General features: G+C 37.4%; 5 protein-coding genes across 13 annotated transcripts in view; 3 read left to right on the forward strand and 2 right to left on the reverse strand.

Moving 5' to 3' along the window:
• Nucleotides 1-3,173, reverse strand: part of LOC136835529 (protein FAM133B-like) — a 17,687-nt gene extending 14,514 nt beyond the window's left edge. Inside the window, exon 1 of the mRNA XM_067099157.1 lies at nucleotides 2,947-3,173. Coding sequence (XP_066955258.1) covers nucleotides 2,947-3,109 — 163 coding nt within the window. The 5' untranslated portion in view covers nucleotides 3,110-3,173. The remainder of the gene's footprint in view (nucleotides 1-2,946) is intronic.
• A 4,470-nt stretch (nucleotides 3,174-7,643) lies between these two features.
• Nucleotides 7,644-36,634, forward strand: LOC136835531 (cation-dependent mannose-6-phosphate receptor-like). Its single transcript, XM_067099159.1, has 6 exons — nucleotides 7,644-8,370; nucleotides 23,057-23,214; nucleotides 24,395-24,504; nucleotides 28,130-28,257; nucleotides 32,622-32,748; nucleotides 33,934-36,634. The coding sequence occupies exons 1-6, from the start codon at nucleotides 8,219-8,221 to the stop codon at nucleotides 34,090-34,092; spliced, it is 834 nt and encodes a 277-aa protein (XP_066955260.1). The 5' UTR covers nucleotides 7,644-8,218; the 3' UTR covers nucleotides 34,093-36,634.
• On the reverse strand, nucleotides 12,433-21,885 carry LOC136835530 (protein phosphatase 1 regulatory subunit 12B-like). Its single transcript, XM_067099158.1, has 2 exons — nucleotides 21,261-21,885; nucleotides 12,433-15,316 (listed from the first exon to the last, which is right to left on the reverse strand). The coding sequence occupies exons 1-2, from the start codon at nucleotides 21,517-21,519 to the stop codon at nucleotides 13,470-13,472; spliced, it is 2,106 nt and encodes a 701-aa protein (XP_066955259.1). The 5' UTR covers nucleotides 21,520-21,885; the 3' UTR covers nucleotides 12,433-13,469.
• A 24,472-nt stretch (nucleotides 36,635-61,106) lies between the features above and the next one.
• Nucleotides 61,107-230,113, forward strand: LOC136835532 (MAP/microtubule affinity-regulating kinase 3-like). 9 transcript variants are annotated; one of them, XM_067099161.1, is made up of 19 exons: nucleotides 61,107-61,416; nucleotides 69,247-69,491; nucleotides 98,786-98,821; nucleotides 145,633-145,689; nucleotides 171,187-171,372; nucleotides 181,440-181,493; nucleotides 181,621-181,683; nucleotides 181,926-182,048; nucleotides 182,277-182,469; nucleotides 182,717-182,937; nucleotides 183,627-183,839; nucleotides 185,103-185,289; nucleotides 191,229-191,441; nucleotides 195,861-196,032; nucleotides 210,758-210,802; nucleotides 211,045-211,260; nucleotides 224,234-224,266; nucleotides 224,967-225,041; nucleotides 230,007-230,113. In XM_067099161.1, the coding sequence occupies exons 2-19, from the start codon at nucleotides 69,417-69,419 to the stop codon at nucleotides 230,065-230,067; spliced, it is 2,223 nt and encodes a 740-aa protein (XP_066955262.1). In that variant the 5' UTR covers nucleotides 61,107-61,416; nucleotides 69,247-69,416; the 3' UTR covers nucleotides 230,068-230,113. The 9 variants fall into 9 exon arrangements, with proteins under 9 accessions (XP_066955262.1, XP_066955264.1, XP_066955267.1 ...); XM_067099160.1 differs by lacking the exons at nucleotides 61,107-61,416; nucleotides 69,247-69,491; nucleotides 98,786-98,821 and adding exons at nucleotides 106,247-106,263; nucleotides 128,776-129,484; nucleotides 210,252-210,467 and having other exon boundaries at nucleotides 224,234-224,275; nucleotides 230,007-230,076; XM_067099162.1 differs by lacking the exon at nucleotides 98,786-98,821 and having other exon boundaries at nucleotides 61,134-61,416.
• A 15-nt stretch (nucleotides 230,114-230,128) lies between these two features.
• On the forward strand, nucleotides 230,129-236,007 carry LOC136835857 (MAP/microtubule affinity-regulating kinase 3-like). Its single transcript, XM_067099703.1, has 4 exons — nucleotides 230,129-230,144; nucleotides 230,964-231,001; nucleotides 231,189-231,296; nucleotides 233,852-236,007. Exons 1-4 carry the CDS (start codon nucleotides 230,129-230,131, stop codon nucleotides 233,963-233,965), a joined length of 276 nt encoding a protein of 91 aa, XP_066955804.1. The 3' UTR covers nucleotides 233,966-236,007.
• The last annotated feature ends 23,022 nt before the right edge of the window (nucleotides 236,008-259,029 follow it).

Here is a 259,029-nt window from a genome sequence, read left to right on the forward strand (position 1 = left end):
AACAGCCATGGCTAAATTACAAACAATATGTTTAACATTTCCTGTAAGAGTTATCACTTCTATTACACTTCTACTGCATATATGAGAGTCTAGTCCGACAAAGAAATCATTAATATACAAACCCTGATTTACAGCCTTAATATGTTTGCAATACATAACCCTTAATATGTTCATAAGGTAGCAGACCACCTAAAAAGGTTTCTGCTTAAAAGAAACCAGTGATGATGACAGATAACATACAAAAGCTGCCCAATGGAGTGAGTACCCTCAATGTTTAGCAGTAATACATCATTTTGCTGCTACAGAATGGATCAGGATACCTTGGCTTTTGATCTACAATGAGCCACCAAGGTCATCCTAAGCCCTACAAGTGACCAACACTTGGTTAATCAGGCCAAATTGAGAAAAGGTGATCACGTGGTCCCAAGGGTGCTGGACGGCATCTTCAAAAGCAACCCAAGTGTCTGTTTAGCTGCATGGCAAAGAGATCAACCACTAATGTTCCCAAAATCTCAGCCTTTCTCCCGCACAAGGTTGTAGAGATCACTCCATCCCTTTGACGTGACCATCGCAACTGGGCTGGTCTGCCATGACATTCCTCCCACCTGGAACAGAATTTGGATATAATGGTCCCAAGTGCACTGCATAAGTCCATGATAACTGTACTCTCTAAAGAAGTCTGGACTGTTGGGAAGTCATTAGTATGTTCGTGAACATCTGGAATTAGGCTCGTCCGCAGGAGAACAGATATGACAGAGCTCTCCAATGACATGGATGAGGAAGAGGAAGTATGTTTACACTTTTTTCTCCTGCTAAGCCTCTTGGTTTCTTATCACAAAAAAAGGAAAAAGTCAAGGTGGGTTTCTGCAAAAATCCTAAAGTAGAAGTGACTGGATGAGTTTCTCCAACAGGAAACAGAACAGCTATTGGAGGGTCAGCATGAATACGAACAGGAGACCCTTAGCCAAAGCTAAATGGTCCACAGGGGCAGCAAGGACAGATCTCTCAGAAATACCCAGAGATAGCTACATAGCCTTCAGGTACTCCACACTCTGAAGTAAACTTTGAGGTACAGCAGAAGCAGGAGGAAGGTGAAGATGCAAGCTCAGGAAATACCCTTAGGGGTAGTAGCTGCATCCACATTGTCCAATCATGCTTGGATAACGTATGTCAGAAATCTGCTACCACACACAAAGCACGCACATCTTTCCCACTATGAGCAAAGAGTACATGCTGGGATTCCTCCAGGTGCATGATGCCAATGAACAAAGAAGACTGGAAAGTAGATGGAAGGGAATATGCATAGGGGTGGAATAAAAGGGGTTGCAGCCATGGGCAAGAGGGGCAGTGCAAATAACCTGAAGAAATGCTTAAGGTGCACAGCGTGAGGTGCACTGATGACAATAACCCCCCACGGGGTGGTGAGGTCAGGACATGGCATTCTATTAGAGGATAGGTTTTTTTTTTTGTCAGTGGAACCTGTGTCCGTCACTCCCAACTGGCTCCAAACCTTTTTACTATCAATTTCCTTTTCAGCACTGAATGACCTCATATGTCCCAGCACTTGGCCTTTAGCCTAAATTTTATATTCCTCCTGACCTAACCACAAAATGCGAAAAGGGTTGAACCTTGTTAAACCTACGCTGGTATCTACCGATGTACGTAATTTAATGCAGACAACTTACATTACATGGCTAGATCAGACAGCATGAGGTTAACCTAGATGGAGGCCTACCGTAGCTGTTACCAAAGGTGAATGTTGTATTATGCTATATAACCATTTGTTATTATGAGAATATCCTAGCAACCCTTTGTTCCTAAAGAATATGAGCCATTATGTTTTAGCTTACTTTATGTTATTACTAATGCCAACTGTCATTGAATTTTGGTAACCTAACAAAGTAGTTTATTGGCAGTTGAAAAGAGAAGAATGTGACTCACCAGTTGGGCATTACTTTTCTTTGAATAGTGTCCTGTGCAGATTTTGACACTTGGAAGGTATTTAAAGGTAAGAATGTGAAATAGCTTTACAGTTAGAATGAGTATAATGTATAGGGTGAGACCAAGGCCAAACACTGGGAGAAAGAGTTATTCAGCGCTGCAATGAAACTGACAGTAAAAAGGTTTGAAAGGTGTAACAGAAGGAAAACCTTGCAGTTGCACAATGAAACAACTGTTAGGAGAGGGTGGAAAGTAAGATGGGAGAAAGAGAACTTGAACAGCGGTATAATAAAGGAATGAAAGGGGTTGCAGTTAGGAGCGGAAGGAACACTGGAAGTGTTACAGTATACAGTGGGAACGTTTTACATCATCCTTCAATGTGGACCCTCATCAATATTCTTTTTGCAAAGGACAGGTGTGCAGAGTTGAATTGCTCAATGAAGAGTATGCTGGCTGGTCACCTTCATAGTGGAAGAGGTATAGCAGGAAGTGGAGAAAGGCTAAAAGTTACTATTGCAGTGTGGGGTCTGTGGAGAGTTGGGGGAAACCTGGCTGACGTTCACCCGAGCACCTTAAAGGTGGTGGAGAGCTGAAACCAAGCAACTTTAACAGGAACACAACACCTCTTACATTTGAGTTCCTTATTGCCTCAATTCTTGTTGAGATCCCCTACCCCTTCACTTCTCTGGTTTAGGCTACTTTCCAGTCTTCCTAGACTGCCAGGTCCGGATCTAACCAGACCAGACCTTCCTAATCTCACTTGGGACGCCGTGCCCTGACCTGGCCTGGGGGGGGGGGGTTTCGCCCTCCTGGGCCCCTAAAAGTAACACTAAACAACGGACACAATTGGCTTAGCTTCCGTTCGGAGGTAGTTCCGTCGTTCTGTAAACTACCCCTCATTTACAATATAAATATAATTTACAATAAAACTGACGTTGTTTAATTATGCTAACTTAGAAACGTCATAAACTAGCCTAGGCTAGATTTGGCATAGGTTTGCACCTACCGAGGGTTTTTCGGCGTTATCACCATGATGCTGTTGTTTGGGATCGGTTTCCAAAGGTGTCGTCCACCCAATTTGCTGTGTGAAATTACTGATAATATCATTAGCATTGTTGATGTAGTTTTGTAGGTTAGCAAGGTATTGCTCCTTTGAAAAGTTCGACATTGCTAAGAAATTATCGTATTGAGTGATAATGGTAGTAGCAGTAGTAATGTGTCACTAAGGGACGATTGACTTGCATCGGCACCTCCTTACCATCTTAGTCTTAGTTTCCTAGTTCTGAGTTTTTTTTTTTTTCTTCCATATTCCGTGTCGTATGTGTTTCTTCTCTTTTCTTTTTCTGGTAAAGAGTAATTGCTGTTAGCATAAACTCTATCTTCTCTCATTTCTGTTTCCCTTTCCCGGTAGACTTATGCAAGACTAATACTGTTGTCCCCTTCCATCCAGTTTTTTTTTTTTTTTTACTGTGCATTTCTCTTCCTTTCTTATTTATTTCCTCTTCCTTCATCCTCCCGAGTGTACTTTCGTCTCTTTTCATCTCTTCCATATGATTTCTATATACCTTTATCCATTTATCGCTCCCATCCTCTTTCATTTCCTCTACTCTTCCTGAGCAGTTCTCTACCAATATGATTCTCGATTTCCTGTCTAATACCTTTTTCTACCATTGACGCTACTGGGGCATTTCTAGGCGCTCGTATCATTTTCCTTGTTACACCGGTTTCTATCTTATGTAGCTTTTTTATCTTTGTAGCACTGATGTTCGTATAGAATATGGTAGAGATACTTATCCAGTAAGTATTTTTATATCGGCAATTTATTGCAGCTTTTTCTGTTATTTCCCCTTTTTTGTGTTTTTAACATATTCCTCTCATTATTTATCATTATTCCTGGGTGTTTAATACTTTCTGTTATCTTCGTGTTATCCACCTCTCCAAATCATGCTTAGTACTCTGCACTATAATACCGCTTATACCTTTATTTGCAGTCAAGTCATAACTCCTACACACCTCTGTTGCTTTCTTGTGTTTATTTATTTTTACGAAAGATAGGAAACTTTTATCACAACTTCTTCACCGAATCTCTCTTTCCTCCATGTCTTTTATAATTTCATATGTATTCATCTTTATATATACTGTATATATATGTATATATATATAAAGGTGTGTAGGAGTTAAGATATATATATATATATATATATATATATATATATATATATATATATATATATATATATATATATATATATATATATATGAGACCTGCCTCAGTTTTGTTGTATTTCACCATTATAGCTGTCAGTTGTGCAGTGCTTACCATGTCATATATAATCAACTATGTAGCCTAGAACGAAAACATATATATATATATATATATATATATATATATATATATATATATATATATATATATATATATATATATGTGTGTGTGTATGTGTGTGTGTGTGTGTGTGTGTGTGTGTGTGTGTGTGTGTGTGTTTTCTTCTGCAGCATTCTCTGTTCAGTAGGTATGTTCATACTGTTTTATGAGAAATTATCTATTCCCCTTCTCTCTTAAGACCTGTTACCAACGCATGTGTCTTGCCAATGTATTTAATGTGCATCTCTACTTTAAATTTTATTGTTCCCAGTTCCTGGTTACTAATCATCACTCCACGAAACAAGTTGGTCAGCACGCTGTCTCTTTTCAGGTAGGTGAAAATCTTCTCTGCTTTTGCGTTTTGAATCTGTGTTAACTGTAATCTACTGACTTTCTTTAACACTGTACTGCATCATTAACGACAGGAAAGTGCCCCCAGTGCTTGGCTTGATAGCCTAAATTGTTTGCTTAAATAAAATCAGATCAGTGATCAACAGTAGCAGGTTGTTGTGGTCTTGTAAATGTTCTCTTCACTTTCATGACTTATCAAATGCATTCCCCCAGCCCTACGGTATACTCGAATTTCTTGGCATATCCGTTATTATATCTAGATTTTTTTTATTTTCTTTAATCTTGTGCATAATGATAATATTAAATGCCCATGTCCTTCTTCTTCTTCTTGGCAGAGGACGGAAACTTCACCCATATAATTTACACTAAGGTTTAATTTTATATAAAGTTATTCAATCCATTTTTCAGGTCAGGGCGGCTTCATTCGTGTTCGCTTCTTTGATAAAGGGCTGCGGGCCATTTCCTTCTATTAATATAACTTTCTTCATTACTCCATTCTTTTTTATTTTCTCTAGATTTCCCATAATTCCACTTATTTCCTTGTATAGTGCTTTCTTCGCAATTTCTTATATATTTCATCAATTTCTTACCCATTTCTGTTATCATTATTAAAAACTTCATCCATGTTTTTAATCCAACACTTTCCGTAAGAGTTACGAACTTGGTTCTCAGTTATCTTCCCGATTAACCTCTTTAGGGTTTATAATGTTATGAAATATGTATTCTACAGCACATTGGCTTTATTACTGTTTCTGGCATTAAGCGTCAGTATCTGGCTGTTGATAGATACTTCCAATAATTTTGCATTAAATGTCATCTATCCCGCTTGTGTCTTTTTGCTCCACTTTTCAGAGTTAATTCCTACTCCTTATGTTTTAGCAATTCCGTATATCTTGTATCATATATTCTTCCTTTTGGTTTCTCTTAATTCTTTGCTTCTAGGTACTGTACCGTTCTCCCAGATACTTGTACTCATTTCCTTTACTTACGTTGCCATTCTTTACACATGATTTAATCCGTTCATCTTTCTCTTCTTCCCCTGTTTATTGCTAGTATTCCTAATGTTTCTGGTTTGGTGCTGACAGTGAATTTTTTCAGGACTTTCAATTTCTGGCAGTTACACTTACATTACCTACTGATAGACTGAACTTTATTCCATAGGAGCGTGGATGTCGGATTCCTTTGTGATCATAGGCATCAACCCTGTTACCTGTCCAAGAAGTCTCTCTGGGGTCACTGGCTGGACTTCTCAAACAATACCTCGACACCACCATCACCTAGAGTTGCCTACAACTCACCATCATAACCTTTTTATTTTCATCTGTTCGTAATTATATTTAGGTGAAACTTTGTAAAAAAATTTTTACTAAGAACTTCATTACTGAACGGAGGCTCTTGCCTGGTTTTTAGCTATGAGTTGGGCCTGCTTCATAAAATCAGGATTGCTTAGTATATGTAATTAGTCTGCAGGCTCTTCACTTACACATCGTTTTACAGCTGTAAAAAACTTAGTCGTATTACACCTGAATATGAAATTATTCAAAATTAAGTTAAATGCTACAGTAAAATTATGAAAGTTAATTATACGTTAAAATGAAATGCTTAATTTATAAGTATAAATTCTGAGGCATAATTTTTACCGAATTCTAGAGATTACTGACCTGGGTACCTAAGTATGGATACGTGTTGTTGCAAGAATTTGTCGTGCCTCGCAGAGATGGCTGTGTACGTCTGTTGAGGTAATGGTCACAGGACAGTTCCTAGACCGTGGTTGAGAGTTTGCTTATTGTTTAGCGGGAAATTACTTAAACTGGATAAAACTCCCTTTGAGTCTCAACTGACCTGGAGTTCATGGGGGTTCGTTATGTAGACCCTCAGTAGTGAACCATTTTCCATCCCAAAAAGCGGGCCCCCCAACTTTTTAAAGGTAATTTGCATGTGAATTGTGTGACCATACCAAAATTTATTTCTAAAAGGTATAGGAAAGTTAAAGAATATTTTTTCGTAAATTACGATAGACGATTAGACTAAATTCGTCACTGCTTTGCGTCTGTTATCTATATGAAATTAACATCTTATGCTAAAAGAAAGATGACTGTAATTTATTTTGAACTGAGAGGCTTAAATTTCTTCTTCGTCCCCCCTCCCCTTCCCCACACACACACACATACCTTTGTGAATAATAATTTCTTATTTTTTCATCCTTATACTATATGCATTTGGCGGAGGTAACAGGGCAAATTAAAATAATGCCAAATGAAACACTTTTCATTAGCATGAGATATTTTTCTTCCACGTTTGGTTTCAACGGCTAGCAAGCATTGATCTTTGCAACGTACATTTTATGCTTGAATATTTTCATGCGCAGTTTCAACTGAAATTATAAATACCAGTATTTTCCGCATTTTAAGATATTTTACACCACTATTCTTAAAAGATTTTCAGTCTTCCCATTATTCAGAAGACTAACGAATTTCTCTTCAGTTCGTCTAGAAACTAGATTGAGCTACCATATGCTAGCACAGGATATGAATTTCCCTCGACTTATGTTCTTACCAAATATCATTTGGCATGATAGTTTTAAAGATTAACATTAATACAATTGATGTTATTTATTGGTTTTTATATTACCATGAAAGTCCCCAATGTATTTCTTCTTTTTACCAAATCTTGAAAGTAAACTTGGAAGCTCGTTTACCTATGTAGGGAAAGGTCCTTTGGCTTCCCAGTCATGAAGATTGTTTTATCTTTTGTTTACAAATGAAGATAATTTATTCTACCTTGGAGTATAAGATATTTGTACTTTTCTGGATTCTCAACAAGTGACGCAAGTTTGTACCCGTATTCTATCTCTGGCAGCAGCACCTGTATAGATGAGGTAATAAGTCTTTTAGTAAGTCTTATATATATATATATATATATATATATATATATATATATATATATATATATATATATATATATATATATATATATATATATATAATGTGTGTGTGTGTGTGTGTGTAAATTTAACGACCACACAGCCTTCTTAAAAAGAGCAATCAGTGAAAGTAGGAACCACGGCTAAATGCTAAGCTCAACGTTTGCTAGGGCCATTCGTAGGCTGTCCTCCACCCACCAGTAAATGGGTATCTGTATCTGTTAATGTCGAGAAGTGGCGTGGGTCTCGCTTTCTCATCCCTAAAAACATGAGAAGTCGTAAGGCTGTACCCAAGGTCTGCACCCACCTGGCGCCTCTCGCTCCTAACAAGATAAGGCATGTGAATAAATAGACGTACATATTCTGTTAGACCGTTTCTCCTCGCAAGTAAAAAATATTAGTTAGGTGTTCGATATGTTATCATATTCGCATTTATAGTCTTAGATACTGTTTTTGACGCGCACATAAAATTGTGAACATTGTCATCTACGTAAAGAGTCCCCTAATTCTGCGTAGTGGATTTGAAATCGCGACAATATTCTTCGAAGTTGGCAAGAGTCAGAAATGTCACTTCTTCATTAGTGGCGCAGAAGCTGCTGAAATTTGCGTTCAGTCTTGTCTTGTTATCGAGGGTGAAAATGGGTTTCATCGAACAGCTTATCATTCTGGTGATATGTGCGGGAACGTTGACAGCAGCCACTTGTACTATCAACCAGTCTGTGAAAAATGAAACCGAACGAGCGAGACAGCAGCAGCTCCTCCAGACTCTTGACCCCATAGTCTGGAAAAAGTAAGTGCTTGGGTGTATTCGGAGAAGCTCTGGGTTCTCTTGCTATTTTTCCTTTGTCATTGTTTCTTTAACCCAGAGTCTTAGGCTGTATAAGCTGCTTCTGTTCAGGCTCTGTTCCTGTGCAGGTAGCCTATAGCCTACCCGTTAAGCTCAGTAATAGGCAAGGTTAGACATTTTCGAATCTAGGATTTTTCTCTGAGGCTCAGGCCTACATGTAACCTAGGTAAAACAGAAAGGTAATTCTAAGTATTAGCGCTGCGCCTGTTTTTACCTTGGAAACTGGTTTTTTTCTACACTTTTATGGCTTTTGATACTGGAGGTGCATTTGTTTGTTGTCGGCCAAATGGAATGTCCCTTAACGTGTTTAGTACTGGCCTGGGGGAGGGGGGCAGTACCCATACATTAACAAGTTATTGCACTTGCCGGACAGGATATGAACCGTTCCAAACAGACGTACTTGTGCTCTGTCTTGTGAAGATTGCGTATGGAAACCCCTTGTTGGATGGACTTCAGGGTCTAATTACAGGTTAATTACATTCGTGCGACAAAAATTGTAGGTAAATCCTTAATTAGCAACCAAAAAACTGTAGAAAAAGTTAAGTTAGAAGGTAATCGCTGCCGTTATTTTTTGGCGATCGACTGTAATTGACATGTAATTAACCTCAGGACTGATATGTTATTGTTTGCTGGCCATCCTGGAATGCTATCATGCATGCACAGTGTCATAGGGGAAATTTTGGTAAAAAGTGGAGTTTCCTTCAATGGGGAGGGAGGGTCTGTGGGTGGAGCCCCCTGGCCAAGTAACACAGCCTACTAGGTTAGGTTAGGATATGTTAGATTAGTGTAGTTCCTTTTATAATAGGTTTCCTTAGCTAATTCCTTCTTGAACATATGGCTCCTAATGACTTGCGTGTGTGCGGAACCATCCTATAAACAACAACATGAAAGGCCGGTCTTTCTCCCAACGATTTCTTCCACCCAAAACCCTGCACTCCCAAACAGACCCTAACCAAGGTAATAGTCTGTGCAGAGCTGTCCTATAGTTTTGCCAAGATGTTAACTAAAGGAGGTAAATATTCAGGTCAGTGACTGGCGGGAACCAGGGATGCATGTAAAAACATAAACAAATGATGGCAAATATCACAAGCATGAATAAAAATATAAAGAAAAAATGGTAAATATCTCAGTCAGGGACTGGCAGGAATCAGACTGCAGTAATAGTCTTCAGTTTTACTGGTTTCTCGCATCTTTGTCTGGCTGATAATGGCGATTAACGCAAGAATTTGGTGGTAACAAAATTCATGGTTAATTGTTAATCATGTGGAGTAGATAGAAGCATTTTCACTCAGTTTTACAATTTGCAGACACCTTTATGCTACATGAAGGAAGTGTTTTAATGATGTATTATCTAAATAAGATTTTGAAGATTCATATGGAGGAACAAAGAGTTCAGGCAGTGAAAACAGATCCAACCATGACTGTACAAAATTATGGAAGAAATAGACCATAAGTTAATTTGATTCACTTTGAAAATAAACTTTTTTATTTTTCATTATGTATATTTCCCTTTCTTATAGCCCAACATATCCTTCAGCTGTATTTTATGATCAAATTGATAAATAAATAGCTTAATTGTGCTAAGACTTTGAATTTTTTACTTCCTGATAGCAGGGGGAGGCGTCATCAGTCTGCTTGTGAGAAGACGTGTTATTTGTGAATTTTTAAGGTACTTTTTCTCATTAAAAGCTATCATTATTTTATTGTAACAATCGTAATTGTAATGATCACTACCCTGTATATGTATTTTATTAAGTTTGTTAGGGGGGGGGTTGGTAACTACAAAATGACAGGTGTCGAGCAACTGAAAAACAAGAATCGCAACATACTGTAGACACTTGAATATTAGTAAATGATTACCAGACTAGTGATGAGAAAAAATACACTGTTTGTCCAGTGAATTTCAAGGTAAGTACCTGCAGATTTTTATTTTTACCACAAAATTTTAGGGTTGACCACAGATCAAAATATAAATAAATTGTAAGAAAATTCAACACAAGGCATTTGGTCCAACTTTGCATGCAACCACAGGGGAGCATTTTCAGTGGTGAGGTACTCAGCTGCAAGTCTCCACTTTGTGTATTATAAGCTTTTGAGCCCTGATGATTTTCAGTGGATGCTGACTATTCTCAGTCTAGGCCTATTGTTTACCCTAAAACTTTTTGAGGACTTTGCTAGGGAAAATTCAAATTATTGTGCATGGGGGAGGAAGGTGAGTCCCTTGATCTAGTAGACTATGACGCAGTAAATTTAGGTAAAGTAAGATTTGGCATAAGCATGTTAGTCTTGTATAGCCTATGATATTAATTTCTTGCTAAATACACAAACTGTATAGCCTTTCAACTGTGTACCTTGTGGTTTGTTCTTTTTAACCATTAGGAGATGGTTGAGGCAAAAAGGTTTTTGATTTTCATAGTTTTCTCTGACTCTTCCTCTAATGGTTTGTTGCTTGTTTATTTACCAGGAGTCTAGCTATCTCTCCAGCTGCAGCTTCTCTTTTTTTCTTTGGTCTCTCATCTCCTACTTTACAATTCAGTATGTTCTTAAGGTATAAGAAGTGTACTTCTGAGACTTACCCATCTATCATAACACTGTTCTCCACTTCCCCCCTCAATTGTTCTTGTAATACACTTTGGTCATAGAAAAATCTCGTACTCCATGTTTATTTTGAAATCCTGAGCATTTTTTTTGAATGGGTGAATATCTGAAAATTGGGTCATAAGGCATCCCTTTTCACACTGTTATGTTCATACACATTCACGATTCATTCCCATACCTTTACCCTCCTTAAGAACTATATGGACACTTTTCTGACTACTTTTTCCTTTAGTGTACTTATTTTCAGATCACCATAAGACTCTTTTTGTTTACTTTGATTGTCAATCCATTCAACTCATTCTTCATTTCCATGACCTCTCTCAGATTCTGCTGTTAACACTAGGTCATATACTCAGAGCATTTCCCAGGGATCACATTTTTTGTATGCCTTTGTAACTTCCTCCATCACTGAAAAAACAGCCAAGGCTCAGTGTTGATCCTTGATGGACACCAACATCTGTGTGTTCTTCCAATAAATCTGCCGCTGTCTTCACTCAAGATTTAGTGTTGTGGTAGAGGAACATTGCTAACTTAATGGGTCTTTCTGGGTACTCTGCTGCTTTTGTAATGCCCTTGTGATTATTTGTTCCCATACTTTGTCAAATGCCTATTTAAGATCCACAAATATATGGTAAAATTTCTTCCACATTGCAAAGTCATATCTTTTATTTGCATGATAGCAGAACATCTGTTGTTGACCTCTGAAATTAAGTCAAATTGACAGTACTGTAATTGACTTCATGGTTGTTCTCAGCCTTTCCACTCGCACTTTTTTCCATATTTTCATAGGCAGTCCTAGTCTTCTGTGATTTCCAAACTGCAGTGCATCCCCTTTTCCTTTGTGTGTATTACTGTAAGGCTCTTTTCCTACTCTTCTGCACCCATCTCTTCCGAAGACAAGCTTATGGATGACTTGCTCTTTCCTGCTGCTTTTATTGAATTGCTTATTACATTTTTATGATGTTATTTATTTATTTTCAAATACCTGTATACTTTTCTCCTAGTTAGCAATAAGTATACCAAATAGAGATTTGGATACCAATTAGTGTGCCTTGTGCAATGCACTGTAGACAGTACTAATGTGCTTTGTAGTATCCATTCAGCCCCCAGCTGCATTGCTCTTTGCATTTCATTTTCTATCCATTTCCTTGGTTTCTTCCTACCTGGTTCAGCTTATTTTTTCTCAAGTTTTTTCCATCTCATTTAAGAACAGATCCCTTGTGCAAGGCCTGTGAGAATCAACAGATGTGGCTCTGTCTTTAAGAAGTAATAATAGTACTGTAATACAGTAATAATAATAAAACTGTGTTAGTCCAGAATTAGATAACAGACTGAAATAATGCTAAGTGAATACAGTGCAGTATTAAATATATAACATGGGTTTAAGGAGGAAAAGTTAATAGCTTATTTGGTCCATTTGAATATAGCCTGTAATCTGTTTTTGTAGACATTACATTACTATATATACTGCAGTGTTAAGTGTAAGACAATAAAGACTATGTAACTGTTGTTAAATGAATATAAAAAGATAGACAAAAAGAATTTATTGCACTTACTGTACATAAAACACTGCAGTTAAAAAATGTACTATATTTACAGTATATGTGACTGAAATTCCAGTATGTCTTCATCTCCCACATACCTTTGAGTTTTATATTATACAAAGAATACACTATTGATGTATGTGGTTTTCCTAGCTGAATCATCCTGAAGTTTGTCTACCCCATTATTCATTTACATAGGTATCCATCAAGTATATATATAGGCTGGGATGAGGAGCTAAGGGAAAAGAATAATACATTGTTGACTGGAATAGAATAATCAGTGATTAAGGAAAGTAAATCAAGATGCTGGTTAGGATAAGGAAGCTAAGAGAGAAGCTTTTTACATTCTGGGAAAATTCATTAATTGCTGCAATATTGTGTTGATATCACTTAGAGAGTGTAAACAGATTTATGTACACTGTTGCCCTCAGCAGTAATGCTTGTACACTACTCTCAGCAACTACTGATTTTATCACTGATTTGAAAGTTAACTGAGTAAAAACTGTATCACTACAGTTCTTTAGGAACATTAATATGAATATTTATCATCAAATGGGATTGAGTTTGTATTCCAGAGATGAGATTAAATTGAAAATAAGATCAGTGTTCAAGGTGCTATTCTGACCCTTCTGGACGTTACTGTACACTTGTACTTTGTGCCAGGGAACGTAATGATTAATATTATAAGATGATATATGTGTCGATCTGTGGGGATTCAGTATTGCTGTGATTTAAAGAATAGTTATGAAATTTAAAAAAATTTTACATAATACTTTTTGTTGGGACTGAAAATTTTGGTGTTACTTCCAGTTAAAAACTGAAAAAAGAGAAATTGATTACAGAAGCTACTGTACTACTTTTATCCAACATGGTTGTGTTATAAGGTAAAATTAGAATCCTTTACATTATGATACATTTCCTTACTCTGATAATATGTTGGCCATTAAACTCTTCTTCACTCATTTTAAAGTGATAGCGAATCATTGTTGGACTTGGTGGTGGATCATAAGTTTCACGTTCATTATAAAACGTAGATTTTGTCAAGGCAGTGTTGCTGTCAGCCTCCAGGTTTACTCTGTGCATTTGCCTTGCCTCCTGACGCCTTTTTTTCAGTTCCAAAAGTGTTGTTGTCTTTGGTAAAGAACTTTTCCCCGGCATATTATTGTTCATTTCTGTAAACTCTTCAGTCTTTAATGATGAAGTAGCATTTTGTCTTAGAAGGTATTTTGCATCATTATGTACTTCAGGTCCATTTCTAGATGTAAAAGTCTCAGGAGAGTGATGTCTCTGGTCTTGTGGTGGTGTTGGTGCTCTTGGTTTGGAGTGTTTCATTAATTGTAATGTAGTTTGTCCTGTCCCACTGGGTCTCTGAACTTTGGATGGTATAGCAGGAAGCACATGGTTAGTTTTTATGTCATTTTGGGTACCATCTGTTACATGTATTTCTCTGTCATCTTTCATGTTTGTCATATAATTATTTTCTTGTACATAAAGAGGATTTGCAATTCCTTCTGGATATCCAATAATTTCTTCATCATCTTCCATTGTGATAATGGGTGGCTGTGGAGAAGCATGTAATGTGGTTATCAAATCAAGTATGTTATCTGTAGTTTTTTCATGCATGTTGTCCTCATTGCCATCTTCGATTTTGTTTGTGACATGTGGGGGATATTGGTTTCTTTCCAAACTATTAGCTCGTTTTATTGGTGCTAAGTGCTTTGCTTCTTTAACGGAATTCCTTCTTTCAGAAAATTCAGAAGCTTCCAGGTTGAGTATGGTATATGATGTATGATCTTTGGAACTGTTATCTTGCAGACTCTCTTGTTGTTGTACTTCTTCAACATCACTACCAGTTTGGTCATGAATATTCTCATTATCTGTTGCCATAGATTTTGTTTGATCGGTATAAATGTTAAAGTTCAAGGCATCAGTTACCGTCTCTTCGTAGTCATCGAAGTGGCTGATCATTTCATCATCACTTTCATTAAAACTCTCTCCCTTTTGAATGGTTGATTGTGGATGTAGATTAATGTACGTTTTAACTGAGCCATATTTCCTAGATATATCACTCATTTTTTGTAGAATGTTTATTTTCATCTCATGATCTTCACAGAGGTCGTATGGTGTTTCTCCATGGTCTGTCATAGATCTTATATCAGTATCTTCATGTTTGCTAAGTAAATCAAGTGCTTCTTCATTTCCCCAGTAAGCTGCAACATGAATAGGTTCCCATCCATCATCATCACGTACTGAGGCAGATGCCCCCTCTCTCAATAATAAATTAACTATGTCATTAAAACTATTTGCAATAGCCACATGAAGAAATGTACCTCCTTGGTCTAAGGGTTGATTCAGATCTCCTCCACTGGACAAAACATAGTTGATATCTGCTAAAATAGATGAATAGGAAGCATTGCGAATGTGGTTAATTTCATTCTCTGTTAGCCCAATCTTAGCCAGTTCATTCTCCAAGTACTGTTGCATGACTCCATCTTCGGCTATGTCGTGAGGCATATCTCCATCCCCGTTTATTGCTGTCAGGTCAGCACCAGCCTTTATAAGGAGGCTTACAATTTTGAAATGGCCACATGTAGCTGCAGCATGAAGAGGTGTCCAAAGGTCTCTGTCTTTGATGTTGACATTTGCTCCATTTTTAAGTAAAAGTGTTACCATGTCTAAGGATCCATCTATGCAGCACTGATGAAGAGCTGTGAGTCCATCATGGTTCATCTGGTCAGGGTCAGCTCCTGAAAATAAACCCAATTTTGAGAGTTACCTGTGTAGAATGATATACATTTTTAATGCATAGATATAATGAATTTTTAATGTGAGTAGTCCTTTTTATCAAAAGTGAACTTGAAATTTATGTATGGGTAATTTTTTCTTTTCATTCTTGAAATATGACAAAACATAATGCTTGTGAGTATTGTGGTCATACAGAGTACAAACCATCGGTTTACAATATCATTTTCAGTACAGAAGTGGCACCTCAACTTAATGAATAGTTGTGTTAGGGGGGGTTCCACCCTCCCAGTAAGTTGCAAAGATTTATATATAGCTTGCACAGTTTTAATGACGTTTATTTAATGCATTATAGTATTGTACCTAATACTTTAATATAATGTTACAAATTTTATGTATGTGTGTGTGTATACTGTATGTGCTCACATTTATCATGTATGTGCACACATTACATTGATAAACTATTCACTTACCATGTGTTTGCTTGCCTATCCCTCTCTCTGGAGTGTTCTTCATTAAAAAGTTTGGGCACAGAAAAAAGAGAGAGAGAGAGAGAGAGAGAGAGAGAGAGAGAGAGAGAGAGAGAGAGCACAAATACACAGTAGTGCATAGTTTACTGTAACATGTTGCATATGTGTAAGTACAGTACAGTAGAGCCCGGGTCCTCGACACTAATCCGTTCCAGAAGCAGCGTCGAGATTTGATTTAGTTGAATTCCAATCAATTTCTCCCATAAGAAATAAATGAAAATGGATTAATCTGTTCCTGACCACCAGTCATTACCCCAACCTTGCCTTTTTATACAAAACATTACTCAAATTACAATTAAGTTCAGAGTTAAATAACTTACCATATTAGAAGCACTTTTTACATTTTTAAATGCATACTGTATAAAAAAATTGGCCTACAACCAATGCAGTCGTGTTACCGATGGTGAGACCGAGTGCCATAGGGTAGCTAGATAGCTAATGGGCACTACCAGAATGTACTGTAACGGCACATTTTTAAAAACTGTTTATTAATAATAATAACATTGCAAAACAAGCCCGATTATGACAGTAAATTAATAACACAGTATTAAAAATAAACTGAATTTCTGTATGTCTGTTATCATAAAATTAAGAAAAATTTCCTAAGTTACGTTGGCACTTGGCAGCTTGTGGCATGAGCGGATGTAAACAAACCAAAGCACCATCCTGGTGGCATATCATGGTACTAATTACATAAACGTTGTTTACGCTCACTATTAATTTTTGGTAAATTTCATGCAGAGTCTACTGGAATAGTGTACAAAATCACTGTAAAACATCTTTCAAAAAAGTTATGATACCCTAACATATTTTTTCCATAAAATATCCTTGTAAGCAGCATCTCTGAGTTAACATCAGGCTAACCTCTTCTTTACCAGAAGCTTAAGAAGGCATTCACTACCGAACAGCACACCTAAACATTGCATTCACTACAGAAGTGCACACGTGCGTCTCTGTCTAAAAAAAAATTCGAGCATGAGACCCTGGTTGCCATGTACAGTAAACACTTTCTCGTCTATAGTATACGTACAGTACTCTATTTCAGAGATTACACTTGTTTCCAAATTAACAGTCATGAACATACTATTGTATAGTGTATGTACTGTACTAAATTTTTGTCATCTACACTGTATACGTAATATCCAAATGTCTGAATGTAGATAGCCAACAACGCCAACTAGCAGTGGCTGACCGAAACACTTTTGTTTACAAACATCATATGATTCATCGGGTCGGATTCCGGTTTGTTGTTTCGAGCTCCGACGCAAAATTTACTCGACATTCACGTCGAAATCCGATTATGCCAGTTCTGGTATGGTTGAGGACTGGGGTTCTACTGTATACACAAATTTACATGTTATATGTAACACTATACAGTACCATACTGCATTATGTAAATGTCATAAAAATAATGTCAGAGAGAGAGAGAGGTGGGGGTGGAGAGAGAGAGAGGTGGGGGTGTAGGTGGCCACAGTATGTACATGCTTAATGTTTCATAACTGATGCTTGTGGATGTACAGACACTCACACATACACAGACTGAAAAGATAATTACATACAGGAAAAAACCTTGAAGATGACAAAATTGTGGAGGTGCTAGGTAGAGGCAATTGCAATTTTAACCACAAATCTTAAGAATATCAGAGCACATTTCACACATTGAAACAAGGAAGCATGAGGCAGTCACTTTGAAAAAATAATTCATATCAGGAATTATTTTTATACATTTGGTTAAAGGCTGTCCTATTTTGTAGTACACATATGAAAAGAATAATTAAGAATTAAGTCAAACGGCAGGCAGCAGAAGAGAACGTCTGTCTCAGATTGTGGCTAAAAGGCAAAGTGAATGCGTACCAGATGGATAGTGGGCTTCCTCCCCTACCGTTGGTGGCCAACTACCAATAACCATTTTTTTTTTAGTTAAATGGCCGGCTCCAGCTTAGGAACAGTACTTATACGCATGCTGTTACACTTCATTTAACCAAACATCTTAGAATCTCTGAGCACATGATTGTCAGATGAATAAAGAATAACACTTTCACTTTTAAAAAATTACTCTAAGCATAAATTTAATAGTGTACAGCAAAGATGGGATTGACATCTGGTACTCCAAGGTTCAAGAAAACCAGTAAGATGTGACCTCTGAAGCTTGAGAAGAAAGGGCTGAGGCCTAAGCTTGCTAGAGAAAGACTGTTATCATCTCAAACCATATTGTCAAATGTAAGGTCACCAACCAAAGTCCTTAACAAAGAATGGTTGAATGGTCAACAAAACATTGGTAGACATAGTGAGAATCCTTCTTCCTTTCTTTCTATATTTAAATCTTCAGCTGAAAATCGGTATGTACAGACTCAATAGATTATAAACCCAAGAGGGCTCTAAAGGGAAATCAGCCAGCAAAGAGAGCCAAGTTAAAGGAAAATGTGATAAATAGTTAGGTATGAGGGAATAGAAAATAAAACCAATACACCTGATTTCAGATGTCAGCAGAAAGCAGGAATGAATTTGCCCTTTGTTTCAACTTCAGAGATCAGAAGACACCACAACTGCACCAGGCAAACTATTCCATATTTTAGTTGTAGCCGAAATAAAATTCCTTGCAAACTGAATAAAATTAAACCTGAGCTAGAAAACAACACACTGCATGCTGCAGCAGTGTGCTTAGTGTTGCCAGCAAAAACTGCTAAGTCATGTAAGGAAGAATGCACAGGATTTTTGTCGCTGTAGTACATTTTATGCAACAAACAATGAGAGAACTGGAGAGAAGAACGTAAAGGATGACTTACAGTTATAATAGCTGGAATGAGTGGAAAAAGTTACTTACCTAGCCAGTACCTGTACTGCACATTCATTTTTTAGAAGCAAATTTGTCATTTTTCCAAGACAAATGTTAAGCAACCTCACCAACAAAAATACTGTTACATTCCCCTCACAAATAATTTAAGCTTCGGAAAGTAAAGGAGACAACAAATAATTATTTTGACTTGGGAGTTCTGAATTTCTAGTGAATTTGACAGTTATGGAATACCCATTCAGACACAGTCATGGAGCTGATAGATGAAGAATGGGCAGTTCAAAATAGTGTGTGATCTACAGAGGAGAAATGAGAAATAGGACAATTCAAGCTTGAGTTTAATTAAGAGAAGAGGAAAGGTAAGTGACTTTAGGAGAAAAATCAGAGGTAAATTATAAAATAAATAATAGTTTGACTAAAGGACGTAATAAGCAAGAGGAAGAGAGTAGGTTAGAGAAAGAGCCTGAGAAAAGCATAGCTAGAGAAAAGTCGGGGAAGAGTTCTGTTACATACAAGATATAAAGTGGTTTGATAGAAATCTAGGAATACAGTTAGGGAGCAAATATAATGCCATAAGGAAGGAGTTATCTACAGCTACAGCAAATGATTCTCCTAGGCTCACAGAGGAGACTACCAAGCATTTAGGAAATAGGAATGAAGCTACTAGTAGGTCTTGTATTTTGTAATAGTGGTCAGAAAAATGTGGAAGTTGCACCAAGGTGTTTAAGAAAGTGAAAGAAAAGTTTTTATTTTTTATTTTGGGCAGTAGTTGTGCTGTTATAAGAGTGCTGTAATCACCTATTTTGGGATCAGGTGAACCAGTGCATGCTTTAAGTAGGAAGGATAAGTGCAGGACTCATTGTTTATGCCAAAATGCTAGCAAGTACATGAACCAGTTCATCTGCAGATGGAGGCTTTTCAGCCAGGAGAGCAAGCTATAGATCCATCAGGATAGAAGAGAGGAAGGTGTGACTCTCAGAAGCTGAGTACTCTACAGTCCTTTATTAGCAGTGGGACAGAGTACAGTACTTTATTAGCAGTGAGCCAGAGTAAAGTACTTTATTAGCAGTGGGCCAGAAAAAATGTTTTGTATGACAAAATCGGCATATTAGATTTCCTGTTAAGGAACTTCCCCATGCTTACTGTCTCCTTACTGGATGACTGAGAAGCAAGAGTGGTTAGTAGAGGAAGGTAGAGAAATTTTTATACCTCAATAATTAATAAAAGTTAAAACCTAACTGACGTGAGAGCCCATGCAGCTGTGGTTTAAGCTACTAAAGCAACATCACTTTTTCCTAGTACCATAGTTGTCATTTTGTGGAAGGGATCTAAGAAGGTTGAAGTATTAAAGTTAGAATGATCCAGAGTTGGAATAAATTTTATGCAGTTAGTAGAAGAGTTGGAGGTACAATAATAAGAAAGTTCAGAATGCTGAATATGTGATCATGATAGTTAGTAGGAAGCAGTGATAATTTAATATATGTTTATAATAAAAGAAAAGCCAAGTGACTGTCACATTGTGTGCATTTAATAGATCAGTTCAGTGATGTATATAAGGTAGATTAATGAAGAATAAAAGAAAGTAAGCAATGGAATTGAGCAAACAATAACAGAAGTATAGAGTAAAATAGCAAAAATTGAAATATTTTTATCCCACTGAGGAAAATCAAGATCCTCAAGTCTTAATGATTGCTGTGTTGATGTTCTGTAAGTACAGACCACACCTTGTAAATTGAAAACATGATTAAAATATGAGGTAAGAGATTTAGGGAGGATCACTGCAGGTAGACATTTATTATAAAGTCTGGGAAAGTCAAAGCAAAGAAATGTTCAATAAACAGGACAGAGGCAAGACTCCCAGGTTTTCAAAATGTGAGTAGAGAGTAAGGAATGTTAACCACAATCTAGAGGTCATAGACAGAACTGCAAAATATCTGGGTATTTGGTAATAAATTTACATGGAAGTTTTTTTTACAGACTTTGCAGAAAATCGGCATGAAATTTTTGTCACATTTGATGAGTTTGCCCTCTCGTGATTCTGATTCTGGGTGCTAGGGCCACATTTGTAAGACTCCTCGTCATTAAAGAATTTCAAAGAGAGTTGTGATAAATAAAAGAATGTGTGCCATACAGTATTCATTGTTGACAGAGTAGTAAATATATGATAATTAAATTTAAATCAACATATTGTATGTAGTTGAATCTCATGTTTGTTTATTGTTGCCCTTGTTTTGTAAAGATTTAACTACCGTAGTTAGTACTGTAATACGTTTTCCCTTATTACGTAATGAAAAGCAGTTATCTGATTAATAAATGTAGATTTTTTGTGTGCTACTTGTAAATTATGAATTTTTTGTTCTTATTCTGAGGAAACTAGTCAAGAAAGTGACCTTTTTGCTTATTATGTTAGAATACACTAGTATTAGGAATCACAACCTACAAAGTATTGTAGCAAAGGAGATTGTAGAACTGTAATGAATATGAGTTTGTAATGATAATACTATGGTAATGAAATATCTGTTGTATAATTGTATGATATTGTGTGAAAAATGCTTGTAAATAACAGTACATTATAGATTTTTATCTGCCATTACTTTACAAATTGCATAGCTGTGTGAAACTTACCATTTTTCAGAAGTTCTCTCATTTCATCAAGATCGTTCCTTGCTGCAATATCCATTAGTTCCAAGTCCGCTGTGAATTTAATTCTCTTTCTGTTTCTCGATTGAGGATCAGTTGTGTTCATAAATTCATCCGTTTTCATCCATTTTGCATGAGCTATTAACTGATCTTTGCGTCGCTTACAGGCTAATTTCACCCTCTCAGTCCTGGGCATTTTTTCAATGTAGTCCATTTCTCGAATAAGCTCATTGTGGTCAATCATTTTGAATTTTATTTAAAGAGAAAGCAGATTTTGATTTGTGAGATTATATGCATAAATATCACTGTTTACACTGTTAGAAGAAATAAATTCTTCCTGAACCTATGTTCACTTCCAGTTGAATTTGAACTACTGTACTTACATAACACTTTTCCTGCGTTTGTAAGTAGCTTCATGATTTTTGTAGATATATATCATATTTGCCACTTTCTAAGACGTATGATTGCAAATCTACTCACTTTCGCTTTGTGAATACACTGTACCTTGTATGCTGTAGTTGCTTCAAATGGTCACTTTTTTGTCAGATGTAAAATGAATCAGATTACCAAGACTCGATAGGTAATGACAGTGGAGTGTGGTATGTGACCCTGTATCTTATCTCATCTCATATCACCAGATTATCATGTTATCAGTATGTCAGTTATGTACAGAAATGTTCCATAACTTAAGATGAAGCAATGTACTATGAATAATATTTTTATCAACAGTATATATGTATAGTCCTTTTCTGGAAGTAAGAATTTCTTTCCACTGCTGATAACTTGTCTTGCAATCATTTCCATAATGTGCTTCCTAAAACCTCATACCCCTACTCCTCCTCTTCTCCTTTGTTAACACTGCTTTAATATTTTTTGTGAACTACAGTAGCTCTTGATTCAGTGACTCAGAGCACACATTCTACCAAACAATGAGTAAGGTTTATTTCTCTTGGTTCATTCTTTTGTATATACTGATATATGTTTCTTTGATTAGATTTCATCAGTTAGATGAGATAACCCTGTCCTGTTTTTCAAGAAGATTAAAACTAGTCGAATTCTTTGTCCATGTATGCAATACATAGCATTTAGACATATGCTCTCATATTTTAACAGATAATTTTGAAGTGATAAGAGAAATGATTAGTAGGTGGAAAAGCAACCTGGTTAGGTAACCATGTTTGATGTAAAATTACTGAAATAAATAAAGCTTTGCCAAAGGAGCAGTGATTCTCCATTATGCCCAACTTCATGATTTTCATACCGTAGTACTGTACCTACCAACTTTTGATCTTCCTTGAGACATTTTCTTAAGGTTCTTGAAATTTAGGATTTATTATGAAAGTAACCTATTATGAAAATTTGTGGAGCTTCAAGGATTAAAAACCTGTTTCCATACAGGGTTTCTTATTTTTGTACAAGGAAAAGCGGCTGTTTTCTCTCGGATACACTTGGTAACGCACCATTAAGAAAAGATTATTGTAATTTTTAAAAGGTCCACTCTAGTAATGATACCATTGAATCAAATTAATGTCCTATCAACTGTCTTTGCACCTGATTATCCTCAGCTATCTTGAAGATCTGTGCTATAAGAAACCAGCAAACTATTACTGTACCAAGTAATGAAGCTTGGTTAGAAATGTAAGAAGGCCAATGGTCAGCTTTGGTTAATTGCATGTTAGTTTACCTCTTGAGTACAGCAACTATTATAATAGGGTGTAGTAGTTTTTAATCTTACAATTACAAAAGTTTCTTTAGGATTGTAGCTTTGATTCATATTTCAGGTCTCAGCAGTTGAGAACTTTGAATGGCTATCTGTATGACTTTGTGGTTTGTGGAGATGTAGACGAAAAGCACACTGGAGTTAGCATCATCCAAACTTCACCCAGCAAGCAAACCAAAGTACTAGGCTACAATAACCAAGCATTAGTATCTAGTGAAGGTAAGTTTAATTATATTGTTGCAGCACTGTTTTGATCCGCTAAAAATCTCTCTACCTTAGCACAAATATATTTTGTCAATGGTAAGAATGCATCATGCAAAATGTGATAAGTAGTGAATCTCTCTCTCTCTCTCTCTCTGTTTAGCACAAACATGTTTTGATGTTAACAGTAAGAATGCATTATGCAGATTGATATAAGCCGTAAATGATTTTATGGCAAGTGCAGCATCAAGCATTGTTAAAGTACTGTACCAACAATAGTGTGTTGAACAGGATACAAGAGCTGTCTTGAAGGTGCATCTTCCTCTGCTCTTCCCTTTAACAAGGGGGAAGGTGGTTATGTAGAGCTATACTCTAAACCCATCACTTTATTTTGAGCCAGCAAGTAGCTGCCTTCTGACTGACATATTCTTACTGGGATATTACATGGTTCTTCAAGTCTTCCTTTCTCAAGTGAGGCTCTTCCCTTGCTTGGGCCCAGGCCCCTACTGTGGTATCCTTATGTCAGGCCAAGCAGAAGGTTACAGGAGTCATTGATCCAATTGCTAACAACCATGACCAGGATACGTCATTTCCAAGTAAGTTTTTTCAACTTCGAGTCTGGCGAAGGAGACCGCCGCCTACCTAATGTGTGAGTTTCCTGTATAAAGGCAATGGTTTTCATTTTCTTAGAAACAAATGAGAAATTTTTAAAGTAATTGGTAATTTTCCCAGGTATCTACTACCCCAAGACTTTTATCATGTTGTCCACCTCAACCATTCTTTCCCCCCTGAAACAGAGGAGAAAGTGTTTGGTGATGACAGATGAGTATTTTGTGTTCCCTCACTCACCTTCCTCTAATCATCAGATAACTACTATAACAAGTTCAACAACCATCTCTAGTTTGCACTGAAGGATATTTATTTAAAAATCCCTGACTTGTATACCTAGGAAAAATACAAATTATTTTGTGAGGGACAGGCCCCTATCATATTAAAAAAATTTTTTTTTTTGTTTTTGTAATAATTGAATACTAGTACTAGTTACAAAGGTTCAAAATATTGTAGCCTATAGGATAATGGGGAGGGTTGTGAAGATCAGGAAAGAGAGGGAGTTTTGTATTCTTTTGAGAATGCTGTTTAGTTCCAAAAATCTACCATACTTATTTGAAATATATATTTATTATATATATTTTTCCAGGAAGCTGGTTGATGTTAACTCTGCAGGGTGGTGACAGTTACAACAATACCTGTAACAATTCTCTTCGTGAAGCCCATATCATATTTGTGTGTGACCCCTTTCAGAAGGAGGTAAGTTGTTCATGAATAGTATTTTGAGCAAATGATTAAATGTAAATCCTTCCTCTGTACAGTCATCCTTCCATATCCAATGATGATGATAGTAAAAAATCCAGCCCGATGTTGGAATCTGGAATTCATAAAATCAAAAGAACAGATTCTTTTTTTGAAATTTATTAAGTCAAAAGGACAGACACAAGTAATTTTGACTTGTCTTAGAAGAATTGGTCACTCTTATTGGACCCATGGATATTTGATGCACAGATTGGAGATTAAAGCTAATGGCTAAACATTTTTTAAATGAATGTTCAAAATATGATGACAGCAAATGTCAGATTTTTAAAACTAATTAAGTGAAGAAATTTCATCAGGTTCTCCATCATTTTCAGTTATCCTAATTATAAAACTTTTAAGGAGACAAATCCTTTAGGCCAGCCCACAGTGGGCCAGGTAGTATATATTTGGGACAAAAGTAAATATCCCAGTTCAAACTGGATACAATCAAGTGAATTTAATTTTTGTCATAGGAAAGACTAAATGAAACAGTTTTTAAGAGAATACTTTCAATTTTGTCAGTATTTGACATATATTTCGTAAGGTTATGATACACCTCCTAATTAGTATTTTTATCTATTCTTTACAGATAGAATAATGAGAAAAAGTTATGTACAGTATAATTATTAACTAATCAAATAAAATTTTCTTAATTTATTAACAGCAAATTTTGATCTTCAACTGTCAAATCTTTCTTCGATTTGTGCTTATTTTTTCTTAGTGAACTGATCATGGGATCAGATGAACAAAAGGACGTCTTATTGGGTCTTGATTTGTTTTTTCCTTGATAATATTCTTGAGAACGATTCTCTAAATTTTTTTAACGCCTTGTTCCTTGCTTCTTGGGCTTCTTTTGATAGCACGTCAATAGGTAGATTGAAGTGACGTATGCCAGATGCTGCTTGAACAAGAAGACGATGTAGACCGAGGCATATAACATCAACCAAATCTATCTACATAAACCCTTGGCTGTTTCTGTGCATAACGTCTCAAATAGGTCAGGATCAATATCAAGGCCAGAAGAAATTATGTACAAAGTTCCATAAATCCTTCTGGTAAAGTCTGAGTCTATTCCAAGAATTTCAGAAATAATTTCATAATTCTGAAAATCTGCATGCATTAATGATGTCATTAGTGGGCACATCAATAATCAATCCAGTTTTGTCTTTGAATTGTTGCTGGATGATTGTCTTATGATCGTGTACTGCTTCCTTTCTTTCTGTGGTCCTTGCTTGCCACTTTTCTGTTGGAATTTTTTGAATGTGTAACCAGCATTCCATGCATTTAACCCAGGCATGAAAAATTGAAAGCCCATATTGTAGACCTTCTGGTGGCAATGGACAACTGAAAGTTCATCTGTGTCATTGATCTGCTTAGTTTTACACTGCAAGGACTGAAGTATTGACTTGAGGAAGTACCTGCTAATAAAGTTGTAGCAACTTTACCATCAATCATTGTCACCTTGTTGTCATGAGATACATACATTCTTTCTGATGACTGTAGGGTGCAAAGCTTTACTACTTGAATCAATATAGCTTTCTTCTTCCTTGATAACTTCTTTGCTGTCTTTAACACATTTGAACCTTATAGATTGACAATATAATGTTGAAGGTGATTTAGGGTTCCTCCAAATGACTACTACAGCTGTACTTTATTTTGGTGTTATAACCAGTAAGTCATAAAAAGCAATAAAATCACATTCTTTTCATGCGGAATGAGGTTATTTATAAAGACTTCGGTCGGTGTTTCATCAAACCCTACTTCACAGCTATATTCAAGATTATTCAAGTGAAAGTATGATTCTTAATGAAATCGCTTGCTTTTAAAATCCTTTGGATAGTATGATGTAACAAGTCTTTGAAGTTGATCTCAGCTGGAAAGTCAGAAATTTTTTCCATTTGCTAACTGAAGAAGGGAAACGTTCATCTTTGGTGTGCTGAATTTGATTATAAGATGGGTACACATTAATTTTTTTTTCCTCTGCTTTAGTTCTTAAATGTTAATTAGATGACTTAGAAGGGGAGCAATCGAGGAATAAAGCCAAAACTTCTTTAGGGAAATAAGTTGCAGCTGAATCTGAGTTGTCTGTACTTGAACTCAAAATGTTCCCAAATGCTTTGGCGCACTTGGAATGGCTTTCTGAGATGTAAAGCAGTAGATGCTGCAAAATAAAGTCTACAAGGTGGCAAAGTGTAAGCTCAACTGTTCTCTTCGTTTTGTCAATGAGGGATCTTCAAAACTTTTAATGGGAATGTGCCAGTCCAACATGAAGAGCAACTTCTTTAGGCCTATGAACAGTTACTGGAGCCAGCCAAAATATTTTATGAGGGATCTACTGCTTTTTTCGATTTCAACTGTTTAAGGAAATTAGCAGCAATTTCATTTGAAGTTTCAACAGGCAATTCTTTTCCATTCATTTTCTCAACAGGATATTTTTAGTTCTGTGGTCTGGTCACTAATCAAATAAATTTTGATTAGGTATAGCCATTGTTTTCTTATTAGTTTCTTAGCAGACATGAAATCAAAAAAGAATATCACAGTTACTTACATAACGTTGTTTGCTTATGTAGTACAAAATGGGCAATAGTTTTTCATAAATACAATATTGACGTCCTGAATCTACAGGTGCAAAGCATTGCAGATGAAGTTTATGTAATCCTGATCATAACTGCTTCATCATGTACTATGGTGTGCAGAAATTTCTGCTCATGAAAAAAAAAAATTATATATACTTAAACATTAGGTAACTATTAAAGAAAGATAGAACCCATATTTATCCAGTGGATATCATATTCAGATTTTTAGTAAAATTCCCAAACCATCTAGTTATCACTGTGTCCTGCTTTCTATGGAAACACAAATGCTACTGAAATCACCCGGTGGATGCTGCGTGGGAAATAAAGATGTTGGACACTTGGTTTCAGCGTGATCTGCTGACCAACCAGGTGTCCTGTGGAGCAATAGGAGATAAATACTTCAGGCTTTTCTGTTTTGTTCATAAATATATAAAATATATACACACTACACCGCAAACATTCACACCCATGCACTTATATTAACTTCTGCTAAACTTAAGTAAACATCAAATTAATGCAAATAATGAAACAAATGCTGTTGCATGCAAAATGAACAAATACCACTTTAAATTCAAATTCACTCTTTTTATACAAAACAGCACATTAAGGAACAGATATGTGCACAGAAATCTTTATGTCAGGGCACTTCTCTAACATCAAAATGTTTCATGTTCTTATATCTTCATAGGATATAGTACTAAGGAGTATTCACTAACCAGAACATCATCAACACATCTATGCCAAGAAGTGTCTGATTAGAGAGAACACAATATTTTGTAATGTTAACATTAGTGGGAAAATGATAATGGGAGGCGAAAAATACAAACTATTTAAAAACTCACACCCCTAGCAGTAGAAGGTCTTCTGCAAGTGTGGACTGCGGGGATATGTGTAGAAATTGGAATTATTCCTTGTCCATGTTATGTATGGGATCATTGGGTAGCTTACAGGGATAACTTTTGTTTGCTTATATGAAACATTATTTTAAGGTACTTATTATTTTACAGGTCCAAATCAGGGCACTTCAGGAGCTGACTGATGCAAGCTGTTATTTACAATTTGTTGTACCACACAAAATTGTTTGCCCAAAAGCTCCTGATGAGGGTTTAAGTGGCGGTGCAATATTTTTCATCTTGTGAGTATTTAAGTGTATTTTACAAATGATGACATCCTTTTTTAATATAGATTGATGGTTTGTTATTTATTACTTAGTTAATTAAGAATAACAGCTTTCTTAATACAGTATACAGTAGAGAGGTAGTAAAATGAATTGCATGATAATAAGTAAAGTATTTGTTTCTTTACAACCCCATTAATCAAATACATGCTAGTGTGTGTATCATGAATATTTACTAGTTCATCAGTTGTCAGGCAGGAAAAGGTAGTCTCAGTATGCATGTGCCATCTGGATCCTCAGGTATGTCAGTTACCTTTGTCACTTTTTGTGAACCTACAGTCCTGTTAGGTTTGGTCCACTTTTCCCAAGGTGTTTTATGTTGCTGCGAATTGCTATTCTGGCACTAATTACTAATTCACTTTTTTCTTTTGTAATTTATTTCAATCCTCTTATGCTAGACTCTGTCAGAGAGTCTATTGTCACATCTTTGGGTCACTGGCTTTTGTTAGTAATGAATTTTTGTTAACATCCTGAGAATCTATCTCTGGCAGTGTTTGCTTCAGGACAGTAGTTTTGTGTACATCACTCATTTTATTGCCTAGTTAGTGATCTGAAATTAATTCTGGTTTAGCCACTTTTGATTAACCATGGTTTAGCTGCTTTTTACTAACCACAAAATTAATAATGATGGTAACGAATACTAATTACATGGAACCATTTCACCTATTCCCCGGCAGCGAATGGGTAAAGGAACAATGTTTAATATCCTGCGGGGACCCACCTAAACCCAAACCGTGGCCCGATGGGAGGCGAGAAGCGAGACAGGGATCTGAACACGCTCGAGCAAACGAACCCACCCCACCACAGCGAAGCTGGGGACGACATGGGATAATCTCAACCAATAGGAGAAGTCCTGACTCGGAGGCTCGCAAGGCTGAGGGGAGGGGGTAGTGGAGAGAGTAGGCTACCAGAAGGGGAGAGGAGACAAGGAGAACATGATGCTCCACTGCAACCTTCCTTCCCAAGGAACTTGGAAGGAAGCCCTACTCAGGGAGCTACACAGCCCAAAGCCCAACATCTCCTAGGCGTAGCCTAATAAATCAAACCTAGCATAGGTTAGGAGGGAGAGAGTGCAAAGCAGAGGAGTAACCAACAGGGAGAAAAATTTTTGTGCCGAGAGCCAGCAGGGACAGAGCAGGGGATAAGAAGGCGACTAGCCTAGAGGAACACGTCCAAAGAACTCGATTCCTCCGAATTGGGGAAGAGGACTAAGGGACTCACTCTGACCCACAAATGGACCCTGAGGAACAGCAACAAAACTCCCTCAACCTGATCTCCACACCCAGGGCAAGGGATGGAGCCTACACTACGACCATCACAGAAAATTACGTTTTTACCGAGAGTAATTCAAAACATTTATAGGAGCTCATCAGAGGCAAACTACACAAACAAAAACAAATAAAACTAAAAACATTAACTCAATTTAAGAGCACCATCTTCAAGAATAACATAATAGCCTCTGAGACTAAATGAAAGGAACCCGACCTGGTGGGGTACAGGATGGGGGCAACTCTATGCAAAACAAAAAATAAAGTGGAGGAGATCTTTGGAACCACCAGGAAGGAATTCAAGGCAAAAATCTTATATATAGCGACTGGGAGAAAACTCCGACCGAAGAACAGCCTTCATCATAAAATGGCTGATTGCGTGGCATCATAATCTCAATATTTTGAAATCGAGACCAAAACAGCCAACAATTCCAAGAAGATGGTTTAACTAGAGATGGAAAAAACCGAAGCCAGATGAAGAAAATAAATCCAAAATAGGACGAGCACCACGGATCACGTGCTAGAAAATGGAATGAAGAAGTCTGGCGGGTGTTGAGTGTGGGAGCTGTAACGGCTCACCGGCTCTTTACGGGGTTTGATAAGGAGAGATCAGCATATTTCCCGTGGTAGTGGTATTTCACTCACCCCTTCATTATACTGGTGTAACAGCTTTCCTGAAAACTCTTTTTCTCTGGTATATCTAGCATTGTTATACCTAGAAGTTCGTGCTGTAATGGAAATTTCACCAGGTGGGACCTTCCTCAAAGCCAGATTTTCCTCTGTCAAAATCCCTTTTGTACAACAGTGTGTACTGTATAATGCATATATGGCTGTGTATTTGCCTTTTATTGTTTTTTTGGGCATAATTTCCTGATATTAAAAATCTGCTTTGTTGTTGCTGGATAGCTATTTTTTTTTTTTTTTTTTTTTTTTACATATGCACTGCGTTGTAACCAGTTATTCCTATTGCTGCCCATAATCTTACCTAATATTTTATATATTCAGTTTTTCTCTAATGTTTTTAGATCTTCATTCCATTTGATAAACCCTCAAGTCTCCATGTCAGTTGGGAGAAGTCTAACCTTGTGCTGCAGCAACATATATACTTGGTTATGTTCATTGTTTTGGAAGCAGGGCTAGTTCATCCAACAGTGGACAGGATCTGGAGGTGGTCATCCTTAATCCAGTAGTCCCTGTGAGTTTCAAACCCTCAAAGTTGTGGCTGCTTGAGGTTGCTGTTGCTGTTGCTGTTCTTAGGCTGTAGCTCTGCCAGAAGAGTACCCAATCACCTTTCAGTTGGAGTCCCTCTGGTCTCCCTCCCTTTGGATGTACTGTATTTACTCAAGCTTGGTATGCACAGATACCAAATCACCAGTACAAGGAAATCTTGTGGTTCAGCCTTTTCACAAACAACTGTCAGCGTCATTCAACTTCCTCTAGTGAAAAGCTGTCTTCTTGTGCTTCAAGCATTTGCTCTGCGGCATCAATGGGAAATCAGGCTGATAGATATGTATGTGACAAGTTTGAGCCACAAGATTCCTTTGTACTGTTCAATTCAGCCAGACCCAGATGCAATGTTACACCCTTTGGATAACCTTGGTGTTCACACATTTCCCTTGCATAGCCTCTTCAGGCAGGTACTAGAGAAGTTCTGCATCTCAAAAAACATGAAGCTTATTTTGATAGCTCCCTTTTGACCATAGCAGTAGTGGATTTTATATTTGCTATATATGGTGGTAGACATTTGAAGCTTTCCAAGCAAGCCCATTTTTACAAATTCCACAACAACCTCGACACCCTATGCGTTAATGCCAGAAGTTTATCTAGCAGGGCCTCAGAGGTAGATGTTTTCTGGAGGAGGCAGCTGCTGCCATTACAAGGTCTTACAATCAGCAACATTAAGGCCAAGTGGAATTGATTCTGTAGTTAATGTAGTGCAAACTTCTTCCTCTTTTTGCATTGATGCAGAAAGTTCGTATTTTCATCATCAAGGGATATACTGTACCTATTCTTTGGCAAGTATTTTAAGTTCATTATTCTGAGAAGTTGAAGAAGCTTATATAGCACTCCAAAAGGAGGTTTTGTGGGTCACTCAAACCTCCTGATTGGGATTTTTCTATGGTTACAAGCCATTTCAGTAAGCTTCTGGCTTGTGCATCTTCTAGAAAGATCAGGAAGCTGTACACACTGTTTGTAAAGTCATTAGCATTATGGGTTGGTTGTCATTGGGACATTTCCTCATGATTTTGTATCAGACTCAAATGTCTAGTATCCAGAACTCTTCCTCCTCACTGTTCTTTCCTTGAGTTCCATCACTAATAATTAAGAGGAACCCTTTCTTTGTTCAGTGAGGGCTACCAGGCTTTACTCAAAGAGGACTAGAGATTTCAGGGTGATGCTTTTGGAATTATGTCTCCTTTCAACCACTTGAGTTTTTTCAAATCAAACAGATCTGTTAATCATACAGCAAGTGCCCTCCTTCCAGCTTCCCCACATCTCGCATACAGTTTAGAGGCATATCTGACAATCCAAATTGGACATTCCCACCTCCCAATCCCCTCTTTCTTGCTGTATTACATTTTTATGCAAAAGAATGAGGGAGGCAGTTATTACCTAGCAATGGATTGAAGGTGCGCTCAGGTTGTAACATTTGGTTGTCACCTTTATCTTCAAGACTTTAAGAAGTTACATATTTTAGGGAATTTGTCACTGCAAGTGAAAGCTTAATTATGATTAAGTTTGTATGAAAAATGTGTTTTAATACCATAAAAATGCTTTCTGTACCTTTCAGCTGTACAGTTTTTCTCTATATACTGTATTACCTTGATTCAGAGATCGTTAAGAGCTTTTCCAAATACTACCATTGGTCTTATAAGTTTCTTTTTAATTCATAAGCAACAGATATTTTCAGAATGTGGTTTCAACATTTTAATGAACATCCTGATGTGGGTTGCATTTTGATGTGATTTGATAATCTTTCTAAATTAATATATTTAGTAGTATAGTTTTTATATAGATTTGAGATGAAATTAAGTTAACCATTTTTATTTTAAGGTTATTTGTCACCTTTGGAGCATACTTTGTTTTTGGCTTCTTTTACCTGCGGTTGGTTAAGGGAGCCAAGGGTATTGAGCAGATCCCCAATATAGAATTCTGGTTCAGAGTCGGCAACATACTAGCTGTGAGTATCAAAATCTTTGACATTTAATTTTTTTTTTACTCTAATTTTTATTGCCATGCATTTTCAGGTAACCTACTAATAAGTAAGATACCATATATACTATCAGCAAAAATAGTGAGGATAGTTTTCTTAAAGCTTTGGACACTATTGCTCAATAATGCCACTCCTGGCAACTCTAGAAAGACAGAGCTCCAAAGTCATCGTGTTTGTTGCTTTCGAGTTTTCCAGTAACTTAAAGTCATAAAGATTCTGTAGAAGTCCTATAATCATTTATACTTAAACGCAGTAATAACCTCTATATTATTTGTTAATGTTGGTTTGGTAACGTCAGTTCAGAGTAGAATATCAATTGTCCTTCTTTAAAACCTGCCGTGAAACCTTACTCGTAAGTGATGTTATTACACTAAAATGAGGTAAATTTCATGAATAATTGGAAACACGATCGTAAATAATGAGAGAAAATTTTTTGTAATGTGGGCAATATCCAATGGAAATCGTGAGGGACAATACAGGAATGAATGCATAATTATGATGAGAGAGAGAGAGAGAACATAGGCCTATCTATAGAGATACTTAATTCATTATATTTTCTGTGAGAGATTGACTGATAATATATTTTTAAAGTATGTTTTAGAAGTGCAGAGAGAGAGAGAGAGAGAGAGAGAGAGAGAGAGAGAGAGAGAGAGAGAGAGAGAGAGAGAGAGAGAGAGAGAGAGATTGCCTGAAAGCATAGGCCTATTTATAGCTACTTAATTCATTATATTTTCTTTGAGAGATTGAGTGATAAAGTATGTTTTAGAAGTGCAGAGAGAGAGAGAGAGAGAGAGAGAGAGAGAGAGAGAGAGAGAGAGAGAGAGAGAGAGAGAGAGAGAGAGAGAGAGAGAGAGAGAGAGATTATGGTACTGGTGGTGGGCTTGCGACAGGAGAAGGTGGAGGAGAGAGCGGTGAGTCTCCTCCTCCTCCTCCTACTCCTTTTAAGCTTCACCTTTTCTACTAATTGTATAAACCTCCATATCCATGTACCTTTTAGTAATGAATTTTTCATTTGCTCTGGTACTGCTCTTTTTTCTGTCCTTGTTTTACTTTCCTTGTCTTTTCAAAGAGTGTATAAGCATAGTTATATATATTACTCAAATGTATTACATAAGTTTTTGCTAGTGATATACCTTTTCTTTATAAATATAGGATGGATGTGGTGCAATATGCAGATGTGACCAGTATTGCAGAAGTGCTGGTGCAAGTGCAAGTTCCCCTAGTACATACAATGGTTATTCACCCATCGAAGAAAGACTGGCAAGAGATCTACAAGACACAGATAGAGATTCTGCCCTTTTGTCTCCCTAATGTCCTTGGACAGTTGTATTGATAAGTTTTGAGCATATATGCAGAATTTAGAGAGAAAAGATTAACAGAATATATTAAGAGCCTTGATTAACTTTTAAAAAGAGCAAACGATGGAAAATAAGACATTTTTGTTGTGAATGACTCTTTTGGATTCAAATGCGAGTGGTTTGAATAGTTTATGCAGTTTTTTAGTACTGCCAGTACATAAAGTTGATGCATTCATATTTGTACAACAGAACTGAGGTGCTGTGATTTGTGAGTCTGAGTGAGTCTGTAAGATTGAGCATTTTGACAATGAATTTTCTAGTTTCCTAAATATGTGAATTTGCTGCTTTAATGTGTGCCTTTTTGACGATCTTGTAATGATTTAGTTTGTCTACTAGATTCACAGTATGTAGTTTGTATATTTTGGATATGACTAATATATATTTCATGGTGGCCATAAAACACCAACTAAAGGTTTGAAAGGTATTGAAATTCTAGTTTTATAAATTATGGTCTGCATTGTAAAGTAGGTTTTCCTATTCCTTTTGTTTCCTGTTGAATATGAAAGAAATGACTATTACTGGATACCATATGGTTTTTAATATATGCGTACGAACCTTGACATACTTCACGTGCATTAAACACTGAAGATATACTACCATGCTTTCATTTTTTCATGCTTTCATTTTATCATGCTTTCCTCTTTTTTGTTTGAAGGGCATTGTGTAACAGGGAATTGAAGTCTACACACTTAACCAAAAATATTTCAATACTGTACCAGGCTGAGATATTTATAAATGCTGTATTAGATTATACATACCAGCCTAAAATGTACAGCATTTTGAAATGTCATTTTTTGTTTCTCAAGATTTATTATTAATACATTTTTGCACCATCACATTACAGTTTTACAATAATTTTCTTGAATAGCAAAATTGTAATTGCATACTGACACCCACATTTACCAGATTTTTAATGCACACTTACACTCCAAATACAAGGAAATTACCTTTCTTTTTTGTTAACTTTGTAAGCAGTGCTGCAAAAAAATTTTTTACTTTTTGTTACTTTTGTAAACAGTGCTTCAAGAATTATTACTGGCGCACCCAAATGACAAACTTCATGGATTAAACTCATGCAGATAAAATGGTAAAACTAAGGGAAACTTAATTATGTCAAGACCAAATATAATTTGAAGTGTTAAATTCATTTTTCTAAGTTTCAGTAACAAATTTAATTATATGTAAATATAATTTTTATATGATGAAACTAGGCAACATAGCTAAGAATAAATGTGTTAATATAGGTGTGCTAATTTTGATATCTAATTTTCTTATACAGCTGCTGTATATACATTGATAGGAAATTTCCATTGTGTTGTGCTTTTTTAGCCTTGGTAACTGCATTCTGAAGCTGGTTTGACACCATTACATTAGCTTTCTCAGATGAATAATTCAAGAATGAGTAAACTCAGAACAATAACCCTGGTTTCTTCTTTGCATACTATACAATTCCCTCTTGTTGTTGTCTCTTGCTTCGGCCTTTGACTATATAACATGCACCAAGTGTTGCACTCAGATTTCACTCTATAGATAGCAATTATTGTGTAATGAGGTGACAGTGAGTTTTGTGAAACTAATGAATTTAAATCTTGAGGGTGAATATAGCATGCCGTTGTGAGACAAAATATTTATTGCGTAATTTCATTGAAAGATCTGTGTTATGTATCTGATTAAGTGTACTTCAGTATGCTAGAAGGGATTTTCTCCCCATGTCCAGAAGGTCGGCTAGCAACTGATTTTTAAGTGTACTTTTTTATGCTAAAGTGGTTTCATTCTCATGTCTAGAAGGTAGGCAAACATGAATTTTTACAATGTTATTTTTTCTACATATATGTATATCCAAATGAATAGTAAAATTGATAGCCACACTGGATGAAATACACAATCAGTATTTTTATACTGAACTAATTATTCATATGCAATTACTGAACATGACTATTTCATTGTAAAAGTTACATTTTTGCTTGACTGGTTTTTGTTAAGTGTTAAAATTATCTGCACAAGAATCAAGTATTTTTAAGGTTTACTTAGCTTATAACAACCCATATTATTCTCTTCAATTATTTAAATTTTATCCCTTTTGAGTAAAAATACTGATGAGACATTTTCAAGTCATTCGAAAATATACTGTGTTGTATGGATGGTAATATTTCTGAAATTTAATTTTGATCATAAAATACTAAATGACATGTTAAAAGCCTGGATACCTTTAATATTCCAATTTCTTGGTATGCGTCATCATTCATATAGGTGTATATTTTTGAGCTTAGGCCAGTCAAGTTTGTTACAGGATGATTTTGTATGTATTTGCACTTAACAGTTCCAGAGTATAGATGTTATATTTTATGACTGATATCTTAAAATGACTTCCTAATTGCACTGTGATAATGTGTCATGACTGGACCGCAGTCTCAGCTCTTGTACCAGGTTGTTTACTTCCTATGCTTATTGTCATTTTTCCCATCTAGTTGGAATAATTAAACTATTTTTGTTCATATGTATTTCAGTTCTGAACTTTATTTCAAGGAATCCACATTTCATCACTGAAAATTATGCTTGTGTAACCAATTTCAGAGGTCAGCTTTAGTAGTCCAATATTTGTCATTGAATAATCTAGCTTCTCTTACTAAAATTAATAAGCAGGCCTTACAAGAAAAGTATTAAAATTGACATTCTCTTTCAAAATCATTTAGTGGCATTGTCAACTAAAATATAGAAGAACAGTGGAAAAACTGAAAAGAAATAACTGTAAATTGTCAGGCCATGAAAACATATATGCTGATTATTCCTGTCAGAGAAGCAGAATGTGGTACAAAATACATATACTGTGTCAACTTCCTAAAAAGATGAAATGGGAGCATAATAAGCAGGGATTGGATGTAAAGAACATGAACATACGCCACCCCTTCTATAAGAGCTTCAAGTTCAATGGTGTAATTTAATTAATGAATAATAATAACATCTTACTTTAGCCTCTTTCTAAAGTATAAAGCCAAAAAGGTCACTTCACACATGGATATCTGGTGTTACTGGATGCTATACACTGTACAAGCATCAGATGAATGTACACCAGAAGTTGATGAAGCCCAAGAAGTTTCCGTGTCTGATGGGGGCACTGAACAAAATTCCTTAATGGGAATATTCCTTTTCCATAAAGAGGTTGGCAACAGAGCTTTAAATTACAATAAGAACACAAAGTAAGCAACTGACCTAAACCAATCTGTTCTTGCATAAGAAAGGTAAACCAGACCAGAATTCTGTCAAGGGTTAAGGGGACCATCCTCCTGCAAATTTGAAAATCCATGAACAAGTCGACCTCTAAAACCCCAAGTTGCCTTCCACTATAATGTTGGCCACAAACCTTACCACTACTTAACCTGCATAAACAATACAATACTTTAAAGTATACCTTTTACACTGGACAGTGCAGTACAAAATTGACATTGTGGGTAGAACACAATACTTTTTAATAAGATAATCTTACTCTATTTTACAGTAATCTTACTCTATTTTACAGTATAATCAAGAGTACACTTGTTAAAATTAAAAAACACAATATAGTACCATGAAAAAAATTATTGATAAAAATACCACTAGCCTTGTGCAAGTATAAAGATATGCTGGTATCTGCTTTCACTTCAATCAAGTATTGTACAATTATTATGTACAATGATGATGATTATGGAAAAACATAAAACATACTCTTGCAGTTCTTCCCATACAGGTATTACTTTACACTCAGGTATGCCAACACAACAGATATATGTTTACTAACTCTACAGCATTATTGTCATTACTCAAGATGTGGAGATGGGTCATCAGGTCCATCCTCATTGCCAATATGTTTTGTGTGCAAAAAAGTAAATATAGATGCTAGTCTCGGTTTCTTTTTTCAATTTCAATTCTTTAAATACTGATTTTCAAGGTACAGATGCTTTGGTTGATATTTTCTTTACTACAATGTATGTATCATTGATAGGTTGATATAAAAAAATTGTCTATTCAAGCAGTGAACTACAATCGTATCCAAAGTTAACATGTTTTCTGCTTGCTTTTCATCAGTAATATCATGTTTCAGTTAGTTCCATCATAGTATATTCTGTTAATGAAGTAGGGTAGTGTTAAATGAACCTTTTCTTACCCCGAAGTTCCACATCATCAAACCATTCCCCAACCATCTCTTTACTGTATCCACAGTTTCTTTATTTGTGTCTTTAATGGGCTCTGTGGTGACTCCAGTGAAGTCACTGAAGTGTTCTAGTCATTTTTTCTAGCATGAGTTAATTGTCTCAGGCTTGATAGCTTTTATAGTTCTTCCGATATTATTTACAGAATCTTTAATGGTAAAAACTTTTTGCATCTTCATTATATTTGCTTCAATGTGGTTGACCTCCAAAGCCTGAACAATTCTCTCCATTGTATAACAAGTATAATGGGTAACAAATGTCCTTATTACTCAACAGATCTAGGAGCTAAATGAGAGACATGTTGGGAGGCAAGTAGACAAATCACGGGATTCTGAATCACCAAGGGCACTTTCCAGTATCGAAATGACTTTAGAAAGTAACCACTTACTGGCAAGATCATTTCTGACTCCCTGGCCAAAGCAGTGACAAAACTACTCAACAGTGAAAGTGTTCTTGTAATCCATGCATTTTTGTTATGCATTCAAGTGACTTACAACTTGGATGAAGACATAAGAAGTGACTCCATAGAATCTAAGTTGCGCGTCTCAGATCTGATGGCTACTGACCTCTTCCCAGAGGACTTGGCCCATCTTCAAGCCAGCTACAATGTACCAAGACACTGCACTGACTGCAGGCTCCCTTTAGTTGTTAAGATCTCATCCTTTCTCTGCTTATTTATGTCACTCTGCTTCACAGCCTCCTAGTTCTCCATCACCCTTTTAATCAGGAGACCAGGCCAGTCATCTTATAAGCCTCCTGCCAAGAGTGCCTGCATGTGAAATCCTGTTGTGTCCATGCCACCTCTCCAGTCTGGGTATTGTTTACAGGAGACTTGAAAAAGCCTGGGAGTCCATCACCACAGAGCCTTGGGCTTTGGAAATTCTTTGTTTTGGCTGGTGCCTGCTGTTTCTTAATGCAAGTCCTGTTAACATGTCCAATTGCCTTCAACTCCTAACCTTCCAGTCTTGTGGAGAGACAAGCCCTTGATGAAAAGTAACCTCCAGATTATAAAAGTACTATTGAGGAGGTTTTGCTAGTTACGGGGGTTTTTCAGACAGTGATGATTTGTTCCAAAAGGAATGGTCGAGTCTGTACGGAGGCTGATTTGCAGACGGGACTTCCTTGCTTCAAAAGGCCTGACAGAGGCATGCTTTCACATCATAATTCATCTCCTCTCCAGGTAGCACCTTTACTTTTGGGTATGGGAGCAGGTGTCATGTTCCAGTTCTGGGTCTTTTGCTTCGGTCCACATATTACCCCTTAGGTCCTTACTCCAGTAGCTGCCTAGGTAAATTTTCTAGGCTTGCATCTTAACCACTATCTGGACAAATGGCTAATTCTGGCCTCTTTAAGGAGCTGTGGAGCCACCCATAGCTTCTGGATTTGTGAGAGTCCCTGGGTCTGCAGGTTAACCTACAGAGTTCAGACAGGTTTCCACCCACCCTGGTGGTTTACCTGGGAATATTCTTAAACATTGTTGGCTCACTCCTTGGAACACAGCGTATATCATCCCCTCAGCCTTACCAAACCACTTTTTGAGTTTTTCGTAGGATGCACCAGCAGACTGATATACTTTCTTGATGTTAGCACAGTCCTTATCGATTGTCTGATCCTCCTCAGATATGGTTACTAGAAGAGAAAATCTATTTTGACACTGTAAATGTCTCTTGCTATTCATCTTTGCAAAGCTTTCCTGTTTCAAACTTAGATACTCTGTCAACTTTTTACTGTGTGCTTCTAATTTCAGCTTTAGTATGGAAATCACAAGTAGTGATCATTATTGACATCTGCTCCTCTAAGGCTCATGACATTCATTAGTGTTCTTGTTCTCCCTCAATTCGCAATTTCATGGTCTCAGTTTTCTGATTAAGTAGTTCACTTTTCCAAGTACTTTAATTGTACTGATACAGATGAATGAAAAGTGTGTTCCATAGGCTATATGAGTGGAAACTGTAATACAGTGCCTCTTCCTAGTGCTGATTGCAATAAAAGCCAATCCCTATCCTTCCAGTTTCTCAGAGGTTCTTATTATACTGTTATTATATTGTAGTTGAATGAGATCATTGGGCCACAATGCCACTATTATAAGGTTTGTCACACGAACTGGATCTTAAATGAGAACTGGGCAGTTAAGTGAGAGAATGGCAAATGGAACAAATGAAAAGTTCAAAAAGGCAGAAAGCAAGTATTTGGAGCTGAGGGAACTCTGCAAAGAACCTTCTGTACTGCCAAAATTGTGGAAGCACACTGCAGGCAGCACATCTCCACTGTACAGTTGATCTTTAAGCGCTTATCAAAGTACAGAACTGTGCCCTGTATCTTTTGTGCTTTCTGTTAGCCATTTAGCATGCAAGAAACAACTAGGTTCAACTTGTTCTAACTGTTTGAGAGGGAATTAATTATGGTATACAGTATGTAGTTTCAAAGGGAATAAAACATGCAACACAAATGCACATAAACAGGCTACTATTAATTTCTTGGCAATATAAATATGCTATGGAAATTGCAGTTGTACTGGCTCTTACACTGAAAAACAAATACTGTACCGGTAAGGTTTTATACATTGCTTCCTGGTAAGAGAAGAAAAATGTTCACACAGCCAAAAGGGTGGCTTACATATGACACAACTAAAAATGATGGTTTGGGCGCCACTTGCAACCCTCCCAACAAATTGCTCAAAATCAGAGCTTAATGTATTGAATGCAACCAAAGGACCACATCATAAACTTGGTAAGAAACTGATGTCATACATTAACTACACAATGCATGTACCTTATCTTAGCAGCAAGAGTGCAAGACCTGGTTATCTTACAGACTGCAATCTAGGTAGCACGAGTTTGGACTAGCTGATTAAGAATAGCCTGTTCATTGTCAACCCAGGTCAAATCCCTAGCACCTCTGTCATTGCTTTCTGACACGCAGGATCTGACCGAATATGGTGGAAATATTTAACAAGCAGACTAATGGGACTGTAGCTGTAATATATATCAGAATCGGCAAAAGGATGTGCCCTACATTAGGATAGGATATATTAGTAACATAGTGAACCATACAGTATAAAATAACCGACACACTAAAGAAAACGTTTAATATACTGTAATGGCTTATAATTCCAAGTTCACTGGACCAATTAACCTTTCTAAAAGAGTTTAGTACGAAGGTCGAAACATCATGGGCTTACCAGTGAGTTAGGTCTAAATGACAAGCAATTGCAACCATTAGCTGCTTAATAACATTACAATACGAAAGTTTATTTACAAATAGTTAAGAACCATCCATAATTCTGCGATGTCGTACACTATAAATGAATTACACCGATGAGGAAGCAAAGAACACAATTTCACAAAATTATTTTAGGGAAACCTTTGGAAGTCATGACATTTTGCTGTAACATTGTAGGTATCTGTAGATCTTCGAAAAGGTATTTATTGCATAAATGACTTAATTACTCACTATATATGTGTAGTACTAACCTTTACTATTTCTCATATAATTATAAACTTTACCTCAGAGTGAACGAATAAAACGCAAGGTTTAAATCTGATAAATACGTGCAATATGTGAGAACCGGCGTGTGAATGTCGTCAGTGTAACATTTGTTTGGTATCGTGTTAGACCACAGCATTACCTTTCCTGTAGAATTAACATCAGTATGCAGTTGAATGCCGTGTGAAGCTTAATTTGGCCACTGATTATCAAGTCTGACTGTTAATTAACGGTGAGTAACCAGAAGCTTTAACATTAGAAAGAATTCGTTGCTTTTATCACATTTATCTGATACTAAAGGCTCCATCAGCCGTCGTGTCGAGATATTGCCGTTCGTTGTTACCAGAACTGTCGGGTTTGTGAGAAGGCGAGACGCACTCATATCTAAGTCTTGGGAATTTAAGCCTGAATAATGGAAAAATTTGGTAACTTATATTAAAACAGTCGGTCGGATTTGCCAGTGATTGACTATTCGAGTCCATCGCCGTAGGTTCTGGTTCTAATAATTTCGTGGTGTAAAAAGATCAGACTGAGCGAGTTCGGTTACACATTGTGGTAATTTCAATGCAGGCTATCTAATAAAAGTCCCATAAAAGGTATATATTTACCTTAAGTTTTAAAGCTAGACTGTTGTAAATTGCAACGATGACGTTTCCTTATTTCTTCCTAATGATGACGTTTTCTTATTTCTTCCTAATGAACACCACATTCTTTGGCAGTCTGAATTTCAAGTCAATGGCCCACTGTGGGCTTGTTCTATATGAATAGGTTTCATCTACTGAATAATAATAATAATAATAATAATAATGAAAGTAATCAATTCAGACTGTGCTACTATCCTATGGAAATTATCCACATCATCATTTTTCTTTCAAAATGGTCCCAAGAATCTGGAATCATAGAGCGATTAGTTGTCCAGTCAGTCTATTTCTGTCGTAATTTACAAGATAAAACGTTATTTATGTGAGTGCTGGTAGAGTTTTTGCCGTAACATGTCAGACTTTCATCCTTAGTCCTAAAGCAGCTAACAAGTCTTGGTCTTACAGGGCATATATAGGTTAATTTTCCACCGCACCTGTTCCGTTTACCTACTGTTGGCAAGAAACTGATCTTTAGACCCAAGGTCAAATAAGGATAAAAGGTAACATTTTATTATTATCATTTGCACGTGTAAAATGATCTTACATAATTAAAAAATCTCATTCGTAAATATTTATGGTTGCGGGGTGTGGGTGCTGTTTATTGTATTACTTCCCTGGTAGAATTTACGAATATCTGCAATAGTAGACCCGTTATCGTCTTTTATGGTAATTTTTATGCACCATAATTATTTACCTTGACTTAAACAGTTGATTTAACAGGGATTTGTGAAGAGAACTTATTTTTCTTTAAACAGTTGCTTAAAGAAATATAAGTTCTCTTCACAAATCCCAGTTAAGTGTAAAATAAATCATCCACATATCTTTGCTTAAAGTGAAATAAGACCTCCCCAGAAATCCTTGTTTAAAAAAAAAAGTAATCGCCACACATCCTTGTTTAAAGTAAAATAAGTCCTCTTTACAGACCATTGTTTAAACAAAGATAAGTGGTCTCCATAAATCATTGTTAAACAGACAAGTGATTGTTGGGCGTACACTGAAACATATTGTCTTACGTTTTTAGGTTGATCTAATACCATATACTAGTACCATACTTGCTCTATATGATCATTCCTTACGTGTTGCCAAAGTTGAAAAAAAAACACGCTGAATCTGTTCAGTGTCAGCACTTAAAAATTTTTTAATTTTTAAAACAAATTTTTACTGTAGAAGTTTATACACGTCACATAGGCTACATTCTTAAAAGATCAAAAGTAACAAGTCAGCTGGTTCCTTCGTCTGAAAAAGTTGTCAGAATTGGCTAGAGAGGATTTTAAAGTTTTATTATAATAGCAGGTAGTCAAGGGAACCCCTCCCCCCTTTTTTTGGTTCAGAAAGCTTTAGATTTTCTTTGAGAAACTGAATGGATGATTCTTTCCTCATATCATCACATAGGTGGGCTTCCAAACATGAAGAAGAATGTTGATGAGGCGTGGAGAGTGATACTTTTCTAAGTGCAAGGAGTACACGTTTTATTTTTCGAGCCGCTAAAGATATTTAATCACCATATTCCAAGTATCTTAGGATACTGGTATCGACCGTGGCATGAATTTGATCCTATAAAAAAATCTTTCAACATCAGGATATTTCGAAATATCCTCAAGGGATTTGTGATGCCGAGTTGTCATGCTGATGTAATGGTCTTTGGAAAGTATAAGACAACGTAAAAATTATAATGCAATCTGGGTTCAGCGGACGTCTTCGTCGTACAGTCTAGTATAGATTCCTTAAAAATGTAGAAGATTCCGATTAGTGTTTGTAGTTTTTTTTTTTACCCAGCGTTCCATTGTTACTGTTCAGTAATAATGATATGCCTATGAATCCCTAACAATGTAAAATTTTTGCTTAATTATTTCATAGACTATTATAATAATTATTATTATCGTCTTATTCTATTTTACCATCTTGATACCGTATCTACTCCGTCCTGTCAACCTCAGAGAGGCTCTAACTCACGCACCGTGAGAATCAAGAACCAAAGTGACAAATTAATCCTCCTTACGAGGCAATCGAGACCAAAGTTATTGCTATGCGAATCTTGGTACTTGCACGTAATCCCCGCATTAAAATCACTGGAAGTCACCAGTTTAAATAAAAATTCAATTTTTTAGCCTCCCTCTCTTTCTCTCTCTCAGAATAAGAGCTAAGTCGACCTAAAACTCTTTAATATTTTTCCTCGCAGGGTATGTCACGAAGACACCTACCTAGTCGTGAAAACATCCCTGTGATCCTGTTTATTTTGTGGGATGCGGTCATTCCGCGTCACTCCGAATAAAAACCTCCAATAAATATGATGACATGAGTTGCCTGTTCATTTATTTGTAGCTGCGTTGTACCGTGAGGTTTGATTTGCGTGATTTCTTTTGGGAGACGACGTGATCGAGTGACTGTTGTCCAAAAAGCATTTTATTTCAAATAATAATTTTTATCTTAGAGGTTCTCTCTTCCATGGTACTGTTAACGACAACAACAGAGCGCAACAGTTCAGTTTAAATAAGAACGGCAATAAAATAAACACCCTTATTTTTGTACTCATGGCAAGTGAGTCATGTGCTATTGAACTTTAATGTAGCATTTCGTTTAGCCACGTGGTCTGAAAATTAAACGTGTAACCCCACAAATTTCTAATTTGATGCCGATATTCCATACAGTTGGTGACTGGGCGCACACTGTTATGGAGGATTCAACGATTCACCAGAAACCAAAGGTTTAATCTAACCGATTGAAATTCGGGGCCGAAAAGTGTATTACGACATGGCAGCATTGTTTCCCGTATTCATGAGGAAACTATTTTCAAGTGAGTGTCTCTATCTTCTGATTCTAGAACGCTTTAGACTGAGATGCTTGAGGATAAATACGACAGTTTTACCTGTGTTAAATCTTTATATATAGTTAGAAATACAGTACATTTAAAATCCTTAAACTTCACGAAGACTACTGTCCTCCTCGACCACTGGCGATGAGGACAGTAGTCCCAGCAAATTTTAAGGTTTTCCAGTGTACAAAGATTTAACACGCTAGAGAAAGTCTCATTTATCCTCCTTTTTCTTTTTAAAAGAACGTAATTGTCTTTACAGTCTTCGCTGAGATCCTTGAAAGATATCTCCAGTTTAATGGGTCGCTTTCTTGTTCTTAAGAATCAGAATTGACAAATGTGGTTTCCAAGGTAACCACCGTTAACTCTTGATTTCAGTGATTTCTCTTTGCAATGTAACGTAATGCGGTTAAGGGAATTAGTGTTCAGGAACATTAGTATTCCACCACGTTACACCGCTTCTTCGAGCATACGTGTCTTCAATAATAATAGTAATAATAAAAAAAAGTAAACTCGCAGGAGCAATTATACGGATTATCACTCATGATAGTGGTAATTCTCAGACCAGTGTCTTGTTATAATAGCGAGGAATATCGGCACAATTGCCGTGAATGCGTTAATAATGTTCTTCGAGCTAGATTTATGACAAAAGTTTTCATTCGATAGTCTAAGTCATTTCTTGGTAAAAGAAGCTTTACGTTAATCGAGACTGAATTTATACAATACATTAGCTAGATTTACGAAAGCAATATTAAGTAGGTAAGAAGCAAGAAGTTATATAACAGAGCTAAAAACATATAGAACGATACTGCCCAGCAGTCGCCAGGACGAAGTACAGTAAAAAGAGAAAAATATGTAGGTCAGCTTATAGCAATGCTAATGCCCCCTTTGAAATCGTAGCATTAAAATCAGGATTTGAATTTTTAACTCTTACTCTCCCTAGATATTCATCGCCATTAACATTTATATTGATTAAGGTGCAAAAGAAAAAAGGTTAGCCAGTGTATCTTTATGAGACACGCGTAAGGTCTCAAAAACGCTGCTAGTTGCATATGAGCCTAAGTCTGTCTACCCGTGGCCCTTGTTGAATAGTGATACATCTGATAGATTTGTTCACGAGCTGCCATTTCTTGCATGCGTACATGCTTCTCTCTAGTTTAACTTTATTTTTCCATTTATATAACATTTATTAATAACCTAGGATTTAAAATGGCATCAGTTAGCAGAAACTGGGTTATTCAAAGAACGATCATAAAGCGCCTTAACTCAACGTGCAAGTCACCCCGTGAAAGTGGAACGAATCACCTTGTGAGAAATTCCAGGAGTTTCAAAAAACGGGCGGATAAGCGAAACCATGATGCTGCGGAGATGACGTAATTCACGTTATTGCCGAGGTGGGTTCATCCACGGTCTAGCAATATACTTAGAGATCGTGGGTCCACCTACTCACGCGGGATGACCGTCTTCAGTTTTTACCGTTGTACTTTCATCTATTTATATATTTATTTATTGCTTGTTAGCGCGATAGTTATTTCAGTTTCATGATCAATAACAGTCAGATGTTGTCATCAGGAAGTCAGCGAGTGAACGTAGGTGATAAGCGAACGCACACACTAAACTGATAGACAGTAATGGATGGGTACCTGAATTATAACTTTTACGCGAACGTTTTCGTGTAATTATATATATTATAATATATATATATATATATATATATATATATATATATATATATATATAAAGGGGATAGACTAACAAATTGTGTCAAGACCTGCATAAAGTCAAATATGTCAAGTCATTGTTAACACCACAAAAATTTAAAACTGAATGTGTATGTATATATATATATATATATTATACTGTATATATATATATATATTACATATATATATATATATATATATATATATATATATATATAGTAGATAGATAGATAGATAGATATTTATAGGACTAGTTTCCGTCTTCACTCGTCAGGAAAAACAATTTTCATGACACTCATGAATTAATCATGTTTGATCTAATATGCAAACCACCAGAGCAAAATTTGTAACCTGGCTTGATTGGATTCCTAAATCTGGCATAGTCGTGACACTGTTGTGACCTACTGTAGGTTGGCAAATTACCTTAAGTATATAGAGGATATATCCAAGCAAGGTATTTAGAAGTTTTGTGTCAGTATATGCAAGCAGACTTTCAAAGTCTCACCCGAGCTGAGATTTAACTATAAACAAATCCCTCTCACTTCTCAGTCAGCTTTTGACTTATTGCCGCTTGCGAGGTCAAATTATTGACTCGACAGATTGGGAAAAAAAATGGCGTCTTTCTGAGGACAAGGAAAAATCTGTACTTATACGAAGGAAATGGTAAACGCTTCCAATTTTATTTGTGTGTGTGTGTCTTGCCATAAATTAAATATTGCTGCTCCAGTCAGCAAATTAACAATTCACTGCCTTTTAAGACAGGGACAAGGAAACAAGGAGACCAAAATGAATCACAAGATTAGATAGCCTTCAGGTATGTGAAAACATCACACACAAATATTCGGACATTTACTAGACTGAAATCAATGGCGTTTCTTGCCGAATATTCAAAGAATCTGCAATACACACCTACACTTCCATTTGCCGCAGCACGCAGGAATACGCTACTCTTTTAATTGCTTCCAGCTTGACAAAAATAAAGGTATCTATACCTCAGCCACATAAAGAGCGAGATAATAGCGCCGAGTGTGTTAGGCCTGACGCAGATTGGAGCTGACACGGTGAGCGGTGTGTTATCTGCTGGCTTACGCCGGCGATCCCTCACCAAGAATTATGTTTATGACCTAAACAGCCACGCTGTCAGATACGAGGTATGGTATGGAACCTCAGGCGTCACGCGTATCGTGAAAGTAAATTATTACTAGATTATTTTAAAACATATTAGATGATAGCTCAAGTAATCTCTAGTCACAAATGATGAATAAGGGAATGTACATGAAAAATTGCACTTACCCACACACACACACACACACATATATATATATATGTGTATATATATACATGTATATATATGTATAATATGTGTGTGCGCGCACGCGTGTATAATCTTGGGTATGTTATATAAATACCCTCTGGGAGTTGAATCCCTTGCCCTCAGTGAGTACCAGGTCCAGCTGGCAGTACCTGGATTTGGACCCCGAGCTCCTGGTACGAGAACCTGCTACCTCGAAGGCTGACACCCTTTTAGGTAAATGCTAAATTACAGCCTTACAAGGGATGAGCGCCAGAAATCATTAGCATCATGGATACGATTTAAGTGTTGAATGCCTTCTCGGCTTCAACGCTGGGCACCTGGAGGAAGAAGACCTTGGTCAAAAACCAATAGGCAACGGCGGGTGTCATTGGCCTTTGCCATATAGAAAAGTGTCTGCTACAAGGGTCCTTTAGGGTATTTAGCCAGTGAATCCGAAATTTAGTTACGGCTTCCAGATTCTCCAGATTTATAAATACCAAGGATAAATTGAAAATAGGAAACTGGAACATGAACACTGAATCAGACTGGAAAATGCAACAAATAAAACATCAGAGAAATGGACTGGAAATCTTGGCTGCTTGTGAATCACGATACGAAAGACTGGGAAAAGGGAGATTGGATGGAGGTAATCAGTGTATTCATTCAGAGAGAGCAAGTGAAATTGATGAAGAGAGAAAAGTCATGATAAGGAACTGGCAAGAACAGTCACGGTAAGGAACTGACTGACTGGAGAGCAGTGAACCGAAAATTACTGCTTGCAATAATTAAAATTAAAACAGTACAATATGAGAATTACAGTGTGCTCTGCCCCGGTAAAGAAAGTCTGAAATAAAACATGAATTTTATAGATGACAGCAGAATGTTTTGGATGAAATATGAATGCAAATGGTGGTAGGAAAACTAAAGGTATGGAGTATGGAGGATTAATGGGTAAGGAGGTCCAGGGAGAATCTACAAGCGAAAATTAAAGGACAGTTTATTAGTTTTGGTGCTACGAATGACCTTGCAATTGGAGTTACTATTTTTCAAAACAACAGATCCAAAAATACACATGGAAACCTCTTGATGGCGGTCATAGAATCCAAATAGATCACGTAGCTATCAATTGAGAGAGGAAAAGGAACACCGAGAAATGTCAAGAGATACAGAGGCGCAAATGTTGGCAGTAATCACCTAACTTGGATGAGCGGTATGTAATACGAGGCTGAACATGAGTGGAGAGATTTAGGGGGGGAAATAGGGAAGGAAGTACTAAAGATTGGTATTTATACTAGGTCAAAGAAATTATTATTATTATTATTATTATTATTATTATTATTATTATTATTATTATTCAGAAGATGAACCATATTTATATGGAGCAAGCCCGCAGGGGCCACTGTCTTGAAATTCTAGCTTCCAAAGAATATGGTGTTCATTTGAAAAAGTAACCGAAGGCAGTGGGAAATAAAGAAAGAGGAGATCAGTTATTAGAAAAACAGATAAATTAACAAATAAGTAAAAATGTAAGTAAAATATTGACATACAAGTTGAACTACATTAGGGTTGCAATGCGTTGCATCTTCGCTTGAGCTGCTGTAGTTCCAGTTGCACGACGTCCTCAGGGAGGCAATAATGCAAAAAAGCCTTAATGTCTGAGAGGTGAAAGAGTGCTTGCAAGGCAGATGTGAATGGCTCACTGTGTGTACGGGGGTTCGACACACTGGTGATGAGCCATCTGTGTAGGTATATGAGCTGCAAATAAGTTTCCAACCCATGGCGTTCATCGGGGATTCAGCAAGTATTAATGAGGCAGTGACTGTGGTATTGTTTCTTTTCTCGCTCTCTGGAACCACTTCTTGTTAAGGGAACACGGCTTATATATATATGTATATATATATATATATATATATATATATATATATATATATATATATATATATATATATATATATATATATATAGGCTATGGTTTAACATTAACCCTTCTTTCTTGATGTGGGTGGCTCCAGAGAAATATATATATATATATATATATATATATATATATATATATATATATATATATATATATATATATATATATATATATATATATATATATATATATCAACGTTAAACCATTCGACATCAAAGTATGCTATAAGTTAGCTTGGTAAGTGAAAATGGCTATGGCAGTTCAATAAAGGAATAAAAAAGTTGACAATGCTTTTATCACGGAATCGGTAGATAATCAAAAGTTATATAAAAATAGCATAAACAATTTGATTCGAAGAAAGCCTGAGTAATATTTCCAAAGGGACAATTAGCTCCGGTCTTGCGTTGTTTACAGCCGTTGTTTCAGTGCGCACGCGTGCGAGAGGTTCTTAATTTAGGGAGAGAAAACTTATAGTCTTTATTACTCTGTATAAGAAACAGTAACATATCTCTATTAAACTGAAAACCCCGGTGTCGTTTTCTATGATTTTATCTTGAGTATTACGCAACACTTACTGAAGATAAATTGCATAATAAGCTTTAGCGATTCGTTAACAACGACAGCAGAAAAAGTTCTTAACATCGTTCAGAATATCTTGGTCGTGACTCCTCGCCGAGAGTTTGATAGGCCTAACAACAACGGCGATTTGCTGAGCCTTAAATTGGCATCTGAAATAAAGATAAAACAAGAGAGATAAAGACAGCAGGAAAGGAAAAGAGACTGGCCATAAAAGAGCCATACTACAACCACTAAATTCCCGATCAGTTTCTTATCTCACTGCGTAGTATCAGTCGTTTACTTCCAGGCCTCTCCCTCTAACCTTAGATGTAATCCGCAGATTGTTCTCTCTCTCTTGTGGTTTTATTAAGTTACTTCCAGGAGCTTCTTAATTGCCATCGAAGACAAAATATTTTATACACAGAAGTTTAGTACTTGACACAATTCACCGTTATGTAAGGGATTAGTACTGACAAAATTAGAACATTAGCTCTCACCCCTCCCCTAAAAAAACTGGTCTTCACCATCCATTAATTGATCTGAGACAAATAGGCCCACAAACAAACACGCGTGGATACACAATATCCGTGATTTTTGCTACGATTGTAAAGAAGAAAATAAAAAACGAAAAATTAACGTAATCTCGATTTTCAACATAAAGTACAACGTCACAAGAGAAAGCCTATTACTACTATCTTTGTTACTGTAGAACAAGGCAAGGAGTCTATGAACTTAACTGATCTAATTCCGCACAAGGACGGATTTTACATTTGTGATTTGCAAGGTGGAAAAACATTACCGTAACTTATGCATGCCATTTAAAGACACGAGAAAGATATATTTATTCCATCTACCTAATTAAATATACGTTGATTCCATCCCAAACGGTTGCGCAGGGAACAATTTTTTTAACAGCTGCAACCATTGGTAACTTGAAAGACTCGCCGAGTTAGCGTTGTCACGTGGACGAGACGAACACTCCAATCTTGAGTCACATTTTTGCCAGTGCCGCTGTTGTACGCATCCCCCGTAGAGCAGCCAAGAACTCACCGCAGACTTCTGGAAGAAGAGACTCAAGTTACCCCATGCTTAGACTTCATTGAAGTCTTAAGCAATTAATGTATTATTTATACGAACACAGTACGTGTACTTTGATATGGAGTTTTGCTATGTTATGTTCTTATGAAACAAAATCTAATATTGCAAGGGAGTATTTCTTGATGATGTTTTATTCTGTCTAATGGATGTTAGCGAGTTGCAAGTGCACAGAAAAGTAATATACTCCCCTATTCCGCAAGTATTTGCTTACTTGATTAGACTTGGTTTGCCCCTCTCCTCCTCCGCTTCCCCGACCCCCAGGGTTAGTTCTGCGTGCGGCGCACACAATTAAAGAAATTAAAGAAGCTCTTTAGGCTGAGTTTACTCATTCCTCTATCATGAGTTATGAAAACCTATGGGCGTCTTCTTAATCGTTATTGAGTATAAAACTTGGTTAGGTAGATCCTGAAACGCAAAATTAAAAGAAAAAATCTGAGCTATTTGCCATTTTAATCAGCATCCCTAAATTTCAGACGAAAGGTACACCTTCTATGAGATGAACTGACTACAAAAGGTCAGTGTTGATCATAAGCGGCGAGAGGAAGTCCTCACCAACAGTCAAGTGCGATTCAAACGAAGTCAAGCGTGATGCCACTAAAGTTTACATCATTTTGCCCCATGCGCATGCCCAGTATTTGTGTGCCTGAACCCGATATCTCGGATATCCATGAAACGCAACTGCACCCTCAGGACTTTTGCATGTACTGGAGGAAAGAAAATATAAAGGGAGCTAAGAAAAAAAGGAGAGAGGGTATTATACATATTGGGTACGTCTTGATAACCTGACTAGTATCTGAACCCTTCCAAGAGGGCTGACCCCATTTCCTTAGAAATAAAAGAAGTAAAAATTATATCTGTTTGTCAAGGGCGTATCTAATTAAATGACAAGCAAGTATCTTTTTTTAAGTGTAAATTCAACATATACGTGAATTACTTTGAGAGAATAAAAGCCAGTAGAAAATGCGATTTCGATAGGTCTAATTTAAACTGAAATTGAGAATGAAGAAAAGGGGTCCGTTGAACTTGTACGGTTTGATACATCCGGGAACTGATGATGTCACTTTTAGCACCAGGGGCAGTCGAATGATGTCAACGTAACTGTATTCTTTGCAAATGTACGAAATTCGACGCTAAATAATTTTCACAGTGGCTGAGAATTTAACATAAGAAGGAAAAAAATTATGTTGAATTTAAATAACTGATGGAAGGATTGGTTTAGCACAGACTTTCAAACATCCCTCGCGTGATTATTGACTAATGAATCTCTCTCTCTCTCTCTCTCTCTCTCTCTCTCTCTCTCAAGAAGAAATAAATAAAACAAGAGAATCAAGTCACATTAGAATTACAATAAACATTAAAGTCGGAATCGATGTTTGATTTAGGTTCTTTTTTGTGTGTGTACATATGCCAGTGTGTTCATACTGCATTCTTTGATTACTAACTATAGTTGATTTGTAAAATGTTAAAAAAGTGTTAATTAAAGTCTCTTTCAACAAAATAGTCTACTATAGAAAGGCATCCAGGTGGCTATGCAAGACTTCCTTGAACGGACAGCAAGACATTCGTAAAAGATCGATAAACATTGTTACGTTTCCCTACGATAGATTGGGAAAGAGATTTTACTGTTAAAGATAAGATAAAGTAGTTATTAACCTTTTTTTACAATGATACAGATTGCATAAATAATGTTTTAAAAAGTCCACTTTACAAAATATAGCAGAAATTTAGCATAGTACTCTAAAGTAAAGTCAAACACAGTCTAGGCCTACCCCAAACTTCGAATGGCATCTTCGCTTAGGTAAGTGACCTGGTCTTTGGAAGCTTATCACGTCGGTAAGTGCAGAGTGGATTCCAACGTATCATTACACGAAGTGTTCGTTAAAAGAACTGTTACTTTTTCTCTGAAGAATCGTGCGGTGACGTCACGCTACAAGGTGGCGCTAGTAGAGATTTTTTTCCAGCAAACGACAGAGGATTGCGTGCAAAAACTCCGATAAAATCAGAACTAACTTAAGAAAACGGTTTAGACCAAGGATTTACATTTCTTCAGTTTTTTTTTTTTCTTTTGCAGTAAATGAAGCCAAGCTGACAGAAAATAATGGAACAGTTTAGTTCTGAAAGTGTTTTAAAAATCAGTATGATGAATGTGCAGAAAATGCACTAGTTTTTATTCTTTTCATTCAACAATTAAAAAAGAACAGACACGGGCTAGAAATGCCACATACCGGGCTCAGACCAGCAAGTTCCTGGTTCCTTGTTCCTCCACAAACCCATTAGTAGGTATACGATCCTTTTGAGGCAAGCGGTTAGCAAGTAGTTACTATTATTGTCACGCGTTTGTTTTGTTATTTACAATCATCTTTTTCTTTCATATACTAAAATATTTCCCTATATACAGTATATAATTCTAGATAATGTGCTGTTTCTAATTTTAGCGATCATCAGCCCTCATGCAGCCATCACATTTTCGTTGCTTTTCTCATAATACTGACTAGTTTTTATTTTGGCTCTTTGTTACAGTTTCCTCACATATGCCCTTTTGTTTCCTGCGTTCAAAACGATATCCACAGAAATTTGCTTTCAGATTTACAATACGTAGTCCTCACTTCCTGCTGTAAATCTTAGTATTTTTTTCCACTTTATTTCATTTTATAAGTTTCACAATATCCTTTATTCCTGTCTAGCTTTTTCTTTTCACAGTTCCTTACCCTTCTATTTCTATTTTTTCATATTTGCATGCTATTTGTTCAGCAGTTTTCATGAAGAGTTGGTCTTCCACTTCATTCTTTTAGTCTTTTCATCAAATTGGGCTACCTTCTGGGACAATGTGATTTCCTTACAATCTGTCCTGCTTAAAACTGGCCATATCCCTGATTCTAACATAAGTTCTCAGAAGGGAGTACTTTGTTGCTGCTTAGCATACCCCTAATAAAGCTTTATTGCATATTGTTCAGCTCCCTAGATTCTTCGTCTATGGTGTAGCTCTACGCCTCGATACTTGCAATTTGCAGGAAATGCTGGATCCATTACTGTGTTATGTGTGTTTTGCACTATTTTAAAGGCCATATGCTCAACCTTCATTGCACAGACCTGCCATTTTAAGAGTTTTCCGAAGAATTTTATTCATTCCGTAGTTTTCTTTTCTGTAAAGCTATTCTCCTGGGTTTTGCTTTACTTGTACAATTTCTATTTTGGCTTTTCTTTAACCTATGATTTTATTATCTTTTCTTTAATTTTGCTCTGTTAATTATAAGTACTAGCGATTATCTGCTTGATTGCTGAATGTAATTTCTTTAATTGTTTCATGCTTAGACAGTTGCCTTATTGCCATTGCTACTTGTTTTTAGTACTAGATAGAAAAATAGTACTAACAACAATACAAATGATAGTATGTCAATATATTATATTATCGTTATGTTTTTCATGCTTACATTATTACCTTTATCTTTTACGATACTGCCTACTGCCCATTAGATCGTTTCCTTCCGTACATCTCTATGGACAATTGATAACCGCTTCCCCAGTGTCATTCATTTTATATATGATTATTGCTTCCATCCAGCCACAAATGTTTCCAATTTCTTTCATGCAATATTTCAAGATTGTTTTATTAAGACTAATAAACACATCTTCAAACCAGGGGTATGTGGGTCCGCCGAGATGGGAATTACAATCTACAACTTCTAATTGCATTTATTATTAGTAGGTTGTAGATTTGGTCTAACTGTAACTCCACCCCTTAAGTTACTCGATTTCTCACTAGCCTTTCCTTTGGTCTTTCTCTTCTTATTTCTTTTCACTTATTTTCCTTACGCTATTTGTTATAAGGATTCCTCCTCTGTTGTCTAGTTCAAATCGGCTTCCTTGTTTATCCAGGGATACGATATCCGCATCATTCCGTTCGCCGGGGAATATAATACTCTTTCGTAAGAACTTCACGGTGGCGGCTGGGCTCTCCGTCGGTTCGTTACCTAGATCTGTTATCATCACGTTGCTTCTGTCTTGCCTATCAAGTGTGCAATCATTTTCTTTAATAATGTTATTATGTTTTCTGTATCCTGACATGTTAATCCTACAATCTAGTTATTGTTAACGCTTGCCACTTTTATTTATTCATGATGGATATTGATTATATCCTCTGCTTTTCCTTTGTTTTTCACTTTAACGAGGTTTTCATAAATTCTCTGGTACTTTCGTTTGATCTTTTCCATACCTTCCACTGTTTCTCCATTTTCTCTTTTCTTTTTATTCTAGCGTCATTGTTTGCTTCTCCCCCTTCCACTTTCTTCTTAAATAACCAGAATGCTGAGTGATTCACTCCCCTTGTTGTAACTTTATAGCATCTGTTTTTCCCTGTAGTTTAAGTCAGTTTCACTCCCTTTCTCATCTATTATGTACCTATTTAAAAGCAATCCTTGTGTAAATGTAATGGTCACCTCTGTGTATCTCATTAGCTTTTTATTCTTTTAATTTTTATATTTGTTAGGATCTTCCTAGAGTCGTTTTTATTATTATTATTTTTCCTTTTACCATGTTTCCGAGTCAGGATTAAACTGAGAAAAGTTTTTCCTTCTTGTAGATCTTGGTCTAGTGCTCTCTATACCTCTTGATATGTTTACAAACGCCTGTTTACCTTTAGGATTTCTGATGTTCCTCTTATTAAATCAAATCCTTTCCTTTCCTTGTCTTCTCTCACTTAGCATTTTCCAGTTCATTTGGATGAGGATAGTACAGTGGTCAAAATGAATGAAGTCTTTTCCTTCTCTGCAGTGGTTCATTAATCTGTGCTCATCAGGTTCCATTAACTGAATATCCTCTTTTTTTTTCCTCCTCCTTAATAAGGAAATTAACTATGACTGACTTCTGACTTTCTGAAACCTCAGTCCACATCCCGCTACATTTCCTATTGTTGCTATTATTTCATCTTCATTACTTTCAGTATTTTTTTTATTTTTGTTGTTAAGGTCCCACACCATTATTATTTTTCTCTCTGTTTTTGTGGATTACTATTTATTAGCACTGAACATTTTCGTAATGATTCTCTCGTCTACTACTGTTCTCCTGGGATGCATATATTATTATATATAACTTGTTCTGTTTTTTTCAGGGTAATTCTATATATTAGCTCCGCGCCTGTTTTTACCTTTTCAACTGGTTTTTTCTACACTTTTGGGGGTTCTGATACTGGCGGTGCATCTGTTTGTTGTCTGCCAAATGGAATGTCCCTTCGCCGTGTTTAGTACTGGCAGTGGAATTGGGTACCCATACGTTAATAAGTTATTGCACTTGCCGGACGGGATATGAACCGTTCCAAACAGACGTACCCTTGCTCTGTCTTGTGAAGATCGCGTATGGAAACCCCTTGTTGGATGAACTTCAGGGGTTAATTACAAGTTAACTACACTCGAGCACCAAAAATTAAAGGTAAATTCATAATTAGCAACCAAAAAAACTGTAGAAAAAGTTAAGTTAGAAGGCAGTCGCCGCCGCGGAGCTACTATATAGTTCTACCTTCTTCAGTGATTGAGTCTGATGCACAGTACTTGATGGCTTTCCTGCTCTCTTTTTGCTGAGACTGACACTTGCCAGCATTTCTTTGCGCGAGTGAAGGTTCTTCCTCCACCTGCAGTGGTCCTACTGTTCACCAACTCCTTTATCCTGCAGTACTAATAATTCAGTTTTCTTGAGGCATAATATGACTGGATAGTCTTTTATACTGTTTACTAATGGGATGCGAACTTTGACTTACCTCCCTCTACATTCGCGTAGTGGATAATGTTATGTTCATGCAGTTTTTTTTCCCCTTTTTTTATTATCCATTCTTATCTTTTTTCTGACTCTGTTGTTTCTGAACTGTAGACGATATGGAATTTATGATTACTTTTATGACCTTCGATTCTCTTACAGCCTCTTTTGATAGTGGCTTCTTACAACACCTGTCGAGTATATCTTATTTCTAACCGTTTCATTACTCGATTCCACTTGATTTGCTCAAAAGTCTTCCATTTTCAATATAAAAAAAATCCAGCCTAGACTTTAGCTTAGTGTTTTGTAATTATTCGTCCTTTAGCGCCCATACCAAAATCCCTCCTTTTAGAATGGGCATTTTTTTTTTAATATCTTTAATTTGGTTATTTTATCGTGCTCCTTGGCGACTCTCCCCTCTCGTCAAATCTTAGCACGCTATCGTACCGTATCTGTTTCTTGAGAGCTTCGGTATCTTATGCCCCGTAGGTGGGTAGTGCCGTCAGTGCACCTCATGTGGTGCACTGTAGGCATTACTTAAGGTTCTTTGCAGCGTGCCTTCGGCCCCTAGGGCAAACCCTTTCGTTCCTTTTACTGTACCTCCTTTCATATTCTCTTTCTTCCACCTTGCTCTCCACCCTCTCCTAACAATTGATTCATAGTGCAACTGCGAGGTTTTCCTCCTGTTACACCTTTCAAACCTTTTACTGTCAATTTCCATTTCAGCGCTGAATGACCACACGGTTCCCAGTGCTTGGCCTTTAGCCTAAATTCTACATCCAATTCGATTCAATTCGGTATGTTATGGCATGAGAGAATCCGATACTTCTTCCTTGGAAAAAGATCATGATTTTGGCGCAGGGTTCAGCCATCTTTAAGGGTAATGAATAGACTGGAGTAATTGGCGAAGTAGAATGACTCTATGATACACAATTGCAAATAGAGGATGTTATGTAACTAAGAATAAATAGGTAGGCTTAGCCCAGTGGCTCTTAAAATGTAACCTTAGGCAGTTAGGTTTGCGGGAGGTAATATTTTCTTGTAGCGTAAGCAAAGACGATAAATAAAAGCTTTATCTTTTTCATTTTTGAAGAAGAAGAAGAAGAAGAAGAAGAAGAGACTCCAGGATATGCAAACAGCATAACAAATGAGACCGGATATGCCTCTTATGGACCCAGAGCATTTTCTTAGAAAATACTTGCGACATCTTATCAGTAGGCTAACAAAAATATAGGATTTAAATTCAATTATCTTTACCTCAATAAGCACAAAATCGGTATAATACCACTTCATAGGAAATATACGATTAATGTGCTTTCTTTGTGGATGTACGCAATACCTTGAAAGCAAGCAATTTTACATCAAACTAAGTAGTTCAGCTCGTTAAGTAAAATTACTTTTTGATTGGGTCTAGGCCTACAGTGCAACATGTGGTACACGAGAATATTAGAGAAAGAGGAAGATTACGTAACTCTTCTACAAAGGTTACATATATACACAAAAGATGGAACGCAGTCAAGAAAATAATAAGTCAACACTCCCCACCACCCTTAGTCAGGTTTTGCAAACACAAACAGTAAAATTCAGGGTCAGTGACAGACAATGCATGGAGAGATAAGAAGTGGTGCGTTTAACTATACACAGTCTTTCCTTATCATCACATTGCTGCTTTTGATAACCTAAAGGATAAGCGGGTATCATAAGGGAATATAAGTAATAATTACTGCCACTCAGGAATTTGTGAAACATATAACGTAATGTTAGTGAATGAACATAATATTTACATGTAAATAAACATATAAATATAGAAGCTAAACAATCTGTTTTTGAATGACAATAACCTCTCTCTCTCTCTCTCTCTCTCTCTCTCTCTCTCTCTCTCTCTCTCTATATCTATATATATATATATATATATATATATATATATATATATATATATACATATACATATATATAGTTTGTGGTAAGTCATCGTGGAAATTGTTGCATTTGTTTCTATAATAATGCCGATTACGATATTTTCTTCTGGTCTGAATATCTTACCTGTCCATTAACGTGTTACACATACAGATATCAATATTCTGCGCCGTATCTTTCGACTCTTTTTAGCGAGTCTGTCACCCACGGTCACCTACCTGTAACAACGACAGGCTCTTCGCCACTGGACTGGGTTTCCTCGCCGTAATTAGTTGACATGTGTACGGAAACAAAGCTTCTAATTCCGACGGTTATGAGCACGCCACGTAACGGTAAACTTCGTAAATATATCCGTCGATTTATACCGAACGCAGACATTAAAGCCGTTTTCGTCTCAGGCCTCGATAAATTTGGAATTAAAAATAAGGTACCTGAAATAAAATGACCACTCCAACGTTCCCGCCAGAGGTGAATGAAACAGGTAGGTTACGTAGATGCCAGTTTTCTATATATGTGTCTATTAGTTGGGCATGTGTGCTTCATGTGGATAAATCTGCCTCTATTCCATTTATAAACATTACTGAGTTGATCGGCTGAACGGACCCAAGACCTCAAAATCTATACCTATACAAGCATAATTTATGGTAAACTTGGTATCTCACCTCAATCACTTTAGTGAGTGGGTCCATTCAACCTTAAGAAGAGCTGAAGAGTTGATTCACTTCATCTCAACTAATCCTGGACCTATGCTAGGCTCCGTGGATGTAAATTTTCGTTAAACAGTTGGCGGTAAAAGAAAAAAAAATGCTTTCCTCGTCCCTTCCCCTTGCATAGTTAAAAATGGATGGTCTAAATGACGTGCAACGGGGAAGTAATAAACACTTGCACCTTTATTTGAGAGATGTATTTTCTTCTTAGAGCTCACCTGAGGCGTAAAAATGTTCAAAATATACCTAAAGCTAGAAAAGCTAAGTGCCTCCTTTAAAGGACTACACGTAAAAAAAAACCGGGTCTATGTCGTCTATCCATGTTTGGGCATCGTATTAGTCGTAATACGGAATCATCTGTTGGATGCGATGTCTGGAAGTGTTTAGTTTTCCGTTATTGATTGATGCTATGGATTTATATGGCTATATCAGGTCAAAGGTTGCATAAGGCAATAATTGCATGGGAATAACGGTGCATCAGGTGAGGCACCGCCTGGCAGTGACGTCATATGACAGGTGTACCATCTCCGATTTCTGGTATGTGGAACAGACAATGCCAGTTTATTTTGGTACATCCTAAGCAAAATATAGCATTCTATATCAATCAGTAGTAGGAAATTCGACGTATAGGCATTACCCAAGTTTGCAGTTCTCATTATAACCAGCGGCAGTCTTTCGGCACCGTCTGAATGTCTACCTGAGACCCAGACTGGCCAGGTTCCAGTAATATTTGCCTAGGACTGACAGTCTTAGTAGTTAATTTTTCTATGCTTATGATTGCATAAAATAGAATTTGAATTTTTTCACGTATAAAAATATTTTCAAACATGGACTGAAGTTTTTAAAGGGGAAATAGAGAAGCAAAAGCTTTTATAAGAGTGTGAAATGTAAGGTGTGGACCAATCAGCGCGCGCGCACTGAGGTCACCGTTCACGAATCGAAATGAGTCGGCCATCTTGAGCTGTGATATGTGTTACTCTTCTACTCTGGAAATTCTCGCCAGTTTCCGCAAGATAACCAGATAATTTTGGCCCACATGATAGCAGAACGAAGAGTAAAGGGCTGTAATCTTCTGTATTTAGTGTGAAGTGGCAGGAAATCGGAGAAAAATCGATATTTAAGCGCAAGCAAAATCAGGTGTCTCATGAGAAGGCGGGGATAAGGCTGTGGATTTGAGTGTTTTCTTCAGAAAGAAGACGGCGCCGGCCAAGGTGAATACACCGCTTGCATGTAGTTGTAACATTCTTTCTATTTAGTTAAAAGTGTTTAAGAGGGAAGTTTGTGGTGTAATTGACTGCAATATTGTGTGTCGGAGGAAGATTCAGCCCCCAACCCATTTGCCGTGTACTCCGATATGTGTATACCGTCCGTCGGCTCCTCTCGCCATCCGTACTCTCCGTCATTCCCCTGTACTTCTGGCCTGTTTTTCATCCCAGATCACCGAATTTATACTGGTTGAGGTATTATCGCGTTCTAGTGCGGAATGTCATCATTTGGTCCATTTATTAATGTCATGGTACATGGTATCCGGTGGTATAGGAGTTTTTTCCTTCGGCAAAAGACTCCATATTAGCTTGAAGGCTGCTGCTGCTGCTGCTGTCACTGTACGTGGTCCATTTCGAAAAGATTCACGAGCGATAACGAACGCCGAGCGCTTTTTTCTCCTTCGGCAGAGCATTTTAGCCTGACATTCCTGGTCTGCAGCCAAGTTCCAGTTCTGAACGCAGTTACCACAGCCCGATTTAGGATACACTTGACACTTGCTATCGGTCTGTTCCAAAGTTCCCAAATATAGGTTATGGGGATTTTTTTCAGGTTATGAGTTTTTTTAAAGGTTGTGAGACTTTTTAGGTTGTGAGGCATGTTTTAGGTTGTGAATATTATTTTAGGCCGTGAGACTTTTTTTAGGTTGTGAATTTTTTGGGGGATATGAGGCTTATTTTTTGCCATTACCCTATCTGTTATTCTTTCTGTTTTGGTTGCACTGGTTAAAAATGTTTGGGTGGTCTGGTCTTTGGCCCCATTTTAAGTCAGTTTTATAGGCTGTGGAGACTACTATGTCATCTGCTGTGACATTTTACAGTAAGAGGATAGGCCTAGACTAGACCAAGGTACAGTACTTTTGCAATCAAATAAGATGCAAAAGAAATAAAGGCCTCAGACTTAACATATTTTAGCATTTTTTTGTGTGCGTATTTTAGCATGATTTTTATTTTTGGAACCTATAGGGTAGGCTAGGCAAACCTCTATGGCTCAGTTGTGTTGGACATATCCTTAAATTTTCAGGGAGTCATTGGGCCTGTCCCACAGGTTTTCTTCTGAAGTACCAGAATTTCTAATTATATAACATGGACCGTTTCTTGTGTTCTTGTAGTCTCGCTTGGTCCATCAAGTGTGCCTCTTTTTGTATGTCAGAGTTTAGGCTAGTTTTCATCTAAGTCTAGATTTTGCGTCAGTCTTTTGACCACTGTCTCTTGCACATCTTTTATAGTATAAGAGTATCAAGAAAATATTTTAATGTTAGATGAGCACTCACAGGCTTTGATATTTTTTGACAGTTTGACCAATATATGAAAGACATTTAGGAAAGGGATCGTAGAGGGGGGACTATAGCCTAGATATAGAAAATGCCTAATTTTCCATGTCAGTTTTTTATGTTAAATATTTGTTTAAAGGGAGTTAGCGTAGTAGTAATTTTTTTTTACTGCTGTCATCACAAGGAAATAACTATAGACCAAAATTTTGGACCTGTAAGTTGGCTAGTTTAAGTCATGGTGAAATTAGCTTCTCTCTCATCCCTACGTAGCCAAGACACGTTTTGAGTCTATTACATCTGTGATCAGATGTAATAGACCTAGTCTAATGTGTTGGCTGACTGTGGCTTGAGTGAAATCCCACAAAAATTAGGTTTGATTTGATTTCTATGCATAAGATGTAGAGTATCGCATGTCATGTTTAAAATCTTCAGATCACATTGTTATACTTGAATATGTTTTATTAACTCTGTCCCAGAGTTTAATTAGGGGGTGGAGCATTTACAGTAGATGAATTTTGGAACTGCACACTATAAACATTGTGATAGTGTTAACCATATTGTGGTAGAGGCAGGTTGTGGTAATTTTACTCATTTGATTTTCAATACAATAAAGAAAAGCATAGAATTGCTACTGAATAAATTTTATGGCGTGTACCATGAGTTTTTAAATCTTAAACAAGGAGTTTTGTTACTTGGTAATATTTTTCATATTTGAAATACTGATTAAAATTTTTGCATGTCTGCTACAGACCATTTCTGTCAGTGGAATGTATATTGATAAATTTTGCTCCTCGCTTGACTTACATAGTAAACACTTCCCTGACCTTAAGTCCAACCTAAAGATAGATGTTGGTGGTATTGTATTGACTACATGGATTTATCTAAAGCTTTAATTCATCATTTTGATAGAATATACCAGTAATCACTAGTTAACTTGTTAGTTAAATTTCATAGCTTTTTGGTAAAACTGCAGACAACCACCTTGCCCCCTTGGTTCGGTAACTTATCAGTTCATGTGCATGTTTACTGTATAACCCCGTGGGGATGAATGTAACAACATTAACAAAAGACTGTAAATATCATGAAAACAGACGGAAGAGGTAAATATTCCCGTCAGTAACAGGCAGGAATCAGGCTGCGGTAGTAGTCTGCTTTTTCATACGAGACCTTCAGGAATTTGAAGATTTAGCAAGTTTGGAAGCCTCATTTCTGGTACAGTATTTTGGTGTAGCTGTTTCTAAATTGCAATATTGCTGAAGCATATAAATTCAACTTCTTGAAGCCTTATCAAGCCAAATTTGATCACAATCATGTCATAATGAAGGAAACCAAAGAATATTTATTGCTATCCATGTACCTTGTTACATAGGCCAAGCACATGGTTAATTATGGTTGGTGTCATCATGCCCCTAGCCTTTAGCTGTGACAAATGAGCCTCGGCAGGGAGTCTATATGCTGCTGAGTACTATAGGTGTGATATTGGAAACATGTGGAGTCATGATTGACAGAAGGCTGCAATAATAGGTTAAGGATTGTTACAGAACATGATGTCCTGCCAAGTGTTTGGCCCCACCCCCTCATGAATGTAAAATTTTCAATGTTTGCAAGGAATTTGTCTTACAAGAAAATAATTCACTCTGGAAGAGCATTTAAGATGAAAATTTAAGATTCACAAAACTAGTCGTCGCATTTTTATCCATGTATTTTCAAACAGTCTGCAGGAAGATGTGCAGTACCAGTATACTATGTCCATTATGAGATCTAAAAGATTCCCAATTGCTTTTACCTCATGCACATTGCACTATGCTGGGCCATGCTTTTTTAATGGAGATTGGTCTGTCATTTTAACAATTTTTTAGATGACGGTAAGATAAGGCTTTAGTTTGTTGTTCACTTCCTGTGGCACCAGGTTATGGCATTTATGTTCCTGTATGGTGGTACATCAGTTGTGTAATAGAGAATTATTATTTAATCTAATCACATACAATGTATATGGTATAGTTGCAGTGTTCATTGGTACGTATAAATGTAAATTTATAGTGTATTGTATTTGCATAAAAATTGTAATTTCTACTGCATGCACTATCATGATTTTGTGGTTATATTGTCCAATCCTGGCCAGTGGTACATTGTGTGAAACAGTGGTCTGTTTGGATTCCTTTTTGTGCTGCAGTGTGGAGATGATCACTGTTGGAAGTGGTAAATTATGCAATGTGTTACCTTACCTAACTATTTACAGGGCATGGTTACCTGTCATTGCACTGTACATGGCAGCACTTGCTATGTTGTTGGCAGCCACAGCACATTCCAGCTTGTTCCAACCAATCACCGTACATGGCCTACCCAAATCCCTTGCATTGTAGACCATGCACTTTCCTAATTTACAGTACCGGGAAACAGCAGTTGGCTTGCCCTACTTGAACCAGTCTCAGCATATGACAGCCTGTCTTAACCCATCACAGTACATGGTGCCCTGTCCTTATGTCTGCTGTAATACCAGGAAATGGCAGCAAGCTTCATATATCACAGATTGCTTGCTAGACCTTTTGGCAGAACTTTGATCTAGCTGGTATTAGTGCTATATCAATAATACCTTTTCTCTGAACTCAACATGGAGACCTTACCATAGTGCATCCTTTGCTACATGGGTGAACCAATTATTCACTATAAGTTCCTTTACCTACGAGAGCATTATCCAAGTTTTGGTTTGACCAAGTTTGCTCTATTAATTGTACAGTACAAGGACAAGTACAGTGTACTAAGCTCTGCAACATTGGTACAGACCCAGACTTTATAGGACCAAAATCTTTTCTTGAAAAGAAAATGAAATGCTAGTAGTCTGTTAATTCCATCTCCATTTATGTATTCTGTTAAGTCTTACCAACCCCTAAAATTACCCCCATTTCCTTTGACAGTGATGTATATTAGCTGAATTTTTTCTTGGGGGCTGCTTCTGCAAGTGATGTTACTCTTACTAGCTCTGATCCCATTTTTTTTTTTTTTTTTTTTTTTCTTAGTCTAGTATACTGAACTCCAAAGACAGAAAAGGTATGTGGGTATTTAGAATTCTCAAGTAATTTGCAGAATATGACATGTTTTGCAACTCTTTGCATAGCAAGGTAATATAATGTAAGTCTTTTGTGGGCTGTAATGCTGTACAGACGAACCTATTTCTAAAAAGATTTTGTCACATCTAGAAGAAAGCCCTAAGAAGAGTTGCACCACATGGAGGAGTCAAGTATTTGAGAGTTGTTAACTTGGGTCTTTAGGACACTGGAAGGGCTGGAAGACCCAGACTTAGAGATAGTATACAGTAGATTGGTTGTGGTGATAGTACTGGAAAGAAATGAGTTGTGGAGTTTCACTGAGGCCCTTTATGTTGGACAGTGTTGCAGGCGATGATTAAGAAACTTTAGTGACAGCATTCAAAACTATTGAAGTGTATATGGCTTGAGATAGTTCCACTGTTTTATTATGTATAATATTACTGCAATATTATGTTTGTAGAAAGGCTGGTCTATTGCTTCTGGGTTTGCCTTTTTTTTTTTTAATGACTAAGATAGACAAAAGATGTGTAGCTGCAAGATGAGCTATTAGACCTTTCTTACTAAAGACAGAGTAGCAAGTAACGCTATGTCTTACAAGCACATATGTACTGTACTAGGTTTTATTGGTTAGACCAATACCAGTGTTGAGAGCTTTTGTTATTGCCAGCAGATGAAGGAGATGCAATGCTCCATCTGGTGGTTTCACCTCAACATAATCTTTTGGAAATAAAGCTATGAGGATATCAGAAATTAATGCACTCCTCCATCCAGTGAAAATTCAGATTGATAGGACTTTCAGAAATGGCCTATATTTTCATCCATCCCAACCAAAACATCAAAATTCTGACCAATATTGTTTGATTATTCAAATAACTTGAAGTCAGTTTCAAGTTGAACTACTAGAATGTCGCTAAAGTTAACAGAAAAGTACTATTTAAAACATAACTACAGCACAAGACGTAACTGTTACAGTAAAATATCCTGCATCTTGGATCTATTTATTTGTCTCTTGCCTAATACAGTAATTGGAAAATATTAACTAACCTTAAGGACAAAATTAAGTTACTTCATAGATCTTATTTGCCTAACATTCATCATTCCAGTACTTGGGGTGTAGAGCTAATTCTTGTTATATTTGCTTTTTTGCTCAAGTGGTCTTAAAAGCTTCCAGATAATCTTAATGTGATGGAGAAAATTAAGATTGTTAGGTTTCTAATCTTATTTGTGCTGACCACTATCCATGGACTTGACTCATTCTGCAGTCCATGAGAACGTTTGTAATGGCTGATGTCAAACTGTAGCTGATATCGTCATTGATACAGGATAAACAGGAATCAGAAAAATGTACAGTGCATAAATATCCTTTAGTATAAGGAGCAAAGAGTTTAGGATAAGATTGCTGCTGCTTGAACCTGAGTGTCAACTTCTCTAAGATTGTATTTATAGAGTACAGTAGTGACAGAACTGGGATACAGTCCAGTATTGGATCATGGCACTTTAGAAAAATAAGGATTGTATAGACTCACGAACTGGCAAGTGGTCAGCCAGAAGGTAGATGTTTGCTATTGAAATAAGAGCCTATGGAAACACGATATACTAACTATTGCAACAAAACAGTTGAGTAGTTCCCAGTATACTGTGCAGTATGTTGGATGCATGGCATCTGTAGTCTAGCCTGTACCCAACTTTGAATATCACTAAAGATTATAACCTTGCTGTTTGGAAATTTTGATGGCTAGTCCATCCCTAAATATAATTATCAAGAGGTGCCAAAATCTATGTACATATTGTTCTGTTGTAATGATAAAACTTTAGAAACAGGTCTTAATGTTATCGTAGTTTCCCATCATGAACTTTTTTAATAAATATTTCCTCCATGAAATTAGAAATCTTGGGCATCTGTACAATGCAGTGTATGGTGAAAAATGTGTCTGGCGCAGGTTTTCTTTTATGCGCCTTTTCTATGACGTTCTCAGCATTGGAGTGAGGGAAATGATGATTTTCAAATACTTAGTATACCCAGTACAGTTAACCTCGTTCTTATACTTTACATGCTAATTTTTATTAACCTGTCTCCTCTCCCTAGCTTTCCTTGTAACTTTCCCGATAATTCCTGATAAAAAAATTTTTCAGTTTTCTCTTACATTCCCTCCCTTTTGTTGAGTAGTCTTTGCACCATCTCTCTATGATCACTCTTCTTTGCAGCGTTCCTTCGGCCCCTAGCTGCAATGCCTTTAATTCTTTTTACTGTACCTCTATTTGTATTCTCTTTCTTCCACCTTTCTTTCCACCCTCTTTAACAATTATTTTATGGTGCAACTGTTAGGTTTTTGTTATTGTTACACCCTTTAAACCTGAATGACCTCATAGGTCCCAGTGCTTGGCCTTCGGCCTAAAGTGTCTGCTGTATTCTATCAATGTTCATGATAAGTTGGCATTATAGTGATGAACAGTCACTCCATTTTCCCTTAATCTGTCATTTCTATTGTAAGTATTAGCAGGTAATACTGTAAGTATTAGTAGGTAAAACACTTCTCACTTGTTAAAGCAAACACTTGATTCATGCACCCCTACCAGTGTCCCAACCTACATTTGCCTAATCCTGTGTGGCTTCTTGTACACATTCCCAGGTTAATCTAGTAAGGTTAAATACCCCTAAAATTAGGTTATACCCTTAAGTTCATGACATCTTAAACATTTTCTTCCATCAGATCTTGTAAAAGATTCCCTTCATTGCCATACACCTTACAAACTGAAAAACATATTTTGTACACTACAGCATATATATTATGTAGACTAGACGTGAGTATGGAGTGGTTTCAACTCTTTTGAGGTATTTTGGCTTTGGTATCTCGACTAGTAAATATGTAGAATGGATGAAGATTGTAGCCTATACTCCTGCTCCTCCTACTGATGACCATGGTAAGTTACACCAGTGGCCTTGGGCATTTGGTGGTTATCTTTTCTAGTCTGAACTAGCCAGCCCCTATGCTGCTTAACCCTGATGATTGGAAGACCAGTAATAAGCAATAGTTATTTGTGTGTATAAATTATTTTTTGATATATTGTTGGTGATCTCTTCAGGAAGGAACTAAAATATTTAGTCTGGAAAGCATGTATATAAAATAATTAGATGTCAGTATGCACGCCCCTTGTAGCGATCTGTAATGGAGGTAGACGTGCAGCTAACATACGTATCTACCTTCATACCACTTGTTTAGAAACTGATAGGTGTAAATGATGAGGTGCCAAGATATCAAAATGTTAATCTCTGAAGGAACACTTCTGCTGTTTGCGTATGCTGTACCGGACAGTATTGTGAAAGTCATGCAAGCAGTTGTTAAGTGTTCAGTTTTTAATTTGATGTCATGATATGCTCTTGCTCATGCTCATCTGCAATTTCATCTAATTGGTGCTTTTCTAACATTGTTTGATATTCTGTATTTTTTCTTTCACAGATTATGGATGGTAGTTCACGTGTGTGAGCCTATCCCAGAATATTAGTGGTGTGCACAAGTGTCATGGCCACTGAATGGTAGCCCAAGCCATTCCACCCCAAAGTTCCTCTGGCACAGACTAAGCCAAGCCCCACTCAAGTGCCATCCTTAGTACGCACTAAATTAACGCTATGTCTGCAAGTGTGCGTACCACTCTTCAAACAGTGCCAGAGGCCTTGCCTACTGACCATGTCACCAAGTCGAAGGTAAGTGTCATTTTAGAATAAAGTAAGCTGGCTCAATTTGTTAGCTTGCAAAAACTTGTATGAAATCCCTGTTGTGAACTTGTTTGTGCTTCAGGAACTTGTGATGTATTCAATTTTATTGACTTAGCTGGTCCACTGTATAGTATGCACCAATTTTTTCTAGTTCTGAATGCGAGAAATGGCATTGTTGATGTAGTCACTCAAAATTCATAAAATCTTTTATGTTTTCTAACGTAAAATACACCAGCCAGTTCAACCATAAGGATGCTCATTTGACAGGTCAGGTTTTTTAATTTAAACTATAGGTTGCTTAAGTGGAGTGAGAAGGGAGAGTACTAATTGAGTTTCCTGGTAATGAGAATTAATGATGACTTACCAATGCACATTAATGCTTGAATGGAGTGAGAAGGGAGACTTGTTCAAATTGAATTTCTTGTCAGTGGGAATTTATGATAAACTGCCAATCACCATTCATGCGTGACTATGAAAAAATTTTTAAGTGCTAGAATTTCAGCTTCATCGTAGGGTAAGTTTAATCATCATGTAATATTGTTGGAAACATGTTAAGGATCTAGTTGTAGAGGTCTCATGTACTGAACAAATGGCCCTTTTTATTCATGAGGGTTAGTTGAAAGTGTGTACAGTAATTCTCTGTTTTGCTTTCATTAAGATTTTTTATGTAAAGTTTCATCCCTGAATTGTAAATTTTGAATTATTAGCAATACTTTATCCTTTTAAATGAAATTAATTGAGCTAAGTATAGTAGTCCTGCAGCTGTACTATTTTCTCCAGATGGTATGCAGAAAAGGGCCAAATGTGGTTAATTGCATTCTTAGCCTATGATAGGTTATCCCGGAACTAGCTCCACCGTGCAATTTACTTAGGCCTATGCTTTGCAAAGCACACTTTAGTTAATATACCCTTAGAATTCACAGAAGTAAGAAAAACTTAGCACTGTTGTATCAGATAAGTTCAATAAACAATTTTGTTTCCTCTGAGAGTACAAACTTTAGCCCTTTGTATAGGATTATTCACAGTGGAAGCTGGAAACGGCCACTGGAACTTGGTAACAAGGTGGTTGATTGGTGGCAGGTAGGTGAGAGGCTGGGTTCTGTCCATTCATTTTTTTGTTTGTTGTCATCAGATCAACACATCTCGGTTTTCTAGGCAGTCATGATTCTTCACGGGGTTGTGAAGCTTGGCATTAATTTTTTGTATTATAATTGTGTTTAGTCTTTCTGTTAGCTCTTTTTCAGTATGTAGACAGCTATGAGGGAGATGTTCAAGATTCTTGATTAGGGAGATCATCCAGGATTCTAATATATTTATTCTGTTGATTCTCTGTTGTTTTCCCTTAGTTCATTATCATGAATGGCCCTCTCCATAGTAGGAACTTTTATTTTGCTCATATTGGGACAGAGCTACAGAAGTAGTTGATCTTTTCGTGGTTATGCTTGAATGCCCTTCAGAATTCTCTTCAGGAATGTTATACATAAAATGGGTTTTACCTTGATTACTATTACCCCACCTTCATAGTCTTTGGAATCTTTTTAGGTAGTTTTGTGTGTTTTTCAGGATAGTTACAGTCCATATGATAGCTTCAGGTTCTTGCTTGTGTTCCTGCACTGTTTTCTGACTTGTACCGTGTGCCTGTATGCTGTGCATGCTCAGGTACTGTGGGTGATATAGCCTTATGCATACTTGTGCATTGTCTACATCTATGGCTGGTGCATGCATTATCTGTGCCCATACACGGTGGGCATTTGAGCACACCGTCACACAGCACCTAGCACAGTTTTCTGGCTCACTTACTGCAGTGCACTCACAAGATTGCTTTCAGGACAGTGGTTCAGATTGTTTTTGTGTGCTCCAGTGTCTTTGGTTTTGGGTTGTATGTATGACACTGTAGCGAAGGCATGAGTAAGAGGCTGCGTCTACAAACTTACTAGTGCATTCAAGACAACAAACATATAGGTCAAGAACTCTTGTGAGCGGAAACGTAGCACCTGACATGAGGCGGACAAAATAGAGATTAAAATACATTCAACTGTAATTTTGCGACAATTTGTCGCTGAAGAGGCTGGCATCGTTGGGGCTGGTTGGGCTGGTCATCTCTGTGGTCACCAATATAGCGAAAGGCATGAGTAAGAGGCTGCATCTACAAACTTACTAATTTATTCAAGACAACAAACAGACAGTTCAAGAGGTCTTGTGAGTGGAAACGTAATGCCTGACACAAGGCGAACAAAATGGAGATTAACATACATTCAGCTGTGTTTGTTGGAGAAAGGAAAATGGTATACAGAAGTTACGGACAGAATTCTGATAAATATAGTTAGAAAGCTGACATTGTATTGCTTCCAGTAGAGTGCTACATTTGACATGACATAATCATGGGCGATAGTAAACATTAAAAGAGTGTATGCTGTTGGCTGTTTCTTATATATGCATGCCCGGCATGCAAATGCATGTTTGGAGATGTTCTCTCTGAGGAGTGGATGCCTGCAGGGTATGATTTCAGGCAGCCAGGTAAGATGGACGATTGTGTAGGTCCATGTGGGACCCTACAACACCATTAGGTGCAAACATTAATGCCCATAATTATGAGTGCAGTCAAGGGAGGGTTTGGTGTGACAGATTTACGTCATGGAGGACCCTTCCCAGTATGCAGGCAGTCAGTTGAGATCTGATCTGAAGAGCCTGCCTTTGTGGAACCATGCAGGCAGAGTTAAAGGCTAACCGCCAGGTCTCATTACTGTGCGCATTCTCGCTGTGTTCCATTACAGAACTGGCCTGTATACTAGACACATCAGTTATGGATCATTTGCTAACATATGGGCAACAGCTCTGGTTAGCATATGAGATTCTTGCACATGAGTGATCCTGTCTTGGATGAAAGGAGGCCATCATTGGCATGTACCTACTGGAGTGTGCTTGCCTTTGGATGCAAATTACCCAAAAATAGTCTCAGACCACAGGGATCATGGACAATTTTATTGTCAATACAGAAGAAGTATCTTTAAATATATATCTCATACCTCTTGTATGCGGGGCACTAAGTTTGTCACTGCCTTGGTCCTGTACCATTCCTGATGATGTATTTCCATCGATAGGGATATCCTGATAAGAAACCAATCTGTCTATGGCTCAGTGGAAGGATTTCTGTTACAATTAGCTATATAAGGTTGACATTCTTCTGTGGCCAGTTCCCTCATGATATTTCTCTTATTCCATGTTATTGGTAGGGACCACTTGTGGTATTCAATACATGTGACCTTTACCCTCATACCATATGCTTGCTACGAAGTAACCTTTCGCTGGTGTCTTGACGAGGCCGATAACTGCTATCTGATCTGGGAGTGCTGCTTTTGAGGCTGATGGCACTTACTGACAGTCTGCTCCTTGAGATGGGTCATGATACTATATCGGACTATTGTCTATCTTCCCCAGTTTCAGAGGAACATTCACTATAAACTCCTCTATATATTACTTTAGGCAGTGTTTCTATAGCCACCATTTTGGATTTAATTCCTTTAAGTCTTTAACTGAAAATCCTTATTGACAGTCAGCAGACTATAAACTTCAAAGAGGTCCCAAAGGGAAATCAGCTTGCAGAGAGACACAAGTTAGAGGAAAAGGTGACATATAAATTAATACAAGGGAATAGGGAATAAAACCGTTACACCTGGAGTTCAGGAAGTAGTTGCAGAGAGCCTGAAGAAGTTTGCTTCTCCCTGAAATGTTTGAGGTCAGAAGAATTCACAACTGTGCTAGGAAAACTTTCCACATTTTAGATGTAGCCAAGATAAACCTCTTAGCAAACTGAATAGTATTAAACCAGAAGCTAGAAAACAGCACGCTGTTAGCAGTAGCTCCATGCCTAGTGTTGTGAGCTAAAACAACTGTGTCAGGTAAAGAAGAATGCTGAGGATGTGTGTTGTTGTAGTACAGTTTATGCAACACACTGATTTCAATTTTTGTTGATGCCACAAGTCAACACAGAGTTGGTAGTGTTAGGAATAAAAACATGTCGGGCACGACAGTAGAATAAACTGGAATGATGACATAATTCTAAGAGTTTGAGATGAGAGTTAGCACTGGAAGACCAAACTGGAGAACAGTACTGTATTCCAAACAAGGAAGAGGAAGAGTTAAAATATAGCTTCATCTCGAAACATTCTAAATCATTTCCACCAGATACTAACTTTTTGAGAAACAGAGGAATCAGTTTGATGTATGTGGTTCTCAAAAGGCAGTTTCTTACAAAGTTGTACGTAAAATATTAAAATCAGGATGCAAAGGCAAAAGTGTTCTGGATGTACTCTCTTAGTTTGGGGCATGAAGCTTAACCCTTTTGAAACTCAAAGCCTATTCTACTCTTGAATGTGCCAGATTTCTATTCCAGGATTCTGCAACTACAGACCTAAGGCACAGAGAAGGAACAACAGCTAGGAGAGTAGCATCATCGGCTTAGGCAATCAGTTTGTTCTCCAGACCTTGCCACAAGTCACGAGTGTAGATAATAAATACCAAAGGTCCACGAACACTACCATGAAGAACACCTGAAATGACATTAGGAAAACTACTGTACTGGCCATCAACACAGATCCTTTGGGTTCTGCCTATTGAAAATTCATTTAAAATATTAATGAAAGATCCACCAGTTTCCAAATTCTTATTTTGTAGATAAATGCTTCATGATTCACGTGGTCAAAGCCAGCACCAAAATCTAGACTGACTATGCATGCCTCTGCACCTTAATAAAAGCTGGTTGTAAGACAATAGATAAATCTGGGTCCCTGTAGTTGGCAAAAACATAAAGCTTTACTGTATTAGTCTTCCAAAGATTTTAACACCTGCAACTCGATGCATAGAAACCCTCTCTTAATATACAGAGCCATTCCATGGGGTCTTGGAGCGGCATTATGCTGAAGTAAAATGGGGTTCTTATACCCTGGAATCTACATTTCTTGTATGTCACAGGACAGACATGAGTTTCAGAACAAAAATGATATCTAAATTAACAGCTACAACACTAAGTCCTTTTTATTCCTATATAATCCATGGACATTGCTATATAAAGTACGTTTCTATGATTAATTCTGTGGACCAGGATTAAGTTCAGCCTTGTCGGAAAGAAGCAACAAAGTTAAAAAAGGCATAAAGGAATATTTGCTAACTTAACAAACACAATAACAGGTTTGTTTTTAAGAAGCTGCCAGTATCGCTTTCTCATGAAGGCATTAGGCAGCCAGAAGGAAAGCTTGTCACTTTCCTTTCTGACCCATGAACAGAATCCTGTCTTGTGAGGGAAATACTTGGGTTATATTAGTTGCGCATGCAGTTGTTACATCTAACCCTTTTAGGGAGAGACTTCGGTCTTAGTTGTGAAGGACCGGATTGACTGACATGAATATTTATTTTTTTTTTTCTCTCTCTCTCTCTCTCTCTCTACAACCACATTAGCTGTAGTCAGCACAATCTGTGTGTGTGTGTTGTGTGTTGGTCTGGAACATAGCAGAAGTACTCAGCTGAACACTTATTCAAAGATTGTCTCCTCTAAAACAAAGGCCAGGGCCAGTATGGGTATAGAATACTATCGATCATCCCTGGATGATGGTATTGCCATCTGCCCACCTTCAATTCATGTTCTTTATGTGGCAAGTATACAATTTCCTTGGACTTTTAGTAGTGTATGGTTTTAACATGTGAGATAAACTGGTTGAGGGCCTTGTCAGCCTTTGCATTCATATGCCAGGCTATATAGAATGTCACAGGAGTCAACCTACCCCTGTTCATAAGTGATCAGAAACTGAGTAGGTATTTTGACAGCCCTCCAGTTTTGCTGCAAGTGCAGACTTCTGGATGTTGCAGAGGTTTACAACCTTGCATGTTCCTAGAAGTTTTGGGACAGTATTGGTCAGTTTCATAAAACGTTCCACCCCCCCCTTATGAGTAAATCTGTAAGAAAGGCAACATTTTGTATTTTTGGAACAAAAACTAAGTTTTAATTTCTTGCATTTTTCCAAGAGATACAAAGGGGTTTATCATTGTCATATTTCAACCAACCCTGTTGTCTCCGGGTGGGCAGTACCTCTACATTTCAAAGACCTTTTCGAGCTCCTGTTGGGAATACTTCTGTAAAAGATTATTCTGAATTTTTGATCTAGAAAAATACAAATCACCTAGAAAATTTGGTATAAATTGAATCAGTGTATGTGAAATAAAGAAGAAGTAAATTTATTACATTTATTAAAAATTGTATAATGAACATTAAACAAGTGCAACATGAAAACAATATATAAAGCATTTAAGTAAAACATGAACACTTGTAGACCTGGACTTAGGGTCAGGTAGAACTTGAAAACTTTCAAAGTGCTGTATATTTGCCTCTGTGTATTTCTGTATCTTGTCTAATGGTATATAAAAAGAGATTTGAATTGGGGAGTGACTAATGTAGCACTGATATTGATGGAATAAAAATCTTGAAGGAAGATGATGTTTGTTGATATTCACAGGTCCTTCCTCATCCGTCCCCCTCGGTTTATTATCCAAAAGGGTACGACAGATGGCAGCAGGAACATATGTAAAATGCACCTTAAAATAATGCACATTATGGGTAGAATGTCTCATTTGAGATCTTTGTCACTAGATCTAACTATCTACAGTATTTATAATCAAGTACTGTATGTACATAGAGTGCTGTTTAAAAGTAATAAATATTTAGTATGTGTAACTATAAGAACCTGAATAAACAGAATAATGAAATATACTGTTACATCGAGCTGCTGCAGTGCATTAATCTACCCATGCTGAATTGCCTCCCAGGCCCCATTGCTGTGCTGTAAGGCCCAAATTCTTAGTTAATTTATTCATTCACAAGTACATCCTTTCCAATATCAATCAATCTGTGTATTTTGCACCCGTTTCTTACGTGTATTTCTTCATCCACTGTATTTTGCACCCATTTCATATATTTATTCTTTCATTCATCCTTTCCATTTTATGTTGTCATGCATATTTTGCACCCAAATGTCTGCTGTATGAACATAAGTATGGACTAGTCACTTGAACTGTATATACAGTATATCCAGTATGTATGCTTATCAAAACATGAAGTAGCAAGTGCACTCTCTCTCTCTCTTCTTTTTATCTCTCTCTCTCTTTTGCAATACTGTAGTTAATATTGTTAATTTTTTAAGTATTTCTTTTTTTAGTTGTGAAAAATTTTTGTTTGCCCGTGGTATATTTATTTGCTACGGTTTTTTACATCGTTGGCTCTTCCTGTACAGGTAAGTTATCTTTTTTATAGAAAATTTGTTGCTCATTTCTTTTTATTCAACAGGGAAAGATAAAGTTACTGTATTGATAACTGGAAATTTTTTGTGATGCTAGACCACTATAAATTTCTGTTTTGTACGTAGCTAGATGTTAAAAAATTTAACAAGCACCATAGAGTATCCCAGTCTTTGTTTGTATTTGAGGGATATCTGATGAATGGTTGAACTAGAAATCTTGTGAACAGACACAAACAGAAACATGCAAGTTTGGTAAAGAGAAAAATAACCTACCACCTCCATTGGTAGGTAACTACTTTAGTCTAAGTTGAGTATATAAGCACACTTAATGATGTCACCCTGATATGGGTGGGAATAGTATGTGTACATCTTGGTACCTGGTGTATGCAATTGCATGTTGATAGTTTTTTCAGGGATTGGGAGTTGACATAAACTTGTGTACATTGTTCCATTGTCTTGTCATGGATGACAGTGGAAAACATTTTTGCAGTACTTTTATCATTTATTGATCCAGTACAGCCACTAATGAATGACTCATAAAGTCTGTTTAATTTTCTACTGTTTATATTCTGCTTCATTTGAAATAAAGGAGCTCTGAGGTTTTAGCTTTCTCATAAGGTACAAAATCTGAATAACAAAGACCATACAGTATAGCTTGTACTTTAACATTCAAAAGTATCTCACAGCTAACAGTGATATCATATACTGTACAGTAATTTATAACGAAACCAATGTGATCTGAACTTTCAGTTCAAATTGAGATAAAATTTTGTTACTCCTTAAAAGGTAGCCTAGAAAAACCCATTACTGTATTATGTATAGAAGTGTGATAGTGGAGGGGTTTCTGTGTGTCAATGAAGGTTTTAAATTGTCTGTTTTAACATTAGTTCAAATTATGCATTGCCATGACCATAGATACTAATGAAGTTTGGAAATTCTAAAAATGGAACGTAATCATAATTCTGCATTTATAATATTCAAGGGCGAGGGGTATTTTTATTGAATTTCTAAAATATTCAACTCTCCTAATGTTAACAGTGCTCTTCCAACTAACAGTACAACTGAATGGTTTTAGGAATATCAAGTAATTGCACATTTTTGGATTTAAAAATTAGATTATGTTCTAATTCTGCTCAATTCCTATGGCATGGTTCAAGTATTTGAAGTCTCCATGGCAGTTTATGAAAACTGAAGTAGACTGGCCCCAATATTAGCATCTTTATGTATTTAATATGGTTTAGAATTGATTAATTGACCATTTGAATTATTGTAAATATAACCAGTACGCTATCAAGAAGACTTTTGAAATTCCTATTACAAATTACCAAACATTAATCTGTCCTGTTGAAAATGAAGTGCCAGTTCAAGAGCATTACGTAAACAGTAAACTGAATTACAGTAACGTCAATAAAAAAGTACAGTATCAGTTCAAAGCATAAATTGTAACTAAAGTTGTTATAAAAGTTGGCAAAAAACTAAATATCTCATTCTCAGTAAAACTTACTTCTTACAACCTTTGATTGGGTTGCCTATTTATTTCTTACAACCCATGATTGGGCTGCCTACAGTACATGTTCCTGACATCCTCCTCTTCTGTTAATGGCTCTTAAATTTTGTTGTGAATCACCACTATTCCAGTGGGAAAAATCCTCCATAATAGAGGAAGTCAAGCATATCAGTCGTATCTTATTTCTGGCCATGTTCTAGTCAGTTTTAGGTAATTTCTGCAAGTGAAGAAAGGCCACCCTCCATGTCTCTCAGCTCTCAGTGATACCAAAACGCTCTGATGCTGTATTCACCTATATTCTTTTCTTATAAGGTCAGAGCTTTTTAAAATTTTTAAAATTAAGAGGAGGAATGGTTCATTGTGATGCGTAATTGATTCCTAATTGTTGGAGACCTTTACTGGGTCAGTCTGTATCAAAGAAAGAAAAGTCCCAATATCTGCCACAGTGCTGTACTATCTTCCTTTCTCCAAGAACTTTGAAGCTCGTATTTTGGATTCCCAGTACTATATCTGCTTGAGAAGAGGCAGAGAGTGATTTTCAGGATGTTATTGAAATGCTCTGGGTGGCTGCTGCATAGCAGTAAGGCCAGACTGTTCAGTGTTTATTTATAAAGTATAATGAGACTTAATGCCTGTGCCTAAAGAATTCATTCTTAAATGAGGAGAAGAATTGAAACATGCATTTATCATGGTCTGTATTTTGTTTACTGTATTTGTATGATGGAAGGTGGCAAATTCTGAATCATTGATGTTATCTGCACATCTTTTTATTTTTTCTTCAAGTAGTCATTTTTTAATGTTGAACAAATAGGATATTCATTGTCATATATACTTCCTGGCATTTCTTCAGTCAGGTTTGACACTTTCAGCTGTACAACTTTCAGCATACCTTGAGGTTATGTAAGAAAATTTGATTACGGTACATCCTAAATGTTTCAGTCATAATGTCAGGGTTAAAGATGTCCACAAAATAGCTTAAAATTCTTATCAGCATACTAGTAGATCAAATTAAAAATAAACAGTTTTATTTATAGTGCAGTCATTTAAAAATCCTGTGCACCTGGTGGTAAAAATGAATAAGTGTATAAGAAAGTGTCCAAATTTATATACAGTGCGGTTATCATTAGGCAGTTATTTTTATAGTGGAAGAATTTCACAGTGACATGACTGATCTTACGCCTACTGGATAAGCATAGACTTTTGGTCTGAATGCTGTATATACCAGAAAGGTTGGGCAGGTACTCGTGATTTTTGATGTGCTTGATTTAACCGTCTGAATGGCAAGCTATGTTATTGAAAAAAAAAAATTATGAGAGTAGTTTAAAGCAGTATGCTAAATATCCAAAACATGTGCATGGTTGAGTGAAACATGGTCTCCCTAACTCTTATCACAAGTGTATTGCTCATTGTATGGCTGAGGGATTTCCTTGGTCTTCAAGTAAGGTATAAGTACAGTGTATACTTTATATTTTGCTAACCAGTTTTTAGGATGGGTATCCCATGGCACTGCTTGCCTGTATTAAAGGAAAAAAATGTTTTACTGGACAATGTTTGCATCTTTATATTTTGTTGGTTTTAATGACTTAGTGTCTGTGCATGGTTAGGATAGACTAAATACTTGGCAGTGTATGGCAGGGTTGCCATACTGAATATTTTCATTGACTAAGGTATACACTTTTTTTTTTTTTTTTCCTTATACATAATACCAATTTTCCTCTTTATACATAACATCCCCAGGACGAAAATTGATAAATGAAGGGTCTTTTGATTGGATTATGATTAATATTTGAAGTTAGTAATGGAAGCTGTTGTTATGCACCTGGAAGCCTTTGATAAATGCATGAGAACACCTCCAAGTGCACTATTTTAACCGTTTTATGAAACAGAAGACTGCAGATGCTCACCTGTAATGGTTTTACGCTAGGGCTTCCATGTGAAATATATATAAATGTACTCAAAATTGAATGCTGAACACATTCATATGATCAGCCAGATGTGTCTGCTGTTTTGATTTGAACAGTCTATGTTGCATTGTTTTTACCAACAGGGGAATTGTTTCATTTAACACAATTTCCGAGTATACATTCATTTCTGTATCCCTAAAATGAATAATTTTATAAAAATATATCTTGCTTTTTTACCATACCCAATAATTATTTATTTGATATTCTTGGTACATAGCCTGACACCTTTCAGTAATGCAGTGCACCTATTTTCAAGATGACATATATAAACTTTTCATTAACTTGTTAATCTTATTTTAGTAATAATCTGAAAGGTGTACACTGTGACATTTAATTGCTACATACAGTTGACCTGAGATTTGCAGTGGGGGTTGTGTACCACTACCCCGGCAAACAGCTCAAATCGATGGGAATACTTAAACCCCTCTAAAATGCTTTATAACTGATATTTGATAGTTCAAACACCAAACCAGCTAAAAATGCCTGTACCTGAATATTTTGGTTTTATCACAAAAGTGCATTTAATCATGAAAATGATAGGAAAATACAGTAATTTGTGAATACTTCTCTTAAAAATACTGCGATAGGCGAATTTCTTACGAATAATGTGTACATATGTTCTATAGAAGAAGCGCTGAAATCATTTATGCTTTTTAAAGCATAAATGACATCAACATGATTTGGTGCTCTTAGTTTCTGGGGTGTTTTTCCTGGAAAAGTAAGAGGCAAGACAGAGTCGTGTAGCCACTCTAGAAAAAATGTACATTCATCAGAACTCATTAATCATTATATGCATAATATTTTTGTCCTGAATATTCTCAGAGTTCAGTTTTTGTCTGTTAGACAAAAAGGTAGTATTGTTATTGTGCATAATGCCATCTGGACCCTCAGATGTGTTTGAATAATATGTCCCACTTGATGGATGTACAGTACTGGTCACAGATAAGTTCACATTTATGGAGCATACTTCCTTTTGTAAACAATATGCTATCTTTGATTGGTCTCCCCATTTGGGTGACTAAGACCTTGAATGGTTTCCTAGAGTATGTCCCTGCCGGACTACGTGGATGGTTTTTCCCATTCAGTTTTGTTTGTCAAGTGGTCAACCATGAACATTCCCTTGTGAGGATGACTGGATGTACCAATCTGGCCACAAGTTGAATGGCATTCAGAGGTGCTGGACTTTCTCATTAATGTGCAGGTGCCAATACTATGCGGCCCACACTGCTTCAGCAACTCCTAATGAGCTGCCACCGGTCTATGGTTACAATTTGGCTGGACTATTCATAGCAGATGTCTGCCATGCAAAGTGGGCCATATTCTTTGGTTGGTATTGTGAGAGGGATCTCATTAGTCACTGTACAGCAGATGGTAGACTTTCTCATCTACTTACAGAGACAAGGTGCTTTATGTTTCTGTAAAGCTACTGCTCATCCCTTCCAAGGTTTTCTGGTTTAAGGTCTTGAACCTTTGCCTTGGATGAGGTCTTCATATCCATGAGGATGAGCAGTCTGGTTCACTTTGTAAACTCAGACATCTGTGGTGGGGATTTGACAGTCACTGTCTGCATCACCCACCTGCTGTATAAGTCCTCACATAGATTTGGTTAGGATGCCACTTTTAAAAGGTTATTTCCTGCCACCCTTACCATCAGCAGATTAAGCAATATGGGTGACCCTGGAGGGGGTTGTCTCTCAGTTCTTATTTGTTTGTGTGGCGACCCCAAACATGACGTAGAGATTTTGATACTTTTTGTCCCCTCCTCTGAGGCTTTGTGAGTGGTGATTGCAACAAGAATCTGTTGTCTAGTGAAGGCTCTGCTTGCACAGGACTCTGCATCTTTGTCCTGAAGGGTAGATAGTCGTTTGATTGTACACTGGCAAGCACTGGGAAGAGATCCAGTAGCAGTGTTACATTCTGTGTTTGGTGATGATTCCAACAAGATGCTGTTTTTGTCTGGTGTTTTCCTCTGTGTTATCCACAGAGGACTTTTAACATCAAAGGCCAGAGTTATTGTAGTTGTTTTTAGCAGGCATGCACAAGAAAATGATATCCAGTAGCATTTTGCTCGGCTTTAAAAGGTCATTAGCGGGTGCTTGAGTTGTATGGTGAGAGTAATTGTTCCATACCCTGGGCAAGTGCTTAATAAGTTGAGCAATGCGTTGTTCCTGGCAATCAGGAGGCACTTCTTTAAAACACCTTCCCCTTGCCACTCAAGTCACCTAAAAGTCCCTGGATACTTTCTCCCCAGAACATGTGGTAGCAAGCTCAACTTGTGGAGTTGCTCAAGCTCCATTTTGAACAGAACAGCATCTCCCTTAAGGTTTACATTGGTACTTTTTCATTTTAATTTCTTCCATCTGTAGCCTGCAGACATAGTGCGCTGGTCAAACCAGGTACAGGTGGGAGTTACACAACAGAGCTTGCTTTCTAACCTCCTAATAGTTGGTATAATCTTCTAAAATGTTTTAGATCTTCTGGCCGGGTTGTTTGGGTCTTCGCAGGTAAAGCATATCTGCCAAATGTATAACAGCAGCAGCTTAAGATAAAATCATTTTCACATTACAGATATCAAATAAAACCTTTTCGTTACGCAGAATTCCAAGTCTTATTACATAGGTTAACGATTGATAATGTTTTTTACAATTACAAAGAAACGGAATCAGATTTTCTATTTATGGCATCTCATTTTGGTGGCGTTATGATACTTCACACGGATCCACGTGCGTTTTAAATCCACGGATAGCAGCTTAGATTTTCTCTAGGGAACACTTTCGTGGTCACGGTCATCACGGTATATTATGTCTGGAGGTATTTCTAGTTTCTACATATACCTTTGATTTCTTAACATCATAGGTAAAGAATAAATTGGTAAGCAAGGAAATATGAAATAAAGCATAACAGTAAGTTTGACAAGAGAAAATAAACATTCGTGATACAGACAGATCTCTCTCTCTCTCTGAAAAATAATAGATTGGAAACAATGACTGGAAGAATGCATGGAGCACGAGAGAAAATTCAAAAAGAGGATGACAAGATGTGGCTGTAGACAAGTTGGTTGACAGTTTTGTCATCAACATAGCTGATAGTTCTGATCAGAGTTTTCTGAATAAATCATATAAAGAGAGGATTAGGCCTACAGGGAAACCTCTCTCTAAAAAAACGCACCTTGACTTTGATTGAAAAAAAATAGTCTTAAAACTTAAGATGATCACTCCCTCGTTATAGATATAATATAGGCGACAAAGTTTATTTTAATTCGTAATTCGAAAATGAACAAGAAATATATCACCTATTTCTATAGCATTAATTAAATACTTTTAAGTATCTAAATGTGTAATAATGATAAATGTACATCTCTGCAAGTACTGACAAAATAGATAAGGTGATATGTAAAAAAAAAAAAAAAAAAAGCTGTAAGATTTAGAAGAGAGAGAGAGAGAGAGAGAGAGAGCAGGGCAGAGGGGGAAGGAGATTAAAGTACCTGGAAATCAAAAGCCCCGAAAATTTTATAAGTATAGCCTCAGGGTTTGTCTCGAAGACATTTAAAGGTCTGTCACACGTGTCAGTTGCCTGTTTTCGTAAAACTGGCAATGGCAGATCTTTAAAAGCCTCGCCAGATAGATCTATTCGTCGTGGCAAGAGTATAGTTGCTAATCCCTCTATTACCATTATCACAAGGGTTGGAGGCCAAGGCATTTATTACTGGTCCTCTAATTACACTGGGGGAAAATATAGTTAATCTTATTTTCTTAGAGCATGGCTACAGTGCAGTCAATCTATGGGACAATTCCCTATCAGCCAGGATATCACATATACCCTGCTGTACAGGTTGTTACGGGAGTCATCCACCCCTTGTTCATGTACATGACTTGGAAGCAGTACCATTTGTGTTCTGTGTACATTTCCTCCCATCTAAGAAGGAAAGAACACCATCAGTCATGCACTTTAGACATTACTTCCTGCCCAAGGAGCTAAGTCCAAGACAGTGCTTGAAATCAGAAAATATTGTAATTAATGTTATTCAGCATGCCAACAATCTTAGGGTACGCAGTATGTGTCATATGAGAATGGCAGTAAAAATATGTTCTCACCCCAGTTACACTCTACTGTTTCATTTCAAATTTACACATCCTGTAAGTTTACACCGTGATTTAGAAGCCAGTTTACAAAAATACTGTTTTTATTGAAAAGGTCATTGATGTACTTGAGGAATGCCCTGGTAGAACAAAAGACGTATACAGTACAGTACTTGGAACATAAAAACATGTCCTGTTACAGCAAAAATTAACAGCTCATATGGTTATCTGAGGTTTCATTATAAGGACAAACAAACTTTTTCAAGTGGCACTTCTCCATTACTTTAACAGCAGACTTTTACTTGCTGGAAGAAGTTATGAAATATATGATTCGGAGGATTGTAAAAACAGGTACCAACTCACGTCAAGTCTATTTACCATCAATGAGAGATTTTTATTCTTGCCAAAGTCATGAAATGTATGATTCAGAGGATTGTAAAAAACAGTTACAACTCATGTCAAGTCTATTTATCATCAAAGAGAGATTTTTATTCTTGCCTTTCATAAGATGTTTGTCAAATTACCAAGCATTTTGTAAGTTTTGGTACAGGGCTCAATAAAAACCATTTTGTATGCATCATTTCAAAAGTTGCCTGGGTTGGTTTCATTCTCAGTGCAGTGAGTGGAAGATCATGCTTCTTCATTCTGTTCAGGACAGCAGTAATTATACCAATATCATGGGTATATCAATGTTGTGTTAATTCAAGGTAAAGTAGGGCATGCCTCCTGTTCTTGCTGTAGGATGTAGTTCAAAAGCTTTAAAACTGAATTCAGAAAAACCAAAGATTTACCAATCATAGACCACGATCATGTTTTCCTTTGCGGCACAGCCATTGTATAATTTTGAACACAATTACAATACTTTGAAGATTTGTAAGCCTGGAGAGAGAGAAACATTGATAAATAAATAGATAGGTGGGAATAGAAAATTCAGGGGACTTCAGCAGAAATCAGGAATGAATTTTGCTGTTTGCTTCAACATGTGGAGACCAGAAGGTTCCACAACTGCACTAGGTAAACTTCCCCACATTATAGTTGTAGCCAAGATAAAACTCTTAGTCAACTGATTAGTATTAAACATGATACTAGAGAACAACACAATGTTTGCCACAGCAGCCTGCCTAATTTTGTGAGCAAACACAGCTAGGTCAAGTAAAGAAGAATACAGAGGATGTTTGTTGTTATAGTAAATTTTATGCAACAAATATAATGAATTCACTTTACGTCTATGCCAGAGGTCAACATGTGGTGTTGGCAAAATAAACTTGACTGATGACATAGTGCTATCCAAGAGTTTGAGACAAGAGTCGGCACTGGGAAGACTGTGCTGAAAAACTACTCCAAAAAAAGAAGAGGAAGACTGAAAACAATTAGTTTTAATATCTTCATCACAAAACATTAAAAAATGTATTTAAAGCATACCAACTTTTGAAAAACTATGGAAACCGTGTTATGTAATTTCATGTCAAGAGTCAAACTCATATGAAAAGTCACAACCAAATATCATTATCTTTAAAAGTCGCTGAGAATTGAAACTGTACCACTTCGATGTATATCAAGATGTAAAGGGAAAAGTGCTCTGGATTGACTAACTATCATAGTGTGAGTTTAGAAAGGTTAAGCTTCATGTCTCAAAGCCTATTCAAGGGTTCTACAACCGCAGACCTAAGATGCAGAGAAGAAACAACCTGGAAGAGTAGTATGATTGGCATATGCAAGCAGGTTTTTCTCCAGACCTTGCCACATGTCACTACAATAGGTGAATAGCAAAGGTCCAAGAGCAGTACCTTGAACCCCCGAAATGTCATTACTAAAGCTACTACATAAATTGGCCATTAATGCAGACCATTTGGGTTTGCGTTATTAAAAATTCATTAAAAATATTAAATAACATCCACCAGTTCCCAATAATCTTATCTTTTTGATAAGTGCTTCATGATTCACACAGTCAAAAGCTGCACTAAAAATAAATAACCATGTGTTCCTCTGCACTCTCATTAGGAGCATTGCAAGACGGTAGGTATTGATAGAGTGCGCTTAAGTGCCAAGGCCTTTTTGAAACCCAAACTGTAATGCTGGTAGCAGGCTATGGTCTTCAACAAACCCACAGAGATGCAATAGAGAGCAGCTTTTCAAAAACCTTTGATGAAACTGGGAGGAATTGAAATTGGCCATTGTTCACAGGGGCATGAGGATGGACTTGGTCCCTTAGTTAATGTTGCTGTATTTCCTTTACTCTAAACAGAAGGAAAACTTGCAAATCTAACTATATTCTGAAAATAGTAGTAATCTTAGGAACACTGAAATCAGTAGTCATCTTTAAAAAGATGGGTGAGATCCCGTTAGGGGCTATGCCACCATAACTGTCAGTGCACAGCAGCAAAGTTTTGACTTCTCTTGATCAGGAGGCCATTTTAAGTGGTTTAGTTATGTGGAGAGAATGAAGGGAGATAAGTAATTGAAAAATGTATGATTTAGAAGTGTTAGGTGGAAGGAGAATAGGAAGACTTACGAAGAATTGGATAGGCGACATGAAGAGGTATTGTAAATGAAGAGTCTTAATCGAGGAAGCACAAGAGTGTCTGCGAGATAGGCATAACTGATGCTGCTTGTTTAGTAGTGTTTCTGCTTGCCACCAATTAGCCTTCTGTAGAGGTGTTTGAAATGACCAATTATGAAGATGCCAATGACTGTTGTGTTTTTGATGCAACCCCCCAGTAATGAAAATTGGGTAGGTGATGCATACATATACATATATGAACAGCATATGGCCAGGAGGAAATTGAAAGAAAAGGAGCGAAAGATCTTTTTCCCATACCCTAAGGCATTTTCAAGCAAACTATATGCATTGGAACAAAATATTACAACTAAGGTTTAAGGGGTATATAACCATTTTAATGTATACAGATGTCATTACTTTTGAGTAGGTAGGTCTTCAGGTTAGGAATAGCATCTGGGACTCTAATAACTTGGGTAACTGGATAGACCAAGGAGAAGCAAAGGACGTTCTCGGGGATTGCTAAGATTGATTAGTATCTCATTTAAATCTCCTTCAAAGGTCTGTGCTGAGTGGAGTCAAGAACATGTAAACCTGTCTTTAATATAATTTTTCTTTGTTAGCCATGTTAATGTAGGCTCCAGATTTCTGGAAACATTTTTACATCCTGTTATACTACTGACGGACCAATACATTCAGGTTGCAAATATAGCACTATTGTTATGGCCAGTTCTAACTGAATGTTTATGTTGATTTAGTATGACATTCAGTTCCTTACTTGCCCGGCCCAAATAGAATTAGTTACGGTCCTTACATGGGATTTTATAAATGATGCTGTTATTATGATGAAAGATTCTGATAAGCATGTATTTTTTTAGTGTTTTTTAATCTGTAATTACTACTAACACAGGCGAATGAAATTAAGCACAGGTTTCTACACACTTCACCCCCATCCTGCGCAAGACTGTGGAAGGAGATTTAAAAGAGAAAGTGAAGAATCTCGGTAATCTATGTTAATGTTTCTTGCCTTACCTTTGTACATCTTTTTACTCGTGTTAATCCTGGACAGCTGTTCCTCACCTGAAGACCTACTCAAAGTGATAACCACTATATGTAATTAGAATGGTTGCAACATAGCTCTTTAATCATACTGTTGTATTTTGCAAAACAATCAGCTCTGTAATGTTTCGTTCCATTGTATGTAGTATGCAGTTTATTTGAAAATGCTTTAAAGGAAGGAGGTCTTGCACCTTGCTTTCTCAGTTTCCTTTTGACTCTCTCTCTCTCTCTCTCTCTCTCTCTCTCCTCTCTAAAGCATTTTTTCAAGTCTCTGCTCTAATCTACTAAGATGGAACAATCTACTTACTTTAAAGCATTTTCAAGTAAACTAAATATTACATACAATGGAACAAAACATTTATAAAGCTGATTGTTTTTGCAAAATATAAAATTATATATATATATATATATATATATATATATATATATATATATATATATATATATATATAACACAACTATATAAAAATACATATACATACATTTTATATAATTTATAATAATTATATACATATATATAGTATTTTATATATATATATATATATATATATATATATATATATATATATATATATATATATATATATTAGAGAGACAGACAAGAAAAGGAATGCTTCACTAAATCAGTTATCATACCAGGGGAATGGCTATATGTGGCTTGTGGTTGCTGAAGCAACGAGCATCACATTGCAACAGCCTACTCTGAATGACCCGGTGTCTGCAGATTCTTCTCTCCAGCAGCAGAAAATGGCGTTTCGGGCTGTTGGCACATGCTATGAGACTGTAGGATGTCCAGTCTTGTGATGCCTTGTGGAGAATCGTACTGATTTATGATAAATTAATATATATGTTTGGGTTCTTGTTGGTTTAATTTTTAATTTAGACTGAGCATTAGATATTTCGAGATACAGGAAATGTGTTGTCCTAAAAGCGGTGGATGCTGTGCATCGGCTTTCAAGCGCAGATAAAGATTGTATAAGAGAAAGATTGTGCCCATGTGTGTGTGTGTATATATATATATATATATTATATATATATATATATATATATATATATATATATATATATATATATATATATATATATATATATTATATATGGTGATGAATGTTTATTTAGAAGAGATGCTTGACCGGAAAAGGACCGCGAGCCAAGTTGCACGTGACTGGAAATAGTCCTCCTTGATTTAAAACCGTGCCCGGGTCCTTTCCGATGACAACGAATGCCGCTGCTATCGTGTCCTAGCATACCTGTATATTTGCTCTAGCCTTGAAACGAATGTGCGCCATTAGGTTAGGTTGTTAATATTCTCCTTATTAATATTCACCCCCCGGCGTTGGTGTCCGTGTTTAGGGGGGAGAGGAATGAATTTCTGTTCGGACGAATCCCATCATTCCCATCTCGCAGGTCTGTCTGTCTCCTGGCTTGCCACACGCGTTGAATAATGGAAGGCTGTTCGCGGACACTGCTCCGTCCGTCCGTCCATGCAGCAGGCTCTGAATGCGCCCCGCCGCTTCAAGATTGATTGCTAATGAAAGAGATGTCGATAAGGGAGTTGCAGGACTCGACGGAAGGTCATTTAAAACCTTGACATTCCATTAGATGAACCGTCCGGCGCCCTCCCCTCCCCTCCCCGCCCCGCCCCTCCGGGGTGACATAGGCGTTTGCTTTTGGGGTGGGCCAAATACTTTTCTCTCATTTTTTGGAAATACTTCGTGAGAAAGGCTGTAACTCATCGCCACAGTTAAAGATTGCAGATTTTATTACATAGGAATTATTCTGTGAAATTTTTGTAAACGACAAACATCGCAATGACTTACAGGAATGTCACACTTATTTGTGAGTCTCTGGGTAAAATGAATTAGATCTGAATGGGTCATTCCAGTCTAATATTTGAATTAAAAAATTGGGACGTTTATACGAATCCGGGCTTTGGTAGTAATTTATTCCAATGGCAAAGGAATTTAAAGGGTGTTTGTGGTTTAATATTTAAGTATCAGAAGGCACGTCTTTAAGATACAGCATTGATATATATATATATATATATATATATATATATATATATATATATATATATATGTGTGTGTGTGTGTGTGTGTGTGTGTGTGTGTGTGTGTGTGTGTGTGTGTAACTGAATAACGAAAATATGGAACGTGATGAATATATAAATAAAGACAAAATTCATGAGGAAAAGTGAAACAATGGAGTACTGCAAGGCCTTTGGCACTCATTGTTTCCTTTCCTTCGTGGGACTTTTCTTTGTGTGTGTGTGTATGTATATATATATATATATATATATATATATATATATATATATATATATATATATATATATATATACATATATATATATATATATATATATATATATATATATTATATATATATATATACATATATATATATATATATTATATATATACATATATATATATATATACATACATACATATATATATATATATACATACATACATACATACATACACAATCACCCAGTGTGCGCGCGCGCGCGATTGAAATCACAAGAACACTTGAATATATGTAGATATACCACGGGAAAACTGATCCAGCGATTGATCCGTTTCATCCGGCTTGAAATAGGAAAATGGTAATTGCAAAGGAACTTGGGATGTTCGGAGAATCTTGGATATGAGGTCAAGGGTTTGCCCATTTATTCCAAGTTCAAGTGGTTTTTTGAGTTTTGACCATTTACCTTTTCATTTTTTAAGAGAATTAATCTTGGAAAGTTCCCTTTTACTAATTGATTTGTGCAAGTTTTCCACCTTAATGTTATTCATTTTTACTAATTGATTTATGCAAGTTTTCCCCATTAAGGTTATTCATTTTTCGGTGCATTGTTCCCCAATTGACAATAAATCTTAAGTTGTAATCAAAAGTTCATTAAAGTACATTATTTGTGTGTGTGTGTGTGTGTGTGTGTGTGTGTCGGGGGACGATGAGTAGGAAAACCTTGAAGCAGAGAAACCAAAGACCACTTTTGCCGGAATGTTCCTTTATTTCCCGATTGTCAATTAAAACGTGAATGCAAGTCTCGAGAGACGAAGAAGACGGAGGAGGAGGAGGCGGCGGCAGTGGAGTGGTGGGGATTGGGTCGTGTCATGCTGTGAGAGGGAGATGGTTGTGGATGGAGGGGCGGGGGATGCTGTGTGGTGGTGCGTGGGTTGTTTTTCATTTATACTCGCAGCGGATAGTATTGATTGCAGGCTGCCCATGTCACACCTGCCAGCCTGCCATGATGTGTATTTATAACGGCCTCATGATGCCTCGTTATGGGCAGATATATGGCAAAAAGGAAAAAGGACACGCAGCAGCCTCTCGCGTGAACGAGCGTTTCCGTGTAATTTATATCACCCGGTGATGCGTCCTTTTGGGAAAGTGTGGGACTAAAACTTGTGTCTCTGACGTTTCTTGGACGCGTTCACCTCGCTGTCGTCATCAGTAGGTTTCCATTTGTAAACTGAAAGGTAACCAGGTCAAAGTATTGGCGAGTGAGTTACGTAAAATTTTGAAAACTTGTCCGAGTGCTCTTTTCATGTTTTGATTTCACGTATTAGTTATTTAGAAAAAATAAAACATTCTTTGTGCTATAAACTGTGTCAAGAGTTGTTAACAGGTTGTTGAACAAATAGCCATAATACGAGGGCTGTTTGTCATCATTTCGTACCGCTCTTATTACGGAACATTTAGACGTCAGTGACATATCGACTTGATTTCCAAAGTTCCTGGAAAATCGTCAACGCCTGCCCTCTCTCTCTCTCTCTCTCTCTCTCTCTCTCTCTCTCTCTCTCTCTCTCTCTCTCTCTCTCTCTCTCTCTCTCTCTCTCTCTCTCGAGTACCTTGGTCTTTAATGGGGATGTCACGTTTATTTAGTAAAATCGTGCCAGCGTTTGGGTATAATTGGATTTCTGTTGGTTTTTTATGTGAGAAATTGAAGTCACAAAGTTTAGCGTGTTTATAAATGACGTCAGCGTATATATCGAGTTGCCTCTTTATTTGTGGAATAACACTTATGACTGGCATATCTCCTTGAAGGCCTTAGGGACGTTGTTTTTCACGTTGCATTTGTCAGTGAACGGGGAAATGCGAGCTGTTATCGATCTAGGTATTTCAGAAAATGCTGATATGGAATGTAAAGTTTCGTTACATGTAAAATGTCCGCGTACGTTCTGTACATAGTATTACTAACTATAATATTACCAGAACTGTGATAGACATTAATTGCTATTGGTTGGTGTTCTAAATGATGTTTTAATAAACGTTATTGCATATGGTTCGACATGACGCTTATTTTGGGCCGATGTAAATGTCATGTTGCAAATCAAAAGCACCTTCCGTTGATTAGTGGCTGCAAATATAACTTAATGAGAATTCTCTCTCTCTCTCTCTCTCTCTCTCTCTCTCTCTCTCTCTCTCTCTCTCTCTCTCTCTCTCTCTCTCTCTCTCTCATATGTTGTACAGTATGTATTTTAAACTTGTGAGCTGGTTACAGGTATTGTAATGGGATTGTTAATATACACTTATTATTTGAAGGCGATGCATGCAACTCGGAACTATTTTTACCCATATTAAAGTGGCAGTAATTTGCTAGAAGGCGAACCAAATTTAGCTGAGAGAGGGAAGAGTTCACTTGATCTACGTGACAGTTATAATTTTACATGGATTAACCTTGCCTTTCGATAGCCATTATTAAACTTCCGTACGCTGGTAAAATCTACATTATGGTCTTAAAAGATTCGAGTTAACTAGCCCTCTTGTTGTTGAATGCATCAGAACGAAAATTTTGTTTAAGAAATGGGTCATCAGGGTCCTACCTGGTTGCGGTTTACTGTTACAGTGTTTTCATAATGCCATTTGTAGTGAACCAGTTTTCAAAATGTGGGAGTTATATGTTTCAGGGTGAAATGATGATTAGTAGACGATGGTCACCTGAACTCGGATAACTCCTACTGTTGTCACCCATTTACTGGTGCTTTCCAGCAAGTTTTCACTTTAAATCCTATGTTTGCATGCATCAAAGGCGATAGTCTGAACAGTCGTAAATGAAAAATCATGCTTGTAGTTGCTTGCAGACTGATTCGTAGAAAACTCAACTTTGTAGGTTGCTCCCGGAAGCAACCGCTCGCGCTGGGTTAGGGAATAAAGCTAATCGCTATCGATTGCTACGAATCATAACTTGTGTTTTTACATTTTTTTTAATATAGCATCAGATTTATGTAACGGTATTCCATTTATCGAAACCTATCCAGTTCCTGCTCACACTTGGAATGAGTTTTAATCTTTAAGCATCATAGTGTTAAAGTCTTTATACTTGGTTGTGTCCATGCTTATTGCATTGTTATAAGTTTCCTTTTCAAACTGGCATGAACCGGAGATCGCTGAAAACCTATATTACTCTATATTCACACCTATTAAAGAAGCACTAGTTGAGAAGCTGCCTTTCGAAAAATGGATCCGGCAATCTAATGATTATTTGGAGCGGTACACCTCATTAAAAATTCGCGTCGCCTCCCGTGTTCTCAACCGCGCTCCCTATTTTGACCCGAAATAGGTGTAATTAAGTTAAAGGCGGGCTGGAATCGGTGTCAAATCAGCATGCTAATGAAAGTGCATTGTGAAGAAGAGAGTGACTCCTTTTCAAAATGGCCCGGCCCGTTCCCCCGGGCCCAGAAGCCGCCGTCGGCAGTGCCCCTTTAGTTCCCGGTTTCTGTGATAGAGAGAGCGGGACCTGGGTCAGAAGACTCGGGTTCTGCCGTATGGAGGAGGTTAGGTTTTGTCGATACACTTGAGCTAATTGATATAGGCTACTCATTTATTTAGCGAATGGGTCTGCTTAATCATTTCTTCGCGTGATGGCCTCAGGAGACACAGACAGGGTGATTTCATTTTAGATTTAGTGTAAAGATACTAAGAAAATCATTACTTATTAAAGCTTATATGTGTTTGTCATTTTTTATATGAATAGGCGATTTGCAGAAGGCCAGGCTTAGCTTTTGAGAAAACGCTTAATACTTGTAACAGACATATAAATACAGCTGTTGTCACGAATATCTTAAGTGACTGTGATATTTTCAGTTTTGCGCTGTGCCTTGCAACATTTCTATATTTGTATGTATACCAATTTTCTTGTTAAGGCTCCATTTGGTTTCGTTAAGACTTTCTCTAACCTTGTCTTTGGAATGTGTTTACCCAAGTGTTGGTTCCATTTTATACTGGTCCTGATACCGTGGACTAGTTTACGAAAAGAATGACTTTGTTCAAATACAGAAATGGACTTGAGTGCGTTGTACTTTCTGAGTGTGTATCAGTTAAAGCCAATTGTGTAATCGAAGAGACAATAACGATAAGGTCAAAGACAATTACCAGCGAGCTGTTAATGTGATAGCTTCAATTTGGAATTGGGAAGGTGCGTGACCTGCCTCCTTTCCGTAAATTATAGTCTGTCATACTATTTGTGCTTAGAAAATTTGACGCAACGTTACTCTTATTCTGATTGTTCTTTTTTTATTTTTTTGTAATTGAATTCTGCTTTAGTACAGCCCGTTTTCGATCCGGTGATAAGTTTGTCGCGGTTATTTTTCTCATAAGTTTATTACTCGTCCTTTCTTCATTATTTCATTATGCAGTGAAAAAAAATCCGTCATGTAAGTTGAAATTTGTGTTATATTGAAAGGTTCTTTGGCAGTGTCGTCCTATGCGTAATGGATTAATGTTGTTACCTTTGACGTTGGAGAGTCGATAGCCCCAAGTAACTGTAAGAAAGAGAGAGAGAGAGAGAGAGAGAGCAAGCGAGCGAGCGAGCAATCTTTTCATCATAACTTCAAAAGTTAATGTTTGCGATTCTTTTCCCCTCATCGTCGTCAGAATTATTTGAATTGAAGTGAATATAGAATTTTGGCCAAAGGCCAAGCTCTGGGACCTATGAGGCCATTCAGCGCTGAAACGGAAATTGACAGTAAAAGGTTTGAATGGTGTAACAGGAGTAAAATCTCGCAGTTGCACTATGAATCAATTGTTAGGGGAGGGTGTCAAGTGAGACGGAAGAAAGAGAATATGAAAGGAGTTAGAGTAAAAGGAGCGAAAGGGATTGCAGCTAGGGGCCGAGGGCAAGCTGCAAAGAACCTTATGTAATGCCTACAGTCCCCTGCGTGAGGTGCACTGACGGCACTGCCCTCCTACGGGGTCGGAATTGTTTGGAAGGAGTGACTAACGCTGTCTGAGAACGTGGACGGTAAGGTTAGTTGGGTAAGCGGATCGGTTGCCACACTGCGGGCCGAATAATTGATTTAGGTATCATTATGTGGCAAGCCACGCTCGTGTCTGTGTTTCCAGGGGATTTCAGGTCTGGGTAGGATCGGCCAGTCGTTGCCAGTGTTGTTTATTTGCCAATGGAAGGCTGTAGCAATGCTAGAGAGGCACTAGGTTTTGACATTTCGTCCCTTTAAGTACTCCGTTGTTTATGTAATTTACGTACAGATATATTAATGTAAACGCTATGCATCACTACCCTAATACAGTTATCTTTGCATTTTGATAATTTACTCAGGTTTTTTGTGTATTTGTTATTTTTTTCTTTTTAATAAGTGATCAACTCTCTTTGTATTTTCCTTTACCTCCGTTTACTTCTTTCTAAAGAGTACTATATACTTTGGAAGCATAAATTTCACGTCTTTCTAATGAATACCACATTCTTTGGAAGCTTGAATTTCAAGTCATTGGCCCGTGTGGGCTTGTTCCTTATCAGTAGGGTTTATCTTTGAATAATATAATAATAATAAAACTTGAGCAATTGATATTTAGTTGACATAAGTAACCTGGGGTATATAGTCCGTGCCCGTATATCTTGTGTATGCGGCTTATTTGCTGATATATTTTAGGCGGGTTTGGTCATGTTTACCCTTGGGCAGGAAATGGGTCCGTATGTCGGCAATTTCTGCAAGGAAGCGGCGCTTTCGTCCTCGTCGTTGTGGCGGATGTGTATTGAAAGTAGGTTGATGGTACTGAAGAGTCATTTTGCCAAATCGTGAGCCGTATCTGCGTCGTAACTGCGCTCTTTCCGAAAGGGAAAACCTCCCGTCTGACCTACATTCGTGTGACGGGAGATGATTTCTTGTGCAAATTCCCCCCACTTTTTTTTTTTTTGTGATTGATGTACTTCCGGGAATCGGGTTGGCTGGCTGAAGAAAGGTCCAGAGAAATTGCAAAGGATGTTCAGGTCGTGTACGAATACTTGAGGATGTTGAAATAAAGTACGAGTGATTTTTTTTTTAGATACAAGATTAAGAAATTAGAATATGAGGAGAATACGAAAACATGAGGATGTCGGATGGAATACGTAGATGTAAGGGTGTTAGGAAATGAAGAGAGAGGTATTGTTAGGTCCTTCGCTATGCCTAGCATTATTGTTGCCATCGACCTGCGGTTTTTTAAATCTGCGCTGCCGTAGCTATATATATCTGTCGTGCAGTTGGCTCCCAAGCCTTCATTTTTCCCTTATCCCACTAATTTTTATTCCCCTCTTCCAACGTTTCTAAAACTACTCGAAATCTGGAAAGAGGTTACTTAGACGTGAATAGTGAATGCAATGTTTTTAAAGTGGCATGCATACTAAACTGCATTTATAAGCAGTGGCTCTGGTGTCGTCACTGCGCTTGACATCTAAATTGTTTTCACTGCATTTTGTAAGTGTAAGATCCATTATAGTGATGGTCGTTTAGGGACCGAAAAAAATATATATTCCCAGTACTCTTGATGACATCTAGCCGGATGTATACACTTTTACGTTATCAGCTCGTAGACGTTGTTAATCCAACAAGTATGAAGGACGTCAAGTTAAAACATCAACATTTCCGTCGTCTTGATTTTTTAGGTAATCGTGAAGTAACACGGGACGTGCTGGAGGCAGCAATCTTAAGTAAACCTCCGGAGCCGACGATGGTAGCCCGTGTCTAAATTTTGATAAGAGCAAATTTCTAGTCCCAGACGCCGTATGTTTAAGGAAACCTTGTTTGAATAACGAGTGCCTATAAAGCTGGCGAGTTGTGCGGGAGAATCCGTTATGGATCCATGAGTTTGGGGAGGGAGGAAGAAAGTTGCAGTTGCGGAAGTTATTGATTTTGCAGTAAAGACAGAGTTTCCTCAGTTGGACTGAGGTTCTGGATATTTTGGGCTCCCGTTAGATTAGGTGTGAAATCAGTAGATAGTTTCTGACTAAGGAATTTGGTTAAACTATCTGTTTGAATTGTAGGTTGTAGCTCAGTAGTGACAACAACAGTCTTGAATAGTTAATGAGAATAAAGATTTTCACGTTAACGGTTTGAAAAGTAAATAGTCTTATGAAATAGGCTTAAAGATCTATATAGCAAGACTAAGCAAGATCTTAATTTATGGGAAGAAAAACGAACGAAACATATTAAAAAGGAATATGGAGAAGAATTGCCAGAAAGTGAATAGTTTTAGTTTATGGCGAATTGACCACGTAGGATCATTTATTCACCTTCATCGGGAACGAAGAATGAGGATAATCTTATTACCCATCGCTTCACTTTATGGGGAGTTAAAAGATTGCACTTGAAGCCGAGTCCCCTGTTACAGCAAGCAGACTCAGAAGCGTTAGTAATTGGAAGTTATTAGTTTGAAATAATTATTTGAGCGAAACATCATTGTTGTAGGGTAATCTGATCTCCGGTTGTGTAGTTGTAGTTCGTTAGATGGTGAGAAGACTATAGTGGTAAAACGACAACGGAATGTGATGGTGATAGGAAATTCGGAAATGGTCTGAGTGAGGGTGACTAGTTTGGAGAGGAACACATTGCCCTCGGGCAGAATGGGACGGTCTCCCGAATATTGAAGTGTCGGAGTTTGGAACTGGAGAAATTAATAGTAAACTTGGCATGTCTGTAACTAGATATGAGACCTGGGTGGGACAACTACCAACACGCAGAAGCGTTTGCAACGGCTTGTGAATTTGGAGCAGCTATTAAAAGCTGCTTATAGTATTATTTCATGTATGGTGACGGTTCAGGGAATCAAATCAACATATAGATATTCACTCACTAACATTGTTTTATTTTCTTTAATAAGTGGTTAGGAACCTAACCGGTTAACAAACAAATTACAGTAGTTAGGTTACGTTACTTAACTTCATTCTGGTAAGAATTATAGACTTTATATAAGCATAACCAATCAAAAGTAGGCTTCAGATATATAGTCCGCTGCTAAAGCTATTTCTTTAAATTCAGAATTCTGTGATGTGTGTGTGTGATTTCATGGTAGAAATGTTATTAACATATCTTTATTTTTTCGCCCTGTTCATATGGACTAATAATTCCAGCATACTGTATTCACAAAATTGTCTTCTGTTAATTGAATTTTTTCAGTTTATCATCTTAGGCTGCTTGTTAGTAACTCTGTTATAAGGTTATGCAAGACGTTCTAATAATTATTTCTCTTAAGAAAACATTATATTGTGATGCTTAGAAGTTAGATTCATGAGGTAAATCCATCATACCCCGGTGACGTAACCCTCCTACACCGCCTGAATTTTGTCATCAAATCTGAGCTCATGAGCCTTCCTTTAATAGTTTTGTAATGACGTCACCATTTCTCAACATAGAATTTTATTCACCTGTGTGCGTTTTATGACCTTTTTCTTACCTTTGGATGCAGTGGGAGGGAGTTCTTATTGCCTTTCACATAGCAAATCATAGTTGGCTGGTTTATCCTTGGCAGCTTTATTAAAGCAGATAATTTCTTTGTGGGGTTTTTAGGAAAGTTTTTCGATTACGTGGTAGTATGCATTACAACCTTACTATTTTCATAATTAGGCCTTGGTTACAATTATTAATGATGATTCTCATTATGTTGCAGGTAAGGACATCCAGTGACGGACTAAGAACGACGCGGGTGAGTAAACAGGATGATTTTTCCTCATTCTTGTTGGTCTAGCTTCTTTTATTTATGTATATTTATTTACTCATTGATATGGCCGTACTTGTATGTGATGTTTGGTCCAATATTATATGCGCGTTCGCTTGAAGAATTTTTCAAATGTTTGCATACATTTATTCACATTTTTATATAAAGAAACATAGCTCGTCATTTTAAGGTTATTGTAAACATAAATCATTATTATTTATGTAATATATATACACAATATATATATATATATATATATATATATATATATATATATATATATATATATATATATATATATATATATATATATATATATACACACATTCGATTAAAATGATAGTTTTTAAGAGACCGAGGTAATGTCTGGGAGTTGGATGTCTGCAGGTATATCTGATGAGTATTTGGTCGAGGACAAAGATACACGGGAGTGCGCACAGGTAAGGAGTAGGTGAAAAAATAGTTGCAAGGGTAATCAAGAAAAATGTCGATAATGAGTAAAATGGATGAAAGCCTGCTAAAATAAGAGACACAAAAGTTGGAATACGAAGATTGTGTAGGATGGTGTTATGGAGTCTGCAGGATGTTTTTTTTAAGAAGGCGGGAATAGTAATAGAAAATAATGAAAGGTGGTATGAGGAAGTGAGAAGTTTGGCGAAGGAAAAAATCGGTTGTTTTCTGTGCAGTTGCAAGACAGGAAGGATTTTGTGCAGAAGTACAGGAGGATGGATCAGGATGCCAAGAAGATGGTGAGAAAGAAAAATAAGGCATGTAATAAGAAGTGTAGGGGAAAGGTGTGTAGATACGCAAGAACGTCAGTGAGAATTAGGTGGTATTCTACAAAGAGGCAAATGTAGAAAGGAAGGTAATTAAACAGTTGGATCTCAGATTATAATGTGCAAAGGGAGAGAATGCAATGGAGTGATGAATATTAGGATTTGTGAATATAGAAGACAGAAGAGAGTGGCAGAGTTTGATTTAGGGTAAGTTTGATTATGCTTGTGAAAGAGACCAGGAGTTGGTGGGATTACGCATGGGATGATGTGTTACGGTGTTGTGTGGCTGCCTAGTTTGTGTAAGGTATTTTTGGATGTGGGAAAAATTCTCGATGGTTTCATAATGTAAGGCCAATGGAGATAGAGGAAACATTAAGAGTTACAGGTGCATAAATTTTCTGAGTATACTAAGGAAATTATATGATAGGATTTTGATTGTAATTAAATTATTGTGAGAAAATAGGAAATTAACGAAAACACTGCAGCACACATTTACTTAGAGAATGTTTGATGTAATTGATGGAGAAGCAATGTGGAGGGTGTTGGGATGTGTGATGTAGAGGGCAAATTGTTGAGAAGAATAAAGAATTTTTGAAATGGAAGTGAAGCATGGGACTGTAAGAAGGGCATGATGTTTCCTTTGTTTAATATTTTTGTGGATGAGTGATGCAAGTTCCAGAGAAAGTTGCTACGTTTTGAGATAACGAAGTGTGGAATGATTGATTTTAGCAGAGTTTACTATACTTTGGATAGTGAAAAGAAACTGCGGAGCTAAGTGGAAAAGTAAACAAATTAGAGAAAGGTGAGAATAATATCGAGCAGGAGGAAGATTATAAAGGTAAATGGTAACCAGGAAGAGGGAATAGTGAATTTTAAAGTAATATGGAATGAATATTTTTAATGAAAGCAGGAAGAGAGAAGTGAGTTATAGAGTAGGTGAAACAAGGACTGTAGCAGGAGGTACCTATAAGATTAGGAATCTGGAGTGATGGAATCTAAGGTTGGAATGTATGGGAGTATTGTTGATCCAACTCCTCTGAATGAAAGCGAAGTGTAGATCTTGAATACAAACTAAGGAAAGACAATGGAAGCTGTAGAGGTGAATTGTTTATGTATTATAAGAATTGAGAGGATGAGAAATATGGAGATACGAAGATATTTGGTGAAAGGTTGAGTGTAAATAAAAGACTAAGATAATTGGTAAAAGGGTGAGTGTAAATAAAAGACGAAGATAATTGGTAAAAGGTTGACTGTAAATGAAAGACGAAGATAATTGGTAAAAGGGTGAGTGTAGGTGAAAGGGAAATGGAAAGAATGACAGGTTGACGAGGAGGGCATAGTTGGGATTTGATAAAGTGGGTTTTATCAGCAAATCTCCAGCGATGATCTTGCTAGGCCTACGACCTTTCTCGTTATTCCAGCAGACACTAGAACCCTTCTACACTGGGTGGACTGATGGCGGTTGGACGGAGCGAACCACTGACTTTGCAGATGCGAGCCCAGAGGCTTTGCTGTGGTATATATATATATATATATATATATATATATTATATATATATATATATATATATATATATATATATATATTAGATAGATAGATAAATAGATGCTGTTTGAAGACACATTAGACATTGTCCATGTTGAAATAATGTCTCGGCCATAATTGGCTTCACCTGTGCTCTTCCTGCGCGGTAGTTTGTGGGTTTGTGCGTGTGCATTACTCGTAAATGACTGCGATCGACAGCAAATGGATTTGTTGCAGGGGAAACGCAGCCAGACCTTTGTGTGCATAGACTCAAGTTTATTGTGAGTGTGTAATATGGGTTTTGTTTAAAGGAGAGCTACGATCGTTAAAGGGAACGAAGCAAGGAAAAGTAGAGGACACTCCCAGAGGGCAGTGTTGGACCAAAATCAATTGAGGAGCGGCTTCACGTTCACCCTCCTCCTCCCCCTCCACCTCCTCCTCCCCTCCCTCCCCTGCTCTCTCTCTCTCTCTCTCTCTCTCTCTCTCTCTCTCTCTCTCTCTCTCTCCTCCTCCTCCTCCCTCCTCCTCCTCCTCCTCCTCCTCCTCCTCCTCCTCCTCCTCGTAGACTCTTCCCTTCCTTATTCATCACCTGTGCTTGAAACCCTGTCGGGAATGAAAACAGTGATTACCGCTGCCAAAAGTGCAAACGTCATTCAGTAATTTTTTTTTTCTTCCGTTCCTGCGAATTACATCGAGTTCTGGTTTATACCAGCTTGGTGCCATTTTTAGCTTTGGTCGTCATATTTTTAGTTCTTAATTTTTTTATTTATTTTCTTCTTAATCTACCTGACTTGATGCGGACTTGATGAATGAATCGGATACAATGGAATGAGTAACTTGGATGCCATGTTTGAGCATGATGTCATTTTTTTTTTTTTTCTTGTCGGGATTGCAGTCATTTTGCTTCGCTGGGGTGTTCGTTTCTTATTTAGTCAAGTGAAGTAATTCTGTGAAGTGGAAATTCTTCTTTTTTAAATTTCAAGTACTAGAGAAAATAATTTTATTTCTTGTGTAATACTACGGTTATTAATGTGGAAAGACTGATGTCGAGGCGGACAGAAGAGCCTTCCGTTTATCTGTTGAATTAAAGTAAGTATTATGTTCGTGGAAAAAAAGGGACGACCTTGACATTTAAGCTGAAATAGTTAAAGCATTAGTGAAATTATAAAAAATGAATATAATCGTATTTTGCATATGAGTAAAAACTAAAGATTCGTATAATTTATGAAAAATGCTTGTTCACGATTTCGTAACTTGCTTATGAAAAATGCTTGTTCACGATTTCATAACTTGCTTGTGACGTGCAAAGGAAGTGACTGGAAAAAGCATTTTGATTATTTTAGAGCAACGTATAAAATAAAATATTTAAGAAAATATATCATGGATGCGGTATAGTAACTTCTAAGTGGCTACTCATGGTTTAGTTCCCTCATAAGGAAAATAATAATTTGGGAAGGGAGGGGGCGGGGCGTTCTCCCTCATATTAACAAACTAATATTCGAGGTAGAAAGACGATTTTCACTCAGAAATGGAGCGACTTGCAAGCAGAAGCCTTAATATGATCTTTTTATAAAAAGACATCTTGCGTTTCACTTTTAAAACCCAGTGAATGACAGATGGAGGTGGATTTTGTTAGGATATTTTATAGATTATGAAAAAAACAAGTGCAAGAGATAGAAAAGTTTGTATTATATAATTTGGGGCTCTCTAAAGGACAGAGTCTGGCATCCATATTTACATTGATCATTAAAATACTTTTACTTCTATCAGGCAATTAACAGATAATGCGAGTTCATCTCTTCGTAAAGAATCATGCTTTACTGCCATTTTGCATTGGGAGCCAAAAGTAAATTACGTTCTTTGTAGTTCATAATCTAAATTTCCGCACCGTAATTCGCATAGCCCCAGCTTATAATCCTATGTAACACTGGCTTTACGTCCATGGTGAATGTTATTGTATGATTCTATTTGTTTAGTTGTTGGATTTAAATTCTTACTATAATAACTTATTTTACTATCATTCTAAGTAATTGGTACTATTTAGAGATTGCATTTATATTTAAACGTGTAAACCAGTTTCATTTAGCCAAGCCGGAACCAACGAAGCTTTTATACGGCATAAAACGGAAAACGGTAACGAATTGTGATTTTTGCAAAAACCAAACAAAGACGATAGGCTACCCGTTGAATCTCACCCTTCTTCAAATTTCACAATCGGTGATTGGGAAGTTTGACCCGGTTTCGATTAAATCGAATCAAACTTCACCCTTATTAATGTTATTCTGAATCAATAACGTTCAGAAAGTAATACTGTGTACCATGGCCTTGGCAGTGGCAGTACGGTCTGTATCAGAGTTTCAGAAACAATTTGGTAAGTGTTGAATTATGTTACGGTATCTGCGTGTTGGCAAATCTCGTAATATTTTACTGGAATTATTCCTAATTTATGTGGACGTTTTTGTTAAGAATGTTGGTTTTCATCAACAATAATCTTTTCAAAAGCTTCCATTATCCATTCGGTTGTTCACCTTTCGAACTGCAACTAATCAGTATATTTTTAAAAATAAGAGTGTTAATGCTTTCAAAGCCCAGTTATCAACTTTCGAATGGCACCTGATCTAGTATATTTTTAAAAATAGGAATGTTCATGTTTTCAAAGCCCAGTTAATCTAGATTTTTTTCTAGCATCTCACGTGACTTAGGGTTCAGGAAAGGTACTTCCTTTTTACTCAGAGAATAAGCAGTCCATTGATTGGTGTGATTTTACAATTTGTTATGAAGGAACATAGGTTTATGGAGCCGAGATGCAACAGCTGATAGGAAAAAAGGGCTTACAGCATATTGGCACTCAGGACGATTCAAGAAATTATTCGAGAAAACTCTGAATCATAACTTTAAGAACAAAGTGAAGGCAGGTTGAAAGACCTTCAGATATGACCATTAAAAGGTGCGAAGGTAATAACCTCCATGTCATTGGCGACAGAAAGCGGATTTTAGAAATGTGAAATGACTGATTGGCTGGACTAATAGCTGTATAGTTTGTCTTTCATCTTAATATATTCACTTGGTACTTTTAGTCCATTTCACAATTTTGAGAGCGATAACAGAACTTTGAGGATTAGAAAGTTCCACTATTCTGCCACGGGTTTATCGATTACTGTGCGATTGGTTTGTCGATTCCCGTTATGGAAGAGTGGTCTGTGATGAGAGAGAGAGAGAGATTCGTCGACGCTTGCTTGAATCCTGTACCTACGTCAGGGTGTTGGGTGGCAAGTCAGTTGACAGGTGAGTTGTGACTTGGTGAACCGAGTCGGAGGTTGAGGTTAGAGGAGGTGTGGTTGGAGACAAAACCCAATCTCCAGCGCCGTCATCAGTTACCGGGGGGATATTAGATCCTGACATTCCCCCTCTCTCTCTCTCTCTCTCTCTCTCTCTCTGACTTATATTGATTTATGTGACTAGGCATATATATATATGATATATATATATATATATATATATTATATATATATATATATATATATATATATATATTATAATTTGAAATAATATACATATATATATATATATATATATATATATATATATATATATATATATTATACTTGAATATATATATATATATATATATATATATATACTTATATATATATACATATATATATATATATATATATATATATATATATATATATTATTGTATGTATGTATGTATCATTGGATTTTTTGTTCAAGCAATTTGTTATTTGTAGTCAACAGATATAAAATAGGATTGCATTACTGACTTGTGATTTCACACACACACACACACACACAGAGAGAGAGAGAGAGAGAGAGAGAGAGAGAGAACACCAGCATCGATCGTACCTTCTCGAGTTCTGTTCGCGAAGAGAGATAAGCTGTGGCATCTCAGTGGCAGTGTCTTTCAAGATTAGTTTCTTCAGTTGATTTTGCTGTCTTCTTTTCCTTTAAACTCTCTCTCTCTCTCTCTCTCTCTCTCTCTCTCTCTCTCTCTCTCTCTCTCTCTCTCTCTCTCTCTCTCTCTCTCTCTCTGTTAATAAGCATTATTCTGTTTGATAATTTAAACATAAAAGAGATTGCGCTGCGCCTTTTGGAGCCGTTAATTTGGGTAATAAATTGTCAGCCAGTTATTTCGGCACAGGAATCGATAGAGGCCAATCGATCATTAGAGCCCGATATTATTTGCATTTTGATTTGGACGAACGACCGTCGAAAGCCGTGTTGTTTGATGACCCAGTTTGTATGCAGTGCAATTAGGTTACCATGTGAAGAAGGGATCGATAACTCTCTCTCTCTCTCTCTGCACTTGTAGTTACGATATGTCACCATTAGTTGCAAATATCTGGAAGCGCATTAGAATTATGGGGAAGTGATCCCCTTGAATTCGTGTTGATGCTGGTGTGCAATATTAACAAAATAATGCACCACAGCAAGAAGCCTAGTCATTTATGTAGTGAGTGATTACCGTTAGAGTTTTAATACCTAATATTTGGCCCTGCAGCTTGATGTGATTGGTCGCTGGATAGGATATCTGTTTATTAGAGGAATAACTTTTTGGATATTGGCTTCCTGGTGAAAGGAGGGTCTTGACTGCTGGGATTGTTACATCAGTTTTCATTGTTTCATTAAGTGGAAAGTTTTTGTCTTCTGTCATTTCCTTAAGGACAAGTACTGCACGACCGTTTGCATCGCTTCGGCAAACCACAGGACCCATCCACGGGGCACCGCCTCAAAAATTGTAATTTTTTTTTTTTCTTCTTATGCCGTCTGTTCCTCCCAGCTGGTCTGTGGAGGGTTGCCACGCAACGCCGCCTCGCCATTTGAATGTTCGGTCCGGTTGAGATGCTTTTTAAAGCCGACAATCGCCCTTTTGATATTTATAAGGGGATTAATCATGCGTTATTTTTATAAGCTTTTTTATTTGCATTTCGACGAAAAAGATGGTGAAAATTTTGGGCTGTAGAAGATAACCTCAGCCTCTCGGAAAGTTAGGAGGGTAATGTGAAAATGGCGGTTGTTGGCAACTCCCTGAGGCTGGTTACTCGTCTCGGGGACTGTCGGGGCAGGCAGCGGGTCTGAGCGGGATGAATCAGTTCCTGGGAGTGCTGGTAAATGAGAGGATGTGTTCTCTTTGGTGCTACGTAAAACCGTACTTCTTTTGAAAGTGTGTGCTTCTATCGCAGCCAATTCATGCACTGGAAAAGGCACTCGCGGCTGAATATGTGGACGAAGCCGTCGTGAGAAGTATCGTGCAGACTTGACGCCCATTAGTGAAAAGAACTCCATTGGCAAACGCTGTCAGATCGTCATTGTGTGTAACGAAACGAAAGGGGTGAAAAAGTGCTCAACTACTCTTTGTGCAGACACAGTATATCCGTTCATTCTTTCCAATGAGGAAATGTTCGCCGAAGTCGGCGGCGGCGGCTGTTTCGTTAGTGCGGGATGCATACGTGAAAAGGTTATATCTTGAGCTCTAGGGACTCTTGTAGAACAATCCTTGATGAGAGGCCCCACGAGCACGATGGGTCACGGGCTGAGAAGAGTGAGTAACACCACCACCATCTGAGTCGTGTACATAAGAGAGGTGTGAGATGATGATGATGATGACGATGATGATGATGATGTGAAAGCAGCTTTTGAAATTGTATCTATCTCCTCCTCATCCTCATCATCGCCCTTGTCTTCATCTTCACGGGTTGACAGTCGTCCTCCTCCTAGAATGGAGGGAGACGAATATATTACGCCTCTAGGTTTGGGGACGTGGCGAATGAGTAACAAACGACCTGTCGGGAGGGGAGGGAAGCAATCTGCATTCGTTGCCTGTGTGCTTGTATGTATTCACACGTTGCACCAACCCATATATATATATATATATATATATATATATATATATATATATATATATATATATATATATATATATATATATATATATGTGTGTGTGTGTATAATATATATGTATGTGTTTATGTATGTATTTATTGTGTGTGTGACTGAATGAATGATTATATGATTGCATGCAAAATCTTCATGAAATTATTATGTGCGTTGGACTTTTCTGGAAGACAGTCGGGTCACAGAGAACTCGAGAAAAAATGATTCACTGATTAGAAGTTTCCGGGTGAGAGAGAGAGAGACAGAGACAGAGAGGATCGATTAAAAGATTAAACGAGGGGGAGGAGGAGGATGTTCTGCTTTTTCGAAGAAATCTCCGTCGTTTGCGATGTGACAGATGTCTTTGTCCACCCTCTGCGCCCTTGTGCAGTATCGAGTGACGGTGCATCTTCTCATGCGACCAAGTTGTTAATTCCTCTTAGCCTATGGGCCAGATGTCTGCTTCTGTGCGTGTGTGTGTGTGACAGAAGCGAGTGTCCAAGAGCCTCGGTGGCCTACATGATTATAACCATATGGAGTAAGAGTCTCCTCAAGACAGGTTTTGGTGTAAGGCTTCTCGAAGGGCGAAAGGGAGAAGAATTCTGAGCAGGGGACGCATGGATGTGTGTTTGTGTGTATGTTTTTTTTTTTGGTGCACTTGGAATGCGTGGAACAGTAAGTCAGGTGCAGCGAAAGATAAAAATGATACAAGGGTATAATGCTGTGTGTGTGCTTCCCCAGACATAAGGTTCTAGCTTGTGCCTGTGAAGGATGAAAGGTTGATATCTTAAGGATAAGTACCTTAGCGCAAGTGCATAAGTGATTCTCTCTCTCTCTCTCTCTCTCTCTCTCTCTCTCTCTCTCTCTCTCTCTCTCTCTCTCTCTCTCTCTCTCAGAACAGTTCATAGGGCAAAGTATGTTTTATGATCAGGGTGGTCGATAAGTTTGGTATGATGTAGTTTCAGGATAAATTCCATGAACATTGCTTGTGACCTTATGAAAGAGTAATGGAAGAATGTTTAAAAAGGGTAGGAAATACTTGACATTGGCACAAGCAGTTTTTCTTTCCTTAACTCGCAGAACATCGGAAATTTGTTACTTTTGTCAATCAAAGGGGAAATTCCCACATCAAGCCAGTCGCTTGTACAGGAAAATCACAGCACATCAAGTTTTTAGTTGAGTATTTGCATTAAAGGTGTTATGAAAAATACTGCTGGTATTTTATGCACACAGTGCCCAAGGGCTTGCAGCATTAGCAAACTAGTGGACACTTGTAGGTCAATGGCGTGGCATTGAGTAGGTTTTCTCCACGTCCCTTGGCCGCAGGGACTCCCCGCCTCATCATGGCCTTTGTTGGCAGCCTGGGCTTTTTGTGCACGAGCATTGAAAGCTGTTTGGATGACTGCCCTTTCCATAATTGGAGGCAAGCAGCACCGACTGAGAGGTGGCGCACGGGGCATTAATGTAACCATGGCACTGCTGATAAAAACATGGCGTGTGATTATGGAGATAAGGTGGGATCACCTCTCGTTGGTCGTCTGTTCACGTCCACGGAGAGGAGGCGTCCCTGGCATAATGCATTCGAGAATAGGCCCTTGTTCCAATTTTGGAGAGTATTAATGGCTAATATATCTGGGGAGATTGGTTGCCCTTTTTTTTTTTATAAACATTTGCTTTGTTGGTCTGTCAGTCTGTTGGATTACAGGGCAACTTAAGGGAGATGTGGGGATGAACTTTCCCAAAACTTAGATTGGTTCTTGTGTCATGGCCGACCTTATAACGAGGTATTGGTCGAAGTTTAATCCGTATTTTTTTCCCCCAGTCGGATCAAATGCATATTAACCAGACGATTCACGACCTGCATTGTATTCAGGTCGAAGTCTGCGCACGGCCGCCGGATAAAAATACATCGTATTGTTTTTCTTTTTTTCCTTATCGCCGGACGTGAATGGTGTATTGGAAATCTGTAAAGTGCGCATTGTAGCTTAGATCTGCGCATTGACCTCTGGCGAGTAATCAGTCCTGCTTAATCTGTTAAGCATACTGGCTCTGAACAGCAGTATCTTCATTTACATTCTCTCTGATTGTGCAGAGTCCCCATTGGAAAGCGAATGAAAAAAACATTAGGTCAGTTATGGGGTAATTGTAGCCATTGTAATGCATAGGATTGTTGATTGTGTCTAGTAGATTAAATATGTAAGAGAAATGTTAACACAACACAGTCTGTTGTCTGGCGTTGCTCTTTACAACTAGTCGAAATATTTGGCTGTATTTGACGCCTTGATACCATTGATCCTGCATACATAGCTCTTGAAGTTGTCGCTTTTTGGTAGCGGTTTCCTCGCGTGCGTTTTTCTGGTGCAAATGGGTTGGTCTTTCCAGTGGAAGGGCGTTATATAGCAGCGTGTTGCCTTTTTAACCGGGTGGCCATGTTGCGTGACACCGCATACTATTACTGCTTTTTACTCCATGACTCATCTCGGTGGCTTCATCATCATGAGGGGAGCTGCTTCTCGCAATATATCACTTGAATCTCTCTCTCTCTCTCTCTCTCTCTCTCTCTCTCTCTCTCTCTCTCTCTCTCTCTCTCTCTCGTTAATGTTTGTGCATGAAGAAACATTATGAAGGCTTTTCTTAACATTTTACTTGGAAAATGTAATCCAAGTGCTTTCTCTCTCTCAGTATCATTTGACGGTAGCATGAAATGTCAAGAATGTGTTCATGATGAAGTGTTCAGTTCAGCTGTAAACAAGAGCTATAGTGTGAGGTCCTGTTATGTAAAAGGCTTCAGCTGAGTTAGAGCTGAAGGTCACTTGAGTGAGCCATTTCTGTTCTGTTGTCAACAGTGTTGTTCCTTCTAAGTAACGGTTTGATAAAAGGTGTCACCGCTTAAACTATACTGCAGATTGGTCTCCATGCAGTTAAGTTCTTCGATACTCTTGTCATATATACTCAGTTTCTGCTTGAATTGACATTCTAGTAGAAACTGCCCCGCGTCGTATTTTGAAGTTTGCGGATATTATTTGATGTGTAACAAATAGGTATTTTTTTTGGTTACCTCGCAGATATTGTTATTGGCGAAATATAAAAATGACATTTTAGGAAATTGTCTTTTTAGGGTGTTGAAGATAACCACACGCAACATTTAGCTGCATATTTTAACTTAGTCCACGCCACACTTCTTACTAATGATATTGATTACGAATTTATTATTATAAAGTTTAATATTGAAAAATTTTGGCAACAGCTATCCGTCAGTATAAAAAGACAGATTTTTCTTACTTATTGTCTCAAATTGTTTCATTACATTGCTGCGAAGATTAAATTTCGTGTCGTCGTATTCTCCAGCAGATCGAAATAAGCGAAAGTGTCCATGACACCTACCACAAGTGATGTCTGTTAGGTTGTAGGTGTGGGAATTGGTGATCACTTTTTTTTTTTTTTTTTTTAAGTCGGCATACAAATTAAAGGAGCATCACACACTTGTGTGATTTAGAAGTCGTGTTGAATTTTATTTTATTTTTTTTTACCGTTGAGCAGACAGGTTAGTTTATCATGGCAATTTTGTTTCGTTTGTTTTTTCTTTCATCTGTGAGAAAGAGAGAGAGAGAGAGTGGGGGAAAGGGCAGTAATTAAAGATCATTGGTTGTATTCCACGTTTAATTAATAACTTGCCAAAAAAAAGGTATAAAACTAAAGGTTTGATGTAACACGGCATCACAGTTGTGAAAATTGTAAAGGAAATCAAACAGCGTGTGGTTGCATTCCGCCTTAAAATTTGTTAACGTGCCATTGTGGTGGAATAGGATTTTTTTCTCTCTTCTGCCCAATTAAGCACAGAGCATTGCGTTGCGTGCTCGCCCAATTTGCTTTTATTCCTGGTGTGGGGGGTGAAGCCAACGGTGGTTGCGTTGGTGTCGGTAGGAAGCGTTTTGGTGGTGATGTAACGGACTGCTGCAAGAACGAACAAAGCCTGGTCATGCACCGACGAACAACATCCTCACACACACACACACACACACACACACACACACACACACACTCCTCCCATCCCCTCCTATCCCCTCCCTATCCTCTCCCTGCCTCATGCTACCAATCCTACCAGTCCTTTCCCCTTCCCTTCCCTTCCCTCTCGTCCATTTCCTCACCTTAGCAAACGCCACCTGTACTTCTGTCCCGTCCTCTTCCCTCCCTTCCCTTCCCTTTGCCTGTCGCTTCATCCGACTCAGACTGCTATTCTCTACCACATTTGCTATTTTTCCAGCCCCACACACTTAACACTTTAATGGCCCTCCTGCCACGCCAAGTGGAGATACGTTGCCGCTGTTGCTGCTACACCAAACCGGCCTGCCTTTAAAAGGAAAATAATTAATCTACCTGTGGTATGGTAGGGTTGGGGTACTGGTAATATTCATGGTGAATGAAATTGACATAACTGTAAGCAGCAGTCGTGATTGGAAGTTTCTCATTGCTTAAACGCTCTGAGCTGATTAGAATTTAAATCTTGACACGATTTTTTCTCTTCTGAATATTTTAAAATGAATTTATATAAATTTTAATTCCGGACGTGTTTTTAATCAAAATTATTAATTCAATAATCATGTAAATTTTCATTCTGGATGTGATGTACCTTTTGAGAGAGAGAGATTTCAGCAACTTTTTTTTTTGTCAAGGAAAGGAAATAAAAATGGCTTTCAACCCCTTTCGGGAAGAGAGAGAGCGTGTTTATGTTAGCCGAAGTCCATTGAGAGAAGATAAAAAAAAAATGAGATGAAATGTAGATGTGTTTTGAAACCGTGTCGCCATATCGCAGGCTGACCCAGATGTTTCGTGGCGGCATCCGCTTTTAGTCTCGCATAAGAACAAAGGTGATGTGCCAGAGAGAACAAATGACCAAGAAGTGCAACAGGGAAAGTTCTCATCCAGTTTTATGTCCACCGTTAACTGTGCTGTATTGATCTTTCCCTGGAAAAGGTGCCGTGTTGTTTCTCCTGCATTGATTAGGTCGGGGCGGACGCCTTCCTCACCTGGAATGGAATATTTGTGCAGAGTTTAGGGACCGTCTTGTTTTCGGACGCGTAGGAAATGAAATAGAGAGAGAAATGTAGGTTATCAACCTTTTGATTTACACTAACAGTAGGAATGGTTTCGCTTTTAATTTCGTCTCTCTCTCTCTCTCTCTCTCTCTCTCTCTCTCTCTCTCTCTCTCTCTCTCTCTCTCTCTCTCTCTACGCGTTCTTGTGTGTGGTATAATCAACATGATTCTGTCCCTCTATTTTTTTGGGTACCGACACGTAATTTGTAGGCCATCACTGTCACCATCATTACCTTCGTGATCCCAATCTAGGATTATCGCCTGCAATCGGTTTGGAGGTCACTGGAAGACTTACACGTGTATGAAAACTCTGCCAACTGTTTCTTAATAAACCACTTGAGCCCTGCAGCGTCAACTTCGTTTCTTTTCATCTGTGCTTTATGGTAATTCAGGAAGTGAATGTGTTTTTCTTTTATGGTCTGGCCTTCTTTTATATATAACTTTGATATTCTGTTTTTATCATATTTAAAATGTCTTTTACCTGAAGGCTAGTCTGGTTTATTATCGAAAAACTGGAATCACAAGGCATCAGAGAATGACTCACCGCGGCCAATAGGGAAAGTCATGGGTGTCGAATTGAGTAATTTCCGTGTCGCTGGTTTTTAGATATTTCTGTGATTACGTGTTATGCTGCCTGTGAAGAAATGTCATTCTTGTGCTCTTTAACTTGAAGTTTCAAAGACGCTTTGTTTTACCTTGGGAGGCAAATAATACCCATGTGATTGGAGTTGTATCTTTTCTGCAGCATGAACTTGAGTGTATTAATATTACTTTCGATTGCAAGAATGAAAATTCAGTATGATATCAAGGTTTCAGCGATGTTTCATGAATCAACATAAGTTGCTTAGGTGTCGATTATCTCGCTGTCATTTTTATTGACGTTTTTCTTCGTTGCCACTTGCATTTAATTACTGTAAATCAATAACAGTTATTCTTCCTTAGTCTCATGATTTTTTCCCCGTGTGCATGCGGATTAAAGTTGGATGCCAGTCAAAGGGCTTCCATGAATGGAGCTAGTGGGCTCGAGAACGGTGGCCGACGCCCACACCTCGCCCCCGCAGGATGATGCGCTCTCTCTCTCTCTCTCTCTCTCTCTCTCTCTCTCTCTCTCTCTCTCTCTCTCTCTCTCTCATTTTTAAGTTGTCAAATTGCCGATAAGGATACAGTATTAACTTGAGTTTTTGGGGTGGAGTAGAGAGCAAATTGATACCTAACCTGAATAAGAAAATAAAATATTAACCAGGCACTATGAATAATTCTCCTCGGTTTCTAAAACTCCTAAGTTACCAGCACTGCATATGCAGTAAGTTTTTGGTTATGGGATAATATTTTTTTTTCATTGAGAAGTTAACTTACGTTTTTGCTGCTTTTTTTTTTTTTATTGAGCTGTCCTTTTAATTTGTGGGCAGTTCCGCTTTCATCGTTCATCTTTTTGTTAGTAAATTAAAAGGTCACCTTTTCTTGGAACCTTTTTGGTGTCCTGTTTAATTTGACGACTCTTTTGAACTTTTATTTAATCCTGGCTTTGAACTTGGAGCAAATGTCAAGGAAGGTGCTTCGGTTTTAAATATAATGCTTTGTTTTCCTCTTTTCTTAATTCGTTCATTGATTGTTCGAAAACATTGTCAGAACTTCAGTGGGTCTTTTAGTTTATATATAGATCATGGCAGGAGACTCGGAACAGTTTTCGTCCTTAGAAGATATTTCTAGACAGAGTGAAAGTTCAGAGGTCAGGTCTCCGTCTCCTAACGACGTGGGTCTGCACTTGGGCTGCCCGGGGGCCTGATATTATATCGGCACGTTTTTGTTTTCTGCCATTCACGATAATCGTGAATCATGCAACGTTACTGGTGGTAGGTGTACTCTAAAAGTATCATTTGGCATAAAATGAGGGTTTTACTAGAACTGAATTTGGATATTGATTTGTGAATGGCACCTCGCCGATGGAAATTTGGCTAGGTGAAAGTATCACCGATGGGCTTTGAGCAGAAAAAAAGTTATCTTACCAGCGGACATTTAGGGATGTAGGCAAAAGGAAATTTAACGGAGATAAAATTATGTATATATATATATATATATTATATATTTATATTTATATATATATATATATATATATATATATATATATATATATATATATATATATATATATATATATATATATATATATATATATATATGTTTGTATATAATGTAAACTCAGTTGAGACATTTGACAGGTGGACATCATTCTTGCGAAAATTTGCCGAAACAAACATTTCACGTTCATAATATCTTTTTCTGTGAGGATGATAGTGAATTTGACATGTTTTTTGCAAGCCGTTTTGCTCTTGTCTTGCGGGTCTTGCTTCGCTCTAAATGGTTCTGTTGCGGCGAGGTTTTGGTGTGTAAAGGCTCCAGGGCTGCTTTTCAGTTAATTTGTCAAACTTATAGACATCTGGGCACAATCAACTTCGATACAGTTCCATAATGATGCATTTTTAAAATTTGATTTGTTTATTCTCGTATGTCGTATTTCGTTTTCATTAGATGTTACATACATTTTTATGATAGTATCACAGTTTTAATTGTTTGGGAAAGCTTTATGTAAGGTCTTCAGATAGGAAAGCCCCTAACAATTTCAGTTTAAGGAAAACTCTTCCACATTTGAGTAGTACGGGTGTTTCGCAGTTAACTTTGTAGTGTGAACATGATTGTTAGAGCACAATGCTCGCCTTACCGTAAAGTCTAGTTGGTTGTAGCTTAACATTTCTCTGCACGTTGGATGCCCTTATGGTTGATGTAAATTCCAGCCTGCCGTTTGTGTAAAGCTTTAGAATCTGACGAGTCAGTCGAAGTGGGACGCGACATTTCCTACGAATAACAAGCAACTCACTCGATGGATCGTGAAATGTTATAGAAAGTGTTCATTGATGGATAAGGCGAGATGACACGCAATCGTCTGGGGAAGAATGAAGCGAGAGAAAGTGAATGGATGCAATCGAACGCTGTTGAGTCGGGGGAAGCTGGGTGGAGGGCGCTGGGTTTGGGCCCCAGCTTGTACCAGAGAGAAACCTTCTCGGGGGGCCTGGCCTCACAAAAAGTGGTGTGTGGCATAAAGCCTTTTGGCTGGATGGAAGGGGAAAAAAAGTTGAAAGTCAGTCTCTCTTTCTCTTTTCGCGTGCGCTCATGCTTCAGTGTAAGTGTTTGTATATGTGTATGTGTGTAAAGAAATTTTTGGGGGCACTTATTTGCTGTTGTCCGTTGTCTTGTTAGGTGTATTTTTTCTTGCACCAGTTGTGTTCTTCCGCTCATTTACTGGTGCTGGAGTTCCCTCATTTATTGCATTTTGAATGCGTTCACATTTAGAAAATGGCCCTACCCGAAATGGTCCATTTAAGGAAATTTATGGGTGCAATTAGGTCTTAAAGTTGCAGTGGTGCTCCTGGCGTTGAAGTACGCGGTGAAGGACCATGAAAAAGAGAGGAAGAGGAATGGCACACGCTCTCTCTCTCTCTCTCTCTCTCTCTCTCTCTCTCTCTCTCTCTCTCTCGCTCGAGCTGCCGCTTTCGCTTTCGCTTATTTAAAACCTGGATCCCGGGTTGTTCTTTTATTGGGTACGAGGGGATTCGCGTTTGGTATTTTCCAGTTTGTTTTTGTTATTGGAGCTCTTAAATTCTGGCGCACTAACACAGATTTTCAACCCAAACAATTGAAGGCGATTTATCCTTTAACTATTGACAGTGCCCTACTTTGAGGGTTTTAATTTGAAGTAGAATTTTACTTGTAAAATTTCATGTAGAAATATAATACAAGTTAAGGTTATGCTTCCCAATATATAAAAAATCCGTTCGATGCACGAATGGTCAGGTCCACATAAAGCTAGAGGAGTTGCATTTGAGAAGAATTTTTCATATTTTGCATTATCCCCATTAGTATCCCTCAGGTCATGAATAACAGAGCTTCTTAAAGCGCTGTTTATACCAAAATTATTTTCTCGATAAAGGTCAGGACGGGAAGCTAGTGGTCATGGGCATGCTAGTTGAAATAAGACAGAATAAGAATAGCACCTTCAACTACAACGGAAACTAGAAATCCATTTTTATGAGTAAAGACTGGAAAATAGATCCTTACGTCAAACTGCCAAATGCATTCGAAATACCAAAGGTAACGGGCGAGGATTTTCCCAAGGTATACGAGTTGGTGAGGCAGCCGGATGGATTTTCTCCAAGTGAGAGTTTGTGGTCTTCGTTTACCTTACACGGTGTTTTCAGAAAACACAATTGCCAACAGATTTAAATATGATTCGATTTACATATAACGAAAATGTTGTAGCACTAAAATTGCAGGTTATTTAACATTACTTTTCATAGGGTATGTATATTTGCTGTTTTTGGAAATATCGAACAATCTCAAATTAATTCGTGGACTTCATTTAGTTCCGAAGGATGCTCAGTTTTGTGAAGCGATCATCGTTAGATTTTCCAATGCTTAAAACCGTAAAGGGATCTTCGTCGAGTCTGCCAAAGCGTCATGATGGAAACTGTTTTGTGTTGTGTATTTTTCTCACGAATAGAAATCTTATAGCTGTGCGGACTTGACTCCCCACCCCCCCTTCTCCATTTTGATCCATTTTTGTTTTTAGGTCATCGTCCCGATGAGTGTGAAGCTTTCTTCTTTTATCTCCCTGCTCCAAATGGAGGGGCATCATCATCCTCGTCAGTAGCATTTTGAAGAGTGAGTAGTGATGTCAAAGCCGCAACCGTTATTGCCCCTCCTCGCGGTTCAGGGAGGCGAGCTTGAAGGTGATTAGCCCTTTGAATGGTTTTAATATGTCGGTCAAATGGAGGTGACAAAGGGGGAAGGGGTGGGGGGTAAGGGGTAGGGGTGGCGGAGCTTGTTTGGGTTGCGCCCGGAAGATACTTCGGAAGGGCTTTATGACTACTCGAAGTGGAAGCGAAGGGGGGTGATATTGCTGTGCCTGCTGCAGCAGCAGCGGCAAGAGCAACAGCTATACATGAGTAAAGGGTCTCGGGTTGGCTGTGGGAGGGAAGCAGCAGAAGCAGCAGCAGCAGCAGCAGCACCGGACGCAGGAGGTCATGTTGCAGCAGCAGCAGCACCTAATCAATACGGCCGTGTGATGACGCCTTTGTCTTGTTTTGTGCAGGGTGCTCCTTCTGCTGCCGCAGGGCATAACCCCTCCCCCTCCGATACCCACTGCAGCTGCTGTTGCTTATAGGAGCAAAGGTCGGTCATCCAGGTTTTAAATGTGACTGTTTGGCGAACAGTGGGAGGGGGACGAGTTGGAGCCACTTCGAGCACCCTCCCTCACTCGCGTCAGGAGGGAACTTGACTTTCGATGGAAGTCATTCGAGGTGTCTTTTTATGTCCGTGGCGAAAACCCAGGAGTACTTAGCCATTAGGAACCACTGAGGCAAAGTTGTACGCGCGTGATGGGGAAAATAATTCGGAAAGGGGAACAGGTTTTAACCTCAATATTAAAAAAAAAAAAAAAAGGAATTTCTGGGTGGGTGGGTGTTAAGGGCTGTTTTTTCCACACACACACACACACATATATATATATATATATATATATATATATATATATATATATATATATATATATATATATGTATATGTATATATATATATAATATATATAAGTTTGTTTCATATATGCAAGTTACTTGAGGCATGATGAAAAGACCCAGTTTTTCTACAAGGGGCTTTTCGTGCGTTTCGTTTCAGCGTTATCACGCTTACTTTCATATATTTTGCAATAGTTTCATCTTGATATGCTATCGAACATTTCATATTCCTTCTGTATAAAATGAAATATTTTCTTAAACTGTGCCACAATTGGTAATTCTAGAAATATGCGGTCTGATATGATAGGAGTCTATAAAAAAATACTAAACAGTTTTGTCCTTTGTGTTTTGTCGCTTTGACCAATCCCATATTTGCATGATGTAAGGAGTTGCTGGAGTGAGAGGGAAGCCTTAGAAACCTGATGTTATTGCCTCAGCCTTTTGTATTTTTGGTGATATAATTCTTTTAACAATTCTTTTGCACCGTAAAATACTTATTTTTTCAGGTATATTTTTAGTTAAGGGCGAAGGAGAATCCAAAAAAGAAATTTTAATGGTGATGTAATAATTTCAAAAGTTAACCGTTCTCATTGCTAACCATAAGCCTTTCTGTTTTTGAACCATGAATTTATTATTAATGTCCTAATATTGGGGCGAAGTGACCGGGTTTGATGTAGTTTCCTTTGACATCAGAAAAGTTTATTTTAGAAATGTTATTACTTTTTTTTTTTTTTTTAAGATTAGCGAGAGGCACGCGCTATGCTGCGCCGGGCAGGAGGGGAGTGGAAGAACTCCTTGTTTAAACGCGGCTGCCAGTCGTGAACTGGGTCCCTCGTCTTAAGAGCATCTCTTCGTGTGTTTCATTGACCCCATACAAATCAGCGTTGCAATACCTATGGTCATCATCTCCAGTAATAAATAATGTGGCCTCAAGGGAATACAAAACCGTCACGCTTCCGGGGAGGGGTTATTAAGTGAGTGTGTGCATATGTGCACTCTCTGTGTATATTATGAAATATAAAATATAAAATTTCCAAGAAATTTATAAAATGGTAAAAAGAAATTGACGATACAGTATAAATCTTTAAGAAAACCAGCTTCATCCACGAACTTCCAAGTATCCTTTTCGAGGAAGCAGCCTCTGGGTCGGACCCTTCCCTTCAAGGCTGCCCTTAAGGACTGGCGAGCCTTTGGGGCTTTAGGGCCTCATCCTTGAAGTTCTTGGGCCCTCTCCAGGCCCGATGCCCCAGACTGGCAGGATATCTGCCTTCCTGCGAGGAAGCAGCCTCTGTGTCGGACCCTTCCCTTTAAGGATGCCCTCAAGACACTGGCGTTCCTTGGTGTCTTTTGGGCCTCATCCTTGAAGTCCTTGGGCCCTCTCCAGTCCTATTTCCCCAGCCTGGCAGGATATCTGCTTTCCTGCGAGGAAGCAGCCTCTGAGTCGGACCCTTCTCTTTAGGGCTACCTTCAAGACACTGGCGTTTCTTGGTGGATTTTGGGCCTCATCCTTGAAGTTCTTGGTCCCTCTCCAGGCCCACTTCTCCAGCCTGTCAGGATATCAGCCTTCCTGCGAGGAAGCTGACTATAGGTCGGACCCTTCACTTGAGGGATTTCCTTCAAGACACTGGTGTTTCTTGGTGGCTTTTGGGCTTCATCCTTGAAGTTCTTGGTCCCTCTCCAGGCCTGCTTCCCCAGCCTGGAAGGATATCTGCCTTCCCGCGAGGAAGCAGCCTTTGGGTCGGACCCTTCCCCTTAAGGCTGCCTTCAATACACTGGCGTTCCTTGGTGGCTTTTGGGCTTCATCCTTGAAGTTCTTGGGCCTTCTCCAGGTCTGCTTCCCCAGCCTGGCAGGATATCTGCCTTCCAGTGAGGAAGCAGCCTCTGGGTCGGACCCTTCCCTTCAAGGCTGCCCTCAAGACACTGGCATTCCTTGGTGGCTTTTGGGCCTCATCCTTGAAGTCCTTGGGCCCTCTCCAGTCCTATTTCCCCAGCCTGGCAGGATATCTGCTTTCCTGTGAGGAAGCAGCCTCTGAGTCAGACCCTTCCCTTGAGGGCTGCCTTCAAGACACTGACGTTTCTTGGTGGCTTTTGGGCCTCATCCTTGAAGTTCTTGGGCCCTCTCCAGGCCCACTCCCCCAGCCTGTCAGGATATCAGCCTTCCTGCAAGGAAGCTGACTATAGGTCGGACCCTTCACTTGAGGGATTTCCTTCAAGACACTGGTGTTCCTTGGTGGCTTTTGGGCCTCATCCTTGAAGTTCTTGGGCCCTCTCCAAGCCCAGTTCCCCAGTCTGGCAGAAGATCTGCCTTCCTGCAAAGAAGCAGCCTCTGGGTTGGACCCTTCCCTTGAGGGTTGCCTTCAAGACACTGGGGTTCCTTGGTGGCTTTTGGGCCTCATCCTTGAAGTTCTTGGGCCCTCTCCAGTCCTGCTTCCCCAGCCTGGCAGGGGATCTGCCTTCCTGCAAGGAAGCAGCCTCTGAGAAGGACCCTTCCCTTCAAGGCTGCCCTCAAGACACTGGCGTATCTTGTTGGCTCTTGGGCCTCATCCTTTGAAGTCCTTGGGCCCTCTCCAGGCCCGGTTCCCCAGCCTGGCAGGATGTCTGCCTTCCTGCAAGGAAGCAGCCTCTGGGTCAGACCCTTCCCTTCAAGGCTGCCCTCGAGACACTGGCATTCCTTGGTGGCTTTTGGGCCTCATCCTTGAAGTTCTTGGGCCCTCTCCAGTCCTGCTTCCCCAGCCTGGCAGGATATCTGCCTTCCTGAGAGGAAGCAGCTTCTGGGTCAGACCCTTCCCTTCAAGGCTCATCCTTTGAAGTCCTTGGGCGCTCTCCGGTCCCACTTCCCCAGCCTGGCAGGATATCTGCTTTCCTGCAAGGAAGCAGCCTCTGGGTCGGACCCTTCCCTTCAAGGCTGCCCTCAAGACACTGGCATTCCTTGGTGGCTTTTGGGCCTCATCCTTGAAGTTCTTGGGCCCTCTCCAGTCCTGCTTCCCCAGCCTGGCAGGATATCTGCCTTCCTGAGAGGAAGCAGCTTCTGGGTCAGACTTCCCTTCAAGGCTCATCCTTTGAAGTCCTTGAGGCGCTCTCCGGTCCCACTTCCCCAGCCTGGCAGGATATCTGCTTTCCTGCAAGGAAGCAGCCTCTGGGTCGGACCCTTCCCTTCAAGGCTGCCCTCAAGACACTGGCATTCCTTGGTGGCTCTTGGGCATCATCCTTGAAGTCCTTGGGCTCTCTCCAGTCCTGCTTCCCCAGCCTGGGAGGATACCTGCCTTCCTGCGAGGAAGCAGCCTCTTCCCCAGCCTGGCAGGATACCTGCCTTCCTGCGAGGAAGCAGCCTCTGGGTCGGACCCTTCCCTTCAAGGCTGCCCTCAAGACCCTGGCCAGCCTTGGTGGCTTTTGGGCCTCATCCTTTGAAGTCCTTGGGCCCTCTCCGGTCCCACTTCCCCAGCCTGGCAGGATACCTTCCTTCCGTGAGGAAGCAGCCTCTGGGTCGGACCCTTCCCTTCAAGGCTGCCCTCAAGACACTGGTAAGCCTTGGCAGCTTTTGGGCCTCATCCTTGAAGTTCTTGGTCCCTCTCCAGGCTTGCTTCCCCAGCCTGCAAAGAAGCAGCCTCTTGGTCGGACCCTTCCCTTCAAGGCTGCCCTCAAGACACTGGCAAGCCTTGGTGGCTTTTGGGCCTCATCCTTGAAGTTCTTGGTCCCTCTCCAGGCCCGCTTCCCCAGCCTGGCAGGATACCTGCCTTTCTGCGAGGAAGCAGCCTCTGGGTCGGACCCTTCCCTTCAAGGCTGCCCTCAAGACACTGGCAAGCCTTGGTGGCTTTTGGGCCTCATCCTTGAAGTCCTTGGGCCCTCTCCAGTCCCACTTCCCCAGCCTGGCAGGATACCTGCCTTCCTGCAAGGAAGCAGCCTCTGGGTTGGACCCTTCCCTTCAAGGCTGCCCTCAAGCCACTGGCATTCCTTGGTGGCTTTTGGGCCCCATCCTTGAAGTTCTTGGTCCCTCTCCAGGCTCGCTTCCCCAGCCTGGCAGGATACCTGCCTTCCTGCGAGGAAGCAGCCTCTGGATCGGACCCTTCCCTTCAAGGCTGCCCTCAAGACACTGGCGAGCCTTGGTGGCTTTTGGGCCTCATCCTTGAAGTTCTTGGGCCCTCTCCAGGCCCACTTCCCCAGCCTGGCAGGATACCTGCCTTCCTGTGAGGGAGCAGCCTCTGGATCGGACCCTTCCCTTCAAGGCTGCCTTCAAGACACTGGCGTTCCTTGGTGGCTTTTGGGCCTCATCCTTGAAGTTCTTGGTCCCTCTCCAGGCCCACTTCCCAGCCTGGCAGGATATCTGCCTTCCTGCGAGGAAGCAGCCACTGGGTCGGACCCTTCCCTTCAAGGCTGCCGTGAAGACACTGGCGTTCCTTGGTGGCTTTTGGGCCTTATCCTTGAAGTTCTTGGGCCATCTCCAGGCCCACTTCCCCAGCCTGGCAGGATACCTGCCTTCCTGCGAGGAAGCAGCCTCTGGGTCGGACCCTTCCCTTCAAGGCTACCGTTCTGTTTTAGCTGCTATATCTTCTTTTAAACGATCTGCGTTGATATCCTAGTCCTTTCAGCATACTCTTTGCTCTCTCTTACCCAGCTTTTCAAATATGACACTTGCTCTCTCTGAAGGCTTCAAGACGACTTGAAGCATCTCAGACATTGTTCCTTGGGACTTTGGAGTTCGGAGTATGCGCGAATGGCATTTCTCTCGTCCTTCCAGGAGCCGGAGACTGAAGGATTCTAAAATGTCTTCAAGGAATATCCCGAAGGCTTTAGATTATTTTAACATCGCGTTAACCATAACTTGGAATTCTTTTTCTGACACTTAGGCAGTTTCTTTTCTTTAACGAGTCGTCTTCTATAATCTTGTGGGATTCCTTCTTACTGACGATATTGATCATCCCTTCGATTTTACCTTGCTTATCCAAAAAGTAATTTTGTGAATCCAAAATCTTTCAAGCAGCCTCTAACACCTCAGGTTCTCTGCTCTTTTCTTCATCAACATTCTTCAGCAGCCTATACCTCCAAGCCGATGTCCTCTCTTTTCCTTATTCCTTTTCATTCTTATTTCGAGCGAAGAACTGTTCCAAAATCTCCTCGTAATCAGCTTAGAAAACACCTCAAGTTCTCTACCTTTTATTTCGTTTAAGTGCTTGAGCTCCTCCACGCCACTGTATTCGTCTCCTTCATTATTTCTTCTTTATTTCGAATGAAGTACTTGCGTCCATAAGTAACAATACAACTGTAGAGCTCCTGAATAAATCCGTAATCGCAGAGAGCAGGAACCTCGACTCCATACTGCTCCGCGAAGTAATCAATATTTTCATCAGCAAAACGCCTTCAGGAAAAACACGAAAATATTGCGGTACAAGGCGACAATGAATCTTACTCGCAGCAGCAGATATGAAATTTTCTTCAAAGCTTTATTGCCACGAAAATCAAAATAAAAAAAATATATAAATTTAGCGAAAAATCATCATCATCATATCCTTTTCTCTCGTCGTCGGGATATATACTGTATATATATTGTGTGTGTATATATACACACACACATATATATAAAATATACATGTATGTATGTATGTATGTATTTATATAAGAAGAAGGATCCGGACAAGGATCCGTATTTGCAAGCGTTCTAATCTTTGTTGTTCAGTTTCATTGTGTAGACGACAATGATCTCTAACGCGTTGCTCATGCAATCTTAAGGACTTCTCTTCGGGTGTTTCATTGGCACGCCTTTGCCTCTTTTTCTCACGATCAAGGTTTAATCTTCCTCTCCTCAGTACCCTTTTTTTTTTAGGAATGACCTGTAAGTTTTCAGTAAGCGTGAGTAATTATACCAGCTGTCTGGCCCCAATAAGCGCAGAGGAGCGAGCTTACATGATGTATATCACAATGACGCACTGAAAATAAAGTCGTTAGATAACTGGATTAACACGTATTCTTGAAGACGTCATCACGACTCCAGGATCCTTTGAAGTGGTCTTCGGCTTCTGAAGCATTCCTGGAGAAACGCCCATTGGATTATAGACTCCCGGATCCTGTGAAGCCGTCTTCAGCTCCTGTCGGATTCGTTTCCCCCGAAGAAATCTTCGAAGCCGTTCGTCTGCAGGAAGGACCCAATCCCATTCCTTCTCCATAAGCCTGGAGATCGTCTTGAAGCCTTCGGAAGCCCAAGGCCTCCTGAATTCATCTCCAAGAACATGGGCTTCCCCCCAAAGAAATCTTCGAACCCTTTCATCTCCATAACACTATTCTTTAGTATTGTGCAAGAAATCCAAAAGCTACAGACCCTGTAGTGTGTCTCGAAGTCTTCGGAATTTCCAGAAGCCTTCGGAATTCCCAGAATCCCTGCTGTCACCCCACCGAGGACAAGTTTCCACTTGGAAATTATTATTATAGAATAGATAGATAGATAGATAATGTGATTACTCTTTAATTCTCAGTGTTATTACTTTTTCATTCCTTTCAACTTCCATTTCTGCCTCTTAAGACGAAATATCCTTAAGTGTCTTGATGTTCATTGTTTGCCTAGAAAAATCTCTTTCTGGCGTACTAGAAAACGATGCTACATATAGCAACAGAAAAAGCGAAAAGCGATTAAGTTTCTGTTGGAATATTTGGTACAACCTGTCACACTTCGGTAATGCTCAGATCGGTTTCATTTCCTTTCCATGTATTATTAGTAACGGTTGTCACTGGTACGTCATGTTGACCTTTGCTGTTGTGACATCAGTCACAACATTAAGTCTATGTACGTCACATCAGATTTGTCTCTTCTTTTTTTATATATATGGAGAGAGAGAGAGAGAGAGAGAGAGAGCGAGCGAGCACTGGACTCAGTGTCCCTTTTATCTCCATGTAATGACGTGTCACCAAGGTAGATGACGACTGGTGAAGCGCCCTCTCTCTCTCTCTCTCTCTCTCTCTCTCTCTCTCTCTCAATCCGTCGAATGTTGACAGTAACTAGAGAGCCATCGCCGAATACTTGGACAATGACAGCAAAGTGATTGTCGAAGAGAGAAGTCTATCAGAATCAGAAGTGTGCAAAAACTCGTCGAACCTTCTGACAACAAGCCCCTCCTTCGTATCTCTCCATGGTGAAAGGCCAAGGTCTTCTCGCCGAGGCCTTCTTACGTAGGTTGCCAATCTTTTATGCATGGCGTGTTGGTGTTGCCGACACCGTTCGGTTCTCCGCTTCACCTTGGTTTCATGTATATGTCGCGTTGCCTACATCTGGTTGTGGGAATTTTGATCGTCGAGTGTTGTATCGGTCCTTGCGAGGATGAACTAGAAATTCTGGGTGATGCAGAGAGGATATTCTCTCTCTCTCTCTCTCTCTCTCTCTCTCTCTCTCTCTCTCTCTCTCTCTCTCAAGATCAGTCTTGGTCATGACCAGGTAAAAATCGACGACCAATTATTTGTGACCTCTCTCTTTCTCCGCAGTATTGCATAACCTCCACAGCTTTTAGTTGATTGCAGTTTCTGTTTATCAGCATAGATGAAGTCTGGTAGAATTTTAGAATTTGTCTTGTTTGTTTTTGAGAAGGTAATGTGAACTGTTCACGCGATTATGAGGAGAGTATGCCTTTATGTTTTGTTTCTGAGAAGAGAATGGCAACTATGAGGCGTCTCACTCTCATTTGTAAGTTGTAAGTTTGGGATATATTTGGTTTTTCTTTGTAATACTTGGTACTACGTAATACTTGGTACTACTATGACTAAATGCTTGGGTTCGTGCTTCGAGAGCTTGTTTTATTTGTAACTGTTTTGAAATTCCGTGGTTATGTTTCATACACGTAGGTACGTTCTTGTCATGATAATCGAGAGAGAGAGACACAGAATCATTGGGTTATTTTCCTTCACATATTTTGAACAATCAGGTTTTCTCTCTTCTCTCTCTCTCTCTCTCTCGACCAGGTAATTTCGAGGATGGAACAGTGCGATAGGTAATAATGTGTCTTCAACCCAACTGCGACCCACATCAGTGGACAATCTAGGTACCAGATTCACTGCTTAGGCCAACAAAGGCAAACTGGATTTTAGGCAGTTCGCCCCCATACTTCTCTTATCGCCCATTTCGTGAATCGAACTCTATTAATTTAGTTTGACCTGAACGCGCTACCTCTGACCTACTAGGAGAGAGAGAGAGAGAGAGAGAGAGAGAGAGAGAGAGAGAGAGAGAGAGAGCTTAGTAACAAACGCCGGAAGAGAGAGGCATCTGAAGGGCCATCGAAGCAGGTGGTAGGGTCAATAGAAGAGGGTCAAGGAGGAAGGAACACAAGGAGGCATTAAGGAAATGGCCCAAGAGTACACATCGTTCCCTACTTATCCTATGGGGCCCTCTGCATCATTCTAGGTCGTTTGTATTCATGCGCTGCGATATGTGCACATTATGTAGGGGTGTATCTTGAAGGGGTACTGGTTTTGAGTTGTCATTTTGCAGTAAAGCGCTCTCATTTACATGGGAATTGTAATAAATGACATGGTAGATTAATAGTCAGTTCTGAGTAGTTATATTGACAGTTCTGGGTGTAAAATTTTGAACTTTACATTTCCTCTTAAGAATCTGTAGATCAGGAGGCTCGTCGTAAATGGGATGTGGAGTAAGTACAGTAGGTGCCACTGTTTATGAGCGTGACGGTGTTACAGTATTGTAAAGATAAGGGAGTTCATGGCGACGGGCCCAAGTGGGTTGATGATAACTGCGTAATCGAGCAAGGCTTGAGATAAGAGACGGAGTCGTAACAGCAGCATTATGTAGTAGTCTCGGTTCGCCTGTGCTCAACGGAAGAGGAGGAGGAGTAGGAAACAAGTTCACTTTGAGAGCGGAATGGTAGGGTGGCTTTCTTTTCTATTTCCAAGTAGTGTTCCTTCAGTTCAGTTGTCATGGGTTTTTGACCTCGGGGTCTGTCAGTGATGTCCATTGTCTTTTCTTTATTTCGTGGTGGCCGGGGTGCTTGGAATTCATTTATTCAGATTCTCTTCATTTCGGTTTCAGGTTGGTAGTGAAGCAGCAGTTGTAGCTGTCCTCTTTTAAGCTGTTATGTTTCGTGTTTTGGATGTTTTGCCTTATTCCCGTAACCGAATTTGAGAAACAGTAACAGGTTTAATAGCATCTTATGTGATTCCTGGACGGAGTTTTCAAATACTGGTAATACTCTCTATTTGGCACCACATGTTGAATGTCCTGGACGTGTTATTATTGGTCCTGTGTTTTTGATTTGTGAAACACTTAAATAAATTGATACAGATTAGTGTCAAGAACTGCGATAAGAGAGTGAGTCGACTGATAACTATTTTGTAATCTTGATAGGGCACGTAAAACCTGAGACAACCACACTGTTGTCTTTTCCATGTACTGTTGCTTTCAACTAGCTATGAATTTTTTCCAGTGAATTTCCTCTGGACTTCAAAATCGATGAACATTTTAGCCCATTTGACGCCAGAAACATCAATCTCTCTCTCTCTCTCTCTCTCTCTCTCTCTCATGATATTTATGTTTTTGGAGTCTGATGTTTTATCATTATTATTTTTTGAATGTTAAAGAAATGTTGAACGTGTATTGAGGGCGTCATTATTAGTACGAGACATTTGGCTTTGAATGTAATCCCACGGACGAGCTCCAGCCGCCTTAGTTTTTCCTTTTTTTAAGCAGATTTATTGAAATATAAATTACATTCAAATGCTCCTTTTGAACTTGAAGCATTTATGCATGTATGTGAAGATACAGTCGTTCAACGTGGCATACTTAGTAAGATTTCTTTTATTTATTGGAAGTAATTTGACTTTCGATGTCTTGGGTGACGTTAGGATCGCAGTGTATCAGACTCGGTGAATCAGCTACCCTCCGTAGGTAGGTGATGATCATCACAATGATGATGATGATGGTGATGAGGGGCGGGAAAGGACGTTCAACTCCACTTTGTTCCCGTGAACGCCCTTGATGATTCCCCCTTCCCCCCCTCCTGCGTTCCTCCACCTTCCACCTCCTCCGCCCATTCGTTCATATCCTCCTGTCTCTCCACATCACCTGAACCGCTACCTTAGCCGTCACTTGAGTCATCGTCGTTGTAGATAACAACACCAGGGTTACTATTCCCTGTCAATTAAACGGTTGTGTTATGCCCCTCGACTCTCCACTTCGTTATTTTATTGTTCGAGCGGTGACGGGTGCGAAGGGGATTTGTCTGTACTGGTTATAAGTCATTTTTGTGGATTGACGTGTCTTTTGTATCATCAGAATAATGATTTTTGTGGTGGTGATAATTTTTTGTGTGATTATTGTCGCCTGCAGGATTCGTTTGTACTTCTACAATTTTTGCTAAGATATTTTTTCCAAGCTCTACAATAAGTCATTGGCGAAGGTTGTCTGTACGCTTTAATGTAAATGAGAACTTTTTCTGTAGAATTGTGAACGTTTTGGACTCTGAAATTTGCCACCCGTTTGGTTAAATGTTGAATATAATTATTTTCATTATTATTCGGATATTGTAAGTGCTCTTGCTCATTTATTTCTTATTATTTACTAATAAAACTCAGTGATGTCGGGAATCGCAAAGACCATACGAGAGTTACTAAGATTCCGAATAACATGCTCACGCCACGGGCTATCTTTTCTCATCGGGCTGGTCTTCAGTGTGAAGCTCGTGGCTGTTAGTGGAAGGAGGAGGAGCTTGTCAGCGATACTGTGCGGTTCTAGTTAACTCCTTTTCATGTATTAGTATTAATTGAGTGTTTGTCGGTGAAATTGTGTAGAGACTGGGTACTTTGGGAATTATATTTGAGCGGGACTGTATGTTTAAAACGGATCACATTTCTTTTTTTTATTATGCAGGGTCTTGCTTCTTGGTGCTCCTTTTGAAATATTCATAGGTTCTGCTCTGCTAGCTGGAAGTATAGTTAATTCCCGTATAATATAAGATCTCTTCGGTAATTGATGTCATTTCCAGAATTGGCAGCTCAGCATTCAAGGAGCCTTTGATGTGCTTTCGTGTTGACATGATGTGCTTTGCTATTGACAAAATATCTCTCTTTCACTTCAAGAATTGACTGTTTTCTTTCAGGCGAACTTTGATATTCCTTTTTGACTGTGATATTTTAGTGTTTAAGTGTGTGGAGCTTCTATCAAAAGGGATCATCTATTTTTAAGCTAAGTCCACGCGAGGGAAAGATATCAAGCTGTGGTGACTGAGTCTCACTGCATGGTTTTTCATAGCAATTGTGATCGTTAATCGCTTCCCAGAACTAGTGAATGACATGCACTTGTCATTTTGATATATTTGAGAACACTTGTGCATTAAGGTTTATAGTTTTGAGATTGCAGGAGGCTTTTTTTTGTCATAGTTAAGGTAAAGATATACCAGGAAAAAAAAACCACACGGGATTGAAGATCATCTGAATTGTTGTAAGGAACCATAGGTCGGCCGTTGCAAGAGAGAGAACTCCCCTTTTCCTTCCCGTCCAAATTCGCGACGTGTTGAGAGAAGGAGGAGGAAGGCTCACAGGTAAAGGAGGAGGAGGAGGCGCACCACTTGTCTCTCGGGTCGCAGCTGGTCATCCGCACCAGCTGTGATTGCTTAAGTGTTCTTCAGCAGGTGTACATTGGCGGGTAGGCTGCTGTGAGCGCCGATGCTGGCCGCCACCCGGGGTCCCCCAGGCCCCACGCCCACACAGCCCGCCACTTCTATGCCAGAGCCACGCCCACACTCCCACAAGGTGCACCTTCAACAGGGTCCTGCTCGCTTCCACAAACCTTGGTACAATCCCCCATGGGTAAGTTCCGTTGGTCCTGTTGCCGTTGCTACGTAGAGCCTGCAACAACCAACTGCTTCTTTTACTGCTACTTCATCTACTACTACTACTGTACTACCACCACCACCACCACCACCACTACTACCATTGCTGCTACTGTTGTCGTCGGGTTAGGTCTTGGTGACCCTGGCCCTACTTCCTTCCCATTATTCCCCTCTTCTCAGTTCTCTACCCACGCGCACCTCTGGCTTTCTACTTTTGAATAAACAGTAGTGAGTAGTGTGGCAGCAACTGTGGATTAGAGGGACAAAGTGGTAACCTCTCACGCACCGTTTGCCATCTCATGCACGAGTTATAGTCTTCTTTCGAATCTTATTCAAAAAGGAGCCTCCTTTTTTGTGGCTCACACGCTTTTCCTCAAAGCTTATTTTCATATGTAGTCTTGGTTGTTTTGAGTAGTTTTTTCTGTAGCCCAGATTTCCTCGCTTTTGCGTCTTTCTGGATTTTCAAGTAAACTTGGAAACTCTCTCTCTCTCTCTCTCTCTCTCTCTCTCTCTCTCTCTCTCTCTCTCTCTCTCTCTCTCTCTCTCTCTCTCTCTCTCTCCATTATGGCTCCTCGTTAAAGCTGTGCAGTATCAATAGTTACTAGTGACTTGACACACTGTGCTGTCAGGTCATTTATCACATCTACCTGTTTTTCATGACTTCTATTGAATAATCAACTTCTTTTTTTTTCCAGCATTCTCATATCAATCTTGTATTATCTCACTGGGGTCACACCATGCACGTCTCGCACTTTCACCTGAGCACCTTGCGCTGTTTGCATGCACGTATATCTTCGCAACCGTGTCGATTCCTTTGTGCATGATGGCTGCTGCTGCTGCTGCTGCGGTGTGCCAGCCTTGACTCATTGTGAGGTTTATTCCGCACCGCTTTTATGGATCAATAAAGCAGTTCATGTTGAATTTACCGACTACTTTCAAAACGCCACCTGCTGTTGTTTTCCTCTTTGGATTATTATGAATACAGTTCACGGTAAATTCCAGATTCATTTACAGTGCATTTTTCTGTGCCTCTGTTTTGAAGGGATTAGATTTTTCATAACTGACGTTGATACTCATTCACGTACAGAACAGTTGTCTTTAAATCTCGGTTAAAACTGCTTCTGTTATTTTTTATAATAATGGTAGACACGCACACAGGCCTTTTTAATTCGTAGACAGGTTATGCTCAAGGCTTGGCAACCTTTTTTAAAAGATTGCGAGATGGTGGGTGGTGGGGAGGAGAGAAGAAAGAAAGAAGAATTTCAAAGAACAACATTTTTGATATCATTGTTAAAGAGGGAAGAACAGGGAGGCCTTTTGAGATCATTGTTGCAGAGTGCATGGGGAGAACAATGGCGCTGATTGTCGGAGGAGAGGTTGGTTGGTCGCACTTCCTCCCGCATCACCTTCCAGACACCTTGCTCACCCTGGCCTACTGCCACGGTCTTATGCATTGGGCAGAAATCTCTCTTAAGAGAGTATCTCTCTCTCTCTCTCTCTCTCTCTCTCTCTCTCTCTCTGGAAACACAACGTCAATTGTACTTTTAACATATGCATACTCTGTCCACATAGAGGGTGTTTAAGTAGTAATGGTGCTGAGGAGGATAAATGACCTTCCGCCTTTTAGAAAACAGTAAGACGATTAAATTTTTGCAATAAACAAAATGGTTATTAAACTGACGATAACTACGTTCGTCGTATTTGTGCATCCACCTACTACATCTGCCTTCAGTTAGGGTATCGGTAACCGGAGGTCATCTGACTGTTTAGGTAAGAGGATACAAAGGCTCGAATTTGATACATTCAAGGTGAATTAGATGATATCAGTGGTAGGCTCGCTCTCTCTCTCTCTCTCTCTCTGTTTGTGTGTGTGTGGTGCGCGCTATGGAGAATGGAAAATATCAGGTGAGCACCCATGTGTGTAGAGATTGCAAACTCGTGAGCAAATGCAGAAACGACTTAGTAATCTAGCTGATGTCTACTAAACCCGGATTAAAGATGTAATTTAATATATATACTTTTTGTCGGTCTTTGGGGATACCGCAGTCTATTGATGTGGGTTTGGTATCCCCATCTTAACTAAATATTGGACTTCTATAAGTTTGCGAGATGTTTTACAGTACCCGGAACTGTTATCTAAAAATTAACTTAATGAAGGCTGGTGAAGACTCTGTTCTAATCATTTATTCATATGCTGCCCTTCATGCCACCATGCGAAACAGACGTTGATTTTTGTATAATTTACAAAGTACAATTTCTTTTCTGTTTTTATTACCGTTTTCTCCTTGCCTTTTTTTCCCTTGCTCTCGTTCCATAACGGTAAATCGAAAGGATGAAATTGGAACAAAGAACTCTCACGGTAGTGGAAACGTAAGATAACGCTTGAGAAAATAATACTGTAACCTCTTTGGTGCTTTAGGGATCGAAGAAACGTAAACATAATAATATCTCAGATACCAATATCTTTCATGATTCGGAAACGTTAATATTGTTAAAGTTAATATCTAAACGCCGCACTGTTTATTGTGCTTTGCCGTGAAACGTTTTAAAACTCGTTGCACCATTCCGTGGGGATTGTGGAAGTCAGTTTAGTGGCATACTACAGTTACCACTTCACACCACCGTAAGTGAGTGGATGAGGGAGGTGCGAGTTGGCATTGGAAAGTTGAGAAAGGAAGAGCAGTTCTCGGGTAAATCAGATAGCGCCTTTGGATATATTCTTCATTGAAATATATTGAATATATAAATTTAAATTATTTGAATATATTCTTCATTTGACTGTACAAGTTTAACATCTTTAGAATTAGGTGATCTCGCATAAATTTTGTGGTTTTGTATATGCCACTTTTTTAGCATTTTTTTTTTCGCTCTATAAATGCCGCAGTCACATGCGAAGCAAAACGTGATATTTTTAAAGGTCTTGTGAAGGACAGTGCGGTATTATGTGCGCTCCCTAATGGATTGGAGGGTAAGCAGTAGGAAAGTTTTAAAGGGTTGCTGGAAGAACATTTCTGGGCTTTGCCTAACACAGGTTCCTCACTGCTGTTTGTTCAAGTGGTTTTACCCATAATCAGAGCATCAAGTAGTAGTAAGGTTCTGGCTTGAAATCTCGTTTGTACCGTTTTAGGCCCTCGTCTTGAATCACGACCATGAATGGACTGTACCGTAAGTTCAACACATTTGTTGAATTGACAAGAGTTACGGATTAATGTGAATTGTTATGGACATGCGTGGTTCACGTACTTGAAGTCAAATCGTTTTAGGCCAGAAGCAAAATCAAATAAAAGAAACCTCAGTGTATTTTCTTCGGTAAGAACACATCTCAATTCTCAGCATTGATCATCATTCTCATAATTGTGGTGGAATTGCGTGCAGCAGCGAACATCGTTTTGTGATTGAGATAATTGCGCCGGAGGTGTGGCGGAAACATGAACACGGATGTTCTTACGAGAGAAGAGAAGTAAATGGCTACTTTTTGCCACGTTACGTGGGAGGGAGTTTCTTTCTCGCCTGTGCTGGAGGTCTTTTTAGCACTCTCATGGCCGCAATACAATGTTAATGACGTTATGCGAGGAGATGCTGTCCTTACAGAATATGAGATATGCGGGTGGGGATACCACTTCGTTGGCTTTGTTGCACATTTCTTGTTTTCACATTGCTTTGTCATTGAGGGTATTTTGATATCGTTTGTAGTGAAGCATTACTTTTATCGCAAACTTATGTCACACACATACACACACCCACCACACTATATATGTGTATATATATATTGCTCTCACACACACACACACATACATATATATATATATATATATATATATATATATATATATATATATATATATATATATATATATATATATATATATATATATAATATATATGTATATCTATCTATCAGTTATCCTTTGTCTTAGTGCTGTATCTCAAATGCAGAATAGGCATATACTCACATTTAATGCGAGCATTGTTAACTGAATTTCCGACATGTGTTGTTGAACAGGAAATTTACGGTCTCTTCTTTCAAGCTATTTTCTCCGCCAAGCAAATTCATATTCCTTCGAAATAACGAAAAACCGAGATTCAGTTTATTGTATTTTTTTGTGTATGTTTTGCTGCTGCTTTTGATGATGTTTTTCTTCGTTGTCATTTCCATGACTTTTTTTCTCCTTATCAAACCATGCACCCTATGCATGACTACCGGAAGTTGTTACGTATTATTTCTGTTTCCTTGCTAAGGAACACATATATGTATATATACATATATATACACTCATATATGTATATATACATATATATACACTCACACGTAATATATATATAAACATATACATATATATATATATATATATATATATATATATATATATATATATATATATATATATATATATATATATATATATTTAAGTGTGTTTTATAAGTGTTAGATATTTTGAAGTTAAAGTTTTTCAAAGCATTAGAATAAAAAAGTAGTCAACCTTTGCTTAGCACTTTTTGCAAATAAGGATGATTGAATAACTCGTCCATTCTAGTGAGTGTGGGGCGAGGTGGAGAGTTATTGTGAAACAGTGAGAGTGAGACGTGCCATTTCTCAGCGTGCAGAGGGCTGGGGATTGTTTATTAATGACGGAAAGGGAGGACGAGTCTTCCTCCTATTCACATTTTGTCTCTCACCTGCAGCAGCACATCCGGTTATTAGCGTCAACGTCAGTAAGGCACCTTCCTCCTCTCGCTTCCTTCTCTTACCTGGCCTGTCTGTCCCTCCTTCCCCTCTCTCCTCCACTCCCCTCCCTCCCTCCCCTCTTTCCTTCCCTTACCCACATCGTGCTTCACTTCAATCTCCTGCACCTCATTGGTCCAGAAGATTCCCTCTCTCCCCTCATCTCTCTATCGCCCGTCACTCTCATGGCAAATCATCAGTTGCCTCTCTCCATTTATCAAATAGTCAAGGACTCGACAAGTACCGCCAGTATGATTGTAATATTAGGAGGGAAGTCTTTGCAGATGAAATCTCCGAATAGGATGCGATTATTTCGTCGACGGGTTTTGGTCATTGACATTTTTGTCAAGGTACCTTGGAGCTTCATCGAAGTACAGTACATTGTGGCATTAGTCGATTGGTTTTTATTAATTTCTTGAAGGTTGGTATTAAACAACCGCAAATGTCACTTTCGTCTTTTTTTCAGTTCTTTTGTTTAAAACTACCTGGTACTCGTATTTGCTGAAGGTGTTATGGCAGAATACCTTGAAACGTTCAATAATTGTGTAAGAAATATACTTGAAATCCTTAAACTTTACAAGGGCTGCTGTCGTCATCGTCATTGGGCATGAAACCAGGAACATTTTTTTTAAAGAATAATTATTTTGTGTTAGGTTCCTGTTTGATCATCTGATGACTCGACCATTCTGTTTTGTTATTGTTAAGGTGCCCATTCGTTGCATTTTGGGAGGCTTTAATCCAGGGAATAAGTATAGATCATTAAGCTTCCTTAACTTATTTGTAAAGCGTCGTTTCTGTGAGAACATGACAGAAATTAAACTCCCCAGAAGCACATAGTTCAGACTTATTCCTTAGATTGATGCAATAACAAATACCTGACTTTTCGTGACACTCACCAGCAATAACGCCCCTCCAATGCGCAGCAGATTAACAGTATAACCACAACAAAATTTCAAATAGAAGAAACCGATATAACAGGAACTTGATATGAAAGAAATTGTCCTTAAAATTCTTTTATCTAGTTTCATTTCGGTGATTATCGATGAGACATTATTCTCATTAAGTTTATGATTTAAGTTTATTTCAAACAATGAGATCTTTCGATTACTGCATAGAATTTGTTATGATTATTTTGATCTTCAAAGGACCTGTTTATATATATATATATAAACCAGGACGCAGCGTTCGTCTGGGACGCCCAAAATGAACGCTAACCGACGGCAGAGCGTCGCTTCGGTCGGTGTTGCGGTATGAGTCATCGTCGTGAGTCTGTCGAAGTATTTGGAGATTTTCAAGAATTTGCCTTTTCCGGTTAACGTGGCAATCTTTTACGGTTTACGATTAATGTCGAATTTCAGAGTCGGTGTTGCGTAAAGAAGGGATTTTGGGGGTGTTTTGTTGTTTTTGAAATGAGCGGTTTTTGAATCGAGTGTAGAACAAAGTTGTGATGAGTAATGGTGGTTAGCCTTCCTTTGTTTTAGGTTTCCTTGTCTTTCAGGTTCGTTCCAGTTATGTCTGGTGTGACTGGGATCATAATGCGGTGTTCGTAATTAACTAATGAATGTTTCCACTCCCAAGGCTCCAAAGTGAATCTCCTTGTAGCTTCTGCTTATGTTTGTCGCCCAAGGGAAGGGAAATTTAGATGAGAAAAGAGAGAGAATATTGTTGAACACCATAATCTATAATTTTAGTATGGTATACAGTAGTATGCGGATCTTGAAAATGTAAAAAATTTCTTCTTGCGTTGGTCCCTTGTACTTGAAGGTGATGCCCATTAAATGTACCGTTTAAAATTTTATGTTTTTGGTTGTCTGTGAAGGGTAAATTAACTTTTTCGTCCCACATTCAAAGACCCGTAAACGTTATCAGCGAGTAACAGCCAAAAGATCGTCCTCTACTGTAGTAGCTGCTTTGTCGTTGGTGATAAGTCCCATGGTTAAGTAGGGCTTTCTAGTGTTATCATGACTTACCCCATCACATCTGAAAGTCCCTGGCATTCATATTCATTACGTGAAAATGATCTTGAGCTCATATATTTTCGAAGGACTAGTTATACCTACAAGAAGTCGCTTGTGTAGCATTTTCAAGGCCACTGAATGGTCGTTCGAGACTTCATTGATTTGAAAATGTTATTATGCAATAGGCATTGCTGTGAGTGAAATGAAAAAGATGGCAAGTTTCTTTTTTTTTTTTGCATAACACTGGAGATGATAACGGTTTTCGAGACGGTTATATTACTCATCAGCGCATATTTAGTTATTGAGCAATTTCCGATCACTCCCCACCAATAAGGGTGTTGATTCTGGTGATAAGACTCTCTCTCTCTCTCTCTCTCTCTCTCTCTCTCTCTCTCTCTCTCTCTCTCTCTCCTCAGCTCTCTGGACTTAAGATTCCTTATATCCTCGTCATCGACTTTGACAAAAGAACAACGAATGTCTTTCCGACGTACGTCATGGACAAGGTAAAAATAATTTATGTAAAAGTATCATACCTTCCGGTTGGTCAAGGTGTGTAGTAAAGTAATTGAAATTCAGCGTTAACTCATGCCGTTATTTATTTCTTTTTTCAAAATACATCGAATGGTGATAAAGCCAATTTAAAATTTGGAGGAAACAAAGTCATCTTATTCTATAAGTGGTTTAAAAAAAATAAAAAAGATTTTCAGTTCCTTGCTTTCACTGAGAGCCACTTGAATGGTACAACATGAGAAGCTGAATTCTCCACCGACGGTTATTCAGACATCGTCTAATCGTGTCGCCTAAAAAAAAGTTCACGTAAACGAGTTAAACCTCGTCATCTCGCTAGCATACGGCCCACCTCTGCGTCATAACAACATCCTTGGGTAACATCTCAAGGCGGCAGTGCTCAGGTCTAACTGATCGCTACCTAATAACACGTGAGACTGCATATAATGTTCAGCTTGATTGCCAGTGTAATTTCTACCACCCAGAATTTGTTCTCAGTTCCCGCTCTGGCGTTCGGCGTCCCGGCAAACTGGGTTGAAACCGGCGCTTCTTATCGTCGATTGATTTGGTTGAATTGTTAAGAAACGAAGCGTATTGCATCAAGGGTGTACGAAACGTCAAAACAAGTTCTCTCTGAGATAAGGCCAACCTTCATAGTTCAAGAGACCAGCGACTTTTAAACCGACTGAGAAAAGGGGAAACTGAAAGCTTCTAAGGTCGAGCCCTCAGAATACCAACTAGAGTTGCTGAATTTAGAACGAAGCCGAATAAATTCGCTCGAAGTCGACAGTCAAGCTAGGGAAAACAAGGTGGCATAGAACATACGAAATAAGCCGCGAAGTTGTTCCTTTCTTATAAAGGCAAACATCAAAAACATATTTCCAACTCGATCTAGTACACTGTATTCAATCACGAAGGCAATGTTCCAACATTACTTTAGGTAATTGCAATTGATGGTGTAAGTTCATCCTGGAGAATCCCGTTGGGGGTCAGTGCTGTCAGTGCACCTCACGAGGTGCATTGTATGTATTCTTAAGTTTCTTTGTAGCGTCCCTTCGGCACCGAGCTTCAACCCCTTTTTCATTTCTTTATTGTACTTCCGTTCAAATTCTCTCTTTTTTTATTTTCATCTTTCCAGTCTCCTAGCAATTGTTTCACAGTGGAACTGAGAGGTTTTCCGCTTTTAAAACCTTTTTACTCTGTTTCCCTTTCAGCGTTGAATGATCTCATAGGTCCCAGCGCTAGGTCCTTGGCTTAAATTTTATATTCCATTTTTTTTTACATACAGGAGAGGGCCTCGACGAGGTCACTTTACACCCCCGCGTGGTATGTCACATTTCACTCTCTCTCTCTCTCTCTCTCTCTCTCTCTCTCTCTCTCTCTCTCTCTCTCTCTCTCTCTCAACCACAGCCAAATGGGATGCATACCCACGATTCATTTAATTTTCATTAACATTAATTCATTATGGTAAATACTACCACATTACAAATTTGTCCGGGGTTAATTTTATTAATTCTGCTTTCATTCTTGAAATAGAATTCCCTCTCAAGGGTTGATTTATTTGATACCGGAATTGTTGGTTGTTGAAGAGAGAGAGAGGGGGGCCCGCTCTGGGGGATTGGTTATAAGATTATTTTTCACGGAAAACATTAACGAGATGGTCGCGATGTCGCTTAGTGTAAGTCAATGGTGTAACTATTTTAACTGGTTCTGTATATATATACACACATATACATACTTTAGTCTTTGCCTTTTTGAAGTATTTCCTGGTCCCTTTCTGAATGTTCGAATACTGTCGTGTTGTGGGTGCGTGAGTGTATAGTTTGCCTGGATTCTCGGAATCAGACGAACATTGAGGTCCTGCTTATTATTACCATACCGACATTTAGCAACGCAGTTAGCTTTTGTCATCGGTTTTTTTTTCTTTGTTTTTAGTTAGAAATGTGCTGTATATTACTATAACATTTGGAAATAATTTAGTTATAAGGTGTGTCTTACACGCTTACAATAAATTGTCGGTATAAAACTTACACGAAAAAAACTAAGAACAAAATGCGCTTGCTTATGTTTGGGATTCTGGAATGGTTGTGTCGGGGCAGCCAAGGATCTTCGATCACTGACGTCATCACGCCAGAGCTTTGTTTGTAGAAATCTTGTTTCCCCCACAAATCCTCTTGTTTTGAACTTGAGCCTTCATCTCACCCTTCTGAGCTGGTTTGCTTTTCTTTTCATTCATTTCATTCAAGGGAACTGAATCCTCTGGGCTGTTGGAGTTCATCTCGAAATCGCTGTCCAATCGTACTGGCGAGTTGCTTTTTAACAAGTGGAGTTTAGAGTAGCAGTGGTAGTAATCGTCAGGATTTGACGTTGAAACAGCTTCCTTGTGCGTTCTATTTTGCCTTTGGTTGTGCTTGTTTATGCAAGCACGTGGAAAGTGAAACTTTGATATTTCATTTGCCACAGTCGGAAGTAGCCTGAATCCCTTGACAGGCAGTTTCTCATATTCCCCAATGTTTCCTGACCTTCACTGTATAATGACCAGTCATATCAACAATCACTTTCCTCAAAACAGCCTTGTTTGGTGGATAATCATGGTAATGTCTTTATAACTTACAGGAAGTATGTTTAATGAGTCCATGAATAGTCTCAATGTGTTGAACTTGGGATCTGTGTAATTAGGGCTCGGAGGAAGTAGAATGTTGACTAAACATGTTCCTTTACTTTAGTGCTTTCAGTGTAAACCGAAAACCTCATCTTGTACATTATTACATCTTAACTACTGGTGTGCACAGATGCCGGTGTTTTATCCTCCAGTTAAAATGCTCAAGTTTTAAGGATAAATTGCGACCGGATGTGGAGTTATTTATTACAGTTTAGAGGGAGGTGGGGGCCCATTTAAGGAGAGACCACTTTCTGTTTTCTTAGTGAAATTTTGAAAGAACTGAGAGCTGAGGGAGCCGAGTGAAAGTGGAACTTTTTGCAGGGATTCGCCATGATTTGACTTGCTGTGGTGGAAATCGTTTTTTCTACGAGTGGATGGAAGTGCAGCTCTCAGGGAATTGACAATCATGCCTCTCTCTCTCTCTCTCTCTCTCTCTCTCTCTCTCTCTCTCTCTCTACTCTCTCAGAAAGGGGGACTGATAAAATATAGAAACTTGTCAGGTTATTTATATTCCTACTCTCTCTCTCTCTCTCTCTCTCTCTCTCTCTCTCAGCATTATTGTGCGCGCATGTATAGGCTTGCTTGCTTGCTTACTTTAAAAGGGGGACTGAGAAAATAATAGAAAGTTGTCAAGTTATATATATTCCTACTTGTATTTTGGGCTGTGCTTCATAATGATTTATTAATCTTGTCTTCATCACAGATGTAGGAGAGCAAGGAGAAAATAAGTGAAACCTGTCATGGTGAATATGCAGGAATATCACGAATGTATGCTAGAAAGCGTCTCCTATTCTTAGCCACTTGTTTGATGCACCTGAAATGATTGTCAGAAGGAGAAAGGTTCGGAGAATATGTTATGCGTGGACGGAGGTTTGATTAATGCATGTAATGATCACCGAGGAATAGAAGAGATCGAGCCATTCTGATACCTAGGAGCAGATGTTTTGGCTAAGATGGATAGAGGAAAGTAGGAAGTTACTTCTTTTCGTGGCTATCCGCATTTCAGTGTTATGACAGAGGAGGTGATTACGGTGAAAAGATGGCCTTCAAATCGTGTGTGTATTGTTAGAAACTATATACACCAGAATGGAGAACTCTTGATATTTTTGTATATATGGAAAGGAATGGCATTGATGCAAAGGGCACGCTAGACGATCAATAATTTGCGCAGTTCGTAGCATTGCGCCAAAAATTTGATAGTCTAGGGAGCATATTGAAGGCTTCTTAAGCATTATTGATCTGTAAAATTGGATCATAATATTGCGTAAGAAATAGATAGAGTCGCCGTAAGGGCCTGGGGAGTGTGCTGGTAGTATGTCGTGAAATTGGCTTTTGTATTAAAATGTCCAAGTGAGGTTATTAATTTTAGGTGCCTCACACTGCTGTTCAGTTATATTGAATTAGGTTCTTCTGGTGGTTTTCGATGGATGACCGCATATGCGTCCCATGGTGCATGTTCCTTTTGAGGTATTGTGGTACCGGGTTCCAGCGTCTCATTGCAGCATTTTTCGCGTTATGGTGGCAGTATGTAAAATGAATTTGAATCTTAGCCTAAAAAGGGTGTCAGATGTACGAACATTTGAATAATAAGAGAGAGAGAGAGAGAGAGAGAGAGAGAGAGAGAGAGAGAGAGAGAGAGAGAGAGCGCATTTGACATCAGTTTTAGTACTGTTGTGGGATTGAAAGGCAAAGGTGCGTGGTGTTAATGGGTGTCGGCAGATTTGGAACTAAGCACGCTTTTGTTTTTACAAGTGTATATTATTTTTAATGTGCATACCTACACTGGATTCGGTTAAGTTCCATCGTTTTCGGTCTAGCAGATTAGGGAATGTCAAGAGATTTTTCACATGTTTGTATGTATTGTGTAGGCAGTTGCGTTGCACCCTCTCTAGTGCATTTATTTGGTTATAATTGCACGTGGATACCAAACTAGGAGGCAAGCTATAATTTGGGCTCAACTTTGATTGGACTGTTCGACGTCACCGGTAGCTTAAGCTAAAATTTTGACAGTATCCTTGCCAACTGCTGATGACACCTAAGTCTTTCACCTTTTGGTGTTTCCGTCTGCATCAAGATAGTAACAGAATGGAACTGATTTTCTACCAAAGGGCTCCCATCTGTTCTCAATAAAGATTTCCTTCTCTCTCCGGCCAGGCTTAGCTCGTATCAATCGTCAGCAGATAAAGATATAAACGAACATTGCAGATTATCTAGAGGAACCCAGAACTGTTCCCCGTGAGACGTTGATGGGACATAAACTTAATATAATTTGTTATTGTTTCATTGGGTGATACTGGAAGTTAACCTAATCAGTTCCTCCGGCGGTGGGGAGTTCCCTCAGTGGGGAATTTACCCACCTGTGCTGACATAGTTATTACTCACTGCGGTTATTGAAAGCAGTGATGATGTATCTGACTGTGGATTTCAGTGCAAGGTGCCAGACCAAGTTAGTATCAGGGTCGCTGAAATGACTGAGACAAGTGAATCGTTGGTATGTAAAGATATAAGTGAGTGTGGCCGATTTTGAATATCACTAATTGCCACAAGAAAGAGAACAGTACCGAGAACAGTTTCTTGTCCGACACTTTATCAGTGAAACCTTGTTGGTAGGACGTTGGCTTTCATTATTATTTTCTCAAAAATCGTGATAATGTTTGGTGCTAGTGACATAAGTTTGCATGTTTTCTGGAGGTAGCTTCCGCTGTTGGATAATAATGTTGGACAAGTGATAGCATATTTGAAGGATTTTGTATCCTGAATGTTTGAAGTTAATCTCGCCATTTTAGGTAAATGGGCTAAAATTTTCTAGTGTATATTTTGTCGTGTCGAAATGTCATTGCTGCCTAGCCCAAAGAACGTAGGAGAGAGAGAGAGAGAGAGAGAGAGAGAGAGAGAGAGAGAGAGAGAGAGAGAGAGAGAGAGAGGCAAGAGGCACATGCGCTCACAAGCATAACGGATTTAATTTAGATGTGTTAAAAGTGTTTTTGTCGAGTTTTCGTTCTCGTGTCATAATTTGGCAACAAGTCTCCAAGGCAACGACAGTAGACGTTGCTCGAGTGGCATTTTGATGGCAATTCTCGTGCCTGAGCCACTTACCTTCCCATTATTTCCATGGCTTGTTTTGTGATGGCTTTGTGGCGTCATCTCTGATTTGGAGACCCCCCAATTTGGCCATTTCTTGCGCTGCTAGTGTTTGGGTTGTATTTATGAAGAATGATAGTCATGGCGTGTGCCTTTGTTGTCCCAAAATGTCAAAGGTTGTCCATCACATTTATGAAATTGGAGGAGTTGAGCGAGCTTGGGGGCAAGCCTTTTTTATAGTCATTTTTGGTAACTGGAGCATCTCTCTGTTTGGTAGGGATAGCCTGTTATACTGTAAGTGATTTACCTACTTTACAACTGTTGCGCTCGTGCGTTTACACACAATGAAAAGTTGGAAACATCATCAAATGACTTGCTCTGTGTGTGTGTGTGTGTGTGTGTGCGTGTGCGCGCGCGCGCGTCTGATATTCAAAGGACAGTTTAATTATGAAAATAAAGATAATACCTCCCGAGCCATAATCAAAGGAAGTATTTCTTGTGATCATTGAACTTTTAATTTTTCTGGACATCTTATTTGTTCTTAGTCAGGAGGTAGTAAGGATAAAAGTAATGGGAATTACGACTTTGTTTTTCCCCTTGGTGCGAGTTGGTATACTGCATGACTGTGTAGTGTAAACGTCCCTTGGAAATTGATTTAAAGTGGCAATAGTGATGGAAATGGAAAAGAGGTCTCCCTTCAGCCCCTCCCCCTCTCCCTCCCCATTGCCGCCTGAACCTCGTTTTCTCCTGCCCCTCAGAAACTTTTCACATGCAAACACACACATGGGTATGGGTACAGCATATTTTGTTGCATATTTAAAGACTTACTAGGTGCACATCCGATTAAGTTGCCTTGAGTGCTTATAAATCGTACTCAGAATTAACTGTGGTTTTCTTACAAGAGCTGGTTTCTGGTTAAAAAGTGTGTCGAGGTTTTTATTCTTCTAAGACAGGTCATATCTTGATGGTGGTATCAGATTAAGTGTCGACCACTTGAAATGTTATAATTTCTCTCGCAAAAGCTGATTTGTCTCCTACTGAAGTATGAATTTAGATTGGAATGTTAAGGCTGTGTGTGCTGGTGCGCGTGTGTGCTGTTAACTCTCAGGAACACGTGCTGTGTAAAAGCGAAATACCACAAGGAAGAAATGAATCACAGTGTATATTCTGAACTAACAAATACATATACACAAATACACACCCATATATACAAATTTGAGTGTATATATATATATATATATATATATATATGTATATATATACTATATATATATATATATATATATTAATATATATATGTGGTGTGTGTAAAATTAATAAATAGATGTCTCCTAGAACAGGTTGTGCAATGAACTTGAGATGTAGTATGTATTTTGAGCGGGTGAATCACTGATAAAGGGCCAACTTACCTTGAAAGTTCGTTTTATCTTTTATTTACCTCGCCTCTCTCGACTATTATGAGGTTAAACTATAAGGGGCATTTTCTTTGGGTTGATAAGACCATAATAACGTGAATGATTGTAGATTAGCGTTTGTTTGTTTGTTTACGTCTTCGTTGTTATGTGATTACGTGATACTGGAGAGAAGCATTTCGTATAAATCGTTGATTTTCGGCATGAAATCGCACAAGTGGGTGTTGAACTCCCGCATGTAGGTAAAAGTGGATGTTTTTACATTTGTACCATCTACTTGAATTTACCTTTTTCCTAATATATATATATATAGTATATATATATATATATATATATATATATATATATATATTATTTTATTTTATTTTATTTTATTTTTTTTTTTCTTCTAACTAAGATTGTCTTGAAAAATTCAGTTTCCTAGTGGTGATAGCCCGCGCCTCCCTGCTTGCCCGGTCGTTGGAAGGTCGCAGGGCATTGTGCTGCTTCTATTCCCTGTGAGCCCAATAATGTTACTGAGAAAGAAGGCCTGGGGGAGAAGGGGGTCGCCTTGGATAGACCGGCTTCATGGCAGCCAGCAGTTGTGGTCATGTTCCATTCTCTACCCCCCTCCCCCTTCCCTCTGCTTCCCTTCCATGAACAAACCCCTCCCTCCTCCCGTGGGGAATTTGGAAGAAGGTTACAGACAGCGGGAGAAGGATAAGGAGGGGAGTAGGAGGGGGGAATGGTGGGGAGTGCAGTTGGGGAAATGAGACACTTAAGATAGATAATGTTGGTAGGATGAGTCATGCAATCTCTCTCTCTCTCTCTCTCTCTCTCTCTCTCTCTCTCTCTCTCTCTCTCTCTCTCTCTCGGGGATATTGTGTTGGAAGTGTCTGGCATCGTGTTGGAACTGTACTTTCCTCTTGGACAGCTTTCTTGCATACTGTGCTGTGGTTTTGTTTTAAAACGTGCTTTTAGTTCGCATATTCAGAACTGCAGACATTCTTTTGTACTTAGTGCTCATGGAGCCGTTGACCTGGACGCAAACACTCTTTCCTCCTGAATGCCTCTCTATCTAGCTATCTATCTATCTGTCCCCATATTAGCATTTGCGCCCCGCTGCAGTACGGAAAGCATCCTTCACTTGAAGGATCCTACGATTTTTATTTTTTTGGTTGTAAAAACATTTGAGTGTTTTTTAAGCTGAACTAACATTAATTGTGCGCGTTTGCTTATTGTGCCATGTTGTATTGAGTATAAATACTTACCCATGTTAAACCACGGTTATAATTTAACCCATGATCGCTATATTGTTGGTTGGCCATGGTTGTGGGACTAGTCGTAACTGGTTGTCATTGTTGCGTAGATTTAAGGGATATGTAAAACATTTGCGGTCTCTGCAAGTACCAAACATCACATACTTTTAAGGGTCGTGGACTTTTCATTTTGATTGCATTGGACCTGTTGAGTCTTGCTTTTTGTGTAATATAATGAAAAAAATTATAAATGTGTTTTTGTATACTTAGATAAGATGATTTCCTGAAATCTTTATTTTCTAAAATCCTGCATATGATTACAAAGTGTAAAAAGTCTTGTCAGTTTTTGTGTAGCGTTATATATTTATTTTTGGAATGTTAAATCGTAGATGGGAAGAATTCTAACGTTCATAATTAAAGGAATGTTGTTGTTGTATTGTGATATCAGTGTTTTTAATTTTCGAGCTATAGATTTGATTTGTTGGTAGGGACCACTCTCCAGTTCCCCTGTTATAACTTCTTTGTTGTTGTATTTTTATTCTAGGTGAGTGACAGCAGCAAGACTTCCAGTAAAGCGGCCGATAAGGGACACAGACCAAGGGTGAGGTATTTGGTCTCTGATAGAAAGACACTAACTTTCACATTGACATCCTCCAGCAGTCATCACCACCTTTTGCACCTCTCCTCCGCTCTCGAGTGTGTTCCTTCTCACCTTCTGATCATTACAGCGTCCTTGATCCCGAGTTCCTTTTAGCTCCTGTCCCCTAATCCCTAAGAAGATTTACCTGCTTCCTCGGCCTGCACTGCACCTTCGTCTCCATGTCCTATTCACTCTCCTCCGTCTCTTTCGTTTTAAGTTTGCCTCTACGTGTTGTGTGTGAGTGGCCAGAGGCTTAGTATGTCAGTAGTGCGGTGGAGTTTCGTGTGATACATGACTGATCATCTAGTTTTGAAGCTAGGATTCTCTCTCTCTCTCTCTCTCTCTCTCTCTCTCTCTCTCTCTCTCTCTCTCTCTCAAGCAGTTCGATATGCCGCACACCCAAGGCTTACGTCATTGCTTTAAAAAATCAATACGGAAAATGCACAATTCTCACAGGAGGGCCTCGACGAGGTAGTACCCCCAGAGGTTTTGTGGCTGTTCTGCAGGAGATATCTTTCTCACACTTTTCTCTCCCTCTCACTCATCGATTGATTTTTGTTATTTGTTTTGTTTTGTTTGCTTGGATTATGGAATCAAGTCAGTCATTCACTGATGAAATGTGTAGAAGACAGGAGACATTACAGTGTCATCTTGTGTATGTGTGTGTGTGTCTGTGTCTCTGTGTAAAGGGCAGGGGATTTGTTGGGGGGGAGGGGGGCGCATGATTTCAAGTGCACGAGCTCTCAGAGACTCTGCCGGAGAAAATGGCCAAAAGTGAAACGCCCCTTGGAGAAAGTGAAAGCGAGTTGATTATGTGCTACTCGTCAGGTGTGTGCGTGTGTGTGCATACACGTACCCAGTTTTGTCAATGTTTTAATCCCCCCCCCCTCCCTCTCCAACCTTTTTTCCCACGTTTCAAAAGGGTGTCTGTGAATAAGTGTGTGCTTTGGTTTTTATTTATTAATTGCACGTTCTCACGAGTAGCTTTTATTTCAGACTCTAGGTTTGCTTTGGTTTTAGTGTGCGTGTGAGTTTGTGCGTGTGCTTTTGCACTTTCTAAACTTATTTGAAGGTTTTTGTTCGAGCTTCTTTTCTTCCTCTCTCTCTCCTTTCCTTTTACATGCTAACCTTTTGCTTTCTACCACGATATCCATTTTGGTTCACACTCGCTTTAATTGAACTCGCATCTCTCTTCTAGAGGTCTGCAGTAGTGTCTTCTCCAACTGGATCTATGTAGCTGCAAGGTACAACTTGAAGTAATGAACAGTAACAACATAGATTGTATTGTAACTGCTAAGACATGGATCTAGAAGGGCGCTGGATCTACTTCAGGCTGAATTGCACATCTGAGTCGTATTCTTTGGATTATTTACTCAGCACTCGCACGGGAATAGCAATAACTACGCTCTCTCTCTCTCTCTCTCTCATGGGCAAAACATACGAGTATTGATATTCCCAACTCTTTTCACCGGGGGCATTGCGTAATATTTCTGGAGTTAGATTTACTTTTGCTTCATCACTGATTTTTCTACTTGTACATCTATTGCATATGTTGGCAGTAAAGTAATTTGCAGTAGATACAATGACATCGTGCACATTTTCTACAATTGCCAGACCCCATGTAGCCTTGGCGCATTTACTGTCTTAGTACTACCAAGTAGAATTCTTTTAGTCGTTTCGTAGTCCCTTTCCGTATTTTTATTAGATAAAATTGTTCTTTATATAAAATTGCTAGAATTACCTAGGCAAGTTTTTTTTTTTAAATGGGAAGTTAATAGAATGGATTAAACCAGTATGTCAATGTTCAGGAGATTCAATCTCTCTCTCTCTCTCTCTCTCTCTCTCTCTCTCTCTCTCTCTCTCTCTCTGTAAGGAGAGAGAATGTGTTGTTGAGCTTAGTGCTTTTATTGTAAAAGTGAGTCATTGTTGACGGAACCGCCCTACATTGTAGTTCATCTGTACTTGATGCGTTCGTTTGTTCGTCTTTCATGGGGTGGGTCGTGAAATATTTCCGTCACCATAATGTAAGCGAATACGGTTGTAATGCCTTGCTATTCATTGCAAGAATTCATTGAGTTTGTGAATGAAGTATTTTTTTCAGAGTAATCTGGCTTGTCAATGTAGCTCATTCAAGCTCCCGTCTCCATAAAAAAAAAAGAGTGTAATGTGTAGACGAAGTTTTCTTTGAAACCACTTCTTGTACAACCGCGAACGGTAGTTTGAACTGGTACTCACTGCCAAATTGCTAGGGGCGGCATGTTGGCGTGGGTTACAGTCGGGGAAGTTTGGTGGTTTGAGGGAGGGGGGGGTCTGAAGCAGAGATGAAAGATCGTTACGATCATCGGCCGTAGAACTCGGGCCTGTCCTCTTTTTACCTGCTCTCTCTCTCTCTCTCTCTCTCTCTCTCTCTCTCTCTCTCTCTCTCTCTCTCTCTCTCTCTCTCTCTCTCTCTCAAGTCTTAGTCGATTGTTTTCAAGGATCGTTCCAAAAAATTGAAATTTTACCTTGTACCTTGAAATTTTTTTATGACATCCTGGAATGTTTTTTAGGGCGATATCCATCAACTCCCGTGTTAGACCCTTTTAAGGTCCGTCCCTTTTCGTCCATGACTGAAACTTGAGGGCATTGTGAAACCGAGTGATCGTGGTACCCTGCCTAAGTACCACTCTTACCAGTCCACCTACCACTTAAAATTGTTAGCACCCCAGGCGTGGTCTCTATTGGTATGCGGTTCTGGCATACCGTCCAGAAGGAGCATAACGTAGCCCACCGTCATCCTCTCTCCTCCCTGAGCTTCGATGACCAAGTATCTATCCCTCTTCCTGGAAAGACTGCATGAAGCTATCTAGTTACTCGACGACGAAGGCAGCGCATTAAACGTTGCAGCTTTTATTTTTTCCAGTATCTCTCCGAAGCGATAAGTATTCTGACCCTCGACAGACGCCTCAGTAAGGAAGAATTTATTTTTTCTTTGCTCCGTGAGTGGGTGAGTTTACTAAAAAGAATGCTGTAACGTCTGGCCAATCATTATTGAGAGCTCTCCGTTAGGCGCGTAGGTTGTAGGTTTTGTGGATGACGTGGTGTGTCCCCTGGGAGGAGCTTTCCAAGAGTCCATGATTAGGCAAAGGACCCCTGATTGCATTTCCGCTTAGCGTCAGCTCCGTCATGGATGAGAGATGCATTTCATGGACGTTCCCTTTGCCATGAATTTGGCCGCGATGTTGGTTTAATATCGATAGAAAAATTTGTTGTGAATGTACTTTACAAGCGCGTGTACGGCTCGTTTATGTAAGAACGGCCAGGTTCTTCATTGGACGTCTCGAAATCCATTATGCAGCTTCGAATGAATCTGTATTGTTTAACTGACCTCGCTAGGTTTTCTCAACTAGGAAATAACTTCGAATTTCGTCACATATTCTTGTGGTTATTTAGTTTATGCATTAAAGATTTAATCGGAACCGTCAGACAGTTGTGATCCGGTTGATTTGGAGTCATTAGTTGAAATACGCTAATTAGGACGAAGAATTACATATATTTAATATATTTCTGGCTTAATATTCCCGTTCTTAGTTGAAAATTAGTACGGTGCAAAGCCAGACGGAGAGATTGTAAAGAAGTGCATTTAAAAAAAAAAAAACATTCATGAAACCAGTTATCCATTTGTAATTGCACATAGTGATAAGAAAGACGAACGTAGGGCCGGAAATGTGAAGTATGTAGGAGGTATATCATTTACAAGAAACGCTTACCATTCATGCATGTACAGGCTATGAACAGAAATGAAATTGTGAGAGTAGATAGGTAGTCGTCGTTGGTCATCTTTTTAAGATAATTTTTATTTTTTTATTTTGTCTCCTTTTTCTCTCGTATTTTTTCACATCTGGCTCTGGTATTCTCGTTTATCTGTACGTTGCCTCATGATTCCATCATCCGGGGTCCTCTTCGGAGAAAGAGGAGGCGGTGGGAATTTCCTGGCAACATTAAAGAGGCAATGCCCAAGAAGACGGATCTGGCTGTTCGCGCGCGCGCGCCTGCTTTGAGCACAGCATTGATACTGGGGCGGTCGTGTGAATTCCATTTTTATAAGGGAGGGCGGAACGTTTGCATTTTACATTGTGAAATACAAACGGACGAGTGAAAATGATTCAACATTCATCAGCGTGGGTGCGGTAGCTTAACTTCCGTTACGATAGTATGGTTTTACTGCATTTTATAGTATAGTTCCTTATCGGGAATGTGCTACATGTGGTTAACAAAATTTCTCTCAGGTATTTGTACTTAAGTATGCCTCTGTTGCATGGAAAATCAGTCTAGCGCATTTGAATTGTATTCGTTAAATTTCCGTTGGAATGAAGCAAAGAACAAACGAGGTGTTGTATCTCTTGATATTCAATGCTTTGGTAGCTCACGCATCCCACAAACTGGGCCACTAGCGTTCGATTCGCGAAACGGGTAAGGAAGAGGGAACGACATGGACGCGTTCCCTAAAATTGTAGTTGTATTATTCGGCTCTGAGAGAGAGAGAGAGAGAGAGAGGAACACCAGGTACGAGTGTTCAATTACATAATTTTTCCGGTCAAAATGGGAGGAGGTTTTGCGAGGTAATCCTCATTCATGAGATTCTCTCTCTTTCTCTGGCCCCTTGCATGGACTTCGGCGATAGATGTTCGAGTGTAGGTTGGCTCGATGAGACACATGAGAGGGGAAGGAAGGAGTGAAGCGGGGTGAGATTGATCTTGTCCATCCATACGGCTTTTGCAGTGGGAGTGTACCGTATTCGCCACTCAACCAAGGTAGGAGGCGACCTGCTCATTTCAGTTTTGTTCGAGTTGAGATGAACGATGCTCGAAGCGGACCAAGAGCGAACTCTTGGAAAAGTATGAAGGGCCCTTTTATGTTCAAAGACATCGCTTGTTTGTTTTAACTGGGCATCGGAATGGGACGTTCGTTCGAGGTTCCACGCCTGGCTCACCCAACGTCGTCGATGAACATTACGGTTTGATTATATGTTTTTAATATATTTTTATCGTTTATTTGTACTAATTTTTTTAACCGTATTTCCCTTTACATCCTCACACTTCTTCCTAATGAACAGATAATTAATGATAATAATAATATTCATTCATGATCTCCTAATACTACTACGTCATAAAATGGGTAAGATCGTAATAAACACGTTACCAAGGTTGTCATCGACACTACTGCAGCTAATCGTAGAAGCGAATTCATTCGTTATTCTGATGGTTATCGAGAACGCCACTGTATAGCGAATGTTAAGTTCCGGACATCCTCTCTCTCTCTCTCTCTCTCTCTCTCTCTCTCTCTCTCTCTCTCTCTCCGGACAGAACCTTGTAGAATACAGCTTTGTCACTATCAGTCTATGTGACATTTATTCTTAAGACAAATGGCTCCAGTTTATTAAATATCTCCCAAGTTTGTGTAGTTAATGGGTTCTCTCTCTCTCTCTCTCTCTCTCTCTCTCTCTCTCTCTCTCTCTCTCTCTCTCTCTCTCTCTCTTTCCTGATGATGATAGGCATACTTAAGTATTTCACACGTTTGAAACAATAATGCATTTGTAGCTTGAATAATGGCCATTTCCAAATTACTCGGAAGTTCGGGCGAATGTGACAAGTTTTGAAATGCGATCAATGTTTGACGCCATCTGCACTGAATACTAGGAGATAATCATAGTTCGAAAATGAGTCGTAATTTAACATTGTAGGTTTATTTAGGTTGGTGAAGGGTAGTTGAAGCCATAAGATAATTAAACAAAAATTTCTCAAATTGAGAAGCATAAATTAAAAAGTACTGGCCTAAATATTCAGCATGTGAAGTCGTATAAAACCTGTAGCATTTAAATTGCTTACAAAGAGTTAATGTGGAAAAATAGACAGCCGAAGCCTTGATTGACAGTTTCTGACACCCGTATAATACATTCCCTTTATTGTTCACTATGTTTTATTAAAAATTTCACCTTCATGCGACTTCTCTATGTAAATATTTAATCAGAAACCGAAAATCCCTCGGGTACGCCACTGTTTTGGAACACACTGCTGCCGTCCTAACTTTCCGGAGCGGATGTTTCTTCTTTACCGCCAGCTTCCGGTGTGCTCTCCGAAATAGGCGTCTTTCTGTCTGTCGCTCTTTCTAATACTGTTTTTTGCCACGAAGAAAAGGGCCAAAGAAACCCATCTGTCTTGTAAAGCGAGAACCAGTAACAAATAATTGCAAAAGTTTTCAGACACATCACGACGCGTCCAGCATTGAAGTCCAACAACAAAAGCTTCCCCGTAGGGGAGTACTGCCTTCAGTGCACTTCACGCGGTGCACTGTACACATTATTTAAGGGGCTATGCAGCGTCCCTTTGGCCACTACCTGCAACCCATTTCATTCATTTTACTCCACCTCATATTCTCATTTTCCACTTTACTTTCAACCTTTCTCCTTACAATTGTTTCAACATAAATTTTAGCGCCGAATGACTTCTTAGGTCCCAGCGCTTGGCCTTTCGCCTAAATTTTGGATTCGACTCAACAGCGAAAACTGTCGCTGGAAATGAAACCGGCTTTAGCCAGTAAACACCCAACATAGCAATGATCTTTAGGAAAAGATCAAGAAAGCAGTCGTCAAAAATCTGATTGTAACTATGTATCTTCCCAACCAACATAATACACAAAGATGGTCTACAATATCCCAGTTAATCATCCAGAGTTTGTAATCAGAATCCGTAAATCATCCAGCGAATTCAACTCTAACATTAACTTTGCCAGAGCTTTCACCAAAGTTGATCACTTCGTATTATGCAACAAGCTCAAGAACATTGGACTTTTGCAGCTGTTGGAGCTTGGATACACAATCTTCTCTTAATTATTAGCTGATGGAACAATATCCAAACCATCCCGTGTCATTAGCTATCCCGCAAGGAACTGTACTCGGTCTCGCTCTCTCTATCATAATTAGCGATACTGATAACAGTGTGCCAAGTCCATTTACGTCTTTATTTGCAAACACTTCTCTTGTCTCGGCTAGATTCACGAGAAAATCATGTGAAGTTTCAAAATTAAATAGGCGATGTAGTCTGACCGACTTTACAAACATATGCAGAATCATAGCCGGTTTGGTTTTAAATCTACCAACACATTCAGATAAACCGGACGCCATTGTCACACGATTTCCACAATTTTAGGACTGGTTTCTTAATCTGTACTACCCCGACCAATTTTATGCAACCTAGCTGAGCTGAAATTCTTCGTGCGTCATTATTTGATCGCGATACCCACAACCAAATCGGTGTGTATACTTTGCTTTATCCCAAAAAACATCACAAATCAGCTTTGAAACAAATGCCTGGATATCGTGCCTGTTGGACTAAGATGCAATACTACTGGCCATTCCAGCGACCCAGTACAGGGGACAATTGTAGTTGGATATGGCACCTTGAAATAGTGTTGTAGGAACTGTTCCACAGGTAACTTTCTCACATTAGCAAGAAACAAACCATATAAAAATATGGTAAACATTAAATTGATTTTTTTTTTACACACGGCAGTGTTTGCAGACTCCATTACGTTATGAAGAGGTACAGTTGAAATAATGCTATAGAAGTTTTCAGTGAAAGGTTCGCATTATGTGAATACACATAAGGAATTATAGTATAAGGCTCGTGACACGAAAGGAAGCCATGTAAGTAAGAATTTCTTCAACGGACGGGCAACCGTAAGACTCGGTGGAACTCGCGGGGTTAACCTGTTTTGGTGGGAGGGGTCACTAGTGACGATTATTTTAAAACGTGTGCAATATTAATGAGAGAAATAACCTCATCAAGGGTAAAAGAAATATAGTTGTAGTCCACAGTAAATACCCAACACAGTCTTGGGCTACTCGACATTTCGAGTAATGGAAAATTAACTTATATTGACGAATTGTTGTTTGGAACCTAAACATGTCGAAAAGGGAGGAGTGGAGTTAGGCTTTAATTCTAACATATCTTCAGATGAACTCTTGTCCTTTACGTAATAATCCTTGTTACTTTGTTTATTGATAGTATTATTAATCGTATCGCGACTACGCGCTGATAAACCCGTGGTGGTTATAGCATTTGTTAATTACTAGACGACAGATAAATACGAGGAAACACGAAAGCGAAATGAAAAGTAACATCAGGAAAGATATTTAGATGATATGCATTTTTCAAGGTACAACAATGCAAAAAATGCCAATGTGTATTAATAAGTTGGATACTTTGTGTTTGTTCGTTTAACATTGTGCTAAATCTTGAACGTTTATTTTGAGAATGAGAACGTCATTTAAATAAGTTCATTAAACGTTCCGACGTCAGTACATTCGGTGACGAGAATGAAAATCAAAATTTACACTTTTCTTGCCATTGTCAGCACTGCTTTAAAAACTGGTTTTGATATAGATTGATAGATGTATGTAAGAAGAGTATTGCAATAGCAGCAAAAATGATTTTTTCCCTGCTACGAATCAATGAAAACAGATGTCGTCAAGACTGTTGAAATGGAAGAAAACGTTACAAGTGGACGAGTGGGTAAATTTAAAATTACAGAACCGACGGAAAGCATTTTGCGTTGTTGTTTATAGTTTGCAATTGTATTTTTTGTGAAGGAAAATAAAGATTAGAAATTGCGATATGGTGGCCTAGGAATTAGGACAAGCGTTGAGTATATATCTGAGTTTGCTGTTTCATAAATCGAATACACGTGCAAGTTGAATAATAGAGTTTACGATGGAAGGAACTGATTCAGATTTCGTAACAAGGAATTTTAGTTAGGCCAGTCCAAATAGGCGGAAGTGGAGAATTAGAATTGCGAGATACAATAGCAAGATGATGGACAAAGAAAAAGTAAAGTTGGTTGTACTTAGATTTGCTTTGTGTGTGCTGTAGGGCGGGGTTTGTATGTTGCTTGCATATTTTAGTTGGATGGTATATAAGCATAGAAAGATATCATATGGAATTACATACATATATATCTATATAAATATATATATACAGTATATATAGATAGATAGATATATGTAACTTCATATGATACCTTTCTATAATTTCTAATATATATATATATATATATATATATATATATATATATGTGTGTGTGTGTATATATATGTGTGTGTGTGTGTGTGTGTGTGTGTGTGTGTGTGTGTGTGTGTAAATACGAGTGTGTATATGTTTGTCTGTGTAAATTTTTCGAACATGGAGAATTGTTGAACTGACTAATTACCGTAGTTTTTTCGCTTCCTTATCTCTAAACTCTCTCGAGATACCGAAATGTTCAATATATGGTAAAAAGTAAGGGGTCGGCTGCAATGTTCACTGAAAAAGGGTAAAAGAGAGGAGGATTTATAGGTCATTCTTGAAGGAGACGTTCCCTGAGAAACTATTTTTCGGCTTCACATTAATTTACGAACAGAGTCTCGTCTTTCATCGAATGCAGTTGAAGTTATTGCTGAATATTACTGTGTTTTATAATCTAGGAAGGAGCGACGACCAATAAGCGGAAGTGTAGTTTTGTTCTTTATTTCAAGACATTTAAAATGGCGACCCATGCATTGTGCTGCAAAACTGAACTCGACGATATAATAAAGGCTTATGATTGAGTTTGATTGGAGATGCAGATTATGACCTCTTAACTGGGCGAATGACAAGAAATATTGGTTTCAAAATGTATTTGTTGAAGCGTCCCAAACAGAACGATGTTGTTTGTAATTGCATGCGTTCATGTTAATAGTTTCGATTGTAAAGAAGAGTTGCATTACGTTCCACAAATACCACGTCATCGGAGTTGGCTGAAAGTTTTCGATGTCAATTCGCGTGATGTAATGTAGGTTAATTTCTCTTAATTTTGTCCATTTGTGTCTTAATTTGTATAAGTAATTTGACGTCGAAGCGAGTGTCTTGAGTGTCGGCGAAGTTCTCTTCAAGAATTATTTTGGGCGGTTTCATTTCAATAGCGATTGATCCGAGCATATGAGCTGCCTGCCGCATCCACGTCGATAGCTGGAGGCAAACTTAAGGGTGTGATTGCAAGCATCAAAGGAAGGCTGGGTGTGGAATGGAATGTTAAACATTTGTCGATGCAAAAAATAAAGAGTTGGAAACGTGTGCCCTGTGAGAAAATGGTTATTACTGACAGGGAAATACCTAGCTGCAAGCTATGAGAGTATGTCCGGCTAATGCGAAATTAACTGGCAGGAAGTTTTTTTTTGTGTGTGTACGCGGCGGGGCTTATTTAAAAAACGATTGAGGAAATAGTATTAAAAGTGCTGAATACGGGTTCTTGTACAGCCGATATTAATGATGTAGATTTCATTCCCCTAAATCTGGAACCTCATTGACTGTTGAATTCAGTTATGGTGTTCGCGTAATGTACTCGTGCTCACATTTTTTTAAATAACTCATTTTCTGATTGCGCTAAGACGTTTATTAATCTATGTAATGTAGTCGTTTATATCCACCAGTACGTTGGAGAATTCTCTCTCGCTTAGTTGAACTTAATTTGATTGAACTGTTAGCAGAATTAAACACGAATATATTCGTATCCACTATGTCGACAGTATTTGATTTTATCATGGTTCCAGCTTGCACAAACCAATAAACGGCAGAGCGTTACTTTGAGGCCATCAGATGTTGTTAGGTTATATGTTTTCCTTCCTTGGCGTCCCCCATGAATTGACCGAAGCAAATTGGCAATAAAAGAAATTGCAAGCTACACCGGAAGGCAATGGAACGTTGCACAAAATGAGTTTGGAATGGAAATGTTTTGGGAAAGATGTTTCTGCTCAGTATTTGGACTCTTCACCTTTATATTAGGAGAGAGGGAGGGGCGTTGGGGTGGGGGAGGGAGAGCGGGGGGTTTATGTTTGTGTGGAAATTGGGGCGGGGAGAGGTGGATTTGCGATTTTCAAAGACCTGCGTCTGGCCTGTTTGTTTCTCTTTCTTTTTGCTTTTGTGCCGTGATTTGACCTTGATCGGACAACGACAAATACACAAGAAAACCATTTCTTCCCGTGAGCAAAGTATTCGCTCCTTTATGATCCCTTGAATTGTATTCGCTTAGCTACCTTTGAATGACACTTCACCGTAAGTGGGATTGTGGCATTTGAACCCATGTCGATAAGATTTTGTTCTCTGCGTATTTCTCTCGGATAGGGTTACGAGTGATGACAGGTTTGCAATCTAGACTCCCTTCGAGGGAATCTCGAGGTCGACCCTGCGCTGCGCTCCATGAATCTCTCCTCGGAATCAGCTCTCGCTAAATTGTAAGCCTTGCCTCCGTCTCGTCCAATTTACGAATAATGAGATGGCTTGGGAAGTGTAACACCTGCGAGAGGACGCTTTAAAAATAGAATGAGCGACAGGAAAATAGTATGAGATATGAATCATCTCGCCTACAATCTTTGAAGTATGCTTCTTTACGCAGTTTGATGTCAATGTAGAGCTTTGGTTTTTCACCTTCAGCGAAAAGTTAATTGCCATTCATCTTGAAGTATGGTAATCTTTTGGGGGTGTTGAATGATTAGACCAGAATAATGTCAAGGCCGCTACATATTTTGCTCTGAATGCACTTGAAAATTTGGCACTATGCAAGACGGAGTTTTCGCCATATGCATGCCTGATTTACTTGAAAGATTTTAAGCAAAGATGTTCACTTGCGTGTCATCAAGATTTGGGTTAGGGCCACAGCAAAGTCTGCAGGTTAGCAGACGTAACATCTAATTCAGTTGTATGTTGAGTGATGTTTCGTTGTTGTACTTTTATCATGAATATTACCCGTTAGCAGTTCACATATTTTAATTTACATTTTGAATGTGTTCCGTATCACGTATTTTGATTCGACCCCGTTTGGTAACTTGGTGTGTGCTTTTAGATTTCATTTGCTTCGTGTTGATTCCAGCAAAAGAAACCAAGTTGTGGCATGTGATTTTGGAATGACTGGTATCGTTACGTATGTGCCAAATTGACTTCCGGGTTGGACAGGTGGGTTGGCTTCTTAATAACAAGCCTTATGTTCTGCTGCGTGAGTGTACAACAGCAACGCAGCTGAGTGGTGTAGTAGAGTCATATTTAGTTAGAGGTACTCAAATGCCCTGGTAGCGTGATTTTCTTTTTAAGGCGTTGTAGTTCTTAACGTTGTCTTGACGTTAAGCCAATAACTTTGTTTACCTTTTTACTGTTGTGGTCTCTCTCTCTCTCTCTCTCTCTCTCTCTCTCTCTCTCTCTCTCTCTCTCTCTCTCTCTCTCTTTTCCATTTCCCTAGATATCCATATCGCCCATCTTTTGTCTCGTTTGCATATTGAATTATTGGTAACCCATCCAAGATTATATTTTTTTGTTTTTTGTAATGTAAAAGGTATAGAACGAGAGGGTAATCTTAATATAACCGTGATTATTGGTCCCCTCGTGTTTGTGTTTTTACAACCCCAATGCCTTCCGTATAACTTTCTAAATAAAAGTTTTGCCATAACCTTTCTTTGATCAAAAAGAAGGCTTATGAAATCAAAAGTTCAAGATCCCAAAGGGGGACCGTATTTTATCCCCTGTCTTTCTCCACGATTCTCTCTCACGTTTACGCTGTCGTCATCTACTACTCGATTAAGGGGTTCTGTTTAAAAATGGTAAAAAATGTAGTAGTCTGTGTATAGATTAGATGTACATACATGAAATATTCAGTCCGTTTATATGTAGGTGTTTCTGTCACGCTGATTAACGTATTATTGCAGCTCGTCCTCCGCAGTTGGAGTGCTTACCATCAAACCTGGATAGATATCTGTGAAGGGAGATATCCGTCCGTGTGTCTTCGTCACGATTACCTTGTCATCACAGCTCTTACGTAGTTTGAAGGATTTCACTCAGACTTAGTTCATTAGTAGACCTTGCACAGATATGCCTGTCTGTCCGTCTGTCGCCCTTGTCGTCGTAACTCGTCCTACACTGTCTTAGAGATTTCAGTAACGCTTGGTAACTTGAAAAACAATCTTGCACAGATGTCACTGTGTCACGCTAACTACAAACTACAGTTCCTCCTATATGGACTGCAGATATTTAGGTCAAACTTGGTAGAAAAGTAGATCATGCATGGATGTACATAGACGGTGGATCTGTCGTATCTGTGTTCTGTTATATTATGACTCCAGGAATTTAAATTTTTTTTAACATATAAAATGCTGTGAAATTGTGGCTCCAAATTCTATAGGTTTGTACACAACCAACCTCTCAACTTTCGAAATGGATGACTTCGGAATGTTTACTAAACTTCTGAAGTTCTAAAAGATCAAGGTTTGTGGCTTCGTAGCAATGACCCTGATCATGACCATGCTAAAAATAGTTTGGGGACATTTGTGGTTTGCAAATGCATTTTGTTGGAAGAAAGTCGCTGTAGTTATTTTTCATGTAAAATAGCAGTAATGGTGTGTTCAAGATATCCACTGAAGTGAAATAATATGAGAGTTGGTCGGACATCGGTAGTGGACTTGCATTGCATCAGCAGTACTCTCAGAATGCTTGTTTTTAAATAAGTTAATTGAAATGGGAGAATGTTGGTTTTGATCTTTTAAGCTGCGCGTTGTTTTGGAATTTTTTCCAGACCTGGAGAGATTTATGTTGAATTTTTCCTTGATAGAAAACTCGCCCACATCAAAACAATTATTTAAAGGGGGCTAAGCACAGATTTTTATTTTTAAACATATTTCGTCCTGGAATTAAACAGCCTGCCACCTTTAAACAGTGTAAATGTGCCGTATATTCCCGAGATAAACCCGCCATGCATCATGATTTAGTCACCGTATGGAAAAAAAGTACTCTGCATTTGTCGAGGCTTTTGGGGAAAGTGACGTCACCAGGCGCATAGTATCTAACGAATCTCAATTAAGAGAAGAATGTAACGGGGATCGTGACTGTTAGTAAGTGCACCCCGGCTCTTGTTATTCAGCCGAGTGATTTGATGTGTATTTGTGTGGAGCGCTATGCATTTATGGTAAGATATGTTCTCTGGAAGATGGTCAACAGCAGATAGGCCGGCGTCGTGGATGTGTCATCGTCTCGTGATTGCTTTCCAGGGCCGTAGTGTGGCGCCGGTGGTGTGGCTTCCAGAAGAGACAGACCTCATTATTGGACAGTATCGTTGGAGCTATCCGTTCTCTCTCTCTCTCTCTCTCTCTCTCTCTCTCTCTCTCTGATATCTTTGTGGTATTGGTGATTGTTTATAATCAAAGTAATAGCTAACGGCCGGAAGCTGGTGACACAAGTAAACCTACTGCAGCAGTGCGGGAGGTTGTGTATGTAACTGCCATACATAGCTCCCTGCTCAGATAACTTGGGTTACGTAATAATTAGCTGGCGTGAAGTCTTAGAAAGACTTCTTTGTACTTTGTTGGGTTTGTTTTGTGGGATCGAATGGCTTTTGTTTCGTTACGTCAGTGTTCCGACATTCTAAGGAAGCGATTCGATCGGCCGTATGCGTATCTCTTGTGGGGATTCTGTTATCTCGTTTTTGTCGGGTGTGTTGGTACTGCCGTTGCTGCCGAAGACTTTTGGTTTTCTGGGTCACCTTAAACGTATGAAAGGACTTAATTTGAGTTGTGGGAGAAAATGAGCCAAAGGAATCGTTTTTAATGAGGACATTTCCATTATTGTTTTACAGTATTTGGCCTTTATGCCATAGGTACAATCTTTTCGGATTTTCACATGGTTTATATTTTGCGCTGACAGGTTTTCAGTTTAATTTTTTTATTTGCTTAGAGTATTGTGGAAGAAACAACATCGCAGCAGTACGTCAACAGCTGGTAATTATGAAGACACACTCTGTAGCCTCGTATGTGACCTCATTGTTACAGGAAAGTTACCGAGGTTTGTCCAGCACTCTTGAGGGGTGGGAATGGTGCCGGATCGGGTACTGCTTAGTTTTCTGTGGATGTGTCGTCATATAAGCATCGTAGGTTTTATTTATAATTAAGATATCTTTTTCTCTATCTAAATAATATATATCTTATATATTGTATACACACATTCACACCTCCTAAGAGCATGCACTTGGGTTCAGACAGTGGATATTGAGGGAGCTGAGGATGGTATTGTTGCAGTTATTTTGTTTATTCAATTTGAATGAAACTTAATGCATAGAAATCAAACAATTTCATCATTCAGTATATCATTGATCCATCAGCATTATATCAACACGAAGTTATTTGAAAAGGGTTTTTCCCCCCAAACACCTTATATTTCGTTCATACAGTGACGGGTTTTCTAGATTGTGGAATGGCTGATGATCAGCTGAAATACACGGAAGCTTAGGCGTGCAAGGAATACCAGTAGGATATCTGGGGGGGTGAGGGGGGGGGCATCTCAGGAGATGAGAACCGTGAGTGGAGGAAAAGGGAACGCAGAAGGAGACTTGGGATTCTTCCGGGTGTACAGTAGGTAGCGGTTGCACTGACGAATGTGTGTGTGCTTAGAGTTACACTGCGGCTTCCCCAACGCCACAATACCAGCCACGCGCAACCACATTCACCCCCTCGCCTCCCCCTCCCCCTCCCTTCCTCCCTTTGCTTCCTCCTTCCCCCTCTTGGTGCGTTTCCCCTCCCCCTCTGTTCTTGTATCTCCCACTTTCCTCCACCTTCGTGGATGGAGGCGTCATGGGAGGTGGAGCCTGCCGAGTAAGGAAAGAGGTCTGGATTGAGCAGGAAAACCCAGAGGGAAAAACGTATCGTGTTTCATATTTTATCAATATTGCCCTGCTACTTGGAAGCATGACTCGGAATGTGAAGAAACAGTTGGGTGTTGTGTCTGTTTCCTGCGAAGTTTGGGAAACTCCGTGGCAGAGGTCAAACAAGTACAATAATGAGAGCCTTTCTTTTTCTTTTTTATTTTGACAGGTGGGGAGGCCAGTGAGTTGGGGTTGGGGGGAAGGGGGGAGGAGTTGGATATTGAGAGTCATGAGTCATCAGCCGCACTGCACCGCTGCCGCCCCTGTGGTCAAGTTTACCTTCCATCCTCGGCCTTCTTGTCATGTCACGCTCCTAATTCTCTCTCTCTCTGTCTCTCTCTCTCTCCGATGTACAGTATTTTCACATTTGATTTACAGTTTTCCATCTGTAGTTACTTTTCCAATAGAAGAATCAACTTTGGAATAATAACAGAAGGAGTTGAATGGAAAATTTAGGTGTAACGAGCCAGAATAAGACCTCTACCGTTACATCCTGTTGTTTATTTGTCAACAGTTTTTCGTTAATTATGTAGTAATAAATTTAAATAATTACAACCGCAGACAGAAGATCTCCAGAGTTAAAACAAGATCCACTTAACAAGATCCACTTTACAGAATTTTCTACTTAATTTGCTCTCTGTCTCTCTCTCTCTCTCTCTCTCTCTCTCTCTCTCTCTCTCTCTCTCTCTTTTGAGGGAGGGCAGATGGAGTGCTGGCGATAAGAGTAGGTATAATAAAAAAATGGAACTAATATTCCTCGTTATTGACCTTTTTTTTTTTTGGTTGCTTTTTTTTTTTTGTCTCTTAGAGTTTCTCTATTTAATTCTCTGACATTTAGTAGAGGGACGGAAAATCTCAAGTTAGCAACCTTTACTCATTTGTAAGGGATTTCTTAAGTGAAGCTGCCTAGGTCAACTGAATTGTTGGTAAGTTTCATTCTCCCCTAAAAACAGTGCTTCTGTACACCTGGAATGCAAAAAGATAATAAGGCTCTCGTTCGACGATGCTTCAGAGTTTTTGGGTGAATTGGCCCTTTTTCAGCCTTCCATCTTTCAGCTGGCAAGAAAGTGAGGGTGGGTTTTGTGTCAGTTGTGCTTTGTTTAGCCTCGAGTCAAGTCCAGGTGATAGCTGGCAGTAATTACAGGTAGACATAACTGTGAGCTTATAGCCACACTTTGTTGTGGTTTGTAGGGATTAAGGTTTTTCCAATAAGAGGCTCTTCCAACTCTTTTGTATGGTCATGTTGCAAAGGAAGGTTTGGATCATTTTAGTATAAAAACATTTCTGACTTCCTTCGGCCAGCGGTTGCCGATTCGTTCGTTTTGTGAATCCGGTGACAGTTCTTAAGCTATCAAGATGTCTTCGATTTTTTTTTTTTTTGGGGGGGCCTTTGTTCCTTCCAATTGGTTTGGTTAGTAATGGTTCTAGTCTAGTTCGCTAGATTATACTCTATGAAGAAATGAGGTTTTGCAATTCAAAATTTTTGCCCATGCAAGGGATACTATTGAATCGGCTTTTGTAGGGGGAGGAGGTTTCCTGTGAAGGAAAGATAGATGGACGAAATTAGGAAGTTAGGCTAAAAGAATCTCAGTATCATTTCTTTTGTTCTGGTGACGTATGAAATTGTCTGTTTTGCCAAAGAAGAAAAACATAAGTCAAGTGAAGGTATTTCTTAATCTCGCGTCGCTGTGCCTTTTCTAATAGGTTCTGATGGCACCAGTTAAATGACTTCATTTTTAATGTTACTGTCTTGTACAGTTATGCAGGTTTAACTGTTATCTCTCTCTCTCTCTCTCTCTCTCTCTCTCTCTCTCTCTCTCTCTCTCTCTCTCTCTCTCGTTTATTGCAATCGTCTCATACTGTCTTAGAATTGTAAACATATCTTGAGATCCCATTTGAGAGAGAATTGTATTTTTGAATTTCTGGATCCGGTGTCGTCTTCCTAATTTCTATATGAGTTTTCTTTGGGAAAGCTGTGGTTACATCTTTATTTCGTGAAATTGACTCTTGTGCTCAATGAATATTACGAAGCGATTAAGAAAAGTTGATAATGTATAGAATTATTCTCTCTCTCTCTCTCTCTCTCTCTCTCTCTCTCTCTCTCCTCTCTCTCTCTCTCTCTCTCTCTCTCTGAGAACAGACGAGAGTGATCAGTATGCATGTTAAAATGTATACCGTCATACATCTGAAAGGGAAAGACATCTGTGACTGTGTGTGTGTGTGTTGCATGCTTGCTTGTGTGCCTTGAAGCAGCGGAATAAAAATGTTTTCATCTGGTTTTGGCGATGCGCTAGATGTTTGCTGCCTTGTCGTAGAAAGGGCGACTTGAGTACCGGTGTAGTGGCTAGAAGTTTAAGCCCATCTTCGAAGCCCCAAGAGTGAGGTTACCTTCGTTTCTTTTTAATTAGGTGGAGGGAAGTTTTACAGGTGCCCATTGTCATAAAGCAGTAAGTGTTTCATGGCATTTAGGCGGGGGCGTTTTGATAATTGTGTTTTTTTTATTTGTACATTATTTTTTATTTGTTTGAGGATTTTCAATGCAGATAGTTGACAGTGGAATTTTTGCTTCTTGTAGCAATCGGCCAATCCAGGACCCAAAGAGAGATTTTCTGTATCCCAAGATGATACAGTATATTAGAAGAGGAAATTATCATTATATTGATGATAAACTCGCATGTGTAGGTAATAGACTTAGTGGGGTCGAATCCTAAGTTTGCGATGCACGAAGCCCTCGAAGTGTTATGTGGCCATAAGACGGCACGAACCCTCAGAATCTGGTTCCTTGAGCAGGCTTGGTCTGATGTTTTCTGAGTAAGATATATTTCTGGAAATTTTTGCGGCCTTCTGGAGACTTCATAAAGTGGGAGTGCTTTAAATTCTGCACGATTGGGTACATTTGTTTACGCCTATACTTTTTACTGTACAGTAGTTGTGTCTAACGTGGCAGTCCGCGTTGAGGGAACTTTCTTGTTAAAGAGTTCACCTGATTAAAAATAAAACTGTTACCTCACAGTTAATGATAAAAAGAAATAGTTATGTTTATGGGCACGGGGCTTTATGAAAGCAGTAGGCGGCGGTTGGAAAAGTTATGCCATTTTATCGGAATCCAATACAAGTTGGTTGGGTAATGAAATGAGGGCGTTGGAGTAGGAGACGGAAGTTTTGGAATTGCAAATCGCCTGCCAGAAAGAGAATAAAATCGCCTTAAAAGGAATAGGAAAGTAAGTGTTAGGAATAGAGTAGAAATTTTGCTGAGCTGAAGAAATGACTAAGAAAAGTCAGTGTAAGGAAATTACTGAGCGGATGTGATCAGTTATTTTGGGGTCATTGGTAGTGATCCTTTGAAATTGTTAAATTTTATTAAAGACAAGCATCAATATTGCGAGATTTAAATGAGATTATATAGATTGCACTTAAATTCACTGAATTTGAAGAATATTGAGGAGCTAGGCCGCTTGGTGGTGTCGCTTTGAGTTTTTGCATTTAGATTGATTCTTTTCCTAACGGCAGAGGGAAGAACGATGAAGGAAGTTTGTTTTTTTGTAATTAATTGTAAAGAGAATTAAATGTTCAAAGGGTTTGGTTTTTATATAAATACTTCTCTGCATGACAGGATCACGTTGAAGAGAAGCAATATTAATACACTGGCACGAAAACTATGGTTATGAAAGTGTGTAGTAGAAAACGGCCCCCATGAAAAGGTCGAATGTTTTTGACGTTTTTAGCATGGCGTTTAATCAATTATTTTTTGGTGGCAGGTTTTGACGGATGGAGGGGGTTTAAAAGTTGCAAAGTTGGTGAGGGGGTTTAAAGCTGAAATGACAGAGGGAGGAGGGGGTTAGGAAATCATGCCCGATTGCTGGGTTTATAGGCTTCGTGAAGTGTGTGAAAGGGGTTTTAAAGCAAAGCTTTTTCTTTTATTTGAGAAAAAACTGCTGTTGGTGTTACGCTTTCAGGAGAATGAATAGACGTTAAGAAATTACGAGAAAATCAGAAAAAAATAAAAAATATATCAAAAGCACCGGTAGCGTGCCAAGAGTGATAGAAAGTTTTAATATTCTGAAGTGCACGTGTACTTCAGGGGGATGGTGAGAATTATTGTGTGAACGGGAGCGTGTAAATAGTGAAGCTGAGGTTATGAGTAAGCTGCTCGAGAGAGATTTTTCAAGTCAAGGTCTACTCGGCATCTTTTGAAACGGGATTTTTTTTCTGGTCATTTGTAATTTCACCAGCACGTGTTACAGTAATACCTTTTATTTTGTTCATTTTTAGGAGAGTCTGAATTTTAAGCATATTGCTACATAATAGAATATTACTACGTTTTTCTGGACGCAACCTTAACTCATAGGTCCCTGACCTTCTGAATAGAATTTGAATGACAGTCTTCCTTAAAACATCCGTGGTTTGAATTATCTGTGAATTGTGAAACGTAGCCTTTTTATTCTTGGGAGATAAACAAAAAGGGCACAAACAAGCAGTGCCAAATCCAGTCATTGTTTGCCAAACTCAAAGCTTGTTATTTTTCATTGCTGACTAATGAGAATGCGACTTGCTTTTATGAAGAGTTATTTTTAGGTTAGAAATTGCGTTCTATTTCCTGAGGTCACTGGAATTTGGTATTAGAGAATTTTTAATTGCGGTCTTAAAGTTGAGTGTTCTGTTCTAGTCAGCAGAGCGGAATGGGGTCACTGTTCATTTCAGTTATTGATGTTTTCAATTTTTCCCCATTGTTTACTGGACAGATCCCACTGGTTGCGTGTGTGTTTTGTTACGCGCACATTTATCTTATGTAAGAATAACCTAGTGTAATTTTTTCCATGACCCTTAACTCTATACGTATGTTTATTGGCAGTTGTAAGAATTGTAGAGTTTTATTTCTAATTGTACATTCCGTTTATTAGTTACAACAACAATTTTCCATTGTTAAGGTAGATTTTTGAGCGTTCCGTTGACTACTTTGGTATCCAGATTCCTCTTGTGTGTGTGTGTGTGTGTGTGTGTGTATGTAGTATGCAACTGGATTGCTCGTTCCCTAAACTCCACAGTGTGGCTGTTGACCTAAGCTCTGATTTATGTATAGAGTTGATAGACGACTGATGTGTGTTGCAGTTAGGGAAGAGAGAGAGAAAACGGGTCGTGCAGACTGGTATAATCAAGACATCTTTTTTTTTTTGGGGGGGGGTGGGGGGGTTTAGTAAATTTGGCTTGCTACTCCCTCTTCGAAACAAATTGGCCGTGCAGATGGGAAGCCAAGACATTATGGAACCTTTGATTTTGTTGCTGCCGTCCCCAGATCTTAAGCCTGTTGGTTTTATTAAGTGTGGATTGTATAGAGGAGATTCATACTGCCTTGTTTGTTAGTAAATTATCGCATCCCGCACCCCCACGTCGTATGCTTGATCCATGTTATAATTTAGGGTCAGTCCTTGGTGGACCTACTGATACTCACATTTTGTCCACATGAGTATGATGTATTTTTCAAGTATATTCCCAAATAGCATAAGTTCCTGTGTGCGTTTTTTGTTGGTTTATTTGTTTTGTTTAGTTTCTTTAGGTAAAAGGTAAAGATGATGGTGTTATATAAGAGACTGCTTTAAGTCATCCTAGTTTAGTTAATATTTCTTCATCGGTATTGTTGGTTATACGTGCTTTGATGCCAGTTGTGTTATTACGAATCACGTTTAAAGCTGCTTCACCGTGCTATTTGTGAACGTGACAAAATCGGGGTAATTCTAGTCACCTAAGTTAATCACGAGCATCGCAGTGTTTTCCAGTTGCTTACAGTCGTACCGAGAAATTACACTACAGTAAGATAATTCTGTAAGTGAGGTATGATTGTCATGATGTTGCTTTAAGGTTGGTCACATTTTCATTTATCCGGTAAGGTTTGTGATGACCAAATCTGGCTGAATCGTAGTACTGTGCCAGTGTTTTATGCGTTTTTTCCCCCCAAAAAGTATCTGTTGCGTGCTATGCAGCTAATGCCAGAAATATGCCGATATGTTGTGTTTCCATCGACGTTAAATGGATCTTAAATTGTATGACTTATACTGTACTCGTCTTCCACCTCTTCAGTTGATGTAACCATAACAGGAAAGAACTTGGTTTGCGTCCTCTTACAAGTAAGGCATCAGTTGGGCAAATCTTCAAATGGCTGTGCATTGTTTATTTGTCCGTGAAGAGTGAAGGGCTAAGGAGGAGGCAGTGGATAGGCAGACTATCGTTCCAGAGGGGAAGTGGGTGTCGAGTCCGGTTACAGCCGTGTTTCTTATTTGGTCGTCCGCCGATGCAAGTGGGCAAGTGGCACGAAAGGAGGAACAATAAGAGGCGGCTGGAGTGGGCTGGGGCCTTGGTTGGGATGGGTGGAAGGGCATCCAGCCACGTCTGAAGATTTGGTCAGACTGATTGATTTTCGCGCCGCACAGCCTGCAAAGCAACAGCACCGGAGGTACTACCATCTCTGTCGTCGCAGCAAACCCGGATTGCATTGGCCAGAGTGCTTCAAGATAGGTTGTTCAATCTAAAGGTTGGGTAGCGAAAGGGAAGCTTGGTGAAATACAGTAGCTTGTGAGGAAAAGTATTTGGCAATGGGCATCGTCAAGTACATGCAAAGCACGTAGCCTTCCTTCCCCGGCCTCCTTGGGCACTTCCTAGGGAATGACCTACTTACGACCAGAGGTTGATTAGGATGCCATATACCAAGGTCGAATGTGACCTGGACGCTGTATTTACATTTCTCCTTTCAGCTTCCACCGTGTGGACTCTTGCTCTTAACCAGCGGCTTCCCTTATCACCCGATTGTTCAGTGGTATTAAACTACAGCAAGTGGCCTTCCTTTCATTGACTTTTTCACCGACTGGAATATATTTGTTTTATATATGACTGAATATTAATTCCAAATGATATAGCTATTACTATTAAACACTGTGTCATCTGATGTTCGTAATCCTGTGAAATCTGGTGGATTCTGTTCTTTCATTGTTACCTCCGACCCACCCCAACACCACCAGTTTATGCAAAGGCATATTAAATTTCTTCCCTCCCCCCTCGACACACAGTACCAACCAGCTTAGGTTGCTCTTACTTAACCTTCACCTGTAAATTACATCACTGGGGAAACAAGTAGCGGCAACAAAGCCTGTTCAGCAGTCATATTTGCTGACTTGTATATTTAATTGTTCTGTAATTAAGTTGAATCACGCACCACAGCGCAACAGGAACACACGTTCTTGACGTGTTTCAGTTCTAGCAAATTATTTAAGAAAAATCATCTATACATGAAGTCGTAACTGACGTGATAAATTTGCCTCGGAGTATGGACTGAAATTTTTACGAAGGAAACGTCGTTTAAGTTTTGAATTAGTGCGACGGTCATGTATATTATGAAACGATTTTCATTTTTTATTTTACAAATGCAACGTACTCTGGTTATCACGGTTAGCTGCTTTAAGAGGTCCTTGTTTAGCCAGATCATTACAATGGATGGATTTGCATTTGATGGGAACATTGTTTGGCTTCTTGAATATTTCACTCACGAATGCCTTTACTCCATTCCTGTATGTAGGGTTCCATTTCAAGTATGGCTTCCATTCTTTCAAAGGTTCTTCGATGCGAATTACTCTTCACGTACCGCATTTTTTGTTTCTACTCCTTTCATTTCCTCCGTGCAATTGTGCCACGCTTCTTACCTTTATATAGGATTTATTTGTTTCTATTTTGTCCTCGACGACCTCTCTCTCTCTCTCTCTCTCTCTCTCTCTCTCTCTCTCTCTCTCTCTCTCTCTCTCTCTCTCTCTCTCTCTCTCTCTCTCTCTCCATTGGATACCACCTCCTATCGCAGCAGTGCCTGTGCCTTACCCTTGTCGAGAATCGATACTGTGGACACGGGTGATGCTTCGTTTCAGTTGCACCACCAGAATAAAGTGTCTTTACTTTCAGCTCCTTGCTTCTGCTGATGCGTTGTTTCACGAAGGCTCTCCGTCGTTGCATGTTGATATATATATATATATATATATATATATATATATATATATATATATATATATATATATATATATATATATATATACATGCAATCATACACTTTTATTTAGTCCGTTTACTTTTTCTGGTTGCTACTGCTTAGTCTGGAACGATCTCATTAGTTCTCATCTTCTAGAACAAGTTACATTCAGAAGAGTTGAAGACCCTGGGGGGCAATGTATATAACCTCCTCTAGTTAATGGTCGGGTTTGTCTCGAGGTTTGAAGTGTTGCTCTCATATGTTTTCTGGGAAGGAGTCTTTGACCATTCACGTCAGGAGGACCTTCGAGTTAATTTGTCATTGGGAAAGTGTACATTGTGTTGCTTTCCTTCGCCTCCTTATCCGACCGTTCTCCTGAGAGAGAGAGAGAGAAGAAGAGAAAGAAGAAGAGAGAAAGAAAAACTGCTACCAGGTGTGTCGTAGAAGTTAAAGGTGGTGGTACCAGGTGGCGCCACTGCTGAGCCACCTTTGTTGCGCTCTGGTCTTCCTACGCTTAAGATAAACACGCCGTGAGAGAAAAAGAAAGGAAAATAGATAGGCCACACCTCCGTATTTAGTCATTCTCTCTCTCTCTCTAGAATTTTGTTCACATAAAGTATATACGTAAGTCAGAGAGGGGTGGATTCTTGCTAATCTTAGTTCTTTGACTTAACCTACTAACTTGAATTATCTTCGTTGTCCCATCCTTTGTGTTTTTTTATGATTACTGCGGCAGGGGTTTGCTTACTTGCAGCATTTATTGGAAACAAGATTTCAGTAAGTCTTGTGTATTTATTATTTATAGAATTGTGTATTTCAAAGATCACTGTACTGTATTAGTGATTATTGAAATCGGTAGACATATCTCCATAATGAACAAACTTGAAACATCCAAAAAAGGATTGAAGGCCTGTTTAATTTTTAAGGGTCGAAATGGGCGAGAGATGTACCCATTTGCAGTGCAAAACTGTCAAGTTACAGTTTGGTATACCGGTCTAATGGGCCTTTTCAAGAAGGATTTTTTTCATGAAGCTTTCAGTGAGATTGGCTTTGAAAAAAAACTTGTCACCAAAAATTGCGTTTTGTGTGTGTGTGTGTGTGAAGTTTTTGTGTTCCAGTTTTCAAATGCATGGTTTTCAGGACTTTTTTAAAAGAAATACTAAATGTTCAGTTAAGTTTAGTCGACTAGCAGCCTGTGTGTGTGTGTGTGTACGTGATGTCAAGTTAATTTTTTTCCAAGTTTTAACTGTGAAAACCACCGTTGAAATGTGTTAGCTGCACCTTTAATACTGAGCGCTCATTAATGAAGCCTCTATGCGAAGCATAATGGGCCTCTATCAGGCAACTTTGACGATTTGACGAGTTCACGGATGTGAGGAGGCGCTGCCAGACTATTTCAGTTCCGAAGCCTGAAGTGGTCTTCCTCCTCCTCATCGCAAGTTGAACGATTATTATGGAGAAAGGAACAAGGCACTCACTAATTAAAACTGCCCCTCTCTCTCTCTCTCTCTCTCTCTCTCTCTCTCTCTCTCTCTCTCTCTCTCTCTCTCTCTCTCTCTCCACACAAATACGACAACAGTCATAACCCATACAGTACAGAAAGCTGGTATAGATGTACATTTAACAATGAGCATAACTTTAGGTTGTTGACATTAAATGTGATATAAACTTACAGTCTCCCCAAGTATTACCAAGTGTCTAATGGACTGTGTGCTTTTGATTTCTTCCAGGGTGAGGATGGCGTGGGTGGCGTGTCAGGCGGCGGGGGTGGGGGTGGCAGCGGGTCGTCGTCGACGAGGGTCTCCTCGTCGCGTTCACGAACCGAAGAGATCGGCAAGTACCGCCTTCTCAAGACCATCGGCAAGGGCAACTTTGCAAAGGTCAAACTCGCCAAACATGTGCCCACTGGCAAGGAGGTAGGTCTCGGATTATTTCGCGAGTTCCATTTCACTATTGAAAGTATCCTCTCTCTTTCCCCTCCAACTCCCGAAGAGAATTTCCCATTCTTCAATCCGTCAGTATTTACTCCACCTCCACATGAGAATTTCCTTATTCCACATCCCTATGTAAATCCTCACTGCAGCCAACTCCCCATGTGAGTTCCTTTACTCCTCATCCCTAGTAGGAAATCCTCAGTCCACCTCCTCCATGAGAATTCCCTTACTCCTCATCCCTAGTAGGAAATCCTCACTCCTTTCCCCATGAGAATTCCCTCACTAATCCCTAGTAGGAAATCCTCACTCACCGCGCCATGAGAATTCCCTTAATCTTCATCCGTAGTGGGAAATCCTCACTACACTTCCTCATGAGAATTCCCTTACTAATCCTTATGTAGTAAATCATCACTCCACTTCCCCATGAGAATTCCCTTACTCCTCATCCGTAGTAGTAAATCATCACTCCACTTCCCCATGAGAATTCCCTTACTCCTCGTCCCTAGTAGGAAATCCTCTCTCCACCTCCCCATGAGATGATTTACTACTGTAAATGTATCCTTAACTTGTAAATCCTCACTCCACCTTCCCATGAGAATTCCTTAACTCCTCATCCCTAGTAGTAAATCCTCATCCCACCTGCCCATGAGAATTCCCTTACTCCACATCCCTAGTTGAAAATCCTCTCTCCACCTCCCCATGAGAATTCCTTTACTCCTTGTCCCTAGTAGGAAATCCTCACTCCAATTCCCCCATGAGAATTCCCTTACTCCTCATCCTTAGAAGGCAATCCTCTCCACCTCCCCATGAGAATTCCTTTACTCCCTGTCCCTAGTAGGAAATCCTCACTCCACTTCCCCATGAGAACTCCCTTACTCATCATCCCTGGAAGGAAATCCTCACTCCACCTCCCTATGACAATTCTCTTACTCCTCATCCCTATAAGGAAATCCTCTCTCCACTTCCCCATGAGAATTCCCTTACTCATACCTAGTAGGAAATCCTCACCCCACCTCCCTAAGAGAATTCCTTTACTCATCGTCCTTATGTAGTAAATCTTCACTCCACCTCATAGTGAGAATTCCCTTACTTCTCGTAACTATGTTGAAGATTACTTCTCATTACTATATAGAAAATCTTCACTCCATCTCCCCATTGGAATTCCCTTACTCCTCATCCCTAGCAGGAAATCCTCACTCCTTTCCCCCATGAGAATTCCCTTACTAATCACCCTTTGTAGGAAATCCTCACTCCACCTCCCCATGAGAATGAACTTACTCCTCATCCCTAGTGGGATATCATCACTCCACTTCCCAATGAGAATTCCCTTACTCCTCATCCCTATGTAGTAAATCCTCACTTCACTTCCCCATGAGAATTCCCTTACTCCTCATCCATAGTAGTAAATCATCACTACACTTCCCCATGAGAATTCCCTTACTCCTCATCCCTAGTAGGAAATCCTCACTCCACCTTCCCATGAGAATTCCTTTTCATCTCATCCCCATGTAGTAAATCCCCACTCCACCTCCCCATGAGAATTCCCTTACTCCTCATCCCTAGTAAGAAACCCTCACTCCACCTTCCCATGAGAATTCCTTAACTCCTCATCCCTGGTAGTAAATTCTCACTCCATCTTATCATGGGAATTCGCTTACTTCCATGTATGTTACACCTGTAGTATTGTTTACTGAATTAGGTCATTAGATCAGTTTAGATTAACTTATTGTCTGGCTGTTTAACCGAAATATTCAAAATCAGGAAGATGTAGATAGGCGCTCACGCTTATTGAAAAGTGCAGATCGTTTGTAAACGTGAATTGGTCAAGGTTATTAAAACCGTGTTATCAGGGTAATCGACACAAATTTCATGTAAAGCTTATTGGTTATCATACTTGCCCAAAAACATCCTCGATACGTGTCAAGTGATAAGGCTTCTCCGAGATAAAAAAAAAAAAAAGTCGAAAGGTTGATAGATAGATAACCTGGAAGGGTAGCAGGTAAGGTGCCCCTTGCACTTGAGACTCGAGTTATGCAATGTATTGACTACTCTCCCCCCTCTTCGTTTGTTTTTGTATTAAACGGGCAATGTTTACAAATTTTGATGGTGATAAAATGATTGATGTGCAAATGGTGATGTACTGGGAAACATACACTCATCTTTGTTCCATATTTGAGATTATAAAACAAAAAATGTTACTCGGGAAATGAGGTGAACGTTCCTTTAAAAAGGGCTGTTAAATATAAGACACTCTAATTGCGAATCGAGGTACTGTATAGACCTCGATGCGACGAGCGTATTTGATCCTAAACTACATTTTTTTTTCGAAATGTCTCCATTATTAAAAAAAAACAACTCAAACACAATGACAGTGTCCATGTCGTGAAATACACAGAGTTGAACAGCGACGGCTCTCCTACCTCAATAATCCAGCCGAAGCCTCTGCTTGGTTTTATTTTCGTTCTGTTGTCCCACAAGCTGGTATCAAGTGACAGACCAACCTCATTCCAAACTTACGTCGTGTGTGCGTGTGATTTCGAGGGTACGTTCGATATCAGGTCTCGGAGGGGTGTGGCTATCGGTGACCCGCCTGTCCGGTTGATAATTGTCCTCAGGTTCCTACGAGGACCTTTTATTCCTTTTTTTTTAATTTGTCCTATTGTTGTCAAGCTGCCGCAACCGAACCCGTGCACCTAATGCTTTAGCGTGATGACTTAATAATTGCTTTATTACTAGTAAAGCTGCTCCCGCATCAGTAACATTATTTATAATCAAGTTCTGTTCGGCAGTGTTTTATTCTCAGGTCAGATAGGATGACAGTCCTCATCTTTCAGAGTAGCTGGCATGTTGTTGTTGTTATTATTATTATTATTATTATTATTATTATTCAGATGAAGAACCCTATTCATATGGAACAAGCCCACGGGGACCATTGACTTGAAATTCAGACTTCCAAAGAATATGGCGTTCATTCGAAAGAAGTAACAGAAGGCTGATATAGAATTGATGTTTACCGTTAGGTTGTGGTGGGTCTAAATTTAATTGGGAAAAAAATCGAACAGTCTCTACTTAGGGTGACACGATGTACGTTTTTGTACTCAGAATTGAAAGACAAGACAATCCCGAGATATTACGTTGCCTCACATTCCACTGTCATATAAGTTAGCTCAGATTTTACAATTGAACTTAGTAGTTTATGAGAGATTCTCTTTGGACAGTGCTGGGGACAAGTCCAGCTAATATAGTGACACCAGGGATAAAAAGTAAAATTGATTTATTCTGTATATACGACAGTCTCCAATGATTAAGTGTATCTATCTATCTATCTATCTATATATATATTATATATATATATATATATATATATATATATATATATATATATATATATATATATATATATATATAATCTCAAGTTGTTTCAGTGGGGACTAATTACACAAGTTTGATTTGAAGCATTTACAAACTTTTCTATGGAAATCACGTGATATTAGTAGGCTTTAAATTTAGACACTTTAGGGTACATACTGAGTACATATGAATAATTGCGACGTTGATTTTTTATTATCTACGGTAAATTATGGCTATTATAATGACATCGTACTTTTAGAGTCTGCTCGATCACTCTTCGAAGAAGTATCATACATATAAGTAAGTCAACTTGCAAGAGGTACCAACTCGACCCACTTGTGCGAAAGAGCACAATCAACTTGAAGAGTGAATACAGATCACTGTAAAACTTCAAGCGATGTATTTGGAATACTTAGTATAAATGTTAGGTCTTGTGTATATTTTATACTCCCAGGTTCTTATGTCACGCCGTATATAGGTGAGGGAACAATGTTCCAGCACTCTCGTCTTGGTAAAATCAGCGGGATGCATTTGGCAACTGGATATCGTCTCGGTAAATTAACACATTGAGCCATCTTACCATATCAGAATCCTTGCTCTATTTTTCCTCTTTAGAGACGTCAGTATTAAATTCTAAGCGTAATTTTGTTTGTTTCAGTTATCTATAATGGTAGCATATACATATTTATATATTACATATGTATATATATATGTGTAGATGAAAATTATATGATACAGTGGTATTTGTAGTTATTTGAATCGATTTGGCTTCAGGGTGTATCGAAGCAAAGGCTTGCGAGATTTCTGAACATTTTGAAGTGCACGATTTCTGCAGAATTTGCGTTCACAGTTTTTTCTTGTAAAAATTCTTAAATTTACAGAACAAAGAATAAATGTGGGATTGCTGCTGCATAAATGTTGCTTATTGCTGACCTAACAAGTTTTGCTACGGGGTTCGCTGGCGGCATTGCTTACTGCTAATAAATAACCTAGAATTTCGTTTGTAGTCGTTAAGTTCTCATTGTATATTACTAGTACTATAGTATTCGTCTTTTTCCATATTTCACACGATGATACAAATAGTAACCGCCTCGTAAGTGGAGTAAAATACCTTCGATGTTATGGCCAGTCCATGGAGTGAAGGGTTGCTTGTATATATTGCAAATTTGCTAAAACTGTTGAATGAAAGCTATTGAATTAAGGTAACAGGTTGGCCTTTAACTTTTGAACGAAAATAACATTTGTGTTTCACCCTCAGTTGGTTGTTCTGGTGTGCCATAATAGCGTAGTTTTTTGACTGTGTAACTGTGATCAATCTGCTGAAGGTATGGATTCATTAACATTAAGGAAACTGTCCCAACGGTCTTTATGAGGTGCATCCAAGTAGACAAGCTGTTGCCCTTGATTGATGTCTGTCGTAAAGACGGATCCCAGTCGTCTGCTTCCAAACCAGTTTATTTATAAGCTGTACCTTGAAGTATCAGGTTGAGCACATTGCTATGAAACGGCCAACCTTTTTGGTAAGATCTCTGCCAGTTCTGGGAAGCATTTATACAACTTCTCCATAAAAAAATTAGAGGCTCATTCAGGCATAGTTGATCTATTCAAACGCCCGTTTCATGACGTCGACTAATGAGAGGGACGTGCCATAAGCATGATCTTAATGGGCTAGTAAGTTAAGTAATTATACTATTTATATCATTTTTATTCATTTCAGTTGAATGCTCTTGCTTCATGCATAGTAGAGGGACGTATATTGCTAATTTGCAACCTTGACCTTGTCGCTTCTAAAATGTTTATTTTTCGCCCGAATCCATAATTTAGTTTCTAGGCGATGGACATTCTGTTAGCTTTGTGTTATATAGCTGAAATGGAATAAGTCTATTTTTCCTTTGCTGCGAGCGGATGGTTTTGTTAGCAATTAGACCACTGCCTCGGGTGTATGATATTGGATGGCATAGACTGGTTATTCGATTCTGTCTTTCTACAGAATAGAAACACAGACCCGGCGACTTACATAAAGGAGAAGTCTTTAAAACAAGCTGGTTTTGTGTTACCTCCCGCGGTTGCTAAATAACAGGTTGTTGGGGAGCCCATAAAATAATTTGTGTACGTTTTTAGAGAGTAAGAAAAAAATAACGTATCTAGTGTTGTGATTATGTATGTTAGTGTGTGTGTGTGCATTTAATTTATCCAATTTTGAGTGTTTATACTATTACAAGTGTGTGTGTGCATTTAATTTATCCAATTTTGAGTGTTTATACTATTACATTTTTTTAAAACGTCACTAGTGCCTTTCCTGACATACTTGGCAGCGTTTTCTGTTGACGTCAGATTGAATAGATCGAGCCTTTTTGGGTGGGTTTCGATATTGATGAATTGAACAGGAGACTGATGATGGACAGGCAGCTAACTATTTAAACCACGTTTCTATCTCCACCTTTTTGGCAGCGTATACGAGTCTGTTTTTTATAGTTCATGAAAAAAAAATAACAATGAGACATTTATTTGGTAACAGAGTTCACTTTCAACTTGTTTAATTGGTGTAGATTTTCTGTATAATAACCAGACCCAGCACCAAATTTCCCAAATTAATTTTGCATTGAAAATACATGTAATGAAAGGCTTGTATTTAGTGAGTCCAAAAAAGTATACATTTGATTTTCAGGTAACTGTTTATAAGGATACTGGATAAAAGTTTGTAGGTGCTTGAAAGTTTTCAGTTCGATTCCTCCTCCGTAGGACGTGAAATCTTGTCATTAGTATGTTTACGATAGCCTGCCTCTCTCTCTCTCTCTCTCTCTCTCTCTCTCTCTCTCTCTCTCTCTCTCTCTCTCTGTTTTAGTACAGTAAATATAAAATCTTTGCCAACAGTATGTGTACTTCCCCCTCTCTCTCTCTCTCTCTCTCTCTCTCTCTCTCTCTCTCTCTCTCTCTCTCTCTCTCTCTCTGTTTAGTACGGTAAATATAAAAAAATCTTTGCCAACAGTATGTGTACGCTCTCTCTCTCTCTCTCTCTCTCTCTCTCTCTCTCTCTCTCTCTCTCTCTCTCTCTCTCTCTCTCTCTCTCTCTCTGTTTAGTAGGTAAATATAAAAAAATCTTTTGCCAACAGTATGTGTACCTTTCCTTTCTCTCTCTCTCTCTCTCTCTCTCTCTCTCTCTCTCTCTCTCTCTCTCTCTCTCTCTCTCTCTCTCTCTCTCGTACGGCAACTACCTGGAAAAAAACCTTGGTAAAATTATAGGGATTTTAATCGCTGTAATTCTTTGGATATTTGTAGAACATTGTGAAATGAAATATAATAATCGTAACGGTTGACTTTCGTCTTTGTAAAACACTATTCTGGAATTCTAAAGGCTGTTCATGACAACGGCGTCATGTAAAGTCATGTTACGTAGAGGTGTGCGTAATGTCATGGCGGGTATCCAGCGCTAACCTGTTTTTACCGTGAGAGATATAGAATTTGGAGAAACGAACGCAAGTTTAAAAGTGATGATAGATTTTGTGGTAACCGAGATGGTAATCGTGTAACAAAAGAATGAAATTCAAATGCGGGCGCGATAAATTGTACGCGACATTAAAAGCAAGGTACCGAAACAAGATCGAATTCGAGAAACTGCAAAGCTTTGAGCGGGGAAAGAACGATGCGTAGCGTACATCTTTGTAAATATTCAGTCGAGTAAAAACATTTCGAAATATGTCATAATGCCTTCGATACCGTGAAGACAGCTGAAATGGCCACACTTAGGCGTACTTTATTTCGTATTCCGAGACTTTTAGAAAACCTGGGTAACAAGTTTCGGCTAATGTGAGGAAAAATTGAAACATTAACTATTTTCTGAGCGCATTGATAGCGTGGAATTGAGACAGTTAATATGGCATACGCCGTGCAAGTGTCCGAATGTCTCATGCGTGTGTAGCCTACGTGAATAGCCTACGTGAAAGGGAATTTGCAGGTCGTGCTGGGCGGTATCGGCGGGACGGGACAAGGTGAGAAGACTATTGTAAGAAATAAAAATGAAATTGCTGATAGGGAAAATACATGCGCCGCCAGGGAATGTATAAAGGAGAAAATGAAGATATTTTTTTTTTACTATCGATAACGAAAACAAAATGCATTCGTAAGCAGAAAGCTCATTTGCAATAAAATTAATGATAGTACATTGTAATGATGTAATTGTGAATTCATGTCCGTTCTCCTTTGTATAAAATAACTTTCATTTGAATTAATCCAAGATAACCAATTTGAAGTAAGTCCTCGCATTTATTAGAGTAAGAAAGGCGCTTTTTCAGTAATTTGTAGCTTGTAATATAAATGGAATAATATCTTTAATCGTTGCATTAATATATAGAGGAATATATTTCAGTTAACAGTGAAGGACGAATATTTTCTTTTTATAAAAGTACAAAGTTATTATATGCTTGAATTATCAGAATAATAGTTAATATTTTGTTGGTGTTAAGTTAGAGGGATAAAAGTAAATAAATTTATGGTAACACTAGACAAGTGATCAACGAATGTTTAGTATACATACTCTATGAACAGAAATATATTCTGCTAGATAACATACTGTAAATTATAAAGAATGAAATAAACTACTGTCATTTTCCTGTTAAAAAGTTAGGAATAGTAATTTTTTAAATATAAAAGGAATTGACCGAATCACTTTGTATTACAGTAGTTCCTTAACTAGATGTTTGAGACTATGGGTAGGAAATGTAATTGAAGGAGATATAAAAATACAGATTGAGCAGTGAAGCTGGGTAGTTCTTGTTTGTGAATCGTGTACGAAGTTTGTATAAGAAGAAATGCATGAATTTGGTTATGCAGGAAAAATGCAGAAACGAATCAATCCAGTATGACTGGATGAAATGTGAGGGCAGATTGTGTAATGAGAATTGAGTGAAGGAAGAGTAAAAGGGATTAGAAAAGAGACAAAAACTTATCAATGATAGAAATGGCAAGTAAATAATAAGTGAGTTGGCTTGTGTGACATTATGAATGTTAATAATAAATAATGAGAAAATCTGCTTTTGTGAATGATAAATTACTAGTGATGCTAAATGGAAGAAGATAGTATGGATAATTGTAATGCTTGTACAGATTTGATATTGAGGAACCAACAGTTTATAGGAATGTTTTTTAATTTGTCACCTCAGAAGCTCTTGTTTATTTTTGACTAATAGTACTGTAATGGGTACAGGAAGTCATATTGAATGAGAGGTCAAATAATGTATTTACTGAAGGAAATAGTGCCAGGAAATGCATTGATTAGTTAAATGTTAGTATTAGAGTTGGGAGAAAATAGGAGTTGTTAGGGCATGAAGGTGGGAAAAAAGATATTGCTGATCTAAAGAATGACGCTCAGGTGAAGGGCCACAGTTCCGTTGGTCATGCATTTATTACCCACACACTTTCCAGTGCACTATTATAACCCTTTTCTGTTCCCGGAATTGTTAAGATGTCATAGTTAAAAATGGAAGTAACTTTATTTCAAAGTTGCTTTATATTTTTTTTATGCTGACATGAGTCAACGTAATTACACGCACTTCAGGTAGTTTAGAAAATCTCCCGCACAGTATTATGTTGAAGAAGCCTGTGTCACAAGGATGACCTTCACTTAGAAGTCATCACATGGAACACACAGCTGCTGTTCTGCTGCTATTGTCACCAAGTTGTAATGTTGGAAGTTTTCTTAGAAAATGATGTTGATGTTGAAGCATAAGTTTAATCACAGTATTCCAACAAAGTCTGCTATAGCATTGCTTGGTCTGTGTTGAACTTGTGCTTACTACAGTTTGGGGAGTATGTTTGGCATAATACTGAAAATTAAATGCTGTTGATAAGCTATTTGGTTATGATAAAGAGTTCATTGTCATCATCTTCACTACATGCTTTGGTCACTTTTCAGCATCTGAGTGAAGAAGTGCTTTTGGCATAAATTTTGTACTACTGTATTCTTACAAACTGGTATCAACAGTGAATTCTTGTATTATGAGGGAAATGGCAATATGGGCATGTATCCATAAAGTCTGGTGTGCCTGTTGGCCTAAGCAGTGAATTATGTTCGTAGTTGTTAGTCACCTGTTGTGGATCACATCTAAGAGTTGAGAGGAAAAACATAGATGTGTATTCAGAACACTGTCAAAATCATTGGATTTGTTGGGGGGAGAGTTTAAGATAGATATAATGCATTTTTAGGTAAATCTTAAAACTTTGTTGGTACTGTATGTTATGGTGTAATACTGTATATCAAAGGTTTGGGATTTATGGTAATAAGCAAAGTTTGGGATACTAGTGTGGGATGTCATTGGCTACACCCTGATACACAGATTTCAAACAAAGGTTTAGTTTTACATCAGTAAAAATCAGTAGAGGAAACGACACCTGTGGTGTTTTACATTTTATCTGTTTCTGGGATATAGATGCGAGTGTTTTTCCTTTGAACTTCTGCTTCCTTGAATTTCAAATTTTTTCTCATGTACCCATTTTTTTTTAGTGGTTTCTCCCATCTGTTAATAAAAGTCAGAGTATTATTTAAATGGAAATCATTCATAGTTTTCATATTTTTTGTGCAATTTTTCTTGAGAAGTTTCATTACATGGTTTAGCATTACAGAAAACATTAAAAGAAGTAGAAATGTGTAGAAATTTTTATTACAGCTTACTTGTATTCTGTATCTGTTTTTATCTTTACAGGTAGCAATAAAAATCATAGATAAAACTCAACTAAATCCAGGGTCATTACAAAAAGTAAGTGTACTATTATGAGCAGTCATCTGCTGTATGATGTTGCATAATGAGCTATACCATTTACTGGCTGATTATAAGTTATTAGTCATGTTGTGAACTGGTTTTGATTAGTGTCTTTATTTTCCAGTTATTTCGAGAAGTCCGTATCATGAAGATTCTAGATCATCCAAATATCGTCAAACTCTTTCAAGTAAGTGACAGGTTCTTCTGTTTTTTGAAGTTCATCATATAAACTGCCTTATGTCACTGGTAATAATTATAAGACAGTATTTTGCAAAAATGTACTCAGAATGAACCTAATTCAAGCCAGGGGTCCCTCTTCATGATCGATATTCCTATTTCTTGCTTTGGTTATAACACTTTCCTATTCAGTTAGTTAAATGCTTATGAAGATCCATGTTCAGTTCTCTGCTCTTTGCTGGGTTTTTATAGGTCATAGAAACAGAAAAGACACTGTACCTGGTCATGGAGTACGCAAGTGGTGGGGAAGTATTCGATTACTTGGTCTTCCATGGTAGGATGAAGGAAAAAGAAGCAAGGGCTAAGTTCAGACAGGTAAGTGTTTGTATGTTGTGAACAAAATGGGTAAAAAAATTAGTTTTATGTTTAGAGCTGTATGATTTTCACCTTTTAAGTAAAACTTTATTAGGGATGAGATGAAGATCATTGTATTTTTTCTATTGTTAAGTGCCTTTTAGAGTAGTTTTATTTTCTATGAAAAAAATAATTAATAGGTTTTATTGGTTTTCATTTTTCTGTGTTTTGATGAATTTTTTCTTTCAGATTGTGTCTGCTGTACAGTACTGCCATCAAAAGAAGATAATTCATAGGGATTTAAAGGCAGAAAATCTATTATTAGATTCAGAAATGGTTATTAAGATAGCAGATTTTGGTTTCAGTAATGAATTTACTCCTGGCAATAAGTTGGACACATTTTGTGGTAGTCCGCCTTATGCAGCTCCCGAACTCTTTCAAGGTTGGTTTGTCATTTGCATATGTTACCTAAAAATATTCTTGTAGATATTGTTTTTTATGTGTTCTTTTGTTTTGTAACTTGAAATTTCTTAGTAGTTTTGTAGCCTTTATGTATGATACATTTTTAATCTTGAATGTTATCTCAGATATACAGTACAGTATATAGAATGTACGATTTGGTAACAGCGTTGTATAAGATTTAGTACAGGGTAGTTGTTTTCATGAAGTTTTATTTTGTTCCATTTCAGGTAAAAAATATGATGGTCCAGAAGTAGATGTATGGTCTCTGGGTGTAATATTATACACTTTGGTCTCGGGTTCTTTACCTTTCGATGGTTCTAATTTAAAAGAACTAAGAGAACGGGTCCTAAGAGGGAAGTATCGGATACCATTTTATATGTCAACAGACTGTGAAAATCTGCTCAAAAAGTTCCTGGTACTCAACCCAGCACGTAGAGCGTCATTAGAGGTGAGTGTGTAACTCATTGTTTCTCAGATATATGTTTGTGCTGCAACATTTAAAATAGTGTACAGGACTCTGAAGTTTGTAAAATATTTCTTTTTTAGCTGAGAAATATAGAAGGTTTATTTAGGTGTGAGCATTTTATCCCTACATTGTTTGGTAGTCAGGTATTGAATTTGTAAAGAACTGCAGTTTGGTAAATTATAATAATTCAGTACTCTTTGTTTTTATTCTCATGTTAATTTTTTTTTATGTGATTTTTGTTAACATGAGATTGGCATGACTTTTTGATTGGATTGCTAGTTCTAATTATGATCTGCAGAAATCAATAATGTTTGGATGTAGCATTTAAAGAATTTTTATCTTGAAGGCTTCGTATTATACTTAAATTATGAGGAAGCAGGTTTTAATCAGTTACGAAGGTGTAAAATTTTAAAACTGATGTACTATCTTGAATGTTAGTATAGGAATTTACACAAAATGAAAATGTATGATTTTTTTCCCCTGTTACATTTTAAATATTGATTGTAGAGACCTTGCAAGGGGGATGAAATATGTAATTATGGTGTCTTCACTTTCTTTTTACATGAATAGTAGAACTTAAAATAATATTTGTAGACAGTATGCGAATAAAGGTCTGAGTATATAATAAGTATATTTTTCAATTAGAAGTTAGGCAAGTGTTTCTTTTCCAGACTATCATGAAGGATAGATGGATGAACATTGGTTATGAAGATGATGAACTCAAGCCCTACATAGAACCTGCGATGGACTTCGAGGACCTAAAACGAATTGAGATTCTCACAGAGATGGGTTATTCCCATATAGAAATAGAGGAAAGCCTAAAGAATAATAAATATGATGATGTATATGCGACGTATCTATTACTAGGGCGAAGATCTTCTGATGTGAGTACTTTATTGAAATACACAAAATGAATGGAAAATATGCGAGTGATTTAGTTTCATATGACTTCATGATATACTAGAAATAATATGTCCTAGGGATTAATTGAATCAATCTTAAGCTGATAAAAGTATTGGAAGTAAGCTAAAGACTTTGTACTATATAAATGTAAACAGTTGGAAGTTTACCACGAGTACTTGTTTATTTTATAAAATTTGGTTTTTCAGGCCTGAGATATTTGTTTAATAATAGGTACAGGTTTACTGTCCTTTATCCAAAATTCTAAAACTTGAGATGCTCCAAGACTAAAATTGTTTTGTGGGGGATGAAGCATCATCATAAGAGTAAGATCAATGAAATGTAATGGCATTTATAAGAGAGATTTAATTTGGTTGTTTGTTAATATATGCTGTTGTTTCTGCCAGTATTTTGCATGCAATAGTGAGTAGATGTTAATTATAAGAAATGGTAATGATTCTTAGGCCACAAGTTTGGTAAGCATGGTTGAATGGATGATGATTCACATTTAACTTACTGAACTTTTGCTTCTAAGCCTGTTAATTAGTGGAAAGCTGACTTACATATAATATGCATTATTGGTGAAATCTACTGAAACAGACAGGTATAGGAAGCCAAGCCTAGTATAATGTACCAAAAAATAAACTTGCACATTTAGCATAGCTTCATGTAATCAATCGAAAATGCATCTCTCACTATACATGATATTATATGCGGTGAAATGTTTTAGAACAAAATTTTAATTATCACGTGGTACATGGGACTGGATGATAAATGAATATATATATGCAAATTATGGTTCTTGTTGATGCTGTATATTTTTTACTTGTACAGAATGTCATTGTTAGAAATAAAATGTGCTTGTGTACTTACAGAACAAGCTTAAGTTCTGAAATCCAAAAAATTCCAAACACTGAAACACTGTTGGCTCTAAGGGTTTTGGATAAGGGATTGTGAACCTGTACAATATTTGAATCATGAATTTTTTCAGTCATTGGCTTTTGAGAGAGTAATTATTTTCCATTAGGATTATATATACAAATGTTATTTCATAATTTTTTGAAAAAAAAAAAATTTTTACCTTTATATATCAGTAGTTTCTTTTGATTGCCATTTCTTTGTTTAATTGTTACATTGCTCCTTATATGACTATAAATCTTTCAAGAGTGTTGATAACGACTTTTTCTTTGAATAAAAGAAGGATTTTGTCATAAGTTTATATATTTAAAGGAGTAAACCTATTGCAGCTTGAAAGTGATGGCTCCCGATCAGGCAGTTCATTATCTCTACGGAATACGTGTCTCACACCAGGGAGGGGTGAGTCTAGTGGTGCGGCTCAGTCTCCTTCTCATTCCCATCGGGGAGTCCACCGCTCAGTCTCAGCCACCAACTCCAAGCCCTCGCGCAGAGCATCCTCCGGTGGGGAGACCATTCGTGAGTTTAAACACGGGCATCACAGCGGCTCTCACCTGTTCCCCATCCCTTTAAATATTTTCCTTAATGTTAATCCAGTCAGGATCACTTGCACTAAACCTACCTTATTTATATCTTTCGTTCTGTCTCAACTATAAATGAGCTTGATCCCTCCCTACCCTCCCCTGTCCTCCAGCTCTTTGGTTCACTGGCCTGCACACGCTTATGCTCTGCATCAGCATGGAACACAACAATACAGGAACAGTGGTATTGTGAAACAGCAATCATAAGTTTTTCAAGCTTCATTCATTACTGATGAATATTACTTATGATTTTTGCATTAACTTTCTTTTTCATAAGGGACAGGGTACTAAAAATAATTCATGTTAACTACAGAGGTTTTTTTTTTACGGAAATTAGCTAACTAAGACTTGTGCACTTAGGGAATCATAAATAAAATATAGAGACAGGAATGACCTGCAGGACACTTTATTATTTTGTTTTTAGAATTAGAAGAGTAGTTGATTAAGGAGACAGTAGAATTCGTATTCTTGTTGTTGTGGTTTTTGTATTATATATTCTTCAGATAAAGCAGAGGTTTATGAAGAGCAGCTAAGGGGATACTGAAAATTAGGTTAATTGAACATACAGATATAAACAGATAATAGAAGATGCCTGAAAGGAAGGTTGTAGAGATATTTTTGCTCAACAGTAAAGTTATGACTAATGAGTTAATCAGATGTTTACAGCGTTGGTTGTGTAGCTTTGGATGAAGCATGGTGCTGATATTCTGAAAGGACATTTTTTTTTTTTTTTTAACTAGCATCAGGTTAAAAGGGTCACCAATTTATTTACCAGTTTTTGAATATTTATCCAAGCCTTGGATATTAATATGAACTTGAAGGATTTTCACATTACTAAATGAAATGCTGGTAAAATGTTAGCACGTAATTTTCATAAAGCTGCACAGTTTATTCATCTGACCCTTGAAGTTTCGGGTTTCAGTTCACCACTCCACATTCACAGGTGTGTTATCAATAACTAAATGGAGTATTTTGGAGTTTTGTGGCCATTTGCACAAACCTGCAGATGTTATGCTTGTGATCAAAATATAATGAAATGTAAACATTTTTAACAGCTCGTAAATGCATAGAATATAAGTACATATCATTCGATTATAATAATTAAAATAAAACAGTACTTTTATAGGAAATGAAAATTTTGGAATTTATGCATACAAACCATACACATTGCTCTGTTAATGAAAAAAAAAGTTAACAGATGTATTGCAGTTATGATGTAGCAAGACAGCAAGCCATATAAAACATGATGTATTACGGTGCACCCACCAGTAGTTTTAAACTTCTCATATACATAGTTATGAATATATTTGCCAAACTTTTGATTTGTATGTGACAAATTCAGAGTTATAGCAAACACCATTTGAAATATGTTAAGTTTAAAATATTGTCTCACGCCTCATTAAAGACAAAGTCCACTCTGCATGTTTCCAGTCTTCAGTATGTCGGTCGTCAAGGAGAACTTACTGCTGGCAGCAGCTATGACTACCTTGCTTTTGTGTCAGAGTAATAAAAAAAAACAAAGGTATATATTTCAGATGCATCCAAGAATTCACCAAAGATTCAAGGAAACCGTTGAGGCCCATGTAAACTAGCTTGAAAAAGGATGATAGAAATTTGTTGCTAGAATTTCCAGTTCTTTAATTTTATGCCCATGTCTAGTAAAGACAATGAAAGGGATAGCAAAAATGGTAGGAGAAGGATTTACAAATAAAAAGCAATTGTGCTTGACATGCATAAATTAGATAGGTCTAGCTGCAATTTTCGTTGAGCAGTTTATCAGGTTTATACAAATGAGAGAAAAATAGGTTAACAAGAATTAATTTTCCCTTTTCTCAAAGGAAACAAGATACAATTAAAAAGAAATTTTGGTTTCATGAGATATAGATAGAGAATAGGAGAGAGAATAGTAACCTTGATTGTTTAAAGATATTTTGAACTCTTCTCAACAAAAATTTAATAGCATGAACCATTTAAGATGCATGAAGAAATTACAGAAAGTATGCTATTTAACAACTGTACTTGCATCAAGCCTAATCCAGTATTCTTGTTGACTAAATGATAGCATTCTAACACTGTAAAAGCAACCAACTCGTCCTCATGATCATGATTATCCGGCATAACCTCCTCGACATATAAATGATCTAATGGTACTCCAAGCAAGTGTATCATAGAATTATCTAACATTTGTCAAACACATGTTTTCAACTTCTGGTCATTGACTTGTTTTCAATCTGTTTGTCATGTGTTTGTGACAGAGTAGCTGACATGAGTTTGAATATTGTGACTGCACCTTTCTGTAATGTAAAAGTACTTATAACATTCTACCATAAATTACACAAATTTTTTATTACAAAGTTGAGGTTGTTTCGCTCTCTTATTGTATTACCAATACATATATATTAGCAATTAGACTTAACTCTTAAATACTCAGGTCAGCAGTATTCTGTGTTAATTTACCAGTAATATTTCACCCAAACCACCAGTTGGTAGAAGCTTAAGCAAGCTTCCTTGGGTAGGTGAATGGCCCATTTTTGAGGGACTAGAATTGTTTGTGTATTTTCAGATTGGGATAGGCTAACAAACCCTTGAATTCATAGGAACAACTTTAATTACAAAACATGAGGGTTCATGCAAATTTAGGAAAAAGAAAATTTAAATGCTTTACTGTAGTTGTAATGGGATCATGCCACTATTGTCATATGGTGGTGTTAATATCATGTAAGGTAATGGAACCAGATAAGAATAGTGCTAGTTAGCATGTTTAAATAACTGATTCTGACAAGGATGAAATTCTTTCCAAGTGTAAGAAACCTCATATGCGACATCCTTTACAGGTCGAGACTAGTGCCTTAACCAAATTTCAGTTATATCAAATAAGCATGTTTATTACTTAATGTGACTACTAAGAAATTGCCAAGCAAAGGAGAGTTTGAAAGCTGTAAATTAACCACAAATCCATTTTGTGATCAAATTGAGACTCAACAGCCCCTTTGATTTGAAGTCCCTTTTCGCTGCATGATGGGATGATGATCAGCATCTTATGATATAGGTTAGGCATTTCTCTCTGTAAGCATTGAGATTAACCTTCAGGAATAAGTTCATAATTTTTTCTTTTATAAAATGTATGCTAGTTTTACAGGTAGTAAATAAATTTTAGTTTTATGAGGAAGGTCACCTTATTGATTTTGTTTCTGGATTATATTTTAGTCTAGCTTTAATTTTGTAGTTTTTAGGTTGGGATATGCAGTTTAAGGTAAATATCTTAATATTTAACACTAGGTTGTCAGTATTTTATTATTACAGTGGTTAATTAGTTGGTATCCTTCAGGGTTTTAGAGGTGTACTGTACAGGGGAAAAATTAGGTTCCCAAATGCTTGTATGTGTGCTCCAGTAATTTTGACTGTCATGAGGAGTTAAATCTTCCAAGGAGATTTCTATAGGCTCTGTCATAGATGTATTTTAAAAAATGTTGAAAAATGGGTTGCAAGAATACCATAAGAAAGCTGCAATGGTCTGGAATGTCATTTGTTGTTCAGGGTAGATATTGAAGGAAATGTTTTGTCCAACAACTGTTGATCATGAAGGATTGTATGGGTAGGCAGTTCAAGGGAAAAGGCTTCTATCTTATAGGCACTTCTGTCACTTAGCTAACAGAAAATCTGAGATGTTTGTATAATTTTATATTTGGAAGTACACAAGGATGTACACTGATACAGATCAAGACCAAGAAGGGTTAATGAAAGAGATGGTGTTAATCATCTTGTGAAGTAAATCTAGACATCTGAGTGGTGCCATGAAATGTTGATTCTTGCAGGTTAATTGACGTTGGAAAAACTGGGTTCAGCTTAAGCTGAAGATAAAGAGAAAGTGCCCTCTTATCTTTGGAGTCCATTATATATTCCATCATGTGTTATAATGTTAATCATTCGACACAATACCGTAAAAGACCAACTAAATTAGAAGAAAATTCTTTGATATTAGTTTGGTCACCATGGAGCTCTGGTAGACCATGGAAGGTAACTCCTTTGAGGACTCAACAGCGACTACCAAAAATAGGTTTTTCCTACGTCAAAACCTGTTTTATTGTTCCTTTTAGTTGGATAGAATTTTGATATCAAATTTCTGGCTTCTATTGTCATGAATCGCTGCTGGTAATGGAAAAGAAATGTTTAAATCTCTCACAAATTGTACCTTCTGTGTGGAGCAATTGCACTTGGATGTGGGTAAAGCCATCCTGTAAACAGTACCTTAGAATTTCTTTTTTTTGTAAGGGTTGTATATTTTTAATTGAGTAGGCAAGAGGAAGAGGTCCTGTTTTTGTTTCGTAGATATCAAGAACTCCACACAGTAGATTTCATAATTAGGTGCCACTGTCTTATAGGTAGAAGACTTGAAGGCATTAGTGACAGATTTTAGTTGTGCACTTGCCGTTAGAGATCAAAATTAATAAATACTTGAGCAAGCACATTAGTATCTTAATGTTTTGAGGTTAGCATGGGGTATCCTAATGGTTTAACATGTGGTTTCAAGGTTTTTGATGACACTAATGTCGGTATACTGAGACTAAATATGGGTAAGTTAATATTCATGAACTTATTTTTCAAAGCATTATCATGTTAACTTCTTTCATATTTGTGTTTTTCATGAATTTTCTACTTGCTCATTTGCTCTATTGTAGCCTGTGGTTTGCTATACCTGCATTTCTTATGCTTATCAGTGAATAGATCAGTTAGCGCACTTTTTTAAGTTGTGGCTAGATGTTGTAATAGTTTGGAAGTAACGACTTACATGCGATGTTTATCATCATCAACCACCCTCTTGTCACAGAAAAAACATTCTTTTGTACAGAAAAGTAATTGTTTACCTTGTTATCAGTCAACAACCAGCAGTTATATATGTTACCAAATTCATGTCTTACATGTTTTACTAGAGCTGGTTGTTAGCATATGTGGTATACGTACCCCTTGATATGGTAATGGATAGCTTGGTGATGGAATTATGCAAGATGATAATGTTGCTCGCTTGTGGTATGCTGTAACCAGAGCCCAAGATGTCCGTTATTTAATATTAGATAGGTTAGAATTAATATATATTCAAGACCTGAATTAATGTTACACCATATGTAATAGTATAATGTTTGGTTTTGTTAGAGAGGCTGGTCATAGGACAGGATGGAGAAAGCAAGACTATAGAGAAATTTTCAGTAGCTTATTTTGGACTTTATTAGGATTGGTTTTGATGATTTATTGTTAAATATTGTATGGACAGAAAGTTCCCATTGTTGTGGAGCACTAATGTGAGTAAGCCATATAGGAATTTCATGAGTATGTATGTGGGTTTTTCATGTTAATTTTTTTTGCCTAGAGCCGTTTTTGTTTTAGCTATAAATTTTTAAAATAAGAAATTCCTTTATTTTATAAGGATGAAAAAATTACAAATCTTTTAGCCAGTTCGTACTTCTAGTAGGAGGCAGAAGTAAATTTAGCCGTAATTTATTATTAGACCAATGTTATGTTTTGTGTAGTGACTAAGAAATGCATTGAGAGAAATCCTTATTGTAGATTGTAGTGAAAGGAAGGTTTATCATGCTCTTGCCTTTGAAGAAGTGAAGTATATAGGCATGTAATATTTTTTTCTTTCTCCTTTGGTTTTGTATTTTAGACTTTGAAGATGAATAGAGTATACAGTATATGTAGAATCTATTTGTCACTTTTTTACTAATTACATGTGAATAGAGTAAGTTAGCTGACATTATTTGAGAACTTTTTGTCAGGTAAAGTATGGAGTAGGTTATTTTAAGCTGTAAAGCTGTCTTTAGTTTTGGTGGCTTTTGAGTATATGCTTAGCCATTGATGATGACAAACTCCGCCTGACAGGTGGTGGAGGTACAACTCCTGTTTCAACTAATGCACACAACCATGCGGGTACCAACAACTTCCGCCGGCAAAATACAGTTGACTCTGCGACCATCAAGGAGAATACTGCTCGGCTGGCGCAAGGTGGTGCGCCAACCACAGCTTCACGTTCAGGCGCACTCAAGAACCAAAATATGACTCCCTTTGAATCATCAGGGGCACCAAGAGCTGGAGGTAGATTTGATTTTTATTTCAAAATATTTTATTTTCATTTTGGAAGGAATTTCTTCAGTGTAATCTAGTACTGTACAGGCATACACATAGACTTACAGGATGTTAGAGGATAATTAAATATATAGTGACACGTTCTTAAACAGAACATAGTACGTTTGGTGTCTAAGTTATGTTGTTCTTACCCTTTGCTAACAAGTGTGGCTAAGAAAAATGTGTTGGTGGGTGGTAATTTTGAAAAAAGGTTTATTGGAACTAGGACAAAGTTTTTTTTTATTTTTGACGATAGTGCTCTTGTGACACCATGAATTTTTATGATGAGTACAGCAATTAGGCTAGGGTCATTTGCTTAGAAATCACAATGATGACTGGCTTGTCTCCTCAATGGGTTATATGGCATCTGTTCATCTGAATTTTATTTATATTTATTTTATTTTGTCACCATGCACAGTTTCATTGGTCACATCTGAGCATGACATCACATTATTTTTCTAGTCATATTATACAGTTATTGTGTTCACTGAATTTTATACTGTTAAATTCAAGATCAGCTTGTAAAGTGAATAATGTTTTTTGTTGCTGCGCTCCTTTTTTTTCAGTAGGCTCGAAACCATTAATTTCTCTGTGTTTATACAATTGTATTGTTAACTGAAGTTAACAAGATCGTGTTTGATTATGTACTTAACAATTTGTATACCAACACTAATTGTTACCATATTTAAATGATAGTGTTCCTATTAGGCTGTCCTGTAAACAGAAGTAGAATATTAGCTGATCCTTACCGCATAGTCCTAACCATTTTGTAAAGAGAGAGAGCTGTGGTGCTTTGTTATAACTTGGCAAAAATAACAAAGTTCATACAGATTAATTCATGGACAATCATCTTGGTTTTGGTGGCCTGGACTTAGAGGGGGATGCATGGTAACTGTTGTCAAATTGCCCATAATCATCATCATTTTGGGCACCAAGAACCAAGATATTTAGATTATAGTTACATAAATTATTGTTTTGGACTTGACTACACAAGTGGCAGTCTGTAGGTATAAAAAATACAATTTTTTTTCTGTTCCTATTTGATAAAATTTTGTTTTATAACTGAAAATTTACTTTTTGTGATTTACACTCACTCTCCTGAAAAATGTTTTGATGATAATCCAATGCTGATTGGATTCTGTTGATGTCAAATATTAGGTGATGCAGTATGGTAAATTTAGAAAGGCTTGGTACCCAATATGATACAGTCTTATGGCCTTGGTAATCTTTTCCATGGAAAAGTGGCTCATGGTATTTCATGCAGTTTTGAATATCAGTGATGTGCCATTAAAATTTATACTCTGTAACACTTAAATTGTGATAAAGTTTTGTAGATGTGCAATTACCAGTAAAGGCTGGCTGTTTTGGGGGACAAGTCCTGAAATGGTCTGTGGTAATTGCTCCTTTCTTGTTCATGGTAACTACATTAATCATATATGTATGTGGTTCATATTGAAAGCCATAATATCCCAAGAATCCCCATTCTTTTCAGTGAGGCAGAAGGAGGTAGTTTTACAACTCATACCTTTTGGACCTTTAGGTAATTGTGAATTAACTTTTTCACTTTCCTTGGTCCTACGGTGCTGTCAGTTTCTCTTTTACTCCTCCATCGATGTTCTGTTAGTTCCCGTATCAGCCATTACAGTTTCTTCCACAACAATTGCCAAAAGAACCACACTATGATGCCCTGTATAATTTTGACACGGTAATATGAACCAGAATTAGGGATGATGGCTACAAGGTGCCCATCAACCAAACCAAAGGAGTTTGGGTGCTGCCATGTTTTTAAAATATGCTATATTCTGCCTTTCAACCTCACAATCTGGGAAGTTGAAATAATGAAGCCTTTGATGTTCTGACACTTAGGATAAAAAAAATGACTATCAGCTGCTTTTAATACTACTTAGCAAAAGCAATGACTCAGCTTAGGATTAAAAAAATTACTATCAGCTGCTTTTAATACGACTTAGCAAAAGTAGTGACTCACATAATACCATGGGAAGCTGATGAGATTGCATTTGTAACCAATTGGCTAATTCACATAAATTACGTCCCATAAATGAAACCGACTTTCTTTAATGTATTCTGTAGGGTAAATTGATTTTGCATGCAAATATTGGTATGAAAAGACATGCATTGTCCAAGAGGCCAAGAATGTAAAACTCACAGTCCAAGATAGCCTCAGCTAAGTTCTAATTTCTCCATTGGTAACTTAAGATTGAGTCATTTGTCAGGTCAGATATGGTAACTTAAGATTGATTCATTTGTCAGGTCAGATAGTCATGTGAATTGGCTGCAACTTTTTGGAGGCTCCTCCCACTCAGATTGCATCATGAGATGAGGTAAACGTGTATCCAGCCTAAGTGATGAAAAGTGCCATGTTTTATATTCCATAAGTTTTGGACTACATTTTGTAGAAATATGTAAGCTGAGTCAACTGGAAATGTTGGGCCGTACCAAAAAGAAACTCAGGATTTAAGTATCTTAATCAAAGAAAACCAGATCTTTCATACAAACATTCAATAATGAGGGCCCTTCTTTCAGCCTCATGAGTTTTCATGAAAAGCAACATTATTAGTCAATATGTATTTGGGACCAAGAGGATGAGTGTGTATGGTGAGATAGCCTTCTTGGTGATTTGGGGAACATCATGGATCATTAGATCAGATGTGTTGGTATGAGGAAACAGGCTTTTAATTTACTAAGCTGTTACTTTGTAGTTAATCACAATGTTTTAGGGCATTCTTGGATGACAATGTTTTAGGGCATTCTTGGCAATTGTGACTGGAGATAGCAGAAAAATACAACTGGATGTCATTTACTGTTACAGTTGTTGAACATTATTCAATGTATATATATTAAAAAGGTATTTGTTTCTTCAAAAACCCAACAATCATATATGGCTTTATTACTGTGAACAAGGACATCCCCAGCCAAGTTAACTTGTAACATTCAGGACAAGAGAGACTCCTGCCTATGGCCAGAAGCTGTGTTCGGCATTCCATTTACTCATAGTTACCATTGAAAGTATCAACATTGTTGTTTTTCATAGGAATGTCTCGGGATTTTTATCTGTATGACACGAATTTCGTTTTCTCTGCTTTCCCTCTCTTTTTCCAGTTTTCCTTTTATTTTTTGTGAATTTTGTATTTGTATTTGTACCTCCTGTAAATTTGTAGTTGGAGGGACTTTTGTTGATTTCTCCCTACAAGGGTATTAAATGAATTTACCTCACTTTTGGTTTTTCAGTTTTTGCACATTTTTACTTCACTTTGTTTTCGGATGGGTGTTCAACCATTCAACTTTGGCCCATGGTAAACAACTTCTCTGCCCCCAGTTGTCAGATTTACTTATTCTGGGTAAATATATACGATAACCAAATTGTCAGCAAAAAGTTTGTTAAGCATATACTGTATTGCTAAAAAATACATGTTATTTCTGGAGGGTATTTTATAAACACATTCATACATAAAGCTAATATATATTCTCTTTAATCTGAGACTTATATTAACATGCAGTCTGATACTAGAATTTTTTTCAGATGCCATGTATTCCACAAATTTTTTTTTATCATGGGCTTACATGAAAATGCTTGTTAAAATCTTGGTTGATTATTTCCAATAATTTTTTTAAAATATACACATTTTTCTTATTTTATATATTTCATTATCTAGTTCTTCATCTGTCACTAAAACAAGTAAAATGAGAGTCACGTAATCAAGAGGAATGATTTATAAAACTTCCCTGTAACAGAATGTCTTAGTAAGGAGTAGAGCAATAAGAATCGCTCTCCCTCTCATGTGTTTTTTTAAACAGTTATCTATTGGGTACTCCTGGCACTGTATGGTAGATGACAGACATCAAAGATGAGAATTGCTGCTTTTGGTGATGTGCTTGGTGTTTGTTGCATTTTTAACCTTGAAAGCATCTCTTATGGAAACTTCTATGGCTGAATGTGAATAGGAAGACAAAGGAGCCATCATCTTTGGGGATATGACATACTGATGGCCAAATAGAATTCCACTACCCCAGAGATATTTTAGTGTGATTGCAAAATCATGCTGCTAATTGAGGCAAGATTGTTCCTGATGTCTTCACACATTATGGTTGGTGAACATAAAGATTCTCTTCAGAATCCACCATTTTAAGAACTTGACCATGATATGCAATTAATTAGAAATCATTTACATTCCAGAGCTGGTTTGTAAGAGAAATATTGCCAGAATTATGTTTAAATGTGTAACATCCAATTTCAAGGGATTTTCTCTGATCCTTATTTCATCCTTAGTTATTTTCAGGAATTTGAATTAGTCTGTGAAAGTTTAAAGTTGGGATTTCTTTTATCCTTGGTTTTTGTGTCATATTAACATAAATTTAATATTTTAACAGGGGCTGGAGCTGCAACTAGCCCAGGGGTAGGAAAATCTCGTGTTCAGAAAAGTAACACGATGACCAACAGAACGATGAGTAGTAGTTCGCGTCGCTCAACTATTTCATGTGATCCTAACAAAGCATCGTCAACAGAAAAGACAAATATTACAAATGTTCCAGATTCTGCAAGGTATGTTCCTCACAAGTTTTGCTCCTATGTATATGGTGTGTCCCATGTTAAAAGATACTTCCTAGCTGCCCATTTTTGTCACAACCAATGTCATTGGAAGGTGCATTTATTCACCCAAGGGAGTGTTGATCTAGTGTGATGGGTTAGTGTTCATTTCAATTTTGTTTATGCAGTAAAATGTGAAAAGATGGGACGCACTAGTACCTTTTTTTTTTATTTTATTTTGGTTCATGTAATTTTTAGTTTGGTAGGTGTACGATTGAGTGTAACTGTGTGTGCAAAAGTTAAAAGATTGAATGTTAATGTAGTCATGCACGAGGGTTACTACTTTATGTTAAGACATAGATGTTACTAAATTTCCTTTTAGTAGTCATAATTATGTACTTTTGCAATAGTGAGTTTTCATTTACTGGTCAAATGATATTTTTTGACATTGAAGATACAAAGCAATATTAGTAAAAATTGAAATTCATGAACCAAAATAAAGGAAAGAATTAATTGACATCAGTTTTTGCTCTTCTTTACTGTTCTGTTCTGGTCTTTTGTGAGGATGAGTTTTGATTGTAAATGTGCTTCTTGTAATACACCAGCTTAGAGGTTTATGTTATTCAGTTGCTCAGGTATTAGTTGCTAAACATGGTTTTGCTAGTAGTCTTCAATTTTTGTTGATACACTGAACTATCTTTATAATCTGGTGTTTGCAAGGGTACTTAATGATGCCCTTAAACAATTTTTATGTAGACTGAAGCCTGTAATTTATGGTTGATGGCAATTGAAGTGGAATATTAAACAAAAGGTCCTCACTGGTTGACTACATGTGCTCAAGGCCAGCATCTAGAAAAATTGGACAAGTGTTGTAAGGAGAGAGAAGTTTTTATAAAATAGGGCTCATTGTAATAAACTGATAAGTGAATCCTACAGCTTTCTATAAAGACTGCAGTTATTTAATGTAAAGAATTTCATATGGTTGGGAAGTGATCTAGGCGTTGAAAGAGTAATTTCACACATGCAAGGTTAGCAAAACAGGTTTGGAGCTCCCGTTTCAGTGACACCCATTTATTTTTTGGCAGCATGATTAAATTATACTGTAATACATAATACATTTTTGGAGTATGGTCATCCCTGTTATAAGAACTGCTGTCAGTTGTGAAATCCTTTCTATGTTGTGATGTTTGAAATGATTCAAGCTCTTGCAGAAAAGAAAATTATGTTTAGCACAGCTTTTTTTTAGTGCTGTATTTTAAAATTTGCATGTCAGTTTGTTATTTGAAACATATAGTTAGTGTTCTGACCCCTCAGCTCTCTGCTTGATGCTCTTTGTTCCCAGTGTTTTTGAGCTTAACCTGTACATTCATTATTCTAATAGAATTAGTAATCTTTCTGTATATGGAACACTTGTCAGTTTTTCTTCCTAGTAGTTGGCTTAATGGTTAGCATGTGAGGATCTCAGACGGCAGACCCGTATTTGGTCCCACTGCATTTAATGAGACACGTGACACTTGCAAAAGCGCTCCAATGACGTTGCTTTGGTTTTTTCTCTTGTAAATATTTTGTTAGACTTTTTTATTACTAAAAGCATTTGAGTAATGAAGTATTCAGGAGATTGCTATTCACTGATTATGCTTTTCAAATGTAACTTATAAAGTACAACACTGAAATTTGTTGTACAGTTAAGTTAATCTTTAAGTATGTTTCCATTTTGAAGAAAGGTATCGGCCAAAAATTTCACAGGTGACAGCAATAAAGATAATGTTTTTAAGTAGTGATTTTTCCAAATGTTATCCTCACTTTTGACCAGAAATTGAGCACTTGAGTTTTTCAGCTTTGATTGTGGAAATTTTTTTTGTATTTTAGATACAGCTATGCTGTCTACTATATGCAGTGTAGTGTATCTGATTTACAAAGTTAACCACAGCTTTTTAGATGCACATTTCTATAGATTATATTAACCATCTACTGTAAGACTAATTTCTGAGACTTTAAAAAGGAAGCTATTTAGTATAGCAAGATTATTTAAGGGTCTTAAAAGGGCATGAAATAATTGGAAAATTTATCTACTGTAGTCTTGTTAGGAATTTCCCATGAGAATTGTATGTCAAATGTTCTTATGCCTGTAGGGGCTCACAGGGAGAGAGTAACGTGTGTAATGAAGCCATTGTCCACACAGTTCAGGAGTGAGTACAGTTTGTGAACCCCTCAGTTACATACACCTGTTTTGTGCAGGTTCAGCGTTCTAGGAAAACCTCATTAATATGTTGACTAGTAGCGAAATATAAAAATCATAAACTGAAAATGATGTTTGGTGCTTTAAGAGTTTTCTTACGTTTCGTGTTAAGTTACAGTTAATGAGGTTGCAAAGGAAAAGTTTCCAGTTAACATTTTTAAGCCTCATTAATTTCCATCAGAACCATTTTTGTTGTGCTTTGTAGAAAATAGTTATGATTGAAATTAAAGTGAAGTTGAAAGGTGTTGACTGGTGACACTAGAAGCTGCGGCCCATCAAGTTAGTGGAGCAAACTTGCGCTGCTCTGTTTGGTATGACAATACTTAGTCTCCCTTGTTTGTGCTCGATTGACAAATAAGTGTCCCCATGAGATGTCATATTTCAAATTGCTTTACTATATCAGTTTCATCCCAATTGTGGACAAATAAAACTGCAGCATCAGCTACAGTGAACCTGCATAGATTGTTCTTGGAGTCCCTTCTCCCTCCCTCTCCCCTTATTACAGTCTGAAAACATATGAAAAAGAAAAGGAAAAATTGTTTGATCTCCACGTTATGTCTTGATGCCCAAAGCACTCCACACAAGTTTTTCAAATGCAGCTTTGATACACCTGCATGGACTTGAGGAAAATTACATGATAGTTGTTGCATTGGTTTCCATTAGTATAGTATAACAAAGCTTAAGTGTCATGAAGATTTATGTTTTCCTTATTTGTTGCTTCATCTCACCACCTTAACATCTTCATATTGGTAATGAACACTAGAAACTTAGTTTTTGTAATGTTGGCTTGCAGCCTTTTGTTTAGCTGTATGACTTTTTCTTCAACCCATGAGTGGGTATATTGATGAACTTTCCACCTGGCTGTATTAAGCATTGTTATGTTGTAAACTACAGCCATATTATATGGGTAAGTATAATTAGGCATTTTGATATTGCTGGCCATACAGTTCTGAAAAGTTGCTGCTAAGATATGCCATAGTTTATGCTATTGAGACGGTGCTTTCATCTTACATTTTCTCAGATGTGGAATTCCCTGTATCAGGGAATGGGGTAGTCTCCTCCAATCCAGTTGCAGTTGGGGTAATTGTTGTTTGTTCAGGAGCTAGATGTATATTTCCCTTGTTATTGGTACAGTATATCCTTTTCTGTGGGAAGTTGGTCAGAAATAGTGATTTTGGCCTTCTCAGCTATGTTATTAGTGTGTATTTGTAATTGTTGAAGATTCTTATGCATTTTTCTTGCAAATGCCATAGCCTAGGTTTATTGGGATATTTTTGAAGAATTATTCCCCAGAACAAGGAATAATTATTTTTTGGGAGAACAGTATTTCCTTATAGAATTTTCATTACAGTATATATTTTTGTTGGACAAAATGCTTTCCTTTTAGTTGCAATGGGCTTTTTCTTCAAGTTATTTATAAATATCATGTTTACTTACTTAAGATTTTGTACTAAGATGATAATTTCTAGCCAGTCTTTAGGAACAACTTAATTTACTGTTTTATATTATTTCTGATACATTTGTTGCTTATGATATGACTGGCTATATCTAGGTAAAGGTTTTCAGTGAGAATTAATTTGTAGAGGAACATACACAAAGAATTAAGAAAAAATAATTCATAGAAAATTTCTATATAAAAGATCAGCACAGTTTGAATCAGAAAGCAAAGGAAATGTCCTACATCAAACACTGAAGAGAATATTCAGTTACAATATTATATAGAATTTTATATACATAAGTAATTTTTATAAACAGCTTTCTACAGGTTTAGATTTTTCTAATTTTAATCCTACTATGTTTAAAGTAATATGTATCCCCATATTATTATGGCAAATGCTTCCATCTCTTCTGAACATATTTATGCTTAGTGTTATTTCTTTTTGAATGGCCTGGGTGATGATAGTTTTCTAGGTAGCATACTCATCCTGATGCCTTTTAGGAGCTGAATAGTTTTAATTTACTGCCTCATATTCAAAGAGGCAAAGTAGCAAAAATTGAATATAAAAATTTTGAATGTAGTCCACAAAACATTATACTTACATCAAATAAAAATAAAAATATGTATGCAAATGTTCTGTCACCAAGTACAACTATAGTAAATTTTAAGAAATACTTTGGTGCTATTTGTTCCAACTAATTTACATTAAATAGTATAGAAAAATATAGAAAAATTAATTACATATTTAGAGAACTACTCTTACTGATTTATATATATTTGGTCAGTCTGTAAAGTTAAGTCAGTACTCAATTTTTTGGTGTCTTTGTAAAGCTGAAGTATTGTAGTTAGTACTAGAATGTTCCAAGATAACAAAAAGGAAAGGTCCAAATTGAAGAATAGGTTTGCTCTTGGGTTGTCCATTATGCAGCAAACCTTATTACTGATGTAACATTACTGGTATGCTGCATGCTGACAATTAGTTACATTGTTCAGATCATTTATTGTGTTCACTTTTAGATGGGAACATTTACCTCTATGCAGTATTTACGTACTTGTATTAACATTTGGAAAGCACTGAATTTCAACGTACATAGTGACCTTGATATAAGGTGCAGTTGGAAGATAATTAAAATTTTGCTCTAGGTTTGTATGGCAGATGTATACTAGTTTTTATATAAAAATGAAAATACATAACTCATTATGAGTGATAACTTAGGCTGCCACGACTTTGTCGTCATCTATGCGGGTGACATGCATTGTTAGGATTATTCATTGCATCTGAGTCATTACTGTTTTTTATGAAATAAAATTGTTTTATAGATAACCAGTAGGTAAAATGATCTGCTATAATCTTTAGCAAGATGGCTATGAGGATTTTTTCTAGGCAGAGTTCCATGAGAAAATGACAAATCAGTTTGCCAAAAGCTGGGAAATTAAGAAGTCTCTTGAGCATACCCTACTAAGTATTAAGCAGTAAAGAAAAGGAAATGGGGCAACATTTTCTACAGAGAAAAGTCCTCCGCTAAATTTGATAGCTGTACATATTTTCATATAAAAGATACCATAGGAAAGAATTAAGTGCTGTCTTAGCCAGTACACCTTTTGATTTAAAGTACCTATGCAGATCCACATTTCATAAATTAACTTGCACTGGAATGCTGTCAGATTTTTACATTTTAAATAATGGAAATGTAGAAATTGTGGAAAGCATCAGCTTTAAAGCAAAATGTAAAATGCAGTATGTAAAAAAGTTAAAGTTCCCAAAATCTGTTTTCATTTGTAAATTTGTGACAGTTCTGTGCACAGAAGTAATAAAAATTTGAAAGAGGAAAGGTACAATGAAGAAAGGCGGAAAAGTGGCAAGATGCAATCAAAATGGTAAAGTCTGCATGTGAGGAATGGGTGTAAGAAAAAATAGAACTATGAGAAACATAAGAGAACCCCTTGTGTATATACATTCTTGAGTAATGTTGTAACAGTGAATGAAAGTTAGCAGAGGTTTTATAAAATTAATGGAAAGAAAATTTTTATTCAATATATTAATGGACTAAGTGAATAAACACCCAGCCAGACCAATATGCATCAGTTACTCAATTTACACACTTGTTCCTGTTGCACTGCTCGCCCAAGCTTGCTTACAACCCCAACAAACAAATGAAAGACATACGAACCGACCAACAAACCACAAACGAGAGCGCTCACACCCTTTTGTCACCACCACAAAGTCATCACTAACTCCCATCACTGTTTTCCTGACTGCCGTCTTCCGTACGTCTTATGACGTCACAGCAACAACCATTGCGCCATTCTAAACATATGAGAGGACTAGCTTTACAAACACTCAATAAAGTTAACAGCCTAATTTATTTACTTTTCTTAAATATATAACACATACACCTACTTCACTAACCTATTTAATGAAAATAACAAAATAATAATTATTAGATTTATAAAACTGACAGATAATCAAAAAGTATCCAGTCTTATTGACTCATATTGGTCAAGATTGAGAGGCCTCTACTTTGTATCCCCAGTCTTGTACACAGTGGCCTCATTATTTTCACTTTCAGCCCAAATCTTAAGCAAGGTGGTGTCCCCTAAGGATGCCAGAACATAAGTCAAAGATACATCCTTTGTAGCCAAGAAGAAATATTCTCTACCATGGCAAATTTTGAGGACTCAAATGCTGGAATAATCTAGATTAGAACAATAAAAGGACATTTCAATGAAAGACGGGCTCTGAGAACTCCTGTTGCAGAGGAATCTTGACCTGTGGGAGGCACTGCATGAAGAGTATATAGGGGAACCATTCCAGATGTCAAAGGTATCAGGAGGCCAACTGGGAACTAGCAACTGGATTGGGAAACTTCATGAATGGTACAGAGGTTGCAGATACTGTAAACAGCCCAAGGTGGTCCAAAACACATTGTAGAAAGTCGTATAAAAGTGATATATTTGACTCTATAACATCAACTAGTGAGGCAGAGCAGAACTTAGGTCAAGCCCTAATTTGAATATCCACTGGAACTTGAGTAAACAATTGGAAAGGCATTGATCATTCCTTAAATGAAGCTGTAATGGAGAAGGAAGTGGAAACAGGCAGTGCCAGCACAGTAAAAAATAAGGAATAGCTACCTGTAGATATCAGGAGTTGGCTGAGCATGAATAGTGGCACTTTCCTTGAACTGTTCGGGACATATTTCGGACTACTCCATTCATTGGTTCCCAGTTACCCTCCTGTTGCCTTTAATATCCAGAGTGATTTTTTTTTCCATGCAGTGCCTTCCACTGTTCAGGAGGTGCATCCCATGTAAAATCAGCCTATCTTCGACAGGACAGTGAGCTGCTGAGATGTGTCAACATTCTTCCTCAGCACACTTATCGATTGTAGTTCTTGGAATCATAGCCATGACTGGGAAATACTCATCGAGGGACAGCTGTTCCTCTAGTTTTCGTTCCCTGAAGTACTTCTGGGATGAATCATCATTTTAGGGATTCAAGTGTTTTGTTTACACACTTAAGTCACTTCAAATAAAAGGGACTTGATTGGTGAGATTATTCTCACCAATCCAGTCCCAGGAACTGCCGTGGTCTTGGCTTCATCTGTTAGTGACTTCCTGTCAGAAGGCATTCACGTTCACCTATCACCTGTACAGACGAGTTATCCCTGATTAACTTGCTCATGGATCACTGTCAGTCTACTGTTAGTACCCTGCTCATAGATCTTCCCAGCATTTTGAGAACTTGAGTACTACTGGTACTACTCCTCCTCTCCCCAGTTGGGTAAGGTTCAGCTCATGTTAGGATATAGTTCTTTTGGTGGATGATCTTGATGAGAAGTAGGCTGATGATCTCTCTGCCTGAGAACAAGACTTCCTTCGCAGAAGTCTTGGACTGGGTTTGTGCATTTTTCAGCTGTGAACTACTTTCCTGTCCTCATATGCAAGCTTCTGTTGCAAAATTGCATCAGGACAATGAAGTCTTCTATTTGTGTGTATGATCTTACTATGGCATCTTTGAAGGACATGCTACTTAGAATGCAAAGTCATGGCATGATGTTTGGTTATATGTTTTCCATGCCAGACCTTCAGTTGCAGAAATTTTATAGGATCTAGGGGTGTTTTTCCTTACCCTGCTATCTTTATGCCTGACATAAAGTCATTACTAAGGATTTCATAACTCCTGTCTGTCCCCAATATTGGTGATTCATATAAGTTTTGTAGAGACTGCTATGCCCTTTTGAATGGGCAAGAGTGAGTTCTCGGTGCTCCTAACACTTATGTCATAAAATTAATACTCTGCCAGGCTTCCTGTGTCCTGAAGACCCCCATGAACTATTCTTAGTGCCTTGGATCCCTTTCTCTTCAAGAGTCCCATGTTAAGGAAGTGAGAAACAGCCTCCTTGGCCATCAGAGGAGCTACAACTTGACCAGTTCTTCATAGGTTTCTGCATGTCTTTCAAGCCTTTTCCTGCTCGGAAGTCACCTTACATCCCAAAAGCGTAAGGAATGTTGTTAGCCCTATTATCCAAACCAAGTAACCAAATACCAACAAAGGCCACCAGATAGAGGAGGAGGCAGAGATGAGATTAGTCTCTCTCCTAGGACTATGTATTCTATGGTGACAGCATGGAACTTTAGGCTGTCATTGCCCTTTGCGATGGGCACTGTTATCCATTTTCAGACATGTTCTCCTTGCTCATTTCAAACACTCCCTTTAAAATTATATGCCTATGTCAGCAATAGGTTTTGGGTACTTTGGTGTAGGTCAGGGCAACAATAACAGAGGCTTTGAAGGAAGTCATTTGAGTTGGCTTGGTTCAAGAGTCACCTCTTCATAGTCCCAAAGACGTGGAGGTTGGAGGCCGAGTGTGTAGTATAGTCACCTCACTTAAGATTCTTCATTTGACCTCTTTCTGGCTTGAGATGATAGTTGTAAGCAGGTTGGTATGGAGGGGAGAATTTCTTACTTCTTTGGGCCTGCAGAAAGACCACTTCCACATTAACATCCATGTCCTTTAAGTTCGTGTGATTCATTGCATTGCTTTTGGTGGAGGGCCAAAAGGTCTACTAATTGCATGTTATCTGCTTTGGTCTCTTGACAGCACAATTAGTATTACAAGCACTTTGGCTCTGGTGAGTATTACAAGCACTTTGGCTCTGGTGACAGTTTAGCTCATATAGTAGGATCCATCTCTTATATTTCCTTGATGACATGTTTGACAGTTTAGATGCTGTCCCCATCCATTAGCCAAATGCTAGCAGTTATTGTTAGGGGATCAGGTATGCTTGAAGAAGTTGGTGCCCCACAGCTGCTTTAGATTTACTCTTTGCAGCTTTAATTTGCCAATTCCTTTAGGACAGTGTTGATGCTTGGGAATTTCCCAGTCTCAGTGGTGGTGGCACCACAAGACGTACAAAGCCAAATTTTTAGGTACTATGATGTATTGACCCGGGTATTTGGTTTCAAGAGGTACAGTTTTTTCTTATCAATTACTGTACTTGGTGCTCAAGGATCTCCTGGCCTTCGGTCATTCATGGCATCATTGGGAGCAATTGAAGTCATATACAGAGGAACATAATGTAAATATTTTTCTCGGGTTCATGCTAATGCCCCAGGATATGATTGATGATGGCTTAAGTAATTGGTTTGAGGTTCTTAAGAAAATGGTCGTCAGCAAACCCAGGGTTCTTTTTCTTTGGAAGAATCATCTGTAACAGCCACACTTTCTTGGATGCTACAGTAGCTTATATGTGACACCATGTGGGGCTACAGTTAATAAACTTTCTTTTTAAATGAACTTTCATTTTAAAAAGTGAGCCACGTTTGTAAGTTGGATGACATAAGGAATAATGTACTTCCTACATCTCTTTGAGTAGTTGTTTACAGACAGTACCTTTCTGTGATAAAAGGAATCAAAGGAGCTCTTTCTCTTAGTTTTCATCTATTTTGGTCTTGATTTGAGTACCAGTTGGGACACCACAGACCAGGTTCTGATGAGTCTATTCCAAGGACCTCTGCGAAGCTCCTCATGTCCAGTATTCAGGCTTCAGATCTCTGGCATACAAAGTGAGAGTAATGCTGGAATCATACACAGGGTTGGGCATGTGCAAAAGAGGCCTGCCAGTATTGACCAGTGCAAGTAGGTGTAACTTGGTACAGTACTTTCTTGTCCAGGGAAATAGCATAGTATATTATTGAGTATGATGAAAAGACATGATTTTGTGTAACAAAGACATTTTTATGAGGTCTAACAAGAATACTGGCACATGAAATGAGTCTAGTAAGAAAAGAGCTAGAGAAAATTTATTGTAAGAGGACATACCTTTTTGTTTTTAATGTGATGGGTGTAGGAAATGCATATGCTACCATTTCATCCCATTATAATTTAGTTATGATTATATTATGTGAATTTTCACTTGTTGAATATTTTATGGTAAAGTTTTTATAAGCAAGATTTTATGTTGAATGTTTTATAATGAAGTTTGATTTAGAAAAGTTATATTTTTGCCGTTTTATGCTCTTTCTCAGGAAGTAGAGGTTGGATGATGTAACATGGGACTTTATCTAAAGAACTTATTTCTTTTCTTTCATTCATTATTAAATATACTGTGATCATGGCATACTTTGTATATTAAATTTTATTTTCGCCATCAAATTGTGTATTAAATTTTATTTTCCCCATCAAATTTTTTTTTTTTTTTTTTTTTTTTGTCAGATTTGACATGGATTAAAACATGAAACCTATATAAATTTTCATTACAAACAGAACCTATACAGCTTAAAGTAAAATATATTTTATAGTTCTGTCGTAATATAAATAAATGACTAACCCCCAATACACTTTCTTTGATCAGTAACTCTTATTTTCAAATCATTCTCCCCGAGTGACAGATTTTTTTTTTTTTTTTTTTTTCCATTTAAGATAATCTTTGAGGCAAGCCAGAGCTTGTATGTAATATAAGTTGTAAAGCTTATATAAACTAGAATGTATAGCTATGAGTTTTTTTTTTTTTTTTTTTTTTTTTTTTTAATGAAAATCTCCACTCCCCTCCTCCCTTATTTTAGGCAGTGGTGTTAAACTTGTGTGAAAGAATCAAACAATTAATGTTAGCCATTAGAGTCAGGTAAATTAACCATTTGTTATAGTCTAAACCATGCTTCAAGAAATAAATTAGGGAACTTGAAAATGGCTTTGCAAATGTTGAAAAAATGTCTGAATTACACTCTTATAAGGGGGCAGTAAATGTCATAGCTCAGAAATATAGAAGTAATTTTGTAATTAATACTTGGAATAAAGCCATTTTTTTTATAATAAATATGTAAGACTGTGTACCCTGCGGGTTTCCTCTTTGGGCATATGAAAGACGTTTCAAACTATATATTGATGTATGTCCTTTTCTTTCATTAGAAAATCAGTTTTGGAAGGCATTGTGAATCGTGATTTCAGTTGATTTCTTATAATGATAATGTGAGTGTAAATGTATTTTATTTTTCTTCTCCATGTAAGCACAAAGTCAAGGAACATATATGGAAAAAATAGAATATAAGTAACTAGAGGCATTTAGAAAAGCTTTTAAACTATTTCATTGTGTATGTGGCAAGCTTCTTTCTAATTAATGATTTTTAAATACTGTGGGTTTCATTTATTTGTAAAGTCACTCTAGCAATGTATACTATGGGTTGCTTTGTGATAAGTCGTCACAGAAATGTTTTGAAATTCAAAGGTTTAATGAGAATTGAATTTGGAATCACTAAAATGTTCCAGTTATTTGGTAGAAACTTAAAATGTTCCAATTATTTGATAGAGACTTTCCAACCATTACATTTCACTGTCTAATTATTTGAAGAATGAATTTAGCAATTTTTCTCTCATTTTTCATAGACCTTTTCATGAAGGCAATTTTCATTTCTTGTAAGTATAATGTACAACAGGATACAGTACTCATTTTTCTTGCAGTTTTTGGTTTATTTCAGTGTAATGAAACATGTTAACTCAAAAAGCTGTTCTCCTTAAGTCCATAAAGGTGTATTGGTCCTCCCCCTTCCCTGTAGGTGCATGGTGCCTCACTTGCTCAAACAAATGTTCATGGAATGACAAGTGTTGCTCATTGCCCCCTCCCCCCTCCCCGTTTCCCTTGATAAGTCTCATTGTACTCCATTATTCTGCTGGAGATTTTTTGGGAAAAATGGTACTATCAGATTGAACTGTGCCGTTTCAAGGTGGTTCATATGTTCATGAGTGTAGACTCGATGCTGCTGTAAGAGCCTAGTTAAAAGTACTAGTGGCCTGAGATAATTATAAATGGATTCTGACATGGCAGGAGGCCCAATAGCTCTGCAGTAGATGATGGTGAAGTTTGTTACTGACCAACAACAGAGAGATCTGACCCCTGTGTGTTGTCTGTCTGTCTGTCAGTGTCCACATTCCCGTTAGGCGCTCGTTCTTTCCCGCGAGACTCGCCTGCAAAACACTGAGTGGTTTTATCCGAGGGTGAGTAAGCGCTTGTGCCATCCCAGGATACTGTATGAAGGAGGCACCATTCAGTTTAAAAAAAAAAAAAAAATAGACCTGCGCTATGATCCACATGATTGGTTAATTCATTTGTCTATATATGAAATTCAGTTTTTAAAATTATAGTTTGATGAAGTAATTTGTTTGAAAAACCAAATTGAATGGTGCAGTAAAAGTTCTTCATATTTTGTGATAAAGTGGCTGCCTATCCTTCCCTGCTGAAGTCAGATCCCTTTATTTTTTCAATATTTAAATGTTTTGTTTTAAATGTTGAATGGCTACATTATTTGATAATCCCATTTTAGAGTTATGCCTCTCATTTGTATACAATAGCTCATGTAATGTAATTTGTGTCCTAATGTGCAGTGAATGTACGATGTACAGCAGAATTGAAAAATACTTGATGAACACTTTGCCCAACCAACACTTAGCGCCACCCACCCTCAGATAAACAGCCAATATTAAGTATTTACAAATACATAAGTGTAATTGCCTTGCCAAGGTAGTTAGTTTTGTTAGAGTGAACTTTGTGAGTTAGAAAATCTAGCAAAACAATATTTACTAACATTTCTAAAGTACAGTTTTATATAATATATATATATATAAATATACAGTATATATACATATATATACATATACATATATATATATATTTTGTGTGTAATGTATAAGTATGTATGAATCTATGTATGTTAGTTAGTTATAAATGATTTGTTTAACCAGACCTCGGAACTCTGTATGTATGCGATATAATAATGTATGTATGTGATATAATACAATAGATAGAACAAAAATAATAGCATTTGTTTTCCTGTCTTGCCCAGAGATATCTTGTTGTTGAACTAAATTTATATATATATATATATATATATATATATATATATATATATATATATATATATATATATATATATATATATATATAATATATAAAATGTGTATAGATAGGCAGATAAGAAAGTTCAATACATAAAGGAGGAATAGAAAAGTGAATAAGGAATAGGTGAGAGAAAAAAGAAAATAATATAAAATAGATCATTAAAGCAACATAGTAATTCATTAACAATGTTTATAATATAATATATATATAATTTGTAATTTTGCTTTCAATAAGTAGTTTCTTGTAACGATTGGCTACACAGAAAAATTTCATGTAGGTGCCACAATCTTTTTTATGCAAAGTCATGACTAGTCCCGTTCATATAATGTAGTCAGCATATTCTGTAATTTTGTTTTTTAATAAATAGTGTTTTCTAAGGATTGGCTGCATAGTAAAACATATTTTTAGTCAGTGCACATTCATTTTTTAAATGCAAAATCTTGATCAGTCTCATGCAGTAATGTAGTGAGCATATTTGGTTGCTAGGTTATTGATGGCTTAAACATTGATTTGTCCTTTGTGTAATTTAGGAGAGGTTTGTGTGCATGTTCATACTAGAATGATTGCATTTTATACGGTACATAAACACTTTTGTGAAAACAAAAACTGGTTTTAAGACAAAATTTCACAGACTTGAGACTGAAGACAGTTGACAGCACATGGTCTGTCAATATTCTGTGTTGGTGCAGCTAAGTGAGTGTTAAACAGTGGTTTGGTGTAGTAGGTCTCTGCTGTTGCTGCTGCTGTTATTGCTGCTTGTAGTATTGCTGCTGCTGCTGCTGATGAAAAGTGAAATAAAATGATTACATCCCTATCCAGTGCACTCCCTCATGTCCTGTGCTGATTTTCTGGGTCTCTGGTCTCCCGTGCATGACTCACTCAGTCACAAGCACCTTTTAGTTGAGCCCTAACTTCAAAAATACTTAAAAATTTATCAGGAGAGTTCATAGTTGAATAGTGTGGGCACCTTAATGGTGCTCTAATTTATTTTATTTAATTGCAATTACTGTTCCTAGGGGTAAGAGGGCTGTTGGCATAATAGTATATGGCTCAGAAGGGTGTGAGTGACAGGCGTGTTTGCGTGTGTTTGTGTATGGTGGTGTTGCTGTATGTCTGTGTGCGTGTGTGGCCTGTGATAACTCTGGTTGTCTTGTGACTACAGTGGTGTGGCTGCAGTACCACTCCTCCCTGGGGCCCCTCCCTCAGTGGTGGGGGCCCCGGTGGACAGCCTGTCCCCTGGCCACCCCTCGTCAGCCACTAACTCACGACCTGCAAAAGGTCATTTCAAGTCAGCGTCCATTTCTGCGGGCACGGGTGCTGGTCCAGGCCGAGTGGATCTCTCGCCCTTAGACCACCCCCTAGATCCTTTACGGTCAAGGTAGTATGTCTCTCAGTGGGCGCACACACACCCTGTTGCTTTTTGCTTCTTGCTTCAACACACCTCTTTCATATTCCACTCAGCTCTTATGTTGAATTTAATTTCCTTGTTTTATCATTATTTTAGTTTTTGGTGTAATTTGTGGTTTGCATGGCAGCTTAATTAGATACAGTGTAAGCAGTATAGCTGTATTTGACACTCAGTTTGGTTGAACCACACCTACTAAAATACAGTACTGATAAAGGGTGGTGTGACATATTTAACACTTTATTTTTGCATGACCTCGGTAGATCTGTCGCCTCCAGACCCAGTGGGGACCACAAGAGATTGCTTAGGTAGCGTGCACTGTTACTTCTAGTTGTTAATAATTACTGCTATGTAATTTAATTCTCTTCTAGATTTAGTTGTTGCTTATTGTTAAATGAAATAATATATCATATACTGTATTAAAAACTCAATGCCCAGTGCTTCTGAGCTAAAATTGATAACAAATGGGCTTCAATTGCTTGCTGATACCAGCGCTTATGATACAAATATTAAACTTTTCTCTCAGTGTGATATTATTGCTGCTTTCCAGCTCATCGAACAAAACACCTGTGTCACCAAGCTCAATGAATCGGACTCAACCCTTCCCCCGAAATGTACCGAGTCGATCTACCTTCCACAGTGGACAAAATAGACGGAATAACAACACATACTCAGGAGCGCCTTTGGTGACACAGGATACTAGTGCTCTCACGTCTACCAGCAGGACCAGTTTCTTCTCAAAATTGTCATCTAAATTTTCTAAACGGTAAGTTTCACTTTTTGTCAGTGTTTTTGTGATAGTAATTTCCAGAAATCTGAAGGATGCAGTGTTGAAAAAATTGGAGAGTCATGTATAATTGTAAGTGTAGATATTTAGTAGAAATTAGTCTTTCTATAGGATAACCATGTTCTTTTGGATTTACTTTAAATACAGATAAATCTGAAACGTGGTTATCGTTGTTTACTTTTTTTTTTTTTAAGTGACATCCAAACAGTAAATTTTTTAAAAAATGTAACAAAGTTCAATGCGTACAAAACAATAGATTTTTTTAAATTTCTGTGTACTATGCTGATAAAGTTGGCTGAAGAAGTATGTTGAAAATGCAGCAGAAGCTCCTGTTTTGAATTTTGTTGAGCCCTTAATTTTCACAGACATCATACAGGTAACTTGCTGTACGGTTGACCACTAATTTCTAATATGAAATTAAGTTTTCTTACCCAGAATCTATATCATATTCTTTTTATAATTTACATGATCCCAGCATTTTTTTTTAAATTTCTGAATTGTAGTGTATAGTACTATAGTCATCATCGAGTAAAGAATTTTATACTATATATATTGGAGGCAGTAATGGTGATGATGTACACAACTATTACTGCAGTTTCAAGGCATCCAGCTTAGATTTGCCTTGAGAATACATGCTTCTTTAGGGAAAAAGGAACTCCACTACTCATGCCTTATCCATCATCAGACACCTTTCCCTGTCCCTCATTCTTGCAGTTTGATCCCAACAGAATAAGTTTGGGAAAAGAAGGGAATTTCTCGTATCGTTAATGGGTTTGTACGGAAAGCATGTTTGTTGTTTGAATAGATTTTATTGATTACATATCCAATAGCCATAAGATGCCTAAATCAGAGCTCTGTTCAGGTGGGAAAATGAAGATGTAATTCCCATTGACCAAATATAATGGGTAGTGAAGACTAAAAGATCAGAAATCTGTCCTCTAAACTAAAAAGATGCGCCTCCTTGACTATGGACCCAACAAAAATAATTTTGATTTTTATGAGTTACATCTCAGATAAAATCAGGCTCTACATCTAACATCTTGTGAGGTATGGTTCTGAGGTAAAGACTTGTTCAAAAGTTGGCTAGGCTATCCAAGTTGTGCTTGAATGCTGCTGGAGAATAACTCAAATTTTACATGCTGTAATCTTAGTCCAAGCAGTCATGATGCAGCCAGAAAGCAGCGTTATTTTTAGAGAAGAAATTTCTTCACGCATGTATGTATTATGGAAGTCTCTTTGAAGGTAGTGCCTTAATGCTCACACAGGGCACAAGTGGCATCATCATGAAAGTTTTTAACTAATACTAGGATGGTAAAAAGAAGAACAGTAAAATCTCATGACCCTGCTTGTTGCATTTTGGCTGCAAAGTCTGGGGCCAAAAGAAATTCCATCAAAGACCAGTTGTGCAAATGATTTACTTTGCCTGATAAAGTAATGCGCTTACTGACCTACATTTCAAGGAGGCTTGAGTCATAAAAAAAAAGTTTTTCAAGTTAAATCCAGTAAAGAAGCCTAGAAGAGGCTCATAAGAGTGCTTAATAAGATGCTGTTTGTTATGCCAAGCAATGAACTTTTACCACTTTCCTTGCTAAAGGATCTTTGCTGAAGTTCTGAACCTTGTAGTACCTGCTACTATAGCTCTCTCTCTCTAAGTCCTGTCTTAGAGTTTATGCTGGGTAACTTCAGTCTGAATCAGCTTGAATGGTGGAAAGGCATACATCTGTAGGTATTCATGAGACCCTTTGTGCCAGTAATGGCTTGGTCCTACAGGATGTGCACCTGCCTCCAATGCAACTTAAGACAGCTGGTCAATCATATCCATGTCTAGGCCAGACTCTACAGTCAACAGAAGGAAGTCAGAACTGTCTCCCTCAGCAGAAGCCACATTCGTGAATGTGAAGCCCCTAAAGCAGCCACACTTCTAGAGGTTTCACGGCAGATTAGATTCCCCCTGCCTTTATGCTTGGAGGTTATCCAACATAACCTTATTATTGGAATAAGCAGCTGCTATCTTTAATCCTAACAGAAAATCCACAGCTAATTAATCATGGAGTATAGGCTAGGTTTGTCGTTTGCAAGTTATTCCCTTGATAGTAGACTACTTCTTCTTTCTGTGATACTTGAAGTAGTAGTTATTGCTGGCATCAAGGGCTACAGATAGGCCTTCTCTCACAGTCTGCTGAGCAGAGGCTTGGCATAAGGGCAGAATAGAACAATTTTGTCATTTCAGCCGAGCATTTCCCCCAGCCTTAGTGAAACCCTAGCCCTAGTCCTGAAAAGCCTAGCCAAGCCCTCTTGGAGTAGAAACTTCATGGTAGAAGCCATGACATTCATGGAGAGTGGGAGGAATACATGCCTTTTCAAAAATGCTAATATACTTTGAGCGTTGGACACCAGCCTGAGCATCCTTCACCCCAGACTTGGTCACAGAAGCAATGAACAGGGTACAACAACAAAACAATTTGCTTGTTTGTAAAACCACCATTGCCCCATTTATTGGGAAGACTTGTTCCTGTTCCTGTTCCCGTTTATTGGGTGTTTCAAAGAACACGATAGCATTCTAGCACAGGCAAATTATTCTGAGGACTTATTCAAGCTGCAGGTGACACTTTTACCCAACTGTAAGGTTTGAGCAGTTTTAACCATTTTAACACTTTGGAGGTGACTTTTCTCTCGAGGGCAGGGATAGGTAGTTGCAGGATAGGTTGTACAGGGTGCAGACTCTGAGAAACAGTCCCAACTTCCTTTCCTCTTAGCTTGTGTTACTCTGACACCTTCAAGTCACTGTGGTCAGTATGTGGCATCAGCTGGTGGGTATTTGTGGTTATGGACTCCCTCCTCCTCTGCTAATCACCTAGCTTGTTTTACTGTACAGTAATGCGACTGGCTCTCCTCTCTCTATATTCATTTTAGACTTCCCCCCCTTAGGGTCCATCCACTCTTCTGCCACAGCATGTGTCCATTCTCACTCCCAAATTGCCATTCTAGTATCTTATGGTTAATGGGATGCAATGATCAGGTGGATTTTTTTTTATATATATTATATATATATATATATATATATATATATATATATATATATATATATATATATATATATATATATATATATATATATTTTTTTTTTTTCCCCTCCCATAAAGTGCATCAATCATAAGGGGTCTTTGTTGCACTGTCCCCTTCCCCTCACCTGCTCTGTTCAGATCTCACAAACACAAGAGAATGAGGACTGATGCAGAGAGTATTAGTGGGAGCATTCTGCGTGAACACAGTCAGTTAGTGTAACTAAGATCTTTCTACATGGGGAAGGCATCTTATTGATTTATGAATGTAAAAAAGTGTTTTGGTATTATAACGTAAAAAAAAATTGGGCATGTGTTTTAGACTGTTGTAGTATATATTATATATCGTCTGTTAAATCTAAGGGTTTTGATATTTGAAAGTTAGGCCTGTCTAATATTTTTAATAAAAAATCGTTGGCATTCGGTACTGTAATTTTTGCACGAATTTACCTTTGCAGTATTTGGGCAAACATTTACATACCACATCTGGAAAATTATTTGTTGTATGTTTTACTTCTTGTACTCTTTAATCAGACATTTTGGAAAGTGTCTGAAGACCCCTATAAATTTAGCCTACTTCAGCTTAAAAAAAGGTGGGGACCTCTGGCCTCATACAAGTCTTTATTAGCCCCATGCATTGACTGGGAACGTATCTCATGAGGTGCTGGTCATCTGTTTTCCTTGTTCATTCCTGATTTATTTGTGGTAAGCCTTCCAGTGTTCCTGACTTTTCTTGCATTATTGGTTATGACCTCTTCTAAAAGTGAGGACCTTCTACTTTGTCGTGTAGAAGCAATCAGAATTTATTAGTACTTAAATCAGAAATTCTGACCTAAACATTTTTCACCTGAATACTGACATAAGAAAAAGCATATTTTGAAGTTTTAGCATCAACAGGTAATCACAAAGACTTGCTTCCCTCACTTTCAAGGAATATGAATATGCTATTTTATTTTTACACAGTTGTGTGAGAGGAGGATATTCACAGACATTTGGATGTATTCTTGTTCAGGCTGAATGTCTCATAGTCCTGTTGCTGTTGGGTAGGGTGCCTGATACTTATGCTGAGCTGCCTTTCATAATTTTTTAAAAGTCTAATCTCTGGTTTGGGTGTCCTGGGTACCTTTCTTCAAACCTAATGTTACTGGGAATTGCTCTGACATGTACCTATGCAAACTTCTTGCCAGATGCATAATGATGTCTTGTGTGCAACTTGGTCTTTATGACTTGATGTATGGATTTTGGCTTTGGTCTTGTCATCAGTCTTCGACTAATGTATATTTCATGGCTTTACTTTAGATATTTTAGTAATTTTCCTTGACTTGCTATTCAAGCAATATATGAGTAATGGGATTCTGGTTAAGCAAACCTTGTTTTTATCATACAAATTTTTTCATATAAACACTTGCTATTCAGGCAATGTATGAGTAATGGGGTTCTGGTTAAGCAAACCTTGCTTTTTATTATACAAGCTTTTTTTCATACATACTCATTAACATTTGAGGTTTCCCCAAAAATTTAACATTTTTTCACTCATTCTCTTTCTTAGGTATTCATCATTACCAGATGTAAGAGTGGAGTCTTTAACTATATTAAAAAAAAAAAAAAAACAGTTTTCTTATGGTACTAGCCACACCCACTTTCTGGGTATTATAAACACTCATTCATGTTGAATTACCAGATACGCAATCAGCTGAATCTCCAATATCATCCTTGCTAGTGCCTCCCCCTCCAATAGCAAGCATATGAAAAGAAAAAAAATTGCCATTTCTTTAAATCTTGGATTTGTATGTAAAAATAATTTATGAATATTTTATGGAAAAAAGTGTTTTAAAGATATTGTATACTCCATTTTTTCTTTGATATTGTGGAAATATTTGAGTGTAAAGGAAAAACTTTTGTAATAAAATAGTTTTTGATTAAATTGCAAATAATGCATGTTAAGTTGGTTGCCATTGGGGGGTGGTAAGTTGTTGATTGTGTAATTATACTACAGTGTTTGTTTTTTTTATTTTATTGATTTTCTATTATGCCTTTTTCTGTTTTTCTTTGTTTTCTGTCCATTTTATCTTTTCTGTACCCTCGTTTAATCTTTCTTCATCAGCCTATGCATGCATATTTATTGTAGTAGGTTGTAGAGTAGGTGGGGCTTTTTCATGATCTTAATATTATTTTTGAGTAGTTAGGAATGTATCCCTATTAAACCTGTTATAATGCATTGTTGTGCAATCAGTCACCTTATGATCTATTTTTATGGAACCTACCCCCAGTCGTATAGCAACAATTGTGTGTAACACTCGTTACGTATAAAAGAATTTTAATATACTTGAAATGCTTCTAATTAATAGAACCTACTAAATTAAAATTGGTAACGGGTTAAAGCCATGTAATGTCATATTGTGAGCTGTCATAAGTTTTCATGTAGGTGGTCCCTGCCAGCCTGAACCTGTTTTGTTTCTTCTTCCTGTAATTTAGTAATGTGAGTGAAACGTACATAATCTTGACTATACAGGCATCAGTATGTATATTTATGAAGCTTACACAATAGTAAAGAGGTTATTTAAGGATTCGTTTACAATTTACATTTACAGTTAGCCTTGCGGTGTACACACTTTACGCAGTACTGAGGTTATGTGCAGCATCCCATATAGCTGCATTAGTTTCTGCATTTTACTTTCCACATATTCACTACCTAATTTGTCAACTTCATTTATTTTACCTTACTGTACTTTTGCACCTCTCATCAATGAACATGTCTTTTGGATGAGCTCTATGTTAGCCTAGAAAGTATGACTGTCTTGTTATATTAATTTACAAAAATATCTGATTAGGGATTTAATTTTGAGAATTTTTAAGATACAACAAAGATTTCCAGCGAGAATTAATGTAAATCTTGCCTCACTTGCAACATTTAGGAAGGCTTTGCTAATGTGTAATTGAACCGGAAGCATTTTTTTTTGTGTAGAACTTTGAGAGAGAAATAGTGCAGCTTGGCCTGAAGGGACACTAATAAGAAACTTTACTACTGATAACATTTACCATACAAGGAACTGCATGGTGTAATAACATTTACCATACAGGGAACTGCATGATATACTACTTACACTATGTGATTGATTGATTGATAATGAAATTTAGTTCTTGAAGACCAAGCACTGGTGCTGTGTAGGCCTGTTAGGGGTATCTTTTCTTAAATATATTTAATTAAAATAATAGTAATTTCTGTTTGAAATTTGCCTTAATGTTAAATTTACTTGAAAGTAAATTTCTCTTTACTGTCTTCTAGATGATTATTAAAAATAATTTCTTTGAAATATAAGAATTTTTGTAGTTTTAACACACACATTTTGAAATGACTTCTAGTCACATTGAGTTAAATGGTTATTTAATCTTTTAATTATGATGAAATGGTTCAAGTGCAATCCAGTTTTGGAAAAAATTAAGTTTGTTGAATAAAATCCTTTCAAGTTATGGAATTGAATAAAATCCTTTGAAGTTATGGAATTGTATTTAGTTGAATAATTGCATCAATGGATGAATCATACACAGCCAGTTATAATGACAAAATAGATATATTTGGGAGCCCAGGCAATGCCTGCAATTTGGTATGTAGTGATGGAAAACTAGATGTCATCAGTAAGTAGGGAGGAGGATTTCTCAAAAGATTATCTCATGCTGCACATTGTAAAGAGTAGTGAAGGTTCTTGGCTGCTCTCCTCAAGTCTCCAAGAGCATTGGTTTTTGCCTTTTCATTTTTCTTCTGTTCCCTTGGTCTCATCCCAGCCAACTGTTGACATTTTTTTTTTTTATCTAGTTTCCAGCTCACTTGAAAAACAAATCTGGATGAGATCTGTGTCAGTATAGAAATGCAATGCACTGTTTTGTTAAACTCCTATATTAACTGTGATTAAATAACACCAATTGCAGTCATTGAAGCAGCCCATTATAGCTGATTGCAAAGTTAAATATATGTTGAACATGTGACCATCACACACATTCACAGTAGAGTATTACCTTTTTAACATTGTTCTCCCAATATGGGTTATGTGAAAAGTTAGTTTTCTCTTTTGTGACTGTTGCGCTTTATCCCTGATTTCATGTATGATCCAGGTCTTCATCCATACAGTTTCTCAGTATTTGTGCATTCCTTATGATTTTTGTCCTCATTCTGTTTATTTGTAGAACTTGTTGGATATCAGGTCATGTAGGAACTTTTGCAAATGAAGCTGCAGGTTGTGGCATTTTGTATAAATTAATGCTATTTTGTCATTACTAATATAAAAATGGGTATTTTTTTCAATTTAGCTGTTGATCAAGTATAGGAAAGTGAATTGGAAATTATAACCTATTAAATTACTAAATACAAATGCCAAGTTTTTATACTGTAATACAAAAATGTATTTTCATACTGACCCATTAATCATAAGATACCTTATTCTATGAAGAACTAATCTCTCTTACTAATATCTTGAAAAGAATGCTGCACCTGCTGTTGGTCTCTTACTGCTCGCATATATTTGATAATCACCTTATGATTAAAGGGTCTGTATTGTAAAACATCACTTGTTCATTATAACCCATCAGTCATAAAGTGCTGATTTGCTCTTTAGGAAGGAGGACAAGAGAGAAGCTCTCCATTTATTTTTATTATTATTATTATTATTATTATTATTATTATTATTAGTAGTAGTAGTAGTAGTAGTAGTAGTAGTAGTAGTAGTAGTAGTAGTAGTAGTAGCAGTAGCAGTAGCAGTAGTAGTAGCAGTAGCAGTAGCAGTAGCAGTAGTAGTAGTCAGAAGATGAATTCTATTCATATGCAACAAGCCCACAAGGGCCATTGACTTAAAATTCAAACTTCCAAATAATTTGGTGTTCATTTGAAAGAAGTAATAAAAGATTAATAAAAATTAATGGGAAATACAAAAAGAGATCAGTTATTAGAAAAACAGATAAATTGGGTGTGGTTTGCAAAAGGGAAAATGCAATTTTGTTTGGCTTTTAGAATGAAAACTGGTTGGAAAATGCATATATTTCAAGTTTTCTGTTTTTACTGCACTAGTCTTACAATGTGTATATTCAGGAATGTAAAGTTATTAACCCTTCACACACATGTAATACCTCACTCTATACACACATGTAATACCTCACTCTATGTTACAAGTCAAAAAATAACCAAGACACTAACAAGCAACCCTATAACAGTGCTGTGTTCATGCTCACCTTTGCAAAACCCTTAAAATTATCAAAGGCACTGCTTCTTCCAAGTGTCATTTTGTTCCAAGCAGTGTTTTTATTCAATACTGCTTTTTATATGCTGTATCCCTTCTTAAAGTCATGGATTATTAATTCCTCGTTCATATTCATTGCATCTAGAGCCTGCCTAAGTGTTTCCTGAAGGTAATATTGCTTGAAGATGGCAGTGCTCCCCTGGTCCATTGGTTGCAGGGTAAGAGGTGTTGTTGGGAGGCAAGTAAACAAGTGACACAGGTAATCCTCAGTGACTAGGAGAGTTGTCTGGAATAAGAGATTGTAAAAAAGGTGCCCTTTTCCTTACAATGTTTTTCCACTGGAGGTACTAAGCGGTTGGAGAACCAGTTCTCAAAAATAATGGTCACCTAAGTTTTGGGATTTGACATTCAAGTAACTGGGAGAGAGTCCTTTGGGATGTTCTTCAGTGCTTGAGGATCCTCCCCATGATACACTAGCAGTAACTTTAGCTTAAAAGTCACCTTTACAATTGCCACCTAAAAAAAAGGGTCAGACCTCTTTTGGAACCAGTAAACCTGGCATAGCCTTTTCCTCCTAGGACATAAATGAATGGTCTAGCTTTTTCATCCACTTTAAATATTTTTTGAAGAAACCGTTGCTGCTGTATAATCTTTTCCAACGTGGCTGGGAATTGAGATGCTACTAAATTGTCAACTGACACACTTTTGCCCTGGATCCTGACATTATGAAGATAGTGTCACTGCCTGAGCTGCATAAAAATCCTGATTTTCCCTTGAATTTTGTCTTTCTGATCCAGAACCTAGTACTTGAAGTCTGCACAGACAGTAGTTGCTTTATGGAGATATGCTGATGGTTTGCCATTCAGTCCATAAAGCTGTTCCAGTTCATTGTAGATCTTGTGCTTCATTTCCTGTTGATGTTAGTGTTCTTTATCCCTGGAGCATTTTCCTTGATGTTGGCTATAATCCATGCCTTACCATGAATGATTAATGGTACAGTCATTCATCACAAGCAAAGAGAATGAGCTATACTGACAATATTTTCACCATTTTCGTAGTGTTTAGTCATACCCACCTCAATTTCCAATAGAATAGCGTTACACTTAGAGCACTAGCACTAGGAACTTTTCCTGGAAGCCATGAAAATAATTATTAAACACATACTTTTTAAACAAGACACCGGTAATAACTCTTACACAAGCTCACTTTTGAATTTGATGCAAAGAACTAATGCCACCGTGTGGCCAAATGCTGGAACAATTATAGCCCAGCATCATGTACGGCGACAGTATTTTTTTATTTTTAAGCTTTTAAATATTGCAGTGTGTGCATACATTATGTTATGATACAGGTATGTACATCACACTACTATATTATTTTATGTATTTTACAGTTTTTTTTATAATTTGGCACATTTTTTTTATAGATATTTGAATTTCAATGTCATCTTAACAGTAGTTGATCAGTGTTAAGCTGCATAAACAAATTTAAGTGGATTTTTATTATTCCTTATTCTTAAAGACTGTCGCAAAGACAAAAACTCAGAAACTTGAAATGGTGTAATTGGAGGTATTACTGCATATGTAAATATAAATACCAAACACCTGAAGAGCCCATACAAATACTGCCTCTGTAATGCTTTCATTTTTCTCTCTTCTTCCTAACCCCAGAAATGGTGGCCAGCGTGTATTGCCAAAATATAGTGGTGGTTTTAGATTTCTTTTTATTTTGGGCCAGAAGAATTACTAAAAAAGTACTCTGTATCACAATCTTCTTTAACCATTTATATATAATAAATTTTTTTTCAAAAAGAAAAATGCCCAGACGTTTTTTCCTGTATTTCATGAATTAAATGGTTGCAGAGATTAGAAGTTTAGTTAAAGAGCCAGCACTCAGTAAAGATGTATTTTGTAATTGGGCAGAAGACACAAAAATAGTGTGGAAGTGACAGTATTATCACTACTATTAGCTAGTTGGATCAGTTTTACCAGTAATATTTATACATAGATATTTTCAAGCATTTTATATGCTTTAAAAAGGGGTATATTGATTTAGGGTATATTTGATGAGTTGTCATCACAATTTTGTTTTGAGGATTTTATATATAGCTCATAAGGTACATTTACATTGTTACTTGACATAGGCAGACTAAAAATGGAAAAAGTGTATATTCCTCTGTAGTGTATGTTGGCTGTCTGGAAAGTTACTGTTGTTTTAAAGATAATCCTTTTGGTTATGTTCTTAACTGCAACTTATCCTAACATAATGATGCAGATTTTCTTAAAAATTATGGTGTCTTGGTTTGACCTAACAGTGACCATTGTCAGGTATATTAGACAATGTGTTGATATTCATGATATTCATAGTGATAAGGCATATGGAGAGTATCTGGCATATGTCAGCATGTCATTCAGGCTTCCAGTCTTGAATTAATTTCCCATGCGTAGGTTACATTGAAGCACACTTTCTTTTCTTTTTTTTTTTATTACATTTAGTTTTTTTGTAATTGTTTGTATTGAAATGCTGTTTGTTATATACACTCAGTTACACTTTTTATTCCTATCTTTGTTGTTGTTGTTGTAGAGGCTAGTTATTCTTCAGAGCTTGCTAGACAAGTTCATGGCCTTCCAGTTTTTTCAAATAGATGTGTGCACATTGCAAATAACAACAGGTAATGAATCAGGGCAATTCTTAGGCTTGTAGTATTCTTTAGGTGCCACAAGTATTAGGCCTTCGAATTGCTCGTTTAGATTTATGTAGTTGGATTTAAACATCATGGAGTATTTGAAGCATTTGAAAAGTGTTGTACACAGTGCTACTGAATAAAGTTATGTGAAAGGACCTATGTTCTGATCAGTGGTCCCATTCCTCAAATGTTTAGTCATTTGAATTGCATTGTAAGATTGCAGTATGCTTATTCTTTAGGTACTGGTATAGGCAGTGCTTCTGAAAGCTTATGGCTGCATGCTGCCACAACTAACATGCTTTTATTTGTTAGAGCTCGTTTTCCCACAGATATGAGCTTATGATTTTTTTTATTTAACCCTATAATATATGTATCAGTAATGGAATATTTGGTTAAAGGCTCTGTTAATTAGAGAAATATATTTATATTTAAAGTAATGTATCATAAAGTAAATATTTAAATTTCTAAATTTGATATTTTTATCCATATACATACTTTAAGTTCAACAGAATGAGTTCATTTTAATTAAGAAATTGTGTATGGCAGACCATTAAGAGGAAAATAAAAATAAACATATATCAGAATTTATAAAATATATCGGACCATGGATTGCAAAGCTAAATTACGATTGAGGCATTGCAATATAGTCCATACTGTATTTTCTCATTTGAGGAATACTTGGAATCATACCATTATGTAAGTACAGTTTTTGCTTATGCACATAATTTATTGGTGATAATTAGAAAATACAGAAAAATAGGAAGAATTGAACAGAATCACATGATTAATAGGACTCTGTATTCATTGTGAAATTTTAATTCATAGATAAAAAATATCAATATCAACCAGAAGGGATATGGATTATATTAAATTTGAGAGTGGCCAATTTGGTATGCCATCTGCTTTAGAAAGTAACTCATTACCTTGATTTTGCATCCTGAATCATGCAATTTTTTTTTTTTTTTTTTTTTTTCCTCTCTCAAAACAAAGCTGCCTTTTAGATATTTGCCATGGATTAACCATTGAAAGGAGCAAAAGTTTAATATGATATATTGATTTCAATCACTTCTAACGCCAATACATGGTTCACGTCAGTTTTTTTTTCCAAGCCATGAAAATGGCTGGAATTTATTTTAAAAATCAGTTATGGCTGCTGCTTACTGCGAATGTTAGGAGTTTTATTATGTACCATATTTGTAAAAATTCCACAAACTATGTTTACAGGTTTGGTGTGAAGATTATTACCCAAAGTTATCAATTTCCGTTACAGTGTAACATTAAGTTTTTTTTTTTTTTTTTATCTCGTTTGCATTTTTTCCCCCCACTTCATCTGCCTTGCATTTTATAAGATAATTGATGTACAAAGATTTATTGGGAACTGTTGCAAATTTACATATTTTCTCTTCAATTTCTGCAGTCCAGTTGTACAACTCTGAGAAACAGTTGATGTTAGAAAACATGTTGCTGTTTTTGAGTTTTGCATAATGACATAAGGTGTCTCAGTTTGCATGTTACATTTATTAATGTATTTCAAATTGCATCTCATTTTTAGAATGTTTTTTAAACATGTTAGTGTACTATTTTCCCTTGTACACTAATCACATTTTTTTTATATTGTAAAGGCATTTATTCAGTTAAAATAATTTTCTTCTCTGCTATTTAGCTCCTGTATTTAAAACACCCATTTTCTTCATTTCTCTCTTTTTTTTCCTTAATTTCTTTCTCTTTTTTTTTTTTATAGAAATCCTCCTTGTATTGATGCTAAATCTTTAGCCAGCTTGCCCATTTTTTTAAACTGAGTCTTTCATATCCTTTGTCCTAAAATTATCATCATCTTCCAAAGTTAAGAAGCTATAGTCATTCTAGCAAAACTGATAAGTTGTTTTGTTTTATTTTACTTGTTTTTAATATTTGTATTTTAATGATAGAATGGTTGTGCATGTTTGTTTGATTTTTTGCTTTGTTTTAAATTTCAGCCCCCTGGAAACACCTACTAGGCAAGCTCCTAGGTATGTTGGGTATGTTGTGTAGTTTCATTAGCTTTGTATATTTTATATAATTTTACATTGCATTATGTATTTAGATTGCTATTTTTTCTATAAGTTTCAAAACTAGATGAAATAGTGTGCAAGATGTATGCACACACATTCACTTGCAAACATAACACAGCTATATAAATAATTTGGCATACTCCATTGGCAAGCAGGATCTTGAGAATTTTGCAGGGTGTAGTCAAGTGTGAACTTTTTTTTTTTTTTTTTTTTTCTGTAAACCCCTCTTATGCCATTTCTGCACAGGGTGATTATTTACAAAGTACAGTTTTCATTAGTTGTGCAACCAGTATTATTATTATTATGATTATTGAATGTGACTTTGGCCACAGTATTCAGCTAATTTATTTTGCATTCCTTGTGGTGATGTTTGTAATGTCAGTGTCACACTATTAACTCCATGAACTTTGAAAGGGAACTTTAGTTTTATACCTAATTCCATGAACTTTGAAAGGGAACTTTTAGTTTTGTATTGACTGCTTATCAGTTCCCTTTATTAATGATGTTCACAAGAACTCAAAGTTGTAGAAAAGAAAATTTGGGTTGGTCACTGTTGTCATGTAGCTCTAGTTCTCAATTTCATCTGTTTAGAAAATTTTGTTTATTAGTTAAGTAAAGGAAAGCTGTGGACATTTAAAGTATTGGGAAGTGTTTTCAGCAAGGATGGGGGAATGGAAGCAGAGTTGGCTGAATGGGTGGCAGGTTGCCGTATCACTGAGGAGCATTCCAAAAGGTAAGGAAGTTGAGGTCATATCTGTTGCCTTCCTGGAGCTATGTGGTGCTACTTAAAGCAATCATTTCTTGTTCAAGTTTGGTGATGCCTCCTGGTGTGGGATTGGTAGCTGCATTGGGAACCAAGCACATGTAATGGTGACCAACCCATTGTGTTTTTGCAGAATCATTTGTAGCACATACATGCTTGGGGTAATTTGTTAGATGTTTTACGTCCTAGTGTGCAGTACTTTAGTGTTCAAGTTGAAGCAGTTTTATACAGAAAATAAAATTAGATAATTTACATCAGTAGTAAGTATATATATATAGTTAGGTACTTTTAAGTTGATATATAAATACAGATATTAATTTTTGTGGCAGATTCACTTAATAATTTATCTTTCATGAAATTCAAGTGTAAAACAATATAGGGTTCACTCCTCATCTTTACATTATTTGACAGGTATCTTCTTGGTAAATCAGAAAGTTGTATCATTAGTGCATTATGCGTAACATAATCCACCTTTTCATGATTAACTATATTAATAAATTACTTAAATGAAGTCTTTGCACATGTACAAACATATAAATATTTACATGTTTGTACTCATCTTTTGAAGATAAAGGTATCTCATTGTGCACACACACTTTGTCAATTTTTTTGTTGCTGCATTGTAAAATTATGGTAGATCAGGTATATAAATTGAATTATTTGAAGTTCACCGTAACCCCAGCGTATTGGGCTAAGTGTAAGTAGGTATCCATTGCTTATAATTTAGCTTATTCTGCTATGCTTTTGAGTTGCAACTGGTTTTGTATCAGTTTTAAGAAAAAAATTTCATTAATGAACAACAACAGATGAAGGTATAGGTGTATGTTGGACATTGGTATGTTTAATGATTGTTTTGGTTACTGTAATATATTTTTATTTTAAGAATGCTCTGTTACAGAGTACAGAGCAGTGTATGGAATTACAAACATGAATGAATGGAATTGCAAATTAGTCAAAGGTTTAGGAAGTAAAATCAGTGAGGTAAAAGTTATAGAACAATGTGAAATCATAGGACCAAGTAAAAGTGGATCTTTAAGCATTATTCAAGTTTCAGGGTATGTATACTTGTAATATTTTACTTTTCGTAAATCAACCATTAAGTCATCTGAGATTCATAGCGCAGTATTTAATTAATAGGCTTTTTTTTATTTAAGATGTAAACCACAAGGTATAAGGTTATTGTACTTTCTGTAAAAGTGCAGTTTTAAGTATGAACTCCACTGGATCATGCTCATAAAGGCATTAAAAGAAAATGAAGCAACTAAGTCTGCAACAATTGTGATAAGAGCAGACATGAAAATTCCCAAAGGAAATTTACGTCACAAATTTGATATAATGAACAATAGGATTTGTTGAATACTTAACCATAATGGTCGAGTAATTATAGCAGATTAAACTGACAGTTTAGTCATGTCAGTCTTTTATACAAAAAAGAAAAGCAAAAGTGGTAGTTCGTGTTTAATGGTTGGGAAAACCTATATAACAAACACATGGGTATTCAGTATATCAACAACAGATCATATTTTTTGAGAATATTGAAATATCAGTCAATAGAGTGTCAAGTATTTAACATCCATAAAGGAAAACATGTCAGAATCCATCTTTAATTTAAAAAAAAAAAAAAAAAAAGTAAAATTAAAAGAACAGTAATAATAATAAGTTATATAAGAACAAACCCATCCTGCCAGGGTCTGTAGAATTAAAGTGGTTAGCTTAGTGGGGTGGTTAAACTATTAAAACTAAAGATGAATATTAAACTATGTATTTGTAGTTATAAATAAAAAAAAGTATTGAAAAAGGGAAAGGTAATGAATCTGATTAAAATTGAAACTAGGGAATTTATTTTTTCGGTTAATATTTTTATGGAGCACAGGATATTCTATAAAGTAAAACGATTGGATTAGAAATCATTAACAAGTATTACTGTTATTATTAGCTTGCTCAAGGTATTGATTTGAAAGGCATGTATTCATTTTGGGTACTGTGAAATGTCATACATTACTGTAAGTGTTCCTTGGTTACAGATCTTCAGAATTCAGTACAGTAGTACATACTGTTATTGTAAAATGATAAAAAGCCATAGTAATGACTGCTCATTGAATTAGTAATCCATTCTTAACCAAGAGATAATTGTTGTATATATAAGGTAAAAATGTAAAGCATGACAGACAAATCATTAACAGCTTACCCATATCCTACCAAACACATGAGGCTTGGGCAGGCATAAATCTGCCAATCTGTGTATCTTATGTTTTCAGTGCTCTCGACAGCTTTGTGTTTGACTAATATGGCAAATTCTAGAAAAACTTATTTTGAATAGACAAATAACAGAAATTGTTGAAAACTTGTGATTAATGAAATTCCCAAAATCTCTCGAGTCATATCTCGCCATGCTTTTGTTCATCCTCTTAAGTATGTACAGTATATATATATATGTTATATATATTGTTCTAAAAACAGTCAAGATAGAAATGCTGGAAGAAAGGAAGCAGAAGGCTGTTGTCATGTGACATCGGGAAAGCAATTCATAGAAAAATATGTACATGTTAGTGGAATAGAGAAGCAGAGAGTGCCAATTTCAGATGATATTCTCTTCAAGTTCTGGCAGAGGTAGGACTGATGGGAAACAGTTTGTAGTAGATGTAGGAGGGGAAAAAAATAAGGCCAAGAGGCAGGTGGAAAAGGCAGGGAGGAAAATTTGGAAAATAGATTCAAGGTCTCGGAGCTACAGAGGGGAAAACAGAAAAAGTTTTGGATAACAGATTGGGTGAGAAAAAATTTAAAAGAGAACTTGAAATTTCAAAAGAATGTAGGGAAACAATAAGGGCAGTAATTGGAAAACCTGTCATATTTATCATACATGAGAGAATAGAGGTGAACTATTTCCATGAGTAGAACCAGTAGAGAGAGAGGCTAATGAACTCTGGAAAGAATGAAAAATGGAAAACTCAAGGATCATCAGGAATAATGGGCAATTTACTGAATGCACTTGGATTAATTGATCAGTATTTATGAAAATAAAATAAAAAATAGACCTTATTGGTGGGAAAAGAGGGTATGTAGTGTACTGGAAAAAAAAAGTACTAAGCAATAATTTGCAGAGAAAAAGAAAATGCACCTCACACGGTTTGAGAAAAGACTGAAAGAAAGGATGAAAAAATGGCTGACATAACAGCTGTCAGTTTGGTTCATCTTAGGGAAGTCTGTAACAGAATTAATTTTCATGATGAAGCAAGTCCTGATGTATCTATTCATAGGTTTTTGATATGTATTAGTTGATACTGAGAAGCATTGACAGTAACAAGATAAGAAAGTAATATGCAGTACAAAAGCAAAAAAGTACTGGTCAGACTGGCCAATATGATATTGTACTACTGTATGTAATAATGCATATTGTTCAGTAAAGTAATTTGTGACAATGCAAAGTGCAGAAATGGAGCTCTGGGAAGGTTTTATTATAGGTGACCTACAGTTAACAGCAGAAAAAGAAGGAAAGTAGAACAGATAAGACAGGATTGAAAATCAGTTTAAGCAAAACCAAGCTTTTGGTTACAGGAAAGGAAATATTTGATAAGCCAACTGGGAAAGATGTGTAAATTCAGGGAGAGAGAGATGTAAGGACCACTGCACTAATCATCAAATAGGATTGCTGAATATAAGTGATAACATGTTAAAACATCAGCGATGGTGACGATATTTTCAAGAACAAAGAATCAAAACCATTTAAAAGATTTAAACTTGTAGATTGCAGAATTACTTCAGGTGAATGTATTATTTTTTCTTAGAATTAGGAATTTGTTATTAGAGGATGCAGTAGAATATCAACTGCAAAACTTTTAAGACTCATAATTCCTTTACCCTGCAAGGGGTGCTGTATATTATATAGCACAACATACAGTAGACTTCTAAAAGGTGTTTAGATTGTCCTTTTCCCCAGCAGCATTTCTTTCTACTCTCTACCTTTCATCTGTTTCCTTTGGTTTCTTGCCCCCTATTTGTCAAAACTACTGTATCCTCACCTAGTTAAACTTTCCACCTCTCATTCAAAACCAGATCCTTGCAAGCAGGCGCTGTAAAACAGGAAATGCACCTTGATGGTCTTGTTAAATTTTTGTAAAATAATAATAATTATAAGGACAAATTAATTTTGTAAATTTTTTCAACTTGATTTATGTTAAATAGATTTTGATATATATATATATATATATTTTTTTAGCTTAGAGTGTATCATTTTTGTGCCTAAGATCTTAAAAGGAAATTTACCTAAAATAATTTTGTAGAATGATTATTTATGCAAATAATTTCTCTGGGGTTGATGCAAGTTAGGGTTAAAGGAAGCATGGATGCTTTCAAGTCTGCCAGGCTTTCAATCAGTAATCCCTAAAGGATTTGTTTCAAGTCTGTGCATGTGAAAACAAAAGTGCAATTGAATGATTTAACATAATTTGTTGTTTCAAACTATTTATTGTTTATTATTCAGCTTGCAGTTTGAAGTATTTAGATTTTGGTTGCATTTTACCACATAGGTGAATTTTTATCATTCTGATCTAGAAAATCCCAAAATGGTATATAAACTGTAGTTCTGTTTGGGCCAGAGTGTTTAGAAACTAAATATAAGAAGCTGCTGTTGGAAGTAGGTTATTAGACCTTGAAACTTGTAATTCATATTACTGACAACATAGGGAAGTGGCTCTTAATTGGGATGGATAACAAATAAATTGAATTTATTTAAATTACTGTATCTCTGCAGGACATGCCCCATTGCCATTGATGTTGACCACATTAGAGATCTTTGCCTCCTTTTTTCATCTTTTATACATTGTTATATGCTCTGTGCTGTATCCATCAGGTGATTATGATAGCTATTAATATATATTGAAAATATTTGTGTATGTATATTTCATTATCCTTCATTGTTGTTTCTTACCTTAACAGCACATCTGTGAACAATGATGAACAAGTTAAGCCTCGATCCATTCGCCTTCATGGAGTATGAAGACGGCGTAAATCTAGACCTAATGACATCATAGCTGAGTCCTAAAGTGACCCACCGCACCATGAATAGCAGCGACCGTAAATCACCGCTGCATGTCCTGCTTAACACTGTCTTCATGCTAGCAGCTATCTCCCTCGAAATCCCTCACTCCCTCCTTCCCAGTACCATGCCATTCTTCAGGTTTGCAAACATACTTTCTTCCCCTCACCCATCACCATATCACAACTCCTGCCCTCAACATCAGCAACAACAACAACAACAACAACAACAAATCTTAGCTCCCAGACCTTCACTCTGTTTCCTCTTCCCTTTCATCTTCAATCTACAACACAGTAGCATTAAGTGATACGGAAAAAATATATTCTTCAAAATTTGTAGGTCTGTGTGTGTACAACTGTGTCATTAATCTAAGGTACCACAGTCTGTGATCTTCACTGTGGGTGCTTGTAGATGACCATATGTCATGCCAGACTTGTTGCAGTGTTAGATTATGTTCTTTATTTATTTTAGTAAATATGACATCTTGTCAATTTGCCCCACATTCCCACCCCTTGTTCCAGCTTGCCTTGGATGTTTTATTGTTTCTTTGGAGTATTATGACACCATTTTAGCTTGCCCCAACATTTCACAGAAAAAGATAAAAAATTTTCCAATTTTTAAAATCTTTTATTTCATGTTCCAAGTAATGCTTGTAAAGAATCAAAGCAGGTCATGAGATGGGTTACTGAAGCTTTTGTAAACTGATTGACATAATATGCATGGATTATTTTAATATTGAGGTACTGTCATGATTCCTTGGCCTGATAATGGTCTTTTATTACTTTGCATGTAATGTTGTAGCAAAAGTCCCAGTTTCTGTGTTATTTTGATTTATTTTATAGTTTGATAGTAGTGAGATAGCTTCTGTATCAGGACAGTGTCTTGTATTTTTAATGTAAGTGTGTTCAAAGTGCATTTTAGAAGAGGTGTTAAGTCGCTTCTTGCATCAGTTTTTATTTTATTTTTGAATTATATTTTTGTTTACTACTTTTAGCATGGGAAGTTGATTGTAGTTTTAAGGGAATATTGAATATTCCTTAAAAGACTAATATCTCTTCCTGGCATTCTCTTTATCTTTTCAGGTATTAGATGCTAACAACTGTGATTATGAGCAGCGAGAGAAGTTCTTGCTTTTATGTGTATATGGAGACCCCCACAATACAGACTCCTTAGTTCAGTGGGAAATTGAGGTAAGACACATGCTTGCATTTAATGTGTAAAAGGAAAGAGCAAGGCAGTTGTTTGTCAGTTACAAAATGCTAATGGAGCTTAAAACAACATAGTTTTTTAATTGAAATAGTTGGCAAGGAAGTAGAAGATATTAATTTGGTATTCATATACATTAATACTGGATAACTTTAATACATTACTAGGAAACAGTTCATGTTGCTGTATCTTTTAAAACAAATTGTATTCATTAGTAAAGACTGCCACAGATTTAGAGGTTGATGGCCCATTGGAGTACCTACTGAGTCATCAGCAGTCACTGTATGGACCCTCATGGTCTTACCTTGGGTGGAGAGGGGCCTGAGGCACAGTTCTTGTGTGTACACCTTCAATTTCGACAACATTGTGTGACAGTGCAATGAGTTGTCCCTTGCCTCTGCTGCTCATGAGCAACTTTAAACCTTTAAGGGGCCTCGTATTTTGTTAAAATCAAACGTGATGTTTGCTGTGTGTGTATTTATTTATATGTTGGAAGGGAATTTTCATGTTGATAATGGTCAGCATTAGGCTGATGCTTTCCTGTTTCATATGTTACTATGTATATAATAAAGAAGTGAGTGATGATATCTCAGAAGTAATTACCTAGTTAAATTGAAGAGAAATAGATAATGTTGAAGAGTAAGGGGTTAAATGTGATGAAAGCGACTTAGTATTATTAAAATAGTCTGAAGTTGCATGTGGTAATGTAAATATGAAGCATGTATCAATATGTGTAGTAGCTTATAGTTAAGGGAAATTTCCAATAATCTGTATTTGGTAATTACAGTATATTTTGTTTACAGATTGCAATTAATTTTACTGAAGAGAACCATGAAAAGTCAGTCCAAGTAACAGTGCAACACATGAGCCAATCGGCAGGTTGCTGCTTATTTTTAAGCCAGTATCACAAAACTGATCAAGCAATTACTTAGCTATCACTTAAACCAATTTTAATAACATTTTACCCATAAAAGGCCTAAGCTTATCCAAATGGTGGTATGTGTTCTTTCTTTTTATATCTGAAAGGAATTTTGGAAGATTTTGTATTTGGTGACTGAAAATTAAGTTTCTCACTAGTCAGTATTTAGTAAAAAGACAAAAACTTCTATTCACTCCATTCATCCAATGGCTATGTGATGTTGATAGTAAATTAGTAAGAATTTAGGCCTAGTTTAGAAATATTCCATTTTTCAGTACAAAATGTTGTTGTAGTTTATCTTGGTCCTTCATGTGGAAGAATTCATTATAGGTAGTAATTTAAGTGATTTTTTTATACATTTATGTGAAGGGCTTTGCTTCATCAAATTTTAGTTGCAGATTATTTTATAAAATGTCTGTATAAGTTTCTATACTCAAGTTCTTGGAAAGTACACCATTTTATATGCAAGGGTACTTTTCTCTTGCTTTCAACGGTTGTCACTGGCCAGTTTCTGTCATTCTCTCTCTTATTGTTATGTGCAAGTGCTGAAAGATTCTTTAAAAAAAAAAATTTTCCCGTAGTTTTGGAGGGTATGAATTAAACTCCGAAAGTTCCAACCATAGGCAGTAGAAATGTATGCCAGCATGTTTTGAAAGGTCATGATTTTTGGGTTGTCTTGATCATCTTACACGGTTTGTTGTCTTTTTAGGCATAAGAACAGAAAAAAAAATTTAATAAAATTGCATAGCTAACATAATGAAGGGTAAAATTTAAGCTGTAAAGCCTTGTGAAAGTGAAACATTGATACTTGCATTACTCAGGAGCATACACGCAAGAGTGTACTTTGGGCCAGGGGCCAAATAATAAACTACAACAAATCAGGGATTTAATTGTTTTTGCAAAGTTAAAATAGAGGCTAGAAACTTCCGTACTCTATGCATTGACTTTGAACTGTGGAACAGTTTTCCATATGATGGCCATCGATACACTGCTGCACGGTTACAAATCAAATGTTAAATCTTTTCTTAAAATTAGTAGTACACCTTAATATAATTGTAGTACACCTTAATATTCTACAGTAATTTATATTGTTTGCCAAAATTCTGCCAGTCAGCAAATATGTGAACATTAAATCAACCTAAAAAAAAAAAGTTTAATAATTCTCTAATAAATTTTGAGGATGTGTTATACTATTTTAGTTTATTGTAAGAAATTTGTAGTATTTAAACATTTTTATAGTAAAATATTTTCAAAACCTGAAAAAGTAAAATTTAAGTTTTGCTATAGTGCCAGGTAGTTCCTTTGTAAACTACTACAATAGGTCCACACCTTAAGTACACTTGCTCTTCTTGCTTACATTGTATATTTCTATTATGCTTTCTAACCATCCTTAATTACTGCTGCTTCCTGTGATTTTTCTGTGTCAAATAGCTATATTGTGAATGTCAACTGGCTATGTTGTGAAAAGTGAAAGTGAACAGTTACAGACATGCATATGTCAGGTAATGGGATAAGGCTGTTGTCCACTTCAGGTAACCTTTTTTGATTTATAATATTTTAAAAGTAAGTGTGCTTTCCATTAATGAATATATTACTAACAAATTTTCTTTTGCTTTTCAGGTGTGTAAGTTGCCTAGACTTAGTTTAAATGGTGTAAGATTCAAGAGAATATCAGGGACTTCAATTGGCTTTAAAAACATTGCAAGTAAAATTGCCAATGAACTCAAGCTGTGACTACAAGGAGATCTTGAACTAGGTGATTCTCTAGTAGAAGTACCATTAGGGCATAACACAGCTTGATGTTACAGTCCCTAATTCAGGTCAAAATGCAGGGGTGCCTGACCAGTGATGTGTCTGGGTCACACGATTTTGTTAAGATTCAGGGAGTCAAAACATATTCCGAAACGTGCCTGACAACCATCTAAGTTGCTGGTGTTTTAAGAAAGTTGTTGTAGAAATGATTTAAACTTTTTTTTTATGTAAATGTTTAAATTCCTTGGCACCAAGCAAGTTTTCGGAGGTGTTAATGTGCATTTTCGTGTTCATGACCTGGACTTTTAATTATTAGGCTCCCTTGTAGCTCACCTGACTCAATGATTAAGCTCATCCCTGGGAGCACCTGTCTTAAGAGCTCCATGGGCCTTCCCCCCATTGAAGCACCTTCGGCTTGTTGGCTTCCCACCCTCACTCTCCAAAGCTGTCATGGACCCCTCTCGCTGCTCGAACTCCAGTTGCCTTTCAGGAATTATGATGGCCACGGGAATCATTATACATTGGAATAAGCTGTCTTGACTCCTGAAGTGATTTCGTTTCCTTATTCCTCTAGGATCAAGAGTGGAGCCAAGTAGCTGTTAATGCTTTCAAGAACAGTTTTAAGAATGTGGAAGATTGCAAATTAAAAACAAAGTGTCTTAGTACTTACCCTTCCACCAGCACTGGCCGGATTAGTGTGGTTGTGTAGACGTGTGGTGATACAAGAACCTCGTAGTGGCCTGAAATGAGAGGTTTATCACCCACCATATCATGTAATCTTCCCATACATTGTGTCCGAACCACACGTCTTGTGTAACCATTTCCTCAGAGGTTACAATCAACAGCTAACTAGAAAGGTTCTTAAGGAACAGGTTTTCTTTTGTACATATTTGGCTGTAGGAATGTGGAATTCCGATTGCCCATTTTGTTATGTAATATGTAATTGAATAAATGAGTTCACGGAATAATGTACAGACTTGTAAAAATATTTTGGTCACATAGTTGGCTCCAGAACATAAACCCCCATATCCTGGTTAAAATGCTGTGCAACATGTAGCATAAGCAGAGCTTTACTTCCAACAGCCCCATGCCTCTGTAGAAACCAAAGACTGGGGCCTCAATTCTGTTGTGCCTGGTTTATAAGATTTGAAGGTGTAGTGCAATGCAGTCTGCAAGTGTGAGCCAACGGTCAAGATGGTTTTTCTGCCATATGCCCCACCTAGCCTTGTTGTATATTTACCTCCCTCTGTTGTAAATGATGTAATCTACCGACTGATTATCTGTCAGCACCACAGATTTTTTTCTGTATATCCTCTTCCTGTTACCATGCCCCACTACTCGTTTCTTTTTAATTTTCTTTCCTTTTGGCTACCCACCTTTTTAGGATCAAGGCATTGGTCTGATTCTGTCTATTGCTTTTATTTTTTACTTCCATCCATTTTGTAGATATTTTTCTTTGCATTACCATTGTCATGTTATTTTAAACTACTGTAATCATTTTCATCTTGATTATACTTATAGTGGTGGCAGTTAGGTAATAATTTCCCCTCCCCATTTTTATTTCTTTCTGGGAATATAAGCATGTAAATTCATAGTTAAAATATTTAATAAATTTATGAGAACCATATGGACCACATATTAAGTCTTTCTATACACATCCTTGGGCTTTAATCCATAATTCTCATGCCTGGTGCATCTAAAATTTGTCATTACATTTATCACAGGCAGTCATCATGGTCATTACAGTTATAGTATTTGTATGTTTTGCAGACCTAATCAAACGAGCTTGTGATGTAAAAACTCGGGGATTCCAATGATGCAGATTTTTTTTTATACATGTTATAATTCCAAACCCACCAATGTAACATGAGTGGTGAAAAGACATGTTTTTCTTTTTCTTTTTTTTTTCTATATATTCATGGATTTAATGATTTATTTAAAGATGCTGCAGCATATGTTCATTCCTGTAATTAATTGTGTAAATATTCAACCAGTAGCCCTTGAAATACAGTGACAGTTCACAACCTTTGTTTATTTACAAACCTTGTGCTGATGGTAGGGAACTAACATTATATTCAATATCTTGTCACTAGTGGCTATCTGTAACTAAAATTTTTCAAATTACTGACATGGATCTAGTAAATTAAGGTATGGGTTAATGTAATTCATGCTCAAGTTTTCATAGGATTAATGTAATTCTTGCTGAATTTTTCATAAGGTTATATCAAATAAGGGACTTGTACAGTAATAGGCACTGCTAACTTAAACCTGTTCAGAACACCTATCATGAATACTAATACTGTTCCCCCACAAATACAACCAATGTCATTTTACATATGTTTGTTACTATACTGAAAACTGAGAAAGTAATTACTCAACAGGATGTGAAAGTAAACTACTCAGCAGGAGGTTAGTCAGCTGAATTTTTCAACCAACAGTTACTTCTCTTTGGAATGGAGGAATGACTCAAATGCTCAATTTTCTTGTAAATGCCTGTTGCTTTCCTATGTTTTTTACTTAAAATTTTATTTATATTAATAATAGTAATACAATAATGTATGATATAACTTTACATTTACTGAAAAAAGTTTAAAAGTAAATAAGACAGGAAACCAAACCATTATAATGACGGAGGATCAATGAATCAGAGGAAGAGAGCAATGAAATACAGTAAACTATTCATTGTAACTATGGACAAATATCCTATGAATATATGTAGACCATATAGTGGTTGAAGACCCTCACAGAGCTCACCTTTCTACCCCACACAATAGGTGCACCATAGGAATATATGTAGACCATATAGTGGTTGAAGACCCTCACAGACCTCACCTTTCTACCCCACACAATAGGTGCACCTTCATAAAAGCATGGGAAAGGCTGTGAAAATATGAAGTATAAGGAGGTACAATGATGAATGCAATTGCTGGTGTAAGGCTGCAAATGTCAGTTTCTTACAAATGTTGGGAGATGGTAAGAGAAGAAAGTATAAGCACAGGACAATATGGATATAAATATATGCAAGTGCAGTCAGAAAAGTAAAATGCAAGAGAGCAAGAAAAGAACAGAATTAAGAATAAATTATGCTTTGTACGAGAAATTAGAGAATAAAATCGGCTGCAGAACAGAATGAAAATATCAGTTTTCCAAGAATACTAAATTGCCCCCACAGAAATACAAACCACTGCCTTTTGAAGTGGAGGATACCTCTCACTATCAGCACTGAACAGTTGAATGGACACAGTTACAAGGGAGGTCATGTGGTGTGCTGGTGAGTGAGTTAAGATGCTCATTCTATCCACTTTACTTTTTGACTGTTCCACCCATGTGAGGTGGGTGCTGCCAATCTCCATTTTCCCTTAAGTTAACTTTGGTAAGTTTAACAACTATTTTTTTTTTCTTCTATGGTCTCAGATTGCTGTATTGCTTCTCATATGGAGAAGTAGTAGGTGTTAGGGTTAAGGGCAGCCAAGCAGCCGCTTAGTGTCTCCTACATATGTAGACCCATTTAAGTTCTGTTCTTATTGCAGATCCTCCATTTTAAAAGACACTGGTTTGTAAACCTAGGAAAAAAGACAAATTACTTGAAATAATTCTCACAATGATGTCTAGGATTTTGAATGAATTGTATGTACTACCTGAAGAAAAAATTTTTATTGTTCTATCAGAATGCTTGCTATTATGGCCAGTGTTCATAAATAGGTGGTATGGCCAACTTATCCTGATGCTCTTTTCAGATGCTTGTTAGAATTCAAAATATAGTATAATGTAAATACTTACTGACAATGTAAATCTTCTAAGGAATCAAACTTGTGTACACCAGACTTGGACAATATCCAATGCTGTACAGTCATGCTCAAAAGTGATGCCGTTTGAGTCTTTTAGTATCGTCAAAAATCTCAAATGACGTATAATGGGCTATTAAGCAGCATGACCCTATATAATTATATTAACCTTGAGCTCACTGAAAAATTTCCAAATATTTTACAACCATCTGAGTAACTGGAACTGGAATATAAAATTCAGACCAAAGGCCAAGCATGGGGACCTATGAGGTCATCCAACACTGAAAACAATGCTGAAGCAATTGTTAGCAGAGGGAAAGTAAGGTGAGAAACAATATGAAAGGAGGTACAGTAAAAGGAATGAAAGGCTGCTTCTAGAGGTGCTGTATGATCCTGGTAAAACCTTCCTTTCTGTGCCTCCAAACATACATGACCACTGTCAGATACTGCATGGTGCTAAAAGAAGGAATAAATCTTCCACAATCTTGATTGATGGCTCCAGATTTTCATATGGATAAAGACTTCCTCCAACAAACGCTCCAAGAAGAGGTCCATTGGAGGACGAAACTGTTGGGCATATTCTCACAAAAACACTTCATTTTCCCATGTGGAATACCACTAAAAAACTTCCTCCAATGTTATATAATGAAACAAGATGGTCCTTTTTACCAAATGATGGTTCCGTTTTCACAGAAGAATCATCTGGAAAATGTCCAGCAGTTAGGAATGCCCGTATTACAAAAATACTACTATGTCCATTATCACACATATATAATTACTGTCACTAATTTATACTTTCTCTAAAACACCATTTAAAAAAAATGGCGAACTTTGTGGAATAATGAATTTGCTACCAAATTAAAACAGATTAAACCCACAGTTGAGAGTACATAAGTGTTTACAGTAGCGAGGAAAACAGAAATACATATAAAGGAAAGGAGCAAAAACAAATTTACAATTATTAAAGTTATCAATCGTCATATTAGGTACACAAAGAAAGGTAGCCGAAAAAGATATGAAAGCCTGTAGACTTGGACTTGAATAGGTAGTGCAGTATATTAAAAGCTTTTTCTGAACATTCCATCTTCCCATCTATATTCAGTCACAACAACTTGACCAGCAGTATTTAACAAGCCACTAAGAGTACAGTAAAAGCAAGTACAACAATGGACAAATACAAATAAATGGGATAAAAAAGAAATACTAAGGAAAACAGAAAACAAGAATGTAATCCTTTACAGTTTATATAGTTTAAAACAGAAAACAAGAATGTAATCCTTTACGGTCTATATAGTTTAATAAAACTATTTCTTCAATTTAATTAAATCAAGTTAACTCTACTACAGTAACAAAGGTAACCTTATCAACAAATATAGTTTCATGATTATAGAATGTTCCAAAATCTAAATTAAGGTATAGTTACATTAAGCCCATAAATACATCGCGACCATTTCTATAAGGTTCTGTACACTTTAGGCTACTACAATCAAAGGCAGCTAACAAATAAAATTAATTAAAAAATTTGAAAATGCACCAAAAAGTATAAAACTTTCTGTGATCCAAGCCTAAACATAAAAGCGTAAAGTGCATACTCCTAAAATCAGTACAATTCTATACAGATAAGTTGAGAAGCTTCTGAAAGGCAGATTCTACAGCACAGCCATGAGGATTAAATCTCACCACATGTACCTAGTAAATGATGTAAGTTAGTTACACCTAAGAGGTCTGAAAGCAATGAGCGGTAAAGTGATTGGTGTCAAGACAGACTTGCATGTAATTTTGGTTCCAGCCATTGATATGCTTCCTCAAGAACCACTACATAGGTTATACGTCACTGTTAGAAATTGCGATAGTTCGCATTTTACTGACATGGAAATTTGCATCCATAAAGCTCTTTCTTTACCTATGGCTATATATATATAGGTTGCATAAATAAAGTACGTTTTCAATACAATACAGTACAATGCATGTCTGTATACAATTGTATGCAAGTTAGGGTAAGCGGCAAACGATTTTACGTTTAGGCATAAGTACAAACGTCGTGCATACCAGAGTTTTTTTTTTTGGAAAGCAAGGAAAAGAATGCAAGATTAGGCAAATAGGAACCCCACACTTTATGTTTAGGCGTAAGTAACCATTACATAATACTGTGGATCACAGAAAGTTTTACTTTATACTTTGTGGCTCATTTTGAAATAAAAGCGTGGTTTTAATTATTTTAATTAGTTTTATTGTGATTTTTTAGTGTTTGACAGTTGAATAAACACTGCTTACATCACCGAGTGACTGAACCGATTGCAGAGCCCCATCCTTGCTAGTTTGCACGGTCGTTAGGAAAGTGTACGAGTCTACGGTCCCAACACTGCATGATTCACACCTATGAAGAAAATCCCTTGGCCAGGTTTTTGCATATTGCACAACGATAAAATTGCAGTAGCATTTAATTTTTACATTTTTTTGTAATATTGCATTGTCACCAACTTTGAACAAATACACCAAATCTGGGCGAAATCTGTTCGGTAGAAGTGGATAAAAAATCGGTTGCAAGTTTTTACCGAAACAGACAGACAAACAAAAAGACAGACAGAAGTCAAGTTAAATAAAAGTGTATACTAAAAAGTTACCAGGACCTTCTGGATTTTTATTACAAATAACAAATACACTTTCTTTATTTTTAATGATACCAAGACCAATTTTCTACTTAATCAGTTTACCTAAAATTAAACTTGAAACATGGATTGCTTTTATAATTCAACAATTAAAATCTTCCAGATCTTACATTTGTCATTTTTAAAGTAATAACTTTACATAAACTAAGTTGTCAAATAATTTCCACACGTGAACTGTTTTTCTATCACAAACCGCGAATCAATTTCTAGAATTAACAATTGAAAGTTATGCAAACTTATAATACATGGAGAGATAATAACTTTATCTTGAATGTATTTCACGGCTGAGTCTTCCGTTTCCACAAATTGGCCACATTACAGAAGGCTCGATGCATCGGATAAATCCTCCTGTGGCAATATTGTACAAAGTATTAAAAGCAATATCAGCTAACATGAATTTTCTACGGCCCTCAGGATTTTCTAAGCATCAAAACAGGTTCTGATACCTTTTTTTATCTAAAATTAATCAGTTGCGCACTGCACCACTTTCTATTTCATTGCTAAGTTATACTAAACCTAAATTAAGAATAATGTTTACATTCTTTTTAATATAATAGATTGAACTAATAATATACCTAAGCTTAATAGTTTTTTTTATGAAAACTGGGAATGATGGATTACGTGTACATCATTTCAAAGAGAGTTTTGGCTCACGAAAATCTGATGAATAACTGACATGACCCAATCACAGAATGCAGTAATATTAAATGAGAAAAACAACGGTGCAATACACAACTCGAGTTGTGAATGACCAGAAGAGATAATATCAGCAAGAGGCAAAACTGAAGTTTCACGTCGGGAAACTAAGTGCCAGGAAAAGATCCCTCATACAAGTTCCTGAAACGCAGGTTTTATAAATATATAGGATCAATATTAATGAAACTGAAGGACACCTTACAACAGTACCAAGAACTTTCTAGATATACTACTGCTCCAAACTATTTTTAGCACTGTACGCCACAGAATAATGAGAAATCAATAAAGAGTTGATATACATAGATAAAAGAAAGCAATAACAGATATACAAGAAAGAAACGAAAGTAATAAATGATCATAAGAAAATGGAAATTCGTCCATAATCAAGAGGCAAAATGTTTGATGAAGGTAGCGAAACCACTCCATCAGTGAGCCAGAAAGTCAAGTCAAACAAAGAAAAAGTCAGAGAAATAAGTAAAATGAAACTAACACCATCACTAATAACGGAGGCCTGAACTGGACACCAACAACAAGACAAACCAACCCAGCATCAGGTGAAACCACAAGTCATAATAAATATGAAAGAAGAGCCAGTGTCGCTTCACCAACGCTAATTACATCCACGTATAATTTACAACCACAAAACAGTTAAAAAAAAATACACAGTGAAACATGAGGCTAAAACACATGATGAGGGCAATTAGAAATGTAAAATATGTAACACCAGAGACAAGGAAAAATCTCACGATAATAAGAGGCGTTTTCATCAGTCATCTACTACATTATAAGGAATTCCATAGGCTATATCCATTTGGATACCTATTCAGAAAAATCAAAACAAGTCCCTTGAACTGGAACTATTACCAAGCTTATTGCAAAATTTGAAATATCCAAAAAACAGCAAAACACCAAGTCCACTTAATATAAAAATTTCACCAATCATCAAAATCAGAACGCCCTTACTATACGTGGTGATACCTTCTACAAATATATATTTTAAAGGACAGTAAATGAGTCCCACACTAGCCTATATTTCAGGGTCATTCAATGACTGTAAACATAAGATTCTGTTTAAAACATTAAAAAGAATTCCAGTGTTCCTTTGGTTGGTACTTGCTTATTGGCAGCTTCATCTGATCGTGAAGTTTGATACTAAGGAACTGCGATAGACGTGCAATACATAATGAAACAACAATCTACGATATAATCACATTAACCTCATATTATCTTTTTTTAGGTTCAGCAATTATTTTATCAATTGGAAACAATCACACCTCATCATGATAAGTAAAAATCAGCCTAATGAAAATATATAAATCTTCCTGCAATAGTACTTTTCTTTTCAAGGTCACATGTTCTTACTCAGCAAGAGATTTTAAAATCCACAGTCCCATTCGAGAGTGCGTTAATACAGTATTCAATAATGCTGGAGCTCTACTTGTATACCTCATGAGACTGAACACTTTGTGTTGTCTCACTGACAACAAAAGTCCGTCACTCTGACAACAAAAGAAATAGGTATCTAAAAAAAAAATACCGAGTCCTGACCATCATTTGATATTGCCCCAGGTTCTTCTTGTATAGGCTAATAGACAGGTTTGAATGGAATGTAGATGATGACCTCCTAAGCCAATTTAAAAGTCATGACTACAGATTAGCCAACCGAACCGTATTCCTGTCAATCACACGCATGCTGCCGACCAGAAACCATCAGTTATACAAAGAAGAAATTACCTCGTGTAAGTTTTCAAGAGATAATAATGTTATAATAGAATTCCTCAAGAATGCTATGGCTAAGTCCATCCGCCATAGAGCACCATATCCTAACAGATCAATTCTGTTAAGCCGGACTTATATCAATTAGAGCTTACTCTTAAACATTGGAGGCCCGTTAGTGATGATTAACTGTTGAAGGTGATATGAGGCCTGGTGGGAAGCTCTGAATTCCAACCACCAACTGAGACTTCAGACCATCTTTTTCCTTATATTCATTGGAAATCAGTAGTCCACTTGGGATTACACAGTTCAGTGACTACTCCTTTCCTTCTAATGCCAAGCTTTGGAATTCTCTTCCTGCCTTTCTCCTTCAAGAAGCAGGTCTATCGCCTGTTTTGTTGTTAAGCCTTCCCTTTCTTCCAATTTCTCACTTTTTCGTGTTCCCTTCAGGTCTGGACTAGAAGGGGGTATTAGGTTACCCGTCCCATTAGCATCTGTTCTTAGAAAGCACTGTAAACACATGAGTGGCAGAGATAAACAAAAAACAATTAAACTGAAAAGCCTGCAAAAGCAGTAGCTCCATCGATGAAAACCGTTACACTAATATAAAACACTCTCTGCAAGGTTTAGGAATGATGTCATACGAGGTGGATCTTATCATGTAAACTTATGTGTTGAACAAAACTAACAATACCTCTAGAGATTCACAGGATATTGCACAAGTTCCAAGAAATGAATGAGGCTTTTATAAGCTGTCCAAGATGTGCTATACTGTAAAACAGAAAAGGATTTCATATAATATATTATATAACCTATTAAGAGAATATTTTGAGAGTATCAACAGCCTATATGAACAACTGAGTGAAGCTACTACAGAGAAACAATTCCTCTGAATTCTGATAAACATTCTGCACCTGTAGCTAACAGTTATTCACCTACGGATGAAGGTTTTGTTCCCTGAAGAATTGCACAATGCCATATTTATTCCAATGGTAATAAAAATAAATAAAAACCGGCTCCTCTGGCAAGTCTGTGTAGTTCTGGAAAAAATGGCAAGTGGTAACTCAACATGGGATTGTAGGGAAGCAGGTGTACGACCCTAACGCCAACTCAGTTTGGATCTCAAGTCAATCTTAGATTCCTTGGATCTCAAGTCAACCTTAGATTCCTTTATCCCATTGGCAGAGGATCTGAATCCAAACAGAAAACATAGATGCTACTTTATTATGACATCACAATAAGATTACTATACTAAACACATTACATTACAGCAACATACGTCGTTACCTGACAATTCCATGAAGGAACAAATATCTGCTTTGCCGCACAGACATTTGAAACTTGTCTTATAAGGCAATATTCTGAACGTTCTTCTTTTTCTCTTGGGAGTTATATGGAAAAATTTTGCTATCAAATCCTCCAATGGTCAAGTTCAATCAATTTCTATTCTTATCAAATATTACTGTCAAATTCTAAATAGCGAACCACATGTGATTTTGCAAAATGATCTTCATTTGGCAAAAGCCAAGACGTATTCCACTCAGGGTTAGCAAAATGCGGCAGCTTTGAAAACTGATACTAAAAGGGGAAAGTGTTTTCGATTAGCGTGAGCCAATAATGCTGATTGAACTGGCTTGATCTAATACTACCTCACTCGTTCTGAGTCAGTAGGACAGTTCATTTTTCTGAATGTATTAACGCTTACAGCACAGTATAAAATAATCACATGTTACCATTCTTCTTTCATTCTAGTTCTGTTCTGATCTGTAACCCACAAAAAGACTGCCTGCCATTACACCGTTTCGTAATTCATATGTTCCGAAATGCTGACTGTTCACCGTTTTCCTACATGCTGAGTTTTCGCATTGAAGATATAAAAATAGTTACGAATGTCCATCATACGATTTTTCAACGTTTTTTTCTCAAATGCGTTCTTCTTTGAGAAACCTCTCATACAATGCCCACCTGATACCACATGTATCAATGTAAGTTTTGCAATAAGCTATTTACTTTACATATTCATGTAGCATATGAAATATGGACCTACTATTTTTTTTATCAATATATTAATATAAATATAAAAAAATATACACAATCACTTACATACACAGAAATATACACATACACATACAATACATTATACATTGTATATAGTATGTATATATGTGTATATATATATATATATATATATATATATATATATATAATATATAATATGTGTGTGTGTTTTTGTGTATGTAAACAAGTGTGTATATATATTATATATATATATATATATATATATATATAATATATATATATATATATATATATATATATATATATATATATATATATATATATATATATATATATATAAGTTTAGTCATTTCCACAATTGTACTGTGCATTCATGTAGACTAACAAGACTTCATTTTAATAGGAAAGTTTCTGACAGACTTTTATTCACAACAGTTACAGAGTAGCTGACCCTCAACGTCCGGCTGCCGTAAAATATTATATATATATATATATATATATATATATATATATATATATATATATATATATATATATATATATATATATATATATATATATATATATATACATATATATATACATATATATATATATATATATATATAATATATACATACATATATATATATAATATATATATACATATATATATAATATATATATATATATATATATATATATATATATATATATATATATATATATATATATATATATATATATAATTTGTGTGAGCAAGTACAGTAATACTGGGCACATAAGGTCCAGACAACACACGAAAACACGAACATTGCTCGAAAAACCTTGAAAAATAAAAAGACTTTTCGCGCGATTGCCGCAAATTGAAGGTTGAGACAGTCGAATCTTCATAAAGTTCATAACAAATACAAGTCCGTGAAAACTCGACCACCTAACACACGTTCCGCCTAACGAGACAGGCAGCAGGAATACCAAGGAATCGATAACGATACTAATCTAATAATAACGATTTCCTCTCGTTTACGACCCTGTGCGTATGTTGCTCTTTCACAAACAGAAAATTTCCAAGACCTTTCCACCTGGACAAAATAATTTAGGCAAAAGCAGAAGGCAGTCTCTGCTGCAAACGCAGAGAGAGACACACATATACACACCAAGTGAGACATAGACGTGTGAACCATTCATATCAGTAAAAGTCAAATCGACCTATCTGGCGACAGCTGGCATCCGCTCTCTCGTATCTACGGTGTCCGTGGATACCAAACACTCTTATTTGGGCTCCGGATCGCACTTTTGCCTTCCCTACACCACGCCCGGCTGTTACATGGTTTGAGTGCTTGAAGAGCTATTAACCATTTCTCGTATGAAGCGGACACATAAAGATAACATCTCTTTTCATCTCCGGCTTCACATGATGACCAGAAAGGGCTCCCCTCGAGCCTCTAGTGTCGTGACAAGACGGGAGAGATGATAATCTAAATTACTGAGGTCTAGTGAGGAAAAGTTTGATAATGATGGAGTAGTAGACTACCAGTGTGCTATAATTAAGAGTTTGACATGTGATGGAAAAACACGTGTGTAAATATATATACATTATTCAGCGTACTGGTAGACAGAACCCGTGATTATGACATTGAAAATCTTTTAAAAAACCCATCAACTTGTTTAATTGCGGTTCAGCTTCTTCGATAACGATTAAAAAAAATTCCTAATAACACTTAATAACCGTGCTTACCTGTGAAAAATCATGTATTTTTATGTGTGCGGATATCACAAATGGCAGAATTATATAAAACATTATTTCAAGATAAAGTGTGATACGCTACTGTAATCAAAAGACGGGTGATTTAGTATAATTACTAACTATAAACAGTTCCCTCATTGTCGCTAAGACTGCTGGTAAGTGTTTATGGATGTATATACCTGTGCAGAGAGAGAGAGAGAGAGAGAGAGAGAGAGAGAGAGAGAGAGAGAGAGAGAGAGAGAGAGAGAGAGAGAGGCACTTGAAATTTTCTCTAAGAGTCAAAACTAAATTCAATTAAAATAAACTCAGTAATCTGTAACCTGCCATAAATTTAAATCCTCATATGGTTAGACCCTGATGACTGAATAAAAAAAAATTTCATACGGCTGATTCTTCTCGAGCGTGCCCTGAATGTGTCACTGTGAAAGTGTATTTCATACACTAAAGAACACGCATAGAAGAGAACACTACTTCAACAAATGAAATGTATCAAAGGCTCATCATCATTGTATGTATACAAAGTAAAGATCTACTGGAATAGATGACAAAGAAGAACATTTTTTCACATTCTTTATTTTCTGCTTGATGAATGAAGAAGAATAACAAGTAAGTCGTTCTGTTGCACAAAACTTCTAGAAAATTTGAGGATAAAAATACGAGTCGATGAATTTGGTCTTGATAGAAGGCAATCCTTCAAAATTAAGTTTTTAAATCTTCCACCTTAAACTAGTATAAGAATATTTTATCCAAAAATGAAGCAAATTCGATACAACTCAAAAATCAATAACAAGTTTCATTTCATCTGAAATCGGCCAAGACACTGAACAAGACCTTCCAAAATCCTTCCAGCGATCTTGAATGCTTATAAAACATGAAGCAAGGCCAAGACCCAAGGGATTATTTATAGAGTGAGTGGGGGGAGGGGGGGGAGGAGGTTATGATTGCTTTAGTTCCTTTATTGCGTTGTGAGTTATGTCCTTCCCATTATTTGTAATATCGTCTGTTTCCCTGTTTAGAAAGACTTTTCTAGGACTGAAGGTGTACATTTACCTCTCGGAAAATACCATACGTTATCTTTAACATTTTTCAAAAAACTATACTGAAATATAACACGCGTATGGCAATAGCTGATATTTTCACACAGGCAAATCTTCAATACATAAAATGTAGGAAGTTTTGTCAACTCCCTGATGTTATCTCAAGGGGAAAGCAAAATAAAATGTTTATGAATCTTTTTTATACTTCCATGTAATAAAATCTTTAACGCACAATTAGAAAGGCCTCATAATGAAGGAGTGTTTCAAGAAATTGCTTTCAACGATACATAATTGCCATTTTGATTCACTCATGATTTTTCGTTTTTGTTCTATACTCGTGAATACTACTTGAACGAAGAAATCAATAACCATTACAAGGAAAGTAATGGAAGTCTCGTTCCAGAGAGAAAATAGAGAATAACACTCTTAGCGCACGACATTTAAAGGTCCCGTTCCGTTTTAAAGGTATAGGTAGGGATTCTGAAGAATGCAGGGCAGTTGCCACTGCCCCATATGCTCCTCAGATTTAGATCCACGGATGAAACTCTAGTAAGCAACACTTCCATACCTGCAAAATTGTTCCGTAGACCTACATCATATACTCGATTGCTACCTACTTATATATATGTACACACACACAAACACACACATATATATATAGTATATATATGTATGTATATATAACACATACACAAAAATACTCACGATAATTTGAACATCGTAAGTTATGGTACTCTCCTCACCATGGACAGGGTCAGGAGGGGAGGTTATACCTCTAATGACAAAAGCAGTGAATTTGGTATCCGGTAATTAGTGATGAGTCGTACAAGACAACGAGAAGCTTTGGCCTAGCAACCGCACCCCAAAATATTCATTGAAAAATGGAAGGATGGCGCCTTATGGAGCCATTTCCTCCATGGGTGAATTAAAACTCGAAATATTAAGTACTCTTTCATCTCGCAGTACCTTAGAGGCCCTCTGCTGCTTCCGGAATATTAATAGGATGTCATAATGTTTTACATTGAAACATTACTTAAATATTATCTGCTTATTTTTTATTCCTTCATTCCCAGCTGGTCAAACCAATCTTATTCTCATTCACACGGGATCAAATTTTAAAACCTATCCGCTCAATTTCAGTTACGATTTGGCTAAACCGTTTCTTCATATACTAAAGCACTGCCTTTAACTCTGCAGGCTATTACTTCATTTAGCTTAATGTTATCTGGTACAATATCCACCACGGCCTGCTCTAGTGCTTGCATTCCCTCCTTCACTCTTTTCCAAACTCATTGCACAGTAAGATAAACAATGAGAATGATCATTTACGTCCTTGTTTCGCACAATGGTATGAACTGTATACGCTGTGCAAATTCATATCACTGTACATCCTAGAACATGACATAGCTTATAAAATTCAACGTGAAAATAGGGTATAAAAATGGCTACTTACTGCAAGCCTGAGAAAAGCATCCTTGAGAGTAAAAGGGAAGGAAAAAAAGGGAAGGAAAATACACATACAAAACTTCTGACTATGAGAAGCAAGTTTTAAGAGGGATACTTCGAGTCAAGTCAGGTGTCAGAAACTCCTTATATACCTGAGATAATGAGGAAGGGGAGATGCAGATGTCTTGGACATGTCCTCCGGGTCGCCCCGGGGAGTTGGAAGACCCAAGACCATCTTGGATGAGAGCTAAGAAGCGGAAGGCTGAAGATGTGTGAAGATTTGTGGAAGTAATGGCACAGGAGAGGCATGAGAGGCGAAATTTAACAAGAAACCCTTTGCAGGTGACGATGATGTAGGGAAATCTCTACTCACTTGTTTCAACAACTCCACAAAAATCTACAGCACCCCAAAGCCAACCAGTGTGAGTTGACAAGACATATTTCAGGGCCAACAACTCATCCTAAGGGTTAACCGATGAAGAAACCCCTCATTTACGGGTCGATAAACCATCGCATGCTGAGGATTTAAAAAAAAAAAATAAAATAAAATAGCAATGTAATTCTGTAACACCCAAAAGATACACATGACCTACTTTCTCAAGTATCGTTTTCAATTCAAATAACATTACATAAAACAATGATCTAACTTTTATGACCAGACACACATCGAAAATGTTACGACAGGCTTTACTTTCCAGCGGGTATATTCCCAATTCATTCAAGAGGTAAAGAGACAAAATTCACCCAAGTTTGAAGGGAGATAGTTTGAAATGACAATAAGAACAATTGTCTGATTCTCAGCTGTAATAAAACACCTTCCGAGAAACATCAGCAAATCAATGTCCCAGCCACGGAAGCACCTGACACGAAATAACGCTAAACACTAGTCACCACTGTAAATCCTTCTCGGAAAGGAATACTCTGAAATGTAGACAGACGGTTTAACATTAATTCATCTCAGTTTTCATGGTGTAGTATTAAAGGTCACTGCTTCCTCTTGAGATCTGTAATGTAAGGGATTGATATCCTTGACGGAGAATCGTGAACAAGGGGAGGAATCCGGAAAATCTGATTTTCATGTGGCCAACTACATTGGCCCATTACTTAAAACCGCACACCGCGAGTATCAATTATAGCACTCGTACCAGTATGAGTTCCCACAATAGATATCTATATTTATTCTAATACTACCGTTTCCAGTTCTGAAGGGTAGTAAATGCTTGAAAGAGTAATGGACGAGATGATTTCCATGGCGGCGAATCACAAACCTTCATAAACACCCATAAAAAACTGATTTCACCTATATTCATTACGTTCCGTTCATCCGTTTTTGACGCAGCCTGCTAACATATATACAAACGTACATAAAACAGATATGGTTGATAACTTCCAAACTGATTGGCGAATGTACATACAATGCCAGAAGTAGAAGACAGTGCCTATACTATACTAATGTGAGAGAGAGAGAGAGAGAGAGAGAGAGAGAGAGAGAGAGAGAGAGAGAGAGAGAGAGAGAAAAGTTAAGTATATCTTAGTTTAACCAGACCACTGAGCTGATTAATAGCTTTCCTAGGGCTGGCCCGAAGGATTAGATTTATTTTTACGTGGCTAAGAACCAATTGGTTACCTAGCAACGCGACCTACAGCTTATTGTGGAATCCGAACCACATTATAGCGAGAAATTAATTTCTATCACCAGAAACACATTCCTCTAACTCTTCATCAGCCGGCCGCGGGAATTGAACTCCGGCCCGTCGAGTGACAGTCTTAAGCTCAACCGGCTCGGCCAACAAAGAGAGAGAGAGAGAGAGAGAGAGAGAGAGAGAGAGAGAGAGAGAGAGAGAGAGAGAGAGCCTGATCGTTGCACCGTACATCCACCACCTGATTTCTCAATTTACAGTCTTGTGAACGGGAATATTAAAGTACACAATGCTTTGGACAATATTGAACGTCAATCAACGAGGCAATTTTTTTTTTGTGAAAGTAGGGAGGCTTTTTAATACTTGCTCTATTGATAAAAAAAAAACTTCATTTCCAGACTAATTTTTTGTGATTAAATCTAATCAAAATGCTTCTTTTAATCTGCACCAACAGCGGACTTTAAGTTTTTTTTTTTTTTTAGTTTGGTTGAAATATACAGAAACACACGATATTTCTAAGTCACGTTTGCAGTAGTGTTAATGTCTAATTACTTAAGTAAGACGAAATGAAAAGTGTACATCGACTATTACCGACCTTAGGTCGCTGAGGAAGGAACGCGGGGTTAGAGACAGGGATTGCCTCAAAGACCGGGCCAGGAAGAATTAACTGACAGACAATAACCGGGCCAATAAGAATTAACTGACAGACAATAACCGGGCCAAGAAGAATTAACTGACTGTCAAGAGCCTGGTCAAGAAGAATTAACTGACTGACAATAGTGCTTGCTTCCACAACTCGACTGAAAAATCGTTTAAAAGTCCGTCTCTACCACCTTCAGCGAACAGCTGAGAGATGAACTGCATATCGTCAGCAGACCTCCGGCAGCAGCACTTTCTGGACTTCTGTCAGTAAAAGGTGAGTGAAACTGTGGACTATCCAAATTTACTACTCTTACAATTTACTATTGTTACTTATCCTAAAAATTACACAGTTTTTTCTCCATTCGCTAAACGCTATCTTATAGGTTGTCTCATAGGCCAGGTTACCTTAATAAATGTTAACGAATGATGAAACACTCGAATTTCAGTTTCACCTAAATGGTCAATTCATTTTCTTTCTGAATAAAAGTGATCCTTTATCGTTAAGACTAAATGCCGTGTTCATATCAGCAACCTAAACTTAAAATGTGAAATATTCCTCCGCTAATGTCAACATCAATTAGTCTTCAACAAATAATCCTTTGCTAGTGTAATAATAATAATAATAATAATAATAATAATAATAATAATAATAATAATAATAATTTGAGTTTTTTTATAACCCATTCAGAGATCAGAATCCATGAACTCTGAAAACACTGAACGATAAAAACATGAAAAACATGACATCTTACCTACAAAGCAAGCAAAACTTACCAAGGGAGTGACAAATTTAGAATAGCATGATCAACGTCAATAGCGTAAACCCCAAGATATCAGGCCAGCAGGATTCTCTACAAATAATTTACGACGAAAAGCTGAATGGCTACAAATGTCAGCACACCACTGATATTTAAAAGGTCGCTTCCGGAAGACTGAAATTCGTAGGCATTCTGGAGTTCTGTTAGTTGTATCTGCTTTATTCCTCCCCATTCCTTATTGAAGCCCTTCTGGGGAAGCTTTCTGCATTCTGCAGTATCCTTCAAGTTACACTTGCATTTGTTTTAGTGTAAATGTCAATGGGATGGATGGGATGGGGAAGCTAGTGCCTTTCTCTAGCCCAGAAAGGAAACATGAAAACGGAAAAGGAAGATGTCATGAAACACAGAATCGGGAACAGTCAAATACCGCTGGCAAAGTCGACGTTAATCAAGTTCATGCGCATATATTACGGCTTTGGGACTTCAATCTTACTCCAATATAGGAGAAAATACTGGGTACTTCGTGCAAAGTACGGTGCCATGATGGAAGAGATTCATGTGACACCCAATATACAAAAATGCTTTAGTTTGACATCACAAAGTACTTGGCAGCCGGAAGCCTAATGGCTATGCTGACGAGAGCAACTGCGAAGATTATTTAATACTTGCACTCGTGACCTACCCTTCCTTGATGGCACACTCATTCACACTTTATTTCTTTCTTTATTCTTTTCTGGGCTGTTATAGCAAAGCTTTGTTCGTTCGTTTTTTATAAATCTTATCGACATTCAATTCAATTTTCCTCTGAACTTTTTAAATTTATCGACATTCAATTCAATTTTCCTCTGAGCTGTTTAAATTCAATGTCAGCATTCTATTGCGGGGAAGCGCAATAGTGGCGTAAATTGTTTTTTGTCTAATTCGGTATTAATAATAATAATAGCTTCTAGTAGTTTTGCCTTCTACACTTCATCTCTTGTACGTATTTTTTTCGCAGATTGTGTTCTCCTCTTACTAACGGGCTATTATAAATTATGAACATATGCTGGTCTCTGGATCCAGTATTACATTTATTCAATTATCTGTTACTCAATTCATTACTAACCAGCCTACCGAACTTTGAAAAGGTTCTTGACAATCTTCTGAGTCGACAAACTGTCCTGAATAAATCAAGAGACCGAAATTTTTCCCCACAACCCAACTAAAACAACCAACACGGAGGTCAAGGTTAATCACCGGCTGAAATCCCTTGAGGCTCATCGATTGGCGGCATCTGATGATAATCATCTGTGTGGTCTGTATCTTTTCTTCATTGAGCTTCAAGGACAACCCCCCCTCCACCACCCCCAAAACCACCCCATTTCTCTTGCTCTTAATACCCTCGAAGCGAGAAAGTGCGTGTAAGCGAAGTGGTGAGTGGCGCAGTGTATTCTTTAGACGCGCTGCTGATGAGATATCTTTTTACGTAGGCACTAAAAGCGGGAAATGTAAAGGACGTTTTCTGCACATGGGATTCATCACTGATTCAGCAGTTAAAGCATGGCATGTATATATATATATATATATATATATATATATATATATATATATATATATATATATATATATATATATATATATATATCAAAATCACATATATATATATATATATCAAAAGTGTACTTTTCATTACATTTGATGACTGAACCTTGTACATACTAAAATTCGGCTGTTAATGAAAAATCCGAGAGAGAGAGAGAGAGAGAGAGAGAGAGAGAGAGAGAGAGAGAGAGAGAGAGAGAGAGCTGAAAAAAAACTGAAATTAACTCACATGGTAAAAAGCTAAGAATATAATGTAAAACACAAAGAAACTGGGTCAAGTTATCGATCTGGAACCTTCAATGGGAATAACAAAAGCATCTAACGCCAAAAGAAATGTCTGAACTAAAAAGAAAAAGGACTTCATTAATATTTTCGCTAATAGTCATTCAATTCGGAAAAAATTACTCCAATACATGTAAAGGATAATACTGGTCTTTGTTCAGTATTGAGGGTGAACAACAGTATTGAAAACCAAACGCAGGTTGTAATACAAGATCCCATGCCCACTTGTAGGGGTACGGTCACCATCCGTTTGGGTATGCAATGTTGGTGCCTTGATGCAACTAAATGTCACCAATCGGACTTGAGGGCAAAAGTATATTAGAAAACAATGACGCTATTTAAATGATGAAATAAACTGAAATATTATTATTATTCATACTAAGAAAGCAAGGACCCCATACGATGAAAAAAGATTAGCAAATATTATGACAACTGAATATACGGTATAGTTAACCCTGAGCAGTACACAACTTTCCACCTGAAATATATAAATACATTAATATATAAATAAATTAATTAAAGCGGGTTTGAATACATCGTCACGCAAAGCAACTCAACCCCCGGGAATGTGGAAGGCCTAGTTACAGAAGCTATGATGCAGACGAAGATCTGCGAATGTTGGTTGTATGATAGCCAGTAAGCGAAGTCCATTACTAGGAATATTTGGACTCGTGGCCATACATATGGGGCATGGTTAATCCAATTAATCAATGTGGAACAAAAAAAAAGGGGGGGGGAGGGGGAGAGCATCCCGACTACCCAACAAAAGGAAAATAACATTAACATATGTATCTGCACAAAATTACCCAAAACAGCCTAACTTCGTAGTGTGTCTAAGAAGTAAAAAGATAACTAACGAATTATGACGACCTGAGAGACAACCATTTATGGGCGTCTCTCTCTCTCTCTCTCTCTCTCTCTCTCTCTCTCTCTCTCTCTCTCTCTCTCTCTCTCTCTCTCTCTCAGCGGGAACAACTAGTTTCATGAGTCAGAGGTGTCCCACAAAACAGGTTTTACTTGCCGCCCTCCCGATTTCCCTGTCTCGACCTCTGCTGCCTGGCGATGTCACTGCCTTCTTAATAATACAAGGTCGCTTACTTGCTTCAACTCTCTGGTGAGCGAGCAGCAACTGGATTCTCTTTTACAGCGACATTTCCTATATAAGGCGAGAGAAAATTCACAAATCATTATCTGGCCAGAAACATTTATTTTATAGCTCGAGACAGGTAACGAGGTTTGGCAATATTCTTGACCTCCTTTGCCTTCCATTAATCAATTTCCTGACCGCCGAACCATCCATTTGCCCAAATTACTAGGCCATACAGAGTATGTAAAAATTTGTTCTGAAAAATGGAAAAGTTGAGCTAGTCGTCAACAAGTATATATAATTTTTTATATAATGGTATTTATGAAAATGAACTGTACTACACGTGATGAAAAAATTGTCAACATAAATATAATACATGAATAAATAATGTTCAGCAGGTTCTCTATGAAAAAATATAAAACCCAGAAAAATTTAAAGGAAATTTTGGTTAAAACAGATTAAGTATATCCATATTTTTTAAATACTTTATCTGAAAATGAGTCCAAATATGTCCTCAGAAAATGGTGTTCAATGGTTTTTTTTTATTTCAGATTTCTATTATGAGTAAAACTTACTTAGCTTTCCCATTTTTCCTATGCTAGTAAATATTGTTATTTTCCCCTATAAGATACTTTCCCAATAATTTTTTACATGAATTCATTTTTAACTAACCAATCAATCTTTTGCAATTAACTAAATTAATTTTCTATTTTTTTCTACTCATGTACATGCAATCTTTAGACTGACTTGTTTCTTTTTTAATTTTCATAGTCTTTACTCTTTCGTTTTCAAATTTTTTAATCGATTCTTCCAGTTCTCCATTAAATAAATTCATTCCACTTTTACATTATTTCTCCCATACTGCATTCTTTCACGTTCCCTCTCAGTAACTTGCAGAAATATCTTCACTGAAATTTATCAACGTGACATCTCTCTTCTCAATTTCCTCTTCCTTGACTTATTTTTTATCTTTATTTAAATTTATATATTTCCACACTTTCACACTGCCAATCCGTTTTTTTGCATTCCTGTCATCTATCTTGTTATTTACGTTCAAGGATTTTACTATTTATTGACTTCGACTTTATGTATTCTTAATATTATTCCTCCCTTTCATTTTAAACCACAATCCTCAAATCATTTTGAATTCTCTTCGAAAAATTCTAATTTATTTACAAAACATCAAAATCTATCCTTCCTTTTCATATATTCTTTCAAATATCATTTTAAGAAAATGTTCAATTCTTTTCATAAATTCCCCTTCATAAATTTACGAGTTGTTTTCATAAATTTTACAGTTGTTTTCATAAATTTACAAGTTGTTTTCATAAAGTTACAAGTTGTTTTCAAAGGTCACCGGGGAGTCTAAAATTAAACGGCGTAATAAAGAGAGTAAATTTTGTCTCCTTATGGATTAAAGACGTAAAGAAAAAAAGAAAAAAAAAACGGGCGCCAATTATTTGTAATTATTCCAATATTTCCTAGACTCAAGGTTCATTATCCCGAACATCACGACTGCATTTCAGAACTACCGTTTTACGATACATTTTGCAGGTTCATTTTCCCTGAACATGGCATCAAAAGTATGAAAAAAATATCACATACTCTAATTTTCTTAGCATTGGCATGTTCTGTCGACCAAGATTGTTCTCACCATTAAGTAATTCTCTTCCAAATATAATCCTCCAGCTCTTTATACACTGCATTCACTCCATTATGGCCTCTTCTCCCCCATCTTCCCTATCTGCGTTCCTCTGCAGTGCAATCCCTTACGAAAATTAGGCTAGCGTGTTCGTAATCTCTAAATTGCATCCTCTGACAGTGCAACCATTTAAACACTAATTCCCCATTTAGTTCTGCATGCAAACTCTGCTGTTTTGCTTACGTAAATAAACAGGTATACAACACGCTCAAGTCTCGTGCTGAAACACTTCCCTGTCATTTATTTCGATGGCTACAGCAGGCATAAAATGAAATGCTTTTTATTTAGAGTTACTATCACTGAGACAGGATTAATGCACGATATTATAAATGATTAGCACTATAGGAAAAAACAATATGAATGGTTTTATTAAAACATCTACAACCACAATAATCATAATAACACTAATAATAACAATACTCCATAAAATTACAATACCCAACTCCCTTTTCTCCTACTTTCCCTCCCCCTCCTCTATATCTCAGACACAAATAGACTCGCCAAATTTTCTGATCATTAAATAAGAATGGAAAGAATCTCCAAAAACTAACAGACAATACTGATAAAACCAGAAACAATTCTAGGCGTTTCAAACTTGACACGGCTACAGAAATGAAACCTGACTTCATTTTACAACTTTACAAAAAAAAAAAAAAAATGATAACGAAGCAACGAGCCCTTTAAGATGCCAAAATCGTATAGGTCTATTCTCGCCTCCCAATTTACGAAATAGGAATCGATCTCTAGTTCGCGAACTTTGGTCCATTCCAGCATTTTAATTTTGAGCAGCAATTCTCTCGGATTTATCTACATAATTCTGAAAAGTAATTTCTTACATTTCCGCATTTATCACTATTGACGATCGACTACGGAAAAATAGTAAGCTTTTTATACAAAAATATTAATATTCATCAAAATAGTAATGGGCATACTAACCAACACTAAACTCTGAATACGGAGGGATTATACAGATTTATAGATACATCTTCACAGTTTCAAGACTCCTATTACAACTTTTTCCTTTACCGGTCCTTCCTCTGGTGAAAGTGTTTCCTTTGACAAGGCTACTGCTCATTTACGTTGGTGTACTCTGCTTCTTTCACGCGATTTACACACATATATATACATATATATACGGTATATATATAGATATATGTATATATATGTATATATATAATATATATAGATATATGTATATATATGTATATATATATATATATATATATATATATATATATATATACTATATATATATATATAATTATGTGTGTGATACTCTCTTATTTTATCTCCACTTTTACAAATGATCACAACCCCGTCCTCTCTCTCTCTCTCTCTCTCTCTCTCTATGGAACAACAGACACATCCCCAGAAGATCTTTCCACATCCTTCCGTGCCTTAACCACCTCCCACCGGCGAACCCACACAAACACACGAGGCGAAGAAACCCACAACATCATGAGTCATGTGATTGGGTCGGTGGGCGATTTCAACGTGGGTACCAATCGAGACACAGATCACGATGGTAATGACAATGAACCACCGGTATTTTTGGACCGAGGTTACCTAACCTCTGGTTGAGTTACGTTTGGTGGGGTGATGTTCATTCCGCGGTTATTCCCTGAAGATGTTTATATTCTTGTTTGCATCGATGATTGGGGGATAAAAAGCAGACGCTACTAGTTTAGTTCCTCCTTCCTACTGCGCTGGAGATCAGGATACAAACTTTGATCTGAGGATAATACAACTATAAAACCTAAGTTACATTCCCGATACACCAAATGTGAAAGCGATTAACATGAACAAAAATACATTAAAAACTGATGCCTTAAATGAAATAGGTACTAATTTTGCAGTAATTACTCTGCAACGGCAACAATCGGAACCCAAACGACCTTTAACCCGTAAACCCACACGCCAGTGAAATCCGCCAAAATCTGGCCCCTTCATCAGACGCATATGCACGAACCCACTCACAAACACACGCACATACACACGCACAAACAACAACACAATGCCTTTATCTCGCGTGGCAAGAAGAGAGAGAGAGAGAGAGAGAGAGAGAGAGAGAGAGAGAGAGAGCGGGAGGAAAAGAGGAAGAGACAGAGCAACAGAGAAGAGAGAGAGAGACAGAGAGATCAGTTCTAGCTTGACCCAGGTGTAGAGAGGATGGCCGACGTAACGATATTCGTCAAAGGTCAGTGAGTGTGGAAGCCTTCGTGAATAAATACAGTTATACTAATGATTATGTAAATATTAA

Source organism: Macrobrachium rosenbergii, chromosome 55 (genome assembly GCF_040412425.1).
Source record: "Macrobrachium rosenbergii isolate ZJJX-2024 chromosome 55, ASM4041242v1, whole genome shotgun sequence".
Lineage (NCBI taxonomy): Eukaryota > Metazoa > Arthropoda > Malacostraca > Decapoda > Palaemonidae > Macrobrachium > Macrobrachium rosenbergii.

What these genes read in the sequence shown, in the direction of transcription:
- LOC136835531 (XM_067099159.1), top strand. Translation starts at nt 8,219, where the DNA reads ATGGGTTTCATCGAACAGCTTATCATTCTGGTGATATGTGCGGGAACG. An exon ending in AGCATTAGTATCTAGTGAAG is followed by an intron (nt 23,215 to 24,394) that starts GTAAGTTTAATT and finishes ATATTTTTCCAG; the next exon opens with GAAGCTGGTTGATGTTAACT. An exon ending in GAGTCGGCAACATACTAGCT is followed by an intron (nt 32,749 to 33,933) that starts GTGAGTATCAAA and finishes TTATAAATATAG; the next exon opens with GATGGATGTGGTGCAATATG.
- LOC136835530 (XM_067099158.1), bottom strand. Translation starts at nt 21,519, where the DNA reads ATGATTGACCACAATGAGCTTATTCGAGAAATGGACTACATTGAAAAA. An exon ending in GAGAGAACTTCTGAAAAATG is followed by an intron (nt 15,317 to 21,260) that starts GTAAGTTTCACA and finishes GTTTATTTTCAG; the next exon opens with GAGCTGACCCTGACCAGATG.
- LOC136835532 (XM_067099160.1), top strand. Translation starts at nt 129,341, where the DNA reads ATGCTGGCCGCCACCCGGGGTCCCCCAGGCCCCACGCCCACACAGCCC. An exon ending in CAAGGGCTAAGTTCAGACAG is followed by an intron (nt 182,049 to 182,276) that starts GTAAGTGTTTGT and finishes TTTTTCTTTCAG; the next exon opens with ATTGTGTCTGCTGTACAGTA. An exon ending in CACGTAGAGCGTCATTAGAG is followed by an intron (nt 182,938 to 183,626) that starts GTGAGTGTGTAA and finishes TTTCTTTTCCAG; the next exon opens with ACTATCATGAAGGATAGATG.
- LOC136835857 (XM_067099703.1), top strand. An exon ending in CAGTGTCTTGTATTTTTAAT is followed by an intron (nt 231,002 to 231,188) that starts GTAAGTGTGTTC and finishes TTATCTTTTCAG; the next exon opens with GTATTAGATGCTAACAACTG. An exon ending in TAGTTCAGTGGGAAATTGAG is followed by an intron (nt 231,297 to 233,851) that starts GTAAGACACATG and finishes TTTGCTTTTCAG; the next exon opens with GTGTGTAAGTTGCCTAGACT.